The following is a 247500-nucleotide window of genomic DNA, read 5'->3' as shown; positions in this document are numbered from 1 at the left end:
ATATACATGCATGTTTAACACATATAGATTCATTTATTTCATGAAAACAAGAATATAAGTTGGTGTATTACCTGATTCTGATGACTTGCATTGATTGTAATCAGACAGTATTGATGATAACGTCCACGTATTCAAACGGAGGAGAAAAAAAGTTCCTCCTTTCTGTCTAATACCACATGAAAGTGGTTGGTTTTTGGCTTCTTATTTGTCCAGCTTCCATATTCCTTTTTATACACTTTACAAGAAATACATTGGCGGCAAACTCCGTAGCTTGCTAGCTTGTTTGCGCTGGCTTTCGGAGACTATTATTTTGAAAGCGCAGGCGCGATGGAGCGGCACTTTTATTGTGAAGACAGGAACTGTGCAGTCAGTCTTTAGGCTTTTGACGGGATGTACGGTTGAAATAAAAAAGGGTCTTTTTTTCCTTCACACTTTTGATTGATTGATTGGAACTTTTATTAGTAGATTGCACAGTACAGTACATATTCCGTACAATTGACCACTAAATGGTAACACCCCAATAAGTTTTTCAACTTGTTTAAGTCAGGTCATGTGACCACCTGGCTCTGTTTGATTGCTCCAACGTCACCAGTGACTGCATCTGATTGGTGGAACGGAGTGAACGTCACCAGTGACTGTATTTGTTGAAACGCAGACACTATGACAGACCAAAACAAACAAAGCGTGCATTAACAGATCGATAAAAATTAGTAGCGAGTAGCGAGCTGAATGGAGATAAAAGTAGCGGAGTAAAAGTAGAGTTTCTTCTCGATAAATATACTCAAGTAAAAGTAAAAGTATGTTGCATTAAAACTACTCTTAGAAGTACAATTTATCCCAAAAGTTACTCAAGTAGATGTAACGGAGTAAATGTAGCGCGTTACTACCCCCCTCTGTATCTATGAGAATATAACTGGAAATCCCATATGAAAATATACAAGATAAGGTGTCAGGAAAAATGTGAATGAATAAAGCAAAATATTTCCTGAACCAGTTTTGAGCAGATGACAGACATGCATTCAAGTGAAACATTTTAAAATGTTGTTGTATGACATTCTGACAATAAAATAGCTTCTGCTGGCATGTTGTGAAGTGTTTGCGATTCCAAAGATGCGGAGGACCTCAGGCAGTGTGCAGGTAAGACAATTTCTTTATTTCAATACACAAGGCAATGTTACACAAACTGGTGCTAGCTTAGCGTTGCATGAACAATAACCATGTGAAAACATAGGTAGCATGAAACAAACAACAAAGCCAACAAACCAACCATCCTCTGTAGTGAACAGGGAACAATGGACCAGCAGCTAAGACAGGGAAAACACCAGAATATAAAGGGGAGTGATTAGAATAGAATAGAATAGAATAGAATAGAAAGTACTTTATTGATCCCTGGGGGAAATTCAGCACCACAGTTCTCTCACAATAGACAAGAATAATAATGAATAATATATATATAATATATTATATATATAATATATAAATAATATAATATATATAATATATTATATATATATAATATATAAATAATATAAATATATTCTACATATACTACATATACTCTACATTTAAGTGCAGTCAAGAAGGAACATATGCATTAAACAGTCTGATGGCTGTCGGTATGAAGGACCTCCTGTGTCGTTCCGTGTCATTCCGTGTTAAGGGCAAAAACAGAAATCAAACATAAAGCAGGTGCAGCTAATCAGTCACCTAGTAACAAAGGGAGCGAAGGAGCATTGAAAAGCATAACTGGCCACTAAACTAAGGAGAATAATACACATACTCTAACCTAGAATGACAAATCATAACAGTACCCCCCCTTCAAGGGACGGATTCCAGACGTCCCAAACCAGAACAAAATAAACAAAATCACAGGAGGGCGGTGGGAGGTGTTGGCGGCGGGTTTCCAGACCAAGTGTCCTCGAATGCATCTGGGACCAGTCAGATGGCGGCGTCGAGTCGAACACCGACGTCCATGCACCGGCCACCTCTTCGGCCGACAAAAAGGAGGAGGTGAGCGGCACGAGAACCTCGGCAGCCAACGAGTCTTACGCCCAAGTCGTGGGCCTCGCTGCTGTTGGCGCAAAAGGCGCACATGAATTGGCCACATTCTTGGCCGACGAGGGTGACGCTTGTGGGCGCCTGATCGCCGTTTGCGCGGAGGCGACTCCAGGATAAGAACCGATGATGGGTCCACTGGAACGGATAGCGGCGCCGTGGGGTGGCCCGCTGGAGACAAAAATCCCGGCGCCAAGGAACGGCCCACTGGAGAAAAGGACAGCGGTGCCATGGGACGGCCTGGTGGAGACGAAGATGGCGTCATCGTGTCCAGCAGGTGGCGGGTCTGTCGACGTGTCCAGAGCTGGAGCAGCAGGCGGCTGGTCTGTCGGCGTGTCCAGGGCCGGAGCAGCAGGCGGCTGTTGGCACACTGGGGTTGCTGGTGTCGTCTGCAGAGCTGGAGCTGCAGGCAGCGAAGGTTGAGCAGAGTGTAGCACAGCAGGCAGAGGAGGCCAAGCAGGAGGTGTAGACTTTGCTTGAGTCAGGACTGGTGGCAGAGGTCGCGCAGGGGGTGTAGGCTTGGCTGGAGAGAGGATAGGGGGTGGGGCCCGAGCAGGAGGTAGCAGCCTGGCTGGACGCAGTTGTGCCTCCCCAGTTGCACAGCTACCAGCCCTATTCTCCTCCCCCCACCCTCCCAGGAATTGGATACCAGACGCTCCCGGTGATTGCAGGAACAGACGCCAAGGGTGGGAAGGAGGAGATTAGGAGGTGGGTTGAATGTTCCTCCTTTGTAGGTTGTCCACAATGTCCATGTAAAATTCCAACATGGGGGTGTTTGTGGAGACAAGGAGAGAAAAGCCAGTGAAGTGGGTGGCGCTTGACTCCTAGGGGGCGGAGCTTGAGTTTTTGGGGTCGACTTGGTGCTTTCATCCATCCATCCATCCATCCATCTTCTTCCGCTTATCCGAGGTCGGGTCGCGGGGGCAGCAGCCTAAGCAGGGAAGCCCAGACTTCCCTCTCCCCAGCCACTTCGTCCAGCTCCTGCCGGGGGATCCCGAGGCGTTCCCAGGCCAGCCGGGAGACATAGTCTTCTCAACGTGTCCTGGGTCTTCCCCGTGGCCTCCTACCGGTCGGACGTGCCCGAAACACCTCCCGAGGGAGGCGTTCGGGTGGCATCCTGACCAGATGCTCGAACCACCTCATCTGGCTTCTCTCGATGTTGAGGAGCAGCGGCTTTACTTTGAGCTCCCCCCGGATGACAGAGCTTCTCACCCTATCTCTAAGGGAGAGCCCCGCCACCCGGCGGAGGAAACTCATTTCGGCCGCTTGTACCCGTGATCTTATCCTTTCGGTCATGACCCAAAGCTCATGACCATAGGTGAGGATGGGAACGTAGATCGACCGGTAAATCGAGAGCTTTGCCTTCTGGCTCAGCTCCTTCTTCACCACAACGGATCGATACAGCGTTCGCATTACTGAAGACGCCGCACCGATCCGCCTGTCGATCTCACGATCCAGTCTTCCCTCACTCGTGAACAAGACTCCGAGGTACTTGAACTCCTCCACTTGGTGCTTTCATCTTTAAAAAAATGTCTTGGTAGTCAGCTATGGATAGTTTAATGTCTCTGGAGGGAGGCTGACAAAAAGCAGAATAAGAAAAAATAATGTTCTTGCTTGGTGCCTACTGCCGCTCTGGTGAGGAAATAAAAATCAGTGTCTGGCCCTGCGCGTGTCCGTCGCTTCCGAGCGCTTGTCCTTGCGCGTGTCTTCGAAAATGCTGGCGTGACATCATCAAGCTCTGTCTGCTTTGTGCATTGTGCTGTGGCCCAAGTCATGAAATGTTTAACGAAATGATCAATCGGATTACCATATTCTTGCTGTGGTGGTGAGGGAGTCGAAGCTGTCTTCCCCTTGCTTCGACTCGGTGGAGCAAGGACGGCTCTCGCCTACGGCAACGAGCATGGGTCGGCGGAATGGCGTAGTCGCGAGGCAACACAGAGTAGACCGGGACCGCATCGCCATCTGGCCATCTGTGAAGTATTTGCGATTCCAAAGATGTGGAAGACCTCAGGCAGCGTGCAGGTAAGAAGATTTATTTACTTCAATACACAAGGCAATGTAACACAAACTAGTGCTAGCTTAGCGTAGCATGAAGAATAACAAAGTGAAAACATAGGTAGCATGAAACAAACAACAAAACCAACAAACGTCGTTTGTTGGTCGTTTGTAGCGAACAGCGAACAATGGACCAGCAACTAAGACAGGGAAAACACCAGAATATAAAGGAGAGTGATTAGGGGCAGAAACAGGTGAGGACGCTAATCAACAAACAAAAATCAGGTACGGCTAATCAGCCACCTAGTAACAACAAAACGAAACCAAGGGAGATAAGGAGCATTGAAAAACATAACTGGCCACTAAACTAATGAGATTATTACACAGATTCTAACATAGAATGACAAATCGTAACAAAAATATTGGGGTCTTTATTCAAAGTTAAATTACTATGATTAATCACAACTGTAATAATAATCCATCCATTTTTCTACCACTTGTCCCTTACGGGGTCGCGGTGGGCGCAGGAGCCTAATATGATTTATTTGTATTGTACTTTAGATTTAAACAACAACGGCCCCAGGCCTATGGACACAACACCACTACACTCAAGACAATGGGCATACACACAAACACACACCCCTCCCCCATCCCACGCCTTCACCACCGCTTGATTCCCCTTCGGGGTGATGGACGGCTGAGTAGCGCTTTATAGCAGCAGGCCGGCCTCCAGGGCCCCAAATCCCCCCCCTCTGTTGCGAGTTGTTGTGATTATATGTTTATGTGTGCTATGGCAAATGAGGTTTTTTTTCCTTGGACTCAGTCTGGACCCCCTCCCGAGGGTCCAGCCTTTGACTGATATTTTTTTTTACTCTTCCCCCCTTCACCAATATCACCTTTTTCCCACCTTTTTTAAGGAGCGCCGTAAGTGGCTGATCCGTTGGCGGTTCTGTTCTTGTCTGCCTGTAATGTATGTCTGCTCTTACTGTGGGACTGTGCCGAAAATGTAATTTCAGTTCTTATATGTCTTGTACATGTTAAGAATGGAAAATAATAAAGCATCCTGATCCATCCTGAAATCTCAAAGTGCTACAGAGTAAAATCATCATAAAAGCATTAAAACAACCAAAAAAAAAACAATATCAAAAATTAGCTATATGCTTTTTTTTTTCTAAAAAGGTAGGTTTTTAGCCCTTTTTTAAAAGCATACACCGGAAGGGTGTTCCACAGACTGGGAACGGCAGTTTCAAAAACTCTGTCCCCCATGGCCTTGAGCTGTGTCCTGGGTGCGTGCAGACAGTGCTGTTGACCTGACCGCATCCTACCTGAGGTGTGTGTTGTGAGGAGAACGGTGAGGTAAGTGGGGGAATCACCGTGCAGAAAGTGGTGGGTGTGCAGGAGGACCTTGTATTCAATGCGGGTGGTGTTGGGGAGCCAGTGAAGGGTGCAGAAGATGGGAGTTATGTGCTCATACTTCCGCACCCTCATCAGGCCCCTAACAGCGCTGTTCAGAACATCCCCTGAGGTTTTGGAGGCTCCTGCCAGGGATCCTGATGGCCCGGTGTGTTACTGTTATCCAACCTGGAGGAGACAAAGGCATGGATAAGCTTATTTGGGGTGGTATAGCTCAGTTGGTAGAGTGGCTGTGCCAGCAACTTGAGGGTTGCAGGTTCGATCCCCGCTTCCGCCATCCTAGTCACTGCCGTTGTGTCCTTGGGCAAGACACTTTACCCACCTGCTCCCAGTGCCACCCACACTGGTTTAAATGTAACTTAGATATTGGGTTTCACTATGTAAAGCGCTTTGAGTCACTAGAGAAAAAGCGCTATATAAATAAAATATAATTCACTTCAATTTGCTGCTGGAAGGGAGAGGATGGGGCAGAGTTTGGAGATGTTACAGAGGTGAAATAAAGAGGTTTTGCAGATGTGGATGACATGTTTGTCGAAGGAAAAGTGGGGGTCAAACTTGACTCCAAGGTTGGTAACGGAGGGAGAAAGTTGTGGCCAAAAAATGAAACTGAGTTTATGTGGGAAGAACTGAGTTGTTGAGGAGTACTGGTTTGGATGGCTTCTGTTTTTGAGCTGTTCAGCTGCAGGAAGCTTTGACTCATCCTATGCGTTGATCTCTTCCAGGCAGAAGCTGAGACGAGTAACAGTGGCAGAGGGGAACCCAGAGGGGTACATCTTGAGGTAGCATGGCAGTGGAAATGAATTCCATGCCTGCTGACAACACACCCGAGGGGAAGCATGTAGATAGTGAAAAGGGTTGGACCGAACACGAAGCCATGGGGGACCCCACGAGTAACAGTGTGGGGGTGAGATTTAGCATAGGACCACGTGCTCGGTCCTGTCAGTGAGATAGGAGCGGAACCAGTGAAGAGCTGTCAAACGCAGCAGAGAGGTCGAGAAGAATAAGGAGGGATGTGGAACCGGAGTCAGAGGCCATCAGCAGATCACTGGTGACTCTGATGATAGCTGTTTCTGTGCTATGGGAGGGGCGTAAACTGGATTGCAATTTTTCATAGAGGTGATTTGATCTGGGATGGCTGTGAAACTGGATAAAAACACTTTTCATAGTATTTTGGAAATTAATGGGAGATTTGAAATGGGTTGGTAAATTGGCAAAAGGGAATGGGCCTAAGGTTGTTTTTTGAGCATAGGTTTTATCAGAGCTATTTTGAGGGAGGGAGGAACGTTGGCTGTTTGGAGAGAAAGATTAATTATTTTTGTTATGAGAGGGGTAATTGAATGGTTGTGTGTTTTTGAGGAGAGGATAAGGGAGGGGATCATGGAAGCATGTGGATGGTTTGGATCTGCGGATGATCTTCTCGACCTCCTGCTGCGTTGTAGGGATGAAATGTGAGAAATGTTGTGTGCTGAAGTTGCTGGGATGTCTTGAATGGGACTATGTGTTTGTATGATAAATGAGCGGATATTGTCAGTTTGGTAGGTATAAAATTCAAGGAACTTGTTGCAGTTATTGTCTGTATGATTTTAGTATGGAGTGATTTTAGGTTTGAGAATGTGACTTACTGTAGAGAAGAGTTGCTTGGAGTTAAATGGATTATTGTTGATGATTGTGGAATAGTGTTCTGACCTGGACAAGGAAAGGGCTTTAGCGTAAGACCTTTAATTTTCCCGGTATGCCAATTTATGCACCGTCAGGCCGGATCTTACGCTAGCTCGCTCCAGGACACAATCTGACCTTTTCATTTGCCTTAGCTTCTCTGTGTACCATGGAGCAGACCGGGAGAAGGAGACTGTCCGTTTTTTCAATCGTGTATGAAAGTCCAGGATGGAGGATGAACTGTCATTGTAAAAATCCACAAGGTTGGAGACTGAGGAGGTTGTAGGTGGGAGAATAAGCAGGAGATGATGATTGAAAGAGGAGGAGGCAATGTTATTTAGGTTCCTGAAAGTTATTGTACCTTCTGGTTTTTTGTGTAGGGAGATGGTAGGGGGTATTTCGAGCTAACTGCTAATGGTCAGATACACCAGTGACATATACATGGAGCTCAGTCACTATGAGGGAGTCGGTAATTAATCGTAATTAATCTTATTTAAAAAAAAAAATTCAGGCTCTTTTCCAACGCAACAACTTTTACAGGAACTTTCCCATTTACCCGGGTAAATAAAGTTCATTCTATGTTTCCACTAAAAACTACTTGGGTAGATTTAATTATTCAGGAATGTTTTTTGTTCCTGCCAGCCCGGTTTCCTGCAACCTAATCGGGGGCAGGCTGTGCTGTCGAACGCTGATTGGTTGAACACAGTTGGAGGCGTTCTTAAAACGTATTTTTCGAACACAGGACAGCCATTACAGACGACTGGTTTATTTCCCCTTTCTAGTGTATTTCTGTTACAACAAACCAATTGAAAGAAGAACGAACGGAACTCTTGACTTGCAGGAACTTTTGTTGGGCATGTTTGTGCTTAAGAACGCTGATCAGTGTTTTTACTCAGCCATCTTGACGTTGTTTAACGTTGTTTATTAGTTTTACAAACTTGATTTTAATACGCTAAGCTACAAGTGGACAGACTTTTTTAAACATACAGTATTTCTGGGGGAATATAAAGTATTCAGCCGAACTCAAAGCAAGGACCTCAGCTCTGAGACTTTGTTTGAGAAATGTCAAGTAACGGAAGCAGTACACGAGTGGAACGAAGACAAATGACATCAAATATTAACTATTTACTTTATTTCATCTTGTAAAAGTGGCCAGTGTAGTTCATTTGTGTAGTTAATAACCTCAAGACTAATGAACCAAATGCTAATGCTAACAAGCAAATGCTAAAGCCGATGCGTTCGTGTTGTCGGCTTGAGATAAACACTGACATTGATTCTTTATGTATCGTTATTTACAGCTGAAATGGACCAAAAGGAATCGCTTGACCCTCATGAATTCCTCATTTACTGAGAGGATGACTTTCTGACTGTTGTACACTGCGGACAAACGCCTGACTTTTTAGGACCGATTTGGTAGACTTTATTTTTTAAATCATATTGTTTTATATATTATTGCTTTGTATTTAATTTACTTACTTTTTAGTAAAATAACCGTGACTTAATAGTGTCTGTTTATTTACATGGTAAATAAAATATACTAAACCACTCATCAGCCTGATTAGTATGAATTACCCTGAGCTGTGAAATGCGGTGGAAACACAAACCACACACTTCTACAGAAGCTTATAGTTACAGGAACTAGAGGTTCTAGGAGCCTAAAGTTCCTGAATGCTTTGTGAAAAAGGGCCTATTGTGTATGGTGGAGACCGTGTGCTGATGACCTTGACTTGGGATTTTGTTGATCGGTGGAAGGAATACCCCATCAATCCCATCTGCATGTCTTCCTATTGGGAAGTTGTGCCTGGGGACTGGATTTCCTTCAGGCTCTGGATACTGAGTGAAATTACTGCTAAAGTATGTATATTGTTTTGTACTGCAATGAGAGGTCCAATTGCGCCATCTGCTGGTATCTAAATGTCTATAAATATGGACTTCCCGCACTCTGCTAATGGCAAGCCACGGGCTGATATTACTCTGCAAAGTATTATAAATTACACTAAAGCTAACATGAGATGTATAGTAAGCAGGGGCGCCGAAAAGGGGGGGGGGGGGGTAAAGGAGACGGTGTCTTGGGGCCCATGATGGAGGGGGGCCCAGAGAGGCCCCTAATGATGATGAAATAATGACACTGTGTTGGGGGCCCTGTAAAGATTATTTTCATGGGGCCCAAAATCCCTAGCGGCACCCCTGATAGTAAGATACACAGTCAATTAACAGCAGTTGAAATGCTATCTTAGTGTATTCTCGTTTTGCATTGGTTGTTGCTCACATCAGATGTACTACTATTTTGCACTGAAGTCAATTATATTTCCCCCTGTAGACACCGAAACCAGTGGAGGTGCTAACCACATATTTTAGTGTATGTGCGTTCTGATCGCTCATTGCAGGTAATAATTGTTGCACTATGTCCGCTTTATGCGTCAAGACGTTTCTATTAAAGTTTATATTGTCCGCCATGTTAACAAGGGATCAACGTGGCATGTTATAGTAGCTGGTCACCACCAGAGGGTGCCAGAAGTCAATTGAATTATTTGTTTCATGTTGCGTTTTGTATGTTGTATTGTTCTATTTTGTATTTCATAAATATATAAAAAAGGATGATGTTGGTCAAAAATCAAGATAAAATATGTTGTATTGAAATAATTAAAAAATATTGATACACGTAAAGATAAAAGCAAATTAAAACCATTATACGATCTCAAGTTAAAAAGTATACTGTTAAAAACCATTGTATTAAGTCACATTTTAATTGCATTTCATGTAATTGTAAAAATATTAAGATGTTATGTTCTTGAGCAGACTTCCCGCACTCTGCTAATGACATCAAAACCAGTGGAGGTGCTTACCACATATTGTGTGTGTGTGTGTGCGGTCTGATCGCTCATTGCGGAGGTTTTAAGTGTTGTACGCGCATACAAATGTTTTAAATTAGATTCTCCTCTTTTGTTGAGAAGAATTGTTGTACATTCTTGGGTAGCAGGTTATAGTTTGCTTGGTACATAATTTTAGCTGTTTGCAAATGTACCAAGTCGTTGAATTTCAATATTTTTGATTAAATAAAGGGTTTGTATGTCCTCTAAATCCAACTTTATGTAATATTCTAATTTATGTTTTATGTAACACATAAATTGATTGTCACACCATCGAGGAACATCGAGTTGGGATTTCTGTCTCTCGTGTCATTCAAGTCCTCAACTGACTCGGGATTTGGAATCTTTTCCTCCAGATTTGGTCTAATGTTCACAAAGTACTTTTTGAAGCTTTCAACTACTTCGTTCATAATATCATTTTTTACATTACCATCTGAGAAGTATTTAGGATAAAGACACAAATTGTACTTTAGTTTTTTTTAACTGAATTATATGAAAATAATACATACATGTTTCAGTACCAATTTTTTTATACTGAATTTTTATACACTGAATTTATTTACATAGATTTTTTTTTTACACTGAATTGTTATACACTGAATTTTAAAACACTGAATTTTGTATACAATGAATTTTAAAACACAAATTGTCAGCATAATTTGATGTAAAAAAAAAAAAAAGAAATCAATTCACAAAATTGAAACACAAAAAATTAATTTTCATAAATTCTGTGTAAAAAAAAAAGCTTTCGTAATAAAGACACAGAATAACCTCCATACAAGGGGGCATTTTGCATTGCACATTGTAGACCGGCAGCTTTACCTCAGTCATCTTGTCGCTGATAGCAGCAGGCAATTTGGCTCGCAGATTCTCTGATACCTTCAAGGACACCGAAAATCAGAGATGGGAGTACGGATACTGATGAGGACACATTTACCAAACACAACACATTTATCAAGTATGTTCAAGACATGAGACTAATTTCCTGGTCAAGTCTCGAGTCATTGATATCATCATGCAAGTCGAGTCTCAAGTCTTTGATTACATTGTCGAATTAAGGCCAAAGTCATCAAAATTGTCACTAGAGAACACACCTTTGGGGAAAATCCACCTAAGTAGGCCAGAGTCTGCATTCAGATTCGACCTGGAAGCTCCTTGTCTGTGGTCTGGAAAACACAACACCAAACCAATTTGGTGACATCATTAATCATAAGCAGTGTTGGGACTAACGCGTTACGTTACTGTAACGCAGTTAGTTTCGGCGGTAACTAGTAATCTAACGCGTTATTTTTTATATTCAGTAACTCAGTTATCGTTACTACATGATGCGTCCATCCATCCATCCATTTTCTACCGCTTATTCCCATTGGGGTAGCGGGGGGCGCTGGAGCCTATCTCAGCTACAATCGGGCGGAAGGCGGGGTACACCCTGGACAAGTCGCCACCTCATCGCAGGGCCTACATGATGCGTTAATGCGTTATTTTACGTTATTTTTTATGTAGTATCGGCTAGAAACAGAAGCGCTGCGGTGTCGTTCTTTTGAATCTTCTTCTGTCTCAAGCCGGAGAGAAGAAAAGAGGCGCTCTGTGTGTGTGTGTGGGTGTGGGGAGGGGAGGCACACACGTGATCCGCGGTTTGATATATGAAACAAAAGAAAAAAAAGTTGTTCGCACGTTCAGTCCACACACAGCGTTGTCCTGACGAGCGGAGTAACGGAGGAGCTTGAACGCCCCGCGCCATTTAATCGGTGTGTTTATAGGTGCCGACACCGTTGTGCAAAACAAGGCTTTTAAACACATGCTGAACGTGCTTGAGCCACATTACGACATCCCGTCGCTCACCCACTTCAGCGATAAGATTGTGCCAGATCTTTATGAGCAGGAGAAGAAAAAAGTTGCGGATAAACTACCCCGAGCATCATCTGTTGCGCTCATGACAGACGGGTGGACGTCCAGGGGAACTATGTGACGATAAGCGTTCACTTCATCACAGCAGACTGGCAGATGAGAGGACACGCCCCCTCTACGAGAGTCACCTTGCGCAGGTACTGGCACAAGCAGTGGAGGAATGGAAGATAAAGATATCCCAGTCACACGTGATGATGCCAAAAATCAAATAAATGCAGTGAATGAGGCAGGACTGGGACCACAGGTAGGTGCTTTGCACATGTAGTGAATTTGGCATCACAGAAGGGAATCTCAGTCAATAGGATGGAGCGCCTCCTTGGGAGGATCAGGAAGGAGGTTTCCTACTTCCACCCAAGCACAACAGCTGCTCATGTGCTTAAGACAAAGCAATAAATGCTAAAGCTGCCTACTCATAAACTCATACATGATGTCCCAACGAGGTGGAACTCCACTTATGATATGTCTGCATTGACCCACAAGACCCTGAAGACAAATGTCAAAGACATCATCACCCTGTCTGATGATGATGTGAGAGTGGCAGAGGAGGTCCTCCAGGTGCTTAAACCCCTCAAAACTGTTACATCTCTACTGAGCACTGAAACTTCACCATCTGTGTCAATGATCCTGCCACTGAAAACAAGGATTCTACAATCCATGGCTCCAAGTGTGGAAGACAGCAGCATCACTCCAGATGTCAGGCTTTATTTCACTATCTATGTTTCAAGGAAAATGATGTGCCTTCTTATGTTGCACTTTAAGTTGTTTTTTATTAATGGTCATTGGTACAAGTTTAAAGAAAGGAGAAATGTATTTTTATGTTGCACTGTTTTTCAATAATTATGTTAAAAGGAAAATAAAAATGCATGTCAAGTTGATCAACAGATTGTATTATTCTCCAGTGCAATAACAGTACTGAAATGAAGACTAAAAGGGCATTAATGCAAGCTTTAAAAAAAGAAGAAGAAAAAAACAAGTAACTAAATAGTTACTTTTCACAGTAACGCATTACTTTTTGGTGTAAGTAACTGAGTTAGTAACTGAGTTACTTTTGAAATAAAGTAACTAGTAACTGTAACTAGTTACTGGTTTTCAGTAACTAACCCAACACTGATCATAAGTAATTTTTAAAAGGGAGTGGTTAGATAATTACATTCAGTAACCAACATTTTACCAGGTAACTTTTGGAGACTGAGAATATTTTTTTGCCTTCATTGATCACACATGCCAACGCTTTTTCAGCTGGAATACATAAAATATGTACATTATTCAACTAATAACCACTGCATTCAAAAGGTGACATGTTGGCGTTGTCATTAATCCCCAATTTTTTTTACCCAGGACCGCTTCTAAACAAATTACACGTTTATTTAATTGATGTGAAACAGAGTTTATACTTTTAAGTAAAACTTTAATATTATTTGTTCATTCATGTATAAATAAAAATTACTCTGTCTGTCATTGATTCCCGCCAAATATATTTTTTATAAATGTAAATTCTTGTGGGAATTCTTCCAGGGCGTTTTCGGTCCGTGCCCCTCTTCCTATGTGCAGAAAGTCCATCCAAAGACTTTATATGAAGTTTTTTTTTTTTTATTGTGACTGAAACAAAAAATGGTGACGTTCGTCTCCAAGACTTATCTTTAATAGTGTACATTTTAAAAACATGAATTATGATACTTTTGAAGAGGATGGGGCGTGGAGTGGTTCCAAGCACAATCTGGGAACGCCCCCACAAACGGACAGCTTGCACACAGAATTAAAAAACAGGTTATAAGTCAAGTTATAAAGTTCTGCGGAGCAAAACTTTCACCAAAGCGTAACATTTAAGTTGGTCTGTTATTGTTTACAATCTATTGGATCGGAATAGGTGGTGGAAAGAGAATGGAGAGCGCAAGACTTGTGAACAAACAGGCGGTTGTGTATTTTATTACGAGTTTTGATAAATTTTCAGTTTGGATATTTTTTTATATATTTGTTTAATATGTTATTTGGTTACCAAAAAGCATACAAATTGGCATTTTGTGTCTGTGTCTGCCAGTTATATATTTATGTATTTAATTTGATAATGTGAGCGTGTACTGATTGTGTTAAGTAAATAACTATACTCTTTGAAAACATTCTGCTGTGATTTGTCATCACTGATCCTGGTAGCGCGTTACTTAGTAACGCGTTAGTCTAATATGACGTCTTTTTTCATTAACGACAAATCTAACGCGTTACTATTTCCAAACCATTAGTCGGATTAAAGTATATTGAATCCAAGTCAATGTGTGTTGTTACAATCTTTCCTAACTATAAATAACATCCACGAGAAATTCCAATCTGGTTTCAAAACATCTCACAGCACTGAAACGGCACTCATGAGAGTGCAAAACGATCTGCTTCTGGCCGCTGACTCTGGTAGTCCTGTGATCCTGATGCTCCTGGACCTCACAGCTGCCTTCGACACGGTGGATCACAGGATCCTACTGTCACGACTGAAGCAGTACGTGGGCATCTCAGGTGTAGCCCTAAGCTGGTTTCAGTCCTACCTAACTGACCGGGGTTTCTCTGTGCAGCTAGGAGACTTTCTCTCCTCGGTGGCCCCCCTTACCTGTGGTGTTCCTCAAGGGTCAATCCTAGGTCCCATACTCTTCGTATAATAATAATAATAATAATAATGGATTAGATTTTATATCTCGCTTTTCTATTATTACATACTCAAAGCGCTCACAGAGAAGTGGGAACCCATCATTCATTCACACCTGGTGGTGGTAAGCTACATTTGTAGCCACAGCTGCCCTGGGGTAGACTGACGGAAGCGAGGCTGCCAGTTTGCGCTCACGGCCCCTCCGACCACCACCTATCAGTCATTCATCATTCATTCACCAGTGTGAGCGGCACCGGGGTCAAGGGTGAAGTGTCCTGCCCAAGGACACAACAGCAGCGATTTGGATGTCAAGAGGCGGGGAGTGAACCTGCAACCCTCAGGTTTCTGGCACGGCCGCTCTACCCACTACGCCATACCGCCCCTACTGTATATACTACCTTTAGGTGAAATCCTGGTCAAGCACAATGTCTCATTCCATTGTTATGCCGATGATGTTCAGATCTACTTACCTCTTAAGACCACAGGACAGGTCGCACTTCAGCCACTGCTTGACTGTCTGACTGACATTAAAGCATGGATGAGTGCTAACTTCCTCAACCTTAATGAGAGCAAGACCGAGATCATCATCTTCGGCGAAACATCTCCAGTCTCGATTGTCAGTGCTCTTGGTCCTCTGGGTGAAAACATCCGGTCCTCCGTGAGAAATCTCGAAGTGATCTTCGATAGTGCCTTCAAATTCACCAAACAGGTCAGCTCAGTGGTTAATACCAGCTTTTACCATCTCAGAACCCTAGCAAAGACCAAGGCCTATCTCTCCCAGAGCGACCTGGAGACTGCTATCCACTCCTTCATCACACACCGGCTAGACAACAACAACTCACTGTACGCTGGCATTGATCAGGCATCACTCCGCCGTTTGCAGCTTGTGCAAAACGCGGCTGCCCGTCTCCTCACCAGCACCAAAAAACGCGAGCACATCACCCCAGTCCTGGCCTCACTCCACTGGCTCCCTGTCCGTCACCGCATTGATTTTTAATTACTTTTAATTGTTTTTAAATCCCTAAATGGTCTGGCCCCACAATACCTGACCGAGCGTCTGCATCATCATACCTCGTCTAGAGCCCTAAGGTCAGCTGACCAACTGCTGTTGGCGGTCCCCAGATCCAGGCTAAAGACCAGAGGGGACAGAGCCTTTTCCGTTGCCGCCCCTAAGCTCTGGAACAGCCTTCCCCTCCACATTAGGTCAGCCCAGAGCCTGGGGGTCTTCAAAACCCTTCTTAAGACCTACCTCTTCTCGCTGGCCTTTGACCTGAGCTGAGTCCGCCCACTAGGCCACCATTTCTAGTCCCCCCCACCCCTTCGCTTTAGTTTTATTTTTGAAATTGTCGCACTTTTATTATTATTATTTTTATTTCTATTTACCAAATTTTTATTCGACTCCTTTTACCGCATTGCCTTTGCACACATCTTGTTCAGCTCATTCATTGTTTATGTTCTTTGTTTTTTTTGTTTTTTTTCTCTATGCTTTTTTAACCTGTAAAGCACTTTGGTTCAATTTAAAAGTTGTTGTAAACATGCTATATAAATAAAGTTGACTTGACTTGACTTGACTTGACTACACTCTGTCCTGGAGACAAAGTATTATCCACTGTCAAATTTGAAAAAAACATTTGAAGTGATGGCAAACTGACAGTCAAAGTCCCACCAGGTGGTGCAAAGGAGAGAGCTGTGACTGATACAGTAGGTCCCCCACCACCCAAACAACAGAAGCTGGACTTTCGTGCAAAAGCGTTAAGTGTGGGGGAGTCAAAGAAGTTGGTCGGGCAGTATGTTGTCAAGGAAATACTGCCCTTAAGCAAGAAAAAGTATAGGTCCTAGGACTGACCCTTGAGGTACTCCGCAAGTTATATTACAATTGTTAGACTTCATGTTGTTGATTTCAACAAATTGATTTCTGTTTTTAAAAATAGCGTGTAACCCATTGGTGTGCCACACCTCTTATACCATATTTATATAATGTATGCAACAATATCTTGTGGTCCAGCATATCAAAGGTTTTTTGAAGATCTACAACGATCCTTAATAAATAGTCGTTTTTGTATATTGCATTGACGATTTCTGCAGTTAGTTCCATAGTTGCTGTAGCAGTTGAATGATTAGAAACCCATATTGGCTGTCACTTAAAATCTTAAATTAAGAAATGTTCAGTTTAATCGCAAATAACTTTTTGAGAACTGCGGAAGTAATGATATTGGTCTATATGTAGCACCCTGAAACTAGAGTTGGATGTAAAATCTAAAGTTGTATTATGATGCATAAATAGAATAACTATTATTCTATTTTGTTAAATGTCATGTCTGTGTAATCATGTTTTGTTTTAGTCATGTTTTGTTTTGTTTAGTTATTGGACTCTTTAGTTTCTGGCTTTTCACTCCCTTGTCTTGTTTACATGGTTACCCATTAGTTTCACCTGTTCCACGTTTGGACTCATTGTGCACTCTTGTTTGTCACCATAGCAACCCATTAGTTTTCACCTGCCCTCACGACTCACGCACCTGTCTTTAATCATGTCACTATTATTTAAGCTTCCAGTTGCCAGACTGTGTCTGGCGACATCATACCCCTGACACTCTGCTTCATGCTCAGTTCACGTTGCTTTCTTCATAGTCCATGCCAAGTAAGTTTTTGTTTATTTATGCCACAGTTAGTGTTTTTGTTTCATTGTTCATAGTTTCTGCCTTTGTGCAAGTTTTGGGTTTATAGCCAAGTTTTGTACCTCCACTGTGAGCGCCTTTTGTTTGTTTCTTTTTTAGAGTGTTAAAAATAAATCATGTATGGATTATTATTATTATTCAAGAAGCCCACAGTTCATATTACAGGCATTTTCTGATATCCCTCTTTTTCCCGCACACTGTTGCGCTTCCTGTTTTCTTCTCGAGCCTGCGCATTACACATATGTATTACACGTATGGTCCAAATCATTTGCACCACGGGAGAACAAATCACGCCATAGTTCTAATCATGACATTAAATGCATTATGCAATGTTTTTCATTTGTCATAAGTGATGGACTTTGCTGAACTACACTGAAAGCATGTATAATGTGAATACGCATTAAGTATGGTGAAATAGTAGATTGCTATATGTGACTTAATGGACTTGGGAGGCCTACCAACGAACCGTGAATAAGGACATTACACCAAACACAGTGACAGATATGTTTATTTATACTGTGGCCATGCTGTGTAGTCAAAGTGTAGTCAATGGGATGTGAGTGTAATTGTGTTGTGTGTTTGTAAGTCATTCATGGGTTGTGAAAAAGTTTGAGTTAAACAGACATTTTTAGTGGGGGAGGGTGTAGCACCCTGAAACTAGACTTGGATGTAAAATCTAAAGTTGTATTATGATGCATAAATAGAAAAATACTTATTCTATTTTTGTTAAATGCATTATGCAATGTTTTTCATTTGTCATATTCATCTCCGTGTATGATAAGTTATGAGTATTGGGAAGCGGAGCTGCGTCATTTCCTAGGTTTTGTGTGTAATGCGCAGGCTCGAGAAGAAAACAGGAAGCGCAACAGTGTGCGGGAAAAAGAGGGATATCAGAAAATGCCTGTAATATGAACTGTGGGCTTCTTGAATAAATATTGCACCGAAGAGACGACGTTTGGTCATTTTAAGGGTGCAACATGTAATTAGAAAAATCTGATTAATTTCCTTTTTCTAAAGAGTGGAATTACTTTTGCTGTTTTCATGCAGTCTTGTAATATTCCTGAAGTAAAGGACAAATTATAAATATATGTAAAAAGCTAATATTGTTGTACTGTATAATAATTGCATCCATTTTCCTCAGGAGTTAGCAAGACTTCCATCCATCCATCCATTTTCTACCGCTTGTTCGGGGATTTGTTCAATGTCATTTTCAAGATCATGAATGTCATCATTGTTAGTGTCTACATGTGTGTCCATAGTTCAATGTATGTCCAAGTGTATCGAATCGAATTTCTTCATTGTCAGTCCGCCCAAGCCAGAGACTCCATCCCTCCCACTGTGAATGTCCAGTCATATACTTCTTAAGTTCCCTCATAGTCTTGATTACATTTGATGAACCATCTTGTTCCCTGATCCATGCGTTTCCACGTTTCCATGTCCCAGGAATATTCTTCTGTTTCCTTAGCATCCTCTCCTCCCTTGCGATGCCTCCACACCTCTTCTTTATATACATGTTGGTTCCTTTCAGTTTTTTAGCTTGCCTCAGTACATCGTTCCTCAGCTGCCTGCTAATGAATCGAATTACTACAGCAGGTACAGAGTTATCGGACTTACTGGGCAATGGGTGGCAAGCAGATATTGCATCTTTACGAATGTTGTCCGTGTTCCTGTTTAGAAAATCCACCACCTGTTGCTCCAACGACTGCAGTTCTTCCCTCGGAGCCTCCTCCGTCGTCTCTGTTTTAGCTGTCGCCCTGGCGTAGGTATGATGCAGAGTCTTCAGCCCCATAATCACCATATCGTCCCTTCGTGTATATTGCTCCAGTTCATCAATCCGCTGTTACAGCGTAGAGATTTGTGCGTCCTTTTCATCGTCACTTTCAATGTTGTCACCTCACCCACAAGTTTGAGCAAGCTCTCCCGCTGCGACTTTGTCAGTTCACTAGACATAAAGTTTAAAGATCGCTTGATCTCCTCTATGTCGTTTGCCACAGGCATGTTTTTAGATGTGCGTTTAATGTCCGAAAGCGACGAGCGATTGGCCCTTTTTTTTGGCTGCTACCTGAGTCAAGGTAGTATGACGAGTTAGCCTTGAACGCTATCAGGCAATATCCTCGCTCTTTATAGTGTAGTTCAGAGGACCTTTTTGCACCATGGACCGGTTTAATGTAGGAATTATTTTCAGGGACCGGCTTTCCACTTGTGCCAGATAAATACAGCAAAAATAAGTGCATGAAAAATACAACTCACTGTTAACGCTGAAATAGTGGGGGGCCTGGGCTTGTTTCTTTGCAATGAGATTCCCAGCAGGTTACCATCAACCTGCTGGGGACTGCAGATGAAAATCAGCCTTTGGCTACAATCTGTCACATTTATATTATATATGTTCATTGATGTGCATTGTATCATGTCACAAAGTAATAACAAATATAGCAAATGGCAACTATACATCTATAAAGAAGCTTATTGGTGTGACTAGTGGGACAGACGAAAGTTAAATTGGAGAAAATGCAGTCGTTCATAAATTATTTAATGTTTCTCTGTGGCCCGTTAGCATTCGCACAATCACAATAATGAATCAAAAAACACAGGACGAGATGTTGAACAGTCCCTTGTGCCAAATGTGGAGAGTACTCACTCGAGATGTCCTTGTTGTTGAGAGTGGTAGACAGACAACGTGGGGGTGTGGGGGGTGGGGTGTTCTTGTGAGTTGTATGGGATATGAGACTTGGTCAGGGTTTTAAATTCCAGGACAATTGGACAAGCGACACATCTTCAGTAGTGTGCCCTTGCATCATTGGGTGTTTCGGCCTTCAAACACTATACACCAGGGGTGCTCACACTTTTTCTGCAGGCGAGCTACTTTTCAATTGCTCAAGTCGTGGGGATCTACCTCATTCATATATATAATTGATATTTACTTATTTATGAAATATATGTTTTTGTTAACAAGTTAAAGGTGTTTAATGATAATGCAAGCATGTTTAACACATATAGTTAATATTGTTAATAAATTAAAGGTGTTTAATGATTTTAAAGTTTTTAAACGACTGAAATATGTCCTCTCTTCGTGTCTGTTCTTTCATGGGCAGTACTGTTAATAGCTCTTCTTTTGTAGTGATATCACTAAACACCATACGAATAAAAATGCACATCTGGGCTGTGTCACTCACGTCCGTAGATTCGTCCAACTGCAGTGAGAAACACTCACAATCTCCGATGTCTGTCCAAAGTTGCTGGATCCTCAGCCATGGCTTCACAGTGCCGTGTAACTGTACATCTTGACAGCTGGAGAGCTTTGATCGAAGATAATATTTCTGCCTTATTTTTAAAGTCTCGGAACAATGAGTCAGCTGCTTCAACGAATGCCTCCTTTACCATCTCTTTGTCTTGGAAGGACTTCTGGTTATTGACGATGATGTGGCTCACCCGGAACGATGCTTCGGTGGCGACTTTCGCTTTTGAAGTTTGTTGTGTGAAAAATGACTGCTGTCCGGACAACTGGGATTTCAGTTCCTTCACCTTTCTCTTTCTCAGCTCGCTTTTCAGCAGGAAGTCGGGGTCGTATTTTCCATGAATAGTCCGAAAATGCCGCTCCACATTTCCCTTCTTCGGTATTGCGATGGCAGACTGGCAGATGAGGCAAACGCACTTCGAAAATGTCATCGTGAAAAAAAAGTCCTCCTCCCATTCCGTATGAAAGTGATAAGTTTTTGTCTTCTTACTTGGTCCAGCTCCCCCACTCATTTTTATACCCTTAAGAGAAAAAAACGTGGGCTGAAAATTGGCGTTAACTCGCTGACAAGCTTGTTAGTTTTGCTGCACTGAGCGCCGTTGTTTGCGCATGCGCAGTGACCTAAGTGTCAGAAAAACGCAGATGTCATCTTACTGGCTGACCAGTTTATCAATCAAAAGACGGGATGGATGATAGGTTGGCGTCAATTTTTTTTAATTTTTTTTTTTAATGCATGCAACATTTTTTTATTTTTTTATGTAATGCGATCTACCAATACTACCTTTGCGATCGACTGGTAGATCGTGATTGACGTATTGAGCACCCCTGCTATACACCCTCCACAAAGGTGGCCCGCCGAAGGATGATCAGTCCTCAGCTTGTGTCCCGTGCTCAACTGTTCCCGAAATTCACCCTGTTACACTGCTGTTTTTGGGGCCCAACCGGGTTCCTTCCGCTTGAGCCAATTCCACTGGCTGCTTCTTTCGGCTGCCTCTGAGACTGCTCTGATGGTCCTCCGCAGAGCCTGACCGTGGCTGCCGAGTTCCCTCAGCAGTCTGATGGTAGACGACGCCACAAATCCTCTGCATCCCACTTCAACTGGATAGACTTTGGTGTTCCAGCCACGCTGCCTCGCTTCTTCTGCTAGTTCTGAGTAGTGCAGCTTCTTACCTTCATAGGCCTCCTCCACAGAGTTCTCCCATGGGACTGTGAGCTCTATGACGTAAGCAGTCTTCACCAAAGTGGACCAGAGCACCAAGTCTGGCCTGAGGTTGGTAGAGGCAATCTCAGGTGGGAAAACTAGCTGTTTGCCGATGTCTGCCAGCATCTTCCAGTCACAGTCCCTGTATAGGTGTCCTGCTTCTGGTTTGGTGGAAAGCTGTTTGGGTGTTTTCCCGCCCTCTCAGACAAACATTGTGTAATAATAATTAATAATAATAATAAAGAATAGGTGAAAAATGGTGTATAATCTTATATGTGTGAATGCGTGTAGCATTCACACAATCACAATAATAATAATAATATAGGGGGACAAGCGGTAGAATGATGGATGCATGGATGGATAATAATAATAATAATAATGATGATAATAATAATAATAATAATAATCATCATCATCATCATAAAGTAAATATGTTTCAGAGTGGTTGCCTTTTTTTCTGGCTGGATCACCAGATACCCAAAATGTCTGTGCACGTGCCTGCACTCCACTCCAAAGCGTGCATCTTAGATAAAGGTGCTCAACGACAGACGAGAGGGAAATTCCAAGAATCTTATAATTAGGAATATACGCTTCAGATTATTACCGTCAGATCGCGAATAGAAGACGACAGCCGTGACCGGATGGAGCGGTTGGTTGAGCTGCAGCAGCTCCACTGCTTCTGAAAGGGAGGGTGACAGCGATGGTAGATCACTGACGGTCTCACCTGCAGGCAGAGTGGGATCCAGCACCAACACCGGCGCAGCAATGCAGTGGGACAGCGAGCATTCTGGCTCCTCCCTGGGGGTAAAAAAAAAAAAAGAATGAGAGATAAATTGGATTTAATAGTGTTGTGTCTTCTTATCTTCTCAACACATTCTCACCCACCTCAGACTTCGTTCTTCCTCCGCCAGTTGCTGTCTGGCCTCTACCAGATCCATCAGAAGGGTCTCGTCTGACCCATTGACCCACGTGTACACCAAATTGACGGGCTTGGGTGTGCAATCTCTGCAGGTGATAAGAGGACAAAAGGTCTACCGACAGTACACAAGTACAGACGTTCAACTGTTCCCCCTATGAAGGTGAGGGTGTTAGCAACAGAGGGGATTTGAACCTTCAGTAGTACCCTGCATATTCATATAATGTCTCACCTGCTGTGGAACGATGTACAGTTCTCATTGTTCTTGTGCGGATCAAACACCTAATTTACCAGGCTAGGCCTGACTCCTTTTCACTACCTTTAATTGTCAACACATGTTTTAAATCATTCAAAAATAAATCCGCTTAAACAACACATTTATAGTAAAGTCACCTCTCCTATGTGGTAGACGGACACCATCAAAAGGATGAGGACCGCGCAGACGACTTGGCATCTGTGTGGCAGAGACAGACAAGCGTAAACCTTCCTGCGCAGTGCCGTGAGCGTCATCTTTCTCCGTACTGTGGGAAGTCGTTGCATAGCTCAACTGTGCAACACTCCCTTCAACAATGTTAGTCGTGTATCAATGGGGGATTGAAGTGCAAAAAGTGGGCGAAGTCTTAAAAAAACCCTTTAAAGCTGCATTCGGGCGGAAGGTGGGGTACACCCTGGACAAGTCGCCACCTCATCACAGGGCCAACACGGATAGACAGACAACATTCACACTCTAGGGCCAATTTAGTATTGCCAATCAATCTATCCCCAGGTGCATGTCTTTGGAGGTGGAAGGAAGCCGGAGTACTCGGTGGGACATACTTGCCAACCCTCCCGGATTTTCAGCGCCTCTCCCGAAAACCTCCCGGGACAAATTTTCTCCCGAAAATCTCCCGAAATTCCATGCGAACCTGAGTGAGGACATCTTGTATTCACGTCCGCTTTCCCACAATATAAACAGCATGCCTGCCCAATGACGTTATAGCTGTAGAATGATCGAGGGCGAGTTCTTGGTTTCTTATGTGGGTTTATTGTTAGGCAGTTTCATTAACGTCCTCCCAGCGCGGTAACACACAACAACAGCAGTCATGTTTTGGTCTACCGTAAAGCAGTTCGTCTGCCGTAAACAGCAATGTTGTGACACTCTTCGGAGGTCTCAAGGTTGGCAAGTATGCGGTGGGAACCCACGCAGTCACGGGGAGAACATGCAAACTCCACACAGAAAGATCCCGAGCGCAGGAGCGAACCCAGGACCTTCGTATTGTGAGGCAGATGCAGTAACCTCTCTGCCACCTGAGAGTTTGATATTCCTCTCAGTTTTTGACAAAGTGTACACAACGCTCACACAGAATAGAGATACATGTGTGTATTTTAGCTAACCAAAACCAAAACAAATATCAGCAGGGGTTGTAGTCGATTCTGTGGTCTGTGCTGGGACCAGTGGTCCATACCACTAAGGACGCTAATGAGCCTGGTCACGACCAGTGGTCTCTATTGACTTTGAATGGGCTTTCCTTTTTCCTTTCTTTTCTGGACATTTTTGCAGTTCTATTAGCCGGATATATGTTAAAGATCATATTATATTGCCTCTATTGCACACTACATCATAATAACTGTAATTAGGTTTTAATATTATTGAATTGCACATCGGATCAAGTTGCCGTCTGACAGAGTGGTCCCTACCATTAGTGAGGCTGGCCTAGATACTAGTCTAGTCTGTGTGTTCGATGTATTTTTTCTGTTTTTTAAAAAATAAATATATATGTAAATATGTGTATGTAACCTAATCATATATTGTCTTCAAATTAAAGAATTTAAGTGTGTGTGTGTTTTTGAAAAACACACACACTTCACGCACACACGCACGCACGCACACACACACATCTATTTATTCATATATATATATACACTATATTGCCAAAAGTATTTGGCCACCCATCCAAATGATCAGAATCAGGTGTCCTAATCACTTGGCCCGGCCACAGGTGTATAAAATCAAGTACTTACGCATGGAGACTGTTTCTACAAACATTTGTGAAAGAATGGGCCGCTCTCAGTGATTTCCAGCGTGGAACTGTCATAGGATGCCACCTGTGCACCAAATCCAGTCGTGAAATTTCCTCGCTCCTAAATGTTCCAAAGTCAACTGTCGGCTTTATCTTAAGAAAATGGAAGAGTTTGGGAACAACAAAGTGGTAGGCCACGTAAACTGACAGAGAGAGGTCAGCGGATGCGGAAGCGCATAATGCAAAGAGGTCACCCACTTTCTGCACAGTCAGTTGCTACAGAGCTCTAAACTTCAAGTGACCTTTCAATTAGCCCACGTACAGTACACAGAGAGCTTCATGGAATGGGTTTCCATGGCCGAGCAGCTGCATCTAAGCCATACATCACCAAGTACAATGCAAAGAGTCGGATGCGCCACTGGACTCCAGAGCAGTGTAGACGCGTTCTCTGGAATGATGAATCACGCTTTTCCATCTGGCAATCTGATGGACAAGTCTGGGTTTGAAAGTTGCCAGGAGAACGTTTCGGACTGCATTGTGCCGAGTGTGAAATTTGGTGGAGGAGGAATTATGGTGTGGGGTTGTTTTGCAGCCTAAGTGCTTGATTTTATACACCTGTGGCCGGGCCAAGTGATTAGGACACCTGATTCTGATCATTTGAATGGGTGGCCAAATACTTTTGGCAATATAATGTATGTGTTACAGTCCTGTGAAAAACACAAACGTCTACTCTCTCTTAACAATCTTAGTTACTTACCTACTTTGTTTTCAAAACGTGAGTCTCTATCCTTGTGTCCTGCAGACGTCAAAGAGGAGGAACACAGTACCAGTCAGGAATGAGAGCAGCTTGAAGGACTGGCGGAGGCTGACGTCACCAAGTTGCCATTGACTGGTGTCCGAGTGAAGAATGAAGAAGATGAGGACAAAGATGCATGTGAGGAGAAGAGAGCAGCTCAACTCAACACATGTCAAAAGAAGCTCAAGGAGACCACTGTGGAGGATCACCAGCAGACAAGCTTTTAGCTCCACCATCAGATATTGACCACACAACACTGACACTGATGATGAAGACTCCAAAGCTGGGACGACATGTTACACTGACAATACACACTTTTACAGTATCTTTAATTACCGTAGTAGTCACACTTGACACATGAGAAGTCACACAGGAGAAAAAAACGTTCATCTGCTCAATCTGTAGTAAAGGATTCTATAAGAAGACACAATTGGCAGCTCACAGAAGAATACACACTGAAGAAAAACGTTGTTCCTGTTCAGTGTGTGGTGCAGATCTTTCTCGAAATAATTGTTTGAAAAGACACACAAGTATACACACTGGGAAAACACCCTTTACCTGCTCAGTCTGCAGTAAAGGGTTTTCCACTGTTACATTTAAAACACATGAGAATACACACTGGTGAGAGACCATTCATGTGCTCGGTTTGTGGTAAACAATTCTCTCAGTAAACACATTGAAGAAAAAACATAGTACTGTTCAATCTGCAACAAAAGCTTTTAGTAAATTTTATTACTCGTAGTACATATTAGAACTGACACGGGTGTGGTGAAAGATTCTCTTCTAAGTCTTAAGGTGTGCTGTTGAGAACTGCAGCAGTAAATGAAGCTGCAGGACGTGAAATAAACTGTCAAAACTTTGATAACTCTGTTTTTTTAACAACATCTCCACTTGTAACATAACACATTTGTAACAAAATCTTATTAATTCACTTTTAAAATTTAATAGGAGTAGGAAAAATATCTGTGACAAAGTGTCAGTCATTTCTATTGGATTTAAAACTTGAGTCAAGTGAAGAGACTAAAGATCAGCTTTGTTATTAGCTCTTAGCCTGATTAACAAGCTAGCCTGTAATTAGTATTTAGCATCTTTTAACAATGATGTCCAACTTTTCTCTGTCTGTCTCCCACTGCTTTTACTAAACATCCATCCATCCATCCATTTTCGACCGCTTGTCCCTTACGGGACTTGTTATTGTCTATTGTTCATTATTTGTGTTGACATCAACTTATTTCAGAAAACACTAAGTCAAGAGTGTAATGACACCTCTACACCTGAGGGAGGCAGTAAAGTAATCCCCTTGGAATTGCAAATATCAAAATAACACTGCTGTTTGTTTGTGCTGGTTTGTGCGGGACAGGGCCGGCCCGTGGCAAAGAGAAAAGAAGAGGAGGAGAAACGAGAAAAGACAGAGGTAGCAGGTAGGTAACGTTAGCCTACATGAAATTATTTGTCTGTTACAGAATGTGATAGTAACCTGGCTTTTTAGCATTACGCTAATGTTACATGATTCGGCAATTGCTAATCAATAAATAGCTAGTTCTGTTTTAACGTCGGGTTAATATTGTGGAGGGGGCTAAATTGTTATGGAAAATAATAATGTAACATTAGGTAATTACAGTACTCCCACCTTACATTCCTCAGGGACATTTGTATTAGATCTTTTAAGCAGGTGTTTTTGTTTACATTGTTATTGCCTTCTGGTTAGCTAATGTTTGCCCTGCAGGTAATAGTCACTTTTCCACCCCTTTATATATTAGGTATAGTTGTAAGCAGAGGTGGGTAGAGTAGCCAGAAATTGTACTCAAGTAAGAGTACTGTTACTTTAGAGATTTATTACTCAAGTAAAAGTAAGGAGTAGTCACCCAAATATTTACTTGAGTAAAAGTAAAAAGTATGTTGTGAAAAAACTACTCAAGTACTGAGTAACTGATGAGTAACATACACACACACACACACACACACACATATATATATATATATATATATATATATATATATATATATACATATATATATATATATATATATACATATATATATATATACATATATATATATACATATATACATATATATATATATATATATATATATATATATATATATATACACATACATATACATTGATATATACAGTATATAATTTATATGTATTTATTTTGCTGTTTTCGTTTACATGTTAAAGATGTTTTAATGAATATACATGCATGTTTAACATATAGATTCCTTTCTTTCATGCAGACTAGAATATAAGTTGGTGTATTACCTGATTCTGATGACTTGCGTTGATTGTAATCAGACAGTAGTGATGATAACGTCCACGTTTTCAAATGGAGGAGAAGAAAAGTTCCTCCTTTCTGTCTAATACCACATGAAAGTGGTTGGTTTTTGGCACCTTATTTGTCCAGCTTCCTTATTCGTTTTTATACACTTTACAAGAAATATATTGGCGTCAAACTCCGTAGCTTGCTAGCTTGTTTGCGCTGGCTTTCGGAGACTCTTGTTTTGAAAGCGCAGGCGCGATGGAGCGGCACTTTTATTGTGAAGACAGGAACGTCCTCATGTGCGGTCAGTCTTGAGGCTTTTGACGGGATGTACGGTTGAAATAAAAAAAGTATATTTTTTCCTTCACACTTTTGATTGATTGATTGGAACTTTTATGATTAGATTGCACAGTACAGTAAATATTCCGTACAATTGACCACTAAATGGTAACACCCCAATAAGTTTTTCAACTTGTTTAAGTCAGGTCATGTGACCACCTGGCTCTGTTTGATTGGTCCAACGTCACCAGTGACTGCATCTGATTGGTGGAACGAAGTGAAACGTCACCAGTAAGGCAGGCACTTTGAAGGTCTGTCTGACAGACCAAAACAAACAAAGCGTGCATTAACAGATCGATAAAAATTAGTAGCGAGTAGCGAGCTGAATGTAGATAAAAGTAGCGGAGTAAAAGTAGCGTTCCTTCTCTATAAATATACTTAAGTAAAAGTAAAAGTATGTTGCATTAAAACTACTCTTAGAAGTACAATTTATCCCAAAAGTTACTCAAGTAGATGTAACGGAGTAAATGTAGCGCGTTACTACCCACCTCTGGTTGTAAGTAAAAAAAAAAGGTCAAAGACAAAGCTATTCGGTTTCTTGTGAGTATATACACTTCACTGCCGATGTGGGGGGGCGCCACCTAAAATCTTGCCTAGGGCGCCAGATTGGTTAGGGTCGGGCCTGGTGCGGGACAAACATTTAAACTATAATAGCACAAATGTTTTTTGGTTGCACAAAAATATATATTTTTTGACATCACTGGTGAGAAAATTTATTTTAGAATGAGTTAAAAGCCCTAGCAGCACAAACGTGTTTTTATGACACAAATGACCATTTGTTATTTTGATATTTGCAATGAATTGAGGGTTGGGGTCAGTGCAGCAACTAATTTGTTGCACCTTTAAAATGTTTGGGATTAGAAGGGCGTGACGCAAGGAATCTGAGCTAAGAGTTAATCCTGGCTGCTAGGAATAGATCTCTTACAGGATTTAGCTGCTCATCTGAGCACTGAGTAATAACATTGTAAAAGAACTACTGGGACTTGTATATTAATTGTTATTATGCGCGGTGCATTACATTTTTGACTGCCTTAGCATGCGTGACTATTTTAAGGGTCCTAAACTCGAACCAGTAGGGAAGGGTTTAGTGTAAGTATATATAAATATATATACAAACCCCAAAACCAGTGAAGTTGGCACGTTGTGTAAATGGTAAATAAAAACAGAATACAATGATTTGCAAATCCTTTTCAACCTATATTCAATTGAATAGACTGCAAAGACAAGATACTTAACGTTTGAACTGGAAAACTTTGTTATTTTTTGAGAAAGTTGAGGAATGTGTCATGATCCGTTACCCGGATCATGACATGATTTATGTTGGTTATGTTTCTGTTTTAGTCTGTTTCCTGGGTGCACCCTCTTTCCCTGTTCACTGTTGGTTTCCATGGGCACTGATTCTCCTCACCTGTCTTAGTTTTGCAATTAGTGTTCCCACCAGGTGTTTTGGTTAATCACTCCCCTTTATAGTTTCCTGTCACCCAGCAGTAGTTGCTGGTCAATGTTTGCTTTAGGCAACGTTTACCTTCTCCTGTTTTTTCTCCTCGCTGTAGTAAGTTTGTACGCACTAGCATTCCTTGTTTTTTCACCCTTGGTGACATTTTGTGTTTTTTAGCTCCATGCTTGGTAGTATCCCCAGTTTGTATTTTTTGATCCTGCCTTAAAATAATTAAAACCTTAAATCTTACCTGCACGCCGCACCTGCTTGTCGTCTGTATTGGAAGGAACGCTACCAGCGCAGCAATGCGCCCCCCAAGACGTAACAGAATGCTCATCAAACACTTATTTGGAACATCTCACAGGTGAACAGGCTAATTGGGAACAGGTGGGTGCCATGATTGGGTATAAAAACAGCTTCCATGAAATGCTCAGTCATTCACAAACAAGGATGGGGCGAGGGTCACCACTTTGTGAACAAATGCGTGAGCAAATTGTCGAACAGTTTAAGAACAACATTTCTCAACCAGCTATTGCAAGGAATTTAGGGATTTCACCATCTATGGTCCGTAATATCATCAAAGGGTTCAGAGAATCTGGAGAAATCACTGCACGTTAGCGATGATATTACGGACCTTCGATCCCTCAGGCTGTACTGATTCAAAAAGCGACACCAGTGTGTAAAGGATATCAGCACATGGGCTCAGGAACACTTCAGAAACCCACTGTCAGTAACTACAGTTGGTCTCTACATCTGTAAGTGCAAGTTAAAACTCTACTATGCAAAGCAAAAGCCATTTATCAACAACATCCAGAAACGCCGCCTGCTTCGCTGAGCCCAAGCTCATCTAAGATGGACTGATGCAAAGAGGAAAAGTGTTCTGTGGTCTGAGAAGTCTACATTTCAAATTGTTTTTGGAAACTGATGGTGGAAACTTTACACTAGACTTCAGGCAACGTGGATCCTGTGCCTCTCCTGTCTTCCTCCAGACTCTGGGACCTCGATTTCCAAAGGAAATGCAAAATTTGCATGGTTGGGTGATGGTTTGGGGTGCCATGTCATCTGCTGGTGTCGGTCCACTCTGTTTCCTGAGATCCAGGGTCAACGCAGCCGTCTACCAGCAAGTTTTAGAGCACTTCATGCTTCCTGCTGCTGACCTGCTCTATGGAGATGGAGATTTCAAGTTCCAACAGGACTTGGCGCCTGCACACAGCGCAAAATCTACCCGTGCCTGGTTTACGGACCATGGTATTTCTGTTCTAAATTGGCCCGCCAACTCCCCTGACCTTAGCCCCATAGAAAATCTGTGGGGTATTGTGAAAAGGAAGATGCAGAATGCCAGACCCAAAAACGCAGAAGAGTTGAAGGCCACTATCTGTCAGAGTTTGTAGGTGCCGAACCCCAAGATGCAGAGAAGGCGGAAGGCATTGTACGAGAAAACATGGTTTTAATGTTCAAAAATAAGAAAAGGAAAACACGAACCAGAAACCAGGAAGCAGGAACAGGAGTCAGGATCCAGGGAAAGCTTAACGCACACAGGTAGCAACGACAGCATACAGCAAACAACGACACGACAGGTAGGAACGACAATGATCCAGCAATGACTGGAGGAGAAGGCAGGTTTAAATAGTAGCTGGCTGATTGACACCAGGTGTGGCCAGGTGCCAATCAGCCACAGCTGAGGGGAAGCAGCACTCAGGGAGACACTCAGGAAATGAAGACAAAATAAAAGCGCTGACAGGAAACTAAGACAAACACAGAGAAAAAACTAACACAGTCAAACTGTCAGGGACAAGCCTGACAGTAGCCCCCCTTCCTATAACGGATACCAGACGTTCTAGAACCCCCCCCCAAAAAAGTCCAAAGTCACGGGAGGGTGGAGGGAGGACAAGGAGGTGGGCCACCAGGCCAAGTGTCCCCGCAACCAGCGGGTAAGAGTTAGGTGGCGACGGCGAGTTGAACGCCGCCGCAATTGGCGAGGCGGCTCGACCGCCGGCATGGGAGGACCCACCGGAGACGATGGTGGTGGCGCCCTCTGCTGGCCCACCGGAGACGATGGTGGTGGCGCCCTCTGCTGGCCCACCGGAGAGGAGGATGGTGGCGCCCTCTCTTGCTGGCCCACCGGAGAGGAGGATGGTGGCGCCATCTGCTGCTGGCCCACCAGAGAGGAGGATGGTGGCGCCATCTGCTGCTGGCCCACCAGAGAGGAGGATGGTGGCGCCATCTGCTGCTGGCCCACCGGAGAGGAGGATGGTGGCGCCATCTGCTGCTGGCCCACCGGAGAGGAGGATGGTGGCGCCATCTGCTGCTGGCCCACCGGAGAGGAGGATGGTGGCGCCATCTGCTGCTGGCCCACCGGAGAGGAGGATGGTGGCGCCCTCTGCTGCTGGCCCACCGGACAGGATGGTGGTGCCGTAGGTTGTAGACCCACCGGAGTGCATGGTGGCGTCTGCCGGCCCACCGGAGTGCATGGTGGCGTCTGCCGGCCCACCGGAGTGCATGGTGGCGTCTGCCGGCCCACCGGAGTGCATGGTGGCGTCTGCCGGCCCACCGGAGTGCATGGTGGCGTCTGCCGGCCCACCGGAGTGCATGGTGGCGTCTGCCGGCTCACCGGAGTGCATGGTGGCGCCGTAGGTTGCAGACCCACCGGAGATGATGGCGCCGTCTCTTGCAGACCCACTGGGGCGAGAAGTAGCTGTGCCTCCCCAGCTGCATTGCTACTTATAGCCCCTCCCCCAAGGGACGGATCCCAGACGTCCCCAGATAGGACCACAGACGACAGGGGTGGGTGGGAGAGGGCTTGAAAAGCGGCCGAACTTTTCTTCAGATTAGCCATTAAGTCCAAAGCTTTGTTAAGCCTCTCCGCCATGGACATCTCTGCGAGATTCGAATTTGGCTGGATCATTATGTCAGAGTTTGTAGGTGGTATGTCAGAGTTTGTAGGTGCCGAACCCCAAGATGCAGAGAAGGCGGAAGGCATTGTACGAGAAAACATGGTTTTAATGTTCAAAAATAAGAAAAGGAAAACACGAACCAGAAACCAGGAAGCAGGAACAGGAGTCAGGATCCAGGGAAAGCTTAACGCACACAGGTAGCAACGACAGCATACAGCAAACAACGACACGACAGGTAGGAACGACAATGATCCAGCAATGACTGGAGGAGAAGGCAGGTTTAAATAGTAGCTGGCTGATTGACACCAGGTGTGGCCAGGTGCCAATCAGCCACAGCTGAGGGGAAGCAGCACTCAGGGAGACACTCAGGAAATGAAGACAAAATAAAAGCGCTGACAGGAAACTAAGACAAACACAGAGAAAAAACTAACACAGTCAAACTGTCAGGGACAAGCCTGACACTATCAGAGCAACCTGGGCTCTCATAACACCTGAGCAGTGCCAGAAACTCATCGACTCCATGCCACGCCGCATTAACGCAGTAATTGAGGCAAAAGGAGCTCCAACCAAGTATTGAGTATTGTACATGCTCATATTTTTCATTTTCATACTTTTCAGTTGGCCAACATTTCTAAAAATCCCTTTTTTGTATTAGCCTTAAGTAATATTCTAATTTTGTGACACACGGAATTTTGGATTTTCATTTGTTGCCACTTCAAATCATCAAAATTAAATGAAATAAACATTTGAATGCATCAGTCTGTGTGCAATGAATAAATATAATGTACAAGTTACACCTTTTGAATGCAATTACTGAAATAAATCAAGTTTTTCAAAATATTCTAATTTACTGGCTTTTACCTGTATATGTTGGAGGACACTGCAAAGGTTGGTCAGCACAATATTGGAGAGTCTGCCTACAAATAAGGTCTGGACGATGGACCTTCCTTATTCTAACCCGTATTAAATTCTCTCTAACATGCTCCTGCTTGATGATAATGTTTGGATCAGGGGTAAGAGACTTCTTAAGGAGGGAAATATTATCGGCAAAGTCATTTTTTTCAAAGTGAGAATAAAAACTATTAAATTCATCTGGGATGTCAGACATTTGTATTCCCTCAAATTTTATAGGATTCCTGTCACTCCCACTACTTCCCTGAGAGATGGAGGTCATTGCTTTTATTCCTTTCCAAGCTGCCCGAAAATCTCCACCGGTATATTTGTGTTTTACCTTATCCCTATAAACACTTTAGGCTCGCTCCTTACCACTCTGTTGCTGCATGCTCCCTGTGTAAAAGATGCGTTTCTTCATGTTCATGACAATTTTTAGTTCCTTAGTGACCCACGTTTTGTTGGTGGAAAATATGGTAATTTCCTTACAGGGAATATTAGAGTCCACACAAAAACATATGTATCAATCAAATATGAAGAAATTGTTAATGTCAGTAAATTTAAATTGCCACACGAAATACATCCCAATCTGTCAAATCGAAGCATGCTTGTTAGGTGGCAATACTTTCCTCTGTTCAACATCTTAATGTTTTACTGTCTGCCCCTGCTTTTTGCGGATGGGTTTATAGATGGGCGTCAGCAGGACACAAGATGCCCCAAAGGGAGGCGTAGACATGGGAGGCATCATTCAAGTCATTCCTAAAAGCAGGAAGAATACCAAAAAAAATACATTATCATTAAAACCATGAATGCATTATCTGTGAATATTTACCACATCCATACATTCATTAGCAGACTACTTACTGTTTTCAATCAGCTCAGTGGTTTTTACGAAGTCGAATCATTTGGAAAATGCATTTTCTCATTTCCTGCTGGCGACTTGTCATGGTTGTACCCCGCCTCTCACCCGAAGTCAGCTGGGATAGGCTCCAGCCTTCCGTGACCCTAATGAGGATAAGCTGCATGGAAATTGAATGAAAGGATGACAAATGAATAAACGTATTGTTTCTACGAAATTGCTGTCTTATGCATGTTAGAATTCAAATACTTCATCCTTGCAGTCATTCTAATGGAACAATACGCTAGATCAGGGGTCCCCAAACTTTTTGACTCTGGGGCCGCATTGGGTTAAAAAAATTGCGTGATGATGTCACGTTATCGATGGGAAAATGCATTTTTAGACAATATGATTTGCTTGAGCGGCTAGGAGACACTGTGAGTAACAAGCAGTAGAAAATGGATTAGAAAAGACAGATTTATTAAACTAATGATTAAAATTAAATATATAGAGAGATAGATAAATATAAATTATATATATATATATATATATATATATATATATATATATATATATATATATATATATATATATATATATATATATATATATATATATATATATAATTATTATATTTTTTTTTTCAACTTGGGACTTCCCGCGGGCCGGATTTTGGACGCTGGCGGGCCGGATTCGTCCCGTGGGCCGTAGTTTGAGGACCACTGCGCTAAATAAACTCCTTTTTTACAGCGTGACTTTTTTAAAGTGTGCCATTTCACAGTATGATTTATTTTTACAGTGTAACTTTATCTACATTTTCATTTTTTCAGCCTGACATTTTTACAGTTCAGTGTGATTATTATAGGCTCCAGCACCCCCCGCGACCCTCTAAGGGACAAGCGGTAGAAAATGGATGGATGGGTGGATGGACGATATTTTTTGGGGGGGATTTTTATTTGAAGTGGGACATTTGACCAAATATTTATTATATTTTTTACCGTGTCATTTTTGCAGCTTGATTTTTTTTTTTAGAATGTGACTTTTTCACATTATGATTTTGCCAAAAATGTATGTACAACATTCTTTTACTTCAGTGATATTTTTTTCTCTATGAAATTTTAAAGGGAACTTTGTAATTTTTTCCCCACAGCCTGCTGATGCTTTTTTATGGTGTGACCTTTTTTAAATATTTTTTATTCTATTTTTTTTACAGTGTGTTTATCAAACAGTTTGATAGGTTGATTGGCAACACTAAATTGGCCCTAGTGTGTGAATGTGAGTGTGAATGTTGTCTGTCTATCTGTGTTGGCCCTGCGATGAGGAGGGGACTTGTCCAGGGTGTAACCCGCCTTCCGCCCAAATGCAGCTGAGATAGGCTCCAGGACCCCCCGCGACCCCGAAAGGGACAAGTGGTAGAACATGGATGGATGGATGGATAGACTTTTTGACGACATGATTCTTTACTGTGTGGCTTTTTCTTTCAGTGGGACATTTTACAGCATGTTCTCTTTATTTGTTGTGTCATTTTGTAGCCTGACAATTTTTACAATGCAACTTTATTCACACAGATTTTTTACAGATTGCTTTTTTTACCACATAATTTTTTATAGTGTCACATCAGTGTGACTTTTTACTGAATATTTTTGTTGTCTTTTTTTCAGTGTTTTTACACAGTTTTTTTTTACAGCGTGCCTTTTTCCCCCCAAATAATTTTTTTTCACTGGGTGACTTTTTTACAGTGTGAATTTTTCTTTTGGTACAATTTTTTTTTTCAGTATGCTGCTTTTTACAGCATGACTTTTATATATGGTGTTACTTTTTTCCACATAGTGATGTTTTCTTCATTGTGACACTTTGGTTTTTTACAGCGTGCATCTGAACTCCTCCCACTCTGGAGGATTAGTAATCCACTTCTCTGCTGCCTCCAAAGCAACAACTACCTGGACTAACTAACTGGACTAAAAGCAAGAACATTTTACAAATCTTTCCGCGTTTTTGCTCAATTTAAATTAGTAACACTGATGTTTGACAATTTTTGCTCTGAGTTTGTGTGCTTTGAAAAAACGTCATGTCGTCATCGAACGAAATAATTATTTAAAACGTTTATTCTTGCCAGGAAGAAAAAAAGACTGTGTTAAGGTAAGAAAATGCTCTGTTTAATTTATCAGAGTACGTTTAAAAACACGTTTTACATGCTTTGTTTTGTTTGGTGTTATTTTGATTTATAGATCACTTTGAATCATTAATTTGTGGTGATCGGGTCTTGTCGTAACTTGCTGCCATTGAATAATGAGTATGACAAATGACAGAAATATTGAAATGGTTTGCTTTATTTTCACAAAGGTGTTACCATAAAGTACATCAACATGTTTGAAAATGAGTACCTGTACTCTTTCTCCCTTTCGCAGCAATCAGGTCACTTTACCATTTTTATACAAACCCCGTTTCCATATGAGTTGGGAAATTGTGTTAGATGTAAATATAAACGGAATACAATGATTTGCAAATCCTCATCAACCCATATTCAATTGAATGCACTACAAAGACAACATATTTGATGTTCAAACTCATAAACTTTATTTTTTTTTTGCAAATAATAATTAACTTAGAATTTCATGGCTGCAACACGTGCCAAAGTAGTTGGGAAAGGGCATGTTCACCACTGTGTTACATGGCCTTTCCTTTTAACAACACTCAGTAAACGTCTGGGAACTGAGGAGACACATTTTTTAAGCTTCTCAGGTGGAATTCTTTCCCATTCTTGCTTGATGTACAGCTTAAGTTGTTCAACAGTCCGGGGGTCTCCGTTGTGGTATTTTAGGCTTCATAATGCGCCACACATTTTCAATGGGAGACAGGTCTGGACTACAGGCAGGCCAGTCTAGTACCCGCACTCTTTTACTATGAAGCCACGTTGATGTAACACGTGGCTTGGCATTGTCTTGCTGAAATAAGCAGGGGCGTCCATGGTAGCGTTGCTTGGATGGCAACATATGTTGCTCCAAAACCTGTATGTACCTTTCAGCATTACTGGCGCCTTCACAGATGTGTAAGTTACCCATGCCTTGGGCACTAATACACCCCCATACCATCACAGATGCTGGCTTTTCAACTTTGCGCCTATAACAATCCGGATGGTTTTTTTCCTCTTTGGTCCGGAAGACACAACGTCCACAGTTTCCAAAAACTATTTGAAATGTGGACTCGTCAGACCACAGAACACTTTTCCACTTTGTATCAGTCCATCTTAGATGAGCTCAGGCCCAGCAAAGCCGACGGCGTTTCTGGGTGTTGTTGATAAACGGTTTTCGCCTTGCATAGGAGAGTTTTAACTTGCACTTACAGATGTAGCGGCCAACTGTAGTTACTGACAGTGGGTTTCTGAAGTGTACCTGAGCCCATGTGGTGATATCCTTTACACACTGATGTCGCTTGTTGATGCAGTACAGCCTGAGGGATCGAAGGTCACGGACTTAGCTGCTTACGTGCAGTGATTTCTCTAGATTCTCTGAACCCTTTGATGATATTACTGACCGTAGATGGTGAAATCCCTAAATTCCTTGCAATAGCTGGTTGAGAAAGTTTTTTCTTAAACTGTTCAACAATTTGCTCACACATTTGTTGACTAAGTGGTGACCCTCGCCCCATCCTTGTTTGTGAATGACTGAGCATTTCAAGGAATCTACTTTTATACCCAATCATGGCACCCACCTGTTCCCAATTTGCCTGTTCACCTGTGGGATGTTCCAAATAAGTGTTTGATGAGGATTCCTCAACTTTATCAGCATTTATTGCCACCTTTCCCAACTTCTTTGTCACGTGTTGCTGGCATCAAATTCTAAAGTTAATGATTATTTCCAAAAAAAAAAAGTTTATCAGTTTGAACATCAAATATGTTGTCTTTGTAGCATATTCAACTGAATATGGGTTGAAAATGATTTGCAAATCATTGTATTCCGTTTATATTTACATCTAACACAATTTCCCAACTCATATAGAAACGGGGTTTGTACTATAACGATAAAAAGGATAATAGAGGATAATAAATGTTATAGTTTATAGATATCTCCGATCCTGCAGCGCGTTTACTTCCACACAAGGTTGGTCTTTTTTGTATTTTAGTCATTTACAAAAAGTAAACATTGTAGGCCATATGCTACTAGGAGTTAGCAGCTACACAACAGCTCAGCACACAGTAGCACACAAGCTAGATATTTGTAATAAGTGTCCTTCATTGAACAATAAGACAGTCTAAAACAGCACATTTGTCAATATAAACAAGTACCAAGTTGCATATTACTCACACACACAAAGTCTCCAAGGCGGAAGGAAGTGTATTAGGAAAAAGTATCCAGTAACAAACGTGTCTGCATCATTCAACTTACTATGTCATGAGTTTAACTTCTTGAATTGTTGTGGTCACTCGGTGTCTCCCCAAAAAACTCAAAACAATTACCACTGTACTTCAACTTAAAGACAGCACAAGTCCATTCCAGATGGTTAATAATAAATAGGTTAGTGTTTTTCATATGTACCATTGTTTTCTGTTTGACTAATTTCACTTAATCAAACATTTTCTAACATTCCAAATTACAACATAATAAAAGTATGTTATATTCCTGCTGGTATCGTATCGGATAATAATTTCTAACATTCCACACTACTGATAACATATCGGCCAATAATCAAGGCTCCAATATTGGTATTGTATCCTATGTGAAAAGGTTGTATTAGGACACACTTAGTTAGAATTCGTTGATAGTTTATACCTACATTTGTTCTCAATATTAATTATTAATACAATATCCATCCTACATGTAACTTGATAACATTTACGTATGTCTCTCTCTATTATTTTTAATTGTCTCCTCGCTTGGTTTTTGTCTAGTTTGATCTAAATCTGTCTCATTCGATTTTCGAACTCTCCCATCGATATTGTTGGTATTTTAATTACGTCCATTATTATTGTTTCGTTAGTCTGAGCACCCTCTCTTGTTGTTTTATTTTTGTTTGTCTTGTCAATTATTTTACATACGTCTTGTGACAATTGTAACAAATGTAATGAGATTTTATTTGACTGTAAATAGGGCTGTCAAAGTTAATGCAATAATAACTTGTTAACTATAAATTCCTTTATAGGTGATAATTGTTTTGATGCACCATTAACGCACATGTGTCCTGACTCCTTTTTGACCTTCGTCCATTCTGTAGCGTGGATAAATGTAATGGCCTTCAGTTACTGTTGAGCCACAAGCTCGAAAATAGCCGGCAGAAATGCACAAAGAAAAGGTGACATTATGGAAAGCTCAGGTCCAAGGCAATGGCAAATTGTTCTCCCGACAAAAAATGACTATTTTATCTTCAATTGCCGTGAGATAACATCATTGCTGGCAGGCTATGTCGCTTGTAGAGAGGAGGAGCTTCACATCCATGTTTGGATTACAGTAGAGTGCATTAATAACATAAAATGTAAATTGTTATTCAAACTGCTTTAATAAGATGGAACAAAAGCTCAGCAGAAAAAAAGATGGGTCGAAAGGTAGTCTTGAGTCAGTTTTATTGGAGACATTCGTCAAAAAAGTTAAGACGCTTCTCATACCACTCACATACTTCACAATAATAGCGCTATGCATCAAATTTAGTACTAACTACCATTACAAAAGGAAAAATGAAAAATTACAATACAATCATGCTTTGTCAAAGATGTTTTGTAATGTTGTGTGTGATAATTTTACTGGCAGATTGAAAAAAAGTGTATATTATGTTATAACATGTCCTGGTTGAGTCCTCAATTACAGAATGTTTAGCAGGCCTAATACTACATTTTATTATTAGAAAAGGTTAAAACATTGTCATGCAGAGATATGAACATGATTAACTTGTACAACATTTAATATACAGAATAACAGAAGCATTTATTCAGGTAGAAATATCACAGATTATATTACCAAACATTTTTGATGATCAAACGATGATCGTAACAATACATATTTTGTGTTATTAATGCGTGAAACTGGTATCTAAACATAGAAGTGTAGCTCCTCCTCCGAATGCAAGTGCTCCTAAAGCAGGAATGCAAATTCTGTATTTCTACAAAATACAAACCCCGTTTCCATATGAGTTGGGAAATTGTGTTAGATGTAAATATAAACGGAATACAATGATTTGCAAATCATTTTCAACCCATATTCAGTTTAATATGCTACAAAGACAACATATTTGATGTTCAAACTGATACACTTTTTTTTTTTGCAAATAATCATTAACTTTAGAATTTGATGCCAGCAACATGTGACAAAGAAGTTGGGAAAGGTGGCAATAAATACTGATAAAGTTGAGGAATGCTCATCAAACACTTATTTGGAACATCCCACGGGTGAACAGGCAAATTGAGAACAGGTGTGTGCTATGATTGGGCATAAAACTAGATTCCATGAAATGCTCAGTGATTCACAAAGAAGGATGGGGGCAAGGGTCACCACTTTGTCAACAAATGCGTGAGCAAATTGTTGAACAGTTTAAGAAAAACCTATCTCAAGCAGCTATTGCAAGGAATTTAGGGATTTCACCATCTACCGTGCGTAATATCATCAAAGGGTTCAGAGAATCTGGAGAAATCACTGCACGTAAGCAGCTAAGCCCGTCACCTTCGATCCCTCAGGCTGTACTGCATCAACAAGCGACATCAGTGTGTAAAGGATATCACGACATGGGCTCAGGAACACTTCAGAAACCCACTGCCAGTAACTACAGTTTGTCGCTACATCTGTAAGTGCAAGTTAAAACTCTCCTATGCAAGGCGAAAACCGTTTATCAACAACACCCAGAAACGCCGTCAGCTTCGCTGGGCCTGAGCTCATCTAAGATGGACTGATACAAAGTGGAAAAGTGTTCTGTGGTCTGACGAGTCCACATTTTAAATTGTTTTTGGAAACTTTGGACGTCGTGTCCTCCGGACCAAAGAGGAAAAGAACCATCCGGATTGTTATAGGCGCAAAGTTGAAAAGCCAGCATCTGTGATGGTATGGGGGTGTATTAGTGCCCAAGACATGGGTAACTTACACATCTGTGAAGGCACCATTAATGCCGAAAGGTATATACAGGTTTTGGAGCAACATATGTTGCCATCCAAGCAACGTTACCATGGACGCCCCTGCTTATTTCAGCAAGACAATGCTAAGCCCCGTGTTACATCAACGTGGCTTCATAGTAAAAGAGTGCGGGTACTAGACTGGCCTGCCCGTAGTCCAGACCTGTCTCCCATTGAAAATGTGTAGCGCATTATGAAGCCTAAAATACTATAACGGAGACCCCTGGACTGTTGAACAACTTAAGCTGTACATCAAGCAAGAATGGGAAAGAATTCCACCTGAGAAGCTTAAAAAATGTGTCTCCTCAGGTCCCAAACGTTTACTGAGTGTTGTTAAAAGAAAAGGCCATGTAACACAGTGGTGAACATGCCCTTTCCCAACTACTTTGGCACGTGTTGCAGCCATAAAATTTGAAGTTAATTATTATTTGCAAAAAAGAAAATAACGTTTATGAGTTTGAACATCAAATATCTTGTCTTTGTAGTGCATTCAATTGAATATGGGTTGAAAAGGATTTGCAAATCATTGTATTCCGTTTATATTTACATCTAACACAATTTCCCAACTCATATGGAAACGGGGTTTGTACCAAATCTGGCAAGACACCAAGGCAAGGTTATTTTTTTCATTGTCATTAAAAGGGTGTGTGTGTCCTTTTTGAATTACCTTCTCTTTCTCCAGGCCTTTGTATATTTGAGTATAATGATCATTATCATGAGTGAAGACTCTATATTAAGCATATTAATAATGCACACATGCTGAATTTTAATGTAAATGATGAAAGGCAGTGACCGATGTAAGAGACTAGGCTAATTAATAATAGGATGATATGGCAATTAATAGATTAGAACAATAAATTCAGACTTTTTGTTTCAATTATTTGCTAAGCTACAGAATATGGAACTCAATTTTATGAGAACATCTAAAAATGTCTTCTGAAAAGTACTGTGGCACCACACTTTTTAATGAAATGATTGTAATGTAATATACCGTACTGTAAATCAATGATGCATGTTTGAAAAAACAAGTTGAGGTTGTTGTAACAATGTAGATTTCCTTTTAGGGTTGTTTTTCAATGATTAAGTCAAACTCAATCATTATTATCAACAATTACTTACCTCTTTACCATTAAAATGTCATCTTACTACCTTTTATTTTGCCTTTTGACGAGCATGTTGTTGACTTCCCCGAGAGGAGTTGTTACCCCAAACAAAGTCCAGTGTTGTCATCATATTCACATTGCTTAGTGTAAACAAGCCTTCATAGCAAGACGTCATCGAATATGAACTTCATCGTGTAGACTAGACTGTTATGGAATGAAACTGAATTCCAATTGTATTCATGGTGGTAATGGTCAACAAAAACATGAACTCATTCTGAAGTTGATAAATGAAACAATTCTCAGAAATAATTGCCAAACTTTCATTCCATCCATCCATCCATCAATTCATCCATTTCTACCGCTTGTTTCTCTCGGGGTAAACCCGGACCAGTTGCAATTAATGGAACATTTTAATTGTTGGGACTTTTGGCCATCTTTTATTAATTAGTAAAAAAAATATATAGATAGATAAATATAAATTATATATATATATATATACACACATATATATATATATAGATAGATAGATAACGATATAGATAAATACATATTGTATAGCGACATTGTTATCGTAAGAGCTAACACCAGGGAACTACTTTTCTGGCGTAATGACACAGGAAGGGATGAGCACCGTTCACATTTGAACCGATACAATACAAATTCCTGGTACCTAGGAATTGATTCTGGTATCCAACGGTACCAATTTTCTGTACTTTTGTGTTTGTTAATAGATATTAACTGTTTTTGTTAAAAAAAAATCTAATTTTGTAACGTAACATTTAAAAATTAGCTCATTATGATAACTGCTGTCAAGTTCTTCTATCTTGTTTCATTGTCACATTTCTAAGTTTCATTAGCAGGTATTGTATGTCACTAAGTTGCAATTCCAGTTGCAAGTCCAAGACATTGGATGACAGTAGTGTATAGATTATGGTGTGTTTTTTTAGGTTTTGGTGCATCCTAAAAAGGGTGCACAATAAGATAAGTATTGTACTTATTACGCACCAGGTGTTTGACTATAACGTGTATCTTAGCTGTAGTTTTCATTAACAAATTTGGAGGTGTTTAAATCGGCATGTAAAATCGGTAATGCAAATCAGCAGCATGTCAATAGCAAAGCCAAAGCCATTTAGCATCAAGCTTGCGCATTTTTTGAAAAGTGAATCCTTATTTAAAGGGGAACTGCACTTTTTGGTGAATTTTGCCTATCGTTCACAATCATAATGAAAGACATGACAACGGATGTGTTTATATAACTGCCAACAATTTACATTTCGTGACTTGAATATTAACCAAGTATTAGTGATATTGTTATAGGGCTGGGCGATATGACCTTTTATTAATATCTCGATATTTTTAGGCCATGTCACGATACACGATATATATCTCGATATTTTGTCTTAGCCTTGAATTAACACTTGATGCATATAATCACACCAGTATGATGATTCTTTATGTGTACATTAAAACTTTCTTGTTCATACTGCATTAATATATGCTCATTTTCATGCCGAGAGGGAAATCACAACTAAGTAAATTTAGCAAAAGTGTATTTATTAAACAGTTATTAAGCAGTGGCACAAACACTAATGTCATTTCCAAAACAGAAAGTGCAAGATTGTCAGAGACATTTTAAAACAAGCTATTAGTGCACTTTTGTGCATGATGTCACTAAGATGATATCAAAACAACACTAAATTAAAGTGCACTTTTTGTACAGAACGCCACTGCAATAGTTTAAAACAAATAAAGTGCACTTTTGTGCATGATGTCACACAAGATATTTCAATAACTGTCAAATAAAAATGAGCTGCATAATAGGAAATCAAATGTCCTTCGCTATGTGGTAGGTTACTGCGGACGTTATCTCCTTCTGTTGTTGACTATTTTTTTCATACGGTGTTGATCTGGAAATGGTTGCTTGGGCATTTTGTTGGTGTGGCACCGAACGGAGATGTTGACATGCGGAGTTTCAAGCATTCTTCATTCTCTAGCGGGTGACTTTTCAAATGATGCTACACATTAGCAGTAATGCTACTTTTTGTAGCAACACTTTTGCCGCATACTTGACATATTACGGTTGTCTGTTCGACATCTTCGCGCGTGAAGCCAAACCACCGCCAGACGATGGACCCCGTGCTGTTTTTCTTGGGAATTAATTCTTCCTTCATTTGTTACCAGATTCGCACCTTCTCTCTCTCGTATTACCACCCGCACCACACCGTTAGCATCACAGCTAACGTTACCCATGCCGCTACCTCTCTGCTCCGCGAGGGCGTATGACGTTGCACGCGCGACAGTATGTGACGTATGTAAGAAGGTGCGCTTGTTTTTTTATGTTTCTGTGAGAAGGAGAGACAAAAAAGAGTGAGAAACCCATGTAGTGTAATGCCCGCAGCTAAAAGCAACTGCGTGAGAAGTATACTCGAATATTACGAAATAGTCATTTTCTATATCGCACAGAGACAAACCCGCGATATATCGAGTATATTCGATATATTGCCCAGCCCTGTATTGTTATTATAAGTGCTCATGCAGACAGACTATTTATAGCGGCGGGATGATCACAACAAGCTTGTGTGCCTATATTGACATCCTCAAGTAGTAAGCTGCTTCCTCCTTCCTTTGCTTGTGGAAATTTATTGTAGATATAAATCATGTGTTTCACCTGGATAGTAGAAGGATGAGGACGTATTCCGACAACACTTTGACATCCAATTTTGACCGGAGATGGCGAAAATGACACGAAAAGATGCTTAGTTCAGTCCCCCTTTTATTCTCGAGAATTATGAGTTATTTTTCATCTAAACAGGAATATAACAAGATTATATCAATCACATCCGAATGACAGCAGACATTGTACAGTAAGTGATGAGTTTTTGAAATTAATGTGCCACATTTTCGCGTTTAAGGATAAACATATATAAATACAGCGATGGGCAAGCTATTAGGAAAATGTAGTAAGCTAAACTACAAATTACACCTGATTAAGGAAAGCTATCCCCAGAGAATTGTAGCAATAATTGTAATAATAAATGTAACATTAAAGCTACGTTATATAAATATATAACTTAATGTACAAAAAAATAATATGTAAGTTGGCTCTCATGAAGTCTGCAGTGAGTAAAAATCAGTGATGTTGGGGAAAAAAAGCATACGTTGTGATGCGTTTTTGAAATGATCAAACTATGTAAATAATACATCTTATTATACATGTGCCTGTTGCTATTATACAAGCCTCAAAACCAGTGAAGTTGGCACATTCTGTAAAACGTAAATAAAAACAGAATACAATGATTTGCAAGTCCTTTTCAACCTATATTCAATTGAATAGACTGCAAATACAAGATACTTAACATTCGAACTGGAAAACATTGTTATTTTTTGCAAATATTAACTCATTTGGAATTTGATGCCTGCAACATGTTTAAGAAGAGCTGACACAAGTGGCAAACAAGACTTAGAAAGTTCAGGAATGCTCATCAAACACTTATTTGGAAAACCCCACAGGTGAACACGCTAATTGGGAAAAGGTGGGTGCCATGATTGGGTATAAAAGCAGCTTCCATGAAATGCTCAGTCATTCACGAACGAGGATGGGGCGAGGGTCACCACTTTGTGAACAAATGCGTGAGCAAATTGTTGAACAGTTTAAGAACAACATTTCTCAACGAGCTATTGTAAGGAATTTAGGGATTTCACCATCTAAGGTCTGTAATATCATCAAAAGGTTCAGAGAATCTGGTGAAATCACTGCACGTAACATTGAATGTCCGTGACCTTGGATCCCTCAGGCGGTACTGCATCAAAAACCAACATCAGTGTGTAAAAGATATCACCACAGGAACACTTCAGAAAACCACTGTCAGTAACTACAGTTCGTCGCCACATCTGTAAGTGCAAATTAAAACTCTACTATGCAAAGCGAAAGCCATTGATCAACAACACCCAGAAACGCCACCGGTTTCTCTGGGCCCGAGCTCATTTAAGATGGACTGAGGAAAAAGTGTTCTGTGGTCTGACGAGTCCACATTTCAAATTGTTTTTGGAAACTGTGGACGTCGTGTCCTCCTGAACAATGAAGAAAAGAACCATCCGGATTTGAATAGGTGCAAAGTTCAAAAGCCAGCATCTGTGATGGTATGGGGGTGTATTAGTGCCCAACTTACATATCTGTGGAGGCACCATTAATGCTGAAAGGTACATACAGGTTTTGGAGCAACATATGTTGCCATCCAAGCTACGCTATCATGGACGCTCCTACTTATTTCAGCAAAACAATGCCAAGCCACGTGTTACAACAGCGTGGCTTTGTTGTAAAAGAGGGCAGGTACTAGATTGGCCTGCCTGTAGTCCAGACCTGTCTCCTCTTGAAAATGTGTGGCGCATTATGAAGCCTAAAATACCACAACGGAGACCCCCGGACTGTTGAACAACTAAAAGGAAAGGCCATGTAACACAGTGGTAAAAATGCCCCTGTGCCAACTTTTTTGCAATGTGTTGCTGCTATTAAATTCTAAGTTAATGTATATTTGCAAAAACAAATTTGTTTCTCAGTTCGAACCTTAAATATCTTGTCTTTGCAGTATATTCAATTGAATATAAGTTGAAAAGGATTTGCAAATCATTGTATTCTGTTTTTATTTACGATTTGCACAACGTACCAACTTCACTGGTTTTGCGTTTTGTATATATATCTATATATGTGACAGACTCCCGCTGTCGTCCGGGTTAAATGAACCACCAAGGATAGACATTATGTTGAGCAGGTTTGACTTTGTTTATTTTTCAATAAAACCTTTCAGTCTCGTCGGGTCGCTTTTCAGCTCTGCCGCTTCTTCCACTGCTCGCTCTTCGGTCCGCTTTTCAGCCGGCCGCGTCTGCGTCTTCCTCTGGCTCTCTTCCTCTTGCGCCCTGCATGTGCTTCTGGCTCTCCAACTCCTCCTTCTCCCCTCGTTCTCGGCTGCCGCCCTTTTACACACTTGGAGGAGATTACACAATTGTTCCCAGGTGGGCGATCCACGCACCTGATATCTGTTACGGCGTCGATCCCGGCGCGTCCCCCGACTCACCGCTGGCCCGCCGGCCACGCCTCTTCGCCGCCATCTCGGGTCGGCCCCGCCTCGCTGTCGGTCTGCCGGCCACACCTCCCCACAATATACTTACATTATGTATATTAAACATTAATGGAGGTGTTTACATGTTTTTAAGGGCTTTATAGATAGAATAGAGCAGCTCCCATAGGCTCCTTTGTTAGCGGACTTTTGATCGCATTTATTTAATATTTAGAAAGCATAAAAAAAATACATCATCATCATCATCGCCATGTCTTTCATAATGATTGTTAATGATAGGCAACATTTAAAAAAAAAGTGCATATCCCCTTTAACAAACTCCATCTTTACATGTTTGAAAATCAATAAAACTGAATAAATGAGCCCGAATGGAGCTGAGATAGGCTCCAGCACCCCCCGCGACCACGAAAGGGAAAGGCGGTAGAAAATGGATGGATGGATAAATCTGCCTGCTAGTCCATGGTTACAGCATGTATATAAAACATTGTTGGAGGTTTTTGAAAGTTTATTTTAGAGAGCTTTTTTGGCTGAACAGATTAATCTCCATTACCTACAATGTTCTCCGAACTAAATCTAATTGATTTACCATCTACAACACATAGAAAAGGGAAAGACGTGTGTTCTAGTCTCACATAAAGATTATGGATGATGGGCAAAATAAAAATAAAAGTGCAGTTCTCCTTTCATACTGTAATTTAAGTTCCCACTAGGAATTTGACTCCTCTCTGAGCTGCCACCTTAACGTGGTAGAGGAGTTTGCGTGTCCCAATGATTCTAGGAGCTATGTTGTCCGGGGGCTTCCATGCCCCCTGGTAGGGTCTCCCAAGACAAACAGGTCCTAGGTGAGGGATCAGACAAAGAGCAGCTCGAAGACTTCTATGGAAATGCAAGAACCGAGACTCAGATTTCCCTCGCCCGGACGCGGGTCACCGGGGCCCCCCTCCGGAGCCAGGCCCGGAGTTGGGGCACGATGGCGAGCGCCTGGTGGCCGGGCCTGTCCCCATGGGGCCCGGCCGGGCACAGCCCGAAGAGGCAACGTGGGTCCCCCCTCCAATGGGCTCACCACCCATAGCAGGGGCCATAGAGGTCGGGTGCAATGTGAGCTGGGCGGTAGCCGAAGGCAGGGCACTTGGCGTTCCGATCCTCGGCTACAGAAGCTAGCTCTTGGGACGTGGAACGTCACCTCGCTGGGGGGGAAGGAGCCTGAGCTAGTGCGCGAGGTAGAGAAGTTCAGGTTGGATATAGTCGGACTCACCTCGACGCACAGGAAGGGCTCTGGAACCAGTTCTCTCGAGAGGGGCTGGACTCTCATCCACTCTGGCGTTGCCAGCAGTGAGAGGCGACGGGCTGGGGTGGCAATTCTTGTTGCCCCCCGGCTCAGAGCCTGCATGTTGGAGTTCAACCCGGTGGACGAGAGGGTAGCTTCCCTCCGCCTTCGGGTGGGGGGGACGGGTCCTGACTGTTGTTTGCGCTTACGCGCCAAACGGCAGCTCAGAGTACCCACCCTTTTTGGATTCACTCGAGGGAGTACTTGAGAGTGCTCCCCCGGGTGATTCCCTCGTTCTACTGGGGGACTTCAACGCTCATATTGGCAACGACAGTGAAACCTGGAGAGGCGTGATTGGGAAGAATGGCCGCCCGGATCTGAACCCAAGTGGTGTTTTGTTATTGGACTTTTGTGCCCGTCACGGATTGTCTATAACGAACACCATGTTCAAGCATAAGGGTGTCCATATGTGCACTTGGCACCAGGACACCCTAGGCCGCAGTTCTATGATCGACTTTGTAGTTGTGTCATCGGATTTGCGGCCTCATGTTTTGGACACTCGGGTGAAGAGAGGGGCGGAGCTTTCTACCGATCATCACCTGGTGGTGAGTTGGCTGCGATGGTGGGGGAGGATGCCGGACAGACCTGGCAGGCCCAAACGCATTGTGAGGGTTTGCTGGGAACGTCTGGCAGAGTCTCCTGTCAGAGAGAGTTTCAATTCCCACCTCCGGAAGAACTTTGAACATGTCACGAGGGAGGTGCTGGACATTGAGTCCGAGTGGACCATGTTCCGCACCTCTATTGTCGAGGCGGCTGATTGGAGCTGTGGCCGCAAGGTAGTTGGTGCCTGTCGTGGCGGTAATCCTAGAACCCGTTGGTGGACACCGGCGGTGAGGGATGCCGTCAAGCTGAAGAAGGAGTCCTATCGGGTTCTTTTGGCTCATGGGACTCCTGAGGCAGCGGACAGGTACCGACAGGCCAAGCGGTGTGCGGCTTCAGCGGTTGCGGAGGCAAAAACTCGGACATGGGAGGAGTTCGGGGAAGCCATGGAAAACGACTTCCGGACGGCTTCGAAGCGATTCTGGACCACCATCCGCCGCCTCAGGAAGGGGAAGCAGTGCACTACCAACACCGTGTATGGTGCGGATGGTGTTCTGCTGACCTCGACTGCGGAAGTGGTGGATCGGTGGAGGGAATACTTCGAAGACCTCCTCAATCCCACCAACACGTCTTCCTATGAGGAAGCAGTGCCTGGGGAATCTGTGGTGGGCTCTCCTATTTCTGGGGCTGAGGTTGCTGAGGTAGTTAAAAAGCTCCTCGGTGGCAAGGCCCCGGGGGTGGATGAGATCCGCCCGGAGTTCCTTAAGGCTCTGGATGCTGTAGGGCTGTCTTGGTTGACAAGACTCTGCAGCATCGCGTGGACATCGGGGGCAGTACCTCTGGATTGGCAGACCGGGGTGGTGGTTCCTCTCTTTAAAAAGGGGAACCGGAGGGTGTGTTCTAACTATCGTGGGATCACACTCCTCAGCCTTCCCGGTAAGGTCTATTCAGGTGTACTGGAGAGGAGGCTACGCCGGATAGTCGAACCTCGGATTCAGGAGGAACAGTGTGGTTTTCGTCCTGGTCGTGGAACTGTGGACCAGCTCTATACTCTCGGCAGGGTCCTTGAGGGTGCATGGGAGTTTGCCCAACCAGTCTACATGTGCTTTGTGGACTTGGAGAAGGCATTCGACCGTGTCCCTCGGGAAGTCCTGTGGGGAGTGCTCAGAGAGTATGGGGTTTCGGACTGTCTGATTGTGGCGGTCCGTTCCCTGTATGATCAGTGTCAGAGCTTGGTTCGCATTGCCGGCAGTAAGTCGGACACGTTTCCGGTGAGGGTTGGACTCCGCCAAGGCTGCCCTTTGTCACCGATTCTGTTCATAACTTTTATGGACAGAATTTCTAGGCGCAGTCAAGGCGTTGAGGGGATCCGGTTTGGTGGCTGCAGGATTAGGTCTCTGCTTTTTGCAGATGATTTGGTCCTGATGGCTTCATCTGGCCAGGATCTTCAGCTCTCACTGGATCGGTTCGCAGCTGAGTGTGAAGCGACTGGGATGAGAATCAGCACCTCCAAGTCCGAGTCCATGGTTCTCACCCGGAAAAGGGTGGAGTGCCATCTCCGGGTTGGGGAGGAGATCTTGCCCCAAGTGGAGGAGTTCAAGTACCTCGGAGTCTTGTTCACGAGTGAGGGAAGAGTGGATCGTGAGATCGACAGGCGGATCGGTGCGGCGTCTTCAGTAATGCGGACGCTGTATCGATCCGTTGTGGTGAAGAAGGAGCTGAGCCGGAAGGCAAAGCTCTCAATTTACTGGTCGATCTACGTTCCCATCCTCACCTATGGTCATGAGCTTTGGGTTATGACCGAAAGGACAAGATCACGGGTACAAGCGGCCGAAATGAGTTTCCTCCGCAGGGTGGCGGGGCTCTCCCTTAGAGATAGGGTGAGAAGCTCTGTCATCCGGGGGGAGCTCAAAGTAAAGCCGCTGCTCCTCCACATCGAGAGGAGCCAGATGAGGTGGTTCGGGCATCTGGTCAGGATGCCACCCGAGCGCCTCCCTAAGGAGGTGTTTAGGGCATGTCCGACCGGTAGGAGGCCACGAGGAAGACCCAGGACACGTTGGGAAGACTATGTCTCCCGGCTGGCCTGGGAACGCCTCGGATCCCCCGGGAGGAGCTGGACGAAGTGGCTGGGGAGAGGGAAGTCTGGGCTTCCCTGCTTAGGCTGCTGCCCCCGCGACCCGACCTCGGATAAGCGGAAGAAGATGGATGGATGGATGGACTAGGAATTTGAGATTGCTGTGGCCTCAAATGTCTAGTTTCATTGGGGCTTTTTCCAAAACTTATGGTGAGAGTTGATGTGTTGCTAGGTGCTTGTTGTGATACAATTGCAAGAGGCAATAAAATTACTGTAGCAATAGAGAGTTAAAATGTTCCATCTGTATGCCACTGACATGTTAAAGACTACATAAGACCCTTTTGCTCCAAATAACTTGTTTATGGAGCGAAAATGATTTTGTGGCTGCTTTGTCCTGCATTTTACACAGCAAGAAGCTTTACGTAAATCAGAAACATTGCCCTTACCAAAAATAATAATAATGATAATAATCATTGATTGGATTTATATAGCACCTTTCGAGACACCTAAAGCGCTTAACGGTGAGACTCATCATTCACTCAGTCCACATGCACACTTTGATGGTGATTGTACAGATGTTAAGTACAATATCACATAGCGTCCAGAGGGGGCGCCGTTGAGTGTGTTGTGGGGATTAACAGTGGGAATTAACAAGCACGAGTAAAGGAAGCTGTGTGAAGTTTACAAGTCTCTGGAGTCTGCTTTTACGGATATAAACACTACTACAACATGGTGTCAGAAGTAAGCGAACCTACTGTGGGTAAAAAGTAGGTGTAGTTGAGAGAAGTGAGGCTGAAATAGTCCAGCCGAGGTCGTCATTGTTTACCTGGCCGGCGACAGGCTAAGCTACGCTAGGCTAAGGTGAGCACGGAGAGCAGCGGATCAGCATCGGAGCCCGGATAAGGACGGGAGATGACAGATCAAATATTCTCCATCGCGCCTCCTGGCAGCTTCAACTTCGAGGAGCCCAGCTCGTGGCCGCAATGGTTGAGACGGTTCGAGAGGTTCAGGATGGTGTCAGGATTGAGCGGAAAAGAGGACGGCTATCAGGTCAACTCCCTACTGTATGTGATGGGTGAAAAGAGTGACAACATTCTCACTACGTTACCACTAAGCGACCAACAGAAGACAGTCTATGCAGAGGTGACAAAAGCCTTTGATGAACATTTTGTGGGTAAGCACAATGTCATTTATGAACGTGCTAAGTTTAATAGCAGACAGCAACAACAAGGCGAGTCTGCAGATAACTTTATCACAGATGTGCATAAGTTGGCTGAACACTGCAAATTTGGTGCCTTAAAGGAGGAAATGATAAGAGACCGCATAGTGGTCGGGATAAGAGACTCCAGGCTGTCAGAGAGACTTCAGTTAGACCCTGACCTGACGCTGGCAAAAACAAAAACCCAGGTCAGGCAGCAGGAAGAAATAAAGAAACAACAGCAACTGCTACGAGGGACACACACAGAATTTAAAGGTGCTATTATAGATGCCATAAACACAAATAGAGGGAATACACAATATAGACAAGCTCCCCCACACAGACCAGAGCAGTTTAATTCCAAGCCAAGCACTGTAAACAAGACATACTATAATGAGAAATGTACAAGGTGCGGCTAACGCCACAACACCCCTGGAAACTGTGCCCAGCCAAAGAGGCTGAGTGTCGAAAATGCAAAAAAAAGGGACATTTCGCTGCGGTCTGCAGATCATCTCAAAGAGTGGAAGCTATAGTGGACAGCAACACAGAAGAAGACATAGCTTTCATGGGGACAGTTAACACAGAAGGAATTGAAGAGGAATGGTTAAAAGAAATCAGCCTTAACGGAAAGAAGGTAACATTTAAACTGGACTCAGGAGCCTCAGTTACAGCTATTCCATCTGCCATGTACTTGAGAGCACGTGACGGCAGGCTGAAGACACCACCTAAAAAGATTAAAGGTCCAGATAACTGTCCATTGAAGGTTTTGGGCATCATGAAAGCACACATTAAAACAGAAAAAAGAGAAATAAGGCAAGATGTATATGTGGTGACAAACCTGGTGATGCCACTAATGGGACTTCCTGCTTTAATAAAGCTGAACCTGGTTCAACAGGTAGCTTCAGTACAGGAGGAGCAACAAGAAGCGAGGCATCAATACAGAGCTATGTTCTCAAAAGTGATTTCAGGGCTTGGAAAGCTACAAGGAAACTACAAGATAAAACTGAATAATGAAGCAGTTCCTTATGCTCTCTCGGCCCCGCGCAGAGTTCCATTACCTATGAAAGAACAAGTTAAAGAAGAGTTAGACAGGATGGAAGCAATGGGAGTCATAAGAAAAATTGAGGAGCCAACTGAATGGTGTGCGGGGATGGTAGTGGTCCCCAAGCCAAATAAGAAACCTCGCATTTGTGTGGACCTTACCCGACTTAACGACAGCGTGTGCAGAGAGAGACACATACTGCCTGCAGTTGATGAGACACTGGCACAGCTGGAGGGGGCAAGAGTCTTTTCGAAATTAGATGCAACATCTGGTTTCTGGCAAGTTCCTCTACATGAAGAATCACAGCCTTTAACAACTTTTATTACCCCCTTCGGAAGATATTGCTTTCAGAGGCTCCCCTTCGGCATTTCTTCCGCGCCTGAGCATTTTCAGCTGAGAATCTCACAAATAATCGCAGGGGCAAAGGGCACTCTGTGCCATGCAGATGACATCTTAGTCTATGGAAAAGACAAAAAAGAGCATGATGAAAGGCTGCAGGAAGTACTGAAAAGGTGTGAAAAAGCGGGCCTCACCCTCAATGAAAAATGTGAATTTTCAGTGGAAAAAGTGACATTTCTTGGACACCACATAAGCGCATCAGGAATCGAGGCTGATCCAGACAAAATCAGTGCCATTAAAAACATGCCAGAACCTCGCAATGTGGGAGGAGGTCCGCCGGTTCATGGGAATGGTGAATTATGTTGGCAAGTTCTCACCCAGCCTACCAGCTCTCACAAAACCCCTACGTGACCTGCTAAAAAGTGACAGCACATGGACCTGGGACGCACAACAGAAAACAGCCTTTGAAAAAATTAAAAAAGAGCTGAGTTCTCCTCCAGTCCTTGCACAATACAGTCCTAAAAAAGAAACATTGGTATCGGCAGATGCGTCGTCATACGGACTTGGGGCGGTCCTCCAGCAGCAGCAGACAGATGGTAGGTGGAGACCTGTTGTGTACATCACGGAGCCTGACGCCCACGGAGGTCCAGTACGCGCAAATAGAAAAAGAAGCACTAGCGGAAACATGGGCCTGTGAGCGACTCAGCTCATATATGCTAGGCTTGGAATTCTACACCACCTCCCCGCCACTGACAGTAAACTAGCTTGCATCAAGGAAGCTCAGAGCACAGACAGTGTTTGCAGGCAGCTGAAAACATTGACGGAAAAAGGCTGGCCCTCTCACAGGAGAAACGTTCCTGAGCATCTTCTGCCATTCTGGTCAGAGAGGAATGACATCAACATGGCAGAGGGCTTGCTTCTTAAGGGAACAAGGATTCTGATCCCTGGATGCATGCAGCAGGAAATGATGGAAAGGTTGCACGAAGGCCATCAGGGTGTGACTAAGTGTGTGGCAAGGGCACAGGGATCCCTATGGTGGCCAGGGATAACAAGACAGATTAAAGAGATAGTGGAAAGGTGTGAAATCTGTTGCCAATATTCACAGACAAAGACAGAACCTTTAATGACCACGCCCCTACCAGCACGACCATGGGAAAAAGTCGCGGCTGATATCTTTCAGTGGAAGAATGGACATTATATCGTGGTGGTGGACTACTACTCCCGATACATTGAAGTAGCAAACCTCCCGACCCTGACAACATCTACAACTGTGGAGAGACTCAAGGTAATCTTTGCAAGATTTGGAGTGCCTGAAATCTTGGTGACTGACAACGGGCCACAGTTTGCTTCCACAGACTTTGCCACTTTTGCCCAGGACTATGGTTTCAACCACACGACCAGCAGCCCTCGCTATCCCCAGAGCAATGGGGAAGCAGAGAGAGCTGTCCGCACGGTCAAACAGCTGCTCAACAAAAGTCCAGACCCTCAGAAAGCTCTTTTGGCCAGCACAGCTGCTGATGGAGAGGAGGATAAGATCAACAGTTCCTACCGCTCCACAAGCATTGAAACCAGCCTGGCCAAACCTCAGAGCTTTCAGGGAAAAAGACAAAGAACTAAAAGTGAAACAGAGAGAGTCATTCAACCTGAGACACAGGACAAAAGACTTACCAGTTCTGGTTCCAGGACAGAGAGTGTGGATTAAAACAGCGCAGACCACAGCTACTGTCCAGGGACCGGCTTCAACACCAAGGTCGTACAATGTGGAAACAGACCAAGGGAGCTTAAGACGAAACAGGGCTCACCTGACAGTGCTCCCTGAGGGAGGTCTGTCCTGCTCTGATGAGATAGAGACTGTTCAAAGGCAGACAGATTCAGGTGAAACAGTGACCAGGTCCGGAAGAGTTTCCCGCCCTCCAGATAGACTGGATTTATGAACATTCTAATTGACCAGATAGTTTTCCCTGGTCTTTGGAAAGAATGGTGTAGACCTAACAGTTTGTTGTTCCTAAAAACATGTGTTATGTTGGGTACTAATGTTATTGAATGTGAGTTGAACATGCTCAGTTATTAATACCTGGTGATTAAGATAGAAGTAACTATCATTTTGGAATCATTTTATTTTGAAACAGTTTCATCTTTAAAATAAAGAAAATAGGTTTAGAAGCTAAAAGGGGGGGATGTACAGATGTTAAGTACAATATCACATAGTGTCCAGAGGGGGCGCCGTTGAGTGTGTTGTGGGGATTAACAGTGGGAATTAACAAGCACGAGTAAAGGAAGCTGTGTGAAGTTTACAAGTCTCTGGAGTCTGCTTTTACGGATATAAACACTACTACAACAGTGATAAGCTACATTTGGCACCACAACTGTCCCTCCATGCACCACCAAACATGTATTCATTCACACACCAGTGTGATGCACTGGAAGCAAGGTGGGTGAATTGTCTTGCCCAAAGACACAATGGCAGTGACTGGGATGTCGAAAGCTGGGCTTGTACCAGGAAACCCTTTAGTTTGTGGGAGACTGATCTACCTTCTGAACCACGCTGCCCCCAAATCACAAGACAAAGACAAATGGTGAACCTTTTGCAATAAAATAACAATTAGTGGTTAGCAAAAAAAAAGAAATCCCTGAGAAATGAATAAGGGACACCTTGTTAGCAGGGCTGGCCGACCTAGTTGTGTTCACTCGGGCAGTGATGAACTCTTGTCACGAGTAGAAACTTAAAAGACCAAACCATTTCATGGCTATTGTGACTGTTAATGCAAGTTTTAAGTACGATATTGTCATGAATGTCATGACAGGTTTGAACTTTATTTTCTTTACTGTGTTTGGTATTGTTTCTTTTCCAGTGCTCTTATTTTCAGTGGTACTTTCTGTTTGCCTCATTACTTTGGCCCCAGCGCTGTCTCCCTCACCTATCCCTGATTGGCAATCTGAGCATACCTGTTCCAGGTTGCCAATCAGGCTTCTTTATAAACCAGCCTGCCCTCCATAGAGTGTTTAATCTTTGGTTCTTGTTTAAATTGCATTGTAAAGTCTCTTGTGCGTGGGCCCTCTGTGGCTGACACACGACGGGATCCGTAGTTCAGGTTGCAACACAAAGTCTTTTATTGTGGCGTTCTCACGCTCAAACAGTCTTTTTGGTCTTGCTCGCGGCCTCCTGCTCGCTTGTCTCTGCTCTCCTTCTCCCCTCATGGCCTCAGCCCCTGCTGATAAAGGAGACAGGTGATTAGATAACCCGCTTCAGCTGGGGAATCCACTCACCTGTCAGCTGCTTCGAAGCCGGTCCATACACACGCCCTTCTCGCAGCAGGCGTGCTGACCACGCCTCCCTCCACATGCATGTGCACTTCCCAGTTGCATTATTTCCTTTTGACATTAACGTCATGTTTATCTGCTCTCTGCATCTTGGGGTTCAAGACCAACAGAACCTAACAGAATGATCGAGCCAAATACGAACCCCGCAGAATCTGGGTGGACTGTCTGGAGGCAACAAATGGCTGCTCAGTAGAAAGCCGACGAGAAGTGGGCCCGCATGGTCTCCATGATGGAGAAGCTCTGTGGCTTGATTGCTGTACGGACTGGGGGGGGGTAAGGTCAGCTGTGGAACAAAGGAAGCACAGCTCTCACATCTTCTCACCTCAGATGCTGCCTCCACCATTCCTTCCTCTTCTAGTGAGACCTTCTCAGTTGCTGCTGCCATTATTCCTTCCTGCGCCAAAGGGGTCACTGCCTGTCTCTCTCCTGGTGGGGTCGTCGCCTACTTTGCCTTCTGTGACGTCATCGCCTGTGGTGGGTCTTCGCCAGACACCATCTATCTCTTTGCCTGTGGGTAATCCTCCCATGACGTCATCGTCGCTTCCCCCGAAGCACAACACCATGCACACACAACCTCCAAATCGACAACAGAGGCACGCACCTCGAGTGACGCTGGCAGCACCGGCGTGCAGCCCACACTCACCTTCCACGCCAGCAGCAGAACGCAGACTCTTCACGTGCCTTCCAAGCATGCAGCAGAAGCACGCACTACGTTCCTGCCTTCCCCATGCCTGCCCTCCAAGCATGCCGTTGACGCCTGCAGAAGATGCGACCAAGCGCTTACCTTCCACGCTTCGGGAAGATGCATGCACTTAGCGCTCGTCTTCCTTATCGTGAGCTCCAGTGGATTTCTACTCGTCGCCGCCGCTACCTAAATCTTCCTTGCTGGCTGCGGGGATTTAAGACCTGGACTGGTGGCCGATCCTTGGCGGCAAGAGGGCAATGTGGCGACCCTCTGCCAGTCCACCCTCCACCCTCCCTTGTTTTGGACCTTAGATTAGTAGTAGTTTAGTTAAACGTCTGGCATCCGTTTATTGAAGGGGAGCTACTGTCATGACAGGTTTAGACTGTTTATTTTCTTTACTGTGTTTGGTATTGTTTCTTTTCCAATGCTCTTATTTTCAGTGGTACTTCCTGTTTGCCTCATTACTTTGGACCCAGCGCTGTCTCCCACACCTGTCCCTGATTGGCAATCTGAGCACACCTGTTCCAGGTTGCCAAAGAGGCTTCTTTTTATAAACCAACCTGCACTGCAGCTCAGTCTTTGTTTCTTGTTTCAATTGCATGTTCCCTGCATGTGCATTTCCCAGTTGAACTATTTCCTTTTGACATTAAAGTTATGTTTACCTGCTCTACGCCTGCCATCTCTGCATCTTGGGGTTCAAGTCCAACATAACCTAACAGATGTGTTACAAATAAGTGCTTTGCGCACATTATAAACCTTGCAACGTGTTGCCCGCGTCATTCGTTTACTCGGGAGGGTGACAAGTGTGATTACTTGTTGTTCAACAGTTAATGCATTGTTTCTGTCCGAGGAGAAGCAATTACAATGGCCGTTACATAAGTTAATTATAGACGTGATGGAACAGCAATTTGAATATGCTTGCTCCTTGCGTTCCATCGTAACACCTCTAGTCTTCAGCCCTACCAATGTGTATGTTCTTGCCACAAGAAGAGCTGAGGTTGATTAGCTTAAACATTTTTATCATCTCATTTCCTGATCTTCTTCAGGGTTCCCAGGCCACTGTGGGATGCTAACAGGCTGGTGCTACGTTGAGGCTAAAGGAGCATGGTGAAACACCAACCCTTCCAGGTCTATGAGAAGCAGGTGTTCGTGTCCTTTGTCACTGGGATCTATGGTTGCCGTTGGAAACGGTACCAGCGCTCTCAGGACGACAGCTCCAGGGTAAGAAAATATTGGTAATTTATTTTGAGATGGGCACTGAATCAGAGTTTCACCAAGGAGTCCAGTTCAGGTATTATGTAAAGATCCGGCTTACATTTGAAATGGAATGACAGGAGACTGTGTAGCTTAGCAATCAGAACCGAGCCGTATTCCGTGGTGAAACGGAGGTTAATTAGGTATTGTTAATCCGGCCTGTAACATGGAAACAATTATATTGGTCAATCTGATTGACAAAGCAACAATCCAATATTGTCAAGAGATCAAAGAAGATAAACTAACTCCTTCTGCCTAACGGCCTTTTTAGTAATGTGAGAATTATTATGATAATCTTCGCTTAGCCAGGACTGATTTTTTGATTCAATCATTTATTAAAGACATTTTGTGTTTAAAAGTACACATTTAAGTTGTGAACATTGCTGCACTGATGAAGTGATAGTCACCTTGTTCGTTGGTTTGGCTGTTAGTTTATTTATTTATATAGCACATTTAAAAACAACCGTAGTTGGCCAAAGTGCAGTACAGACATAAGAAAAGGGGCACATAGTGTCACATTTACATCATAACATGGAAGGATGAATAAAATACAGTAGTAAAATATACCTTCAAAGAAGTGCAGAATATATCACCTAAAATACTAAAATGTAATAAATAAATAAAAAGGATTAAACAAGAAACAAAAACAACCAAGATATCCTGTCTAACTGGATTTGAATGCCAGGGAGTAAAAAAATGTTTTTAGCCTAGATTTAAATTGGCTCAGAGACTGGGAGGACCTAATAGATAATGGAAGGTTGTTCCGTAGTCTGCGCCTTGCCACTGAAAAGGCTCTATCTCCTCTCATTTTTAGCCTAGTTTTTGGGACAGCGAGGAGGAGCTGGTCTGAAGACCTCAGGATCCTGCTGGGACAATAAGGCTGCAGCAGCTCAATAAGATAGGACGGGGCTTCTTGGTGTAGGCATTTAAAAACAATAAGTAACATTTTAAAATTAACTCTAAAAGTAACTGGGAGCTAATGAAGGGAAGCTAGTACATGGGGTAATGTGCTCACGTCGTTTGGTTTTAGTTAAAAGACGAGCAGCTGAGTTCTGCAATCCCTGCAGCCGCTGGAGAAAGCCCTGATCAAGACCTACATACAAAGAATTACAGTAATCCAGGCGTGACGTCACTCATGCATGGATAGCTCTTATGTTAGTAACATAACTCAAAAAGTTGTCGGTGGATTTTCATGAAACATTGAGGAAATATCCGAAATGGGATTAGGATAGTGATGAATGGTTTTGGCGATACCGATCAGTCAGACGGACGGACGGACGGACGGACGGACGAACAGACAGATAGATAGATAACCTAGACAGATAGATAGAAAACCTCATTGTCTGTTACAAATCAGAAATTCATTTTCGACAGGCTCAAAGACAATCTTACAGGACAGAACGATAAGAGATGAAAAATAAAACCATAAACCATAGACACAAAATGTAAGTGATAAAGAATGATGCAACCGTGTTCATCTATTTTTGTTTATGATGGCAGTGGGAATGAACATTTTTTTATATATATTTTTCCGGGCAAGTGGGACTTTAAAGCGACGGCCTGGAATGATGAGTGCAGGAGGTTTATAGGAGTCCTAAATGATGGAGTTGGCTTTCCTGGTAGAGATCTGGAGTGTAGAGATCTGTTAGGGAGGCCTGGGGGAGCCAATTATTTTGCTGGCTGTTTTATTAAGAGGTAAAGTTTTGTTTTATGTTCAATGTTAAGTGAGTTGTACCAGGAAGCCATGTTGAAAATTAGGATGGATTCTATTAATGATTTGTAGACCAGGGCCAGAGTGTTCTTACTGATGCTGAAAGACCTGAGTTTCCACAGCAGGTGGAACTTTCGGATAAACGGCATCAGCATGTGTGGTGAAGGAAAATAACTAAAAAATTGTTTCTGTGGAACAAAATATACTCCGGTAGTTTTTTGTGGAAATGCAGGGGTGTATTTAAATTATATGGCTAATGGGAAAGTTCCTGTTAAAGTTGAAAGTTGGTGGAAAAAGGCCTAAAGTGAGTAGATTTTGTAAATTGAGGTAATTTGGAGGTATAGGGGACTGACAGTCGTTATGGAATTTAGGATGGGGAATTTTCGGGGGATCATAGTGAAGTCATTATTGTAATTATCATCACAGTTTGTGCCCTTGACCCCAAAGTGGGGTGGACACCATCTCAAGCCCGGACTTGCCCCAATAGTCTAAAAAGCAAACATTGTTCACGAGACACCACTTGAACAACCAGTGATGTCTCATCACTCATCACATTCCGAAGTGGATCCGAGTACATCATGCAGTTGGCAAGCTTATTATACATGTTGAGCTTAGTGACTTCTGACTGGTGCAATCTGTCATCATTAACGCCCACATGTACAAAGATGTGGCTGTACAGTCGTCCCTTCCTACATTGCGCTTTAAATATTGCGACTTCACTACATTGGAGATTTTTTAAAAGGCAAATTTTTTTTACCTAAGTTCAGAGTTAAATTAAGTCCTATTTATGTATTATATGTATTACAGTGCAGCATTTGCTTTTGATTGATTGATTGAGACTTTTATTAGTAGGTTGCACAGTGAAGTACATATTCCGTACAATTGACCACTAAATGGTAACACCCGAATAAGTTTTTCAACTTGTTTAAGTCGGAGTCCACTTAAATTGATTCATGATACAGATATATACTATCAGATATACAGTATACTATCATCATAATACAGTCATCACACAAGATACTCATCAGGGTGTATACATTGAATTATTTACATTATTTACAATCCGGGGTGTGGGATGTGCCTTATTTTATATTATTTTGTTGTAATAAAGATATTCACTAAGCGGTACTTTTGTATCCGGGTTACGAGTGAACAATGCTAACAACAAAACAACGGCTAATCTTGGCGCTATCTTCACCATGACAATCAAGTGGACCACCTTTTTGATGCACTTCATCTTCAACTCCTGCCTCATTACACTTCTCCAAATTGTGAGCTTTTGACGGGAGTGATGTCAAAAGACTAGACGCGAGATAAAGCAGGACTCCATGAGACTTGGCACCCCCCTTAATGCTAACAAGACTGGGCAATGCTGAGTGGAGATTAACTCCTTTGATGTACTTCATTTTTGACATCATCAGCACCACATGACTGTAATGAGCCTTTGGCGTTAAAAATGTGGAATTACAGCGCATGACATGGAATGCTAACAACACTGCTAATGGTCGTAGCTGCGGCTGTCAAGGCGACCAATTTTTGACAAAACAACACATGCATGTGGTTTCAGCACATGGAATTATATTCAGCATTTACCTTGGGGACCAGACTGATGTGGTGTTTCCTTAAGGCTGCTTCTCCGTCCAATATTGCCAAGCCTGCTTATTATAAGTGACTTGTTTTCATAGAGCTGGGCACTTGTTTCTCTCGTGACATTTGGCAACACTATCGCCGTCATGTAACAATAAGAACTTAGACATCATTGTTTGTGTTGCACACAGACCTCTTTAAGTGACACATTTCACAGGCCAGAGTTGACAGCGACAGATATATATGTCTGACCCAGGAATCAAGGCTAATGCTCACTCGTCCATTTTGTAGAGTCAGGACAAAAGGGCAAATTGAAACACATCAGGCAGACCTTTTGGCAGCTTCTTTATATTTTCATGGATTAATAAGCACTGTGTGGATATTTTGGGGCCAAAGATTAATTCTGCTTCTGTGTGGTGCAGACAGGCAGTGCGACGGTTGCTGCAATTGTCTGCTACATGGTTGATAGTTTGTTTTGCTGATTCAGAGTATCGTCTTTCGCACTCATATTCTCAGTTCCGGTGGTTGGAGAGCAGTATTGTGTTGACCTGTGCCTGTGTGTGTTTATTTGTTTGATAGAGACATTGCGCAATACATACCGTGTATTGCACAGACCATATATTTAATATTAGATACACCGTCTGGTGCATTAGTAACGTAATCTGGGATCACAATCCCAACAATCAGACTTCTCCCCCAGACGACCCAGTTGGGGTTGATCAAGCCTCAACTTGTGTCCAGGTAGCACTACCCTACATTACACGCTCCTCCCCACGTTATCCACAGCCACCTTGATGCCACTTCTGCTGCACTAGTGGCCAACTTGATGGCCCTTCGCTGGCTGGCCCCTGCAATGCCCAGCATTTTGTAGGCCCTGCAGAGGGATTGGCCCCAGCATCCCACTTCAATGGGTTGGCATCTTGCCCGTCAATCATAGTTACTCCTCCACTAGCTCAGCATACTTTGCCCTCTTGCTTTTGTGGACCTCCTCCATACGGCACTCTATGGCACACTGAGCTCCAAGGGAATCGCCTGCGTTAAGGCTACTGAGGAAAGAACAATGTCTGGCCTTAATGTTGTCTTGGCGATTGCTTCAGGTATCTTCAGCTGCTTCCCCAGATCAACTGCCATCTCCCAATCGCGTGCCATTGCTAACAAGCCAGAGGAGGTGTTTCGGGCTGCTGCTGTAGACTTCTCCTTAGCTCTGATAAAAGTGACAGTGTTCTTTACTGGGCGAAGGCTCTTACTCTGGCTGATCCCACTGCAGATGGAATCCGCTATAGGTTTCAGGACCTGGTCATGTCGCCAGCGTTATTGCGCTTTGCCCAGGGCTTTTGTGTAGCAGCTTAGGATGTGCTCCAAGGTTCCTCACCTCTGGCAGAGGAAAATGAAGAGCTTGGATGGACTTGGCAACACCTTGTATACCGCTTGGATTAAGAATCATATCTGATGGGGTACAGCTTTCCACAGCTCAGTCTATGTGACCTTGCACTCTGCAGCTTGCTCCCATCTCGTCCAGGCTCCCTGCTGCCGCATTAACGCCATTTGGCTGACTGGTTTCTCACCAACATCTGCTCATGCCTTCTTATGGATCAGCGACCTTCTCTCTGTCCCCTGCGCCCTGTCGTAGCAAGGTGACCTGCCGCTGCCTTGGCCAGCTTTTTCCTGTGCCACTGTTCCCACCAACACGCTTTGCCGTAGTCCTGCGTCTGCGGCAGCCACAGCCTCAATCGCTCTCCACTTCTGCATCGTCCTGACTTTGATCCCCGCCTGGACAACCTTTGGATTACTGGACTCCTGGTATTGTAGCAGCTCCCTTGACCGTGTGACCAATGAACTCCTCGCTCAGGCTGCTAATGGGGAGTTGCAACTTAATGTACCTGTACAAAGCAAGGCTGCTCAGGCTTCGCTGCAGTCCCATTCACCTGCACAGAAACCTGCTGATCCTCATCTCAAAGCCTTGCATTGCTGGTATGGGGACCAAGAGGGCCAGATGTTCCCGAAAGAGAATACTATGCAAGTGAAGGCAGACTTGTCCACCACAGCTAGCTAGGTCCCCAGGTTTTAGTTGGTGTCTTGTATGGAGGCTGCGTCTCTCGGGCTTTAGCTGAACACCTTACCCAAGCTCTTCACGGGTTCCTCAGTTGGTAAGGGTATTTTGGTGGTGCCGAGTGAGAAGCAGAACTTGCCAGCAACTTCGCCCTTTTCAGCTCAAGAGACCTCAACTTAATGCTCATGCGAGCCCAGGAAATTAACTCCTCGAGGCTGTTTAGGATCCATCTGCGGCTTGGGAAAGATGTGGTTGTCAGGTTGTCAATGAAGGCTCGGATGGGTGGCTGACTTATTCCAGTCTCGGTGAGGGGCTCCCTACACTACACTTCTACAGACTTCACTAGCATATTCATGTCGAGTGCAAAGAGGATGACAAGGATTACTGATGATCAAATGAAGCCTCATGATTACAGCCAGGCCCCCCTTGATTTCTAGTAGTTGGTTTAAAAAGAATGAATACAGAATGCGTTAGTTTATTAAACGTAATGTTTACAGTGATGAAAACATTCGAGAAGTGCCGTTGCAGAGAATCAAACCCATGTCTTGTGGAATAAAATGTGCACTCGTGAACCATTATGTTACCAAAGATCTGCTGACGTCACCAATACAAGTTAGCTATTTAATATCAGTTTGTCATCATTCTTTGATTCTATTGGCATTTTAAAAAACTATTTTTGTTCTCATTTGGGATTCCGAGTTAACCACAACTCTCAAAATCTCACATTTTCAATGGAGCTTTGACAGTTTATGAGTTGTCAAATATTCCGGGAAATCTGAACCACATCTTGAAACAGTCACGTGGTACAGGCGGGCAGGGAGGCTGAACCGTGTCCCGAAGCAGTCACGTGGTACGAGGTCATGAGGCTTCACATGTCATCATTTCCGGCTCCTCCCCTACATGAGGCAACCCCGATATTCTTCCATTACTCGACACACGCCTTAGAGCCTCTGCACATTTAGTCTCATCACTAACCGAAATCGTACATCCGGTGATGATCCCCTTTTGTGCAAGTTGGAGGTTGTTGTTAGGGAGGAGACTCTCAGGCGGAAGTTGGCATAGTAGTCCAGGATGAGGTCTTTGAACTCCTATGGAATGTGATGCCGGTTCAGTGCTTCCCGACAAGCTTGTGGTATATTGATCTGTAGGCGTTTGTGGGGTCCAGCCACAGTACAGCCAGGCCCCCTTTGTTCTCCCTGGCTTCTTTGACTAGCCCTGTGACCACGCTTGTGGGCTCCAGACACCTGGATACTGTCTAGATAATTTCTTTCTGTACCGAGGTATTGATGTAGGAGTTCCTCAGGAGGTGGTATATCAGTCGCCTGGCAACGAGGCTAAAGATGATATTGACTTCAACACTCAATAGAGGGATGGTTCGGAACTGATTGATGGTCTTAACAACTTCCTGGATTTCCTCACAACAGGGCTCCTTCTTGTTAAACTCCAGAGCTGGTGCAGGTGGCTTAATCAGAGACCTGCAACCGCCTAGGTCTTGCTTTCTGCATTCATTGCTGTAGGTCTTCTTCAGGTGGTGGTCGACTTCAGCTTTGGAGCAGTTAAGTTGAAAGCTACGCTTCTTTTCTAGCAGCTGTTTTGTGAACCCAAGTGGGATCGCTAGGAAGGCGGCTCGCCTCTGAGACCTTTCCGTCTTTCTCAGCTTATGCCACTAAGCTCTTCTTGAGGTCATCAACCTCTTGTGGGTTATGCTGCACAATTCCGCTAGAGGTCCCCTCTCCTCTTCACTCGCAACATTGAGTTGCTGCCTCAAGCTCTTCAGTTCCTGTATGAGCTGATGGATCTTGCTAGCTCTTTTGTTCATGGTATATTGGGGGCTTCACTGCTCGCTTTTCCTCCAGCCCGTACCTCTCTGCAGCTAGGCTAATAATGATTGTTGTTGTCGTCTCGACGCATCGTTCGGTTCCACCTTTGGCAGTTGCCTCCAAGATTGTGTCAGTGTCTTCATCAACATTGAGCCACTTCTTCTCCTTACTAACTTGGGGCCACTTCACCTGACGATGTTCTGATATCCTGTGTGCATCAAGTGCTTGCATCACCTGGAGGCTCTTGGCACTGTGGGGTGACTTCGGGCCAGCTTCATCTTGCGTCTCACTAGTCGTAGTTTCTTTTCGCTCTGACTCTACCACCTTCTGCATACACTTTATCTTGGCCTGGTGGATCTACAGGCCATGTCAGTTCTTGCATTTCTTGCCACATATACAGATATAGTAGCTACAGTACAAGCTAATTTGCGGAGACGGCCAAACTTCTCCATTATCTCCCACAAGCCATTTCTGCTGACAAATTCAAAAGCCCTGCTCCTAATGGCATTTTTCCCTGAATTTGATGCACAGCAAAAATCATATTGATGCTTCCACGTTCTGCACAAAACCCGCACTGGCTTTCTGGGAGGAGATATTGCTCAATATGTTGTCGACAGGAGAAAGATGCCACAGTGATTATCACAGGCGTGTCTTTCTACTTGTAAATGTGGATGATGATCACATATTTTATCTGTTGATGGACCTTCCCATGGACTTGAAGACTTATGTCAGTTTATGCATAATGGCTGGACTGCCTGCCTTGTAAACCTCAGCGTTTTTGTGTTTCCCTGAAGCAACTGGACTCCACGGTGGCACAGGGGTTAGTGCATGTGCCTCACAATACGAAGGTCCTGAGTAGTCCTGAGTTCAATCCCGGGCTCGGGATCTTTCTGTGTGGAGTTTGCATGTTCTCCCCGTGACTGCGTGGGTTCCCTCCGGGTACTCTGGCTTCCTCCCACCGCCAAAAACATGCACCTGGGGATAGGTAGATTGGCAACACTAAAATTGGCCCTAGTGTGTGAATGTGAGTGTGAATGTTGTCTGTCTATCTGTGTTGGCCCTGTGATGAGGTGAAGTGAAGTGAATTATATTTATTTAGCGCTTTTCTCTCGTGACTCAAAGCGCTTTACATAGTGAAACCCAATATCTAAGTTACATTTAAACCAGTGTGGGTGGCACTGGGAGCAGGTGGGTAAAGTGTCTTGCCCAAGGACACAACGGCAGTGACTAAGATGGCGGAAGCGGGGATCAAACCTGGAACCCTCAAGTTGCTGGCATGGCCACTTTACTAGCTGAGGTGTGCCGCCCGGTGGCGACTTTTCCAGGGTGTATCCCGCCTTCCGCCCGAATGCAGATGAGATAGGCTCCAGCACCCCCGCGACCCCAATAGGGACAAGTGGTAGAAAATGGATGGAACCTGACTCCTGCCTCTGAGCATTATTCCCCGCACCTGTTTTCTGTTCTCAATCAAGACTATTTAAATTGTGCAGCTGCTGTCTTTTGTTGTTGGGACTTTGATTGTTGATGGACAAATATCTATCCAATGTGGACGATGTCTCTGCTCCATACTTTTCCTAAGTTTTTGCTGTTGTCCAGCATGCTGTTTGTTTTGCACAGCCTTGCCTATGATTTGGTGCCTTTCCTAGCGATATTTGTCTTTTTTTTTAAATTTGAGCCTCAGATTAAATACTCTTTTACCTGCAAGTTGCCTCCTCGGCTTTCTGCATCTCGGGAACAAGCCAATTATCGCCGTCATCCGTCAAGTGTTCCCGCAGTTCTCGTCAAGGAAGTCACGGAGGAAGAATATAAGAGGATGTTTTGGCCGGTTACAGAGGCAGAGGCTAGCGGTATACCCCTCGCCCCAAGACTGGCCTCCTGGCTTCCCGGAATCCACCCAACCTTGGCTTATGCTTACGCTTAGGTCGTGAGTCAAACGTTCCCCCTCGAACCAGCGACAGCATCTTGAATCCGCTTTCTGAGGTGGGGGTTAGTGCTGGTAGCTGTGTGACTAGGGAGGCACAGCTTCATCCAACAAAGCCGCCACAAGGCCAGTTCTTCTTCCTGCAAAACTGACTGCACTTGTGCTTCGTACTGCAAGGCCTCTTCCTCCTGCAAGATTGCCACTTCCTGTCTTTCGTCCAACAAAGCCGGCTCCTCCTGCAAGGCCGCCTTTGCCTGCAAGGCCGCTACCCGCTTTTTCCTTTGCAGGGGCGCCCCCAGTTTTACCTACTGCGAGGCCTCCGCCACCAGTTCTACGTCCAGCGGGGCCTCCACCTGCTGCATGGCTGCCACCGACAGTTCTACGTCCGGCCAGGATGCCACCACTTGTACATCCGTCACCGCCAGTCCTACGTCCAGTCAGGTCGCCACCTCCTGCACGGCCACTGACACCATTTCCATTGCTGCTTCTAGTGGCTCTGCCGCTTACGCCATCTCTACCACCTGCGCCTCCAGTGGGTCCAACGATACCAGCCAGACCTCCAGACCTCAAGCTCGCCTTACACCTGCCCTCTTTGCTTGCTGCGGAGGCGCCTGTCTGGCGACAACATGTTTTGCCATTTTGCCACCTGTTGCGCTCACAATGTGTTTCTGTGACTCCAGCACCAGCTTGGCCAATCGAGCAGACAGCAGCCGCCGGTGGTTACAGCACATTAATGGCAGCTACCTCAAGAAGCTCTTCTGTGTTGTAGTAATACATTGAATAATTAAACAAGAGTCAAAGTCATTTGTATTCTTTGTGATATTGCAACGGTGCAGAATGGTGACACACTGGCCAAGTCTGTTGCTACACATTTAATGTTGGGTTTCCTGCAAAATGCAAAAATAGGACTTTTGACAATTCCTACGCAGCATTTGCTAAATTGTGGTATCATACACAGGGACTCTCATTTTCTGACATACTCAAATAGTACTACAAATGCATATTTATAACATGTAGAAGCATTTTTTGTAATAAACCATAAATGGCTCTATAACCAGTATACATAATTACACATAATATAATCAGTGGACGGCCAAACAGTATTCAGAATATTAATATGAGTAGCGAGCTCCCTCACAACTTCTACCCTAACATGGCGGCCGTAACGTACATTAGCTGATAACTGCGTACTGCTCATAAACACATCATAAAAATCATAGTGTTACCAACTTCACATTTTAACTTAACATTGCCAGCTTACCTGCAAAAGGCAAGAATAGGACTTATATTGACAATTCCTACACAGCATTTGCTAAATTGCAGTGTCATACACAGGGACTCTTATTGTTCGATGTGCTCACGTAAGAGTTGCACCCTGTGACACTCCAGCCCCTTAGAATGCTCATGTGGCGTGACTAACACATATTGGTGATTTGAGGTTACTCCATCTTTCAGAATGACTGGCAAATACATATAAACACTGTACCCTGTAATTTAAACCAAAAACAATGGCTTTGTCTTTCTTCCATAACAAATACAAACCATAGACTGGCTTTTTAACTCCCTCATAACATTAGTTGGATTCAAGAAATACGCTGTTTAACCCTGTAAGACCCAAATATCGAAAAACCTAAATTTGACCTTTCAGATGTTGTTGTAGGAGGCATTTGATGCAGAAATTGAAGAGTTATAAAAAAAAAAAATGTTTATGTATGTTTTTAGAGAAATGTTGTAATATCGCAAAATTTCTGTATTTGTACTCATGTTGTCTGAACAACTAAGGGTTCATTTGCAGGGTTGATTGCTTACTTATCCCCATAACGGTATATACTGTAACATGAATAATAATCACACATTAGTTATATTTTTATGAAGTCATCTATTACAAATATAAAAAATATGAAACAAGATACAATTCTTAATAAACGCTTTTTCCCCCTCTTTTTTTTCTTTTCATGACATTGGTCATGAAGACTTTCATTGATGATGAAAGTCCTAAAAACAGTCCCTGTCGTCTGTAAAACAAAGGCGGACATCACACTTTCTGTGCATTGTGTGTTGGTGTATCCTGTATTGCAGTGTCTCCAGCATCATCATCTCATCCACAGAGTTGTGCTCTTCTGGTACCACCTGCAGGCATTTCTCTCTGAATGAATCAAGCCAGAGTCTGAGTTTCCATAGTTTGTCTTTCTTTTCCGTCTCAGATACTGTCATGTTGTTTACAAAATGTAAGGACGTCAACAGGGATTGGAATCTGTTGCGTGGCATCACATCAGCAACAGGTGGTGGACCAAGTGCTCAGGGTAGACAATAGTGTCTGCCTGGTAAGTCGCTTTGGACAAAGGTGTCCAAATTCCATCAATGTAAATGTAAATGTATTAATGGCTCTAATTATCATACTAAAACGAAAACATGCATACCCCTATTACATCCACACATTCAGGAACATTCCTTTCCCCAGAACTGAATTGTCTGTTGATATCCTTGGACAAAGTCATCGAATTTTAGGTCAGGCTGATCAATTAACTACATTTTTTAGAAATAAAACTTTTAAATCAGTCACCAGAACACAACACAAGGGTAGAATGTACAAACCCCGTTTCCATATGAGTTGGGAAATTGTGTTAGATGTAAATATAAAGGGAATACAATGATTTGCAAATCCTTTTCAACCCATATTCAATTGATTGCACTACAAAGACAATATATTTGATGTTCAAACTCATAAACTTTATTTTTTTTTGCAAATAATAATTAACTTAGAATTTCATAACTGCAACATGTGCCAAAGTAGTTGGGGAAGGGCATGTTCACTACTGTGTTACATCACCTTTTCTTTTAACAACACTCATTAAACGATTGGGAACTGAGGAAACTAATTGTTGAAACTTTGAAAGTGAAATTCTTTCCCATTCTTGTTTTATGTCAAGCTTCAGTCGTTCAACAGTCCGGGGTCTCCGCTGTCGTATTTTACGCTTCATAATGCGCCACACATTTTCGATGGGAGACAGGTCTTCACTGCAGGCGGGCCAGGAAAGTACCCGCAACTCTTTTTTTACGAAGCCACGCTGTTGTAACACGTGCTGAATGTGGCTTGGCATTGTCTTGCTGAAATAAGCAGGGGCATCCATGAAAAAGACGGCGCTTCGATGGCAGCATATGTTGTTCCAAAACCTGTATGTACCTTTCAGCATTAATGGTGCCTTCACAGATGTGTAAGTTACCCATGCCTTGGGCACTAATACCATACCATCACAGATGATGGCTTTTGAACTTTGCGTTGATAACAGTCTGGATGTTCGCTTCCCCTTTGGTCCGGATAACACGATGTCGAATATTTTCAAAAACATTTTGAAATGTGGACTCGTCAGACCACAGAACACTTTTCCACTTTGCATGAGTCCATCTTAGATGATCTCGGGCCCAGAGAAGCTGGCGGCGTTTCTGGATGTTGTTGATAAATGGCTTTTGCTTTGCATAGTAGAGCTTTAACTTGCACTTACAGATGTAGCGACAAACTATTTAGTGACAGTGGTTTTCTGAAGTGTTCCTGAGCCCATGTGGTGATATCTTTTAGAGATTGATGTCGGTTTTTGATAAAGTGCCATCTGAGGGTTTGAAGGTCACGGTCATTCAATGTTGGTTTCCGGCCATGCCGCTTACGTGGAGTGATTTCTCCAGATTCTCTGAACCTTTTGATGATATTATGGACCGTAGATGTTGAAATCCCTGCATTTCTTGCAATTGCACTTTGAGAAACGTTGTTCTGAAACTGTTTGACTATTTACTCACGCAGTTGTGGACAAAGGGGTGTACCTCGCCCCATCCTTTCTTGTGAAAGACTGAGCATTTTTTGGGAAGCTGTTTTTGTACCCAATCATGGCACCCACCTGTTCTCAATTAGCCTGCACACCTGTGGGATGTTCCAAATAAGTGGTTGATGAGCATTCCTCAACTTTATCAGTATTTATTGCCACCTTTCCCAACTTCTTTGTCACGTGTTGCTGGCATCAAATTCTAAAGTTAATGATTATTTGCAAAAAAAAAAAAATGTTTATCAGTTTGAACATCAAATATGTTGTCTTTGTAGCATATTCAACTGAATATGGGTTGAAAATTATTTGCAAATCATTGTATTCCGTTTATATTTACATCTAACACAATTTTGGGGTAATTTACTAAGATCCTAACACCACGTGCTAGCAGCGTGTGCAATCGAACTGCATGTACAATAATTGAAAGGTGGTGCAAACCGCCTTATTTAAATGAGGATTTTGCCTGTACTATATGGGTCATCACCACGGAGACCCTCGATCATTCACTGCACATTAATTTTATCATGCTCCTACCTGTGGCATTTGCTATGTTTTTAAACATGCAGGAGACATCTACCACTTGTTATGGGCATTTTAGACACAGTCCAACTTGCATCTACACTTTTTATTTCAGTTTGAAGGTGCGCTCATGAGAGGCTGCACAAAAAACATGCAAACTTCAAGAAGTATTTTTTCAAATAGGAGATATGTTAATGATGTATATTATGAATAAGTACAAATAATCCCATTAAAAAAACTAAATGCCAGCAACACCAACACATCAATTGAATTTGTTTTAATCAGCCAAATAAGTCACCCAGTATGCAGCTAAAAATTATAAAAGGATGTTGCTGAATAGACAATATGTCTAATACTTTTTTCTGACAGACCATGCAAATATGTTGACACACAGGCGAACACAGATCATTTCTCTGTGTGTGTCAGTTTCCAAATACTTTTCAGACGTGCTAAATAAAACGCTAAATAGTGCTCGCAAAACAGTGATGAGTCCATAAATTACATTGCGTGTGCTGTATAATATATTTGCATCTTCTCCTCCTAGTATTAGTGGATGTTTTGATGATCAGCATATATTCTGCATATTCATGAAGACAGAGACACAAAATGGATGGCACGCCTTATTCTGCTAACTTAACAGACGTATTCCACTTTGCACACATTAATTAAATCAGATTTGCGTGTGCTATCAAGTTTTCACATGTTTTAGCACACACAAACCTTTAGTAGATCAGGCCCATTGTGTTGTAAGTTACGCAAATTATATTTATTTATGGGGTAATCAGAGTCACCCACCTTTGTTAAAGTTGTGTGTATCATATTGCATCGAGTATCTTTTTAAACAAGGTGCAGCACTAATTTCCCCAAGTCAGTTTTGGCCACACACATATAACTTCTTCTTCACCTTCTTTGTGACTTAACCATTCTTTTTATTTCAGACCATGTTTAGTTCTCAGAGACAATGTCAGGCTCACAATGGCTCTGCCGTTTGCTCCAACACACCAGAAAGAAGCACCTCCTACTTGTGCTTGCAGACCAAGCAGACATTTTGGATCAATTCCAAGTTGATTACAATGTTAAAAAAAAAATATATTGAATTTGTGCGTGCGCTAGAGATGCGCGGTTTGCGGGCACAACCGCGGAGTCCGCGGATTATCCGCGGATCGGGCGGATGAAATTTAAAAAAATAAGATTTTATCCGCGTGCGGGTCGGGTCGGGCGGATCAATTATTATTTTTTATTTTATTTATTTTTTATTTTTTTTTTGCGGGTGGCAGTTAAACCAATTCGGAAATATATATACATAGTTAAATGTTGTTACCCACATACGAAAAACGAGCAGGCACCTGCTGCATATGCCACAACAGAAGAAAAAAAAAGAAAAGAGATGGACACTTTTACGGAGCGGAGAAGGGACGCCTCGCCGGGGTCCGGGACCGAGGCCCCTTCCCCCGAGAGGGCCCCACCGGGAGCCGTAGCTGAGGCGATCCGCGAGAAGGGCCCGACGCACGTCCAGGGTCACTACCGCGCCCACCGCACCGACACCCCGCCTCGTCCGCCTTCGCCGCGGCCGGCGTCACGCGCAGCAGGTAAGCAGCTTACCTGCCCGCCACCCCCGTGGCCGGAGGCTCGTAACATGGGTCACTCCGCGCGCTCCGCCCGCGCAGCTTACCTGCCCGCCACCCCTGTTGCCGGGGGCGCGTAACAGGGGTCACTCCGCGCGCAGTGCGCTCACGAAAGGGGTGGGGCTCACCCTGGTTTATATAGAGAGCAGGACGGTGGCCATGGAAGTCGGAACCCGCTAAGGAGTGTGTAACAACCCACCTGCCGAATCAACTAGCCCTGAAAATGGATGGCGCTGGAGCGTGGGCCCATACCTGGCCGTCGCCGGCAGCGAGACGCGCTTGGAGGTGCGCTCAGCGCGGCTCCCATATGATTGCGCACTGGTGTGCGTCTGGGTCGTGACAGCGTGGCACGCGAAAGACTGTGCTGCATTGGATCAGTCTCCTTTCTTTAACAGGCAAAAGCTTTATAACCTCACCATACCTGCCAACTTTTGAAATCAGAAAAACCTAGTAGCCAGGGTCCAAGGGCCGCAGGCCCCGGTAGGTCCAGGACAAAGTCCTGGTGGAGGGTTCAGGGCTTCGCCCCCCGACGCAAAATGATTATTAGCATTCAGACAGGTTAAATTGTTGCTAAAACCATCACTTTTCTATCAGTCACAGTGACTTTTCAAAACAAAAATATTACAGCAAAAATCATATGGGTTGATTGACATGTTTATTCTGTAAGCTAACTTCAATAGTTTGAAATTATTTTGACAGTTAATGCCAGTTATCCTGTCAACCTTTCACAAGACTTCAATTTGTTAATTGAAAGTATAAACAGTATAAACACTTTTTACAGTAAACAAATGGTAAAACAGTACTAAACAATTCCATTAAAAAAAAAATTGGTGTCATTATTAACTTTCTGTCCAAGCTTGTATAATCTACTGCCTTGTTCAATTGTAAAAAATATTCTGTGCCTAAAATTCACATTTCTATCACAATTATCATACTGTAAACATGGTAAGCTAACTTCATTAAAATTAATAGTCTTGTCAATAGCATGGAATTACAATTCAAATGTAGTTTTTTTGTAAGCCTTTCAAAAGAATTCAAAATATGAAAAATTAATGAAAATTAATTTAAGCCATCAGACACTTTGAAAAGTGGCACATCACATCTCTAATGTAATCATTTTAACTTTTCAACAGAAATAGCACTGCAAAAATATTAAGGACATACTTCTGTATTTTGGTAGTTATGCTGTCAACATTTAACAAGATTTCTTCAACTTGGACTTGAAAGCATAAATAGTATAAACACTTTTAACAGTATGTCGTGCTGTGAAATACAGCCGACAGGATTGCGCACCAAACAGGAAGCAAGGCCAAAGCGCATGGTGCAAGAGAACAAAGGACTTCTTTCATTTAAGGTTTGTGATAAACCATCAAACTCATTCGTTAAAAGGACTCTATAGTAATATAAAGCAAATTTTTCTGGACATTATCATGCAAGAAAAGTTTATTTTTGGGACCGCGATCACCGCGTAATGATTTTTAAAGGTTGCATTACAAACATGTAACTGTCCCATGTGATCAGCCAGTGCGATTGGAAGTCCATGCTCAATTATTGCCTCCGTAAATAAAACTTCGGCATTTATCACATCCAAAGAATCTGTTTGGGCGACGAAAAACGTTGAAAGTTTTCCACTTGTATCGCTAGCAACGGCATTAGACTTGTGTTTTTTTGTCCCAAAGTGGTCTTTTACATCGCTAATTCCTCCGTGTCCGATCGAAAAATCTTGTCTGCACAAGGTGCAATTCGCGTAGTTTTCACCCTTTTTTTTTAATTAATGAAAAACCGTATTTTTTTATCACTGCACCCGTAACCGTTGATGAAAACCATACGAATTACGGGAAAACCGGAGTAGTTGGCAGGTGCCTCACTAATGCCTTGCATCGTCTATATTAGATATACCGGGCGGATGGCGGGCGGATGCAGTTCTGATCAAACGTTACATCGGGTGGATGGCGGATGGTTGACGACTTTCTGCTGCGGTTGCGGATGAAATATTTGCCTATCCGCGCATCTCTAGCGTGCGCACACTTTAATACAACTGAATGTTTACCTGCCTATGTTGTTTTCTGGATTTGAACGTACATCTATTTTAGTAAGAAATCCATGCAACTTTTGTTACATGAAGCCCCAGGTGTATATGAGCTGTGTTAAGAAGTGGAGTTAGGATGCATATAAATACCTCATATACATTAATGTATGGCATACACTGATGAGCATCTGGCAACAAAAACCATTAAACAAGCAAAAAAGAAATACATTAAAAAAATTATATTCTATCAATGTCTCTGTTTTCTGGCATATACATAATAAATATGGATATTTTAAACATAAGGGCCTCATTTACTAAAGGTTTGCGTGCACTAAAACACGTGCATACTTGATAGCACACACAAAGCTGATCTACTAAATGTGTGCAAAGTGGATTGCGTCTCTTAAGTTAAGAGACTAATGCCTGCAATCCATTTTGTGTCACTTTCTTCATTAATATGCAGAATATATGCTGATCATCCAAACAATCACAATACTGGGAGGAGAAGATGCCAATATATTATACAGTATGCACAAAGTGATTTATCAACACTCATCACTGTTTTGTGAGTACTATTTAACGTTTTATTTAGCACGTCTGAGAAGTATGCACAAACTGACACACACTTGATGCTCACGCTATACAGACAGACGATTGACAGAGAATCCTTCCTCATATGCATGTGTGTAAACATATTTGCATGGTCTGTCAGGAAAAAAAAAAGAAAAATTAGACATATTGTCTATACAGCAACATCATTTTATAATTTTATAGCTGAATTCTCTGTGACTTAAGGGGGAACTGCACTTTTTTTGGAGTTGTGCCTATTGTTCACAGTCATTATGAAAGACATGACGACAGATGTTATTTAATTTTTTGCATTCCAAAATATTAAATAAATGCGATCAAAAGTCGCCTTACAATGGAGCCATTAAAAAACACCCAAACACCTCCATTGAGGTTTTATATACATTATGTAAGTATATATGTAATGTAGTAACGAGTACATTTATAATACCATATAATATTTACGTATTTTGGTCATTTTAAACATACACAGTGCATTAATTAAAATAAAAACATCACATGTGCTTTTTTTTTTTCCTTCATCACTGATTATTACTCACTGCAGACTTTCTGACTGCTCATCGCTTACTGTACACTGTCTGCTGTCATTAGGATGCCGGCTGCTAAGATGTTCATATTTTCCCGTTTAGATGAAAAATTACTCATAGTCCTTTCGAAGAAGAGAATAACAACTTTTTGAATAGTTATTTATTGATTTTATTGGTGAAATAGTGGAGCGTGTATTTAATATTTAGAATACATTGGAAAAAAAATCCATCCGTCGTCATATCTTTCATAATGATTGTGAACAATAGGAAACATTCCAAAAAAGTGCAGTTCCCATTTAAGGGACTGATTAAAACTAATCAAATTAATGTGTTCTGGTGTCTGCTAGAGTTTTTTTTCAATTCCATTTGTTTTTTCACTTATACCACCGTGTTTTTCAGACTGTAGAGCGAACCTGAAAATTAGCCGCACCTACTAAATTTTAGGGAAAGCATTTTTTTTCCATATATTAGCCACACTGGACTATAAGTCCCAGATATCTGTTGCGAAATGAATTATTCACACAGGAAGATTCTGTAAATGTTTATTTGCATACCTTAATTGTTTCGAAACAGTGTCTGTAACACGGCAGTAAAAGGGCTGATCAAACAAAACAGAAATCATCGTCATGGACCCACTAGCTGGGAAAGCTAGCTCGCCAATCAGCTTAACAGACTCAATAACTCCACGGGGACGTATTGGTGAGTTTACTGCAAAATTTGTAAAACTGAAACAATGCAAAAAGAATGCCGTTGTAAGATGATAATATTAACTTAAGCGCTTGTAAACGTGTTAGCATATTAGCTAATGGTAGTAGCAGTAGTGCTGCCGATGTTTTTATCCATTTGCTCAATTCTGACAGCCGCAAAAACACTGCAAAAGTTAAATTTAGCTTTAGCAGAGGTGCTAACAGTCCCTTTCACAGACAATATATTGTTGTGCTTTTCTCTACCATTGCTAATGTTATGGTTGTTGTTACATGAAAACATTTGATATGAAGCACACTGCACCTTTTGCAAAAAAAACAGTTATATGGCAAATCTGAAAAATGGCTGTCATGATGTTTGCAATTTGTTTTCATTTACAAAAAAGAAGCTTCTGGAGTATTTAGTTAGTTCAACCATTTTATTTTTTAATGTGAAATAGCAGTGAATTGTTTCATATAATTACAATTCATTCTGGTCCTCTGATTTTCCTTTATTACTTTGTACTTTGTTTGTCCATATGCATGTTAAATGGTCTTAATGGCGCATTATGCAAGCAAATAATAAGGGGCACCGGAAGTTGGCAGACCCGTCAGCGATCCTGTTCTGTCTCCCTGTAATGTTTGTCTGATCTTGAATGGGATTGTGCTGAACATTTTAATTTCCCCTCAGGGATTAATAAAGTATTTCTGATTCTGATTCTGATTAAATACTTTTCAATATAGTCTTTAAAAAGTCCTAAAAAGTCTTAAATGTGACTTGTTGAAAGCTGCAGAGACCCTGAAGAAAACACCTTCGCAGTGTATTTGCCTGTTTTTTTTAAAACTTTTTTTATGGCTGTCTGTAAAGAAAAATCCAGAAATTAGCCGCACCATCTCTTAAACCGCACTGTACAAAGTGTTGGAACAAGTAGTGGCTTATAGTCCGGAATGTATGGTATGGTATGTATTATTAGCGTATCTCCTATATGAAAAAACTTCTTTACGTATGCTTTTTTTTGGCGTCTTGAGCACAGTAAGCACTGAATCTAAAAGGAAAAAAAAAGTGGATTCCGTTGAAGATGCATTTTGGACTGGGTCTAAAATGCCCATAAAAGTGGTGGATGTCCCCTTCATGTTTGAAAACAGCTAACGCCATGGGTAGGAGCATGATAAAATTAAAGTGCAGTAAATGGTCGAGTGTTTCTGTGATTCCCCATATAGTACACGCAAAATCCTCAATCAAAATAAGACGGTCTGCGCCACCTTTGAATGGTACACAAAGTGTTAGTAGACCACACGCAACATGCCAACTAATAGTATACGCAATTTTATAGATTGCACACGCTGTTTAGCTCGCGGTATTAGGATCTTAGTAAAAAGGAGGCCCTCGTGTAACAAGAGTTGTGTGGATTTCCCACAAAAAAATAGACATACAGTCAAATCCAGAAAACACTACGCAAATAAAAAATCAGATGTATTAAACATTTATTTGGTACATCGCAATCAACGTGGAGTTTTCTTTGCATTGCACGCCCAGACCGCGCCCACAATAACTTATTGGTATCGCTGCGACAAACGTTTTTATCATCGGCGTGTATCAAGTTTAAAAGAGCGTCTTAAAGCGAAATAAATACTCGAGGATGGTGTCGCTAGCATGAATGCAGACCACAAGCAGAGGAGAACGCTACGCTGACAGTTTACCTGCTTCAATGTTGTCAACAAAAGTAGCACAGTTAAGTCAAACATATGCCTTTGCTAAACAGACAGCCACCGCATGCAGGACACTTAACATCTGTGAAGACCAAGTCCTGCAAGAAGATGCTTTGGAGAGGCACAATTACCGGTACAGCAAGGATAAACAAACTGTACTACACAAACAAGAGCATCAAGTTGCACCTACTGGCTGAATGTGAATATATTTTGCTTACTGGAAAACATTGGACATCTGTAGGTAATCACAACGAGCTGGGGTCGCATTGTACCAAAAAAAGAGATCAGCATTGTCATCTGAAAAAAGGTAAACAAGCTTGTTTGTTTAAAAAAAGTGGTTAAACAAAAGAAGAGTAAATGCATACCGTATTTCCTTGAATTGGCGCCGGGGCGGTAATTAATTTGAAACCTCTTCTCACTCCGGCGCTTACCAAAGGCTAGCGGTAAAGGCAAGCATGCGCTAATTATTTTAAAACCTCTTCTCACTCCGGCACTTACCAAAGGCATGCGATAAATTTAGGCCTGCGCTTATAAATTTGAGTGTGATGTAAGCATACCATCATGAAAAGCACATTTAATAAAAAAAGTTATTATGGTCTTACCTTTACTTATAAATGAAGTCCATGCGCAGCTCCTTCTGACCAAAAGCATCGATAACTTGTTTATAGAAGTCTTCCTTATCTTTCTTCAGTTTTAAAAGTCTCTCTGTCTCGATGGAGATCTTCCTTTAATTATTACCTCCTGCTTCGATTGAAAGTCCAGTTTAGAAAACTGTTTTATTTTAGATATGTAATCCTCCATGTTAAAAGTGCAAGCGAGAGGAAAAAATAAGCGATCGCTACTAACTGTTGCTGCTTGTTGTCACTTCTTCTGCAGCCGAGTAGTCGCAAGAAGGATCACTAGCGCCCTCTACCACCAGGAGGCGGGAGTCATTTAATGACTCATATTTGACACACGCAGCTACGGTATATTAATAAAACATAGCTGCTTACTGTTCTTTTTAGCATATTCAATAGCTTGGACCTTAAATCCTACTGAATAGCTCTTAATCTTCTTCCCTTTATGCGATTTTAAATTATTGAAATCAGCCTCCTCCATTTTGAAAATGATGACAGGTGAAGTGTCACTCATGACGTGACGAGTTTGACCCGGCGGAAATTCTTGACATATGCTAATTATTTAGCGAAACGAGTTTGACCCGGTGGAAATTCTAGACATGCGCTAATAAAAATAATATTTTGCGAAACGAGTTTGACCCGGCGTTAATCCTGAGCCGGCGGTAATGTTAAGCATGCGCTAATTATTTTGCGAAACGAGTTTGACCCGGCGGTAATTCTAGGCAGGCGCATACTATATACCCCGCGGCAATTCAAGGAAATACGGTATTTAAATGGTGCACTGTGTTAAGTTGTTTTTGAGTGCATTTACTATATTGTTGATTAGTAACTGTACCTTGTTTGCAAGATTATTGCAAATACTTTCAAAGTGTGCACTTAATTCTCACTATACTTACTGTCACCAAGTTTTGAAAAAATCAATGACTTGCAGTTCAGTAAAACATTTAAAAAACATTCCTGTATGACCTTCTGACTACCAAATATCATTTGTAACAAAATATTGGGGTCTTTTCTTGAGCAAATTTTATTTATGCAAGCAAATAAAAACCCATGATTAATCACAGTTCAAGAGTGTGATTGATCTGATTTTAAAAAATTATAAATTGACAGCCCTAATTCAAACATGCCAGCACTATAAAAAAGGATAGGAAAGACTTTGACTCTTGTTTGATTACTCAAGAGTATCGCAGCCTTCCATGGTCCCTGGTCTTGCCACCAGCTTCTGCTGCTGCTCGCTGAAGTGACAAACACATTGTTACAGCAATAGGTGGTAAAATACATAAATGAATAGACGTCCTCAAAAACAATAATACGAATATGAAAAGTGAATTGTGTGTCCTTGCTTCGAACCTTTTGCATTGTTGAGAGCAAATGTTGGCAAAGCCCGAATGACCACTTCTGTGTGTCGCCAAAGTATTCACAGCCTGTAGAAATATGCGTACAACAGATATAAAGTTGGCGTGAGGCAGCGCACATTTCCACGTCAAGCTCAGTCTTGATACATTTCATATTTGCCGTGAAAAAGGGTGTACGGCAGGTTTTTGTGCGTTAGCAAGGTAATTACAGGAGGCCCCTGGCCCTTAGTGTCATATCATCTTTGCCTGAGCACGCCCTCCTCTTTTTAGAGTATGCATTGTTGGGGCTCTAGCACCAGGATTCAGACTTGATCTGATCAATATAAGTCAACGGTCAATAGATTTCTCATGACTTCATTTATTTGGTGGACAAGGTGACTCCACGACTGACGGCTGGTAGACCAGAACACTCTGGTGGCATGTTTACATTGGCTGTGGTCCTGATGACTTGTCCTTCTTCTGTTAAGCAATACGTTTTAGACTTCCCTTTACTCACATCATTATCTCCCAGCCTCTTACAGTATATAAGCTTGTGGAAGAGTTGAGGCCTGGTGAGTGGGCAAAGCTGATCAATGCTCAGCAGGATGTGTTGAGTGGCCTCTCATTGTCTTGGCCTCCTCTCACACGGCATTAACTCCTCATCCTGTTATCTACTGAGGAAGCCAATCGTTTGAGTGTCGCACAAGCTCTTTTTCATACCTTTGCCCCACATGTCAACTCATATTTTAACTGGCAATAATAGTATCAAATTGGAACTTTTAAAGGGGAACATTATCACCAGACCTATGTAAGCGTCAATATATACCTTGATGTTGCAGAAAAAAGACCATATATTTTTTTAACCGATTTCCGAACTCTAAATGGGTGAATTTTGGCGAATTAAACGCCTTTCTATTATTCGCTCTCGGAGCGATGACGTCACAACGTGACGTCACATCGGGAAGCAATCCGCCATTTTCTCACTTTCGTCGGTGTGTTGTCGGAGGGTGTAACAACACGAACAGGGACGGATTCAAGTTGCACCAGTGGCCCAAAGATGCGAAAGTGGCAAGAAATTGGACGAAATTTGTTCAAAATACGAGGCTGTGGGGAAAGCCGACGAAATGGTCAGTCGTTTGTTCCGCACACTTTACAGACGAAAGCTATGCTACGACAGAGATGGCAAGAATGTGTGGATATCCTGCGACACTCAAAGCAGATGTATTTCCAACGATAAAGACCCTAGCTTCCCTGGCCTGCTGACATCAACTCCAAAACTGGACAGATCAGCTTTCAGGAAAAGAGAGCGGATGAGGGTATGCCTACAGAATATATTAATTAATGAAAACTTTATTCATTACTCGCGGTTTTACGTAAATTATTATACATAAACTGTGTTTACCAATAATTTAGCTTAAAAACATTTTTTTTTTTCAATCATTCAAGTAGTCTTGTGTAATGCAGTATATTGTGTCTATTTAGGTATGGTTAACCTGAGTGCTGAAATCGTGGAAAAATATATGTTCCTAACGCGCCTGCTATGGGCTGTCTGCACTCTCAAAGTGCATGTTGTTGCCAAATGTATTTCATATGCTGTAAACCTAGTTCATAGTTGTTAGTTTCCTTTAATGCCAAACAAACACATACCAATCGTTGGTTAGAAGGCGATAGCCGAATTCGTCCTCGCTTTCTCCCGTGTCGCTGGCTGTCGTGTCGTTTTCGTCGGTTTTGTCGGTTTCGCTTGCATACGGTTCAAACCGATATGGCTCAATAGCTTCAGTTTCTTCTTCAATTTCGTTTTCGCTACCTGCCTCCACACTACAACCATCCGTTTCAATACATGCGTAATCTTTTGAATCGCTTAAGCTGCTGAAATCCGAGTCTGAATCCGAGCTAATGTCGCTATGCCTTGCTGTTCTATCCGCCATGTTTGTTTGTATTGGCATCACTGTGTGACATCACCGGAAAATGGATGGGTGTATATAACGATGGTTAAAATCAGGCACTTTGAAGCTTTTTTTTAGGGATATTGCGTGATGGGTAAAATTTTGAAAAAAACTTTGAAAAATAAAATAAGCCACTGGGAACTGATTTTTAATGGTTTTAACCCTTCTGAAATTGTGATAATGTTCCCCTTTAAAAACGGCGCCAGTGCTTATACAGAGCCCTCCTTGGTATTTGGAAAATCAAACTGAATGATAACTAAGTAAAACATTCCCAAATAAGTAATTAAGTCCACAACAAATTGTCATAATTATTGCAGCAATACAGAACATATAGAGAGATGTGCAAAAAAATTACTTGTAATGTCGATTTCTCATAATTACGGGTGTTGATTGCATCTCGCTCTCTGTAACCATCAATTGTATATCATGAGAAAGTGTTGTTGTTCTGACTACTGGCTTATAGCGACTGCTTTTTTTCATCTGGTTGCACCATTCTCAAAAGTTTACATACACTTGTAAAGAACATAATGTCATGGCTGTCTTGAGTTTCCAATAATTTCTACAACTCTTATTTTTTTGTGATGGAATGATTGGAGCACATACTTGTTTGTCACAAAAAACATTCATGAAGTTTGCTTCTATTATGAATTTATTATAGGTCTACTGAAAATGTGACCAAATCTGCTGGGTCAAAAGTATACATACAGCAATGTTAATATTTGATTATATGTCCCTTGGCAAGTTTCACTGCAATAAGGTGCTTTTGCTAGCCATCCACAGGCTTCTGGCAAGCTTCTGGTTGAGTTTTTGACCACTCCTCTTGACAAAATTTGTGCAGTTCAGCTAAATTTGTTGGTTTTCTGACATGGACTTGTTTCTTCAGCTTTGTTCACACATTTAAGTCAGGACTTTGGGAAGGCCATTCTAAAACCTTAATTCTAGCCTGATTTAGCCATTCCTTTACCACTTTTGACGTGTGTTTGGGGTCATTGTCCTGTTGGAACACCCAACTGAGCCCAAGACCCAACCTCCGGGCTGATGATTTGAGGTTGTCCTGAAGAATTTGGAGGTAATCCTCCTTTTTCATTGTCCCATTTACTCTCTGTAAAGCACCAGTTCCATTGGCAGCAAAACAGGCCCAGAGCATAATACTACCACCACCATGCTTGACGGTTGGAATGGTAATCCTGGGATTAAAGGCCTCACCTTTTCTACTCCAAACATATTGCTGGGTATTGTGGCCAAACAGCTCAGTTTTTGTTTCATCTGACATCACATGAACAAAGATAAGACCTTCTGGAGGGAAGTTCTGTAACAAGAGTTGCGTGGATTTCGTACTAAAAATAGACATATGTTTATATCCAGAAAAGTTTGTACACAAGTAAAAATCCAAGCACATTTCTTTGTGGTTAGAGTGTCCGCCCTGACATCGGTAGGTCGTGAGTTCAAACCCCGGCCGATTCATACCAAAGACTATAAAAATGGGACCCATTACCTCCCTGCTTGACACTCAGCATCAAGGGTTGGAATTGGGGGTTAAATCACCAAAAATGATTCCCGGACTTGGCCACTGCTGCTGCTCACCGCTCCCCTCACCTCCCAGGGGGTGATCAAGGTTGATGGGTCAAATGCAGAGAATAATGTCGCCACACCTCGTGTGTGTGTGACATCCATGGGTACTTTAACTTAACTTTTAAACAACATGAAATTGATCTCAGGAGTTTACTTGGCATGGCACACCCAGACCATGCCCAGGTTACGCCCCCTTATAAATACGCAAATCATCACAGTTGCGGGGGGTACTGGTGCCTATCCCAGCTGCACTCGGGCGGAAGGCGGGGTACACCCTGGACAAGTCGCCATCTCATCGCAGGGCCAACACAGATAGACAGAAAACATTCACACTCACACTCACACACTGGGGCCAATTTCCAAAATTAACCAGCAATATGCGGTTCTACTGTACAACACAAGCATGTGCATGCGCACACACAACAGCGCCTTTCCTCGCCTCGGAGCCAGATGATGATTGTCAAGTAACTACCATCATGTGTACATGGATAAAGGCTGTAGAATTAATATTATCAGGAAATTATCACAGACACTTCAATTCGTAAATCGCTTTGCATCAGTCAAAAATATCAAACAGCCACAATGTGTTGATTTTCCACCATGCTTTGTAGTGGTAATACATGGGTGTAACTATAACATGTGTTAGATGTTTTTTTATAATGTCCACACGGTTCAGTGAACACGTTACTTTGTGTGGAACATGTGCGTTGACTTAATATGTTGTTTTTATTTATTCGCACAATAGGTGAGAAAAGTTGTCTGTATTGCTACATATACATATACTGTATGCTCAGACTATATTAAAGCAACACACAAAGTCATTGAACAGTTGTCCCCAAACTACGCCCCGCGGGTTTTGTCCGGCCTGCCAGCGTTTATAGTCTGGCCCCCGGGACGACTCAAGTTAAAAAATATATGTACATATTTTAAAATCTTTCCTATTTGTGTACAGATTTACTTTACAAAAGAGAAGTTCGGGATACTTCTCTTGTTGCCTTATTTGTATTTTATTAAATGTAGGACATATTGAGTGTTTGGCGCAGCCGGACCGGAGCAGGAGGGGATATATATATATATATATATCAATATATATATATATATATATATATATATATATATATATATATATATATATATATATATATATATATCAATATATATATATATATATATATATATATATATATATATATATATATATATATATATATATATAAATATATAAATATATGTATAGATATATCGGTATAAAGTACTGAGAAAAGACTCATGTTGATACTAATAGGGAATAAAAACACACATGTTTGTTTTTAAATATAGGTTTTAGCCATTTTATTTCATGGTGATGTTAGTGATCTTAAAACACTTTAAAAAAACTTTTCAATAAAGTAGTTGTCAAAACGTGGACTTTGGTGTTGTTTTCCCGGAATGCAAAGGAAAGTTGGCGTGGGCAAGGCGTCAATGTGAGTACATATTTATTAATAACACTAACAAACTACAAAAAAGGAAGCAAACAAAAGGGGCACACAATGGCGGAGAACAAACTTGGCTAATGATACAAAACTAGAGAGACTATGAACATGAAAACGAAAACACTTACTGTGGCGTGAAACAGCATGAAAACTATGATAAACAAGAATCGCATGGGTAGCAGAGGTAGTATGGATGGATAGGATAGATAGATAGGATAGTATGAAAGGATAATGTCACCAGGACGAACAACAGAAACAAACAGGCTTAAATAGCAGTGACATGATCAGTGAAAACAGGTGCGTGACTCAAAACGTGAAACAGGTGCGTGACATGACAGGTGAAAACTAATGGGTTGTTATGGTGACAAAACAAACAAAAGTGCACAAAGAGTCCAAAAACAAAACCGAACATGACTAAAACAAAACATGATCATACAGACATGACAGTAGTGAATTTAAAAGTTCATGGTTCGTTTTTTTTATTTTTTTTATGGTGGTATCGAGTAAGTATCGAGAATCGTGGAAACACTGCCAACCGAGGAGAATGACACAATGGCTGTTGGGCCAATCAGATTCCAGGATGGCACACAGTGGTCTGGTTGGTCCCCACTAGCCAATGATGTGCTGTGTGCAAGCTCATGTTCGCAAAATAGCTTTAGCTGGCAACGTTGCGATGTACTTTAAAATAATATAACAAAGTAATAGAAACACATCTTCACAAATTTGCACCGAGACCGTAATAGTTTTTGTGAGGGCACCCTGTATATCGTTATCGCAAGAGGCTTCAATATTTATTGCAATTTTTTGGGGCCATCCACACAAACAAATATCTTTAGGGAAAAAAAAGCAAGTTTAAAAATCATAACATTTTTCCCTATATTGTTCTTAGAGATTTTTTTTAAAATTTGTGTGCAAAACCCCATGATCGATCTTCTTTTTACAGTGGGAATGCTCGTGGTTTGCCATACTGTGCTGCTCCTTTTTTCTGCTTCTCTTTTGGGCCTACTTCTGGTTGGTGGCTCAAAATGACTTTAATGAGTTCAACTGGTGAGTCTATGTTTACGGGTGTGTGTGTATTTGTGTTTGTGCGTGCGTGCGTGCGTGCTTGTGTATGTGTGCGCGTGTGTGAGTCATCTATCGATAAGTTTGTTCGTGTAATTAGATAAAACACAATGTATAGCCTCAATGTGAATTTTAGGGAAAATTGTTGAAATAACCAAAACATTTTTGGTTGCCTTAACCTTCATTATTTTTGGAAACTATGTAGGCCTATTTAAGGTTTCTGGCACTCCATGCGCTCCGGAATGTATACACTTATATTAGCTAAAATAGTATAAATCTATATATTTTTTCTAATCAAATTAATCGAACAATTGTTGCAGCCCCACATGAACCTAAATATAGAAACTGCTACAATCACATAAGTGCTGCAGGATCAAACACAATTGGAAAATCCAATAACACATATTCTACACAATTAAACTTCATGAGAGAAATTCTGCAAGTTACGGAACAAAATGCAGGTTAGTCAGGCTACCAGGTGAAACATGAGGGATGTCCGTCTTTAAAGACTTAAGAGGTACTATTTACAGTATTATATAGCAACAGATTTGTAATAAATATAATGGATAGGATTTATATGAAATTTTTTTGTATTTCAGATGCCCAAAGTGCTTGACAGTGAAATACATCTATTCACTTCTCAGTCAAACATTAGTAACCTGGTTTAGAACTTAGTCTTTTGAGTTTTTTTTTTTATTTGACACATTACGCCCCAAAATTCACAATGTGTATTTTCAGGTAAAGAAGTCTACTTTTAAAGGGAAAGACACAGTTTGTGTTAGTGTACGGTACCGCTCATACTGTAACTCTACTGTACTCTGACCTGTTCAAACTGCAGGTCTGTATATAACCGCTCTGGAGAATGGAGGGACGAGACCATCCCCATACTGGCATCCACCATTGTGGGATTCAGCTATATTTCAGTCTTGATGGTAAAATTTTTTTTTCATTGGAGCACAATATACCAGTAATTGGAGAGTATCAATAATAAACTCTGTTTTTTTTTTTTTTAATTAGATCTTGGCACTTTTCCACATATCATTGGGCCAACAGTTAAATCTCTACTGGCTGCACAAGGTGTAGTGCTGAACATTGTTTGTTTTTTGTCCAAAGACATCATGTTCTTATGCTCTCCATTTCACAGATTGGAGTGCTGGCCACGCTGCTCACGACTATCTCTGGTGTTGTCTCTGTTGAGGACATATGGGGCGAGGAGTGGGATGTCCTGCTAGTGTCCCTGCATGTGAGTTCACACTACAAAACCATTGACTGGGTCTATAAAGTCTGCACAGTAAATACTTTAAGGTCAGGAAAAATGTGTGTTATAGTGCCTTCTTAGAAGTCAAAATGCAGGCTCCAGTGCCCTTTTGGTGGAACCTAAATTTGCTAAAGTGCCCTCTTAGAAGACAACATGTGTGCTAAATGTCCCTCTTGGGAGACAAAACATGCACCAAAGTGCCCTATTGGGAGAGTCAAAACACGCTAAAGTGCCCACTGCCCTCCCATGAATCAAAAAGTTCTCTCTTGGGCGCTAAAACTCACTAAATTGACCTCTTGAAAGCCAAAACATATATATCACTATCAGCGTGTTAGAATTGTCACGTACTTGCATTGCTGTGATCGTTGTGAACCCAAGATGCAGGAGACAGAATGGTGACGTGCAGGTAAGACAATTGTTTAATTATATTTAACACAGGATGAGTAGTCATGCACACAGAATGCAGCTAACAGTAACAGAAACAATCCTTGAGCCCTAACGAAAGGGCGAGGCAGGCATCGATAGAAGCCAGCTGATTGACAACCACTACCAGGTGTGGCCAGGCTGCCAATCAGCGGCAGGTGAGGGGAAAGAGCGCTTTGGGAGACATGCCGGAAAGGGAACCAAAAATAAGAGCGCTACACAGTTAATAACCACAAACTAAGGAAACATAACAAGACGTAATGTGACAGATTGTACCCTCTTGAGAGCTAAAACGCATGTTAAAATGCCTTCTTGAGAGCCAAAACTCAGTTAAGTGCCGTCTTAGGACCCAAAACTTGTGCTTGGGTTTAATGCTAACTCGATGGTAAATGGGTTATATTTGTATAGTGCTTTTCTACCTTCAAGGTCCTCAAAGCGCTTTGACACTATTTCCACATTCACCCATTCACACACATTCACACACTGATGGCGGGAGCTGCCATGCAAGGCCCTAACCACGACCCATCAGGAGCAAGGGTGAAGTGTCTTGCTCAAGGACACAACGGACATGACTAGGATGGCGGAAGCCGGGGATTGAACCAGGAACCCTCAGGTTGCTGGCACGGTCGCTCTACCAACCGAGCCACGTCATCCCTCTAGCTAATATGGTAGGCTGTTTCTGAAAGGATGAATTATACACAAACAAATATTCAAGTGTAATGGAAGTTGTATCATTATTCAGAGAGGGAGAGACCGGGGTGGTGATCTGCTAATCAGAACAGAGCTGGGTGAGCTGTGAAAACTAGCTTTTTTGTACATTATGAAACATCAGGCTACTTACATTGATACTTTTGCAGACATGAAATGTCTGCAATTCATCCCACAGAGCACAGTAAATGTTTCTTGAATATTAGTTGAGTGAAAAAACACATTCAACTCAAGCAGACTGGTAGGACCAAGAAATAATATCACACATTATTGTTACAATAACTTGGGCCCTCTGTTGATCCTTATTGAGCCAGAACTATATACCGTATTTTTCAGAGTATAAGTCGCACCGGAGTATAAGTCGCACCTGCCGAAAATGCATAATAAAGAAGGAAACAAACATATATAAGTCGCACTGGAGCCCGGCCAAACTATGAAAACGACTGCGACTTATAGTCCGAATAATACGGTATCACAGAATCAGTTTGGATTATCTGGTCCACCAACATTGTCATGAGTAGTTAAATCAGTAAAAAATCTCAAATGTTTGAGTATGGTTTTCACAAATTGTTTCCATGTCAGTCCACAGCACCTTTCCTGCACATTGGAGCGCTAACAACCATCACAGCCCTCAGCTGGCTGGTAGCTGGATATGTGGTCCGCAGAGAAAGATCCAGTAAGTCTTCGCTTCTGTTTGACTTCCGCTTTCAACGGAAGTACTAGAAAAGTATTTGGTGAGCCCAGACCTTCGCCATCTTCCATCTACATTTCTTAAACCTTACTAAGCACTTATTCATTTGTGTTGTTCCAAGCTAGCTTAACACCTCGCTTTGCAAATAGCATGCCTGCCCTTGGCTTGCTTTCAGTGTGTAACATGTTTAGCCTTGTCCTCCAGTGATAATGTCACTTGATAATTACTAAGAAATGCAGTTTATTTTCCGTAATAAAGGTGATTATTATTACAGAGCTACCAAGCCTCACTCTCTGAGCGTGACAGTCATGCAATCTAACCCTTTCTTGCGTCACATGCCACACTTGACATTTATCACGCTTATTTTTCCCCATTCACTACTCTATATTTATTTTTTCACGATAATACATTTGTTTCAATGCGGCCTGCCATAGTTCGAGTCATTCTGATTGACTTACCGAAAGAACCAATCACAGACCAATCCATAATCTTTGTGCCGAAATCTAGCCAACCACAGAAGGCACCATGCAGTGTAAACCAATCAAAAGCAACCTAAAGTCTTTACGTCTTTATTTTTGACACACACCTCAGCGTAGTTTTGTCAACGTGGCAACTTTCTTGATAAATCTAGGATCTTTCCAACTCCTCTTAGTGACTTTCACAAAAGCGACTAGCAACAAATCTAGCAACTTTTTTTGGGATGTTTTGGAGACATGAAAGTGCATATCACTCTAATGTCCTCAACGTACAAGCGGAGCTCCTGTGAGCTCTGTCGGTCCCTGTATGTCTGCTTTTAGACAGCTTGTACTGAAAACACATTTCATTGTACTTTTAAATACAATGACAATAACATTTAAATATATTCCAGTCAGAGCAGTTTCTGCCTTGGTTGAGATGTAAATGTAACTTTCATCACTGTCACGCTTCACATAAAAATAAACCAATCGTTCATGTCAATGAGCCAGTCAATGGATTTGGTTTGGTCTTGATTATCACAACCCTCACTTTCGTCTTTCTGAAACTTAACAGCCCCGGTATTATTAGCTTAGAGTATCTGCTCCCCATTGTGTATGGAGTCACATGATTAGCTGATAGCTTGTCAGCCAAGGGACTAAAAATAAATACAGTAGAAAGATGTGGTGCCTTAGTTCAAAGAAGAGTCATTATGCCGCATTGACTCCCATCCAAAAAAGACCAAATATTAATGAAAGACATCTAAATTTTTTTCTGTCTTAGATTTCCAAATGACGATATTAATCATCTACGCCATCATTCTCCTGGCCCTTTATTTGGCACCGCTCTCATTTTCCTGTCCCTGTATAATGGACAGCCCCAGCCTCAAACCTCGACCAGATGTTATTGGCCGACGAGGAGCACCAATGGTGAGTTGACCCAGTCAAGTGTTTAATCATCACCTCACTATAACCTGTTAGGCGACTTAGTCGGTACAGGTATTGGTATCACACTGGTGTGTGGTAATTTCTCTTGGTCCCACACCTAAACATGTAATGGTGGACATCATAAATGATAAAAAAAAAAAAGAGTCTGTGGAAATGTGTTCATTCAAATGTTGTCTGTGCTCCAGCTGGCCCCAGAAAACACCATGGTGTCCTTCAACAGAGCCCTCCAGCACGGAGCCATCTCCCTGGAGGCTGACGTCACTCTCAGGTCACTAAGCAGACATTTTCATTCATATTTCATTAGCTACTCATATGTTCAACTAAAAGCAAAATGCATGAAGTGCTGCTTAGGTGTTGCAAAATGTGTTCCTCCGGTGCTCTTAAGTTTAGGGAACCAATGGAAACTTAAAATAAAAAATCTGAGGCACTCTAAAAGAAAGGACAGAGCCGCCTCTACTTCCTCAGAAGGTTAGGATCCTTCAACGTCTGTACAAAGATGTTGAAGATGTTCTACGAGTGGGTGGTGGCGGGCGCCTTCTTGTACGCCGTGGCCTGCTGGGGCAGCGGGCTGAGAGCGAGGGACGCAAACAGACTGGACAAGTTGGTAGAGAAGGCCAGTAACGTGGTGGGAGTGGAGCTAGACTCTGTGGCGGTTGTGTCAGAGAGGAGAAGTCTAGCAAAACTCCTAGCCATTATGGACAACACCTCCCACCCACTACACTCGGACCTTAGGGGGAGAATGAGCACGTTCAGTGGAAGGCTCAGACTCCCAAAATGCAACACGGAACGACACAGGAGGTCTTTCATACCGACAGCCATCAGACTGTATAATGCATATAATCCTTGACTGCACTTAAATGTAGAGTATATGTAGAATATATTTATATTATTTATAAATTATATATATAATATATTATATTATTTATTATTATTACTGTCTATTGTGAGCGAACTGTGGTGCTGAATTTCCCCCAGGGAGCAATAAAGTACTTTCTATTCTATTCTGTTTTATAATGATTAAAATGCCTTCATTAGTACTTAGCTACTCTAATAAAACATGCCTATGCGTTTCAGCCTGAAAGGCCTTCGTCAGGGCAAAGGCAAAGTGTTTGTCGGTCAACTTTGCTCATCGATAAACAGGTGGGTAATTAGAAGCAGCTGTTCATTGTGAGCAGGTGGGTGGTCACATGATCAGCATAACCTGCTAATGAAAGGAAAACAATTACAAATATTACAGATTTTACACAACCAATCGAAAATCAGCCCCTATCCTATGCCCCAATCCAACATATTCAACTCAACAGACAATAAATTATACATAGTATATACATTCATATACTAATAAGTATTAAGTCTCTAAGGACCTGTCTGAGAGAAAACAAAACTCACAATTTTAAGGGACAATAATTATACCAAAAAGGAGAGAAATGTAGTTCACCATTCAGACCTAGGTACTCTGTAGCTTTTATTGTGTAAATCCAAAATGCCTCTCGTTGAAGGAGTGATTAAAGCCTGTCTCCACCCCTGATTGAATTTTGCCTTCCTTCATATTTCCTCAAAACTTGCCGTCACCGGGTTATCCATATATGGTATAAATGTACCCAAAGTGCCTTGTGCGATTTATGGTTTTGCTCATGATTGTTTATCCATCTTGTCAGCTCACAAACTGATATCAACAGTTCTGGTTTAGGGAAGGCGACACCATCTTCTGTTGTGTGTTTGGTCTAGTGTGGACGGGGTTCCGTTTCTCATGCGAGATCACACCTTGAGACGAACCACGGACGTCAGGAGGGTCTTTCCAGACAGACAGCATGACGACGCTTCGTCCTTCAACTGGACCGATTTACGGTCCCTCAACGCAGGCCGGTGGTTTCTGGAGGTAACACAACTCAAAACTAAAACTAATGTATGGCTTTATTCCTCTTTGAATCCGTCAACGTCCAAATAAAGTAGTAACTTGGGATTCTAGTTTAGTTGTTTTTTTATCTCCAAAAACTTACATTGCGAAACAGTGTTTACAGTTGAAAATTAATTTGAATAGACAATACTGGAGGCTCTGTGGTGATGGAGGTACTGACTATTCATTCTTGGTAGGGATGTCCGATATTGGCTTTTTGCCGATATCCGATATTCCGATATTGTCCAACTCTTTAATTACCGATACCGATATCAACCGATATATGCAGTCGTGGAATTAACACATTATTATGCCTAATTTGGACAACCAGGTATGGTGAAGATAAGGTACTTTAAAAAATAAAATAAATAAAATAAGATAAATAAATTAAAAACATTTTCTTGAATAAAAAAGAAAGTAAAACAATATAAAAACAGTTACATAGAAACTAGTAATTAATGAAAATGAGTAAAATTAACTGTTAAAGGTTAGTACTATTAGTGGACCAGCAGCACGCACAATCATGTGTGCTTACGGACTGTATCCCTTGCAGACTGTATTGATATATATTGATATATAATGTAGGAACCAGAATATTAATAACAGAAAGAAACAACCCTTTTGTGTGAATGAGTGTGAATGAGTGTAAATGGGGCAGGGAGGTTTTTTGGGTTGGTGCACTAATTGTAAGTGTATCTTGTGTTTTTTATGTTGATTTAATAAAAAATAAAAAATAAACGATACCGATAATAAAAAAAACGATACCGATAATTTCCGATATTACATTTTAACGCATTTATCGAACATCTCTAATTCTTAGTCACCTTGTTTGGCCGGGTCCTTGGTTTGTTGGACTGCGTTCCTGCGGACCTTGACCAAACAAACTATATTAGCAGAGCAAACTAAATAGTATGCTTCAGTGACGTGCGGTGAGGTTCATGACTGGTGAGGCACTGACTTCATCACAGTCAGATTTACAAACATATGAACCCTAAAGAGTATCTTATTCACCATTTGATTGGCAGCAGTTAACAGGTTATGTTTAAAAGCTCATACCAGAATTCTTCCCTGCTTGGCACTCAGCATCAAGGGTTGGAATTGGGGGTTGAATCACCAACAATTATTCCCGGGCGCGGCGCCGCTGCTGCCCACTGCTCCCCTCACATCCCAGGGGGTGATCAAGGGGATGGGTCAAATGCAGAGGACACATTTCACCACACCTAGTGTGTGTGTGACAATCATTGGTACTTTAACTTAACTTTAACTTTACACATACAAACTGTAGCACACAAAAAAACACATTTAATAAAAAAACGTTATTATGGTCTTACCTTTACTTATAAGTGCGGGAGCAGTGGTGTTCGTGTTGGAGGAGTTGTGAATGAATGAAATATGAAATCCGTGCTGCAGTCTGCAGGTGTACCTAATGTTGTGTCCCTGCAGTCGTTCACGGCTCCTCCGGCGCGAGCAATGTTGTTTTTGCACTTTTTGGCTTCTTGTTAAGTGACTTTTTTTGGGTGGATTCGGTCTTGCACGTGGAGGGTTTGGGTGTGGGCTTTGGTTGGTGTGGCGCTCCCGTCGGGGGGTGCAGTCTGCGGCGAAGGTGCCTTAACCGGCACCAGGAGGCGGGGTTACGCGAGCCTCAGCCAGTGCGTCTTCGCAGTAGTTTTATGATCGCTCAGCACAAGAAATACTTTACACACATACAGTTGTTGACAAAATACACTGTACATTATATACCTCAGCTAACTAAACTATGGAAATGTATAATATAATTCATATAGCAATACGGTCCCACTGCACAGCAGGCCAGCAGTTAGCCGAGTCCGCAATCCACGTTGAGGCACAACTGAGTGACGTGCCTCAACTGGCTGCTGATCACCACACCGTCTCTTCTCAGTATTTGAACAGCAAATGTGAAAATTCAGCGATTTTGAATAAAAATAATCTAAAACTGGTTAAGTTAAATGGAAAATAACTTTATAGTATAATCACTGGATACATATCCCATCCATCCATTTTCTACCGCTTATTCCCTTCGGGGTCGCGGGGGGCGCTGGAGCCTATCTCAGCTGCAATCGGGCGGAAGGCGGGGTACACCCTGGACAAGTCGCCACCTCATCGCAGGGCCAACAGACAGACAACATTCACACTCACATTCACACACTAGGGACCATTTAGTGTTGCCAATCAACCTATCCCCAGGTGCATGTCTTTGGAGGTGGGAGGAAGCCGGAGTACCCGGAGGGAACCCACGCAGTCATGGGGGGAGCATGCAAACTCCACACAGAAAGATCCCGAGGCCGGGATTGAACTCACGACTACTCAGGACCTTCATATTGTGAGGCAGACGCACTAACCCCTCTTCCACCGTGCTGCCCACTGGATACATATAACAATTCAATTTTTTTTTTTTCTTTTTCCATTTTTTTTTTTTCCATGATGGCAGGTGAGGCCCCGCCTCACCTGCCTCTAGTGACCGCACGTCACTGGTATGCTTTAATCTGACTGAAAATAGTAAGAGTGAACCTGCCCTCAGTATCTGTTTCTTTCCTTCATCCCCAGAGGGACCCCTACTGGACAGTAGAGACGTTGACCAGCAGGGATCGGAGCAGAATAGGCAACCAGACGGTTTGCAGTCTGTTGGAAATGCTTCGTCTAGCAGTCAGAGCCAACAGCTCGGCGCTGCTTAATGTCCGCAGACCCCCACCAGGACACCCCCGCTACCGGAGCTGGTTCATGGACACGATGTGGGCCGTGCAAAAAGCAGCAATTTCCCAAAAGAGGGTGAGGACTGTAGGTCACAAATCTTTTCTATATATATGTTTGCTGCTTGTTGTGAATGTACATGTCCTATACCCACATTTTATAAATGGCTGCCATGAGGATAATAACCATTAGGTGTGTTTCGATCTAATATTGCTATCAGCCCCATATCGGCAAAATACTAGTATTTGATTATATCGGTTTTCATGTACTGTAAAATGTCCGACTCCCGCTCCCCTTTGACCCTAATTAATATAGATAATATATGTTATTTAATGCTGCACATTCATTCACCATATATGACACTATATCAAAACTGATCAGGGTCTTTTGTGCGTCACATGTTTGTGCCAGGTGACGTGGACCCCAGACACAGACAGGGGGCGGGTTCGAGGCTTTCAGCAGACGACCAATGAGAAGCTGTCGATATCTGAGATCAGGCAAAGGGGCATCACAAGCCTGACCCTTCACTACAGCAAGGCCAGTCACAAAGATATACAGTAAGATACAACTCACCATCACTTAGCACTACGAATGGAATGGTTTATAAAAACATCATGAGGCGAAATACAGAATCACGGAACTAGCCAATAAAAACGGATTCTACTGCTAAAGCTTTATCTCTTTTTCTTATAAATTCACATCGTCAATATTGAAATTGCACTTTTAACACAATATTGATAGCACACCAATATTGCTGTTTTTTTATTGCGGTAATACTGTGGTACTTCAACTCCTGAGTGGCCCAACTTAACAGTGTTTGAAGATAAGAACTATCTCTCGGCTAATTGCAGGGCTGCCAAGTTTCAGAAAATGACACGAGTGAGTCTTCAGTGGCATGATGCGTTTTGAAAAAAAATTACCTTTTCTAACACCGATTTGGCCTGTTTTAACGTTGATTTATACCGGAATAACCTGTTGGGAGACATAAAAAGTGAGATAAAAAATGCAAATTTTGACCAGAATTATAAATTAATTTTCTGCTGTTGATTCTTAGTTTGGTTGTATTTTTGTGTTTTACATCGTTAAATGTTGGAATATCAAATTTAATCAAAAGACTGAAGGCTTGTGATATTCACAAACTCACCATATCTATTGACGGGCCATAACATGACGGTCAGGTTTGTTTCTATTTGAATGGGGACAGTGATGAAACATTTATAGTCTCACTGTGTAAACCAGGCCAGAAACAGCGGCAGCTTTGCACAGAGTTGGTGTGTCATTGTCATTGCACTTAAAATTTCAACGAAATGTGTTTTCAGTACAAGCTGTCTAAGAGCAGACAATCAGTAGACATGGGACTGCTTATACGTTGAGGACAGCGTTATACACGCTTTCATGTCTCCAAAACATCCAAAAAAGATGCTAGATTGGTCGCTAGTTGCTTTTGAGAAAGAAAGTCACTCAGACGAGTTGGAAAAGGTACTAGATTTGGCGAAAAAGTCGCCAAGTTGACAACATTTCACGGAGGTGTGTGTGAAGATAGAGACGTCAAGACCCGCTTGACGTTTCTTCTGATTGGTTTACATTGTGTGGTGCCTTCTATTGTTGGCTAGATTTAGGCACAATAGCTTATAGTGGGATTGGTTCTTTCTGTCGATCAATCAGTACTTGAACATGTCGCAAGGTTGATTATAAAAAAATATAGACTGTCAAGTGTGGTGTGAGAAAACAGTTACATTTTGTGACACTCCCACTCAAAGCATGAGACTTGGCAGCTCTGTAATTGTTATGCTTTAAGTTGCAAACAAGAAATTAAATTACAAACCCCGTTTCCATATGAGTTGGGAAATTGTGTTAGATGTAAATATAAACGGAAAACAATGATTTTTCAACCCATATTCAATTGAATGCACTACAAAGACAAGATATTTGATGTTCAAACTAATAAACTTTATTTTTTTTTGCAAATAATAATTAACTTAGAATTTCATGGCTGCAACACGTGCCAAAGTAGTTGGGAAACGCCATGTAACACAGTGGTGAACATGCCCATTTCTTTTAACAACACTCAGTGAACGTTTGGGAACTGAGGAGACACATTTTTTAAGCTTCTCAGGTGGAATTCTTTCCCATTCTTGCTTGATGTACAGCTTAAGTTGTTCAACAGTCCGGGGGTCTCCGTTGTGGTATTTTAGGCTTCATAATGCGCCACACATTTTCAATGGGAGACAGGTCTGGACTACAGGCAGGCCAGTCTAGTACCCGCACACTTTTACTATGAAGCCACGTTGATGTAACACGTGGCTTGGCATTGTCTTGCTGAAATAAGCAGGGGCGTCCATAGTAACGTTGCTTGGATGGCAACATATGTTGCTCCAAAACCTGTATGTACCTTTCAGCATTAATGGCGCCTTCACAGATGTGTAAGTTACCCATGTCTTGGGCGCTAATACACCCCCATACCATCCCAGATGCTGGCTTTTCAACTTTGCGCCTATAACAATCCGGATGGTTCTTTTCCTCTTTGGTCCGGAGGACACGACGTCCACAGTTTCCAAAAACAATTTGAAATGTGGACTCGTCAGACCACAGAACACTTTTCCACTTTGTATCAGTCCATCTTAGATGAGCTCAGACCCAGCGAACCGACGGCGTTTCTGGGTGTGGGTTTTTGCCTTGCATAGGAGAGTTTTAACTTGCACTTACAGATGTAGCGACCAACTGTAGTTACTGACAGTGGGTTTCTGAAGTGTTCCTGAGCCCATGTGGTGATATCCTTTACACACTGATGTCGCTTGTTGATGCAGTACAGCCTGAGGGATCAAAGGTCACAGGCTTAGCTTCTTACATGCAGTGATTTCTCCAGATTCTCTGAACCATTTGATGATATTACGGACCGTAGATGGTGAAATCCCTAAATTCCTTGCAATAGCCGGTTGAGAAAGGTTTTTCTTAAACTGTTCAACAATTTGCTCACGCATTTGTTGACAAAGTGGTGACCCTCACCCCATCCTTGTTTGTGAATGACTAAGCATTTCATGGAATCTACTTTTATACTCAATCATGGCACCCACCTGTTACAATTTGCCTGTTCACCTGTGGGATGTTCCAAATAAGTGTTTGATGAGCATTCCTCAACTTTATCAGTATTTATTGCCACCTTTCCCAACTTCTTTGGCACGTGTTGCTGGCATCAAATTCTAAAGTTAATGATTATTTGCAAAAAAAAAAAAAAAGTTTAACAGTTTGAACATCAAATATGTTGTCTTTGTAGCATATTCAATTGAATATGGGTTGAAAATGATTTGCAAATCATTGTATTCCATTTATATTTACATCTAACACAATTTCCCCAACTCATATGGAAACGGGGTTTGTACAAGAATCCTTTGGCGTAGTGAATGTCACAGTGAACCCTGTGAGATCTGACCAAAACATCTAATTTTACTCGCTAGCATTAGCTTTTAGCTAAAGATGAACATAAATTTGTTTTTCCAGCATGATTGCGAAGAAAGTGAGTGTGAAAGACAGTGCTGAATTAAAGAAAGAAATTACAAAAACATGACAGAGCGTGTAGCTTGCTAACTTTACAAACCAGTTGGAGCGCAGCACTGCTAGTCTGCACCATACTGAAGCAGAATGAGTAGGTAATGCCAGCCAAGGACATTGAAATATTGTAATGGTGGACATTTTGTTACGTGTTTGGCTGCTCTGCTGCCTCCTTTTTGCCCTTCTTTGCAGTACATGCTTTTAGAGTTCCGGGGCGGAGCCATCCGCACAAACATGCAACTTGCAGCCAATTTACTTCTAACCAACTTAAGCCTCCCTGCCGGTTGTCTCAGTGCCAGTAGATTGTAGATGTTTTACTCACCTACAAGGACTTCTTCCACTCGCTAGGCATTTCGCGGTGAACATCATTTTCCTTCGTGGCTCTCCTCACACTTACCTTTCTAGTGGTTTTCGTCCAGATATAGTTGTGTTGTATATTTCCCCACTCCGTTTGAGTGTGTCTTTTGTTCTCCTCTCCTTTTTTGAGTGCGCGTTTTGTTATTATTTCCTCTCCTTGAGTGCGCTTGTTATTATTATTTTTACTGACTTTTTATTTTCTGCTTTGGGGTCTTAGTCTGGCTTAGTGACAGATCAACTAACCAATATGGACCCAGCAGAATTGGGACACTTTTGCTTCGCACTTAAGGGCTTCGGAAATCGAGCGGTAATCACGACCAGATACTGCAAGATATGGCAGCTGCCAATCAGGCTTTCTCCGCCAATATTGGGTCTCTCGATCAGTGCTTGGAGCAAACTAGTGCTACTGCTAATCCAGGAGGTGTTCACTCCGGGACAGGGCCCATCACACCCTCACCATTGGCAAGCGCTTCCTCACCTCGGGAACCCAATATTTCTCAGCCCTTCCACTTTTCCGGTAAGTCAAGCTCATATGCGAGCAATTCCTTCATTGGCGCTTGCTGGGTATTCGGCCAGCTGCCCAGTTTCCATTCTTCTGACCAAGCAAATAGTTTTTATTATGAGCTTGTTGTCTGACAAAGCCGTCCACCTGGGCGATGGCGGCTAGTAAGACTTCACGCTGTGCGCACCTCACTGCCCGTTTTATGAACTTCAACAGGGAAAGCTTTCTGTGGCCGCATATCCTATTGACTTCCGCATCCCAGCGGCAGAGAGCGGTTTTGGCGGAAAAGCACTATGTAGTAATTTTTTTACAAGGGGCTTAACCGCCGCATCAAGAAGGAACTGGCTGCCTGTAACGAAACTCGCACGCTTGATGAACTCATTGACTTCTTGGAGTCCTGTCGCTGGCCGGCCTGACTGCATGGGGCCGGTAGTCCCTTGTTCCCTGGGCACCGCACCTGCTGTTTTGGGTTGGGCTCTGTGGGTGGCTAAGGCCCTACTTTGGCTCCCGCACACACTGGGAGACAAATATATTGTACATACAAATACAGATACATACTCACTTGCACACAATTATACATAAATATATACATTCATACGCGCACAGATTGGTATTTATCCACACACATAGGTACATACCCTCCCCCATAATAGAATCTCCTGTCGATGCGACAGATGAGTAGGCAAACAAGTCATTTGCCAAGGTGGGTACTCATGTGAGAATGAAGACCAATTTGCGATGCACACAATCGGCCACAGCTGCTACAAGGGAAGAAACCCAAAGTGGAACTCTGTTTCTTTCTCTCCTTCTTTGACTGAATGTTGATTGCTCTGTTGGTTTCAAAATCATTTATACCTTGTGCACACTGGTGCCTCCAAAGAGCTCTGTCGTGGATTGTTGCTTCCCAAGAGTTCACAGTGAAGTTACATTTCTTAAGGTTTGCCTTCAGAGTGTCTTTGTACCTCTTGAGAGGTCTTCCCTGACCATGATGCCCCTGCTTCAACTGTCCATATAGTAGCATCTTTGGAATCCTGTTGTCTTCCGTGCAGATAATATGTCCTGTCCATGTCAATTGGCACTTCTTGATCAAACATTCGATGCTGAGGAGGCCACACTTTTCCAGAACCTGGAGGTGAGACACTCTGTCTTGCACTTGATGTTGCAGATCCTCCGCAGACAACGCTGGTGACACTGCTCCAGCAGTTTGATGTGTCGGCGGTAGGTGGTCCATGTCTCACTGCAATAGAGCACTGTGTAGACGGCAATCTTGATGGAGAGACGGATGCCGTGGACTCGCCAGTCTCTTTGTCATTCTGCTGAAGGCCGCGCTTGCCTTTCCAATGCAATGCATCCTCTCAGTATCCAGGTATCCGTTGCTCGTAATGGCGCTACCCAGGTAGCAGAACTTTTCTACAGTCTTGATCTCTGTATTGTTGATGACGATATATACACATACATTACATACACAAATACAGTACCGTATTTTCCGCACTATTAGCCGCACCTAAAAACCACAAATTTACTCAAAAGCTGACAGTGCGGCTTATAACCCGGTGCGCTTTATATATGGATTAATATTAAGATTCATTTTCATAAAGTTTCGGTCTCGCAACTACGGTAAACAGCCGCCATCTTTTTTCCCCGTAGAAGAGGAAGTGCTTCTTCTTCTACGCAAGCAACCGCCAAGGTAAGCACCCGCCCCCATAGAACAGGAAGCGCTTCTTCTACTGTAAGCAACCACCCGCCCGCGTAGAAGAAGAAGAAGCGCGCGGATATTACGTTTCATTTCCTTTGTGTGTTTACATCTGTAAAGACCACAAAATGGCTCCTACTAAGCGACAGGTTTCCGGTTCATGAAAAGACGCAATCTCTCCATCCGCACACGGACTACTATTTCACAGCAACTGCCTAAAGACTTTCAAGAAAAGCTGGCTACTTTCCGTGCATATTGTAAAAACAAGATAGCTGAAAAAAAGATCCGACCAGAGAACATTATCAACATGGACGAGGTTCCACTGACTTTTGATATTCCTGTGAACCGCACTGTGGATACAACGGGAGCACGTACGGTGAATATTCGCACCACAGGGAATGAGAAGTCATCCTTCACTGTGGTTCTAGCTTGCCATGCTAATGGCCAGAAACTTCCACCCATGGTGATATTCAAAAGGAAGACCTTGCCAAAAGAGACCTTTCCAGCCGGCGTCATCATAAAAGCTAACTCGAAGGGATGGATGGATGAAGAAAAGATGAGCAAGTGGTTAAGGTAAGTTCACGCGAAGAGGCCGGGTGGCTTTTTCACGCAGCTCCGTCCATGTTGATATACGACTCCATGCGCGCCCACATCACGCTGGTTTTTAATATATTATTAAAGTTTGACTGACCTATCTGACTGTTTTTTTGACATTCCTTTAGCGCAGTTAGATGCGGCTTATAACACGGGGCGGCTTATAGGTGGACAAAGTTTTGAAATATGCCGTTCATTGAAGGCGCGGCTTATAACCCAGGGCGCCTTATGGTGCGGAAAATACGGTACATACATACACACTCACGCACATTCACTGTAGAAACATACATATACATGTACTGTTCATATATAAGCACATATGCATACATGCACTAATGCATATAATCATGTTTCATCAAACATATATTAACGTTGTTCCCCTAGGGGAAACTGGGTAAAACACGGCACACTGATAACGATATAACAATCTACAGGGTTAATATAGTTCGCTTCTCTTTCTTTCCGTCCATTTATCTGCTTTCATTTGTAATTCAAGTTATCATTACATATATGTATTGTTGCATTTGAAACAATTGTATTGTTGATAATAAAAGTAATTATTATTATTATTATTCATCAATAGTGCTATTTATTTTGGTATTTTAATTGCTCCATTTGTTTATTGTCATTTCTGTGTTATTAATATTTATTTGCTGATGCTGTTCTGTTGTTTTTGTTGTTGTCTCTCTGTCTTATTCCCCCATTGTTCCCGCAATTTCCCCCGGCCTTCTGTTTTTCTTCTTCTTTCTATCCCCTCTTGCTCCGCCGGCTGCGGAAAACATTAATATAAATTCATTTAATAAAGTCAAATACAAATAAGGCCACAACAGAAGTATCCCTCACTTCTCTTTTGTAAAGTAAATCTGTACAGCCGATATGGGCATCTACATTAACAATATGATTTGCCTGAGTAGCTGGACAGGAAAAAAAAAAAAAAAAAAAAATAACACCAACAAGTTAAATAAATGTTTAAAAAAAAAAAAAAAGCTGTTTTATGTACTCCATCAGCGAGTGTGCAGGTGTACCTACTGTAGTGACCAGGTGAATCTATATAATGTTTATGAAGGTTATTTTCAACACTGTCCGCAAAAACAAATAGCAGTAGCAACTTTAATATATATTTTCAAACAGTGTACATTTTGAAAAGATACATTATGATACTTTTAGAGAGGGTGGGCCATGGTTTCATTTGCAATCTGGGAACATCTCAGGAATCAAACATATTGTAGACAGATTTAAAAAACGGCGTATAAAAGTGACTGTGGAGCAAAATGTATGCATAATTTACACCAAAGCATATCTGATACCTATTATATATACCACAACATGTTTTAAATGTAGATTAAAATGATGATACGTACCCTTTAAAAGGGTTTCTGCAAAAAAAAAGAATCCCCATAAATTTGTTTTAGCATTTAAATTCAGTTCAAGTTTGATTAAAAAAAGGTGAAAAATATCATGTGTAAAAAATGTGATGTATAAATATATATCGAATATATATCCGATGATAAAAAAGTTGTATTGCAACACTTAAAAAGTACCTTATGTCCCCATATTTTTAAAATGCATATTAGAAGGAATGATGGTGGATGTATGGACTTGTCTATGAACACATTATTTGATTTGATTGTTGACAAATGGATGAATGCAGGGTTAATTGAAGTGCATGCATGATTTAGCATTGTCTATCAGTGACATGAAATTCTGCAAAAGGAGTTTTTTTTTTTTTGTTGCACTCCACCCCACAGGGAATATCTGGCAAACAATGTGAGTGTGACAATCTACCCGGTGAACAAACCATGGCTGTACTCACTCCTGTGGTGTAGCGGGGTGCCTTCTGTGTCCTCTGATGCCCCCCAAGTCCTACGAAAGGTGCCTTACCCCATCTGGCTCATGGTAAACAACTCTTTATTCTGACACCGCACACAAACACACAAAGGCAAGGTCACAGTGAGACAAAAGGACGACAGGAGATTACGAAGACTGGCAATAACAAGGAGCAGTTGATCTCAGCAAGGAACAACAAAGTTTGAAGGACATGTTCAGTTGCAGCTTTGTTCTCCTTTAAGCATGTTGACTGCGCCCTCAAGTGGTTCTTTACGGAAACTACAGCACTTTGTTCTCTTTCAGAGTCAGAAAGCTTACAGCTTCATCTGGATCACATCTGATCTCGTCTCGCTGGCCGTGGTGATCGGACTCTTCAGTTTTCAGAAGTAAGATTATTTGAATAATACAGTTGGACCTCGGGTTTAATCAGTAACCCATTCCAAAAGGTCACAAGAAAAACTAAATCGTACAAAAACTGAAGCAATTTCATCATGTAAATCTGATTAATTTATAATAATTATAGTTTTACATGCCAAAATCAATGTGAAATACATATAAATGATGAATAAAAATGTATAAATGAACAATTAACATTACTTCTATTGAAGGCTGTTGTTGGCGAAGACAGCATTGAGTGGAGAAGGAGGAGGAAAGGGGAGCGCTTTGCTATGGGTTATTTTGTGAATTCAATAGTGTTTCTCACCTACTTTATCAAACTGCTGACCTCGAAACATTATTTTGCCCAATAGTGGATTTTTTTGCAGTCTTATTCAATAAAAGTACAGAGACTGAACCACCAACTAGTCCCTCCAGAATTTTACAGGCTTTTTTTGTGATTGTGGCAACATTTTTCAGAAAACAGTGGCAAAAGTTGCCAATTTTGTGGCTTATTTTTTTAATCAACTTGTGATGTTATGAATTTGCTATCAATGTTTTAAGTGTTCCTTGTGACCTTAACCTCAAAATGCAAAAAAAGAAAAGAAAGGAAAATAAATACTGTATTGATATTTTATTCATTTTATACCACACAGACTTAAAAGTACACACACAATGGCAGTAGAAGCACATACATTACTGTACAGGTTTAATTATAACTAATAATAGTAATGATTAATTATAGTTATAGGAAGGAAGAAACAGGGCCAACTTAACCCAGGGGGGTTGGCGTTGAGGGTAGCCCCCTAAATCTCAACAACCAGCATCACCGCCCACACCAACCCTCATCTTCAACAACCCCACCGTACCCACCCGAAAACACAGTTTGAAAAAAGTAACATGACTTCACTTATTAGAACAGCAATAATGCAAAAATCTCACGCATTTTAAAAATATTTTTCGTAGATGAATACATGTCCTTTGCATTGGCATGTGCTGGCGGTCCAGTAGACTGCCTGTGTTTTAGCTTAATAGTAGTACGCTGGTCTCTCGCATAGGTGATTTGGGTTTGAGCACTGCTTGGAGTAGTAGGAAAAAACAATGCAGTCGAAAGAGAGTACACAATCACTATACAAAGCTGAGCAGTTTGTGATCGATAGCTACGATGATAGCTACGAACACCAATCATTGCATTCCGCCTTCAAAATCGAGGCCTCTGATTGGGTGTGACCCCAATGCTTCAGCCCAGGAAAGCCCGTGCATTAAGGCGGACTTCGGAAGAAACACCACTAACAGCTTCCTTATAGTCCCCTGTTTGCTTTGTTGTCCACAAGTTGCAGACATTCTCCATGTATGTTTTACGCTTGAAAAGTGTGTCCATTTTAAACATTGATTTAGGTTCCAAAATATCCACCCCCGCACGTTAAGAGTTATATATGGCGCAAATGTTTTTGGTAAATGAGAAACGATGAGCGATTAACATCACACTTCAACATCTCTAACAGGAAGATGACAAATGTGCTGTGTGAGCAGTAAAGATTTGGTGTATTGTTACACGTTGTTGTTCCTGCTTTGTCTACTCAAGAAAGAAACATAAGTTTTGATTAAACAATCGATGTGCCCCTTTTAGAGCCGCTCAGAGATAAATGATGATGATTGGCCAAAATGTGTGGGGATATTGCAAAGCCGCACATAATTTACGCTTGAGATTCTATGTTTGCACGCTCCCTTGCGCTAAATAATACGCATACAAACGGGACTAGTTTGTAACGTGGTATGTTTGGCCATTTGATAACAGAGATGGTATATAGCAAGGCTATCATGGTACTGACACCAAACCTGCCTGCAAGTTCATTTCCAAAAACTTGGAAGAGACTAACATTTTTGCAGCAGATTCCTAAAATGCTGTTTTATAAATCATATTTGACTAGCTTCTTTGTAGTCGCTCCTTAAAAACAGCTGAGCTCTCCTGTTGTCAATGGACGCTCCCACTCATCTGTTCATTGTCAGGGCATTCAATCCATCACAACTGGACTGTTCAGTTTGTCTCAGAAAACGTTTTGCCTCTCATCGAAGTAGACTTCAGTTCAGCAGTTCATGCTAGATTGGTCATATCACTGTGAGGAGTATGAATGCTCAGGCAGGGGTGGTTTCTCTCCTGTTGTATGGAGTTGGTTTTTCCTCACAATTTTGTAACCAACAAAATAAATGGACAAAAATCAATTGCTCACTGTCGACAATGCTGGTTTTCAGGAACACACAAAACAAAAATACAGTCGGTGCTAGCCACATCACAGCTTCACTATAACGCAGATTGTTTTTAAAGCATATTTTACATATGTTTGGCCTAAATTAAGGGTTAAATTAAGTCTCAATGTGTTCAATGTATTACAGTGCAGTAATTAATAATTATAATAATAATACATTTTATTTATAAGGCGCCTTTCTGGGCACTCAAGGACACCGTACAAAATCAAAACAATAAAATCAAATTGGATAAAAACAACAACAACAAAGATAGAGAAGAGAAGATGATTACAATGAATAAGCAGTCAGGAATAGGTGTGTTTTGAGTCTTGATTTGAAGAGGGATATTGAGTCTAAGTTACGAAGGTCTGGTGGGAAAGAGTTCCAAAGATGTGGGGCAGAGCAGCTGAAAGCTCGGGCACCCATGGTGGACAGTTTAAATAAGGGGACAGTGAGATGGATGGATGAAGAGGATCTTAGGGAACGTGAGGGCGTGGCGACATGGATCAGGTCAGAGAGATAAGATGGAGAGAGGATATGGATAGCTTTGAAAGTGAGGATAATTATTTGAAAGTGGATACGATGTTTGATGGGTAGCCAGTGGAGTTGCTGCAGAACAGGGGTGATGTGCTGCATTGAAAGGGTTTTGGTGATTATCCGGGCTTCAGAGTTCTGGAGAAGCTGAAGTTTGTGAAGTGACTTGTGAGGGAGACCAAACAGGAGAGAGTTGCAGTAGTCCAGGCGAGAGGTGACCAGGCTATGGACTAGTATGGCAGCAGTATGTGGGGTAAGGGATGGGAGAATTGTCTTATTTTCTACTATGATGTGGCAATCAATAAAGATATTCACCAAGCAGGACATCCATTTCCTGGTTAAGGGTGAACAATGCTAACAACACGATGGCTCATTTTGGTCCTATCTTCACAGCAACAATGAAGTTGACCAACTTTTGGCAGAACATCTTTTTGATAGACTTACAAGGTTTCCCCTAGATTGCCAAGATGCCTCTGGCAATTGGGGCGTGGCTTGGGGCGTGATCAATATATTTTCTATGATGAATATATTTTCTTTAAAAAGGAAAACATATCTGTTATTATTCATCATAGTATTAACATATATTTTTTCTTACGTAAGATTCGTTTTGCTGTATTTTTCAATTGTTGCTGCATATTGTACTGTAATGTAATTTATTGAGAATTTTTTATTTTTTTCCAGAGATTTCTCCAATCTTTTTAGTCACTCTTTCTTTATTAAAAACGAATATTAACAAATATAGCATGTATTTCAAGTAGGGATGTCCGATAATGGCTAATTATAATATATATATAATATAATGGTGATAATGATAATATCCGATATTCCGATATTGTCCAACTCTTTAATTACCGATACCGATATCAACCGATACCGATATCAACCGATATATGCAGTCGTGGAATTAACACATTATTATGCCTAATTTGGACAACCAGGTATGGTGAAGATAAGGATGCTTTTTTAAACAATTAGTAAAATAAGATAAATTAAAAACATTTTCTTGAATAAAAAAGCAAGTAAAACAATATAAAAACGGTTACATAGAAACTAGTAATTAATGAAAATTAGTAAAATTAACTGTTAAAGGTTAGTACTATTAGTGGACCAGCAGCACGCACAATCATGTGTGCTTACGGACTGTATCCCTTGCAGACTGTATTGATATATATTGATATATAATGTAGGAACCAGAATATTAATAACAGATAGAAACAACCCTTTTGTGTGAATGAGTGTGAATGGGAGAGGGAGGTTTTTTGGGTTGGTGCACTAATTGTAAGTGTATCTTGTGTTTTTTATGTTGATTTAATTAAAACAAAACAAAAAACAAAAAAAACGATACCGATAATAAAAAACGATACCGATAATTTCCGATATTACATTTTAACGCATTTATATATATATATATATTATCGGACATCCCTAATTTCAAGTGTAATTGTAGACTGTACTCGTGTTTAAAAACTCTTTACTTCTGTCGCTCAATGTCCGTGACGAAAAGCGACCTGCACAGAGCCTGACGTTATACTTATGCTTCATGCTGCTGGAAGCCTTCCTCTCCTGAAAAGCTGTCAGTGTTCTCTTGAATTTTGAAGATCGCTGTCTGCAGGTATATTTTCGATACATTAAAGTACATCCACATTGCAGACATGCTGCCTTCGATCCAGACTACCCCGTGCACATGGCTTATATCATCATTACGACCGGTTTTCGGAAGTGGTGATCGAAGTACATCTTCAATGCATCACTCGTCAATAGCACACAAATAATGAACTGTATATGTCTATTTATACTGTACCTACTTGCTTGTGTTGTTAGTGTGTTATGATGTTAATTTTTCCCATGGTCTGTGAACACATCGTGTTGGCGGAGAATGAGGAAGTGTTGTGTGTCTAGGAGTGAAACAGGGAGACGTGTGTGTACAGAGAAAATAATTGTTGGTATTGGGCCCGTTGTAGGCATAAAATTGGCAATAATAGGTAAAAATAGCGTCAAACTTTGTGTGTCCTCTTCAAGACGCTGCAATACATTATATTACTTTATTTTGTTTTCATGTAAAAAGCCCCCATTTTTAAGGTGTGGCGGCTAATATGTTGCTGTGGCAGACCGTCATAATCAAACAGATTAAGGGGAAACCCTGAACTTCATCTTTAACTTCTGCCTCATCAATGTGGAGATCACGTTGGCGAGAGTTAGACGTGATTGACATCAAAAGACGAGATGTACCAGTACCGGCGCGTCACTTAACGATAACAAGACTGCTATCAGCAGCTGTCCTTGCAATTCTAAGTGTAGACACACAATGCGAACAACACGGCTAATGGTCGTAGCTGCTGACTGTCAAGTTGACCAAGTTTTTGCAAAAAAACACACGCCTGTCGTTTCAGCACATAAATACCCAGTTGTAACTTAAGAGAAATTGCGCAGGTTGTGATGAAGTATTTCCACGCAGTAGCCGTGTTGTAGTAGCCGGGCGGCACTTAAAGAATCCTCCAGGCTACAAGTGAGTACTGTAATCTACAGTAGAACACACTCATTGCTACTATTTTGGGTGAAAGGTGTATACAAATAACTAAATGAGTGTTATTTTATGTTGTTAGGGCTCTAATTAGGTTAAAAAAAAAAGCGTGTTTAGAAGGTTGATTACTGTTTTCGTTATGCCCTAACTATAGAACAAATACATTTATTAATATTAATCCTACTTCACGGAAATCGGTTTACCAATTAGCCGCACTAAATGAATGGAACCTCGATTTATGATCTTAATTGGTTCTGAAACAGGGTTAATAAATAGAAAAATGTGTACAATAGGGAAATAATTTGTGTATGCCCTCATTCTTGGGTGGATCTCACGTGAGAGGAAGGTGGGGTGATTAATCATTTTACAATGCTAAAAAAAAAGATAGAATGTCCCACCCTACATACACCTGACACTGTGGTCAAAGTTAGAATTGCCACAAAACACATTTTAAGATATTCAACACTGCTGCCCTGACAGTGCCGCATGGCTTCTTAAATAGATAATGCACCCAGAGCCCCAATTCGTCACAGTTCATGTGTCAGGTAAACCGCGATTAATGAGGTCATACGAATACCCTTCCTACTTTATATTGAAGCAAATTCCTCCGCTGTATTAGTGAAAGAAGAAGTCCGTCCTCTCGGTCCTTGGCTTTCTGGAAATGTGGTCCCCGAGCAAAATTGTGGCGAAAATTCTCAAACCGAATTCTATGAAAAGTGTGGCGTACTAAAACTGAGGTACCACCATATTAAGCAGCAGAAGTTGTAAATATTCAGTCTGACCTCCTCTAAAAATACACTTTCAGTATTTAGCAATGATCTTTTCACCTCTGTGTTCGCTACGCAGTGTTTTCAGCATTCATACTCGCATCTGTCCAGTCTGCCTCAGGGCTTTGCCTTATCATCTGCATTTTTCTATAAAAGTCCTTGCGCTTACTTGAAGTCTCAGTTTTACTCGATAAACAGATCTATTATCACAAACTGAGGCTATTTTCCCAGTGCAGGTCAATTCCAATTTGAATTGTTTTGGCTCCTCAAAGGTTGTGAAACACTGACTTGCAAGACGTTACTTGCTCAATATCACCTTCGCTGCAGGTTGTTGAGTCTGCATTAATTTAGCATCCAAATGAGACACCAATAGCTACCTAGTCTTTTGGTCTAATTACTAGCTTTAATGTTGGGATGGGTACCGAAACAAGGTTCCATAATGGCACTGGTAACCACACTTAAAGAACTAGCCATTGGTGCCTCCTTTGAAAGATACATGAATGCAGACTCAGCAACCTGCAACAACTATTTGTTGGTGATATTGTACAAGTAACATATTGTAATGTAGTAGTAGTGATGTTGTACAATGAATATAATGTAAGTATTGAAGTAGTAGTGATATTTTAAAAGTAACATATTCTAACTCATGGCGTAGTAGTGATTTTGTACAAGTAATGTAATGTAAGTAATGTAGTAGTAGGGATATTGTACAAGTAATATATTGTAAGTAATGTAGTAATAGGAATATTGTACAAGTAATGTAATGTAAGCAAAGTAGTAGTAGTGATATTGTACAAGTAACATATTTCAAGTAAAATAGTAGTACTACTGATATTGTACAAGTAATATATTGTAAGTATTGTACTAGTAGTGATATTGTACAAGTAGTAGTAGGAATCGTGTACAAGTAATATATTGCAAGTAATGTAGTAATAGGGATATTGTACAAGTAATGTAATGTAAGTAATGTAGTAGTAGTGATAATGTAAGTAATGTAGTACTAGTGATATTTTGTACACGTATTATAATGTAAGTAATGTAGTAGTAGTGATATTGTTTGAGTAATATATTGTAAGTACTGTAGTAGTAGTGATATTGTTCAAGTACCGAGTATAAGTCGCTCCGGAGTATAAGTCGCACCTGCCAAAAATGCATAATAAAGAAGGAAAAAAACATATATAAGTCGCACTGGAGTATAAGTCGCATTTTTTGGGGAAATGTATTTGATAAAACCCAACACCAAGAATAGACTTTTGAAAGGCAATTTAAAATAAATAAAGAATAGTGAACAACAGGCTAAATAAGTGTACGTTATATGACGCATAAATAACCAACTGAGAACGTGCCTGGTATGTTAACGTAACATATTTTGGTAAGAGTCATTCAAATAACTAACATATAGAACATGCTATACGTTTACCAAACAATCTGTCACTCCTAATCGCTAAATCCCATGAAATCTTATACGTCTAGTCTCTTACGTGAATGAGCTAAATAATATTATTTGATATTTTACGGTAATGTGTTAATAATTTCACACATAAGTCGCTCCTGAGTATAAGTCGCACCCCCGGCCAAACTATGAAAAAAACTGCGACTTATAGTCCGAAAAATACGGTAATATATTGTAAGTAATGTAGTAGTATTGATATTGACCGAGTAACGTCTTGTAAGTGTTTAGTGTACTGACAGAAGTGCACTTAACACTTACACAACACAGTTAGCCAGGAGCCACAACAACAACAAAAACAACACAACACTTCCTCATTATGCACCAACGATGATTACAATGAGCGAGGTTGCATTCAGGACACCCGGAATTATGAGCATCAAACAAAAAGTTATCAATTCATGTATATGATTGAACTATTCAAATGACGAGTCTGTTCAACTTCAGTGTCACAACATAGAAAAAGCCATTTTTTTATTTTTTTATTTTTTCACATAAATGTTTACTTATTCCATTTTTTTATTTAAAAAAAAAAAAAAAAGTATTATATTTTTATTGACATCCAGCATCAGACCTTCCAATCCATTACAACATATTCACATAAATCTATTGTCTGTCCTAAATGTCAAAATATTTTTGTTTATATCCCATCCATACAACGCACCCCCCCCAAAAAACAACAACAACAAATAAACAAAGTAAAATCTACAAATACATTGATTAAATAAACAGAAAAAGAAAAAAAGGAAATAATAACACAGTAATAATAATAATAATAATCAGAAATAAAATAAAATATAAACAGATACATATATTAGAGATGCGCGGATAGGCAATTTATCTCATCCGCAACCGCGTCAGAAAGTCGTCATCCATCCGCCATCCACCCGATGTAACGTTTGATCAAAACTGCATCCGCCCGCCATCCGCCCGTTGTTATATATCTAATATTAATTTAAAAAAAAAAAAAAGGGTGAAAACTACGCGAATTGCACCTTGTGCAGACAAAATTTTTCGATCGGACACGGAGGAATTAGCGATGTAAAAGACCACGTTGGGACAAAAAAACACAAGTCTAATGCCGTTGCTAGCGATACAAGTGGAAAACTTTCAACGTTTTTCGTCGCCCAAACAGATTCTTTGGATGTGATAAATGCCGAAGTTTTATTTACGGAGGCAATAATTGAGCATGGACTTCCAATCGCACTGGCTGATCACATGGGACAGTTAATAATGTAATGCAACCTTTAAAAATCATTACGCGGTGATCGCGATCCCAAAAATAAACTTTTCTTGCATGATAATGTCCAGAAAATTTCGCTTTATATTACTATAGAGTCCTTTTAACGAATGAGTTTGATGGTTTATCACAAACCTTAAATGAAATTCCATGGCCACCGTCCTGCTCTCTATATCAACCAGGGTGAGCCCCACCCCTTTCGTGAGCGCACTGTGCGCGGAGTGACCCCTGTTACGCGCCCCCGGCAACAGGGGTGGCAAGCAGGTAAGCTGCGCGGGCGGAGCGCGCGGAGTGACCCATGTTACGAGCTCCCGGCCACGGGGGTGGCGGGCAGGTAAGCTGCTTACCTGCTGCGCGTGACGCCGGCCGCGGCGAAAGCGGACGAGGCGGGGTGTCGGTGCGGTGGGCGCGGTAGTGACCCTGGACGTGCGTCGGGCCCTTCTCGCGGATCGCCTCAGCTACGGCTCCCGGTGGGGCCCTCTCGGGGGAAGGGGCCTCGGTCCCGGACCCCGGCGAGGCGTCCCTTCTCCGCTCCGTAAAAGTGTCCATCTCTTTTCTTTTTTTTTCTTCTGTTGTGGCATATGCTGCAGGTGCCTGCTCGTTTTTCGTATGTGGGTAACAACATTTAACTATGTATATATATTTCCGAATTGGTTTAACTGCCACCCGCAAAAAAACAAACAAAAAAAAAATTAAAAAAAAAAAAAATCTAATTAATCCGCCCGACCCGACCCGCGAGCGGATAAAATCTTATTTTTTTTAATTTCATCCGCCCGATCCGCGGATAATCCGCGGACTCCGCGGTTGTGTCCGCAAACCGCGCATCTCTAACATATATATATTAAAAAAAAAAAAATAATAATATATATATATATATATATATATATATATATATATATACACACATAAATATATATATATATACATACATACATATACACATATAGGGAGTAATCCCTTTTTTTTTTTTTGCAGTACAATCGCTAATTCGAAAAATTAAAGTCAGGTTTATGGGGCGTGACATAGTTGACCCAATTTTCCCAGTATGAAGTACATTTCTCTAATTTATAAATAATAAAGGCAGTTATCTTCTCCATTTTATGTATGTCCATTGCTGTTTCCATCCATTGCTTCAAAGTTGGGCTCTCCTGGGATATCCATTTCCTAGTAATGGTCTTTTTACAAGCCACCAGTAGGATATTCATTAAGTGTTTATATTTCTTCAGCCAGTCCTGAGGTACATGTCCAAAAAACAAAGTTTTACTTTCGAGGGGTATTTCACGTTTGAAAATATCCTGTAGAGCTTGGTGTATCTCTTTCCAATAGTCCTTTATGGTGGAGCAGTCCCAGAAAACATGGTAGTGGTTTGCATTTGAATTCCCACAATTTCTCCAGCAGGCAGGGGAGTTGTTATCATAGTGAGACTTCTGAGAAGGTGTAATAAAAAATCTGATTAAATTTTTCCAGCCAAACTCCCTCCACTTGGGTGAGCTGGTACAAGTCCATTGATATTTCCATATTATTGTCCATTCTTCCTCAGATATAGTTATCCCTACTTCCTTCTCCCATTTTGTTTTAATATTTATATTATATTTCCATTTTTTTTATGTACCAATTGTATACTACTATTGTTTAAAATGTGAACAATCTTATGATAGTATACATTTCGGGACATAAGTATTTTCAGAAAAAACATAATTAGAGTAAAAAGTCAAAAACTTGAACACTATTTCAATACTTCACATTACTCGTTTAACCACATCGTAGTATTAATGTAACCTCTTTTCTTCTTGTCTTTGTCCTCTCATGTGCTTTCTTGCCTGATCTAACCTTTCTCCGCTGCCCGCTGGCGTCTGTCAGCTTTCATATGATCAGGTATTGCTGTGCCCCTCCTTGTTTGGCATCCTTTTCCTGCCTAAACGCCCTCGGGCTGATCTTGCAAGCATGTTTGTATTCTGCTTCGTGAATAGAAGTTGCCTTAGAAGGGCATGATTGTGTGTGCATCAGCACTTTTACAGGAAAGCTCTTCAATGTCACAGCTCAGGACTTGTGCAGCTCAGTGTGAAGTCTGCAGCTTGTCGTGTTTTGCTGTTAGGTGGAGGATGAGCGCCATGCACAACTGCAACCCTGAGCAGATCATGCTGAGCGCTGTGCCAAATCGCTCCAGTCGGGACGTCAACATCATGAAGGAGAAGCTCATCGTCTCAGGTGCAACGTGCCCCACATGACTGACACTGACAAATACATCCACACTTAAATTGGTGTTCAGTTATTTATTTAAAAAACATAAAAAAATATGACATAAAATGCCCACCATCTATCATTATTGCAGAATACTCGAGAAATATAACATTCTAAATTGGTAAAACTTAAGAAAATATGCTGATTCAGTTATTTTATACACAATTATTGACACCAAAACCTCTTAAAAATTGTTTAGTGGTGTTCAGAAAAAGTGTTTGGGCAACATGAAACACAATACCTGCTTATAAGGAACTTGTCACAAGCTGAAAGTCTTGCTTGCAACGTGACCCCAGGATCCAGATAGAGTTGTGGCAGTGAGTGTCAGCAACACCTTTGGACCGAAAACCTTTATTTGACATTATAATATTGTTAATGTGTGTACTAAGGTACTAAGTGTGTACTATGATCCAAATAACATGCGCTAAACAGCGTGTGCAAACTATAAAAGTGTGTGTATTATTAGTGGGCGTGTTCCTGTGATCTGCTAAAACTGTGTGTACGATTTAATATCTGGTGCAGACCACCCAATTTAACTGAGGTTTAAGAACTACACGGCTGTCACCATGTACTGCACATGCACGTTATCGTGCTCCTACCTGTTTTGCTATGTTTTCAAACATCCAGCAGACAAATGTAAAGTGTGCCACTTTGTTGGGGCATTTTAGAGGTATCCTGCAGTGCATCAACTATGGAAATAATTTTTTTTTACAAACCCCGTTTCCATATGAGTTGGGAAAATGTGTTAAATGTAAATATAAACGGAATACAATGATTCGCAAATCATTTTCAACCCATATTCAGTTGAATATGCTACAAAGACAACATAGTTGATGTTCAAACTGATAAACATTTTTTTTTTTTGCAAATAATCATTAACTTTAGAATTTGATGCCAGCAACACGTGACAAAGAAGTTGGGAAAGGTGGTAATAAATACTGATAAAGTTGAGGAATGCTCATCAAACACGTATTTGGAACATTCCACAGGTGAACAGGCCAATTGGGAACAGGTGGGTACCATGATTGGGTATAAAAGTAGATTCCATAAAATACTCAATCATTCACAAACAAGGATGGGGCGAGGGTCACCGCTTTGTCAACAAATGCGTGAGCAAATTGTTGAAAAGTTTAAGAAAAACCTTTCTCAACCAGCTATTGCAAGGACTTTAGGGATTTCATCATCTACGGTCCGTAATATCATCAAAGGGTTCAGAGAATCTGGAGAAATCACTGCACGTAAGCAGCTAAGCCCGTGAACTTCGATCCCTCAGGCTGTACTGCATCAACAAGCGACATCAGTGTGTAAAAGATATCACCACATGGGCTTAGGAACACTTCAGAAACCCACTGTCAGTAACTACAGTTGGTCGCTACATCTGTAAGTGCAAGTTAAAACTCTCCTATGCAAGGCGAAAACCATTTATCAACAACCCAGAAACGCCATCGGCTGCGCTGGGCCTGAGCTCATCTAAGATGGACTGATACAAAGTGGAAAAGTGTTCTGTGGTCTGACGAGTCCACATTTCAAATTGTTTTTGGAAACTGTGGACGTCGTGTCCTTCGGACCAAAGAGGAAAGGAACCATCCGGATTGTTATAGGCGCAAAGTTGAAAAGCCAGCATCTGTGATGGTATGGGGGTGTATTAGTGCCCAAGACATGGGTAACTTACACATCTGTGAAGGCCCCATTAATGCTGAAAGGTACCGTACATACAGGTTTTGGAGCAACATACGTTGCCATTCAAGCAACGTTACCATGGACGCCCCTGCTTATTTCAGCAAGACAATGCCAGGCCACGTGTTACATCAACGTGGCTTCATAGTAAAAGAGTGCGTGTACTAGACTGGCCTGCCTGTAGTCCAGACCTGTCTCCCATTGAAAATGTGTGGCGCATTATGAAGCCTAAAATACCACAACGGAGACCCCCGGACTGTTGAACAACTTAAGCTGTACATCAAGCAAGAATGGGAAATAATTCCATCTGAGAAGCTTAAAAAATGTGTCTCCTCAGTACCCAAACGTTTACTGAGTGTTGTTAAAAGGAAAGGCCATGTAACACAGTGGTGAACATGCCCTTTCCCAACTACTTTGGCATGTGTTGCAGTCATGAAATTCTAAGTTAATTGTTATTTGCAAAAAAAAAATTAAGTTTATGAGTTTGAACATCAAATATCTTGTCTTTGTAGTGCATTCAATTGAATATGGGTTGAAAAGAATTTGCAAATCATTGTATTCCGTTTATATTTACATCTAACACAATTTCCCAACTCATATGGAAACGGGGTTTGTAAGACAATGCTAACTGCGTGGATGCCCTGATAAGTTCCAGATGCAAGAAAATGAATATTGCAAGAAGTTTTTTACACATAGGAGATACGTTGATAATGTTACTTCTCTAAAAACGAAGGTCATTAAAAAAAAAAAAAAAAGCCAGCAGACACCAAAACCCATTAATTGAATTTGTTTTAATCAGCCCCTTAAGTCATCCAGCAGCTATAAAATTATAAAATGATATTGCTGGATAGACAATATGTCTTAATATTTTTATTTTTGACCATATATGTTGACAAGCATACGTAGGATGGAGCTGCAGTGCGATCGCCTCCTTTCTCACAGCTATTTCTGCACATCCGTTGTCGACGTGCTAAATTAAAAAGTAAAACCGCTACTTCAGTACAATTTTGTCCTTGATTAATCACACTGTGTGTGCTACATAGTTGCTTTAGCATTTACTCTCTCCAGTATTGTGTGCGTCCTGATGATCAGCATATATTCTGCATGCTCATGAAGACAAAATGGATTGCAATCCTTATTTTGCTCAAGCCTTAGTAAATTGAATTGCATGCATTTAGATCAGGCCCAACGTGTTTGTCCTAATTTTAACATCAACTTGCCGAGGGACTTTGAGGTATAAATTAGCCATTGGCTATAATCTCACATATTCACATGTCTCACATGTCAAATATGTCAATAATATTTATTGGTCCCTTTTAAATAAATTACATCTACAAATGAGCCTCACCTAGTTAGCCTTCTGGTGACGTAGGGCTGTGGGTATCGATTTAAATAATACGGTAATAGTGTTGGAGCCATCTGAAGAGAAACTACAAACGTCGCATTTTTGTTGGTTTTCAGCGGTGACACAATCAATGCAGGCCCTACCTAGCCTTGATAATCAATCTGCATGCATGCATCGGCTTTGAGTTTGTTTGTTTACTTTGACATAGCATACACTCGCAACACACCTATTTCATTAGTTGCTCATTCAAACATTGATCCACTACAACCTAGCGATCTTCAAGCAAAACGACAACAACAAGTTTAATGTGCTTTACATTCTACATGTGACGTGCTCCTATTTGCGCTTTTGAGTTGCCGACAAAATGTCAATTGAATACAAAGACGGCAGTAATGTGGTTGAATATGAGGAACGTGATGCAAATGTGGTGGGAGAAAATTTCCCTGCAAAACCTAAAGATGGAAGCAAGCCAGAAGAAGTTAAACAAAAGAGACAACCCAAATTAACTGAAAAGGGTCTCGCAGCTAAAGTGGAGCAGTTGACTAAGTCGAGAAGTGCTAAATTAAAGCAACTGACCACAAAAAGAAATCCAATTGAATCACTTATGGTTGAATATGATAACCTGGAGGTTATTTATTTCTTTAAAGTTTATTTCGAATATGAACACACTTACAGCATATTACTTCACACAATTTCATATCATTTCTCTATACATCATGTCCGAAAAGTAGATAAACTTATTTAATCCTACCATTTCACAAATTTACATTAACTTCACTGAGCTTATTGAAGATTTTAGTGAAATACAATGCTCAATTTTTGGACTGCTTCCAAAGGGGAAAAAGGAGATGATCACACACACTGGTATTTACCAAAGCGTGCTTGTTTCAATGAATTCAAAAGGTACTGTCAAAAAATGGATGCAAGATGCAACATTACTTGCACAAGAGCACCAAAGCACAGAGGTTGCAGAAGAGCATTCTTTAGTTGCCTCTCATACAATAAGCAAGGTTGGTCAAAGCAGGGCAGCCAGCAGCCTCATCAGCCAACATCTTCTACAGCTGAAGCTGAAAAAGCAGCTCTCATGATACGAGCTGAAGGCCTCAAAAGGAAACTTGCACTTGAAAGAGAAGAGGCTGAGCCCACTCAAAGGAGGGAACAAATAAAGGCTCAAAAGGAAACGCTTGCCATTGAAACCCAACTTGTTGCTTCAGATGCTAAAATCGAAGTTAATGATGAGATGGATGGAAGGAGCAGTGTGCTTTCAGGACAAAAGGATTTTTACAACAGCTCAGTATGGCAGGGCAGAAGAGGATGATGTTGATGATGGAGAAGAGGAGTAGGATGCATATGATGATGGAAATGAACTTGTATATTACAAGAAATACAGTCATGCTGCTAACCCGTTACCCGGACAGAGCTCAAATGCCCCCAGTGGTAAAAGGCTGCATGTACAGGCAAAGGGTCCATTACCAGCATCTTAGAGTGGCAATCAAACTCGTAACAAACATGGTGCAGACGCCAATCTGTTGAAAATAATGCAAAAACGAAAGGGACAAGTGGTAGAAAATGGATGGATGGATGGAAAAGGAAATAACCAAAATGCTGATTGAAGAACAAAGACTTTCAACTTTGCCCTCAAAGGAAATTCCTGTTTTTAAAGGAGACCCACTGCAATACTTAACTTTCATGCGCAACTTCAAGCATTGCATTGAAGGAAAAACCAGTAATGAGCGGGACAGATTGATCTTTCTACATCAGTATACTGAAGGGCAGGCAAAGTTACTTGAGAGAAGCTGTCTACATATGGAGGATACCATAGTTGTAGTAATGACATTGACATTGAAGCTCTTAATGATATGAACAATACATCCCACATGATAACCTTTGTCTCAAAGCTTCCTTTCAAATTGAGAGAATAATGGAGAGGTAATGAGCATTATGAGCAAACCCAAGCACGCGCCAAGTTCATGCAATTGGTCAGCTTCATTGAAAGACAAACAAATATGGCATGCGACCCATCCATCCATCCATTTTCTACCGCTTATTCCCTTTGGGGTCCCGGAGGGCGCTGGAGCCTATCTCAGCTACAATCGGGCGGAAGGCGGGCTACACCCTGGACAAGTCGCCACTTCATCGCAGGGCCGGCATGCGACCCATTGTTTGGAAACATTCAAGACATCAAACCAAAGGCTGACATAAAAAAGTTCCCCAAAGTAAAATCAGGCTCTGCATACAAGAGTAGCTTCACTACCACTTCAAGATCAAATACCTGTCACAACACAGCTCAGAATATGTTTATTTTGCAAAAAAAAAACACACAACTGATACCTGTAGAGAATTAAATGGCAAAAAACGTGAAGAGAAAGTTGAAATCTTCAAAGCTAATGGAATTTGTTTCGGCTGCATTAACAAAGGTCATCTAAGCAAGGATTGCAGAAAGAGACTGAGTTGTAAGATCTGCTCATTAAATCAACCCCACCATGCTACACATTGATAGAAATAAACCAGAGGAAATAAAGAGGCAGAATGCAGACAGAGCAATCAGCAGTAAACAGCTCTCTGATATCGCTGGAGAAACATGTCCATACTGGGGCCGGTGAAAACCAAGCATTGGCCATTGTACCTGTACAAGTCAAACTGTCAAGCTGCAATAAAAGCATCCTAACATATGCTCTTTCAGATCCAGGTGGTACCGCCACTTTTTGCACAACAGCTCTCCAAAGACAACTGAATGCCAAAGGAAGGAAAACAAGAATCTTACCGAAAACCCTTGGACAAGAGAAGATTGTGACTGTGGACAGAATTTCTGGTTTGGAAGTATCAAATCTGCAAGAAGATGAGTTTATTGCACTGCCAGCTGTCTACTTCCAAGATGTTACAAAGGAGCAGATTCCCACATCAGAAGCCTTGAAGGAATGGGATTACCTAAAAGAAGTTGAATTGACCCATATTGACGCTGAAATTGAGCTTCTGATAGGAACTAATGCGCCTAAGACCATGGAAACATGGAAGTTAATTAATAGTAAAGAAAATGGTCCTTATGCTGTTAAGACCAGGCTAGGATGGGTGGTTAATGGACTTTCGAACGACTGTGGTGGCACTGAAGGTCAGCTCCAACTAGGGATGATGTTTGATAAGAAATTATCGAGTTCGAGCCTATTATCGAATCCTCTTATCAGATAGGTTGTTGTATATAGAAAAAAACACAATATTTGGTTTAACAAATCACTTCACATAATTTGTTTTTTACCTTGAAAATCATTTTTTACCTTGAAAATCATTTTTTACCTTGAAAAAAACATTTTACCTTGAAAAAATTTTTTTACCTTGAAAATCATTTTTTACCTTGAAAAATTTTTTTTACCTTGAAAATCATTTTTTACCTTGAACGTTTTTTTTTACCTTGAAAATCATTTTTTACCTTGAAAAAAAAATTTACCTTGAAAAATTTTTTTTACCTTGAAAATCATTTTTCACCTTGAAAATAATTTTTTACCTTGAAAATCATTTTTCACCTTGAAAATCATTTTTTACCTTAAAAAAAAATGTTTACCTTGAAACATTTTTTTTACCTTGAAACATTTTTTTACCTTGAAAATAATTTTTTACCTTGAAAATAATTTTTTTCTTTGAAAATAATTTTTTACCTTGAAAATCATTTTTTACCTTGAAAATAATTTTTTTACCTTGAAAAAATAATTTTACCTTGAAAATTTTTTTACCTTGAAAATTTTTTTTTACCTTGAAAATCATTTTTTACCTTGAAAAAAATGTTTTACCTTGTAAATCATTTTTTACCATGAAAATCATTTTTAACATTGAAAAAAAAATTTTACCTTGAAAAATTTTTTTTACCTTGAAAATTTTTTTTACCTTGAAAATCATTTTTTACCTTGAAAAAAAAAATTTACCTTGAAAATTTTTTTTTACCTTGAAAATCATTTTTTACCTTGAAAATAATTTTTTACCTTAAAAAAAAATGTTTTACCTTGAAACATTTTTTACTGCTTGCTACTATAGTATTACCATATCTGAGTTATTGTGCAGAAATGTGGGAAAATAACTACAAATGTGTGCTACATTCGTTAACCGTGTTACAAAAAAGATCAATTAGACTGATGCATAATGTTGGATATAGGGAACATATAAACACTTTATTTATTGAGTCAAAAATATTAAAGTTCGATGATTTGGTAAAATTGCAAACAGCTAAAATGATGTGGAATTAAATGATGGAATGGATTAAGAAAAGAAGTTAAACATTGTACTGATATGATCCATTTCAAATGAATAGTGCTTACAAAGTACAAAGAAGAAGAATCATGAGAAATACTTTCAACCTTTTTGAAAATAAGATATTCTTCATCTCAGTATATTAATAATAACCGAATTAATTAATTACATATTACAAAACTGTTGTATATACTAATTCACAGATATTTTATTATAAAAAGGTCAGTAAATTATGTAAATATTTGTATGAAGTGGGAAAGGGGTAGGATTAAATAAGCTTTACTTCTTCCTACTCCTGTAAAGTGAAATTATATGAAACTGTGATGTATTATGATGTGGTCGGATCATGTTTTGTTTAGTTATGTTCTGTTAGTTTTGGACTTCCTTAGTTGTGTTGTGCACTTCGGGGGTTTGTTTTAGTCACCATGGTTACTTATGATTTTCACCTGCCTTGTACGCGCACCTGTTGCTCAGCAGATACTCTATTTAAGCCTGCCTTTTCCGGTCACTCGTCGTGGCTTCATTGTTTGCATTTGCAACAGTTACGTTGGCATTCTGGTTTTCGAGCGCATGATTCCCGTGCTAAAGTTACCTTAGCTTCTAGTATTCCTGTGCTAAGTAAGTTTTTGCTTTAGCTTCTCGTGCGAACGGCACGCTTTCCTTTTGTTTCGTTCCTGTCTGATGTAATGTGTATGATTTATGAGAAATAAATCATCTCCTACCTGCACGCTTTCGTCCGGAGCCGTCTGTTTTGCGTCCCGGGAACGAACCGCACCCAACCGTGACAAATGACTGAGCTACGTGACGTCATTTCTTGTGATGTCTCACGGGGCATTTCTGGTCGGGACGGGATTCGTTCCCAGGGATTCGAATAAAGAACCAACTCTTGTTCTTTACTATAGTGGTCTCGATAACGGGTACCGGTTCTCAAAAAGGGATTCGAGTCCGAGGACTCGGTTCTTTTCTTATCAAACAACCGGGAAAACCGGGTTCGAGCATCATCCCTAGCTCCAACAGGAGCTAGGGATGATGATGATAACAGTTGAAAACTTGGATGATCTTGTAAGGCATAACTTCAACCATGACTTCCCTGAGAATGTGTATGAGGAGAAGGCTGAAATGTCCATGGAAGATAAACAATTCATGCACATCATGTCTCCATCTGCAAATTTGAAAGACGGACACTACCAGCTGAAACTCCCATTTAAAATGGATGACATATCCATGCAAAATAATCGAGCAGTAGTCCAGAAGCGAGACTCATTCTCGAAAATATCCACAGACAAATAGGACATTGTGAAAGGAATTACATGATGTATGTTTTAAGACAGAGGTATTGGATCCCCTGTGCCAACGCATTCTCCAGAAAAATAATAAACGATTGTGTAAAATGTAGACTCCAACAAGGCAATGTTGGTGAGCAGAAAATGGCAGATTTGCCTAGTGACAGGATCACACCTGATCTGCCACCTTTCACTGAAGTCGGAGTGGACTATTTTGGCCCCATCGAGGTCAGAAGAGGAAGGGGCACACTGAAAAGATTTGGAGTCATTTTCACATGTTCAGCCAGTGGTGCAGTACACCTGTAGGTGGCTCATGCTCTTGACATGGATTTGTGCATTAATGCCCTCTGATGCTTCGTTTATAGAGGAGGACAAATGGACAAATTAAGATCAGACAACGGGACCAACTTCATTGGCTGTTGAGCGAGAGTTAAAGGAAGCTCTTAAAGCATGGAATCAAGACAAGATCAACAATGCCATGCTACAGCAAGGTGTGAAGTGGATCTTTAATCCCCCTGCAGCAGCCCATCATGGAGGTGTGTGAGAGAGATTGATTCGGTCGCTGAAAAAGATTTTGCTGTCTGTCGTAAAACAGCAAAGGTTGGATGATGAAAACCTCATCACTGTCATGTGTGAGGTTGAAGCTATTCTAAATAACCGTTCTTTGACCACCGTATGGCAGCACGGTGGGACAGGGGTTAGTGCGTCTGCCTCACAATACGAAGGTCCTGAGTAGTCCTGAGTTCAATCCCGGGCTCGGGATCTTTCTGTGTGGAGTCGCATGTTCTCCCCGTGACTGCGTGGGTTCCCTCTGGGCACTCCGGCTTCCTCCCACTTCCAAAGACATGCACCTGGGGATAGGTTGATTGGCAACACTAAATTGGCCCTAGTGTGTGAATGTGAGTTTGAATGTTGTCTGTCTATCTGTGTTGGCCCTGCGATGAGGTGATGACCTGTCCAGGGTGTACACCGCCTTCCGCCCGATTGTAGCTGAGATAGGCTCCAGCGCCCCCCGCGACCCCGAAGGGAATAAGCGGTAGAAAATGGATGGATGCATGACCACCGTATCAAATGATCCGAACGACTTGGAACCGCTGACCCCAAATCACCGACTGCTATCTAAGGTACAGCCCCTGCTCCCTCCAGGAGTCTTTAAGCAAGAAGACGTTGGCGCCGAGTACAGTACATAGTGGACCTGTTTTGGTCCCGGTGGCTTAAAGAATATCTACCGCTCCTGCAGGAACGCCAGAAATGGAACAGAGTTAGACGAAATTTCACACATGGCGACATTGTGATGATAGTGGATGGAAATGCCCCAAAAGGGTCATGGGTTATTGCTAAAATTGTTGATACCAACCCTGACCGAAGAGGGAAGCTTCAAACCTGGACCAACATAATCGAAAGACCGGTCTCCAAGATCGTTCTTCTGGTTCCGGCTACCGTGTGAAGACACATGCTTACATACCCTCACATTTTGATTTGGTTCTGTTTTTTAGTTGGCTCCGATTTTTGTTTTGATATTGGTCGTGCGCACCTCACATAACAATAGGGACCGGTGTTGTTGGAGCCATCTAAAGAGAAACTACAAACGTTGCATTTTTGTTGGTTTCAATGCAGGCCCTAGCCTTGATAATCAATCTGACACAGGTGCGCTAGCTGCACACAAGAAACGCCAGCAGAAATTGTTTTCAACCGCTCGATTCTGCTGTTTTATTGTTTTGTTTTATTGATTTGGGTTTGAGCGAACGGTTTGATGCATGCATCGGCTTTGAGTTTGTTTGTTTACTTTGACATAGCATACACTCGCAACTCATTTTAGGCCCCTGGAAGCTAACAGCTACACAACAGCAAATTACACAATATGTCACACGCTAGACATAGTAACAAAGGTGTCCGGATTATTCACTGTGCCATGAGCTTAACCCAATTAATAATTTTCGGCAAAACAAGAATTACAACTCCACTTCACTTTAAAGACAGCATAAGTCCATCACAAATACTTGATAATAAATACAGTTGGTTAGTGTTTTTCATACTCTACCATTGTTCTCTGTTTGAAAAATTTCCCTGGATAAAACCTTTTCTAACATTCCACACTACAAAATAATAAAAGTACGTATTATTCCTGCTGATATTGTATCGGATTAATATCAGTTTGGCAAATACTCAGGGCTTCGATATCGGTATTGTCATGTCTGTGATCATGTTTTGTTTAGTTATGTTTTGCTTGGTTTTTGGACACTTTTTAGTTCTTGTCTTCACTCCCTTGCTTTGTCACCATAGTAACCATTAGTTTCACCTGGTTCACATCCTCATGTCACGCACCTGTCTCACGTTTTCACATTTTGAGTCACGCACCTGATTTCACTAATCATGTCACCAGTATTTAAGCTTGTTGTTGCCAGGCAGTCGGCCTGGTGACATTATCCTATCTTACCCCTGACATTCTGGATTTGCTCTGTGCTGACTTATTGCATGCTTGTATTCCATGCCATAGTTTTTATGCTTTTCACATCACAGTAAGTGTAGTTTTTCTTGTCCATAGTTTCTGTCTAAGTGTTTTTTGTTTCTTAGCCGAATTTATCGCCGCCTTTGTGCGCGACTTTTGTTTGTACCTTTTTTTTGTAGTTTAGAGTTAAAAATAAATCATGTACTCACCTTCACGCCTTGCCCGCGCCAACTTTCCTTTGCATTCCGGGAAAGCAAAACCACCCAAGATCTACATTCTGACAGGTATCTGAAGTGAAAAAGTTGTATCGAAACATCCTCAGTTGTCTGTATTTATTGAAGGTTCAGAGTCATGGTCACGTTTGTGAAATAATTCCTAATCTGTGTTCACTTGTTACACGTCATGTGACCATGTGACCTCATAAGTGGTCACAGCCGTGATTGCGAGCGTTCTTGTAAACCATGTCCTTGTCTTCCAGAATTCAACAATGGGCTGAGCAGTACAGAGGAGCTGTCTCTGTATCCCGAGGACCCTTTTGCAACATACTCTCATGAAGGCCTCATTCGCTGAATCCTCTTACTGTGCGAGAGGCAAAAACATAGTGTGTAAAGGTCCAGGACTGTTGATGGCCTTCTTTAAACAATCACGCAGCACGCCTACAAAGAGATCGTGCAGCGAGAGTTGTGGCTAGACAACTGGTGGCTGCTTCACCATGACATCATGTCTATGTCGACATTCTGGCAGGGCCGGCCGTCAACCACTCAATGATAATTTCTTTTAGGGCCACTACCAGTAGGGTGGGCACATGACCATGGCCTGGGCTTTTGTAAAGGTTTAAAGATGTTATTCTTTCAATAAATCTGTGAGTTATAGAAGACCACGTCAGATGAAATATGTTTTGCTATCCAAGTTCAATAATAAGGTTGTTTAAATCTAATTATGAATGTGTAACATTACCTACACCCCCTTGCAAAAATGCCAAACAAAAATTTCACTCTTCAAGTGGTGACTTGAAAGTGACCCCAAAAGGAATACGTGCATACTTGCCAACCCTCCCGGATTTTCCGGGAGACTCCCGAAATTCAGCGCCTCTCCCGAAAACCTCCCGGGACAAATTTTCTCCCAAAAATCTCCCGAAATTCAGGCGGAGCTGGAGGCCACGCCCCCTCCAGGTCCAAGCGGACCTGAGTGACGTGTCGACAGCCTGTTTTCACGTCCGCTTTCCCACAATATAAACAGCGTGTCTGCCCAATCACGTTATAACTGTAGAATGATGGAGGGCGAGTTCTTAGTTTCTTATGTGGGTTTATTGTTAGGCAGTTTCATTAACGTCCTCCCAGCGCGGTAACAACACACAACAACAGCAGTCACGTTTTCGTCTACCGTAAAGCAGTTCGTCTGCCGTAAACAGCAATGTTGTGACACTCTTAAACAGGACAATACTGCCATCTAGTGTACATGCATATGTGACAATAACATCTCGGGCTTTTAGAGAGTGCAGTGCACAACTGCGCACACAACAAGGAGACGAAGCAGAATGCATCATCAGAGAGGGTGTTCAGCATGGTTAGAAAAATAGTGACAGAGAATAGAACAAGGATGGACAATTCAACCCTTAACTCAACAATGAGTAGATGAGTGTTATGTGTGTGTACGTGTGTAAATAAATGAACACTGAAATTCAAGTATTTCTTATATATATATATATATATATATATATATAACCACGCCCCCCCCCCCCCCCCCCCCCCCACCCCACCTTTCGAAATCGGAGGTCTCCAGGTTGGCAAGTATGAATACGCGGTAGAAAATGGATGGATGGAAGTGAATAATGAGTGGTTGTATGATTATTAAAACTCAAATTCTTGCTACTTTATGTAACATGTTTTGCAACTTCTTTCTTCTGAATTTGGAAATGTAGTCCTGGAACTTTTCTGGCAGACTTTGTTCCCCTGATGAGCTGGTAGAAAGCAAATATATGTTCCAAGGACTAAAAATGTATACGTCACATATACACAACATTGATGCACCAATAAAATTATAGAATTATAATTGTTTTATGTTCTGTTTCTCTTTTCGTCTGACTTATGTGTTATTATATTGATAAGTATTAAATGCTTATGTAAACATGTTTTGCATATTTTTCCTTTCCTGGAGGTATTTGTGATGAATAGAAAACCAGTGAAGTTGGCACGTTGTGTAAATCGTAAATAAAAACATAATACAATGATTTTCAAATCCTTTTCAACCTATATTCAATTGAATAGACTGCAAAGACAAGATACTTAACGTTTGAACTGGTAATTTTTGTTGTTTTTGCAAACATTAGCTCATTTGAAATTTTATGCCTGCAACATGTATCAAAAAAGCTTGCACAAGTGGCAAAATAGACTGAGAAAGTTGAAGAATGCTCATCGAACACTTATTTGGAACATCCCACAGGTGATCAGGCTAATTGGGAACAGGTGGGTGCCATGATTGGGTATTAAAGCAGCTTCCATGAAATGCTCAGTCGTTGACAAACAAGGATGGGGCGAGGGTCACCACTTTGTGAACAAATGCGTGAGCAAATTGTCCAACAGTTTAAGAACAACATTTCTCAACGAGCTATTGCAAGGAATTTAGGGATTTCACCATCTACGGTCCGCAATATCATCAAAAGGTTCAGAGAATCTGGAGAAATCGCTGCACGTAAGCAGCAAGGCTGTGACCTTTGATCCCTCAGGCGGTACTGCATCAAAAACCGACATCAGTGTGTAAGGGATATCACCACATGGGCTCAGGAACACTTCAGAAAACCATTGTCAGTAATAACAGTTGGTCGCTACATCTGTAAGTGCAAGTTAAAACTCTACTATGCAAAGCGAAAGCCATTTATCAACAACACCCAGAAATGCTGCCGGCTTCGCTGGGCCCAAGCTTATCTAAGATGAACTGATGCAAAGTGGAAAAGTGTTCTGTGGTCTGACAAGTCCACATTTCGAATTGTTTTTGGAAACTGGACGTCGTGTCCTCCGGACCAAAGAGGAAAAGAACCATCCGGACTGTTATAGACGCAAAGTATGGTATGGGGGTGTATTAGTGCCCAAGGCATGTCTGTCAAGGCACCGTTAATGCTGAAAGGTACATACAGGTATTGGAGCTACATATGTTGCCATCCAAACAACATCTTTTTCATGGACGACCCTGCTTATTTCAGCAAAACAATGCCAAGCCACATTCTGCACGTGTTACAACAGCGTGGCTTTGTAGTAAAAGAGTGCAGGTACTAGACTGGCCTGCCTGTAGTCTAGACCTGTCTCCCATTGAAAATGTGTGGCACATTATGAAGCATAGAAAATGACAACGGAGACCCCGGACCGTTGAACAACTTAAGCTGTACATCAAGCAAGAATGGGAAATAATTCCACCTGAAAAGCTTCAAAAATGTGTCTCCTCAGTTCCCAAACATTTACTGAGTGTTGTTAAAAGGAAAGGCCATGTAACACAGTGGTAAAAAGGCCCCTGTGCCAACTTTTTTGCAATGTATTTCTGCCATTAAAATCTAAGGTAATGATTATTTGAAAAAAAAAATTAAGTTTCTCAGTTTGAACATTAAATATCTTGTCTTTGCAGTCTATTCAATTGAATATAAGTTGAAAAGGATTTGCAAATCATTGAAATCTGTTTTTATTTACGATTTACACAACGTGCCAACTTCACTGGTTTATGGTTTATGTGATGTTCGGGCGTTGTTTTCGTATCGCAACATATTTCACGTGTTTGCCTTATTGTTTTATCATTTAGAAGAATGTTTTTTAGTATGGTGACACTGGAAATAAATATAAATGATGAAGAAAACTTGATGGTTGGTCTTTTGTGCACAAATGTGATCGAATAATAAAAGCCAAAATTGTATTATGTCCATACAAATATTTCTAATTGAATTTGCAGAGGAGCTCCTAAACTACTACAACCTCATCCCCAGAAATAGGAGAGCACACTACAGAGTCCCAAGGCACTGCTTCTTCATAGGAAGACGTGTAGGTGGGATTAAGGAGGTCTTTGAAGTATTCCATCCACCAATCCACAACATCCCCAGTCGACGTCAGCAGCACACCTGTCACATTCACGTCTGGTTGTGTTTCCTAGGTTGGTGTTTATTTCCTATCAGTGCTCTCATTTTGGTTCAATTTCCTTCTTGTCTCCCTGAGCGCTGTTTCCCCTCACCTGCTGCTGATTGGCAGCCTGGCCACACCTGGTGTTAATCAGAAGGCTGCTATTTATGCCTGCCTCGCCTGTTCCTCAGGGCTCGAAGGATTCATTATGTTGAGAACTGTTTATATGCAAGACCACTTCCTTCTCTGTTTAACTATATTCAAATCCTCTTACCTGCGCATCCATCTCCTGTTTCCTGCATCTTGGGGTCACAAATACTGCAGCCATGAGGGTTCACGACAACACCATCCCCACCATACACAGTGTTGACAATGCACTGCTTCACCCTCCTGAAGCGGCGGTTGGTGGTCCAGAATCAAATCCACAATCTTCTGGCAAGCTTCTGGTTGAATTTTTGACCACTCCTCTTGACAAAATTGGTGCAGTTCAGCTAAATTTGTTGGTTTTCTGACATGGACTTGTTTCTTCAGCATTGTCCACACGTTTAAGTCAGGACTTTGGGAAGGCCATTCTAAAACCTTAATTCTAGCCTGATTTAGCCATTCCTTTACCACTTTTGTCGTGTGTTTGGGGTCATTGTCCTGTTGGAACACCCAACTGCGCCCAAGACCCAACATCCGGGCTGATGATTTGAGGTTGTCCTGAAGAATTTGGAGGTAATCCTCCTTTTTCATTGTTCAATTTACTCTCTGTAAAGCACCATTGGCAGCAAAACAGGAGCATAATACTACCACCACCATGCTTGACTATAGGTATGGTGTTCCTGGGATTAAAGGCCTCACCTTTTCTCCTCCAAACATATTGCTGGGTATTGAGGCCAAACAGCTCAATTTTTGTTTCATCTGACCACATAAATTTCCTCCAGAAGGTCTTATCTTTGTCCATGTGATGTCAGATATATATATATAAAGCAAAGCGACTGGGATGGGAATCAGCACCTCCAAGTCCGAGTCCATGGTTCTCGCCCGTAAAAGGGTGAAGTGCCATCTCCGGGTTGGGGAGGAGATCTTGCCCCGAGTGGAGGAGTTCAAGTACCTCGGAGTCTTGTTCACGAGTGAGGGAAGAGTGGATCGTGAGATCGACAGGCGGATTGGTGCGATGTCTTCAGTAATGCGGACGCTGTATCGATCCGTTGTGGTGAAGAAGGAGCTGAGCCGGAAGGCAAAGCTCTCAATTTACCAGTCGATCTACGTTCCCATCCTCACCTATGGTCATGAGCTTTGGGTTATGACCGAAAGGACAAGATCACGGGTACAAGCGGCCGAAATGAGTTTCCTCCGCCGGGTGGCGGGGCTCTCCCTTAGAGATAGGGTGAGAAGCTCTGTCATCCGGGAGGAGCTCAAAGTAAAGCCGCTGCTCCTCCACATCAAGAGGATCCAGATGAGGTGCTTCAGGCATCTGGTCAGGATGCCACCCGAACGCCTCCCTTGGGAGGTGTTTCGGGCACGTCCGACCGGTAGGAGGCCACGGGGGAAGACCCAGGACAAGTTGGGAAGACTATGTCTCCCGGCTGGCCTGGGAATGCCTCGGGTTCCCCCGGGAAGAGCTGGACAAAGTGGCTGGGGAGAGGGAAGTCTGGGCTTCCCTGCTTGGGCTGCTGCCCCCGCGACCCGACCTCGGATAAGCGGAAGAAGATGGATGGATATATATATATATATATATATATATATATATATATATATATATATATATATATATATATATATATATATATATATATAATGCTTATCCGATTAAAATATTTAATTGTGATTAATCGCATTGTTCATAGTTCCCTCTAAATTAATCACAGATAGATATCGTTTGTCACCAATAATAAGTGTACTCTATATGGATAATTTTGACATTTTAACACCATGAATGGACAATTAATTTGCTTTAATGAATGCATTTGAAAAATGATGGTTTATTAAACAGCTCAACACAAAAAAAGACAACCACGCTTTTAATGAAAAAAATGCTTTTTTTGCCAAATTTCGTATTTTGTAGAAAAACTGAATTTGTATTTCTCCTTTAGGATCACTTGCATTCAAAGGAGAAGCCACACTTCCATGTTTAGATAGCAGTTTCATAGATTAATTACACATAATGTGGATTGTTACGATTATATTTTGTTTGTCAAAGATGTTTGGTAATGTAAAATGTGATATTTATACCTGAAAAATTGCTTCTGATATTCTGTACATTACATGTTGCCCAAGTAAATTAAGTATATATATATATATATATATATATATATATATATATATATATATATATGTATATATGTATATACAGTACAGGCCAAAAGTTTGGACACACATTCTCATTTCAATGTGTTTTCTTTATTTTCATGACTATTTACATTGTAGATTGTCACTGAAGGCATCAAAACTATGACACCTGTGAAGTGAAAACCATTTCAGGTGACTACCTCTTGAAGCTCATCGAGAGAATGCCAAGAGTGTGCAAAGCAGTAATCAGAGCAAAGGGTGGCTATTTTGAAGAAACTAGAATACAAAACATGTTTTCAGTTATTTCACCTTTTTTGTTAAGTACATAACTCCACATGTGTTCATTCATAGTTTTGATGCCTACAGTGACAATCTACAATGTAAATAGTCATGAAAATAAAGAAATCGCATTGAAGGAGAAGGTGTGTCCAAACTTTTGGCCGGTACTGTATATTCATATATACATACAATATATAAAACCCCCAAAAAGATTTGTAACCAAAACAGTTTTTGCAGCCAAAACATTGTCAAAAGAAATTTTGAGCTTGCAAAAACATTTTTTATATATTTTTTTGGTCAGTTTTTAGTGTTTTCCCTCCAAATATCACGCCCACATCATACATCATCCGCGATCAACCAATAAAAAGGTTTAAAAACAAATTGTTCAGAAGAGGCCCAGCCCACAAGAAGTTGAGTTGTAGACAAAAAATATATATTTCTTACCAAAATAAATGTTTTGCAACTAATTTGTTTTGGGTTTTTTTCATTTACCGGTATTAACATTTTTTGATTTAAAAATAATTTTTGGGGGTTACAAATCATTGTTTTGGTTACATTCATTTTTTTTATTTGTTGCATATAAAGACACATAATTCTCTCATTAAACAGGGTTCCCAGCTGGCTGTAAAGAAGCACATGAGACAACATCGGGTGCAGTGGAGGATGCAATCCTGTTTGGGTTTGCTGATAATATCATGTATTGAAAACGTTAACTTATCAAAAATGAGATTTTTTAGAAATATTGATCGGACAGCAGATGAAATGACTGTACAGTCATTGTTCGTCTAGGAGCACTGGCTGCATTGTTTATTAACACTGGTGGCTTCTCCCCGAGGAACTCCTAATATGGGCATTAAGAGAGTTCATGACACACATTTAGCACATTTTCATATTTTTTTCCACATGATATATTGCAAGTAGATTCATTATTTGTTCAGAACATCAAAAACACATTTGTAAATATCATACTCATTAGATTTTTCAAACTACTGCTCAGAAATCTCTTATTTACATTTGACCAGCTCCAAATGTTGAGTTCCACGGAGATGCTGAAATATTAGAAGCTCAACATGAGCGTTGTGTCTTTCCAAAAGTCACGTGACCTGACGACGACGTCTTGTCATGACGCTGTCATCTCATCAGCTCCAAGGTCGTCATGAAAATTATGTTCCGTGACCTCGCCGTCAGATGACATGTGGCAGCCGGAGTCTCTCGGGCAGGTCTTCATGTCTCCCTTCATGTGCTCGCTGGGGGTCTCGGCCTCTTCGCTGGACTCCTTCTCCAAGTGACAATCATCTGAAAAGAGAAAAAGGTTGTGTTGCATTCCGTAATTTTTTTATTTATTTTTTTTATTTTTTTTTAGCTTTCATTATTGCTCATTAAAAATAAATCTGTCTTCTTGTCTATTCTCACACAGTCGTAACAATCAGCCTCTTTGGGGATGAGGTGGAGTACACTCATGCACGTCAGCTGTCTAATCAATTATGCTTGTTTCTTGTGTAGACGAAGCAGGAACAGCAACAATTAACATTATATCACGGCACAATTGTCTTCAGACCTGTTTCCTGTTCCTGTCTACAGGGCTAAGCCTTCTGGGAAATTTAGTATATAAACATTTACTTCCTAGTTGACATGTATTATTTATATAACATTAATCCATTCAGGGTAAGACAACTAAGAACATATTTTAATTTGCAATGCTGACCGAGCAAAGAGGCATTTACATGTTAGAGATGTTGAAGTGTGATGATATTCAAGATTCAAGATTCAGGATGCTTTATTATTGTCCATTCTTTAACATGTACAAGACATATGAGAACTGAAATTTCATTTTCGGCACAGTCCCACTAAGAGCAGACATACGTTACAGGGGGACAAGACGGGACCGCCAACGGATCAGCCACTTACAGCGCTCCTTAAAAAAGGTGGGAAAAAGGTGATATTGGGAAAGGGGGGAAGAGTAAAAAAAATATCAGTCTAAGGCTGGACCCTCGGGAGGGGTCCAGACTGAGTCCAAGGAAAAAACCTCACCAAACATGATACATATAATCACAACAACTCGCAACAGAGGGGGAGGGGAGATTTGGGGCCCTGGAGGCCGGCCTGCTGCTATAAAGCGCTAGTCAGCCGTCCATAACCCCAAAGAGGAATTAAGCAGTGGTGAATGCGTTGATTGGGGAAGGGGCGGGTGTGTGCATGTATGCCCAATTAACTTGGGTGAGATGTTGAAATGTTTTTGTGGACTGGGGCCGATCTCAAAGTTCGACACCAGGTGTTATTGAAAAAAAAGGAAGGTCAAAAGCGTCCATCGTTGAGGAGTCCTCGGGGGAGTTTTTCAGAACAGCCTGTCCCGTGTCAAGGCCATTCAAGGGAGTCAAATCGTAGATTAGGATGTTGTTTTCTTCGAGCAGTCAAAACAATGACTTGCCTGCTCTATGTCCGTGCTGGTTCTCTCAAATTCAATTTAATTCTCCTTCTCAGCAAGCTTCTCCATGATGAGATCCATTTTGCGATTCAGATCAGAAATCGCCACAGTCTGTGTTCCCACAGCCCGGCCCAATCCTTCCATTGTGACGAACAGCCGTTGGGCTCCTTGAGTGGTGCCATCGTCTTCCGAATTTGACGATAGACCAGAGCAATGGTGGCGGTAATCCTAGAACCCGTTGGTGGACACCGGCGGTGAGGGATGCCGTCAAGCTGAAGAAGGAGTCCTATCGGGTTCTTTTAGCTCATAGGACTCCTGAGGCAGCGGACAGGTACCGACAGACCAAGCGGTGTGCGGCTTCAGCGGTCGCAGAAGCAAAAACTCGGACATGGGAGGAGTTCGGGGAAGCCATGGAAAACGACTTCCGGACGGCTTCGAAGCAATTCTGGACCACCATCCGCCGCCTCAGGAAGGGGAAGCAGTGCACTATCAACACCGTGTATGGCGAGGATGGTGTTCTGCTGACCTCGACTGCGAATGTTGTGGATCGGTGGAGGGAATACTTCGAAGACCTCCTCAATCCCACCAACACGTCTTCCTATGAGGAAGCAGTGCCTGGGGAATCTGTGGTGGGCTCTCCTATTTCTGGGGCTGAGGTTGCTGAGGTAGTTAAAAAGCTCCTCGGTGGCAAGGCCCCAGGGGTAGATGAGATCCGCCCGGAGTTCCTTAAGGCTCTGGATGCTGTGGGGCTGTCTTGGTTGACAAGACTCTGCAGCATCGCGTGGACATCGGGGGCGGTACCTCTGGATTGGCAGACCGGGGTGGTGGTTCCTCTCTTTAAGAAGGGGAACCGGAGGGTGTGTTCTAACTATCGTGGGATCACACTCCTCAGCCTTCCCGGTAAGGTCTATTCAGGTGTACTGGAGAGGAGGCTACGCCGGATAGTCGAACCTCGGATTCAGGAGGAACAGTGTGGTTTTCGTCCTGGTCGTGGAACTGTGGACCAGCTCTATACTCTCGGCAGGGTCCTTGAGGGTGCATGGGAGTTTGCCCAACCAGTCTACATGTGTTTTGTGGACTTGGAGAAGGCATTCGACCGTGTCCCTCGGGAAGTCCTGTGGGGAGTGCTCAGAGAGTATGGGGTATCGGACTGTCTGATTGTGGCAGTCCGCTCCCTGTATGCTCAGTGCCAGAGCTTGGTCCGCATTGCCGGCAGTAAGTCGGACACGTTTCCAGTGAGAGTTGGACTCCGCCAAGGCTGCCCTTTGTCACCGATTCTGTTCATAACTTTTATGGACAGAATTTCTAGGCGCAGTCAAGGCGTTGAGGGGATCTGGTTTGGTGGCTGCAGGATTAGGTCTCTGCTTTTTGCAGATGATGTGGTCCTGATGGCTTCATCTGGCCAGGATCTTCAGCTCTCACTGGATCGGTTCGCAGCCGAGTGTGAAGCGACTGGGATGAGAATCAGCACCTCCAAGTCCGAGTCCATGGTTCTCGCCCGGAAAAGGGTGGAGTGCCATCTCCGGATTGGGGAGGAGATCTTGCCCCAAGTGGAGGAGTTCAAGTACCTCGGAGTCTTGTTCACGAGTGAGGGAAGAGTGGATCGTGAGATTGACAGGCGGATCGGTGCGGCGTCTTCAGTAATGCGGACGCTGTATCGATCCGTTGTGGTGAAGAAGGAGCTGAGCTTGAAGGCAAAGCTCTCGATTTACCGGTCGATCTACGTTCCCATCCTCACCTATGGTCATGAGCTTTGGGTTATGACCGAAAGGACAAGATCACGGGTACAAGCGGCCGAAATGAGTTTCCTCCGCCGGGTGGCGGGGCTCTCCCTTAGAGATAGGGTGAGAAGCTCTGCCATCCGTGGGGAGCTCAAAGTAAAGCCGCTGCTCCTCCACATCGAGAGGAGCCAGATGAGGTGGTTCGGGCATCTGGTTAGGATGCCACCCGAACGCCTCCCTAGGGAGGTGTTTAGGGCACGTCCGACCGGTAGGAGGCCGCGGGGAAGACCCAGGACACGTTGGGAAGACTATGTCTCCCGGCTGGCCTGGGAACGCCTCGGGGTCCCACAGGAAGAGCTGGACGAAGTGGCTGGGGAGAGGGAAGTCTGGGCTTCCCTGCTTAGGCTGCTGCCCCCGCGACCCGACCTCGGATAAGCGGAAGAAGATGGATGGATGGATGGACCAGAGCAATGCCCAGCCCAATCAGCAGGTGCCCCGCGATCACGGTTCCAAATAGGTAGATGTCTTCCACGTCCTCGATGGAAAGGACTGAGAGGCACATGATTCTCCATTAATCCCAGGAGTCTCTCACGTACCCCGCAGCAATGGTTCCATCAGGGCAGCCAGGCTCCCCCGAACCTCTTTTTCTTGTCGAAAAGATTTTGTCAATTGCGTCGAGAGTCCAGCTGATCATATCCATGTTTGATGATTAGATTTCAGGACAGCGCAAAGAAAGAGGCTTCAAAAAAGTTCAGACAAGACAAAACGAAGAAAGCAAGCAGGGAAGGAGGGAGCGGAGAAAAATGTGACCGCCCTCACCAGAGGCAAGACAGAAAATCTCTAATCATCTCTCACTTATCAACAAAAAACAGCGCTGTACTGTAAACCACTCTCAACAGTACACAAATGCCCTTAACGTGTGGGGGTAAATGTGGAGGAGTTAGAAACCTTCTGGTCACAAATGCTTATTTTGTGCCATTTGTTAGAACTAAATGGAATGCAAACGTGGGTGACTCCGACTGATTTTGGGCTGACAATACCACAGATAGAACTTCATTGCAAACAAGGGGAAATGCCACTTTCAATTGGCATTGACAGAAGAGTTGAAGTGAAGTGAAGTGAATTATATTTATATAGCGCTTTTCTCTAGTGACTCAAAGCGCTTTACATAGTGAAACCCAATATCTAAGTTACATTTAAACCAGTGTGGGTGGCACTGGGAGCAGGTGGGTAAAGTGTCTTGCCCAAGGACACAACGGCAGTGACTAGGATGGCAGAAGCGGGGATCAAACCTGGAACCCTCAAGTTGCTGGCACGGCCGCTCTACCAACCGAGCTATACCGTCCCAGATGCTCATTTGCATCTCAACAGTTTGTTTTTTTCACTACCAGAGGGTAGAACCATCCTTGTCCAGGCACACTCTTCTGGTGTTGCAGTATAAATAGTTGGGTTTTGGCACCAGCTGCTAGACTAGATCTGCTCAATGAGAAGATCTAGTCTATGAGCACGAACTAATTAAGCCTACTTGGATGAGAGGCGAAAAGAACCAAACAGTCCAGTTGCGATCGATTGTATGCCCCGAGAATACAATGTACAAGTAACCTAGGATTGTGCTATATAATTTATATATAACATAAATTATATACATTTGGCCGACGATAGAGCTTTTAAGTCTATTGTTGTATCGTGATAATGCATGTTGGTGACACATTCTTGATTGACAGCGGCAAGCGTCCTCAACGCATACTCGCATCCTACACTGCAAATCACTAATCTTCCCCTCCATGACGGCAAATAAACTATGATTTTTACAGGTTACATTATCACTGGTGGACAAGGAACAGCTAAACATGCTACACTACACATCATAGGAGGATATAACAAAACACAGCAAATTTCTAAGCTAAAGCTTTTAAATGTAAACAGGGGTGGGCGGAACGATACAAACATCGACAGTAATGATACCAAGCATAGTGGTTACACCATTATTGTTTTTGTTATTGTTAACAAACTCAGGAAATATGAGCCAATAGTAGTTTTTAGTTATTTTGTACAATCTACTATCATCATTTTTTGTATACAATAAAAGAGAAAAAGTACATTATTTAAATATTAATTGATATTGTTACACCACCATCCTGTCTTGTTGTCTGATTATAATTGCGATCAAAAATGTTATCATTTACTGATCTTGAAAAAATGTAAGCATGAACACTGGGATGGAATATCTATCCAAATTTGTAATGACATGAGTGTTTATTACATTTGAACATAAGTGTAGATAGAACCATGATGCAAAAGAAAATAACCAAATTTGAACATAAGTTCAACAGTTAGACCAGTGGTTCTTAACCTTGTTTGAGGTACCGAACCCCACAAGTTTCATATGTGCATTCACCGAACCCTTCTTTAGTGAAAAATTAAACGTTTGTTTTTTTTAATTGAAGACAAAGTTATATGTTTTTTTACTGGTGCACAAAATGAACCGTTCAAAGAACAAAACCAACACAGTGCATAAACTCACAACAAATTACACACCTGCAAATCAGATGGAAAATTAGAGGGAACATTGTTTGGGGGTATCCATTGTACGCCGATAGGGAGAAGTTTTTATTTACAAGATGAGTCGGGTGTGTCTTGACCTCCGCGGCGGAGGCTCCACCGAACCCCTGAGGCCGACTCACCGAACCCTTAGGGTTCGATCGAACCCAGGTTAAGAACCACTGAGTTAGACTAATAATAGTTTTTACAAAATAATACAACTGGAAATGATGCAATGTTACCGCATGTGTCAGCAGTCAAACTACAAGCATTTGTAACCCATTTTGAAATAATGACAATATCATTTATATACCACACAATATAGTGAGGTATACATTGTTATCACAAAGGGCTGCAATAATATATAGATTTTAGGCCCTATAGGCCATCTCTAACCACATGCTAACTAGAAAGAAACCACATGCTAAGCAGATGCTAACTATAATTTAACCACATGCTAACTACAATGTAACTACATGCTAACAACATGATATCATTACATGCTAACCTAATGCCAACACCAACATAACCATATGTACAGTTTTTTGGACAGTACACAGAGGATTACGAGAAGATATACAAAGCAGCGAGAAGCTTGTTAAGTTTCACTATTGTGTGCTTTCATGTCATTCTCACAATGACCACTAGCTAGCAGTGTTGTGTATTGAATACATTGTCTGTCCTATCTGTAAATAAAGGAAAAGGGTGTGTGCCTGTTAAGACAACAGATGCCTCAGAGAGTTTATAAGTAAACCAGTGGTTCTTAACCTGGGTTCGATCGAACCCCAGGGGTTCGGTGAGTCGGGCTCAGTGGTTCGGCGGAGGTCAAGACACACCCAACTCATCGTGTAAATAAAAACTTCTCCCTATCGGCGTATTACGGATATGACAACAGCAGAAGTCAGACTGATTTGCAGGTGTGTAATTTGTTGTGAGTTTATGCCCTGTGTTGGTTTTGTTGTTTGAACAAGGTGATGTTCATATATATGCACGGTTCATTTTGTGCACCAGTAATACAACATGGTAACACTTTAACATATTCACCATTAATTAGTTGCTTATTAACATGCAAATTAGGAACATATTGGCTCTTAACTAGTCATTATTAAGTACTTATTAATGCCTTATTCGGCATGGCCTTATTATAACCCTAACGCTAACCCTGACCCTAACCTTAACCCTAACCAAATAACTCTAAATTAAGTCTTTGTAACTTAGAATATGTTATTTATTAGCCTTTATTTAACCAGGTAAAATCCCATTGAGATCAAAGATCTCTTTTCCAAGGGAGACCTGGCCAAGAGGGCAGCAGCAATGTTACATTAAAAACAGTAAACAAATACATAAAACATCACATTTACAACATTAAAACTTGCTCACATGACACATGTGCATACAGACAAGGTAGACTGCAATCCTTTCACAGAAGCTTTAAACTCATTCAACTACTTTAAACTCATAACAAATATGTTCCCCTAGTGTCCAAAAAACTTTAAATTAAGTCTTTGTTACTTAGAATATGTTCCCCAAAATAAAGTGTTACCAAAAACATATAACTGTCTTGAATTTGAAAATTTTTTATTTTTTATTTTTCACTAAAGAAGGGTTCGGTGAATGCGCATATGAAACTGGTGGGGTTCGGTACCTCCAACAAGGTTAAGAACCACTGAAGTAAACCAATGGGCTGACACCACGCAATAACTGCTGTAAATACATCTCTGCTAGCAAAGCTCCACACAGAAAGAACCAACACTCACAGCACAGTTGTTTTAAAGAGTCCTCAGCAGCTAGCAGACAACGTCTGTGTTCCGGATCGGACACTTTCAGTTTAGGCAGGTGATGCTCCCTCAGCCTCATCAAGTCATCAACGGTCTGGTAACCGTTCTGCTGAAGAGACATGGAATATTCCTAGGACACAGGTGCAGAATTTCATGCTTGGTAACAGTTTATGATGTTACGTTCAAAACGATATGCTGTACCTCCAAGCTGAAGTGCTTCAGCACTTCATTGATTGTGGATCGACATTGCTGTCTTGAAATGCGATTTCGCCCATCCCCAAGTGTCTCAGAAGGACCCGTCTCTGTTAGGTCCACGTAGATGAACTTGAAGTTTCCAATGTTGTTGTTCAACATCCCAGTCCATATTCCCATGGCGGGCTTGTGGATAATGTCAATCACGTCTCCAACCTGAATAGCAACGTATCTTATAGGAATATACTCTGTATACATTAGGATTGTGTTGTTGAAAAACTAGCATGTCAATGTTGGCAGCAGCTACTATTGACAAACATTGTCAAAGAGCATTTTGACTTTGGAACGGTTAAGAAATGTGGAAATAGTAACACCTTTTATTAGAGAATACGTGTTGTGGAAAAGTGGGACATCCGGGAAAACCTAGAATTGCTGCCAACGCTTGTTTACCTGAAGTTTGAGGGATTCAGTGTCGTATGGACTTGGCACAAATTCTGTGTGGACCCTCGCTCGACCACAGAACTGTCTTGTGGACAAAACGTCGTCCTCCAGCCTCAGACTGTCTCTGTTACTGGAACAGTCCGACCAGCTGGTAACTCCACCTACAAACGAGACATAACATTGAAATATTTAAAGAAAACAACCATCTTTATTTGTCAATGAATGAATGATCGGGCACTTCATATAACATTTACCGCAAACAGTTTCCTAGCCTCTTCCTGCTGCGTCACTTAAATATAATATACAAACCCTGTTTCCATATGAGTTGGGAAATTGTGTTGGATGTAAATATAAATTGAATACAATGATTTGCAAATCATTTTCAACCCATATTCAGTTGAATATGCTACAAAGACAACATATTTGATGTTCAAACTGATAAACATTTTTTTTTTTTGCAAGGAATCATTAACTTTAGAGTTTGATGCCAGCAACACGTGACAAAAAAGTTGGGAAAGGTGGCAATAAATACTGATAAAGTTGATGAATGCTCATCAAACACTTATTTGGAACATCCCACAGGTGTGCAGGCTAATTGGGAACAGGTGGGTGCCATGATTGGGTATAAAAACAGCTTCCCAAAAAATGCTCAGTCTTTCACAAGAAAGGATGGGGCGAGTTACACCCCTTTGTCCACAACTGCGTGAGCAAATAGTCAAGCAGTTTAAGAACAACGTTTCTCAAAGTGCAATTGCAAGAAATTTAGGGATTTCAACATCTACGGTCCATAATATCATCAAAAGGTTCAGAGAATCTGGAGAAATCACCCCACGTAAGCGGCATGGCCGGAAACCAACATTGAATGACCGTGACCTTCGATCCCTCAGACGGCACTGTATCAAAAACCGACATCAATCTCTAAAGGATATCACCACATGGGCTCAGGAACACTTCAGAAAACCACTGTCACTAAATACAGTTTGTCGCTACATCTGTAAGTGCAAGTTAAAGCTCTACTATGCAAAGCGAAAGCCATTTATCAACAACATCCAGAAACGCCGCCGGCTTCTCTGGGCCCGAGATCATCTAAGATGGACTCATGCAAAGTGGAAAAGTGTTCTGTGGTCTGACGAGTCCACATTTCATGTTGTTTTTGGAAATATTCAACATCGTGTCATCCGGACCAAAGGGAAAGCGAACCATCCAGACTGTTAACGACGCAAAGTTCAAAAGCCAGCATCTGTGATGGTATGGTGTGCATTAGTGCCCAAGGCATGGGTAACTTACATATCTGTGAAGGCACCATTAATGCTGAAAGGTACATACAGGTTTTGGAACAACATATGCTGCCATCTAAGCGTCGTCATTTTCATGGACGCCCCTGCTTATTTCAGCAAGACAATGCCAAGCCACATTCAGCAAGTGTTACAACAGCGTGGCTTCGTAAAAAAAGACTGCGGGTACTTTCCTGGCCCGCCTGCAATCCAGACCTGTTTCCCATCGAAAATGTGTGGCGCATTATGAAGCCTAAAATACCACAACGGACTGTTGAACAACTTAAGCTGTACACCAAGCAAGAATGGGAACGAATTCCACCTGAGAAGCTTAAAAAATGTGTCTCCTCAGTTCCCAATCGTTTATTGAGTGTTGTTAAAAGAAAAGGTGATGTAACATAGTGGTGAACATGCCCTTTCCCAACTACTTTGGCACATGTTGCAGCCATGAAATTCTAAGTTAATTATTATTTGCAAAAAAAATTAAGTTGATGAGTTTTAACATCAAATATCTTGTCTTTGTAGTGCATTCAATTGAATATGGGTTGAAAAGGATTTGCAAATCATTGTATTCCGTTTATATTTACATCTAACATAATTTCCCAACTCATATGGAAACGGGGTTTGTATATATATATTTATATATATATATATATATATATATATATATATATATATATATATATATATATATGTATATATATATATATATATATATATATATATATATATATATATATATATATATGTATATATATATATATATATATATATATATATATATATATATATATATATATATGTCTTAATAAGATTGTCCAAAAAATAGTGCTCGATACCGTGGTAGAGCGCAATATATGTATGTGTGGGAAAAAATCACAAGACTACTTCATCTCTACAGGCCTGTTTCATGAGGGGTTCCCTCAATCATCAGGAGATTTCGCCTGATGATTGAGGGAACCCCTCATGAAACAGGCCTGTAGAGATGAAGTAGTCTTGTGATTTTTTCCCACGCATACATATATATATATATATATATATATATATATATATATATATATATATATATATATATATATATATATATATATATATATATATATATATATATATATATATATACATATATATATATATATATATATACATATATATATATATATATATATATACATATATATATATATATATATATATATATATATATATATATATATATATATATATACATATATATATATATATATATATATATATATATATATATATATATATATACATATATATATATATACACACATTAGGGTTGTACAGTATACCGGTATTAGTATAGTACCGCGATACTAATAAATCATATTCGGTGCTATACCGCCTCTAAAAAGTACCGGTCACCCACCCTCTGCCACCCCCTCCGTTGTCGTCAAGTCGTGACATTGCTGGTTTACGAGCAGACGAGCATGTTCGGCAACGCACAATCACGGAGACAGAAAAGGGAGAACGGACGCATTTTGGCTTAAAAAGTAAAGATAAAGGTGAAGTTATAACACTGAAACGCCCTCAGGAAGAGGTGCTTTAAGACATGGCTAGCTAGCTAGCGGCTAAAGTCCATCCGCAGTTTGCAGTGTTTTAGCTACTTCTAAATCACTAATCCTCGCCTCCATGGCGACAAATAAAGTACGTTTCTTACATGAGGACTTTGAATATGACCAATGTATGATCCTGTAACGACTTGGTATCGGATTGATACCCAAATTTGTGGTATCATCCAAAACTAATAAAGTAATGTATTAAACAACAGAAGAATAAGTGATTATTACATTTTAATAGAAGTGTAGATAGAACATGTTAAAAGAGAAAGTAAGCAGTAAATGAACAAGTAGATTAATAATTAATTTTCTACCCCTGTCCTTAATAATTTTGACAAAATAATAGAATGATAAATGACACAATATGTCACTGCATATGTCAGCAGCTAAATTAGGAGTCGTTTGTTTACTTACTACTTAAAGACAAGTTGTCTTGTATGTTCACAATTGTATTTAAGGTCAAACTTTCAATAAGAAACATATGTTTAATGTACCCTAAGATTTTTTGTTAAAATAAAGCCAATAATGCAATTTTTTGTGGTCCCTTTTATTTACATTTTGGTACCGGTACCAACATTTTGTATCGGTACCGGTACCAAAATATTGGTATCGGGACAACACACTAATATATATATATATATATATATATATATATATATATATATATATATATATATTACAAAAGCAATGTTCCCCGTAAATCCTTGTTTTCCCCTGTGGCGTGTCTCATTGTGAGGAAATCATGCACATTTATTTTTTTAAATATGGCAAATATGTTCTTTTGCAATAAAAATATAAATGTTTGCCTTCAACACATTTACCCCGCATGTTAAGAGCATTTGTTAACTGTTGAGTGCGATGTATAGCTAATTTGTGTTGCTAAATGAGAGACGATGAGAGATTATCATCACACTTCAACTTCTCTAACATGTCAATTCTGCCTCTCTGCTAGGTCAGCATTGCAAATGAAAATATGTTCTTTATCATGTTCTCGTTGGATAAATAAATTATAAATAAATATATAAATGCATGTAACCTGGAAAGTAAATGTGTATATACGACATTAACCAGAAGGTGTAGCACTAAAGACAGGAACAAGAAGTAGACCCGAGCTACGCGGGAGGACGGCAATTGTGTTGTTAGATCAATAATGAGTTGATATGTCGTTACATGTTATTGTTCCTGAAGAAACAAAAAATAAAAAAAATTGCAATAGTTGGTTGAATATGTGTTAATTGGCGCAAATTCCTGGAGAGATTGTTATCAATAGCAGCAGTTTTGTGTGTGTTTTTTTGGAGAAACAACTCCATGGTATCACCTCTTTTGTTGTATTAGGTGGTGTTCTCTCTCTCTCTCTCTCTCTCTCTCTCTCGAGAGAGAGAGAGAGACTGTATGCTGGCAACATTTTATTCTGTTTTTATATAAATGCTAATGTGTGTTCATTGGACCGAGTGTACAAATGTGTGTATGTGTGCACAACAGTATTCTTGACGAAGTGTAATGAAGATTGTTACTTGACGAGCTCTGTCTGCTGTAGACGCTCTCCAGTGATGTGCTGGACAGCTTGCGTCCTTTCACCAGTTTCCTTCTGACACTGAAGTCTTTCTTCTCTGCGTCTGTTGCTTTGTTGTCTCCATTCTGCAATGCAAACAAGGATCAATATTGAATAATATTGATACCACACGATATCAGCAGGAATCGTACATAAGTTCAATATTTTGTAGTGTGGAATGCTAGTAAAGGTTTGATCGAGTGAAATCGGTTAAATAGAGAGCAATGGTATAAACACTGTCTGTATAAACCGGGTGTTTGCAACCCGCAGCTCTTTAGCGCCGCCCTAGTGGCTCCCTGGAGCTCTTTCAAAAATGTATGAAAATAGAAAAAGATGAGGGGGGGAAATATATTTTTTGTTTTAATATGGTTTTTCTTTAGGAGGACAAACACCTTCCTAATTGTTAGCAATCCCACTGTTTATATTAAACATGCTTCACTGAGCGCCGTTTTGTCCTACTAATTTTGGCGGTCCTAGAACTCAAGTACAACTTTCTCTGATGCTGCCACAGAAAGACGTGTTTTATACCACTCCTTTGTCTCATTATGTCCACCAAACTTTTTATGCGGTGCGTGAATACACAAAGGTGAGCTTTGTTGATGTTATTGACTTGTGTGGTTTGCTAATCAGGCATATTTGCTCAGTGCATGACTGCAAGCTAATCAATGCTAACATGCTTTTTAGGCTAGCTGTATGTACATATTGCATCATTATGCCTCGTTTGTAGGTATATTTGAGCTCATTTAATTTCCTTTACTTATGTCCTCTGTGTATTTAATTTATATTTGCATGATATTGGTTAGTGTGCCATGTTGTTCCAGACCACAGCAAACGTTACTCGGCTTGCAAAGATTGTAATAAATCCACTAGAAAAAGACAGCCTGCCGTTTTCTTGGACACACATCTATTCCTTTAGCCAATCTAAGCCAGTAATTTCCAGGAGTTATCTCATCCTCTGAGAAGTTTTACTAATGTTTTCCAATGTTGTAAAAATGTGGAGAATAAATATTACATTTCAACATTTCTGTTAACGAAGATTCGTGTCAGCCTGCGACACATAGTCATTTCGATAGTAGGCTAATATACACGCTTATATAATGCGTTGCCTCCATTATAGCACTTATATAAGACTTTTAACTTTTTGTGGCTCCAGACAGATTCTTGTTGTTGTGTTTTTGATCCATTATAGCTCTTTCAACATTTTGGGTTGCCGACCCCTGGTATAAACTGTCTGGTATGGACTTATGCTGTCTTTAAGTTAGAGCGAAGTGGCGATTGTTTTTTGACCAAAATAGTTCATTAAGTTAAGCTCATGATGCAGTGCATTGAATGATGCAGACACATTTGTTACTGGATACTTTCTTATGCACTTCTGCCATGGAGACTTTGTACGTGTAATATGCAACTATAATTATTGGATACTCGTTCATATTGACAAATGTGCTGTTTTAAACTGCAATACTGTTGAATATAGTACACTAGGAGCCTGATCTATCCATCCATCCATCCATTTTCTACCGCTTATTCCCTTCGGGGTCGCGGGGGCTTTGGAGCCTATCTCAGCTACAATTGGGCGGAAGGCGGGGTACACCCTGGACAAGTCGCCACCTCATCGCAGGGCCGACACAGATAGACAGACAACATTCACACTCACATTCACACACTAGGGCCAATTTAGTGTTGCCAATCAACCTATCCCCAGGTGCATGTCTTTGGAGGTGGGAGGAAGCCGGAGTACCCGGAGGGAACCCACGCAGTCACGGGGAGAACATGCAAACTCCACACAGAAAGATCCCGAGCGCAGGATCGAACCCAGGACCCAGGACCTTCGTATTGTGAGGCAGACGCACTAACCCCTCCTCCACCGTGCTACCCGAGCCTGATCTACTAAGATCTAAATACCACGTGCTAAACAACGTGTGAAAACTTTAAAATTGTGTGTACTGTGAGTGGGTGTTGTGTGTGATCTACTTAGACTGCATGTAGAACTAATAAAAAATGCAAAAGTGGTGCAGACCGCCTTATTTAAATGAGGTTTTTGTGTGTACACCATGGAGACAGTCATTTAATAATAATAATAATAATGGATTAGATTTTATATCACGCTTTTCTATTGTTATATACTCAAAGCGCTCACAGAGAAGTGGGAACCCATCATTCATTCACATCTGGTGGTGGTAAGCTACATTTGTAGCCACAGTTGCCGTGGGGTAGACTGACGGAAGCGAGGCTGCCAGTTTGCGCCTACGGCCCCTCCGACCACCACCTATCATTCATTCATCATTCATTCACCAATGTGAGCGGCACCGGGGGCAAGGGTGAAGTATCCTGCCCAAGGACACAACGGCAGCGATTTGGATGTCAAGAGGATTTAGTTTACATTCATGTTATTGTCACACTCAGTTCACCAAGAGGGGATGTTTTAAGTGTGTTTTTATATTTCACTTAGTGTGTTTATATATATATCCATCCATCCATTTTCTACCGCTTATTCCCTTCGGGGTCGCGGGGGGCGCTGGAGCCTATCTCAGCTACAATCGGGCGGAAGGCGAGGTACACCCTGGACAAGACGCCATCTCGTCGCAGTTTTTATATATATATATATATATATATAGCCATCCATCCATTTTCTACCGCTTATTCCCTTTGGGGTCGCGGGGGGCGCTGGAGCCTATCTCAGCTACAATCGGGCGGAAGGCGGGGTACACCCTGGACAAGTCGCCACCTCATCACAGGGCCAACACAGATAGACAGACAACATTCACACTCACATCCACACACTAGGGCCAATTTAGTGTTGCCAATCAACTTATCCCCATATATATATATATATATATATATATATATATATATATATATATATATATATATATATATATATAATAATATATATATATATATATATATATATATATATATATATATTTTTTTTTTTTAAATGTATTTTTTTTTTTTTTATATATATATAAATGTATATAATTGTGTGCTTTTATTGTTAAGCAGTTTTAACCATAGTGTGGCGTTTGTAGATATGTAGCTTGTCAAAGTGCATGTTTTAGTAGGGTTGTTGTCATTCTCCCTAAACTGTTAGGTGGACTGATTGGAGACAGCTGTGACAATTAACAATGAAGCGATGTGATTGGAGAAGGAGACTGGGAGTTGTTATTTAAATACCAGCAGGAGGCACAGGGGGAAGGCAGAAAAGGGTGTCACGACGGAGGAGCATGGACATTTAGCACGAGAGGACTGGACAATGCTGAGAACTATTTTAGTTGACTTTTGTCTTTTTAATCTATTATTGCAATTTTTTCTTTTTAATTGTTTTTATTGTTCATTTTTAACCATCCTGTTAAATTACATTTTTTTAGCTGGAATTAAATAATTTAAACAACTGTTGGTATATTTTTCTTAACAGTGGAACTTTGCCTTTTAATCGCTGGTAGACGTAAAAAGAACTATCATCATGCTCCTCCTGCCTGTGGCGTTTTGAAACATGCAGAAAACTTGTACCACTTTTTATGGGCATTTTAGAAACAGTCATGCCGTGCATCTATAATGGAACCCACTTTTTAGCGAGCTGAAGCTGCTCCCTGCGAGATGCTGGCACTAACTGTGAGCGTCTGTTGGAATGTGTCAGACGCAAGAAAATGCATATTGCAGGAAGTTTATTTTAAGATGGAAAAACGAACGTCATTAAAAGTTACCAAAATGCATCAACGGAATTTAAGTCATCGAGCAGCTATGAAATTATAAAATGGTATTGCTGAAATAACAATACATCTAATATTTTCATTTTTGACAGCCCATATATGTTTACAAGCATGCGTAGGACGAAGCTGTGATCACCTATTTTCTCACAGCTATGTCTGCGCTACTGCCAGTTTGCACATCCTTTCTAGATGTACTAAATATACACGCAAAACGGCTCCCATAGTTGCATGTTAGTCTTGATAAATCACACTGCGTGTGATAAATGATTGTCTGCATATTCATGTAGAGAGATGTCATGACCTCTCTCTTCAGGTCATGTCTTGTTTTGTTTCTGTTATAGTTCTCCAAGGTTTTGTGTCTATTTGTGTTGCCAGCGCTTTTAGCCACCGTTGTTTATGTCTCTGTTGCTAGGAGCGCTGAGCTTGCACACCGGCCTCTGTTTGGTGTTTAGGACACATACCTGCTACCAATTCCAATTCCACGCCCCTTTTTATATCCATCTCACCTATACTTGCCAACCTTGAGACCTCCGAATTCGGGAGATGGGGGGGTTGAGGTGGGTGCGGTTTGGTGGTAGCGGGGGTGTATATTGTAGCGTCCCGGAAGAGTTAGTGCTGCAAGGGGTTCTGAGTATTTGTTCTGTTGTGTTTATGTTGTGTTACGGTGCGGATGTTCTCCCGAAATGTGTTTGTCATTCTTGTTTGGTGTGGGTTCACAGTGTGGCGCATATTTGTAACAGTGTTAAAGTTGTTTTTACGGCCACCCTTAGTGTGACCTGTATGGCTGTTGATCAAGTATGCTTGCATTCACTCGTGTGTGTAAAAGCCGCATATATCATGTGACTAGGCCGGCACGCTGTTTGTATGGAGGAAAAGCGGACGTGACGACAGGTTGTAGAGGACGCTAAAGGCAGTGCCTTTAAGGCACGCCCCCAATAATGTTGTCCGGGTGGAAATCGGGAGAAATTCGGGAGAATGGTTGCCCCGGGAGATTTTCGAGAGGGGCACTGAAATTCGGGAGTCTCCCGGGAAAATCCGGAGGGTTGGCAAGTATGGTCTCACCCCCCAGTTCTTGCGGGTTCCTTGTTCGCCACTGGCGACTGCCGTGTTTTCTTGCTCCTTTTATGCCACGACTCATGTTTCTTGTTCGTTGTTACACTAAGAGCTTTGAGACTTACTACGCTGTGCTAAAAGTTAGGTTTTTGCCTTGCGCTTCACGTGCGCTTTCCAGTGGCACGCTGTTTTGTATTTTGCCTCGTTATTGGAATTAAAGGCCTACTGAAACCCACTACTTCCGACCACGCAGTCTGATAGTTTATATATCAATGATGAAATCTTAACATTGCAACACATGCCAATACGGCCGGGTTAACTTACTAAAGTGCAATTTTAAATTTTGCGCGAAATATCCTGCTGAAAACGTCTCGGTATGATGACGTCAGCGCGTGACGTCACGGATTGTAGAGGACATTTTGGGACAGCATGGTGGCCAGCTATTAAGTCGTCTGTTTTCATCGCAAAATTCCACAGTATTCTGGACATCTGTGTTGGTGAATCTTTTGCAATTTGTTCAATGAACAATGGAGACAGCAAAGAAGAAAGCTGTAGGTGGGAAGCGGTGTATTGCGGGCGGCTGCAGCAACACAAACACAGCCGGTGTTTCATTGTTTACATTCTCGAAAGATGACAGTCAAGCTTTACCATTGGCCTGTGGAGAACTGGGACAACAGAGACTCTTACCAGGAGGACTTTGAGTTGGATACGCAGACGCGGTACCGTGAGTACGAATGCAGCTGCGGCTTCCAAACATTTGATCGCTTGCCCGTACGTGCGTGCCTCTATGTGCATGTCACGTACGTACCTTTGGGGACTTTGGGGAAATATATGTGCTGTATGAACTTTGGGGAGGTGAACGGTACTTTGGGCTGTGGGATTGAGTGTGTTGTGCAGGTGTTTGAGTTGTATTGGCGGGTTATATGGACGGGAGGGGGGAGGTGTTTGTTATGCAGGATTAATTTGTGGCATATTAAATATAAGCCTGGTTGTGTTGTGGCTAATAGAGTATATATATGTCTTGTGTTTATTTACTGTTTTAGTCATTCCCAGCTGAATATCAGGTCCCACCCGCCTCTCACAGCATCTTCCCTATCTGAATCGCTCCCACTGCCCTCTAGTCCTTTACTCTCACTTTCCTCATCCACAAATCTTTCATCCTCGCTCAAATTAATGGGGAAATCGTCGCTTTCTCGGTCCGAATCGCTCTCGCTGCTGGTGGCCATGATTGTAAACAATGTGCAGATGTGAGGAGCTCCACAATCTGTGACGTCACGCGCATATCGTCTGCTACTTCCGGTACAGGCAAGTCTTTTTTTATCAGCGACCAAAAGTTGCAAACTTTATCGTCGATGTTCTCTACTAAATCCTTTCAGCAAAAATATGGCAATATCGCGAAATGATCAAGTATGACACATAGAATGGACCTGCTATCCCCGTTTAAATAAGAAAATCGCATTTCAGTAGGCCTTTAAGTCCGGGTCCACGTTAATCAATTCATGGTAATGTGTGTAATGTGTGTAATTTGTTGTGAGTTCATGCACTGTGTTGATTTTGTTCTTTGAACAAGGCGATGTTCATGCACGGTTCATTTTGTGCACCAATAAAAAAACATATGACTTTTTCTTGAATTTGAAAAAAAAAATTGTTTTATTTTTCACTAAAGAAGTGTTCGGTGAATGCGCATATGAAACTGGTGGGGTTCGGTACCTCAAACAAGGTTAAGAACCACTGATTTAAAGTTAAAGTACAGAGACATGTAGATTCCTCCTTGGACACTCAATTCCACGGAATGATACGCGGACAAACTGCCTAGTTTGGTACAAGCAATGTTTGGTATATGAAACCAAAATATTGGCAATCTTTTATTTATTTTTTTACTGAAAAACAAATACTCTACTATAAAAAAGTGGTGTGTGTGAAAGCCAAGGTACCATTATACTCATAAAGGAGTGTAGTAATATGATATAAATGACAACATATCTGTTTTGTGTAGGAAAGCTGTTACTTTTTGGCCTGCTGTGCTCTCAGTCGGCGTTATGTCGGCGTCAGGTAAGTCCTCCTTCTGCCTCGGTTTTGGCGCTTGACCATTCTGTTCCAGCTATGAACACAAAACACACAATCAGAGGACAACATGAAGATGTACAGTACATCTCCATTCCCAGAGGTTATCTCACCAAAGAACCTGTTTTATGTTCGAGCTTCATGGACGGCAACATCTCCATGGAGGTGCTTGAAGCTCCAAATCTGCTACACTGTTGCGAAACAGGGAGATTAAAAGGAATGTTTTCTGACGGATGGATGTTTTATGTGTTATTATTTGTCAGTCCTTCCAGGAATTTGCGATTTCAACCAATCCCCATGAATTATGTGCGGCCTTTGTTAATTGTAATAATGGATTTCATTTATGTGGCACTTTTCTATACACCCAAAGCGCTTCACAGAGAGCTGAGAACCCATCATTCATTCATTGCACTTTCACACATTGATGGTGGCAAGCTACATTTGTAGCCGCAGCTGCACAGCCGCTAAATATTCATACACGATCATGCACAAGTGTGAGCGATACTGCATGGTAGCAAGGTGGCCGAAGTGCATACTTGCCAACCTTGAGACCTCCGATTTCGGGAGGTGGGGGTGGGCGTGGTCGGGGTGGGACGGGGGCGTGGTTGGGGGCGTGGCTAAAAGGGGAGGAATATATTTACAGCTAAAATTCACCAAGTCAAGTATTTCATATATATATATATAAGAAATACTTGACGTTCAGTGAATTCTAGCTATATATATATATATATATATATATATATATATATATATATATATATATATATATATATATATATATATATATATATATATATATATATATATTTTATTATATATATATATATATATTTTATTATATATATATATATATATATATATATATATATATATATATATATATATATATATATATATATATATATAATAAATACTTGAATTTCAGTGTTCATTTATTTACATATATACACACACACATAACACTCATCTACTCATTGTTGAGTTAAGGGTTGAATTGTCCATCCTTGTTCTATTCTCTGTCACTATTTGTTGAACCATGCTGAACATCCTCTCTGATTATGCATTGATGTGTGGCACGCACAAAAGTGCTTTCATCAAATGCACTAGATGGCAGTATTGTCCTGTTTAAGAGTGTCACAACATTGCTGTTTACGGCAGACGAACTGCTTTACGGTATACAAAAAAGTGACTGCTGTTGTTGTGTGTTGTTGCCGCGCTGGGAGGACGTTAATGAAACTGCCTAACAATAAACCCACATAAGAAACCAAGAACTCGCCCTCCATCATTCTATAGTTATAATGTGATTGGGCAGGTAAGCTTTTTTATATTGTGGAGGACCTGAGTCCGCCTGAATTTCGGGAGATTTTCGGGAGAAAATTTGTCCAGGGAGGTTTTCGGGAGAGGCGCTGAATTTCGGGAGTCTCCCGGAAAATCCGGGAGGGTTGGCAAGTATGCCGAAGTGACTTGCCCAAGGACACAACGGACGGCGGAACCTTGAATCAAACCTGGAAAACTCAAGTTGCTGGTATCGGAGCTCTACCATCTGAGCCACGCCAACCTGACGTTGTTCAATGCCCACAACGTGCTATATGTTGACAATCGGCGTCATTGTTGACAATTTGTCTCTGAGCAGGTCGATCAAAACTTAGACGAAGCAGACAATATACCAACGTTTTGTTGATCAAACAACACAATTGTTTGTTTCCCACACTTAGACCTACTTCATGTTACTGTCTACAGCGCTAAGCCTGCTGGGTAATGTAGTCTATAAACAATTTTACTTCCTAGTGCACATGTATTTATACATTCATTGAACATTTATTTATCCAGAGTAAGGCAATCAAGCACATATTTTCATTTGCAATGCTAACCTAGCAAAAATGCAAAAAAATACCAAAAATGTGCACTATAGATCACTTTCAACAGTTCACAAATGCTCTGAATGTCCGGGGGTAATGGAACATAAATAAAATATTAAGACGGACAAACCCTTTTTAAGCATAAAAACATACACGGAGAATGTCTGCAGTGAGCGGGCAATAAAAGTTAAAAAGTTAAAGTACCAATGATTGTCACACACACACACTAGGTGTGGCGAAATTATTCTCTGGATTTGACCCATCACCCTTGATCACACCCTGGGGGGTGAGGGGAGCAGTGAGCAGCAGCGGTGGCCGCGCCCAGGAATCATTTTTGGTGATTTAACCCCCAATTCCAACCCTTGATGCTGAGTGCCAAGCAGGGAGGGAATGGGCCCCTTTTTTATAGTCTTTGGTATGACTCGGCCGGGGTTTGAACTCACAACCTACCGATCTCAGGGCGGACACTCTAGCCACTAGACCACTGAGTAGGTGTGTGAATAAGGAATAAGGAAGCTTTTGGTAATTTCTTTCCATAATTATGATTATATCATTATACTATACTATTATTAGTTAGAGTTAATTAAAACAGTACGGTAAATTTGACAATGAGTATATGCTTTTACTGCCATACATTTAGTTTCTACTTTTAGGTCTGTGTGGTATAAAACGAGTAAACCATAATTACATTACTTGTTTCACGATTTGTCTTGAAATCTTGTGCTTTATCCTGTGCTTTAAGGGCCTAAGGTTGCAAGGAACACTTAAAACACTGACAAGTGTTTCATGGGTTGTTCACAAGTTGAATAAATATTCAAAAAAATTAAAAAAGGTTGGAAACGCTGCAAGTTTTCTGAAAAGTCTGCCTCAAATTTAGGTGTTTTAACAAAAAAAACCCTGCAAAATCCTGGAGGGACCGATGAGTATTTAGTCTCTTTGTTTACTGAATGAAGCAGTCATACAGTTCTTACATTTGGTATAGTTAATTAGGACGATGTCAAAAAAAAAAAATCCTACTTTGTCTTTTGTGGTTCGGTCGCTCACTTCGGGAGAAAGATGATGAGATTCCTTTCTGTCCAGTTCCTGAATCAAGCTCTCAAAACGATCCCATTCTGTCGCCCGAGGAAGCAACAAGTTGCCATCACAGACCCACAAGTCACAACCAGGTTGGTGGCAAGCGTGGTAGAGCGGCGGCCAAGGCTGAGAACAGTTAGTAGGGCTCCAAATGTCGTCCTTCTTTACGTCTTCATGGAGACTTTTGACTTCTTGTTGCTGCATCTGCTGATCGCTTTCACGGGAGGTCTTCTCTGCTCGCCTGCCAAGGCCGACACAGGTCAACACTGGCTTGCTGGCACTTAACGCATCCGTCACATGACCTGGCAATGAGAACATTTGAACAACCACCATCATATTGAGAATAGTACTGTGCAAAGATTTGTCTCTGTGAGTATTTAAAATGTGTTCTTTTAAAATCCTTAGATCATCTGTGTGTGGTTTATTTGCTCATAGAGCGCAAACAGAATAACAAATGACTCTGTGTATTTTCCTTATGTCCTAGCAGGATCAATCAAGCATTGTTCATGCAATGGGGCGTTCAGGTGCACTGCGGAACTGTCATTGTTGAGTAATAAACTTTCAGACAGTCTCTGAAAATAAACCACCGGGGGCCAAAGAAAGTTGTTAGTGCCAGCACGTTGATAAGGAAGCGGAAAAACTATTGAATTCAAAGAGAAGAACTCCTACTATCGCCAACAACAGTATTCAAAAAGAAATGTAAGAGTGATGTTAAACATACATTTATATATATTAAAAACCCTGTTTCCATATGAGTTGGGAAATTGTGTTAGATGTATATATAAACGGAATACAATGATATGCAAATCATTTTCAATCCATATTCAGTTGAATATGCTACAAAAACAAAATTTTTGATGTTCAAACTGATAAAAAATATTTTATTTGCAAATAATCATTAACTTTAGAATTTGATGCCAGCAACACGTGACAAAGAAGTTGGGAAAGGTGGCAATAAATACTGATAAAGTTGAGGAATGCTCATCAAACACTTATTTGGAACATCCCGCAAGTGAACAGGCAAATTGGGAACAGGTGGGTGCCATGATTGGGTATAAAAGTAGATTCCATTCAGTCATTCACAAACAAGGATGGGGTGAGGGTCACCACTTTGTCGACAAATGCGTGAGCAAATTGTTGAACAGTTTAAGAAAACCTTTCTCAACCAGCTATTGCAAGGAATTTAGGGATTTCACCATCTACGGTCCGTAATATCATCAAAGGGTTCAGAGAATCTGGAGAAATCACTGCACGTAAGCAGCTAAGCCCGTGACCTTCGATCCCTCAGGCGGTACTGCATCAACAAGCGACATCAGTGTGTAAAGGATATCATCACATGGGCTCAGGAACACTTCAGAAACCCACAGTCAGTAACTACAGTTGGTCACTACATCTGTAAGTGCAAGTTAAAACTCTACTATGCAAGGAGAAAACCGTTTTTCAACAACACCCAGAAACGCCGTCGGCTTGGCTGGGCCTGAGCTCATCTAAGATGGACTGATACAAAGTGGAAAAGTGTTCTGTGGTCTGACGAGTCCACATTTCAAATTGTTTTTGGAAACTGTGGACGTAGTGTCCTCCGGACCAAAGAGGAAAATAATCATCCGGATTGTTATAGGCGCAAAGTTGAAAAGCCAGCATCTGTGATGGTATGGGGGTGTATTAGTGCCCAAGACATGGGTAACTTACACATCTGTGAAAGCGCCATTAATGCTGAAAGGTACATACAGGTTTTGGAGCAACATATGTTGCCATCCAAGTAACGTTACCATGGACGCCCCTGCTTATTTCAGCAAGACAATGCCAAGCCACGTGTTACATCAACATGGCTTCATAGTAAAAGAGTGCGGGTACTAGACTGGCCTGCCTGTATTCCAGACATGTCTCCTATTGAAAATGTGTGGCGCATTATGAAGCCTAAAATACCAAACCGGAGACCCCCGGACTGTTGAACAACTTAAGCTGTACATCAAGCAAGAATGGGAAAGAATTCCACCTGAAAAGCATCAAAAATTGGTCTCCTCAGTTCCCAAACGTTTACTGAGTGTTGTTAAGAGGAAAGGCCATGTAACACTGTCGTAAAAATGCCTGTGTCAACTTTTTTGCAATGTGTTTCTGCCATTAAATTCTAAGTCAATGATTATTTGCAAAAAAAAAAAAAAAAGTTTTTCAACTCGAACATTAAATATCTTGTCTTTGCAGTCTATTCAATTGAATATAGGTTGAAAAGGATTTGCAAATCATTGTATTCTGTTTTTATTTACCATTTACACAACGTGCCAAATTCACTGGTTTTGGGGTTTGTACATCACACACAACAGCCATGACTAGGATGGCGGAAACTGGAATTGAACCTGTAACCCTCAAGTTTCTAGCACGTCGCCCCCCGCAGCCGTGGTGAGCAGGGGTTCATGTGCATCTAACATCTCTGCCTCTCAAAACGCCTTAATTATGAAAGGGAGTAAAAAACCTGGCTTGAAGATAGGTCTGTAAAACGTAATCTATGTCAAATTGTTACCAAATAACCATTTTTAGCTACATGTTATGTAGACCACAAGAAAGTGTTTTACATGTAGAGAAACATCTTAATACGTCTTCTTTAAGCAAATGATGTTTTTATATTTTTTACATATCTAAGTTTGTTACAGTACATCAATAATACGGTATGGGTTTGGCTCTTTTGGAACCTAACTGTAAATAGAACCTGATAGTACCTCCTTTGCCAGTGGAAATGTTAATTAGTGAATACTCTGTTAAAAAGATTGTGCTATCCTGCTAACTGTATCGGTCCCATTATTTGATGACATTTATGGGGATTTTCCATTATTCCTTATACTTATTGTTTTCATTAATATGTCAGTTTATGCCACAATAGTACATATGTGTTAAAAAAAAAACCCAACATGTGTTATATCACTGGATAGTTCTCGATGTGGAGAAGGGTCCTCTTTGTATTTGGTAATTACTGTGTAACCATGGCAACGTAAAGTGAATTAGTAAATTGAAGTGAATTATATTTATATAGCGCTTTTCTCTAGTGATTCAAAGCACTTTTACATAGTGAAACCCAATATCTAAGTTACATTTAAGCCAGTGTGGGTGGTACTGGGAGTAGGTGGGTAAAGTGTCTTGCCCAAGGACACAACGACAGTGACTAGGATGGCGGAAGCGGGGATCGAACCTGGAACCCTCAAGTTGCTGGCACGGCCGCTCTACCAACCGAGCTATACCGCTTGTACCATCAAAGCTGAAAACATGTCAGTGTATAAGGAACCAACCCTTCAAGCCGCACCGTGTGAAAGTAAAAAAACAAACCTATACTACTCAAAATACTCACTCCTATCAATCCGGTTCTTTCCTTTTCCGGAAACATTCTGATGTCCCTTTTTGGCTTGCAGCAAAGTGTGCAAGAAGTTTAGTCTTCCTGCTGTTGAAGGCATCTGTTCTTCTTTGTCGTCTGCACTTTGACCACCCTGTAATAGCAACATTTGAATACAGTTAAGGAACGATTGAGTTAAATAATCATTGAATGAGATGCTATTTGGTACTTTCAAAAAAATACATTTTACTGTACTTTTTTTTTTAAGAGAAAGTATTTTTAAGGCTGAGGCTTTACCCCCTCCAATTGTATTAATTTCAGCGTAGATACAGTCAGAATTGGGTAGTAACACGCTACATTTACTATGTTACATTTACTTATGCAACTTTTTGGATAAATGGTGCTTGTCATAGTAGTTTTAAAGCAATATCCTGTTTACTTTTACTTGAGTATATTTGTGAAGAAGAAACGCTCTTTTTACTATGTTACATGTTAAGTTAAAAAAGCATGTCCGGTCAAAAAACTGTGTGATTAATCTCTGTTCATCCATGATTAATGGATTTTTTTTTTTGTGAACAATCGCACGTCTATTGGCCTAGTATAGGGGTCGGCAACCCATAATGTTGAAAGAGCCATATTGGATAAAAAAATAAAACATCTGTCTGGAGCCGCAAAAACTTAAAAGCCTTATATAAGTGTTATAATGAAGGCAACACATTATGTAAGTGTCTATATTAGCTATATTAGCCTACTATCAAAGGCTGACGCAAATCCTCGTTGACAGTAATGTTGTATTTACATTTTTATTCTACACATTTTTGCAACATTGGAAACCATTAGTAAAATGGAGGCTTCTCACAGGATGAGATAACTTCTGGAAATTACTGGCTCAGTATGGTCAAAATTTTAGATGTGTGTGTGTCCAAGTTTAAGGAAACGGCAGGCTGTCTTCTAATGGATTTATTACAATCTTTGCAAGCTGGGTAATGTTTGCTGTGGTCTGGAACAACATGGCACACAAACAAAAATGCAGCCAATATTACACACAGATAATGTGTCATGAGATATGCAAATATAAATTAAATACGTAGAGGACATAAGTATAGGAATTTACATGAGCTCAAATATACCTACAAACGAGGCATAATGATGCAATATGGACATACAGCTAGCCTAAATAGCATGTTAGCATCAATTAGCTTGCCTGATAAGCACTCCAACAAGTCAATAGCATCAACAAAGCTCACCTTTGTGCATTCACGCACAGCATAACACGATTGGTTGACAAAATGAGACAAAGAAGGAGTGGAATAAAACACGTCTTTCTGAGGCAGCATCGGAGAAAGTTGTACATGTAAACAAACTACGATGAGTTCAAGGATCGCTGAAATTAGTAGGACAAAACGGTGCTTGCCAAATACTCTCATCATTGAAGCATGTTTAATACAAACAGTGGGATTCCTAACAAGTAGGAAGGTTTGTGTCATGTGTGTTCTTTCTACAGAAACCATACTAAAACAAAAACAATATTTTTCTCCATCTTTTTCTATTCTTACACATCTCTGAAAGAGGTCTAGGGAGCCACTAGGGCAGCATAAAGAGCCGCGGGTTGCTGACCCGTGGCCTAGTAGCTATTAAAGGGAACACTGTAGCTGTCTGTTATAACAATACTCCTCTTCAACATCATTTTAGTGAGTAATGTATTGTGAAGTTTTCATTGACTGTGTGAAATAGTGCAGAGTCAGGCTTTATAAAGGAGATTAGATTAGAAGATTAAAGTTTCTTGGATCTCGCTCAGAGTTGACCTTTCTCACATTTACTCGCGTGTTGCCATTACCTTGTCTAATTGCAATTATGTTAAAACAAAAAAAAAAGTCAGAAAAGGTCCAAATTGGTATTTTTTGTTGCACTTTTCCAATATTTTCTCACAGCAGATGGGCCACGACCGAAAAACTGCTGTCATGGCTGCTCACGTGCACAGACACATGCACCTACATGTGCACCGACATCAACGTATGCCTGTCATGTGCGTACTTGGCACACACGGGTCATGTGACCACAGGATTACACAAGACTAAAGGAACTAAGTGTGTCTCTTAAGAGATGGACCTTAACAAAATGTGACTTTTAGATGCTGGCATACAATGGAAAAAGTTTGGACCTTGTACCCGACATAATTCAGTCTGTACTACATGTTTGAAATAAACTACAACTGAACTGAACTGAACATGTACCGGTTCATGTAAATTCAGATAGTGTAGACAGGTGTGTTCGTTGTAGACTGCCTCTAAGTAATGTTTCCATGACAACACAGCAAGCATGCCTGATAGAAAACGCTCAAAACTAAGGCTCCACTTTTAAAAGGTTGCTAGCTCGATGCTAACTTACATTGGATATGCCATATACATGTTACTAATTAGCATTAGGGATTTTACTTGATGATTTCAACACCTCCAAATTTGGTAATGAAAACCACAGCTAAGATGGACGTTATAAACAAACAGCTGGTTTGTAATGAGTACCATATGTGACGACCGGGGCGCATGGTGATGCGGGGTTTCGTTCTCCCAGGATGCAACGGACTTCGGACACAGCGTGAAGGTAAAAGAAATGATTTATTTACCGGAATAAATTATACTGGAACAAAGAAAAGGGTGCTCATAGCACATAAGGCAAAAACTAAAAGAGCTAGCTAGCATGGGAGCTAGAAGGTAAAAAAGGAGTTTAGCGTGGAAGCTAACAGGTACAGAGCCAGAACAAAAGTCGTCAACTGTTGCATGAAAACAAACTACGAAACCAGAACGAATGACAGGGAGGACAGACTTAAATAATAATGTCAGTGATGACAAACAGGTGCGTGTCGGGAACAAACGCGGCAGGTGAAAATAATAAGCAGCCATGGCAACAAACTCAGGTGTACAAAACAGGTACTCAAGGAGTCCAAAACTAACCAAAAAACACAAGTATCTTGAAAACGTAAACAAAAAATATGATCCGGGCAGCGGATCATAACAGTACCCCCCCTTAAGGGACAGATTCCAGATGTCCCCTTGAAAAACTAAAACCCCCCCAACTATAACAAAGTTCAAGAGTCCAGGGAGGGTGGAGGGAAGATTTGGCGGAGGGTCGCCAGGTCACATGCCCCTGAATCCACCGGGGACGAGTCAGGTGGCGGCGGCGTGGGCGGAGCCAAGGACGAATCAACGGAGTATCTGCGAGTGGTGGATGTCTCAGCTGGGCTGCTGGGTTGGCCGTAGGGGGAATCATCACCTGCAGCGCGGTGAGAATACTGCCCAGCTGTCTCTCCAAAACATCAAGGCGGGCGTCTTGGCGTTCCGCCATGGCATTGACGCAAGCCCCAAGAACGCCAAACTGTTCCTCCTGTTGTCCAAGTTGTTTGGCCTGTTGGTGCAATGCCCTTTTTACTTGGTCGGTCTCTGCAGGGTCTCGTGTGCTTTGCAGCGATGGAGCAGGAGGTGGAGAGGATGGTGTTTGCAGGACCACCAGGGTTGATGGTGGTGTCAGAGTGGCAGGCGTCCGGGCTGTCGTTGTCGTGGAAACAGGTGCTGTGCGGAAACCAGACTTGGAGTCGGTGCTGGTGTGGGAACCAGACTTGGAGCAGGTGCTGGGCGTGACTTTGGCGGAGGTCGCCTGGCCGGGGGTTGCGGCTTAGCATGCCGAATGTCTGGTGGCGGAGGCCGGCATGGAGTTTTGGGCTTGGCTGGGCGCAGCTGTGCCCGCCCACTAGCAAAGCACCCAGTACTAGCCCCCCCCTCAAGAAGCGGATCCCAGACGCGTCTTGTGCAGTCTGGAAAAGTCTTTAGGGGTGGGAGGGAGGAGGTGAGGAGGTGGGTAGGCTCCTCCCCTTTTGATTGTCCAAATTGTCTATTTTGCTCTTCAATAGTGGACTGTAGGGACGACCAGGAGGGAGAAAATAGAGGAGTGGGCGGAGCTTGAGCCATAGGGGGTGGGGCTTGAAAACCAGAATGACTAGACTTATAATTAACAAAAATATCCTGATAATATTTAATTGTTGAATTAAAGTCATTTGGAGGCGGCTGACAGAAAGAGTTGACTGAATTTAAAAAAATGTCTTCGTCTATGACGTCATCAGCAGTGGACGGGATGACGTCATCCGCGCGGGTCTCCAGCTGACTGACAGCCCAATCAGTGAACTGTTTGGCAAAGTGAGTGATGGGATTACCAAACATCGGCGGAGGGGAATCCTGGGCTGCTTGGCTGTGTTCCGGAGGGAAGAATTGCGGGGGTGGCGCGTCTCTGTCGCGAGCTGAAGCCGTTTTGTGCGACTTCCGCCTTCGCTGACGCGTGCGAGCGGGCTGAGAGCGGACCTCCCCGGGCCAGATGGAGTCGATCGGGACCAGAACACCTCCAGGTCCCCATATCATCTCCTCATCTGGATTGCAGCGGAGCGTCTCTGCCTCCATCGCTCGGAGGACCATCCACGCACCTTCTTCATCCACCTCCGTCAAGCAAGATGCGAGAGAACTTTTTGCTGGTTTCGTACTGTGACGACCGGCCGGGGCGCATGGTGATGCGGGGTTTCGTTCTCCCAGGATGCAACGGACTTCGGACACAGCGTGAAGGTAAAAGAAATGATTTATTTACCGGAATAAATTATACTGGAACAAAGAAAAGGGTGCTCATAGCACATAAGGCAAAAACTAAAAGAGCTAGCTAGCATGGGAGCTAGAAGGTAAAAAAGGAGTTTAGCGTGGAAGCTAACAGGTACAGAGCCAGAACAAAAGTCGTCAACTGTTGCATGAAAACAAACTACGAAACCAGAACGAATGACAGGGAGGACAGACTTAAATAATAATGTCAGTGATGACAAACAGGTGCGTGTCGGGAACAAACGCGGCAGGTGAAAATAATAAGCAGCCATGGCAACAAACTCAGGTGTACAAAACAGGTACTCAAGGAGTCCAAAACTAACCAAAAAACACAAGTATCTTGAAAACGTAAACAAAAAATATGATCCGGGCAGCGGATCATAACACCATACTTACATTATGAACACATTGTAGGATTCGACAAAAGACAAGGCGAGCACATTCAACCTAATGGCAACGACTATTCTCTAACTACAGCAACACACCTAGGACAAACTCAAATGAATACATACTTACAAATTAAGATACACTATATCACCAAAAGTATTTGGCCACCTGCCTTTACTCACATATGAACTTGAAGTGCCATCCCATGGAATTGTCCAAAAAGTTTTGGTATCCTGGAGCATTCTAAGTTACTTTCACTGGAACTAAGGGGCCAAGTCCAACTCTTGAAAAACCAACCCCACACCATAATTCCTCCTCCACCAAATTTCACACTCGGCACAATGCAGTCCGAAATGTAGCGTTCGCCTAGCAACCTCCAAACCAAGACTCGTCCATCAGATTGCCAGATGGAAAAGTGTGATTCATCACTCTAGAGTCCAGTGGGGACTTGCTTTACACCACTGCATCCGACGCTTTGCATTGGACTTGGTGATGTATGGCTTAGATTCAGCTGCTCGGCCATGGAAATCCATTCCATGAAGCTTTCTGCGTACTGTACGTGGGCTAATTGGAAGGTCACATGAAGTTTGGAGCCCCATAGCAACTAACTGTGCAGAAAGTCTTTGCACTATGCGCTTCAGCATTCGCCGACCCCTCTCTGTCAGTTTACGTGGCCTACCACTTGGGGGCTGAGTTGCTGTTGTTCCTAAACTCTCCACTTTTCTTATAATAAAGTTGACTTTGGAATATTTAAGAGCGAGGAAATTTCACGACTGGATTTGTTGCACAGGTGGCATTCTGTGACAGTTCCATGCTGGAAATCACTGAAAGTGGCCCATTTTTTCACAAATGTTTGTAGAAACAGTCTCCGTGCCTAAGTGCTTGATTTTATACACCGGGCCAAGTGATTAGGACACCTGATTCTCATCATTTTGATGGGTGGCCAAATACTTTTGGCAATATAGTGTATATAAAGTACTATCTTTATATACACTGAATATTACCTATTCAAATAACAACTTGACAGCAAAGTTATTACCATCAGCTTACTGTTACATTTTTTGTTTCCATTATTATACAAATTAACATTTATTACCACATGAACACACACAAAAGTACCGTAGTGGTTCATACATGAAAAATACCCATCTGTATATTTTATTATTGTTACAATTTTTCTTGGTCACAAACACGCGCCCATAAATTAAGTTAACGCTTTAGCGCATGTGATCAATCACAAAAAAATACCCCATTATTTATATGGAAACGCAAGTTAATGACGTAATTTATTTTGACTTCAAATGCTCCTTTGCCTAACCGCTGATAATAACAAAACCTATTACAGAACAGAACAGTTCAAAATGTGCACTTCTACAATACTGTAATTAAGTTTTGAGCGTATAAATGAAGTACATTCAGGTAAAACAATTAAAAACATGTTCCTGTAAGACATTCTGACAATAAAATGTAATTGTGTTAAAATGTTGTAGTCTTTTTTTAAGTTAATAATTGTCATTAATCAATAAAATTAGGATAATGTTGCTTAATAGTAGAGATGTCGAATGATTAATCAAATTTGTCTGTAGGTAACTCACAACTAATCATGATTAATCATAGATACTGTAGATCAGGGGTCAGGAACCTTTTTGGCTGAGAGAGCCATGAAAGCCAAATATTTTAAAATATATTTCTGTGAGAGCCATATAATATTCTTTAACTCTGAATACAACTAATTGCGTGCATTTTTAAGTAAGACCAACATTTTTAGAGTACCGTATTTTTCGGACTATAAGTCGCAGTTTTTTTCATAGTTTGGCCGGGGGTGCGACTTATACTCCGGAGCGACTTATGTGTGAAATTATTAACACATTACCGTAAAATATCAAATAATATTATTTATCTTATTCACGTAAGAGACTAGACGTATAAGATTTCATCGGATTTAGCGATCGGGAGTGACAGATTGTTTGGTAAACGTATAGCATGTTCTATATGTTATAGTTATTTGAATGACTCTTACCATAATATGTTACGTTAACATACCAGGCACGTTCTCAGTTGGTTATTTATGCGTCATATAACGTACACTTATTCAGCCTGTTGTTCACTATTCTTTATTTATTTTAAATTGCCTTTCAAATGTCTATTCTTGGTTTTGGCTTTTATCAAATACATTTCCTCAAAAAATGCGACTTATACTCCAGTGCGACTTATACATAATTTTTTCATTCTTTATTATGCATTTTCGGCCGGTGCGACTTATACTCCGGAGCGACTTATACTCCGAAAAATACGGTATAATAAGTCTCTTTTTCTTTTTAATAACAGTTATTCTGAAGGTAACCAATAATAAATAAAATACTTCTTACCATTAATGCGACTTCTGGTGCCGTATGGTTTTGCTGATGGCTTTGTAGTCTGGTTGATACGTGGTTATTTTTAACACTGTGATTACCAGCGGAATTATTCATTACTTATCGTGTTAAGCAATATCAGCTAGGATTTATCTGAGAGCCAGATGCAGTCATCAAAAGAGCCACATCTGGCTCTAGAGCCATGGGTTCCCTACCCCTGCTGTCGATATATATTTTTCATTTTCAAAAGGTGTACAATTGTCAGGACAACGCCCACTGCCTCACGCCAGAGATCCTCATCCCCAGTCTATTAACTACACTCAGCTGTCTACTCATCTGCTCATTGCCTCACAGCCAATCAGACTCCGCCATTCCACACTCACCTGTGACTCATTACCAAACGTTTATATATATATACCCTCCTCAACCTGGCTGTCTCAGGCAGTATTGTTTGGCCCTGAAAAACTTTAGCTGCTAGAAGACTTAAGGGGCAGATTAAAACAAATACCTTTTTTTTGGTATCCATTAGTGTGTTTTTTTCACATGAAATATGTTATTAAAATATTTATTATATGAAATGCAAAAATAACTTTTTAGCCTTTTCTCCAATGAACGCACCTTCGTTGGTTTCATTGTAGATGCACTGCACGACTGCTTCTAAAATGCCCATAAAAAGTGGTAGATGTCTCCTGCTTGTTTGAAAACCTATCAAAACGCCACAGGTAAAGCACATGATAACATGAATGTGCAGTAAGTGTCTCTGTGGTGATGGCCAGTATAATACACGGCTACGTGCCAAATCCTCATTTAAATAAGGCGGTCTTCATCGCTTTACAATTGTACACGCAATTGTAAGCCCAGTGATAGTACACGCTGTTTCATATATTGCACACGCTGTTTACTGCGTGGTATTTGGATCATCGTAAATCAGGCCCTCGGTTCGACGTCGCGACTATCATTAAGGATGACGATGGTATTGTTGACACCTTGTTAAAGGATCTGTTTCTATGGAAATACGGTGATTGCTAAGCAGCATAGTGGTGTCAGCTCGTGCTTTAGCTGCAAGGGCAGGTGCTGTATTGCAGTAAGTTTTACGCTGATTCAGCAGAATATAGAACTGTTCTTTTTACAGTGTGAGGTTCCTAAATGTTCATTTAGTGGTTCTTGACCTGTAGAACGATCTCATGTTCAATTGTCTTCTTGAAATATATTTTCAACATTGTATTACCAAATACGAGCACCGAAACGTTAAAAACAATGTATTCTTTATCAAATATCCTTTCTAAGAGTTCAACCTGATGAGGACAGAAAGCATCAAGGTTTACCTGAGTCGGAGGACTAGTTTTTGTCCTTCCAGAGTTCAACTCGTTGACTTGAACTTCGCTTGTCAAAGTGTTTCTTTGGCTGGAAGCTGTGGAAATATGTATTGCATACATTTACTGTATATATTGAATATATTTAGCATTCTGACTGTATTATTTGTGGTGTTTTATTTGTTTTAGTTCTGTAAATCAAGGCTTGTGCAGTTAATCGTGTTGTTTACCTGTCTTCTGCTCTGTCTCCTGGTCATGTCCGCCTCTCCTGACACCAGATGCTGTCCCGCATGAAGAATCGGTTCCTACAAAAATGTTTTCACATCAAACTTTTCACAAAAAGTTAAAAAATGTAACATTTGATTGAGAGGACAAATCCAAATGTTGGACTTGGATTGATTTAAAAATATTCAACCAATTACGATCTTTTCACACCAACCTGATGAGTCAATGTCCAACGCTGAAGTTGGGATACAAGAACTATGTGGAAAATACATCATAATATTACATACACATCTGTATTCTTAGCTTTACTTGACAATTTGTGTGGCGATATTGTATGTACCTTCTATTGTTTCTTTTTAACCTGGCATTATTTGGGCGTTGCACCTTGTGAAATCAAAGACACATAGGGCGAATGTTAGACAAAAACAGGAAAGAAACATTATAAAACGATGGAAAAACATCACTGCATTTAAGAAAATTACATGAAATGAACATGATATGGTGCAAAAAGTGAGTACACCTCTCACATTTCAGCCAGCATTTTGGGACTTCTTGTCACATGGCCCCAAGAAACAGAGAAGGCAGGCGGTATGCGGGTAAACCCTCCTTTTATTAGGAACAATCAAGGGAGCACCAGTGGACCAAGGGTGAAAAACAGTAAGACAAAGTAAGGCAAGCGAGAACACTGACGGATGGTATGCGACAAAACACTAGCATGTACTTGCAGCAAAGTGTGACCCGCCTGGTTCAGTCCCTGCTTTCTATTCCACCCGGGACTCAAACCTGAGTTGTTTGACAATGAGAGACAAGAGTGCTAGCTTCCAAGCTAAAATCCCCGAGCTATCAACCCAGTAACCAGCTTGCTCTTACGATTGCCAGTGTCTGAGGTCTACCAAACACACATGGCCCACCCACACTGGCTGGCCTTCGTTACACTCAACCCCCAATACCTCACTCTCATTCGGGTCACGGCACCTGTGTAACCTGCCTGGTTCAGTCTCTGCTTATTGTTCGGCCGTGACTCGGACCTTGGTCGCCCAGCATGCTAGCTATCGAGCTTAAAGCCCGAACATACAACCCGGGAACCAGCACTGCTCTTAATGTTGTCAGGGAGTGAGGTTTACCAACATACACATGGTCCACCCACACTGGCTGGCCTCTGTTACACAACCACAGCAACGTCAAATGGATGGCACACCTGTCCCAGGCTTCTTATGCCAAGCGCCATCCATCTGGCGTCGTTGGGCATAAAAGAAGCCTGATTGAGAATCAGGAGACACTCCTGTCTCTAGCGCCCTCTCGAACATACCATGGGGAGAACCCGAGGTGTGTTGGAAGGCTGTTCAGAGATTTGGGAAGCGGGGTCAGGACACGTCCCCCCCGTCGGTAATTTAGCACGCCATGTCACCACGTGCCTCGGGCGGTCCAAAGCCTGCCATCGTCCCCGGTGGGACTCACCGGAAATCAGACCCCCCGTTAGCCGCTGGGGTGTTGCTTTACCAGCTTGCTAAGTCTCCCTCATTGCTCCCCTCTGGCAACGGCAATGGTCCCTCCGCAGGTTCAACCTTGTTACCATGTTTACTTCCTCTCGATCAGTGGTTCCCAAAGTGGGTCGTAAGCCCTCGTGGGGGGTACGGCCAATGACGGGAGGGGGCCCAAACAGTTTGGTGGGGACTGACTACAAAGAGAAAATCAAAACAGACAAAAGAAAAAGGTACACAAAGAAAAGGCTGAAATGATATTAATACCAATAACTAACAAAGTGATAAAGTGTTTCCTTTAAATGTGTATTACTTTTTAAACCTTAAGACCGACTCAAATATGTTGGTAATCAGTGATTTTTGTTTAAGTTTAACCTTCATGCATAGATGCTGCCATTTTCCTTCTGTTTTTGAAAATATCAGTTACATTCTAAAAATACATATATTTGACTGCAATCGATTATTATTTTTGTATACACACTCAGCTGGGGGGTTGGGGTGGAAGCCATTTTTTATGTGCCAAAGGGTTGGGCAGCAAAAAAGCGTTTTGGAACCACTGCTCGAGTCTAGATCACAGGTGTCAAACTCCCGCTCCATGAGGACCACTTGAAAATCACAGTGCATCTGGCTCACGTGGAAATTTTCAGTAAATAAGAATTCCAAACTAACTCCAGCAACACAAATTTGAATGTTTTTCAAAATGCACATTTCCTTCAGACCAGTAATTAAAAAAGTCCATCCACACAAATGGAGTTAAAAAAAAGGTCTGTCCACATAAAAACACGTTCAGCGGCATGCATGTTTGATCCAAGCCCGAAAAACATATAATGCATAACACGAGTGAAATTAGACTGTAAACCCTTTGTCGGAGACAGCCATACTTTATTATTAACAGTATCCGGCAAGCACTGATAGAAGATTTCTTACTTGTGATTCATTTCGCAGTGAATAACAGGGCACAATAACTCCAGTCATGATGCCAACACAAAAACTACAGGTATTATGGCACTTAGAGAAACTACTACTACTATAAGGGATAACGAACAACTACTACGTTAACCCTTAACACGTAATTCTAGCAACTATTTACCAAACAATTGCAGCAAAGCATGCTGGGAAACTGGAAGCACTCCCAGCAACGCTGCAGTATTATTGCTTGATAATCAAATGCTCGCTGAAATGGTGTGAGTGTACTCACGTCTGGTGTTAATGGTTAGAATGGGAAATTGTCGTGTTGAATGCTGTAATAACTGATTATACATGAACCTACACAACTTATGTTTGGATCTGAGCCCGTCCACTGAGGTCGACGCCTGAGAAGAGGACTACACTGGCACTTGGGTAACACTTCCTTCAGTGATGGACGCTGGGTTGCTTCATATATGCTCTCCGTGGAACCATCCTGGATCAAAACACAAGAACTTTGATATATGACTATGTTGTGTACTAAGGAAAAATGACTGAAATGCAATAAAAAGGCTGTTGATGCAAAACCAACCTTTTCACACTGCTATATTTAACAATCCAGACAGTTTTTTTTCTAATGCTAATTTAGAAAAAATATTATTGTATTAGAGACTAGATAGGACAGCTCTAGTCTGGAATAGGACTGGGTTCAGTAGAGCTGGGTTAGGGCTACAGGGGTCGGCAACCCAAAATGTTGAAAGAGCCATATTGGACCACAAATACAAAAAAAGTAATTGGTCTGGAGCCTCAAAAAATTAAAAGACTTGTTTAAGTGTTATAATGATGGCAACACATGATGTAAGTGGCTAATTAACTATATTAGCCTACTATCAAAATGTATTGTAATATTTATTCTACACATTTTTACAACATTGGAAAACATTAGTAAAAGTTCTCAGAGGGTGAGATAACTCCTGGAAATGACTGTTTTAGAATGGCCAAAGTTATAGATGTGTGTGTCCAAGTTAACGGAAACGGCAGGCCGTCTTCTTTTAATGGATTTATTACAATCTTTGCAAGCGTTTGCTGTGGCCTGGAACAGCATGGCGCACAAACAACTATCAGAAATGTTGCCAATGTTACATACAGATAATGTGTCATGAGACATGCAAATATAAATTAAATACACAGAGGATATAAGTAAAGGAAATTAAATTAGCTCAAATATACCTACAAACGAGGCATAATGATGCAATATGTACATACAGCTAGCCTAAATAGCATGTTATCGTGGATTAGCTTGCAGTCATGCAGTGACCTAATATTCCTGATTAGCACTCCATAATAAGTCAATAACCTCAACAAAGCTCACCTTTGTGCATTCACGCACAGTATAAACGTTTGGTGGACAAAATGAGACAAAGAAGGAGTGGCATAAAACACGTCTTTCTGTGGCAGCGTTAGAGAAAGTTGTATATGTAAACAAACCGTTGAGTCACAGTCCACGCAACGGTGAGTTCAAGGGCCGTTACAATTAGTAGGACAAAATAGTGCTCACCATATACTCTCATCAGTGAAGCACAAACATATTAAACAGTGGGCTTTCTAACAATTAGGAAGGTTTGTGTCGTGTTTGTCCTCCTACAGAAACCATAATAAAACAAAAAACATTTTTCACCGCATTTTTTTTCCATTTCCATACATTTTCTCAAAACCTCTGTGGAGCCACAAGGGCGCCGCTAAAGAGCCGCATGTGGCTCTAGAGCCGCGGGTTGCTGACCCCCTGGTTAGTAGGTATGGAAAATAGGAACATGACTTAGAGGCAGTCCACGACAAATACGCCTGCTTCCCTGACAAGTGCTTAAGCCGATGCAGAGTCTGCAACCGGGCGCAATGTCATGTGCAACAAAGGTATCGAAATGTGGTACCGTTTCAGTTGACATGAATCGGTACCCGGTTGTATCGACACAATTCGGTTGGTACCTTTTAAAAGTAGAAAATTCAGTGCTCCTCCCTAATGACAGTTTGAAGTCTTAAGACTAGATGTTTGGTGTTTGACCTGTAGGTTATATTGTAGCTCATACAGTGTGGATAATTAATAATTGACCCCTTTTTTTAATTTTGGAAGTTTTGCCCCTTACAAAGATATGACCAGTACAAAACTTTAATGGCCTTTATGTTGCAACAGAGAGAGAACATTTTAAATAAAATCCATAATAAACATTAGATAACATTTTGAAATTAATTTGGTTGAGTGAAATATAACTTTGAAGGCATAAGTATATTGTATTGTATAAATAGGAGGTATTTGACAATCCCTCCAGGAATTTGCGATGTCGTGATCGTGCTAATTCATGGAAATTTAACCGATCCCTGTAAATATTGTGTGGCCTTGCAACTTTTCCATTTTGGACAATCTGCTTCATTTTCACCAATCAAATGTGTCTCTTTGCGGCACTCAAACAATGCACATAAACTGGAACAGGAACAACAACAACGCACAAAAATATAACAACTCCTAATCAAATCAACTTTATCAAACAACACAATTGTCGTCCTCCCGCATAGCTCAGACATATTTCCTGTTCCTGTCCACAGAGATAAGCCTTCTGGGTAATGTAGTATATAAACATTTACTTTCTCGTTTACATGTATTTAACCTTTATTTATCCAAGGTAAAACAATTAGGAACACATTTTCATTTCAAATGCTTACCTTGCAAAGAGGCAGCATTTACATGTTAGAGATGTTGAAGTGTGACGATAATCTGTGATTGTCTCTCATTTACCAACAAAAATTAGTGCGACAGATCGCTCCCAACAGTTCACTAATTGCTCTAAATATGCGGGTGTAAATGTGTTGGAAAAAAAAAATGTTTAAGACGGACAGACACTTTTCGAGTGTAAAACATACACAACAAATGTCTGCACCTTGTGAACAGCCTTTGGTGGTGTTCCTTTCTATACTCATAATTAAGTACTACTACTATTAGTTAAAACAATAAAGTAATTTGACAATAAGTATGTGCTTTAAATGCATCTAATGTTTACTCTTAAGTCTGTGTGATATAAAACAAGTAAAACATCAATACAGTACTTGTATTTACATTTTTGTTCAAATTCTGTGCTGATTGAGGTTCAGGTTAAAACAGTGGTTCTTAATCTTGTTGGAGGTACCGAACCCCACCAGTTTCATATGCGCATTCACCGAACCCTTCTTTAGTGAAAAATTAAAAAAAAATTTTTTTTCAAATTCAAGAAAAAGTCATATGTTTTTTTAATGGTGCACAAAATGAACCGTGCATGAACATCGCCTTGTTCAAAGAACAAAACCAACACAGTGCATGAACTCACAACAAATGACACACCTTACACACATTACCATGAATTGATTAACGTGGACACCGACTTTAACAAGTTGAAAAACTTATTCGGTTGTTACCTTTTAGTGGTCAATTGTAAGGAATATGTACTGTACTGTGTAAACTGTACTGTTTCATATAATGTATTCTCTGCCTTTGCAATCTCTTAGTAAAAGTTTCAATCGATCAATCAAAAAACCTGCAAATCAGATGGAAAATTAGAGGTAACATTGTTTGGGGATATCCATAATACGCTGATAGGTAGAAGTTTTTATTTACACGATAAGTCGGATGTGTCTTTACCTCCGTGGCGGAGGCTCCGCCGAACCTCTGAGGCCGACTCACCGAACCCCTAGGGTTCGATCGAACCCAGGCTAAGAAACACTGGGTTCAAAGGAACACCTAAATTGATAACAAATTCATTGTCACATGGGGGTCGCAGCTTGCTACGGGGTTGTTCTTCCAACGCAAGAACGGCTCCGGACGACAGCGTAAAGGTAGGAAGTGATTTATTTCTCATAAAAAAACCCGAAAACAAGCAAAAGAAAAGCGTGCCGAAACGCACGGGAAGCTAAGGCTAAACTTAGCACAAGCAAAAGACAGGGAACTCAAAAACTTACGTGACAATTTGCATGGGGCAAACACAACGAAGGCAGAATGAGTGACAAACAAAGGTAGGCTTAAATAGAGTCTCTGATGAGCAACAGGTGCGCGTGCAAGGCAGGTGAAAATCAAGTAACCATGGTGACGAAACAAACTCACAGGTGCACGAGTAACAACAAAAGGAGTCCAAAACTAACCAAACATAACCAAACAAAACATGATCCGGACCACGGATCATGACATTCATAAAATCCCACATTTATTCAATTGTATAAAAAAAGGCTTAAAACATTGCAACTCTTTGGAAAAAGTAGCCTTGAATTCAGACTTTTTTAGGCCGTAAACAATCACAAAAAAGCCTGTGAAATCCTGGAGGGACGGATTTGATTCTAACACAAAATGTGGCGTAGTACCTGGTCAGCACGTTTCTTGTAGTTTTAGTACTTGTAGTAGTGTGTCATATACAAGAGCTCTATCACACATCACAATTTTTCGAAAATAAACATGTCAGTATTTTTCATATAATATGTGTAGCATGTGTAGTTAGCAGCCAAATAACTGTACTGGACATTGCTGTTATTATTTTCTCATATATTAGATTTCATTCCAGCGTGAAGATGTTTTTGGAAGAATCAAGGTCCACGCTACAAGATTCATGTCAACAAGAGTCACAGCAACAATTCCCAATAATTCAAATTTTAACATAAGTACTTCATGGTGATGCAGATGAATCTTACCAGTGTGAAGCAAAAGAAGTTCATGCTTGAAGGGGTTAGCGAAAAAAGACCATATTCAAGTGTACGCAAAATAAACGCCGTGACAAACAATGTCACACACACCCTCACACATCCTGGTGATGTAAAGGCTTACACTTGCAGCCCAATGGCCTAATCCTAGTTTAAAATCCTTCCATAATCCAATAGCCGCAGTGAGCCGCCTTTGTCCAACAAAGCCATTGGTTACTACAAGACAGTAAACAAGGACAGACTTTCACTTTCTTTTCTTACAAGATTTAGGTATAAACATTGAGGACACTGAGGTCATGTCCTTGGTATTTTTTTTAGGTGACAACAAGATGATGATATGACTGACTATAAATGTACTTTGTGTAGGACATCATGTGCGCTGTACATCACCTGGTAGATCATCCTCTCACAATATACGATCTTTGGTCATGCACAGCCCGCTACAACGACAACAATGTAACACAAAGAAGTCCACTTTTACTTGAAAAATTATCCGATCCAAAATGTGCTGTCAACATAACATTAACATTCAATCATACTGATGTAATTTATGTGTCAGGCTCGTCCCTGACAGTTTGACTATGTCTTAGTTTTTCCTCTGCATTTGTCTTTGTTTCCTGTCTTTGTTTCCTGTCAGTACTCTTATTTTGGTTATTTCCTGATTGTCTTCCTGAGTGCTTTTTCCCCTCAGCTGTGGCTGATTGGCACCGGGTCACACCTGGTGTCAGTCAGCCAGCTACTATTTAAACCTGCTTTGTCCTCCACTCGGTGTTGGAGTATTGTCGTGTCGTGTCGTTGTTTGCTGTATGCTGTCGTTGCTAGCTGTGTGCGTTAAGCTATTCCCTGGATCCTGACTCCTGTTCCTGCTTCCTGGTTTCTGGTTTGCGTTTTCCTTTTCTTATTTTTGAACATTAAAACCATGTTTTCTTGTACCAAGCCTGCCGCCATCTCTGCATCTTGGGGTTCGTCAACAACACACCTTGACAGAATACTCCAACCAAATTCGAACCTCGCAGAGATGTCCATGGCGGAGAGGCTTAACAAAGCTTTGGAATTAATGGCTAAATCGAGGAAAAGCTTTGCCTCGTTTTGTGATCCCTCCCACCCATCCCTGTCCTATGTTGGCTTCTCGGGGGACGTCTGGAATCCATCCCTTGGGGGGGCTATGAGTAGCTGTGCAGCTGGGGAGGCACAGCTACTTCTAGCCCCAGTGGGTCTGCAAAAGTCTGTGCCATCATCTCCGAGGGGTCTGCAAGAGACGGCGCCATCATCTCCGAGGGGTCTGCAACAGACGGCGTCATCTCCGAGGGGTCTGCAACAGATGGCACCATCATCTCCTCTGGTGGGTCTGCAACAGACGGCACCACCATCGTCTCCGGTGGGCCAGCAGAGGGCGCCACCATCGTCTCCGGTGGGCCAGCAGAGGGCACCACCATCGTCTCCGGTGGGCCAGCAGAGGGCGCCACCATCGTCTCCGGTGGGCCAGCAGAGGGCCCCACCAACCTCTCGTCGGCCACAAATGTGGTCGTTTCATGGGCGACCGCCTCGTCAATTGCAGCGCCGTTCAACTCGCCGTCGCCACCTGACTCTTCCCCGCTGGTTGCGGGGACACTTGGCCTGGCGGCTCACCTCCTTGTCCTCCCTCCACCCTCCCGTGACTTTGGACTGTTTTATATATATATATATATTTTTAAATTAATTAATTAATTATTTTTTTTTTTTCCTAGAACGTCTGGTATCCGTTATGGGAAGGGGTCTACTGTCAGGCTTGTCCCTGACAGTTTGACTATGTCTTAGTTTTTCCTCTGCGTTTGTCTTTGTTTCCTGTCTTTGTTTCCTGTCAGCACTCTTATTTTGGTTATTTCCTGATTGTCTCTCTGAGTGCTTTTTCCCCTCAGCTGTGGCTCATTGGCACCGGGCCACACCTGGTGTCAATCAGACAGCTACTATTTAAACATGTTTTGTCCTCCACTCGGTGTTGGAGTATTGTCGTGTCGTGTCGTTGTTTGCTGTATGCTGTCGTTGCTAGCTGTGTGCGTTAAGCTATTCCCTGGATCCTGACTCCTGTTCCTGCTTCCTGGTTTCTGGTTCGTGTTTTCCTTTTCTTATTTTTGAACATTAAAACCATGTTTTCTTGTACCAATCCTGCCGCCATCTCTGCATCTTGGGGTTCGTCAACAACACACCTTGACGTTATGTTGCTTCACCTGAATTGATGTGAAACACTCTCGGTATAATGCTGTTGTCGTGTCAGTCAGGTGTCGCCCCACCCTAATTGCAGAACACACGCTCTGAGTATGCGAGCAGAAGCATCATATGTTCAAACCCGAGTCGTGGTTGAAAATTTGGTATGTTTTTTAAATTCATGTTTTAACCGTGTTAAAATGTTTTTATACGCTCCGGATGTTAATAAAAAAGTGGACTGTTACAAAATCATGCTGAATATCAAAGATGTTAGAGGAGTGATGGGTAGTTATAGCTCATTTAAAGCTTTTGTTATTCTGGAAATTTATTGCTCAAGGTAACATGATTTATATGGTGCTGGGATACCCATGATTTCAGCCTCTAAAAGTTCCTCCTGGACAACCAATTCTTTGTCAAATCCTTGTTACGGCCCTATGTATAATGGAGGGTCAAAAACTGCTTTTAATACACCTAAAACTTGTCTGAAGAGAAGAAACTGAAAGTATATTCAATAGGATGACATAATGAATTTATTTGAGCTCGCACACAGAAAGTATTTCATTCTGAAATTGTAACGGTACAGTGGGAGAAGTAGACGGCACGGAGGCAGGGACGTCGTTACCTTGCAGCGTGTTTATTAAAATATATAAATGACGTGTGTGACTAATCCAAATGTATACGTTGTGACTATGTGTAGCGATTAAATGTGGAGTGTTACCAGGTGGTTTTGAAGGTGCGTGTTGAGACCGGTGCGGAAGTCCAGAAAGGGCAGGGCAGGTTCGGAGGTCCAGGGACAGGCAGGAGGTCAGGGGCTGGAGCGAGGCGTCACTGTCCGGGGGCAGGCGTGAGGTCGAGATCCAGGAAGGCAGCAGGGAGACCAGAGGGGTTTTAGGGAGACGAGACACACAGCCTGAAACTAGGGGATGACGAAGGACTGCTGGATGGCGACACAGGACAAGACACAATTGGCACAACGGAGGGGGAAAACAAAGAGCGAGGAAGCACATGAGCAAGGAAGCTAGAGATGTGTAAGGCTTACTGTACAGGTACAAGTAGCTACGTTCTGGCACTGGAACGCAGGACGCGCTGGCTTATGAAGGCAGGAGTCTCATTAGGGTCAGGTGTGTTGATAGCCTCCACGCGGCTGCAGCAGGAGAGGAACGCCCGCGGGCGTGTCCCGAGGTGCGCCCAGCGGAGTGCACAGCAGAGCGAGAGGCAACAGGTGTTTGAACCGTAAGAGAAATTATTAGAAAGTTGGTTAATAACGGTGAAACTTCTGTGAAAGTTACCAATTTGCGACCTGAATAGATCAAACTAATTTATACTGTATACCCTAGCATTTTAAATAGAACCCTTTTGTTAGACTAGTTGATCTGTCGCTTTTCTGAGTTGTGCCCCATCCCATCTTCTGCCTGGAGAGGATACTAGGTGGCCACGGTTCATATCTGGAGAGGTACCTGTCTGGAGGAGGTGGTAGTTGACCAGAATTGAGATCTGAGATGGACCACAAGTTGGACCACTCTTTTAGACCACTCTTCCATGCACCGCTATACACATCTATGTGTAGCTGCCTGGATGAGCCTGGAAGAAGATACTTTCCCCCCATGACTATCTGTTAGTTTCCTGATGGACTGAACTCACACTTTACCTATTAATTTAAAAATTAATTAATTTAACAATATTACTTTACCAATTCATCGACTGTACCCGCTCAACATCCATTGCAGCCGGTCACCCTGGAAGAGAGATCCCTACAACTCTGATATCTTCTCAAGGTTTCGCTTTTTTTTCCCATCTGGGTTTTTTTTAGTTTTTCCTTGCCCGGATGTAGGTTGAGATCAGGGGATGTTGTTGTGAGTTTGTGAAGCCCTTTGAAACACTTGTGATATACATACAATTTGATTGATTAATTGATTTAAATGTCATCATTTGTACTTATTTTGTCTGTCGCAGAAACAACATACTGTATATATGAAGAATATCAATATAAAACAATAATATATGTGCACTGAGCTGTGTCATAAATGTATTTTCCATTTTTTACAATGTCTTAAGAAAAGCAAGATTTTTTTTTTGTCCCATACCAGCACACACATGATGGCACAAAATGTAATACTATTTTTTACTATTAGGTTAAAGTAACAATGATTGCTAACACACACTAAGTGTGGCAAAATTATTCTCTGCATTTGACCCATCACCCTTGATCAACCCCTGGGAGGTGAGGGGTGCAGTGGGCAGCAGCGGTGGCCGCGCCCGGGAATCATTTTTGGTGATTTAACCCCCAATTCCAACCCTTGATACTGAGTGCCAAGCAGGGAGGTAATGGGTCCCATTTTTATAGTCTTTGGTATGACTTGATAAGAACATTAATGAACATCTAAGTCAGGCCTGGGCAATTATTTTGACTCGGGGGCCAACTTTAGAGAAAAAAATGTGTCTGGGGGCCCGTTTATCTATTTTTAGGAACACTAATACACAACCTCCTAATAATGTCTGATTGAATGCTAAAAACGTTATGACAGACCGCCTTAAGAAACGGAATGAAATTTTGAATTTTCTACTGAAGGAGACACCCAGAATGCACATGACAATAATGTGTGATTTACAATATTAACTATGACCGATAAAACACTGAATATTGACAACATACGAACGTCACACACCCTCTCGATCGACATATTTTACAATCAAGCAAAATGCAACAAAAGTGCAACAAACACAGCAAAATATGAACGCGAAGGGTAAAAAAAACAAACACCTACGATCTGATATATCTGATCTATGACTAAGCTTGGTTGTAAAAATCTCCTTCCGTGTCTGTCCCTGACACGCGCATTTCAGGCTGGAAACACTCTGTGGAAATGTTCCCCACCCACACTGCTTGGTGCCTCGTCTGAGCTGCTGTGACTTAGATGACCATAGTAACTAGTGTATGCAAAAGCGCAGATTCCAACCATTGAAATACTTTGTATAGTTCAAGACTTAATTTGAAAACATCACTGCACATCATAATGGCAGCTACAGTTTCCATCTTAAAGATCTAAAAAATTATTTGGGAATGTCCTGCTGGCCAGATTGAAAAGCTAAACGGGTCGTAGTGGCCCCCGGGCCGTAATTTGCCCAGGTCTTATCGAAGTGTAAGCCATTTTTTGGAAATCATTACTTTGTTAGCGCAGTTGCACTGGATGTGACGAGGGGTACTGTAATAGTGAAGTGTGTGACTGTGAGGGAAAAAGAGAGCTCTTGAGGGTGGTCGTGTTTGAACGAGACAAGACTGTTGACTTTGAAAATGTAACTTTCGAGTGCCTCCCTGCCGAACTTACACTACATCAAACTCGACCCTCGGCTACAATAGTTTACCACTGGGAGCATTTTAATACGCACACATTTGTGATAAAAAGCGTTACTGTTCACATGCATCCTGCACTGACAGTACCTCTTGTTGTGTTGATCACGTACATTCTGTGTCACTGAAAAAAACCTTGACACATTGGATAGCTTTAATAAAGAACTGTTTGTTTTCTTCTTGCCTTCCCCCCTTCTCCGCTCCTCTTAGGTAACTGCTTAATTTTAATAAAAAAGTCCGAGCATGTGTAGCAACATGGAATAGTCCATTGTGTGAGAAGGGTAAGGGGAACCTGTCGAAAACGATCATGATTTATTAATTTTAATCTATATTGAAGCGCATAAATTAAGACAAAAAAAAAACAAAAAAAACTTTATTAATCATTTTCTATGAGATGTTTTGGAGCGTCTCGAAATCTCAGGGCTTGTGTTTGACTAATGGTAAGACCGCCTCTGTTCAGTAAGGTTTGTAAACGAACGTTTTATTTATGTTAAAGGTGTTATTTTTATGGACTTACCCTCCATCAACTTTGCAGTCATAATCTCCACATCCCTGATCACCTGGTCATCACCATGGACATTCATATTCCTGTGCCCATCCCTAAGGCAAAATAATAATAGTAATTTTTGAATACCAAATCCATCTCCTCAACTGCCCTCTCTACACAATTACGCCTCTCCTCTCCAGGAATCTAATGAACCATCTGATCTCATCATTTACTACAATCAAACACTGTCCACCTGCCTCGACCAACTGGCTCCCTTAAAATCTAAAACCGCTTCCTTCAATCACTCTACCCACTGGTACACACCTGAGCTGCAGAAAATGAAAATCCACAGACGACATCTTGAAAGACTCAACTGGAAAACTCACCTCACTGTTCACCAGAAAGCATATACAGATCCAATCTTATCCATTCTAGCTCCTCCAACATGTGCACTCTGTTCAGTACAATAGACCATCTTCTCAAACGTATAAACAACTCCACGCCGTCCTTCACCACCGAAAAATACAGTAAACTTCTGTCATTCATTTAATCCAAAATCAAAACCATATGTATCACCTTGACCTCTACTATCACCCTTAATCATACACCACCTGTTCTGCCCCTTCTCAACTCTCAGTATCTAACCAATTTTCTACCGATGTCCCAATCTGACATAATGAATCTTATAAATAAATCAAAAAACTCCACTTGTGCATGTGATCCAATAACCACATCACTTGTAAAAGATTGCCTAATGCCTCCCGTCCATTACCCTGCTAATTACTGACATAATTAACTCTTCCTTCACCTCTAGTTTTGTTCCCGCGTCCTTCAAAACTACCTCAGTCACACCCATCCTCAAAAATCCTGGACTTGACACATAAACCATTACCGACTGCCGGCCCATCTCCAACTTTTCTTTTCTGTCAAAAACATTGGAATGTGCAGTGGCAGAAAAATAACAACTCATCTCAACATCAACAATTTCCCTGATCATTTTAGTTTGGTTTCTGTTCCCACTGAAACAGCCCTCATCAAAGTCCCAAATGACCTCCTCCTTGCTGCTGACTAAGGACACCTCAATCTCCTCATTCCACTAGAGCTCACTGCAGTTTTTGACATCATAAATCACTCAATCTTTCTCTCTTGCTTGGAAACTTCCCTCAACTTCACCCATAGTGCACTCTCCTGGATCAAATCATACCTGACCGACAGTAATCCATTGGCCCCCTGTCCCAAGGTGTCCCCCAGGGTTCTGTACTTGGCCCTATCTCCTTCACCCTGTAAATACAGTACTTCCACATGAACAAATAATATGTCAACATAGCCCTAACTATTACTGCTATACTGTCACGTGTGGGTTTACGCTTGCTGCGCAGTTGTTCTCCCAAGATGCAAAAATGGATGGCTCCGGACGACAGCGTGAAGGTAGGCTTTGATTTATTAAACATAAATCATTCAAACTACCAACAGTACAGGCAAAACAACCAAAAGAAAAGCATGCCTTAAACACGTGAAGCTAAGACTTAACAGAAGCTATGGCATGGAACAAGAAAACTTATTTGGTACAGGCGTGACACAAACAATGAAGCCAGGCCGACTGACTAGCAAAGACTAGCTTAAATAATGCCTCTGATTAGTGCTCGGGAAGCAGGTGAGCGGGCGAGCACTAATCAGAGACAGGTGAACACAATGAGTCGCCATGGTGACAAAACAAACAAGGAATCGCAAACGGGAACTAAAGAAGTCCAAAACTGACAGAACATAACTAAACAAAACATGATCCGGACAACAGATCATGACAAAGATCCCCCCTTAAGGACAGATTCCAGATGTCCAAACACCAAAACAAAAAACAAGGCAGGATCGAGAGTCATGGAAGGACAGGAGGGGGACATGGCGCTGGGTCGCCAGACCAAGTGTCCCCGAATCCACCGGGGATAAGTCAAGTGGCGGCGGCGAGTGGAACGCCGCTGCAGCAGGCGAGGCGGGCGACCTGGGAACGGCCACATTCGTGGCCGACGGGGATGTGGGTGCACTTGGCGAGGCGGACGACCAGGGAGCGGCCACATCCGTGGTCGACGGGGAGGTGGGCGCGTCGGCATCGTGGCAGGCTTGGAAGCAGCGGACGAGGCAGGCGTGGAAGCAGACGACGAGGCAGGCGTGGAAGCAGCAGGTGAGTCAGGCGTGGTAGCAGCATACGAGTCAGGCGTGGTGGCAGCATATGAGTCAGGCGTGGTAGCAGCAGACGAGTCAGGTGTGGTAGCAGCAGACGAGTCAGGCGTGGTAGAAGCAGACGGCGAAGCTTGGCGTGGTGCGGCAGGCGGCGAAGCTTGGCGTGGTGGGTCTTGGCATGGCGGGTCTTGGCTTGGCGGGTCTTGGCTTGGCGGGTCTTGGCTTGGCGGCGCAGCTAAGGGCGGCGCTTGGCGGCATGGAGCAGCTATGGGCGGCGCTTGGCGGCGTGGAGCTGGTACCAGAGCTTGCCGTGGTGCAGGTACAGGAACTTGTCGTGGTGCAGGGACTGGTGCTAGCCGTGGTGCAGGGACTGGTGCAAGCCGTGGTGCAGCGACAGGTGCTAGCCGTGGTGCTGTGACAGGTGCTAGCCGTGGTGCAGTGACAGGTGCTCGCCGTGGTGCAGTGACATGTGCTCGCCGTGGTGCAGCGACAGGTGCTCGCCGTGGTGCAGCGACAGGTGCTAGCCGTGGTTCTGCGACAGGTGCTAGCCGTGGTGCTGCGACAGGTGCTAGCCGTGGTGCTGCGACAGGTGCTAACCGTGGTGCTGTGACAGGTGCTAGACGTGGACTTGGCGCTAGCGTTGGTGCAGGTGGAGGTGGCCTAACTGGGGGTTGCAGCTTGGCAGGCCGAAAGACCTGTGGTGGTGGCCGGGCTGGAGGTTGCTGCCTGGCTGGGCGCAACTGAGCCACCCAACCAGCACAGCTCCCGGCCCTAGCCCCCACCTCAAGGGGCGGATACCAGACGCGCTCCCTGCGGTCTGGAATCGTTTTTCAGGGTCGGTGGAGGGAGGTCAGTAGGGGGGCAGAATCCTCCCCTCTAAATTGTCCAAAATGTCTTTCCCCCCTCACCTGAGATTGTGTGGGAGGACAGGAGGGAAAAGTCTGTGCAGTGAGAGGAGCAACAGTGACCAGGGGCGGAGTCCAAAAATCAGGTGACTGGGATTGACTAAACCTTATGTTCAAAAAAATTTTCTGATAATGCTTTATTTTTGGCATAAAGTCTTTAGGAGGTGGCTGACAACAGGGGACAGAAAGCAAAAAAAAGAAAATCCTGATCAGTTACTTCCCTTGAAGACGCCGGTGGAGTGATGTCATAACCGCGCGCCGGTTTAGTGACGTCAACAGAAGTGGGCGGAGTGACGTCATCCAAAGTGGTTGGAGTGAAATTGTTAGAGTTAATTTGGCTTGCAGCCCAATCTAAAAAATTTTTGGCAAAATGAGACACGGGATTACCATACAACGGCGGCGAGGAAGACTGGGCTGCATGTGGCGTGCTGTGTTCCGGAGGAGGAGTTTGGGGGAACGACGTGTCCTGACGGCGAGGCGAAGCCTCTCTGGCTGGCTTCCGTCTTCGTCGGCGCATCTCCATCTCCTGGCTGTTAGTTGCGAGAGAACTGAATGCTGGCTTCATTCTGTCACGTGTGGGTTTACGCTTGCTGTGCGGTTGTTCTCCCAAGATGCAAAAATGGACGTCTCCGAACGACAGCGTGAAGGTAGGCTTTGATTTATTAAACATAAATCATCCTAACTACCAACAGTACAGGCAAAACAACAAAAAGAAAGGCGTGCCTAAAACACGTGAAGCTAAGACTTAACAGAAGCTATGGCATGGAACAAGAAAACTTACTTGGTACAGGCTGTAATGATAGTGTTTGACCACATGGTGGTAGAAATAGTCTACAAATGACTAGGAACCAATTATAGTATGTGTCGAGTAGGACTCTTTAGAGGTGGACACAGCTGGTACGCACAAACATTGAAGAAGCGCTTGTAATATGTTATCGTTATTAAAAGACAGTTCTACAAGACATCCAACGATGTGTTATTTAAAACAATAACATAACATGGTACCAGGAGTAAACAGAGATTGAAGTGGAGTATTGTGAAAAGCGACATGGATTTGAAACCACCTGAAAAGCTGAAGCTGAGTGGAAATGTCGACAGCAATTGGCGCACCTTCAAGCAGCAGTTCCAACTGTACATGGCGGCTATGGGACTGCAGGATAAGCCGAATGCAAGGAAGGTAGCGTTACTGCTTACAATAGCAGGCCCACATGCCATTGAAGTTTACAACACTTTTGTGTTTGACAATCCAGATGACAAAGACAAGTTGGATGTCGTCATTGAGAAGTTTGATGCTTTTTGCTCTCCCAAGAAGAATGAGACATACGAAAGATATGTGTTCCGTTCAAGAGTGTAAGCTCATGGAGAAAGTTTTGACAGTTTTGTGACTGATTTGAGGCTGAAAGCACAAACATGCAACTTTGCTACACTGAAGGACTCTATGATAAGGGACCAGATTGTATGTGGAATAGAAGACAAAAAAGTCAGAGAACGACTGTTGAGAGAGACAGAATTGTCGTTGGAGAATGCCATTAAAATTTGTAATGCAGCAGAATTGTCACAGATGCACGTCAAGACGTTTGGTGAAATGGCGTCCACTGCAGCCAGCAGCGTGGGAGGTGACAACGTGTGTGCCGTGTCAAGGGGACGGAAGTCGCAGCCTACACAGCAGAAGAGTGACGTCATGTTCCAATGCAAGCGCTGTGGGTCGCAGCACAAGCCAAAGCAGTCTCCTGCATTTGGTAAGCAGTGTTCCAAATGCAATGGAAAAAATCACTTTGCCAAACAATGTTTTGCAAAAGGAAAACCATGCGCTAAAAAGGACAAATCTGTCAATGTAGTGGAAGACACTGATCTGGGTGAAACATTCTTCGTTGGCCTAGTGAACAGTGAAAATGAAACTGAAGTAGAAGTCAATGCTGTTGATGAAGACAAGTGGATTGCACCGCTACAAATAAATGAAACTCTAGTTACCATGAAACTAGATATTGGTGCAAAGGCAAACTTGATCAGCATGTCAGACATCAAGGAGATGAGAGAAAAACCGAAAATCCACAAAACAACAGTTGCACTGAAAGACTACAATGGTCGTAGCATTGACAGTCTGGGCACATGCAAATTAAGAGTCACTGTAAAAGGAAAAGTGCACCACCTGCTATTTTCAGTTGTCACTAAAGAACACAACGAAAGGCTGACCAAAGTGTTGGAAAGAGTACAAAAATATGGGCTCAAATGAAACAAAAAGAAGTGTCAGTTTGGAGTGTCAGAAATAATTTTTCTGGGAGACAAGCTCAGTGCACATGGCGTTCAACCTGATGATGAAAAAATACACGCCATACGAAGAATGCCAAGTCCCACAGACAAGACAGGTGTACAGCGTATATTGGGCGTGGTCAACTATATTGGCAAATTCATCCTAAACCTTACTGTGAAAACATCCTGCATTCGTGAACTCCTTCACAATGACACAGAGTTCAAGTGGACGTCCAGGCACGAGGATTAGTGGCAGAGACTGAAGGAAACACTCATTACTGCACCTGTGCTGACGTTCTTCGACCCTACAAAGAAAACAAAGGTGTCAACAAATGCTTCAAAAGATGGACTGGGTGGAGTTTTACTACAGGCTGATGGTGAACACTGGAAACCAGTAGCCTATGCATCACGATCCATGACACAGGCTGAATGTAGGTATGCTCAAATAGAAAAGGAATGTCTGGGGTTAGCATATGGCCTGCAGAGCTTCCACAACTATGTTTATGGTCTCCCTACCTTCACTGTAGAAACAGACCATCGCCCACTAGTTTCCATCGTCAAGAAAAACCTGAATGACATGACACCACGTATACAACGTTTCATGATGAAGATGCAGCCATATGATTTTCAGCTCATCTACACACCTGGAAAGCACTTGATACTGGCTGATGCACTCTCAAGAGCACCCATGGAAAACAGTGTCAGTGCTACTGAAGAGGATGTACAAAATCATGTGAATATGGTGTCAGCTGCACTTCCAGTGTCAGACATAAAATCACAACAAATCGCTGAGGAAACGGCAAAAGATGAAGAGTTGCAGCGTGTTATTACCAACATTCAGAATGGATGGCCTCCACGTTCCAGCCCACGGTTCTTCCATGTTAGAGGTGAACTAAGTGTTGTGGATGGACTTTTACTGAAGCGAAACCAAATAGTCATTCCACAAACATTGAGGCAGGATATACCGTATTTCCCGCACCATAAGGCGCCCTGGGTTATAAGCCGCGCCTTCAATGAACGGCATATTTCAAAACTTTGTCCACCTATAAGCCGCCCCGTGTTGTAAGCCGCATCTAACTGCGCTAAAGGAATGTCAAAAAAACAGTCAGATAGGTCAGTCAAACTTTAATAATATATTAAAAACCAGCGTGATGTGGGCGCGCACGGAGTCGTATATCAACATGGACGGAGCTGCGTGAAAAAAGCCACCCGGCCTCTTCGCGTAAACTTACCTTAACCACTCGCTCATCTTTTCTTCATCCATCCCTTCGAGTTAGCTTTTATGATGACGCCGGCTGGAAAGGTCTCTTTTGGCAAGGTCTTCCTTTTGAATATCACCATGGGTGGAAGTTTCTGGCCATTAGCATGGCAAGCTAGAACCACAGTGAAGGATGACTTCTCATTCCCTGTGGTGCGAATATTCACCGTACGTGCTCCCGTTGTATCCACAGTGCGGTTCACAGGAATATCAAAAGTCAGTGGAACCCTGTCACTTAGTAGGAGCCATTTTGTGGTCTTTACAGATGTAAACACACAAAGGAAATGAAACGTACGGTAATATCCGCGCGCTTCTTCTTCTTCTACGCGGGCGGGTGGTTGCTCACAGTAGAAGAAGAAGCGCTTCCTGTTCTATGGGGGCGGGTGCTTACCTTGGCGGTTGCTTGCGTAGAAGAAGAAGCACTTCCTCTTCTACGGGGAAAAAAGATGGCGGCTGTTTACCGTAGTTGCGAGACCGAAACTTTATGAAAATGAATCTTAATATTTATCCATATATAAAGCGCACCGGGTTATAAGGCGCACTGTCAGCTTTTGAGAAAATGTGTGGTTTTTAGGTGCGCCTTATAGTGCGGAAAATACGGTACTACAAAGTATCCATGAAGGTCATCTAGGGGTTGAAAAGTGCAAGAGACAAGCATGCGACACTGTATACTGGCCTGGAATCAACAAAGACATTGACAACATGATTGGCAGATGTTCAACATGTCAAAAATACAGAAACAAACAAACCAAAGCACCCCTGATATTGCCTGACGTTCCTACTGCACCATGGCAGAAAGTGGGAATGGATTTGTTTCATTTGAAGGGCAAAGAGTATGTGACATTAAAGTGCATCCGGCAGTGGAGGCTTCTCTATGGGGTCTTGGGGCACTAGGAGGTTAACCCCTTTACTGCTGTTACCCCAGGTGGCCCTTGGCAAAGGCCTAGTACCTGACTGCCCCCTAGCCAGGGATACGGTGAAGACCTCAACGGCGGAGCAGGCGGAAGACGGTAGATGTAAGAACTACCTCAATGGCTGCGATGGTGGAAGAAGGCACCCCCACATCAATGTGGGCCCAGTTATGGGGAAATAACAACCCAAGACCTCAACGGTGGAACAGGCGGAGGATGATTGCTAACCCTATGGAGCGTCACAACGGCTGGGATGGCGGATAAAGGCTGCAGCAGAAAAGGGTCTCCAGTCGTCTTGGACTCCATGCCACTGGACCCTGACCCGGATTTGCCAAGGATCGTGTGGTGACTGTCTGTGCACCAGTCTCCCCACGTTAAACAAAGTCACGCACAGGCATCCTCCATAAAGGGAGCGTCATACTCTCTTCGAGTGACCGCCGATGATGTTGTTGTAATTGACTACTATTCTAATTTCCCTGAAATGGCTTTGCTATCAAGCACATCATCAAACTGTGTGATCACGCATGTCAAATCTATATTTGCTAGACATGGTATACCGCATACTGTGGTGAGTGACAATGGACCATGTTTCAACAGTAAAGAGTGGCATCAATTTGCAAAACACTATGATTTCAGACACGTGACGTCAAGCCCTCTGTATGCACCGTCAAATGGAAAGGCTGAGAAAGGAGTACATATTCTCAAACAACTTTTAAAGAAAGCAGTGGATAGTAACTCTGATCCATACCTAGCACTACTTAGCTACAGAGCAACACCACTTGAGTGTGGCTTGTCACCCTCTGAACTACTGATGAACAGAAAGCTTCGTACTACACTACCAAGTATGTCAACACCAACGCAGAGTCAAAAAGTACAACGGAAGCTAAAGCAAGCAAGTCGTTTTATGACAAAGCAGTCAAATCGATCCCACCACTATCACCAAGTGACACAGTGAGAATTGAAAGTCCTGATGGTTGGAAAACAAAAGCTACTGTTCTCCAAGAAACATCACCACGATCATATACTGTGAAGACTGAAGAAGGACATATATTACGTCGCAATCGTCACAGTTTGCTGAAGGTTCCAGAGACTCTTTCAAACCAAGCAACAGCTGAGTCCGAGGTTTCATCTACACCTACTGACTTTGAAACAATGCCAATGCAGCACATGAATGAAGATGTGACTGACGATCCTGAACCTGTGTTGAGAAGATCCACAAGGCAGATCAAGAAACCTGTGGATGATGACTACGTGTATTATTGAACTCTTTTAATTTCAAACTGATTGACAAGCTAAAGAGTTAATGTTTTCTAAAATATTTTAAATGTTTTCTAATGCTGTTGTGCATGGATAGTTTTTGAAAAGATTGCATATTCATGTGGTCAAAAAAGAAAAACAAGTTATTTGTTTAATACATGACATTGTATTAGCAATGTGTGCTTAGCTTAGAAAGAGGGATGTAATGATAGTGTTTGACCACATGGTGGTAGTAATAGTCTACAAATGACTAGGAACCAATTATAGTATGTGTCGAGTAGGACTCTTTAGAGGTGGACACAGCTGTTTCGCACGAACATTGAAGAAGCGCTTGTAATATGTTAGCGTTATTAAAAGACAGTTCTACAAGACATCCAACGATGTGTTATTTAAAACAATAACATAACACAGGCGTGACACAAACAATGAAGCCAGGCCGACTGACTAGCAAAGACTAGCTTAAATAATACCTCTGATTAGTGCTCGGGAAGCAGGTGAGCGGGCAAGCACTATTCAGAGACAGGTGAACACAATGAGTCGCCAAGGTGACAAAACAAACAAGGAATCGCAAACGGGAACTAAAGAAGTCCAAAACTGACAGAACATAACTAAACAAAACATGATCCGGACCACGGATCATGACAATACTGACAATATACAGATCTACATTTGAACCTGATCTATCACTCCAGACACCCACACCACCGTCACCCACTGCCTGACTGACATAAACATCTGGGTGAACAATAACTTTCTCAAACTCAACTACAGCAAAACAGGTCTCATAATTATTGTTCGAAAATATCTCACCGACTTTGTCAAAGATTTTAACATATCTTTAAACAGCCTCACCCTGTGCCTCTCCACTCATATCCAGAACCTTGGTCTCATCTTGGACAACAACTTTCCATTTGAAGCTCATGTCAAACACTCAAGCAGCCACCCCAAAAATATAGCCTGTCTCCGACCCATCCTCTCCTTTTCTACCGCTGAAACACTTTTTCATGCATTCATCACCTCCAGACTGGATTACTGCAACAATATCGTTTATGGTTCATCATCCATAAACTTCAACTCATCCAAAATTGGGCTGCACGACTCCTCACTCAACCCTGTCGCTATGACCACATCACTCTTGTTCTCCAAGAACTTCACTGGCTACCCATCCCGCAGAGCATCCAGTTCAGGCTCCAGTACTCTGGAATGCCCCTATTAGAGATGCTGCCTCAGTAGAAGCATTTAAGTCCCATCTTGAAAACTCATTTGTATACTCTAGCCTTTAAATAGACCCCTTTTTAGACCAGTTGATTTTCTGTCCCTCTTTTCTGCTTTGCCCCTCTCTCCTGCGAGGAGAGGTTATCAGGTGACCACGGATCAGGATCCACGGATGAGGCGCTATCTGTTCAAAATCATGAGCCAGGATGGACCACTCCTATTTACATCAGTTGGTGACGTCTCTGCGCTGCTGACGTGTCTACATTAAATACCATCCCCTGTTGGTCTCCCAATGGACTGGACTTGCCCATGAAGTCGGCACCCGGGGTGACCACTCCTTATGCATCAGTCGGTGATGTCTCTGCACCCCAAAGTGTCTACATGCCAGAGGATCGATCCCCTGCTGGCCCCACTATGGACTGGACTCTCACATTATTAACCGTATCCACTCGGCATCCATTTCCCCGGTCACCCAGGGGTGAGGGGTCCCCACATCTGCGGTACCTTCCAAGGTTTCTCGTTATACCCATTGGGTTGAGTTTTTTCTTGCCCTGATGTGGGATCTGAGTCGAAGATGTCGTTGTGGGTCATGCAGCCCTTTGAGACATTTGTAATTAAGGGCTATATAAGTCAACTTTGATTGACTGATTGGGTTCAAAATCCTTCTCCTGACCTATAAGGCCCTCTACAACCTGACTCCCTTCTACCTCTCTGACCTCCTCAACTCCCACATTCCTGTTAGAAACCTATGTTGCACTAACAATCACCTGCTGTCCCCTCCTCACTGAACCTGGGAGGACCGTGCTTTAAAAACACACCTTTTCAAAATTGCTTTTAATAATGGACCAACCATCTCATATGTTCTCTTTCATTTTGCACACTTTGACTGGTTGTTGTATTATTATACTGTATGTGCTTTTATGATAATCATCTGTGGGTCTTTGAGTACATTTTAAATGTGCTATATGTAAAAAATATATATTATTTTTATCATTATTATTATTTTGTTTTAAAAAAGTGTAGAATTTGTTTTACATTGAATTGAGTTACTTCCTCGCACCTCTACCTGTTATATTCATCTCTTTTGTATAACTGTGTTTATACAGCAACATTTCATTAAAACAAGAGAAGGGCCCCCCGCGACCCCAAAGGGAATAAGCGGTAGAAAATGGATGGATGGATGGATGGAAGAGAAGGGACAAATATAGGGGCAGCTTTTGGCCATATCCTATGCCGAGTGGCCACAAATGATCTACCTGCGGGGCAGAGGGTCTAAGAAGGATTTCCAAAACGGAATCCTCTGCAAAAGCATTACAAGTAAGTGGTCAAATATTGGTCACCACAGTTGTATGCTTCATTTTGACTTCTACTTTAGCGGCTTGTCTCAAGAACTTCCACAGAAGCAAATTTTGAGCATTGGGCACACTCTCAAGTTCGCCCCACACAGACGGTAAATTCAAAAACTCTATTTGTCTTGTTTCTGGTGTGTTCACAATCATTGAATACATTTGAAATATTTCAATCACTTCTGGTGATCAGGAAGTTTGGGGTTGGTGGTATGGGAATTTGTTATGCTTTTGAACATTTGTTGGCAATCTTCTTGTGTTACAATTGTTTTTTTTTAGGACAATGGAGTAAAAAAATGAGCAGCAGAACACACCAAACACAGATTTTTTAAATTTCTTTTTACACATTGTCATTACATTTTTATATACTTTTATTCCTCTTGTTTACAATTTATATAACTGTTTCCTATCATTTGTGTAGTTGGTTTTTATAATAAAATTGACAGATGTCCAGCCAAATGTGCATGTTAATTCAATACTGACAGTAAGCTAATTTAAAGTAAATATTGAAGTTTATAATACCAGAGGTGGGACCAAGTCATTGTTTTGCAAGTCACAAGTATGTCTCAAGTCTTTGCCCTCAAGTCCGAGTCAAGTCCCGAGTCAAGACAGGCAAGCCCCGAGTCAAGTCCAAAGTCAAGACTGGAAAGTCTCAAGTCAAGTCCTAAGTCCTGCATTTTGAGTTTCGAGTCCTTTCAAGTCATTTTAACCACAGACTAATATATTAACACAGATTGTGTATGCTTTTCAAACGCTGTATTTATTTATTAAAACAAGTGCATTTTAAATTGCAGGAAAGAAAATTGTGCTGACATTGCACTTTATAATAGCACTATTAACCAGTCATTTTAAACATTAACTCATTCCTTTACAGAACAAACACATTGAAAAATAAAGTGCAAATGTACTTATTTGTACAAAAGTGTTAACATTGAAAAAACATGACATATACGTGAACATAACAAAAAAGTTGTACTTTTTATATGTCAGGGCCCTATGCTGCATTGCATTTGCAAAAGACCAAATTAGCCAAGAGTCTGTCAGTCATTTGTGCACGATGGGGGCGTAGTATGATGCCACCATGGCTGAAAACTCGCTCCACTGGAGCACTGGAGGCAGGCACTGCCAAGACTCTCATGGCCACTCGGAACAGTGAAGGAAGAGTCTTCATGTTCAATGCCCAGAACAAAAGGGGGGAGAGAGTTGTTTTGGGTTGGTGCACTACTTGTAAGTGTATCTTGTGTTTTTTATGTTGATTTAATTAAAAAAAGAAAAAAAAGAAAAAAATTATTGTGCGGCCCGATACCAATCGATCCACGGACCAGTACCGGGCCGCGGCCCGGTGGTTGGGGACCACTGAGGTAAACAACCAACAGTATGTCAGAAAGCTAGCTAAAACGGTACACATATTCATAATATAGTATACATTTTAACTGACCTTTATTTTACTATTTTTGTCTTTTTTTAGGTGGCTAAAATACGCGGTGCTGCTGACCGCCGTCTAACGTTACGTGTGATATATTGACTAACGTAACCCTGCTTAAAAAAAATCACTGAACAAAAAGTATGAATAAGGTAGTGAACTGCAACAGATTCCCGTGTTTGCAATAACGTTATAACGTTAGCAGTGAGTTTACAGCCTCACTGATTTAACTACACAGCAAATAAAAGTCACGTTACTTAGCCAATAAACGTTATCTTACATTCAAAACTTACCGTTCTTTGTGCAACTTCAAATGCCGGACGAAGTTGGAAGTTGTTTCCTCTCCATCAGTAATTTTCGAACCGCATGTGTTGCATACTGCAAACCGTTTTGTGTTGACCACCTCGTAATTTTTATATCCATCCATCCATCCATTTTCTACCGCTTATTCCCTTTGGGGTCGCGGGGGGCGCTGGAGCCTATCTCAGCTACAATCGGGCGGAATTTTTATACCCAAACAAAATTATTTTAGGTATCATTTTTTGTTCACTGGCATGTGGTTTGGACATGTCTTCTTCCTTGGTTGTCCTGCAATTTGATTGGATGAATGCTGTGTGATGAAAACAAAGTAGATCTAATTTGATTGGCTGTTGTACTGAGACCACACCAGCTGACACACGCAATGCTGATAGACAAGTACACAATGAAAAATATGGGGCGCTCCCGAATAACTTTTTCATCTTTGGGTTTTGGGGAAAGTAGCAAGTCATGTCAAGTCATGTCAATTCAAAAGGCTCAAGTCCAAGTGAAGTCACAAGTCATTGATGTTAAAGTCTAAGTCGAGTTGCAAGTCTTTTTACATTTTGTCAAGTCGAGTCTAAAGTCATCAAATTCATGACTCGAGTCTGACTCGAGTCCAAGTCATGTGACTCGAGTCCACACCTCTGCCAATATGTGTATACAGGTTGTGGGGGTCAATACATTACAAATGTAAGAGTAAAGTTTTTCTGTTTGAACCAAAGTGGAACTAAAAAAAAACAACCCAAAATGCAATCGTAAGCGAATGTTAATTGCCCAAAGGCTAACGTAGTTTCAACGTTCTGGGAACCAAAAATGGTTAATACCCTGCATTCCGCCTGAGTGCATCCCCGCCCCATGAGATACATAAGATTATCTCATTATATTTTATCAGGATGGTATTATCAACACTGACCTATTTTGTAACATGGTGAGTGAATTAAGCATAGTTTGGTAATTACTTTTTACATATTTCCACATAATATCTTTAATATGATACCACTGGAAAAAAAGTCAAGAATATGAAGTGATTTATTTACTATTGAAATATTTCTTGCCACCTTATGTTTCATATTTTAGAAGCAGTCTCGTTTTTATTTTGGTAATTTTCTCTTCGGGTGTTACTTATTTTCCTGTCCCCTCCTTTTCCGGTTTGGACAGAATTACTATCGGCTGCCAATGTTTACTTCGCTCCGTATTAAAATACATGTGTAAAATGCATCAAATAAATGTTTAAAATTACTTTAATTCAATGGCCCGGTTCTCTTTATTTGCTATAAGCGTGTTTTATCTCTGCTTGGATGGATAGTTATATTGCCTTCATGTTTTTTCTTCCCCCCCGACACGTACGACGTGTATTTTGGCATCGTGTCTTTCCTGGTTTAGTCATAGTTAATAATTAGTTATTTAGTGAATCCCTGCCACGATATCTGCTCATTTATATCTTCCTATTTGTCGCTACATTCGTTTTTTTGTCTCTTTGAGTCAGCATTAATGAATATAAATTACGGAAGTTGACAAGCGCACCCTGCTCACGTGACCTTGTGGCGTCACACGTGTTGTCATTTCCCTTCCTGCGTTTTCACATTCATCCAGCGGATGGCAGTATAACCCTTTTGTCCTTAAGTGAAAGCAGAGCTTTATTAACGTACTACACGCTGATCATTGGAATAACCGCTACGAGAGCTTGATGTATATTACTTATGTATATTACTGACATAAATTATCCCATACAGTTATTTTTTGGAAGCTTTAATAAATAAAATCGTTCATTTCTGACATGTGACTCTTATATGTCAAATGATATAAAATCACACCTCCAACCTTTATCTTTTGCTGTTGTTATGGGCACGCATTTCCCTTAGTAATATGTTAAATAAAGAAAGTGATCTATGACGTCAAACACCTCTGACTTTGAAAACGTCTGACTTTGAACATCTCTGACTTTGAAAACATGTGACCCCGCAACCGAGCTGCATTCTTGTGTTGAACTTTGACCCCCACAGGCCGTAAGGAACATCAGCTCAGAGGCAGTGTGACCTGGTGACCTTTGTTGAATGTTTGACACGTCCCAGTGAAAAAGTGAAAGTTTTTCCCCTCGGAGTGAACGACCTCTTGACCTCCAAAGGTATGCGAGTACGCTGACCCCGCTGACCTTTCATTAGTGCTTTCTGCTGGGTCAGCACAGAGCAGATGCGAGGAGAATGATGAAGAAAAGGACTCGGAGGTTGGACAGGAAGTGAGAAAGATGAGTAAGGAGGGAACTATTTTAAGTGTTGGATGTCTTATGTGATGACACCAACATGTGACAACAACACAGCCATACAGTGCATCTGGAAAGTATTCACAGCGCTCCACTTCCTCCACATTTTGTCATGTTTCAGCCTTATTCCAAAATGTATTACATTAATTTTTGTCCTCAAAATTCTACACACAATACCTTATAATGACAATGTGAAAAGGTTTTTCTTAAAAAAATGTGCAAATTTATTAAAAATGTAAAACAAAAACAAAAATCCTGTGGACATTAGTATTCACAGCCTTTGCTCAATACTTTGTTGATGCACCTTTGGCAGCAATTACAGCCTCAAGTCTTATTGAATATGATGACACAAGCTTGGCACACCTATGTTTGGGCAGTTTCACCCATTCCTCTTTTCCAATTATTCTTTGCAGCACCCCTCCAGCTCCATCAGGTTGGATGGAAAACTTTGGCTTTCATTTATTTATATAAATATATATATATATATATATATATATATATATATATATAATGGAAAACTTTGGCTTTCATTTATATATATATATATATATATATATATATATATATATATATATATATATATATATATATATATATATATATATATATAGTACAGGCCAAAAGTTTGGACACACCTCATTCAAATTATTTTCATGACTATTTACATTGTAGATTGCCACTGAAGGCATCAAAACTATGAATGAACACATGTGGAGTTATGTACTTAACAAAAAAAGATGAAATAACTGAAAACGTGTTTTTATATTCTAGTTTCTTCAAAATAGCCACCCTTACTGCTGTGCACACACTTGGCATTCTCTGTCACCAGCTGCTGCCACCTTGTGGTTTGTATGCTCAGTTTTCCCTTGGTGCAGCAGACCTGGCTCTTACTTTTTGTCTTCCTCAGAGTTCCTGTGTCTTCCTGTGAGCGGAGCTGCAAGACGTGCACAGCTGTGTCTAATCTCACCAGCACTACTTAAGCAGCACCTGGCCGGCTGGATGGCACTCGGCTATTCCACTTCTTGACTCTGATCGTATGAAGACTCCTATGCTCCTTGTATTTTTGCTACGTACCATCTTGGCTATTTCCAGTGCCATCCAGCTTGGTATGTACGTTGATAGTTTGCACGTCTTGCAACTTCGACCCAAGTTTAGTTAGTTTGTATAATAGCTTTTGTTCTTTTTGTCACGGTGCTCTTTTTTGTGTTCTCTTTTTTCGCACCGTCGCTTTTTGTTATATTGTATTTTTGGATCATTGTTGTGATCGCTTCTTTTGTTAAGTAAAGAACTATTTACTCACAAATCCATCTGCATCCTTGGGTTCCTCTGTTCCACATCTAATTGAATTGTGACATTCTCTCGATGAGCTTCAAGAGGTACTCACCTGAAATGGTTTTAACTTTATTACATATATTATGTATATTAATTAATTATTACTATTGTTTTCTCTTTTGTAGTGTCAGTATTACATTATTTGTATATAAATATGCATATGTATACATACATATATACATATACATGCATTTATATAAAGATTGTATGTAAACTGCATGCAATTAAATACATATGTATATATATATATATATATATATATATATATATATATATATATATATATATATATATATATATATATATATATATATATCATGTATGCATGTAAATAAACATGTGTATTAACCAGTGACGTGCGGTGAGGTTGATGGCTGGTGAGGCACTGACTTCACCACAGTCAGATTTACAAACATATGAACCCTAAAGAGTATCTTATTCACCATTTGATTGGCAGCAGTTAACGGGTTATGTTTAAAAGCTCATACCAGCATTCTTCCCCGCTTGGCACTCAGCATCAAGGGTTGGAATTGGGGGTTATTAAATCACCAAAAATGATTCCCGGGCGCGGCGCCGCTGCTGCCCACTGCTCCCCACTGCTCCCCTCACCTCCCAGGGGGTGATCAAGGGGATGGGTCAAATGCAGAGGACACATTTCATTACACCTAGTGTGTGTGTGACAATCATTGGTACTTTAACTTAACTTTAACTTTACACATACAAACTGTAGCACACAAAAAAGCACATTTAATTAAAAAAAACGTTATTATGGTCTTACCTTTACTTATTGTGTCCTTGGGCAAGACACTTCACCCCTTGCTCCTGATGGCTGCTGGTTAGCGCCTTGCATGGCAGCTCCCTCCATCAGTGTGTGAATGTGTGTGTGAATGGGTAAATGTGGAAATACTGTCAAAGAGCTTTGAGTACCTTGAAGGTAGAAAAGCGCTATACAACTATAAACCATTTATCATTTATTTATAACTAAAGCCCTCACTTAAACTTTCCACGTGCAAGATTGAATCTATTTAAAAAAGTGTAACCGAGGGTTTATAAATGTCGCCTATACTGTATGAAACTACAAAATAACAAACACGGAGGCTCCAGTTTACACGAGGACCACTTTATTTACCTTCTTTCAAAAACTTCCGCTCCACTCCAACGTGTCGTCACTTCCGCTCTTAGCGCCTTCAAAATAAGAGCTCGAGGCATATACTGTATAACAGCGCATAACAGGAACTTAACATCACAAAGAGGAAAGCCCATAAAAATAGGTTACAAAAGATATTTAATAAGAAGCCAAAAAGTGCAAAAACAATAATGTTCGTGTTGGAGGAGTTGTGAATTAGATACACCTGCAGTCTGAAGGTGTACCTAATGTTGTGGCCCTGCAGTCATTCACAACTCCTCCAACACGAACATTATTGTTTTTGCACTTTTTGGCTTCTTATGAAATAACTTTTTTAAATAGATTCAATCTTGCACGTTGAAAGTTTAAGTGTGGGCTTTAGTTGATTTAACAATTCTACGGCGGGGGTGCAGGAGGCGGGGCTACTGGAGCCTCAGCCAGTGCGTCTTTTGCAGCCGTTTTATGATCGCTCAGCACAAGAAATACGTTACACACATACAGTTGTTGACAAAATACACTGTACATTATATACCTCAGCTAACTAAACTATGGAAATGTATAATATAATTCATATAGCAATACGATCTCACTGCACAGCAGGCCAGCAGTTAGCCGAGTCCGCAATCCATGGTGAGGCACAACGCAGTGACGTGCCTCAACTGGCTGCTGTTCACCGCACCATCTCTTCTCAGTATTTGAATGGCAAATGTGAAAATTCAGCGATTTTAAATAAAAATAATCTAAAACGGGTGAAGTTAAATGGAAAATAACGTTATAGTATAATCACTGGATACATATAACAATTTAATAAAAAAAATATATTTTTAAATTTTTTTTCTTTCCATGATGGCAGGTGAGGCCCCGCCTCACCTGCCTCTAGTGACTCCACGTCACTGGTATTAACAGTTATGCATGTATGTAAATTCACATGATTGCATGTAAATGAACAAGTTTGCACGTAAATAAACATATGTGCATATAAATAAACATGTATGCATTTTAGGGTTGTCCTATATTTTGATACTATTACCGGTCCCAAAATGTCTTATTGCAATAAGATAGCAGTTTTAGCTTAATATAAAATAGTAAACATACTAGACCAATTCTGTTTTAGTTGTATGTAAGCAAACGGGTAACAAAGGCTCCTAATTAGTCTGCTGACATATGCAGTAACATATTGCGTCATTTCCCATTCTAATATTTTGTGAAAATTATGAGGAAAAATCGGTAGAAAATGAAAGGATGGATGCATCTGGTTACTTTCTGTTTGAACATGTTCATCTACACTTATGTTAAAATGTAATGAGCACTTATTATTCCGATGTTTAGATTTTGGCTGATAGTACACACTTTGGTGTCAATTTGATACCAAGTAGTTACAGGGTCATAGATTGGTCAACTTGGCTGCGATCCGATCCAGTGAGAGTGGAAGATCATGGCCAGATGAAGCCATCAGGACCACATCTGCAAAATGCAGAGACCTAATCCTGCAGCCACCAAACTGGATCCCCTCGACGCCCTGACTGCGCCTAGAAATTATGTCCATAAAAATTATGAACAGAATCGGTGACAAAGGGCAGCCTTGGCAGAGTCCAACCCTCACTGGAAACGAGTCCGACTTACTGCCAGCCATGTGGACCAAGCTCTGACACTGATCATACAGGGAGCGGACAGCCACAATCAGACAGTCCGATACCCCATACTCTATGAGCATTCCCCACAGGGTTTCCCGGGGGACACGGTCGAATGCCTTCTCCAAGTCCACAAAGCACATGTAGACTGGTTGGGCAAACTCCCATGCACCCTCAAGGACCCTGCCGAGAGTATAGAGCTGGTCCACCGTTCCACGACCAGGACAAAAACCACACTGTTCCTGCTGAATCCGAGGTTTGACTATTCGGCGTAGCCTCCTCTCCAGTACACCTGAATAGACCTTACCGGGAAGGCTGAGGTGTGTGCTCCCATGATAGTTGGAACACACCATGCGGTATCTCCTTCTTAAAGAGTGGAACCACCATCCTGGTCTGCCAATCCAGAGGTACCGCCCCCGATGTCCACGCAATGTTGCTGAGTCTTGTCAACCAAGACAGTCCCACAGCATCCAGAGCCTTAAGAAACTCCGGGCGGATTTTCATCCACCCCAGGGGCCATGCCACCGAGGAGCTTTTTAACTACATTGGCAACCTCAGCCCCAGAAATAGGAGAGCCCACCACAGATTCCCCAGGCACTGCTTCCTCATAGGAATACGTGTTGGTGGGATTGAGGAAGTCTTCGAAGTATTCCCTCCACTGAACCACAACATCTGCTGTCGAGGTCAGCAGAACACCATCCTCACCATACACGGTGTTGACAGTGTACTGCTTCCCCCCCGAGGCGGCGGATTAATTGCTTCTAAGCCGTCCGGAAGTCGTCCGAGTTTTTGCGCACCGCTTGGCCTGTCGGTACCGGTCAGCTGCCTCTGCGTCCTATGAACCAAAAGGACCCGATAGGATTCTTTCTTCAGCTCGACGGCATCTTTCACCGGACACCAGCGGGTTCTCGGATTACCGCCACGACAGGCACCAACCACCTTGCGGCCACAGCTCCAATCAGCTGCCACGACAATAGAGGCACGAAACATGGTTCACTCTGAATCAATATCCAGTGCTTCACTCGTGACAGGTTAAAAGTTTTTCCGGAGGTGGGAATTGAAACTCTCTCTGACAGGAGACCCCGCTAGACGTTCCCAGCAGACCCTCACAATGCGTTTGGTCCTGCCAGGTCTGTCCGGCATCCTCCCCCACCATCGGAGCCAACTCACCACCAGATGGTGATCGGTAGAAAGCTCCGTCCCTCTCTTCACCAGAGTGTCCAAAACATGAGACCGCAAATCCGATGACACAACTACAAAGTCGATCATGGAACTGTGGCCATGGGTGTCCTGGTGCCAAGTGCACATATGGCCACCCTTATGTTTGAACATGGAGTTTGTTATGGACAATCCATGAAGAGCACAGAAGTCCAATAACAAAACACCACTCGGGTTCAGATCCGGGCGGCCATTCTTCCCAATCACGCCTCTCCAGGTTTCACCGTCGTTGCCAACATGTGCGTTGAAGTCATCCAGCAGAACAAGGGAAGAGCACTATCCAGTACTCCCTCAAGGGAATCCAAAAAGGGTGGGTACTCTGATTTGCTGTTTGGTGCGTAAGCACAAACAACAGTCAGGACCCGTCCCCCCACCCGAAGGCGGAGGGAAGCTACTCTCTCATCTACTGGGTTAAATTCCAACGTGCAGGCTTTGAGCCGGGGGGCAACAATAATTGCCACCCCAGCCCGTCGCCTCTCACTGCGTGCAACGCCAGAGTGGAAGAAAGTCCAGCCCTTCTTGAGAGAACTGGTTCCAGAGCCCTTGCTGTGCGTCGAAATTAGTCCGACTATATCCAGCCGGAACTTCTCCACCTCGCGCACCAGCCCCCCTCCCAGCAAGGTGACGTTCCACGTCCCAAGAGCTAGCTTATGTAGCCGAGGATCGGACTGCCAAGTGCCCTGCCGTCGGCTGCCGCCCAGCTCACATTACACCCGATCTCTATGGCCCCATCCAAGAGTGGTGAGACCCACGTTGCCTCTTCGGGTTGTGCCTGGCCCATGAAGACAGGCTCGCCATCATCCCCCACCTCCGGGCCTGGCTCCAGAGGGGAGCCCCAGTGACCTGCGTCCGGGCGAGGGAAATCTATGTCCTTGATTTTTATTTCCCATAAAGGTCTTTCAGCTGCTCTTTGTCTGATCCCTCACCTAGGACCTGTTTGTCATAGAAGCCCCCGGACAACATAGCTCCTAGGCTCATTGGGACACGCAAACTCCTCTACCACGATAAGGTGGCAGCTCAACTTAAGTTTTTAAGTTTTTAAGTAATATGCTGTAAAGAACACCGTAAAATGTATTGTAATTTTTATTAATTTGATGGGTAGTTTGCTCTAAAATCATAAGTCAAGTAGATATTTAAGTATTTATTTTTAGTTAGACACATTTTTTTTGGAAAATGTGATAATATACTGTCATATTTGTTGCAATTTTGGATACTATTAAAGTTTAAAAGGCATGCAATTTCAAGCAGTACATATATTTTTTCTGTCAAAATGAAAAAAATCCATTAGATTTAGTGAGAAAATATTAAGTACTTTATTGACACACATCATTTCCAGGTGTTTGCGGGCCAGATAAAATGATGTCACGGGCCAGATCTGGCCACCGGGCCTTGAGTTTGACACCTGTGACGTACAGCTACCCTGGTTGATTTGCTATTTGAGAACCAAACTACAGTACACCGTTTTCTTACCGTAGTATTTTACTTTGCACATAAACCTATTTAGATTACTTGTGTTTAGAAGATACAATTAAATAGAATAATGTTTGATTTTCTTTGCGTTGCAGTTCAAGTAGAGCACACGCGTAAACCAAGGCACCTTCAAACCTCATCCCCCACAACTGGGTTGTAATGTTGATGCTAAAAAACACAAAGCTGACATCCAGGCTGTTTTTTGTGTGTTGAATATCAATAAAACATTAATAACTAATTAGCATATTTAATTGATATTAGCTTATTCTACAAAAAGAAAACATGAGTTTTCAGTATATGGTCCTCACTTAGGACACTCCTGAACAAACAAGGGACGTTCAATCAAACTGTGCCGCCTCTTATGTCCTCTTACTTGTATTGCGCTCTGATTTAATGATCTATTATAAAAAAAATACTTTCTCGCTGAATATGGTGTTTGAACATCACTCGCGTGTATTCATGATTATTCTGTACATGTAAAAAAAAGGCAGTATTAAAAATATATTTATTCATATTTCTGTATCTTCTGGTAATTTGTGTCATATTTATGTTTACGGCTTCGCTTAGTTTCCCTTTCACTGTGAAACATTTTATGCTCTAAATTAAAGCTTGAAGTCAGCCGGCACATTTTCAAAGGCCCCATCATTCATATATATTTATATATTCTATATATAGAATGCAATGAAGGTGTTGTCAAAAACACAAAGCGGATCATACATTAGTGTCCCACTTCTGTCCCTCAGCATCCTCCATCTTTGCATATAATGTCAATTAAAACATGACTACAAAGCTCCCGTCACTGACAAAGATGTGTGAAAAGTTTGACTCTTCACGTTGGGATGACAATTTATCCTTTTCAAATATAAAAGACATGAAATGGAAGAAAGGAGACGTCCCTTATCGCCGACGTTAACGCCACCCTTTAGAGATCTCATTATAATGGCTGCATACGCACAAACATGGTTGCATATAAGGATGTGAAAAAAAGTCAATAGATATGGTGGTAAAAACTGGCCATTTTCCATTTTTCCATTCACACTAACGCACTATAAAAACAACGACCGTAGATTTTGCGGTAAAAAAAAATACAAAAAGAAATACTGGCTGCTCAATCGCCAGAATTTTATTGTTAAAAACAAACAAACAAAAATCACAGTGTAGACTGCACTATGATGGCAATATGACTCAAGTAAACAACAACAACATTTTATATGTTCCATTGAAAATTTTGAACATTACACACGGCGCTCAAAAATCTATCAAAATATTTTAGTACGACTTTGGTAAGCTATGAAGCCCCACTGCTTGATGTGCTTTAACATACGAGTATTACAAAGGTGCGTGTACAAGGTAAGACATATTATCTGGTGTTTTGTTTCGCAATATTATGCAAAAGCAACTTTTCTTACCTTATTGTACCTACTATTCTGTATTTGGGATCTGCATAAATCTTGAAAAATTGCGCGCGTCCGACTTTGTATTCCATGCCGATAAGCTTCTTCTTTTTCTCTATCTTCTTGTTATGTGACATTCATCCTCCGCTGTTGCCATTTCTAATATAAAGTAGTGTAAAGTTCTTACGTATATCTGTCAGTGAACTCGCCATGAAAGCGCTAAAACATACCGATGTAGTGAGTTTACATTATTCACACAAAGAACTTTCGTTATTAGAGAGTTCCGGTCAGACGTTTTTTCACGGGACACATTTCCGGTGTTGTTGTTTCCGGATGAGGAGATGCTGCTCTGTTATTGATTTAAGTCAAGTCTGAATGTCATTAAAACAGTTAGCTCCATCTTTTGACACTTCTTCCACCCCCGTCCTTGCACGCTACACCGCTACAACAAAGATTTCGGGGGAGAAGACGCTGCCGAAGGTGAGCCACGTAAATAAGACCGCCCACAAAACGGCGCTTCCGGAAGCAACTGTCAGAAAGCGGCTTGAAGATTATCTGCAACACTTTGACCAAAGAACCACCATTACATGCTATGTAGACCACAAGGAAGTGTTTTACATTTAGAAAAAAATAATAATAATACGACTCCTTTAATGCGCCCTATACTCCGGTGCGCACTATACTGTATATGAAAAAATAGACCATTCATCGGCAGTGCTCCTTATAATCCGGTGTGCCTTATGGCCAGGAAAATATGGCATATATATATATATATCCAGGTATATATATATATATATATATATATATATATATATATATATATATATATACACATTAGGGCTGTGAATCTTTGGGTGTCCCACGATTCGATTCAATATCGATTCTTGGGGTCACGATTCGATTCAAAATCGATTTTTTTTTTCAATTCAACACGTTTCTCGGTTCAAAACAATTCTCTAATCATTCAATACATAGGATTTCAGCAGGAGCTACCCCAGTCTGCTGACATGCAAGCAGAGTAGTAGATTTTTGTAAAAAGCTTTTATAATTGTAAAGGACAATGTTTTATCAACTGATTGCAATAATGTAAATTTGTTTTAACTATTAAATGAACCAAAAATATGACTTATTTTATCTTTGTGAAAATAATGGACACAGTGTGTTGTCAAGCTTATGAGATGCGATGCAAGTGTAAGCCACTGTGACACTATTGTTCCATCCATCCATCTTCTTCCGCTTATCCGAGGTCGGGTCGCGGGGGCAGCAGCTTAAGCAGGGAAGCCCAGACTTTCCTCTCCCCAGCCACTTCGTCCAGCTCCTCCCGGGGGATCCCGAGGCGTTCCCAGGCCAGCCGGGAGACATAGTCTTCCCAACGTGTCCTGGGTCTTTCCCGTGGCCTCCTACCGGTTGGACGTGCCCTAAACACCTCCCGAGGGAGGCGTTCGGGTGGCATCCTGACCAGATGCCCGAACCACCTCATCTGGCTCCTCTCGATGTGGAGGAGCAGTGGCTTTACTTTGAGCTCCCCCCGGATGGCAGAGCTTCTCACCCTATCTCTAAGGGAGAGCCCCGCCACCTGGCGGAGGAAACTCATTTCGGCCGCCTGTACCCGTGATCTTGTCCTTTCGGTCATAACCCAAAGCTCATGACCATAGGTAAGGATGGGAACGTAGATCGACCGGTAAATTGAGAGCTTTGCCTTCCGGCTCAGCTCCTTCTTCACCACAACGGATCGATACAGCGTCCGCATTACTGAAGATGCCGCACCGATCCGCCTGTCGATCTCACGATCCACTTTTCCCTCACTCGTGAAGAAGACTCCTAGGTACTTGAACTCCTCCACTTGGGGCAGGGTCTCCTCCCCAACCCGGAGATGGCACTCCACCCTTTTCCGGGCGAGAACCATGGACTCGGACTTGGAGGTGCTGATTCTCATCCCAGTCGCTTCACACTCGGCTGCGAACCGATCCAGTGAGAGCTGAAGATCCTGGCCAGATGAAGCCAGCAGGACCACATCATCTGCAAAAAGCAGAGACCTAATCCTGCAGCCACCAAACCGGATCCCCTCAACGCCTTCACTGCGCCTAGAAATTCTGTCCATAAAAGTTATGAACAGAATCGGTGACAAAGGGCAGCCTTGGCGGAGTCCAACCCTCACTGGAAACGTGTCCGACTTACTGCCGGCAATGCGGACCATGCTCTGACACTGATCGTACAGGGAGCGGACAGCCACAATCAGACAGTCCAATACCCCATACTCTCTGAGCACTCACCACAGGACCTCCCGAGGGACACGTTCAAATGCCTTCTCCAAGTCCACAAAGCACATGTAGACTGGTTGGGCAAACTCCCATGTACCCTCAAGGACCCTGCCGAGAGTATAGAGCTGGTCCACAGTTCCACGACCAGGACGAAAACCACACTGTTCCTCCTGAATTCGAGGTTGGACTATCCGGCGTAGCCTCCTCTCCAGTACACCTGAATAGACCTTACCGGGAAGGCTGAGGAGTGTGATCCCACGATAGGTGGAACACACCCTCCGGTTCCCCTTCTTAAAGAGAGGAACCACCACCCCGGTCTGCCAATCCAGAGGTACCGCCCCCGATGTCCACGCGATGCTGCAGAGTCTTGTCAACCAAGACAGCCCCACAGCATCCAGAGCCTTAAGGAACTCCGGGCGGATCTCATCTACCCCTGGGGCCTTGCCACCGAGGAGCTTTTTAACTACCTCAGCAACCTCAGCCCCAGAAATAGGAGAGCCCACCACAGATTCCCCAGGCACTGCTTCCTCATAGGAAGACGTGTTGGTGGGATTGAGGAGGTCTTCGAAGTATTCCCTCCACCGATCCACAACATCCGCAGTCGAGGTCAGCAGAACACCATCCGCACCATACACGGTGTTGACAGTGCACTGCTACCCCTTCCTGAGGCGGCGGATGGTGGTCCAGAATCGCTTCGAAGCCGTCCGGAAGTCGTTTTCCATGGCCTCGCCGAACTCCTCCCATGTCCGAGTTTTTGCCTCCGCGACCGCTGAAGCCGCACACCGCTTGGCCTGTCGGTACCTGTCCGCTGCCTCCGGAGTCCTATGAGCCAAAATAACCCGATAGGACTCCTTCTTCAGCTTGACGGCATCCCTCACCGCCGGTGTCCACCAACGGGTTCTAGGATTACCGCCACGACAGGCACCAACCACCTTGCGGCCACAGCTCCAATCAGCCGCCTCAACAATAGAGGTGCTGAACATGGTCCACTCGGACTCAATGTCCAGTACCTCCCTCGTGACATGTTCAAAGTTCTTCCGGAGGTGGGAATTGAAACTCTCTCTGACAGGAGACTCTGCCAGACGTTCCCAGCAGACCCTCACAATGCGTTTGGGCCTGCCAGGTCTGTCCGGCATCGTCCCCCACCATCGCAGCCAACTCACCACCAGGTGGTGATCGGTAGAAAGCTCCGCCCCTCTCTTTACCCGAGTGTCCAAAACATGAGGCCGCAAATCCGATGACACAACTACAAAGTCGATCATGGAACTGCGGCCTAGGGTGTCCTGGTGCCAAGTGCACATATGGACACCCTTATGCTTGAACATGGTGTTTGTTATGGACAATCTGTGACGAGCACAAAAGTCCAATAACAAAACACCACTCGGGTTCAGATCCGGGCGGCCATTCTTCCCAATCACGCCTCTCCAGGTTTCACTGTCGTTGCCAACATGAGCGTTGAAGTCACCCAGTAGGACAAGGGAATCACCCGGGGGAGCACTTTCCAGTACTCCCTCGAGTGTATCCAAAAAGGGTGGGTACTCTGAACTGCTGTTTGGTGCGTAAGCACAAACAACATTCAGGACCCGTCCCCCACCCGAAGGCGGAGGGAGGCTACCCTCTCGTCCACTGGGTTGAACTCCAACGTGCAGGCATTGAGCCGGGGGTTAACAAGAATTGCTACCCCAACTCGTCGCCTCTCACTGCGTGCAACGCCAGTGTGGAAGAGAGTCCAGCCCCTCTCGAGAGAACTGGTTCCAGAGCCCTTGCTGTGCGTCGAGGTAAGTCCGACTATATCCAGCCGGAACTTTTCTACCTCGCGCACTAGCTCAGGCTCCTTCCCCCCCAGCGAGGTGACGTTCCACGTCCCAAGAGCTAGCTTATGTAGCCGAGGATCGGACCGCCAAGTGCCCTGCCTTTGGCTGCCGCCCAGCTCACACTGCACCCGACCTCTATGGCCCCTCCCATGAGTGGTGAGCCCATTGGAGGGGGGACCCACGTTGCCTCTTCGGGCTGTGCCCGGCCGGGCCCCATGGGGACAGGCCCGGCCACCAGGCGCTCGCCATCGTGCCCCAACTCCGGGCCTGGCTCCAGAGGGGGGCCCCGGTGACCGGCGTCAGGGCGAAGGAAATCTGAATCCTTGTTGTTTCATTCCCATAGAAGTCTTCGAGCTGCTCTTTGTCTGATCCCTCACCTAGGACCTGTTTGTCTTGGGAGACCCTACCAGGGGGCATGAAAGCCCCCGGACAACATAGCTCCTAGGATCATTGGGACACGCAAACTCCTCTACCACGGTAAGGTGGCAACTCAGAGAGGAGACTATTGTTCTTTATTTTTTATTTTTATAAATGTCTAATGATAATGTCAATGACGGATTTTTAATCACTGCTATGTTGAAATTGTTACTAATATTGATACTGTTGTTGATAATATTCATTTTTCACTACTTTTGGTTTGTTCTGTGTTGTGTTTGTGTCTCCTCTCAATTGCTCTGTTTATTGCTGTTCTGAGTGTTGCTGGGTCGGGCTTGGTTTTGGAATTGGATTGCATTGTTATGGTATTTGCTGTGTATTGTTTTGTTGGATTGATTAAAAAAAATAATAAATAAATTAAAAAATAAAAATAAAAAATAAATGATTTTTTAAAAATGAGAATCGATTCTGAATCGCACAACGTGAGAATCAAGATTCAAATTCAAATTGATTTTTTCCCACACCCCTAATATGTATGTATATATATGTGTGTATATATATATATATATATATATATATATATATATATATATATATATATATATATATATATATATATATATATAAGTCACATGTTGTTTGGATGGTGGCTGTTGATGAAGCTGGGTTGCATTTAGAGGCCAAGAGGGCAGGTGGCGCCTCTGTGACATCTTCTTCACACGAGTATCAGACAACAAATGGCAGCTTTGTCTCCTGTCAGCCCGTAGGCCACCTGGGAAGGTCGGCCATGATGCACTCAGTGCCCTCAAACGCGACCCTCACAATCCCAATACATCCCTCAACCCCCCTCAGACTCCTTCTCCCAGGTTCAGGTCCAGACCGCAGTGCCAGGAGCCGTCACTGACGATGAGGAGTTACGCTGAAAACCCTTCATTTCCTTCAGGTGCAGTGAAAGGTCAGGAGTAGCAGCGGGAGAATTACTCACCACGCAGCCTAGCTTGACATCGTCAGGAGAAAGCTGCAGGGAGGAGACACACCAAGATAATAGAACAGGTGGGGGGGATGATGGCAGATAGTTGTGGAGTAATGAGTCAGAGAAGAAGGGGTGAGGAGGACACCATGACAGGGTCACAGGCATGCAGGTTGATGGACAATAGGGACTGTAAGGGCAGCGTATGGTCACCTATCTGTTGCCTTTAAGTGCACTTTCCTCTCTGTAGAAAGATGGCAGCCAGAGTAGTCTGCGCCTACCCAATTGACATTTATCTGCAGTTTACTGTCCGACTATCAGGAATACCAATGTCTCACTTACCTTTAAAGGCCTACTGAAATGCGATTTTCTTATTTAAACGGGGATAGCAGGTCCATTCTATGTGTCATACTTGATCATTTCGCGATATTGCCATATTTTTGCTGAAAGGATTTAGTAGAGAACATCAACGATAAAGTTCGCAACTTTTGGTCGCTGATAAAAAAGCCTTGCCTGTACCGGAAGTAGCAGACGAGTAGCGTGACGTCACAGGTTGTGGAGCTCCTCACATCTGCACATTGTTTACAATCATGGCCACTAGCAGCGAGAGCGATTCGGACCGAGAAAGCGACGATTTCCCCATTAATTTGAGCGAGGATGAAAGATACGTGGATGAGGAAAGTGAGAGTGAAAGACTAGAGGGCAGTGGGAGCGATTCAGATAGGGAAGATTCTGTGAGAGGCGGGTGGGACCTGATATTCAGCTGGGAATGACTAAAACAGTAAATAAACACAAGACATATATATACTCTATTAGCCACAACACAACCAGGCTTATATTTAATATGCCACAAATGAATCCCGCATAACAAACACCTCCCCCCTCCCGTCCATATAACCCGCCAATACAACTCAAACACCTGCACAACACACTCAATCCCACAGCCCAAAGTACCGTTCACCTCCCCAAAGTTCATACAGCACTTATAGTTCCCCAAAGTCCCCAAAGTTGCGTACGTGACATGCACATAGCGGCACGCATGTACGGGCAAGCGATCAAATATTTGGAAGCCGCAGCTGCATGCATACTCACAGTACCGTGTCTGCGTATCCAACTCAAAGTCCTCTCGGTAAGAGTCTCTGTTGTCCCAGTTCTCCACAGGCCAATGGTAAAGCTTGACTGTCATCTTCCGGGAATGTAAACAATGAATCACCGGCTGTGTTTGTGTTGCTGCAGCCGCCCGCAATACACCGCTTCCCACCTACAGCTTTCTTCTTTGCTGTCTCCATTGTTCATTGAACAAATTGCAAAAGATTCACCAACACAGATGTCCAGAATACTGTGGAATTTTGCGATGAAAACAGACGACTTAATAGCTGGCCACCATGCTGTCCCAAAATGTCCTCTACAATCCGTGACGTCACGCGCAGACGTCATCATATCTAGACATTTTCAGCAGGATATTTTGCGCAAAATTTAAAATTGCACTTTAGTAAGCTAACCCGGCCGTATTGGCATGTGTTGCAATGTTAAGATTTCCTCATTGATGTATAAACTATCAAACTGCGTGGTCGGTAGTAGTGGGTTTCAGTAGGCCTTTAAGACACGGCACAGGCTGTAAGAGTCATGGTGTATAAGACATGTTGGTGAACATTATGTTGGTGACATGTCGACAAAAAGTAGGATTCCGCAATCAGAGATGAGGCTCTATTTGGTGAGGAAATGTGAAAATGTAGTGTTTTTACTTTAAAAAAAAAAAAAAAAGAATAAATAAACGATTGGAATCATACAAAAAATAAATTTGTAACACAACGACAGATAACGTTAATATTAACTATTATTTATTTATCATGTATTTATTAACTATTTTTTTTTCCATGATGTGCAGTGTGCATAGGCAGGGCTGGCCCATGTCACAAACAATCTATAAGGTTTTTTTTATGGCCAAAATGAGATAAATCATTGTCTGGGCTTTTGGAAAGGATCAAAGATTTTTGTTCTTTCATTTAAATTAATATAAAGGAAGATGAAATAGATTTTTCTGACAAAGTTGAATAATACGTTTGTTTGAATCAAACTAGTAACGTGGGACACGACAAAATGCAAAGCGGTTCATTCTTTTTTCCTGGTGGCAGCAAACCCAGCACGGAACATTTCACTGTGACGTCACGACCTCATCAAAGCTCACATTTATGCATTCACATTCACACATGGCGCCAACATTTGGGAACTCGGATGAGGTGATAGAAGAAAGATAAAAATATAATAAATCTATTTGTGGCAGCATCGGACGAAGTTTTGATTAAGTTTCACTTTTGCATCTCAAGGCACATAACTGTGGTGCATCAAGGACCATTGATTAAAGTTCAAAACAGAGACGTCACTAGTTTTTAAAGATAGTAGTAGATGCACTAATAATATTATAATTATAATTATAATGATGTATTATTAGGGCTGTCAAAGTTAACGCAAAAATAATGCGTTAACTATAAGTTCCATTAACGACACTATTTTTTTAATGTATGGTTAATGCACACGCGTTGTTTTTGACCCTAGAGCAGTGGTTCTTAACCTGGGTTCGATCGAACCATAGTGGTTCGGTGAGTCGGCCTCAGGGGTTCGGCGGAGGTCAAAACACACCCGACTCATCGTGTAAATACAAACTTCTCCCTATCGGCGTATTGCGGATATGGCAACAGCTGACTGGTTTGCAGGTGTGTAATTTGTTGTGAGTTTATGAACTGTGTTGGTTTTGTTCTTTGAACTAGTTGATGTTCATGCACGGTTCATTTTATGCACCAGTAAAAAAACATGGTAACACTTTAGTATGGGGAACATATTCACCATTAATTAGTTGCTTATTAACATGCAAATTAGTAACATATTGGCTCTTAACTAGTCATTATTAAGTACTTATTAATGCCTTATTCGGCATGGCTTATTATAACCCTAACCCTAACCAAATAACTCTAAATTAAGTCTTTATTACTTAGAATATGTTCTCCTAGTGTCCAAATAACTCTAAATTAACTATTTGTTACTTAGAATATGTTCCCCATACTAAAGTGTTACCAAAAACATATAACTTTGTCTTGAATTTGAAAAAAAAAAAACATTTTATTTTTCACTAAAGAAGGGTTCGGTGAATGCGCATATAATACTGGTGGGGTTCGGTACCTCCAACAAGGTTAAGAACCACTGCCCGAGGGCCTTTCCGTAGAAGAGGAAACTTGGCTGCGTTCACTTAATGAGCCACAAGTGGGAAGATGGCCAGCAGAAATGGACAAAGACAAGGGTACATTATGGAATTATCATGGCTCAAAGTCATGGCAAGTTGCTCTCCCGACAAGAAAGGACTGTTTTTCGCCGTGAAATGACTTCACTGCAGCAAATGCCTGCTGCCTGTTCTGAGGTGGGTGGTGCTTCACTTCCGTCTTTAGATTACAGTTAAGGTGCAGTGATAACATAAACATGTCTTACATTACGATCATGCTTTAACAGAGAAGTTTTGTAATATTTTTCTGTGATGATTGCATCTAAAAAATATGCTAGTACATCAGTTGAGGTAAATGGGCGGGTTAGGGGGGGTTAGGTGAATTATTCTGGCTGGCTGAAATAAAGTGTCAATTCTTTTATAACATGTCCTGGTTGAGTCCTCAATTACAGAATGTTTAGCAGGCTGAATATTACGTTTTATTAATAAATATGGAAGGTTATGACATTATCATGCAGAGCTATAAATACCATTAACTTGTACAACATGTCATGTACAGAATATCAGAAGCATTTATTCAGGTAGACTTTTCACAGATTACATTATCAAATATCTTTGACAGTCAAAGCATGATCATAACAATCAACATTTTATGTTAATGCGTGACAACTGGTATATAAACATGGTGTAGCTTCTCCTCTGGATGCAAGTCCTTCTAAAGCAGGAATACAAATTCTGTATTTCTACAAAATACAAAATCTGGCAAGACACCAACATCAGTAAGTGAGTGGAAGAGTTAGGAAAGCGAGCGGTGGCATGCAGCAGTAGTGGTGACTGGCGAATGTGTCCGGTTGTGTCCTGCAGAAATAAGAATAAAGTCGGCGGCCTAGTCATTCCAACCTGAAAGCGCAGCTTAGCAGACTCATTGACGGGTAAAGTGGAGGATGTTACCCCTGACGAAAACATCGGTCCTACAGGTTATGTCTCCCCTCTGCTCCGGCTGGAGCAAGTGGCTGCATTCAATAATCAGCAATCATCGCACCTGTCACTGATGAGAGGACCTACCTTCTTAAACCAGCACAACCTGCTATCCTGGGCCAGAGCGTAGCGACCTGTCCTGTACAGTAAGCCGAACATATCTAGCTCTATGCACTCTTTTCTCTCTCTGTGTATCTCCCCCGCCGTGTTCAATTGTCCCGTATCCTCCTTGTCGCCTTCCAGCAGCATACCAGAGTAAAACAACTTGCACTGAGCCTAGTCTATAAAATCCGCTACACCTCCTTGATACCGAAGTACATGTCAAACTACTTCCATAACGTAAATGACCGCCATAACCACAACACCAGGGGGAGCTCCACAAACCACGTTAAACCCAGAGACCGATCTAACAAAGGTCTTAACTCATTCTCCTTCTATGCCACATCAAAATGGAATGCGCTCCCAACAGGTGTAAAAGAAAGGGCATCTCTATCCTCCTTCAAAAACGCACTAAAAGAACACCTCCTGGCAACTTCAACCCTAAACTAACACCCTCCCCCTTCCACATCCCTCCTTCCCGGATTGTAAATAATCAAATGTAAATAATCAAATGTAGATACTTGTTCTTATGCTTTCTGATCTCTCTCTCTCTATGTCCACTACTTGCTGTACATATCCTACCAAGTCAGACCTACACTGTTTCAATATCCATTTCTCTGATGATGCAATTGTTGATGACTGAAGTGCTGATATCAACCAAACCTAACACCCCCCCCCCCCCCCCACATCCCACACCCCGGATTGTAAATAATGTAAATAATTAAATGTATATACTCTGATGATTAACTTGTGTGATGACTGTATTATGATGATAGTATATATCTGTACCATGAATCGATTTAAGTGGACCCCGACTTAAACAAGTTGAAAAACTTATTGGGGTGTTACCATTTAGTGGTCAATTGTACGGAATATGTATTGTACTCTGCAATCTACTAATAAAAGTTTCACTCAATCAATCAAAACCTCCGTTCTCGCGTCACGAGCTGTGTGTCTCGTCTCCACTTATCCCCTCTGCTTCCCTGGCTGCCTCCTGGATCTCGACCTCCCACTTGGACATGGACTTTGACGCCTCTCTCCTCCCCTCGACCTCACGTCTGCTCACGGACCTCCTTGGACTTCCGCCTCTCGCGCAACACTACAAGTAACACTCATTTAATTCCTACGCATAGTCTCACACCATACATTTTTGGATTAGTCACACTGTATTCCCCTGTTTATTTATTATTTCTTATTTATATGTATTGTTCGTGTATATAAATAAACATAGAGCTAAGACGACGTCCCTCCTGTCTGTGCTGTCTTCTTTCCCTGTACGTACCACGTAGGAGTTTAACTTCCACATACTCTTAAGATTCAATTATAATAATTATTAATTATATATCCATTATATTGTTATAATATGTAAACACACACACTAACACATGCATGCACGGGCGCACACACACACACACATACACTCTTACACACGCACACACACAAGCATTAGTGATTTTACATGGCGATTTTAACACCTCCAAATTTGGCAATGTAAAAATAAGATGCACGTTACAATCAAACAGCTGGTGTGTAATAAATACAATACTTACGGTTTAAAAGCTTTGTAGGACTCAACATAAGAAAAGACTGGCACATTCAACTTAATGGTAAAGACTACCCAATGACTACGACAACACACCGTAGTCTATACATTACTGCTTTCTAATGTCTTGGAAAGTCTACAATATGCGGAGGTGGGTAGAGTACCCAAAAATTGTACTCAAGTAGGAGTACAGTTACTTTAGAATAATGTGACTCAAATAAAAGTAAGAAGTTGTCCTCAAAATAATTACTTGAGTAAGAGTAAGTTTTCTGTGAAACAACTACTCAAGTATTGTTTAACTTGTAACTTCTGATTTATTTTGTAGTTATTTTAATGGTTCTAAGACTACAATTGTACTTGATGTGAGCGTGTGTGTGTGTGTGTGTGTGTGTGTGTGTGTGTGTGTGTGTGTGTGTGTGTGTGTGTGTGTGTGTGTGTGTGTGTGTGTGTGTGTGTGTGTGTGTGTGTGTGTAAAACATATAAACAATTTATAATTTACTTCAACATGTTTTCTTTGGAAGTAGAGTTCTTGTAGGCTGAAATGTGAACGTTTCTACTGACACAGATGACAGCGCATGATATAAATGTTATTTTTACTTGTTTTGAAAATAAGCTTTGAAGACTTTTTTCCTGCCTAGTCAGTACGTTTCTATGCACCGGATTAGTCTGATTTGTCAAATAATTAATTTTCTTCTATTTTCACAGCTACATGTGAACTCAGGGCTTTCAATCGATCGCAACTGGACTGTTTGGTTTGTCTTAGAAGACTTTTTGTCCATCACCTGTGTCGACTTCATCAGTTCACGCTCATAGACGTAGATTTGGTCAGATAGAGTCTTAGTCTTAAATTGGTCAGATCTAGTCTAGCGGCTGGTACCAAAACCCCAACTATTTATACTCCAAAACCAGGAGGGTGTGCCTGGTCATGGTTTAGCCCTATTGTAGTGAGTAAAAACACTGTTTTGGTGCAAACGAGAAATCCTACTGTCAAAGACAACGACAGTCGTTGAAGTGCACGTGAAGTTCTACTTTCCATGCTCTTATCTCGAATGCGACTGATGGCCATACGCAATGTGCGTCTCGTACACTAGGAGGCGATTGTGGTCATTTTGTTTAGCTATGTGAATACATTAGAAGAAAATAATGCAACACACTAATAAGCTGGCGTTAGTAACTTTAAAGCTATGGATCTAACAGATAACTACAACTTTCCACTGCCTTTTGATGTTGTTGGTACTGTTTTGATGTGTTTAAAAAAATACTGACCTATTTCAGCTTCTTATAACTGTACTTTGTGCTTGTTTGATGATTGAAATGGAATCAAACGTCACTACTGCTTACGTTGGCGAAACAGACTCATGTGACAGTGTCTGCCAAAAGCAGGGTCGCTGACATACGAATACGTCTTTGCAAGCCTTTATAATAATTATAATAAGAAATAATTGTGATGTTAACAAATGTAACGAGTGTTTCTTTTTCTCACGAATACTCAAGTAAAAGTGAAAAGTACATTACATTAAAACTACTCTGTCAAGTACAATTTATCCAAAAAGTTACTTAGGTAAATGTAAAGCGTTACTACCCACATCTAACTATGTGATACTTGCAAATGAGAAACAGAAGTGTAAGAAAACAATATACAGCACAGTTATCTTTCTTATGTCCGTATTAAATGTTAAATACAATAAATATTGACTATGTTACTAAGAAAATTACATTTATTGCCACACAATCACACACAAAAGATCAGTGGCTTTGTGATGAGAGTGTCTGCTCTGAGACTGGAAGGTCGTGACTTCTAACCCCGGCCGATTCACACCAAAGACTATAAAAATGAGACCCATTGCCTCCCTGCTTGGCACTCAGCATCAAGGGTTGGAATTGGGTGTTAAAAATCACCAAATGAATCCTGAGCATGGCACACGCTGCTGCTCACTGCTCCCCTCACCTCCCAGGGGGTGAACATGGGGATGGGTCAAATGTAGAGGACAAATTTCACCACACCCAGTGTGTGTGTGACAATCGTTGGGACTTTAACTTTAACTTTAACTTTAACTTTAACTTTAACTTTAAAAGTACCGTAAATTATATTGTTGAGTACCGGTATTGATTTCCTGTTACCAGGATTTGGTACTGTATCGGTTTGAATGTAAACGGTATCCATTCTTAAAGGGGCTGTTTGCAACATTTAAATATGTCTAGAGGATGACGACTTTCCAATGTATTTTACACAGTATATCCCACGCTCTTCCAGCTTCTAGGAAGTAATGACGTTACTATGTATGTACGTAACATATTCACGCGCATTAGCTTTGGGTGTTGTTAGCTAATAATAACAATTTGGATTGTTGGTGTTAGCTGTCGATTGGTAACACTCAATTGGCCTTAGTGTGTGAATGTGAGGGTGAATGTTGTCTATCTATCTGTGTTCGCCCTGTGATGAGCTGGAGACTTGTCCAGGGTATACCCCACCTTCCGCCCAATTGCAGCTGAGATAGGCTCCAGCAACCCCCGCGACCCGGAAAGGGACAAGCGGTAGAAAATGGATGGATGGATGAGTGTTAGCTGTCACTGAATGTATATTCATTCTATCATAAAAACAACATGACTGCAAATTGTTTGTTGCTTCTCTTGGACTGCATTTGTATGTGTGTACAGAATGTCAATAAACCTTAAAGGCACTGCCTTTGCGTGCCGGCCCAATCACATAATACCTACTGATTTTCACACACACAAGTGAATGCAATCCATACTTGGTCAACAGCCATACAGGTCACACGGAGGGTGGCCGTATAAACAACTTTAACACTGTTACAAATATGCGCCACACTGTGAACCCACACCAAACAAGAATGACAAACACATTTCGGGAGAACATCCGCACCGTAACACAACATAAACACAACAGAACAAATACCCAGAACCCCTTGCAGCACAAACTCTTCCGGGACGCTACAATACTATAATACTGTATAGTTTGAGATGGTTCGAGACATGATCTCAATATTCAACCATGGGCACTTGATATCTGCCTGCACGGCCTTGTGGCCTCAACCCAGCATCTACCTGCTCGTGCATGTCAAGGATTTCAACCCAGGAGCGTGTTTGATCTGCTTCCTGTCTGAACAGCTTTCTGGAAGGAATTGAGACTGATCAGCGGCGGACAGTTGCTGAGGGTTTCTGATTTATTCTTTTATTTACGTTTTTTCAAGGTCACCCTCTCCAGAAGAATCAAAAGGGCACATCAATTGTGGCGTCCTCACAAGGAGGCGCCACATGCTCTTCTCCATCACTCAGCCCCCTGTGGAGAAACGACAAGTGAGGGTACACTTGATTTGTGCCAAACCTGCTAGCCTGCTTGATCAGAATAGAAAACAAACAGACCTAACATGTAAAGGAAATAGTTGGCAACTTAAAATGGTATTGTCGTATAAAATATCAGTGATGATATTTACGTTAAACGTGTATGTTGTTTCCATCCATTCCTTTTCTATAGAGTTTGTCCTCATTAGGGTCACGGGCAGGCTGAAGCCTATCCCAGCTGACTTTTGGTGAAAAGTGCATGTAAAATGTCAATTAATGATTGGCAGGGCGCTTCATATGAAATTTGACTACAAACGGATTCCGAGCCCCTTCCTTCTCGGTCACGGATAATAATATAATGGTAAATTTCGTGGTGGGCTTGCACGTGTCAGGAAAATATGTACGTTTATGTTGTAATTAGGTAAAATGTGTTGTTTTGCACACAAAAAATTAATTTGTTTTCAAACAAAACTGGCACCAAATTCAATTAGATTTTGATTAGAAAAGTATAACGTTTTACATAAATAAAATTATCAAACAATCCAGACTCAAGAAATGCATATTGCAATAATTTTTTTCCATATAGGACATATATTATGATAATATATGTCAAATATGAAAATACGAACGCCATAAAAAAAAAACATCATGAGACACCAAAAAGCATCACTTGAATTTGCCCCTTAACCTCTAAAGGCCAGAGTGGCCACATGCGTGGACAGCACCTTTTAGCTCTTATTTCCAAAATTGTCTACACTACTGAATTGGGGTCTTATGGCCTTTATGTGGACACTTTTACTGCTATCTGGTGGTGTTAGAAGAGTATAACATACAATGGAATTTGGAAAAAAAAAGTGTAAAAATAAGAATTAGCATGTCACTACACATGAAGTACATGTTTGTTACTTATGGACTAAGTACATCATATAAAAAGATGATTCTTAGTTTTTATTCTAATTAGGGTCCAATAAGCCCAAATAGCAAAGAGAAATAAAAGAAAACATGTAAACAAACAGCTTGGGCCTTAAGAGGATAAGTCATCCAGCAGCTATTAAATTATAATATCATATTGCTGAATAGACGAGATGTCTATTGTTTTTTATTTTTGAGGTTCATATATGTTGACACACACACGTAGGACAAACGATTCCATGTCCATCGTTTGTTTTTGCGACGTGATCCTTTCCTACTTTTCAGAAATAGCACCAGCAGAAATGTTTCAGCCTTGATAAATCATATTGCGTGTGTTACTAAATGATTATGTTTGCATTTTCTCCTCCCGGCATTGTGGGCGTTCTTGATAATCAACATATATTCTGCATATTCATAAAATACAGTTGAATGGACTACGCTCCTTATTCTGCCCACTTAAGGGACAAAGTCCTCTGCTCATGACCTCAGTAGATCAGCTTTGTGTGCGCTATCAAGTTTTAGTGCACAAACATTTAGTGGACCAGGCCCACAATACATAAATAATGTTACGGCTCAGACTCCTTCTGCCCCTCATTCATCTGTGCGCTCCAGTGAGCGTGCCTCTGGACACGCCCACGGGCGTTCCCCTCCTGCTGTGGCCGCGCCTCCGCGTGGCTGCAGGCAATCTACAATGAACACACCTGACGCTGATTAGGCTCCACTATTCTTAAGCCGGCGCAACCTGCGTTCCAGTGCCAGAACGTAGCTGCATGTCGCAGTACTGTAAGCCCACATCTTTATCTCTCTCTCTCCATGTGCATTCTCGCTCTCTGTGTTTCCCCACCTCTGTGCTCATTGTGAGTTGTCCTGTGTTGTGTTCCCGCAGTCTCTCTTGTCTCCCTGGATTCCCTCTGATCTTCTTGCTGCCTTCCTGGATCTCGACCTCTCGCCTGGACACCGACTCTGACGCTTCCCTCCTGCCCTTGAACCTCAGGCCTGCCCCACGGACCTCCGAGCTTGCCTAATAGACGCAACACATAGTCACACCATATTTCTTTGGTTTAGTTACACACTCCACTTCCTTGTGTTTAATAAACACGCCTCAAACAATCGACGCCCCTGTCTCAGTGCCGTCTCCTTTTCCATAGTACTGTCACAAATAAGACTTGATTTCACACTTAATTTAGGCCAAAAATAACATAGAGTATGCTTTTAAAATGTATCACAATTTTTAAATATGAGGTGAAGCAGCAAAAAAGAGTAAATTAAACATATTCTTGGATACAAAATAAGTGGCTGCTGTACAGAGTAAAACAAATACAAACCCCGTTTCCATATGAGTTGGGAAATTGTGTTAGATGTAAATATAAACGGAATACAGTGATTTGCAAATCATTTTCAACCCATAGTCAGTTGAATATGCTACAAAGACAACATATTTGATGTTCTAACTGATAAACTTTTTTTTTTGTTGCAAATAATCATTAACTTTAGAATTTGATGCCAGCAACACGTGACAAAGAAGTTGGGAAAGGTGGCAATAAAAACTGATAAAGTTGAGGAATGCTCATCAAACACTTATTTGGAACATCCCACAGGGGAACAGGCATATTGGGAACAGGTGGGTGCCATGATTGAATATAAAAGTAGATTCCATGAAATGCTCAGTCATTCACAAACAAGGATGGGGCGAGGGTCACCACTTTGTCAACAAATGCGTGAGCAAATTGTTGAACAGTTTAAGAAAAACCTTTCTCAACCAGCTATTGCAAGGAATTTAGGGATTTCACCATCTATGGTCCGTAATATCATCAAAGGGTTCAGAGAATCTGAAAAAATCACTGCACGCAAACAGCTAAGCCTGTGACCTTCGATCCCTCAGGCTGTACTGCATCAACAAGCTACATCAGTGTGTAAAGGATATCACCACATGGGCTCAGGAACACTTCAGAAACCCACTGTCAGTAACTACAGTTGGTCGCTACATCTGTAAGTGCAAGTTAAAACTCTCTTATGCAATTTATCAACAACACCCAGAAACACCGTCGGCTTCGCTGGGCCTGAGCTCATCTAAAATGGACTGATGCAAAGTGGAAAAGTGTTCTGTGGTCTGACGAGTCCACATTTCAAATTGTTTTTGGAAACTGTGGACGTCGTGTCCTCCGGACCAAAGAGGAAAAGAACCATCCGGATTGTTATTGGCGCAAAGTTGAAAAGCCAGCATCTGTGATGGTATGGGGGTGTATTAGTGCCCAAGACATGGGTAACTTACACATTTGTGAAGGCCCCATTAATGCTGAAAGGTACATACAGGTTTTGGAGCAACATATGTTGCCATCCAAGCAACGTTACCATGGACGCCCCTGCTTATTTCAGCAAGACAATGCCAAGGGTCAACGTGGCTTCATAGTAAAAGAGTGTGGGTACTAGACTGGCCTGCCTGTAGTCCAGACCTGTCTCCCATTGAAAATGTGTGGCGCATAATGAAGCCTGAAATACCACAATGGAGACCCTCGGACTGTTGAACAACTTAAGCTGTACACCAAGCAAGAATGGGAAATAATTCCACCTGAGAAGCTTAAAAAATGTGTCTCCTCAGTTCCCAAACGTTTACTGAGTGTCGTTCAAAGGAAAGGCCATGTAACACAGTGGTGAACATGCCCTTTCCCAAGTACTTTGGCACGTGTTGCAGCCATGAAATTCTAAGTTAATTATTATTTGAAAAAAAAAAAAAAAGTTTATGAGTTTGAACATCAAATATCTTGTCTTTGTAGTGCATTCAATTGAATATGGGTTGAAAAGGATGTGCAAATCATTGTATTCCGTTTATATTTACATCTAGCACAATTTCCCAACTCATATGGAAACGGGGTTTGTAAATGGCTGCTGGCCGCGCTAAAAACAAATGTCCGCCAAGACAGGTTTGACAGTTCAAAGTATGGTAAAGACTATTTTGTCTCATAACTCCGCCTCTGCAATGGGGGTTCCATCTACAAACAAACCCTAACCTATGCAGAAATATCCATCATATAAAAAGGGACATTTGCGTGTAAAATGACAAATACATGTGAAACTGCAGTCCTTTAAAGAAAGGTCAACCAGAAGATGACGCTTCCGCATCCTCAGCCAGTGGTGCAGATTTAGAAAGCGCAGCTAGGACAAAAACAATGAGGCGTTCATCCCTGAGAACGCTTGAGGGAACAGCAGTGAGTGGGAGGAGAGTGAAAAGATAACATCACAAAGCACACACACACACACACACACACACACACACACACACACACACACACACACACACACACAGACAGACAAGGAAAGGGAAAAGAGGGGAGGAGGACATCAGAGATCAGGGTGACCCTGTGCCACTCAGGAACACGTTCTGCCTATAAGCTGAAGGAAAACGCAACAGCTTGCGACACGTTTATCGGCCCTTTTTTTCACGTCACGGTGCCTTGACGGCCGCCATGTTCTCGCGCGGCAGATCCCCCACCGACAGCCAGAAAGTCAGTGAAGAGCTTGTCATTTTTGGGAAACATTGTTGGAGCAATAGTCCAAGAGCTGTTAAATATTTATTGTCACAATAGTGCATCTGTAGAAATGGCCCCGAGAGCAAACGTCCTCTCCAGTGGACATTTGCGTTCTGATGACATCACAACTTTAGGACACTCATGTCCGACAACTTCCTCCTTGAACTAATACTTTTTTGCAATGGAAAAGTTTGCATGTCATTGTTATCCTAAGAGCTAATTTGTTAGAGGGATTTTACCAGGGAGAAAATCTACATTCCTTCCCTCATTTGTGGTCTTGAGCAGGGGTCGGCAACCCAAAACGGTGAAAGAGCCATATTGGACCCAAAATACAAAAAACGAATCTGTCTGTAGCCGCAAAAAAATGAAAAGCCGTTTATAAGTCTTATCATGAAGGCAACACATGACATAAGTGTCTATATTAGCTAAGTATTTGCAAATATTGTATTCTGTTTTTATTTACGAATTAGACAACGTGCCAACTGGTTTTGGGTTTTGTACACGAGAACTTTTTGGAGATGTTGTCAAATGAATGCAACTGTTCCTCCCACCAGTTATTGATGTTCTCCCACCAGTTATTGATATTAACCCCCTGTAAATAAACAGAGCGATTCGAATAAGCCCCAAAGTCAGGGAAATGTTGCTCATGCATCTTTCTAGCAGCCTGTAAGTCCAGTCATCAGGTCAAAAACAGCTCAATTCTGCTCCAACGCTAAGACTGAGCTCCTGCACTCATGAGAGCTCCAAAATCAAAATATTAAAGTGAAAATCAATAAGGGTTCTGCTCATCCTCTGTGAGGTCGTAGCAGCAGGAGCTTTTTGACACCAATTGAGTATTTATGGCATCTAACCTGCGGGAAAGTACTTTCCATCTATCCTCTGATATATTGCTTATCAATAGTCCATGATCAACATTTACAGCGGCAGCAAATAAAATAATGTGTTTTTTTTTTAGTATTGTATTGTGTTGGACATATTTCTAAAGAAAACAGAACAAAACAAAATGTGTATGATTTTGATTAGTGCAGTATTTCTAGAAGAGGACCTCACAAAGGACCAATAAACCTATGTTGACAACATGATTATTCATGTATGTTTTGGTCAGATAAATCCAAAAGCCGCCCCAATCAAGACAAGCAAGTTCTTTTAGTTTATGAAGTCATACAGTACAGTGATCATACAGTAGCAGTACAGTAGTCGTACAGTACATAGCACAGTACAGTGGTTGTTCCATAGTCGTACAGTGGTTGTACAGTGGTACTCCGCTGGTTGTTCAGTAGTAGTACAGTAGTTGTACATTATAGGTACAGTTAAAGTAAAGTAAAGTACCAATGATTGTAGGTGTGGCGAAATTATTCTCTGCATTTGACCCATCACCCTTGATCACCCCCTGGGAGGTGAGGGGAGCAGTGGGCAGCAGCGGTGGCCGCGCCCGGGAATCATTTTTGGTGATTTAACCCCCAATTCCAACCCTTAATGCTGAGTGCCAAGCAGGGAGGTAATGGCTCCCATTTTTTATAGTCTTTGGTATGACTCGGCCGGGGTTTGAACTCACAACCTACCGATCTCAGGGCAGACACTCTAACCACTAGGCAGTACACCAGACCTGGGCAAATTAAGGTCCGGGGCGGCATGCGGCCTGTTGAGTTTTTCAATCTGGCCCGCCGTACATTCCCAAATAATTGTTTTAGATGTTTAAGATGGAAAGTGTAGCTGCCATTATGATGTGCAGTGATGCTTTCTAATGACCGTAAGTCTTCAACTATACTAAGTCTTTCAATGCTTGGAATCTGCATCATATACTAGTTACTATGGTCATCTAATTAGTTACAATGGTCATCTAGTTAGTTACTATGGTCATCAAATTAGTTACTATGGTCACTATGAGATATCTCAGATTGTAGGTGTTTTTTTTTTTTACCCTTCGCGTTCATATTTCACTGTGTTTGTTGCATTTTGGTTGTGTTTCAGTTGATTGTAAAATATGTTGTCAATATTCAGTGTTTTTTCGCTCATAGTTAATATTGTAAATCCCACATTCTTTATTTTCATGTACATTCTGGGTGTCTGTCAGGTTCAAACACTGATGACATCTATTCAACAGAGAAGAAGCAAGGAACCATGCAGAGACAGAGTTCAATTTAGCTCATGAGGAGAACACATGGATCTGCACACTTAGTCACAGTCTCGCCCTACACTCTAAGGTACAGCTCCTGCGTCCCTCGATTTATTAATGAGTTCCCTAGTCAACATCACTGAGACCGCCTCTAAAAGGAGTGGTCACATATATCATGCAAAGCAGGTCCAGGACGCACAATGCGTGACGGAATGTGCTGGGGGCCTTGTGATTTCAACTTGTCTCTGCTTCGTCTGCGTGCTGTCATCTTATCTTCATTGAGGTCCTTGAAGTCCTTGGCTGTTAGCGGGCTAAAACAAAGATAACATCTGCGGCTGAGGCCACCCCTCAGACAAGAAGTTTCGTCCTTGCACAGATACAAAAGTCTAACTTGAGCACAATAGCTAATCAATATAGCTACGGACTTTAAGCATACTAAAGTTGTGTGAACAGTGTCTCATTCAGTAAAAATATGTCAAATTCCATTCTGTTTTTTAATGCGGTCTGTCATAACATTTTTAGCTTTCAATCATTTTTGTGAGGTTTTGTATTAGTGTTCCTAAAAATAGATATACCGACCCCCAGAAACACTTTTTTATATAAATCTGCCCCCCCCGAGTAAAATAATTGCCCAGGCCTGCAGTACACAGTAGTAGTACAGTAGTCATACATCAGTAGAGTCGTTGTTCAGTAGTTGTACAGTGTCAGTACAGTAAGTATACAGTAGTAGTATAATAGTCATACAGTATCTGTAAAGAAAGCATGCAGTACGTAGTAGTACAGTGGTCGTATAATTACAGTAAAGTAGTTGTAGAGTCCGTAGTAGAACAGTCATAGTCATACAAAAGTTGCACAATGTTAGTCCACTAGTCAGTTCAGTAGTCGTATAGTGCCAGTAAAAGTAGTAGTAGAGTAGCATTACAGCATACGGTATAAGTACAGTAACAGTACAGTAGTTGTTCAAAAGTAGTACAGTAAAACGGTAGTTGTACAGTAGTCATACAGTGACAGTAAGGAAGCATACGGTATGTAGTAGTACATTAGTCGTATAATAGCAGTATAGTAGTCATACAGTACGTAATAGTGCAGTGGTCGTTCTATAGTCGTATAGTTGCACAATGATGGTCCAGTAGTTGTTCAGTAGTTGTATAGCAATTGTACAGTTGCAGTAAAGTATCAGTCGAGTGAGCATACAGTATAAGTACAGTAGCAGTACAGTAGTAGTGCAGTATCAGTACAGTGCATACAGTTGTAGTACAGTAGTCATTAGGGTTGTACGGTATATCGGTACTAGTATAGTATCGCGGTACTAATGAATGAAGAACGGTACGATACTCTGTTTGAAAAGTACCGGTACGTCTTTTCTTTAAACGGGCATGATGTCGTGACATTGCTGGTTTTACGAGCAGAGGAGCATGTTCGGCAGCGCACAATCCCAGAGTACTTACAAGCAGACACAGTGTGTAGACAGAAAAAGGAGAATGGACGCATTTTTGTAATGGTTGGACTAAGGGGAGGTGACGGCGACAGACACCAGAGAGCAGTATGTACAAGGATTTATTATATATATTAACCATATATGTATATATATATATATATAATAATCAAACAATACAAATATAAACTAAGGAAATGGAGTGTGAACTAGATCCAAAAGTGTATGTGATGTGTGGCTATGTGTGTGATTAGCTGTAGTGTGAGTTACCAAGTGTTGTGTTGGGCGAGAGGAGGAACAAGGCAGGAAGACAGTCCATTGGGCAGGCAGATGATCCAGGGCAGGAGAGAAGAGGCAAGATCCGTTTCCAAGCGGGAGGTCGAGAATCCAAAAGGGCAGTCCGGGAGGTAGGGGAAACAACAGGGGATCACGGAAGAACACGGGAAGCGCTGCAGGAAGACAACAGGAACATCAGAACCAGTGTTTCCCACACATTCATTTATTTGTGGCGGCCCGCCACGAAAGAATTACGTCCGCCACAAATGGATTTTTCGGCTTTTGACTCGGTCGACCGCTCATAAAAGCAATGGGACTGTCTGTGAATGTTGCTTGTAGTTACACCTCAGGTGCAGTAGGTGGCGGTAGCCTACTATGCACTATGCAATAGCACTTAATTCACCTGGTGGGCCAGAAGAAGAAGAAGAAGAAGAAGAAGAAGAAGAAGAAGAAGAAGAAGAAGAAGAAGAAGAAGAAGAAGAAGAAGAAGAAGAAGAAGAGGGACGGACGGACAGACGGACGGAATCAAAATACTCGCCGGCTACTTTTCATAATGATGGCGCTTCCTACGTTTCTACCTCAAACGTCCAAAAGCTGCTGAAAGCCTTGATCCAGGATGCCATGGGGAAAAAAACTTAAATGGTGCCTTTTGGCGACAGTTAGCAGCTTGGTGGCTCATAGCCGGCTAGCTAACGCTTGCTAGCGTGGTAGCATTGCTTCATTTTTACAGGTGTTATAGGTAGATAGTAGTGATGGGTCCGGCAACATGCATCGGCGCATGCGTCGAGCTCATAGAGCGAAACCCTGTGTCGGTGCGCGTACGGCTTTTAGAAAGTCACGTGACCGATCATGAGCTGTTTTGGTGAAGTGACAGATACGCCAACTGTGAGCGGGTCTTTTCTACAGCCGGAGAAATAATAACTAAGAAGAGAAAGCGTCTAAAATTGAATACGTTGGAAAAACTGTTTTTTTTTTTTTTTTTATAAAAATGTGTAAAAATAAATAAATAATAATTTCCAGGTCCACAAGCATCCTCATTCACAACACGTTCTCTTAGATTTCCATGTTATGATACATGTTCACATTATTTATTGACTGTATCTAAAAAAGACAAAAAATATATTTTTATTTAAATGAAGTTATGAAATAATCCTAAATGAAATACAATGACTTGGTTTATATTATTGTATATACTAGGTCAGTGGTTCTCAACCTTTTTTCAGCAATGTACCCCCTGTGATTTTTTTTTAAATTCAAGTACCCCCTAATCAGAGCAAAGCATTTTTGGTTGAAAAAAAAAGATAAAGAAGTAAAATACAGCACTATGTCATCAGTTTCTGATTTATTAAATTGTATAACAGTGCAAAATATTGCTCATTTGTAGTGGTCTTTCTTGAACTATTTGGAAAAAAAAGATATAAAAATAACTAAAAACTTGTTGAAAAATAAACAAGTGATTCAATTATAAATAAAGATTTCTACACCTAGAAGTAATAATCAACTTAAAGTGCCCTCTTTGGGGATTGTATTAGAGATCCATCTGGATTCATGAACTTAATTCTAAACATTTCTTCACAAAAAAAAAAAATCTTTAACATCAATATTTATGGAACATGTCCACAAAAAATCTAGCTGTCAACACTGAATATTGCATTGTTGCATTTCTTTTCACAGTTCTTTTTGACAGACATTTTAGTGACAAACCTGAGCTTGTGCTTCACTGAGTTTATGAACTTACATTCATATTTTGTTGAAGTATTATTCAATAAATATATTTATAAAGGATTTTTGAATTGTTGCTATTTTTAGAATATTAAAAAAAAATCTCACGTACCCCTTGGCATACCTTCAAGTACCCCCAGGGGTTCGCGTACCCCCATTTGAGAACCACTGTACTAGGTCATAAAATCAGTGTCAGTTGAGTCGGTCCATAGGTTGCCTGTAGGGATTTTTAATGTCCAGCAGATGTCATTATTTAGTGACACAGTATCGACACAGTATCAATACAGTTTTGCAATGTGTCAAAACGCTTCATGACGCCTCATCAACCCATCACTAGTAGATAGGTTATAGCTGCATCGCTCGCGGCTCGTCATATATTTAACGTTAATCCGTGATTTCACCGAGCGTTTCACTGACGGTGAGCAGCCTGACGCTGCTTCATTAACACCGCCGCTGTTTGACTTGTGGCCCGGGGCAGACGCTCGTAGTAACAGTCACGTGTTACAATACCGACGAGCTAACGTGTCCAGGTTATAACCATGTTGTCAATAAACACATGTGGACTGAAGCTAAATTGTCCACTGTCCACTGCAGCATGTGAATGCAATGAAAATAATAAAATCTGAGCCAACCAGCTGTTAAAATGTTGTCCAGGTTAATGTTTTGGCCATTAAAGACCATTCATTTCAAGATTTCAACTGTGATTGGGCTTTAAACAGGTGGCTGACCTGTTCAGATGAGTGTAACTGCTACTGTTCAAATAATGTGAAATAGCATTTAATTTTACATGTATGCAATGCCATTTAAATGCAATTATAGATAATAATAATAATAATAATAATAATAAATACTGTGTAGTGTTGTAAATAGTCAACGGGAAGGATTCTATTAAGATATAAGCCATGAGCACTACACAGCCAGAAAAAAACCTAGGCAGGACAAGTAAAAATATTGGGGCAAGTAGATTTGAGAAGTCAGGCAAGTAGAAAAAAACCTTAACGTTGAACCCTGCATGTGTTGAGCTGCTGCCGCTTAAGGTTAGACGGCACTGTACATAGAGCGGTTCTGCTCGTTAGTAATAAATTCTAATGTTGGATGTTCACTCCTTCACACAGATGAGTATAGAAAAATATTTTCAACGGCCAAAAAGGGCTCGACTTGGAGAGGAGGTAGGCCTACAGTTCGGACCACAGGTGCGACCTGTTCAGCAGCAGCAGCAGGAGGAGGAGGAGGAGGAGGTTGACTGACTGTGGCAGGACACCTCTGCCTCTGTTTCACTTCATGTTGCTGGTAAATAATATGGTTGTAGTAGTAGGCTAAAGTTAAATTATTTAGTATTCACTAATTAAAGGGGCAGAGCTTTAAGAGACATTTTAGCTTTTATATTTTATAAGATATATTTTTTGTAAGAACCACAATTAATAAATATATTTCAGTGAATCACTAATTGTTCAAATCTGTATATAAATATGTACATAAAATGTTTTAATTATATTCCAACTCCGTGTTCTTCTTGGTCATCGCCGCTTCCCCCCCCCCCCCGCCCACCCGCCGACCACACCACCACAAATAGATGCCTGTCCTCTGGGAAACACTGAGAACACAACGGAAACACGGAAGTCACAGGGGAGGCGCGAGTTCGCGGGATGGAAGCCAGACACGGGATGCTTACAAGGGGAAGAAGACTATACTCTGGCGAGCGACCGCAGGTTGTCCAGGCTTAAGAAGACCGCTTGATCATCACAGGCAGGTGTGCCGATTGCCGGCAAATGATTGCAGCTGGCGGCTTCTGCTGGGCGGAGAAGCGCGCGGCGCGTCCCTGGCTGAGCGCGGCCGTGGGCGTGTCCCGAGGTGCACTCACTGGAGCGCACAGATGGATGAACGGCGTTGGCAGGAGTCTGAGCCGTAACAGTACCCCCCTCCTTATGGACAGCTCCCAGATGTCCTACAGGTCGAACCACAAAAAGCACAGGAACAAACATCATGGGAGGGCGGAGGGGCGAACTGGTGGTGGGTCGCCGGCCCAAGTGTCCCCGAATCCACCGGGGACGAGTCTGGTGGCGGCGGCGAGTAGAACGCCGCTGAAGATGGCGAGGCGGGTGACCAAGGAATGACCACCATCTTGGCCGTCGGGAAGGCGGACGCAAGTGGCACCATGGTGCGTCTCGCCGGAAACGAGAAGGAGACGTCGGAGGCGAAGAGGATGACGTCGGAGGCGTGGAAGCAGCAGCGGATGTCGTCTGAGGCGTGGAAGCAGCAGACGTCAAAGCCGGAGACGAGGAGGACAGCTGCGGAGCAGAGGTCGGCGGAGCAGGCCGAGGTGCAGAGGTCGGCGGAGCAGGCCGAGCTGCAGAGGTCGGCAGAGCAGGCGGAGGTGCAGAGGTCGGGGCTGCTGGCCGAGGTGCAGAGGTCAGGGCCAGCCTGGGAGCTGGTGGAGACGCGGGGGCCAGCCTGGGAGCTGGTGGAGACGCGGGGGCCAGCCTGGGAGCTGGTGGAGAAGCGGGGGCCAGCCTGGGAGCTGGTGCTAGCTCTGACGCTAGCCGAGGGGCTGGTGCTAGCTCTGACGCTAGCCGAGGGGCTGGTGCTAGCTCTGACGCTAGCCGAGAGGCTGGTGCTAGCTCTGACGCTAGCCGAGAGGCTGGTGCTAGCTCGGACGCTAGCCGAGGGGCTGGTGCTAGCTCGGACGCTAGCCGACGGGCTGGTGCCAGCTCGGACGCTAGCCGAGGGACTGGTGCCAGCTCGGACGCTAGCCGAGGGACTGGTGCCAGCTCGGACGCTAGCCGAGGGACTGGTGCCAGCTCGGACGCTAGCCGAGGGACTGGTGCTAACTCGGACGCTAGCCGAGGGACTGGTGCTAGCTCGGACGCTAGCCGAGGGACTGGTGCTAGCTCGGAGGCTAGCCGAGGGACTGGTGCTAGCTCGGAGGCTAGCCGGGGGTCTGGTGCTAGCTCGGAGGCTAGCCGGGGGTCTGGTGCTAGCTCGGAGGCTAGCCGGGGGACTGGTGGCTGCGGCTGGGAAAAACAGAAGAGAGGTGGAATTTGTCTGGCAGTGGGTAGCCTGTCTGGGTGCAGCTGCGCCACCACACCAGCACAGCCACCAGTGCTAAAATGGAAGAGACTAGTACTATCCCCCCCCTCCGAACGCGGATGCCAGACGCTTCTAGCTGACTGAGGGACAGTCACTAAGGGTGGGAGGTGGGTGGCCAGGCGGCGGGTAAATTCTTCCATCCCTACAGCACTGCTAAAAAGTCCAAGATTTTGCTGAGGTGGGCTAGAAAAATTGTCCAGGGTGGATTGAAAAGAAAAAGACATCCTGAGAGGGGCAAAAAGGAAAAAAAAACAAAAAAACGAGAAATGTCTTTTTTTTTTTTCTTCTTCTTTTCTTTTTTTTACTGGGGGCGTGGTTGAAGTCACTAGGGGTGGGGCTAAGGAACTGTGCCGTCAGGTCCCTAATCAATTGGCCGGAGTACACTGTAATGGTTGGACTAAGGGGAGGTGACGGCGACAGACACCAGAGGACAGTATGTACAAGGATTTATTATATATATTAACCATATATGTATATATATATATATATAATAATCAAACAATACAAATATAAACTAAGGAAATGGAGTGTGAACTAGATCCAAAAGTGTATGTGATGTGTGGCTATGTGTGTGATTAGCTGTAGTGTGAGTTACCAAGTGTTGTGTTGGGCGAGAGGAGGAACAAGGCAGGAAGACAGTCCATTGGGCAGGCAGATGATCCAGGGCAGGAGAGAAGAGGCAAGATCCGTTTCCAAGCGGGAGGTCGAGAATCCAGAAGGGCAGTCCGGGAGGTAGGGGAAACAACAGGGGATCACAGAAGAACACGGGAAGCGCTGCAGGAAGACAACAGGAACATCAGAACACAACGGAAACACGGAAGTCACAGGGGAGGCGCGAGTTCGCGGGATGGAAGCCAGACACGGGATGCTTACAAGGGTAAGAAGACTATACTCCGGCGAGCGACCGCAGGTTGTCCAGGCTTAAGAAGACCGCTTGATCATCACAGGCAGGTGTGCCGATTGCCGGCAAATGACTGCAGCTGGCGGCTTCTGCTGGGCGGAGACGCGCGCGGCGCGTCCCTGGCTGAGCGCGGCCGTGGGCGTGTCCCGAGGTGCACTCACTGGAGCGCAGATGGATGAACGGCGTTGGCAGGAGTCTGAGCCGTAACAATTTTGGCTTAACAACTAACGATAAAGGTGAAGTTTTAACACTAAGACGACGCTCAACCAAAGGGGCTTTAAAACATGGCTAGCTAGTTAGCGGCTAACATCCATCCGCTGTGTTTTAGCTACTTCGAAATCACGTATACTCGCCTCCATGGCGACAAATAAAGTAGGTTTCATACAGGTATCATCCCTACAGGACGAGGAATAGCTAAACATGTTTGACTACACACTGTAGGAGGCTACAGTAGCTCACCGGCGTCACTGCTAACAAAAGATAGCGCTCCTGAATGTAAACAAATGCCATGGGTGGATCTACACATGACATCCACTGTAATGATACAAAGTACAAGAGCGTATCTCGTCGATACTACTATGATTACATCAATATTTTTTATCGTCACAAAATCTGTTTCCTCTTTTTTTTAAATTCATATTAAGATTATAAACTCAGGAAATATGTCCCCGGACACATGAGAACTTTGAATATGACCAATGTATGATCCTGTAACTACTTGGTATCGGATTGATACCAATTGAAATTTGTGGTATCATCCAAAACTAATGTAAAGTATCAAACAACAGAAGAATGAGTGTTTAATACATTTTAACAGAAGTGTAGATAGAACATATTGAAATGGAAAATAACCAGATATTAACAGTAACTGAACAAGTGGATTAATAATCAATTTTTACAGGTAGTCTTTTTTATTATTGCCAAAATAATAGAATGGGGAATGACACAATATGTTACTGCATACGTCAGCAGACATATTAGGAGCATTCGATTGCTTACTTACTACTAAGATACATTTTAGTAGGACACAATTGTTCTTTGATCACAATAATAAACATATGTTTAATGTACCGTAAGATTTGTTGGTAAAATAAACCCAATCATGACATTTTTTTTTGTTCCCCTTTATTTAGAAAAGTAAAGTATCGAAAAGTATCGAAATACATTTTGGTACCGGTACCAAAATATCGGTATCGGAACAACCCTAGTAGTCATACAGCAGTATAGTAATCGTTCACTAGCAGGACCCTCGCCCCATCTTTGTTTGTGAATGACTGAGCATTTCATGGAAACTACTTTTATACCCAATCATGGCACCCACCTGTTCCCAATTTGCCTGTTCACCTGTGGGATGTTCCAAATAAGTGTTTGATGAGCATTCCTCAACTTTATCAGTATCTATTGCCACCTTTCCCAACTTCTTTGTCACAGGTTGCTGGCATCAAATTCTAAAGTTAATGATTATTTGCAAAAAAAAAAAAAAGTTTATCAGTTAGAACATCAAATATGTTGTCTTTGTAGCATATTCAACTGAATATGGGTTGAAAATGATTTGCAAATCATTGTATTCCGTTTATATTTACATCTAACACAATTTCCCAACTCATATGTAAACGGGGTTTGTATTATATTGTTATCATTAATATTACATTATTGTGTTGCTCTATAGAATAGTTCTAAAAATAAGGCAAATTTGTAAATGGTAAATAAATGGTAAATGGGTTATAGCTGTACAGCGCTTTTCTACCTTCAAGGTACTCAAAGCGCTTTGACACTATTTCCACATTCACCCATTCACACACACATTCACACACTGATGGCGGGAGCTGCCATGCAAGGCCCTAACCACGACCCATCAGGAGCAAGGGTGAAGTGTCTTGCTCAAGGACACAACGGACGTGACGAGGTTGGTAGAAGGTGGGGATTGAACCAGGAACCCTCGGGTTGCTGGCACGGCCACTCTCCCAATCGCGCCACATTGTAATTTCCTGTCGATTTATGTACAAGTCGAGTCTAAGAATGTTTTTTTTATTGCTTTTGTCTGCAAATGATGTGCAATATGAAGGGTACAATTAGTACTAAGCATGAATTACTCAAGTTAATACCGGCTTTGGCTCTGGCGCCAAAAAGACAATCACTTGACAATCAAGAGGAAGTTCAACCACAAGTATTGTACTGAATGTTTAGTGTACTAATACTGTACGACTACTGTTTACTCTACTACTTCTGTACTGCTACTGTACGACCCCAGTTACACTACTGTATTGCTACTGTATGACTACTATATTGCTGTACAAATACTGTATGACTATTGTACTACTACCATATGATTACTATACTGATAGTGTACGACTACCGTTTTACGGGTCACCACTTTGTCAACAAATGCGTGAGCAAATTGTTGAACAGTTTAAGAAAAACCTTTCTCAACCAGCTATTGCAAGGAATTTAGGGATTTCACCATCTACGGTCCGTAATATCATCAAAGGGTTCAGAAAATCTGGAGAAATCACTGCACGTAGGCAGCTAAGCCCGTGACCTTCGATCCCTCAGGCTGTACTGCATCAACAAGTGACATCATTGTGTAAAGGATATCACCACATGGGCTCAGGAACACTTCAGAAACCCACTGTCAGTAACTACAGTTGGTTGCTACATCTGTAAGTGCAAGTTAAAACTCTCCTATGCAAGGCGAAAACCATTTATCAACAACACCCAGAAACGCCGTCGGCTTCGCTGGGCCTGAGCTCATCTAAGATGGACTGATACAAAGTGGAAAAGTGTTCTGTGGTCTGACGAGTCCACATTTCAAATTGTTTTTGGAAACTGTGGACGTTCCATCCGGATTGTTATAGGCGCAAAGTTGAAAAGCCAGCATCTGTGATGGTATGGGGGTGCATTAGTGCCCAAGACATGGGTAACTTACACATCTGTGAAGGCGCCATTAATGTTGAAAGGTACATACAGGTTTTGGAGCAACATATATTGCCATCCAAGCAACGTTACCATGGTCGCCCCTACTTATTTCAGCAAGACAATGCCAAGGGTCAACGTGGCTTCATAGTAAAAGAGTGCGGGTACTAGACTGACCTGCCTGTAGTCCAGACCTGTCTCCCATTGAAAATGTGTGGTGCATTATGAAGCCTAAAATACCACAACAGAGACCCCCGGACTGTTGAACAACTTAAGCTGTACATCAAGCAAGAATGGGAAAGAATTCCACCTGAGAAGCTTAAAAAATGTGTCTCCTCAGTTCCCAAACGTTTACTGAGTGTTGTTAAAAGGAAAGGCCATGTAACACAGTGGTGAACATACCCTTTCCCAACTACTTTGGCACGTGTTGCAGCCATGAAATTCTAAGTTAATTATTATTTGCAAAAAAAAAAATAAGTTTATGAGTTTGAACATCAAATATCTTGTCTTTGTAGTGCATTCAATTGAATATGGGTTGAAAAGGATTTGCAAATCATTATATTCCCTTTATATTTACATCTAACACAATTTCCCAACTCATATGGAAACGGGGTTTGTATAAGATAGAGACTCAACATGTGCAATGGTAGAATATGTTTGATGAAGAAAGGACTGGTTTTTTTGTTGTTTTTTCCCCGATTGACATTTTGGAAATTGGTGCATCCAATCCTGCCACAGACCCTAAGATTGCAGGTCAATATCCTGCTATCGGTAGACGGTGTATTGTGCTGCAGTGCACCTTGGGAGTTTTGTCTGCCTAAGAATAGGTCACAAAGGAGGTTGCAGTGTTCGTGTTGTTTAAGGTGGGAGTCGAGGCAAGAGCTTTGTGTTTGTGTTGTGGCTGCCCATGCGTAAAATGGAACTCAGGTAGCCGGGTGGGCCTCAGGCCATCGTTGTATCTTCCGCCAACTGATTGCTTTACTTCATTGATTTTTCTTTTTTTTGGGCCTCCTCTGCTGATCTGAGGAGATCAGTGGAAAGAAAGCGAACAAGAGGGCAGCGCGAGGAGAGGAACCATTGATTGACCTCGTACCAACATGCCAGCATTGACAGCAGATCTTCTCTTTTAGCCTGTTAATCTAGGACCAACATCCATGGTACATAAGGTAGTATTGCCCTACAAATCCTGTTGGTACATTGACTAATAAAATCAAGTTGATTTTGAATTGAGATTTGTGTCATATTTAATACAGCAGGGGTGTCCAAACTTTTCGCCCTGGGGGCTGAATGCTGACTGTATATAAAGTAACTTATATATAGTATGTATATATATATATATACATATATATATATATATATATATATACATATATTTGTATGTATATATATATATATATATATATATATATATATATATATATATATATATATATATATATATATACACTATATAATAATAATAATAATAATAATATAGTGTATGTATATATACCGGTATATGTATATACATACATATTTACGTATATACATACATATACAGTACATATAAACATACATATATACATATAAACATACATATATACATATATACATATATACATATATATATATATATATATATATATATATATATATATATATATATATATATATATATATATATACATATACAGTACATATAAACATACATATATATATATATATATATATACACATATATGTATATATAAATATACATTATATAATGATAATAATATAATTTATGTGTTAGAATGCTTAAAAAAATACACTTATTCTTGTCTCTCATAAAAATACAGGCAAAAGTCCTAGAAAAAGTGCATTCAGCTTTAAACCCAGGAAATAAAAGTCAATCATAGTTTTTGCTTTTGTTTAGTTATTTTGCATTATTGACTTGATTATACATTTTGTAGGTAACAAAAGATGGCGCCACTCTACTGACTGCTGGCTGCAGGAGCTCTGCAGTTTTTTGTATCCTCCTTTTGTGGTTTTGTTGTATGTGGGTGTTGAGGTAATGATTTTTTGTTTGTTTGTTTGTGTCTGCGTGATGCAATCATATATGATCAATATTTACAGTGCATCCAGAATGTATTCACAGAGCTTCACTTCACATTTTTGTTATGTTACAGCCTTTTTCCAAAATGGAAAAAACTCATTTTTGTTCCCAACATTTTACTGACAATACAAATGGCAGTGTGATTTATTTATTTATTTTTATTAAAAAAAATAAAAAATAAACTATCACAAGTACATATGTATTCACAGCCTTTGGCAGCAGTTGCAGCCTCAATTATTTTTCAATACAATGCCACAAGCTTGGCACACCTATCTTTGGGAAGTTTCGCCCATTCTTCTTTGCAGCACCTCTCAAGCTCCATCAGGTTGGATAGGAAATGTTGGTTTTCATCCAGGATGTCTCTGTACATTGCTGCATTCATCTTAGTCTAGTCAGGGAGGTGACCTAGAACCCGATGGTCACTGTGTCAAAGCTACAGCGTTCCTCTGTAGAAGGAGGAGAACCTTCCAGAAGAACAGCCATCTCTGCAGGAAACCAGTCAGGCCTGCATGGTGTAGTGGCCAGACAGAAGCCATTTCTTAGTGTGGCATGACCAGGGAAGTGCAGGTAATTACATTACTAAAATACAATACCAACAAACTGTAATACACTCAACTTGCAGGAGGAACTGGAAGCAAGCTGAAGAGGCGTGGAGTCACGAGTAAAGACTGCGTGAGGGGAGACTAAATAGGTGGAGGTAAAATGGCTACAGCTGTGCTCGTCACTCCCTCCTTCCCTTGGGTACCATGGTAACCAAAACAGAAAAATGGCACAGGAAAGAGACTACGGCAGCAGGATGCACCAAAAGACAGATATGTAACAGTTAAGTATCAAACAATACAAAAATAAGTGCTTATTACTAGGGATGTCCGATAATATCGGCCTGCCCATATTATCGGCCGATAAATGCGTTAAAATGTAATATCGGAAATTATCTGTATCGTTGTTTTTTTTTTATCGGTATCGGTATCGTTTTTTTTATTTTTTTATTTATTAAATCAACATAAAAAACACTAGATACACTTGCAATTAGTGCACCAACCTAAAAAACCTCCCTCCCCCATTTACACTCATTCACACAAAAGGGTTGTTTCTGTCTGTTATTATTATTCTGGTTCCTACATTATATATCAATATATATCAATACAGTCTGCAAGGGATACAGTCCGTAAGCACACATGATTGTGCGTGCTGCTGGTCCACTAATAGTACTAACCTTTAACAGTTAATTTTACTCATTTTCATTAATTACTAGTTTCTATGTAACTGTTTTTATATTGTTTTACTTTTTTTTTTTATTCAAGAATTTTTTTTAAATTGATATATCTTATTTTATTTTATTTTTTTTAAAGTACCTTATCTTCACCATACCTGGTTGTCTAAATTAGGCATAATAATGTGTTAATTCCACGACTGCATATATCTGTTGATATCGGTATCGGTTGATATCGGTATCGGTAATTAAAGAATTGGACAATATCGGAATATCGGATATAGGCAAAAAGCCATTATCAGACATCCTTAATTATTAAATTTTAACAGAGGTATAGATAGAATCATGTTACAACATAAAGTAACCAGATATTAACAGTAAATCAACAAGTGCATTAATCGTAGCTTTGATAAAGTAATACAACGGATGCCATCCATCCATCCATTTTCTACCCGTTCGGGGTCGCGGGGGTGCTGGAGCCTATCTCAGCTGCATTCGGGCGGAAGGCGGTATACACCCTGGACAAGTCGCCACCTCATCACAATGGATACAATATGTTTAATTAGGAGCCTTTGTAACGCGTTTTAAAACGGTCCTATCATCATTTATATGCCAAATAACATACTGTGATATACATCGTTATTGCAAGAGTCTCCGATATATATTGCGATCAATGTTCCCTCTAATTTTTCATGTGTGTGAGCAAACGCACAAACTCCCTGAGCATTCATGTGAGCAATATCAGACGTGCACACTGTGGCCACACCAGCGTCACACCTGTCCCAAACCTGACATCATAACAATTTAAATGTTTTATTAGAATTATTTTCTGATATAAGTGATTTTACCCCCTTACAATGGCAATAACAAAAAAACATGTTTTTCATGACCTATGTGCTAGTATTGTATGTCTGGCTGCGGGTCCTGCCTTTAAAAGAAATGTTACCCCTTTCAGAGATTACATTTAGTTCCTGTAACTTTCTGTCTAAAAAATACATCTTTTTATTAGCATTTATGAAATCTAGTGACAACATTTCATGAATAATATCCTTAGATTAACATCCTTAAAGGCCTACTGAAATGCGATTTTCTTATTTAAACGGGGATAGCAGGTCCATTCTATGTGTCATACTTAATCATTTTGAGATATTGCCATATTTTTGCTGAAAGGATTTAGTAGAGAACACGGACGATAAAGTTCGCAACTTTTGGTCGCTGATAAAAAAGCCTTGCCTGTACCGGAAGTAGCAGACGATATGCGCGTGACGTCACAGGTTGTGGAGCTCCTCACATCCGCACATTGTTTACAATCATGGCCACCAGCATTGAGAGAGATTCAGACCGAGAAAGCGACGATTTCCCCATTAATTTGAGCGAGGATGAAAGATTCGTGGATGAGGAAAGTGAGAGTGAAGGACTAGAGGGCAGTGGGAGCGATTCAGATAGGGAAGATGCTGTGAGAGGCGGGTGGGACCTGATATTCAGCTGGGAATGACTAAAACAGTAAATAAACACAAGACATATATATACTCTATTAGCCACAACACAACCAGGCTTATATTTAATATGCCACAAATGAATCCCGCATAACAAACACCTCCCCCCTCCCGTCCATATAACCCGCCAATACAACTCAAACACCTGCACAACACACTCAATCCCACAGCCCAAAGTACTGTTGACCTCCCCAAAGTTCATACAGCACATATATTTCCCCAAAGTCCCCAAAGTTACGTACATGACATGTACATAGCGGCACGCACGTACGGGCAAGCGATCAAATGTTTGGAAGCCGCAGCTGCATGCGTACTCACGGTACCGTGTCTGCGTATCCAACTCAAAGTCCTCCTGGTAAGAGTCTCTGTTGTCCCAGTTCTCCACAGGCCAATGGTAAAGCTTGACTGTCATCTTTCGGGAATGTAAACAATGAAACACCGGCCGTGTTTGTGTTGCTGAAGTCGGCCGCAATACACCGCTTCCCTCCTACAGCTTTCTTCTTTGCTGTCTCCATTGTTCATTGAACAAATTGCAAAAGATTCACCAACACAGATGTCCAGAATACTGTGGAATTTTGCGATGAAAACAGACGACTTAATAGCTGGCCACCATGCTGTCCCAAAATGTCCTCTACAATCCGTGACGTCACGCGCAGACGTCATCATACCGAGACATATTTCAGCAGGATATTTCGCGCGAAATTTAAAATTGCACTTTAGTAAACTAACCCGACCGTATTGGCATGTGTTGCAATGTTAAGATTTCATCATTGATATATAAACTATCAGACTGCGTGGTCGGTAGTAGTGGGTTTCAGTAGGCCTTTAATAAATGGCAGTAAAATAAGCACACATCTGATTGAGGAGTCAGAGTGTTACAACCTGGCATTTACACAATGTGTGACGTTGGGATTGTCCGACTTTTTGTGTGGCCATAAACGCAGCACTGGCTTCGTGCCATGAGTGCGTGTGTTGGTGCAGGTGAGACAGAGCGAGCGGCTTCTGTTGATATGACGGATGACAAAGTTGGTTTAAGCCTGGTTTGTATGGCAGAAAATGACCAGTTTTTCTAGATAAAAGTTTTTTTATTCATGTTTTTGGGGTGGTTTTTGCTCAATAAAGTGATTGATGGAATTCAACAGACAGACGATAACTGAACTGTGTTGACAAAGATTGTTTTATTCATTGGGGCCACTCTTGTTGTCACCTGTCACTCACAGAGTTATATTGCAAAATCATACAGAATAAATTGTAATGTGTTTATTTCGTTTAGAGTTCAGATGAGATTTTTGATTTTCTGCGCTGCATTAATTTGCTGTGGGCAGAGGACGCGTGAGCAGTGCGCAATTTTGCAGGCGCGCATCTTAGAGGGAACGTTGATTGTGATATACGTATTAGGCCTTCTCTTCAGTTGACTGAGGCACTGAAGGTGTTGAAAACATGTCATCATATCTACGATCCATTTTTATAGGGTCAACACTTCCTTCTACCAGGCCACATATAGAGAAGGTCAAACGCAGCAATGCTGCTCGAGTGTCATTAGGCAAGGCACCATGTAATGGCCACTGTCGTAATTAAGACTTGAGACCTGTGCTTAACATTGGCCAACTCCAGGTCTGAAGAGTGATAAGTGCTTAATCCTAATCAATAAAATGCACAGACCCGTTGCCACTTGCAAAAAAAAAATCAATATTGTTTTATTTGCTGTTACAAAAGGCTTGTCTGGTTGCAAATGAGCTCTGGGTTGTGATGGAAGTAAAGGCCCTAATCCTCGTCTCACTACACCCTAAAGAATTGACCGATAAATGTCTCAACTCATGACCTCTGTGGTCATACGTCCTACAGGAGATATTGTATATCAAAACCAATCAGCGTCCTCAAACTATCTGCTATATTAGTCTATTAGCGCTGTTAGTGGAGCACAACTACAGAGATTAAGGTCACGCTGATGATAATTCAGTTTGACACCTACCTGCCTCGAATATAATAGAGGCCATTGGAGCTATTAATCCTCTTCATACCTTCTATGGATACAGTGATGGGCCATGTGGATTTAGACAAAAAAAAAAAAACAAGATACAAAGCATTGAGCCAATTGCCATGTTGAAGAAAAGATGGGTTGGGTACAAAAAGATCGGAATCAGTTGGGTTATGGATGGCGTGCAGAATTTTTTAAAATAGAGGAAAATGTCCAGGATAGTCATTCATTAATAGACTGTACAAATTCACTAGGTAATTGATCATGATAATGTTCTCACAGATTCACACTGACATCTGTTTTCATTGTGTGTCACGTCTGTCACGGCCCGGGCGCATTCCAATGCGCCCTCGTCTGTGCGCTCTGCTGATTGCACCTCCAAGAGCTCACATGCGTGCGCCATTCCTACAGAAGCCGCTCGGGTGCACACCTGCAATCAATCAGCACTCATCACACCTGTCGTTGATGAGCGTCCTTGGCTTCTTAAGCCAGTGCAGACCTGCGTTCCGGGCCAGAACGTAGTTTCCTGTTTTGTACAGTAAGCCAACTCGTATCAAGCTCTATGCTCTCCCTCTCTGTGTTTTCTCATCCTCCGTGTTTCATTGTGCATTGTCCTGTGTTGTGTCGTTCCAGCAGCAAACCTCCATTTCCGTGTCACGAGCTGTGTGTCTCGTCTTCCTGTGTTCCCTCTGCTTCTCTGGTTGCCTTTTGGATCTCAATCTGCCGCCTGGACACAGACTTTGACACCTCGCTATTGCCTCGACTTCCTGCCTGTTCTCACGAACCTTCGAGCCAGCGTTCCCCTCTTGGACTTCCGCCTCACGCTCATCACTTCTGGTAACACTACAGTTAGTTTACACACATAGTCGCACACATACACACCTTTTTGGCTTAGTCACACTCCATACCCTTATTTATTAATATTCTTATTTATATATATAGTGTACATATATACATAAATAGAGCTTAAACGACGCCCCTCCTGTCTGTGCCGTCTCCTTACTCCTGTAAACATAACAACATAACTTCATTGTTTCATTTTGGTTCACTTCAAAAAGGGGTGACCCGATGCAACTTTTCGCTTCTGACACGATGCCGATATCGGAGACATGAGTATTGGCTGAAACCGATCTGGTATGTTCCTCCTGTTTGCACACAAGGTTGGCCTGTTCTTGTATTTTAGTCAAGGCATTTACAAAAGGTAAACATGGTAGGCTATAGGCTACTAGAAGAGAGCAGCTACTCAACAGCTAAGCACACAATAGCACACAAGCTAGACATCACATCAGACTGGAACAATTTCCCTTGTGGATCAATAGAGTTTGTCTAAGTCTAAGTCTCAGTCTATACATAATGAATGTTCTTCATTGAACAATATTGCAGTGTAAAACAACAGATTTGTCAATGTAAACAAGTATCAAGTACAACATTCTACTTACTGCGTCATGATCTTAACTTAATGAAATACTCTGGCCACTAGCTGTCACCAAAAAAATCAACAGTAATTGGGAATAATTGTAACATTTTGTTGATATTGTTATTAAGGATGTCCCGATACAACGTTTTCACTGCCGATATGCTACAGATATTGGATACGATACCAGCTGATATCATACACATATTTTATTATTCTTTAGAATGGAACATTAGAAACGGTTTGATCAAGTACAATTAGTCAAATAGAGAACAATGGTAGGTAGGAAAAACACTAACTTATCTATTATTAATTGTCTGAATTGGACTTAAGGTGCCTTTTAGTTGAAGTGGTGAATTGTTCTTTTTTGGCAACACATAGAAGTTCAGCGCAAGCTACAGTAAGTTAATTGATGCGGACACTTTTGTTACTGGATACTTTCTAATACGCTTCTGCCTTGGAGACTTTGTATGTGTAAATAATAAGCAACTATAATTTTTTTATACTTGTTTTTATTGACAAATGTGTTGTTTTACACTGCAATATTGTTCACTCCTATTACGTATGTCTAGTCGGGATGCTCAAAAAAATCTATCTACATCTGAATCGTTATTCTTATTTATTTTGATTCTAAATGTATTCATAATTTTCAAGAATCATCGTTTTTTTTATCCATTTTAAAAGGCTTTTTTTAGTCCAGATCTTTGCATTGTGTGACATCATGTTGCGTAGACGGTAAAGATGGCTGAATAAATGTACACGTGTGGACCATGGCGTGATGACTTAGTCCAGATCGCCTTTCTTAAAGTGTAGCTGTACTTCATCCCAGCTTCATCACTGCACAACTTTTCCTATCAGCATTCCAACTGTCTGTCATTACTTAATTCTCTACTACAGCAGCACTCATGGAAACAAATCAATGACGCTGCACTTAAGACTTTTTCACCCCTGAAAGATTTAAACCGCCTGCTCTCTGTCATCACCGCCTCCATAAACTTCATTAGTGCGCTGTGCCACAAATTATTTGCCACCTCTGCTGCATTGCTCTCCTTCACCCGGCCATAACTCACCTGCTGGTTCACTTTACAGGCGCCATTTTGGCACGGGCCTAATAAGACGGACACAAAACTAAACAAAAAGGTTATTTTTTTTGTCTTTACCGTTTTAAAAACGTTATTTGTCCAAATTGGATTATATGAGGGAATAACACTGTTGATAGTTGAAAACGACTCAAAAATGGTGTAGGGCAGGGTTTCTTAACCTATGGCCGGGGCCAATTGTTAGGCCACAAAATATCTGTTTCTCAGCTGTCGTCTCTATGGGCCGCAGCGGCACTCAGTTGCAATACACTTTTCCACCACTTGTGGCAGTAATGACAATCTCAAACCACCAGAATAAATCTGAAGCTAAATTCAATGAAAAGTGTTTATAAGCGCAAAAATTATGAGTAATATGGTGAAGCTGTATTTTTATTTGCACTTTAATTTTGTTGACAGTTTAGTTAAGAAACATTTTTG

At 41.8% G+C, this 247500-nt stretch overlaps 2 protein-coding genes and 1 long non-coding RNA gene across 9 annotated transcripts; 2 read left to right on the top strand and 1 right to left on the bottom strand.

The window, feature by feature from the left end:
• Positions 1 to 35945: 35945 nt before the first annotated feature.
• Positions 35946 to 131442, top strand: gdpd5a (glycerophosphodiester phosphodiesterase domain containing 5a). 6 transcript variants are annotated; one of them, XM_061961792.2, is made up of 17 exons: positions 35946 to 36155; positions 58857 to 59031; positions 87534 to 87637; positions 88491 to 88584; positions 88670 to 88729; positions 88797 to 88895; positions 90624 to 90717; positions 91969 to 92114; positions 92318 to 92400; positions 93861 to 94011; positions 96595 to 96816; positions 97150 to 97295; positions 105182 to 105329; positions 105564 to 105646; positions 116255 to 116269; positions 116490 to 116602; positions 128104 to 131442. In XM_061961792.2, exons 2-17 carry the CDS (start codon positions 58915 to 58917, stop codon positions 128193 to 128195), a joined length of 1767 nt encoding a protein of 588 aa, XP_061817776.1. In that variant the 5' UTR covers positions 35946 to 36155; positions 58857 to 58914; the 3' UTR covers positions 128196 to 131442. The 6 variants fall into 6 exon arrangements, with proteins under 6 accessions (XP_061817776.1, XP_061817775.1, XP_072769947.1 ...); XM_061961791.2 differs by having other exon boundaries at positions 96595 to 96825; XM_072913846.1 differs by lacking the exon at positions 128104 to 131442 and adding an exon at positions 122341 to 122954.
• Positions 131443 to 134241: 2799 nt separating this feature from the next.
• samsn1b (SAM domain, SH3 domain and nuclear localisation signals 1b) lies at positions 134242 to 176983 on the bottom strand. Of its 2 annotated transcripts, XM_061961705.2 has the most exons (15): positions 176863 to 176975; positions 172526 to 172657; positions 170115 to 170158; positions 169989 to 170029; positions 169780 to 169854; positions 169562 to 169647; positions 160883 to 161018; positions 157489 to 157847; positions 154726 to 154803; positions 154557 to 154649; positions 147748 to 147871; positions 143383 to 143534; positions 142942 to 143148; positions 142720 to 142870; positions 134242 to 135571 (listed from the first exon to the last, which is right to left on the bottom strand). In XM_061961705.2, the coding sequence occupies exons 1-15, from the start codon at positions 176884 to 176886 to the stop codon at positions 135396 to 135398; spliced, it is 1878 nt and encodes a 625-aa protein (XP_061817689.1). In that variant the 5' UTR covers positions 176887 to 176975; the 3' UTR covers positions 134242 to 135395. The 2 variants fall into 2 exon arrangements, with proteins under 2 accessions (XP_061817689.1, XP_061817690.1); XM_061961706.2 differs by lacking the exon at positions 172526 to 172657 and having other exon boundaries at positions 176863 to 176983.
• LOC133607225 (uncharacterized) lies at positions 154536 to 157956 on the top strand. The gene is made up of 2 exons (XR_009815394.1): positions 154536 to 154600; positions 157552 to 157956. It is a non-coding gene; the product is annotated as an uncharacterized lncRNA (long non-coding RNA).
• Positions 176984 to 247500: the final 70517 nt, after the last annotated feature.

Source organism: Nerophis lumbriciformis, linkage group LG09 (genome assembly GCF_033978685.3).
Source record: "Nerophis lumbriciformis linkage group LG09, RoL_Nlum_v2.1, whole genome shotgun sequence".
Lineage (NCBI taxonomy): Eukaryota > Metazoa > Chordata > Actinopteri > Syngnathiformes > Syngnathidae > Nerophis > Nerophis lumbriciformis.
Note: the sequence above shows the minus strand (reverse complement) of the source record. Positions and strands in the feature narration are given on the sequence as shown.

Bases quoted from the DNA above. Each gene is read 5' to 3' on its own strand.
- samsn1b (XM_061961705.2), bottom strand. From the start codon at position 176,886: ATGAACTTCTTTTGCTTCACACTG. The intron at 172,658-176,862 runs GTAAGATTCATC...GTTTTGATCCAG, and splicing joins ACTTCTTTTGCTTCACACTG to GATGGTTCCACGGAGAGCAT. The intron at 142,871-142,941 runs GTACAGCATATC...CCTGTGTCCTAG, and splicing joins TGAAGCACTTCAGCTTGGAG to GAATATTCCATGTCTCTTCA.
- gdpd5a (XM_072913845.1), top strand. From the start codon at position 58,915: ATGGTGAAACACCAACCCTTCCAGGTCTATGAGAAGCAGGTGTTCGTG. The intron at 88,896-90,623 runs GTGAGTTCACAC...TTTCCATGTCAG, and splicing joins TCCTGCTAGTGTCCCTGCAT to TCCACAGCACCTTTCCTGCA. The intron at 90,718-91,968 runs GTAAGTCTTCGC...TTTCTGTCTTAG, and splicing joins GGTCCGCAGAGAAAGATCCA to ATTTCCAAATGACGATATTA.